At 41.1% G+C, this 282628-nt stretch overlaps 18 protein-coding genes, 5 non-coding genes and 2 gene segments (V, D, J or C); 12 read left to right on the top strand and 13 right to left on the bottom strand.

Moving 5' to 3' along the window:
* Positions 1–3062: 3062 nt before the first annotated feature.
* ppp2r3a (protein phosphatase 2, regulatory subunit B'', alpha) lies at positions 3063–46726 on the bottom strand. Of its 2 annotated transcripts, XM_086094633.1 has the most exons (14): positions 46507–46726; positions 22854–25015; positions 21808–22772; positions 7793–8095; positions 7370–7473; positions 7197–7299; positions 6848–6922; positions 5958–6201; positions 4966–5014; positions 4791–4880; positions 4466–4641; positions 4264–4382; positions 3314–3420; positions 3063–3235 (listed from the first exon to the last, which is right to left on the bottom strand). In XM_086094633.1, exons 2-14 carry the CDS (start codon positions 24355–24357, stop codon positions 3139–3141), a joined length of 3936 nt encoding a protein of 1311 aa, XP_085950759.1. In that variant the 5' UTR covers positions 24358–25015; positions 46507–46726; the 3' UTR covers positions 3063–3138. The 2 variants fall into 2 exon arrangements, with proteins under 2 accessions (XP_085950759.1, XP_085950758.1); XM_086094632.1 differs by having other exon boundaries at positions 21808–25015.
* On the top strand, positions 46382–60479 carry nceh1a (neutral cholesterol ester hydrolase 1a). 2 transcript variants are annotated; one of them, XM_086094635.1, is made up of 10 exons: positions 46382–46662; positions 49135–49187; positions 49473–49551; positions 52115–52537; positions 53505–53716; positions 55373–55616; positions 56679–56748; positions 56830–57001; positions 57758–58076; positions 58288–60479. In XM_086094635.1, the coding sequence occupies exons 5-10, from the start codon at positions 53576–53578 to the stop codon at positions 58581–58583; spliced, it is 1242 nt and encodes a 413-aa protein (XP_085950761.1). In that variant the 5' UTR covers positions 46382–46662; positions 49135–49187; positions 49473–49551; positions 52115–52537; positions 53505–53575; the 3' UTR covers positions 58584–60479. The 2 variants fall into 2 exon arrangements, with proteins under 2 accessions (XP_085950761.1, XP_085950762.1); XM_086094636.1 differs by lacking the exons at positions 52115–52537; positions 53505–53716.
* Positions 60480–62924: 2445 nt separating this feature from the next.
* LOC147162556 (tumor necrosis factor ligand superfamily member 10-like) lies at positions 62925–70300 on the top strand. The gene is made up of 6 exons (XM_086095383.1): positions 62925–63554; positions 64916–65044; positions 66181–66226; positions 66305–66412; positions 67545–67819; positions 68704–70300. The coding sequence occupies exons 1-6, from the start codon at positions 63438–63440 to the stop codon at positions 68911–68913; spliced, it is 885 nt and encodes a 294-aa protein (XP_085951509.1). The 5' UTR covers positions 62925–63437; the 3' UTR covers positions 68914–70300.
* msl2a (MSL complex subunit 2a) lies at positions 70257–77741 on the bottom strand. 2 transcript variants are annotated; one of them, XM_086095380.1, is made up of 4 exons: positions 76710–77741; positions 75190–75510; positions 73940–75087; positions 70257–72748 (listed from the first exon to the last, which is right to left on the bottom strand). In XM_086095380.1, the coding sequence occupies exons 1-4, from the start codon at positions 76849–76851 to the stop codon at positions 72443–72445; spliced, it is 1917 nt and encodes a 638-aa protein (XP_085951506.1). In that variant the 5' UTR covers positions 76852–77741; the 3' UTR covers positions 70257–72442. The 2 variants fall into 2 exon arrangements, with proteins under 2 accessions (XP_085951506.1, XP_085951507.1); XM_086095381.1 differs by having other exon boundaries at positions 75199–75510.
* Positions 77742–78710: 969 nt separating this feature from the next.
* pccb (propionyl-CoA carboxylase subunit beta) lies at positions 78711–86058 on the top strand. The gene is made up of 14 exons (XM_086093950.1): positions 78711–78962; positions 79522–79641; positions 79714–79782; positions 80036–80092; positions 80152–80265; positions 81242–81352; positions 81621–81729; positions 81800–81920; positions 82101–82182; positions 83676–83799; positions 83875–84083; positions 84351–84449; positions 84766–84865; positions 85571–86058. The coding sequence occupies exons 1-14, from the start codon at positions 78741–78743 to the stop codon at positions 85690–85692; spliced, it is 1659 nt and encodes a 552-aa protein (XP_085950076.1). The 5' UTR covers positions 78711–78740; the 3' UTR covers positions 85693–86058.
* A 456-nt stretch (positions 86059–86514) lies between these two features.
* On the bottom strand, positions 86515–117643 carry stag1a (STAG1 cohesin complex component a). The gene is made up of 32 exons (XM_086093949.1): positions 117411–117643; positions 99412–99601; positions 99186–99306; positions 98842–98997; positions 98626–98722; positions 98483–98559; positions 97498–97702; positions 97168–97319; positions 96994–97067; positions 96115–96238; positions 95932–96030; positions 95781–95860; positions 94922–95029; positions 94730–94844; positions 94419–94536; positions 94222–94325; positions 93644–93736; positions 93265–93558; positions 92469–92539; positions 92215–92383; positions 91641–91733; positions 91384–91558; positions 91151–91290; positions 90105–90206; positions 89862–90010; positions 89143–89271; positions 88849–89051; positions 88598–88769; positions 88403–88519; positions 88134–88248; positions 87959–88039; positions 86515–87370 (listed from the first exon to the last, which is right to left on the bottom strand). The coding sequence occupies exons 2-32, from the start codon at positions 99438–99440 to the stop codon at positions 87347–87349; spliced, it is 3786 nt and encodes a 1261-aa protein (XP_085950075.1). The 5' UTR covers positions 99441–99601; positions 117411–117643; the 3' UTR covers positions 86515–87346.
* A 6718-nt stretch (positions 117644–124361) lies between these two features.
* Positions 124362–129408, top strand: slc35g2a (solute carrier family 35 member G2a). 4 transcript variants are annotated; one of them, XM_086093954.1, is made up of 2 exons: positions 124362–124494; positions 127418–129408. In XM_086093954.1, exon 2 carries the CDS (start codon positions 127442–127444, stop codon positions 128786–128788), a length of 1347 nt encoding a protein of 448 aa, XP_085950080.1. In that variant the 5' UTR covers positions 124362–124494; positions 127418–127441; the 3' UTR covers positions 128789–129408. The 4 variants fall into 4 exon arrangements, with proteins under 4 accessions (XP_085950080.1, XP_085950081.1, XP_085950078.1 ...); XM_086093955.1 differs by having other exon boundaries at positions 127415–129408; XM_086093952.1 differs by having other exon boundaries at positions 124362–124635.
* A 2274-nt stretch (positions 129409–131682) lies between these two features.
* LOC147162551 (pentraxin-related protein PTX3-like) lies at positions 131683–136564 on the bottom strand. Of its 3 annotated transcripts, none has more exons than XM_086093958.1 (4): positions 135074–136564; positions 134652–134757; positions 132816–133368; positions 131683–132571 (listed from the first exon to the last, which is right to left on the bottom strand). In XM_086093958.1, the coding sequence occupies exons 2-3, from the start codon at positions 134737–134739 to the stop codon at positions 132884–132886; spliced, it is 573 nt and encodes a 190-aa protein (XP_085950084.1). In that variant the 5' UTR covers positions 134740–134757; positions 135074–136564; the 3' UTR covers positions 131683–132571; positions 132816–132883. The 3 variants fall into 3 exon arrangements, with proteins under 3 accessions (XP_085950084.1, XP_085950083.1, XP_085950082.1); XM_086093957.1 differs by having other exon boundaries at positions 135999–136564; XM_086093956.1 differs by having other exon boundaries at positions 134652–136564.
* Positions 136565–138107: 1543 nt separating this feature from the next.
* LOC147162550 (endophilin-B1-like) lies at positions 138108–143591 on the bottom strand. Its single transcript, XM_086095657.1, has 10 exons — positions 143105–143591; positions 142414–142555; positions 141975–142103; positions 141765–141898; positions 141563–141655; positions 141365–141451; positions 141265–141288; positions 140307–140396; positions 140047–140147; positions 138108–139026 (listed from the first exon to the last, which is right to left on the bottom strand). The coding sequence occupies exons 1-10, from the start codon at positions 143159–143161 to the stop codon at positions 138771–138773; spliced, it is 1113 nt and encodes a 370-aa protein (XP_085951783.1). The 5' UTR covers positions 143162–143591; the 3' UTR covers positions 138108–138770.
* A 1245-nt stretch (positions 143592–144836) lies between these two features.
* On the bottom strand, positions 144837–175324 carry atr (ATR checkpoint kinase). 5 transcript variants are annotated; one of them, XM_086095295.1, is made up of 48 exons: positions 175165–175324; positions 174952–175043; positions 174365–174517; positions 173445–174137; positions 172436–172614; positions 171519–171652; positions 171271–171447; positions 170822–170985; positions 169986–170138; positions 169383–169584; positions 168367–168614; positions 166666–166856; positions 166399–166499; positions 165382–165553; positions 165118–165273; positions 164056–164250; positions 163718–163903; positions 163430–163525; positions 162106–162236; positions 161853–161996; positions 161693–161786; positions 160796–160921; positions 159813–160019; positions 159410–159523; positions 158344–158459; positions 157912–158032; positions 156973–157110; positions 156567–156726; positions 155311–155480; positions 154931–155095; positions 154757–154848; positions 154331–154422; positions 154056–154233; positions 153212–153397; positions 152789–152948; positions 151723–151902; positions 151505–151647; positions 151277–151374; positions 150850–151079; positions 149304–149438; positions 148928–149128; positions 148536–148679; positions 147634–147784; positions 147405–147561; positions 146522–146675; positions 146212–146363; positions 145581–145686; positions 144837–145215 (listed from the first exon to the last, which is right to left on the bottom strand). In XM_086095295.1, exons 1-48 carry the CDS (start codon positions 175224–175226, stop codon positions 145042–145044), a joined length of 7773 nt encoding a protein of 2590 aa, XP_085951421.1. In that variant the 5' UTR covers positions 175227–175324; the 3' UTR covers positions 144837–145041. The 5 variants fall into 5 exon arrangements, with proteins under 5 accessions (XP_085951421.1, XP_085951423.1, XP_085951425.1 ...); XM_086095297.1 differs by having other exon boundaries at positions 155311–155477; XM_086095299.1 differs by having other exon boundaries at positions 166675–166856.
* A 698-nt stretch (positions 175325–176022) lies between these two features.
* Positions 176023–197776, bottom strand: LOC147162547 (plastin-1-like). 2 transcript variants are annotated; one of them, XM_086094955.1, is made up of 20 exons: positions 197631–197776; positions 196731–196879; positions 194309–194533; positions 186263–186473; positions 185497–185778; positions 184540–184615; positions 183432–183592; positions 183205–183334; positions 182277–182409; positions 182053–182134; positions 181709–181874; positions 180792–180934; positions 179873–179968; positions 179602–179797; positions 179441–179519; positions 178339–178453; positions 178129–178262; positions 176899–177025; positions 176638–176771; positions 176023–176457 (listed from the first exon to the last, which is right to left on the bottom strand). In XM_086094955.1, exons 6-20 carry the CDS (start codon positions 184607–184609, stop codon positions 176319–176321), a joined length of 1905 nt encoding a protein of 634 aa, XP_085951081.1. In that variant the 5' UTR covers positions 184610–184615; positions 185497–185778; positions 186263–186473; positions 194309–194533; positions 196731–196879; positions 197631–197776; the 3' UTR covers positions 176023–176318. The 2 variants fall into 2 exon arrangements, with proteins under 2 accessions (XP_085951081.1, XP_085951082.1); XM_086094956.1 differs by lacking the exons at positions 194309–194533; positions 196731–196879; positions 197631–197776 and adding an exon at positions 187097–194300.
* On the top strand, positions 187261–195749 carry gyg1a (glycogenin 1a). The gene is made up of 7 exons (XM_086094960.1): positions 187261–187429; positions 189194–189329; positions 189572–189746; positions 190075–190237; positions 191644–191770; positions 192419–192647; positions 194321–195749. The coding sequence occupies exons 1-7, from the start codon at positions 187423–187425 to the stop codon at positions 194522–194524; spliced, it is 1041 nt and encodes a 346-aa protein (XP_085951086.1). The 5' UTR covers positions 187261–187422; the 3' UTR covers positions 194525–195749.
* Positions 197777–197904: 128 nt separating the features above from the next.
* hltf (helicase-like transcription factor) lies at positions 197905–215633 on the bottom strand. Of its 9 annotated transcripts, none has more exons than XM_086094945.1 (27): positions 215491–215633; positions 215219–215310; positions 212917–213116; positions 211622–211788; positions 210531–210655; positions 210377–210459; positions 210207–210278; positions 209877–210068; positions 209165–209239; positions 209065–209089; positions 208931–208982; positions 208498–208556; positions 208389–208424; positions 208201–208314; positions 206711–206805; positions 206469–206612; positions 205376–205535; positions 204933–205004; positions 204711–204846; positions 203802–203981; positions 203445–203560; positions 201870–202051; positions 201353–201478; positions 200099–200211; positions 199821–200001; positions 198390–198470; positions 197905–198290 (listed from the first exon to the last, which is right to left on the bottom strand). In XM_086094945.1, the coding sequence occupies exons 2-27, from the start codon at positions 215298–215300 to the stop codon at positions 198147–198149; spliced, it is 3012 nt and encodes a 1003-aa protein (XP_085951071.1). In that variant the 5' UTR covers positions 215301–215310; positions 215491–215633; the 3' UTR covers positions 197905–198146. The 9 variants fall into 9 exon arrangements, with proteins under 9 accessions (XP_085951071.1, XP_085951074.1, XP_085951072.1 ...); XM_086094948.1 differs by having other exon boundaries at positions 209065–209086; XM_086094946.1 differs by having other exon boundaries at positions 215219–215306; positions 215491–215616.
* LOC147162540 (serine/threonine-protein kinase PAK 2-like) lies at positions 213777–232081 on the top strand. Of its 2 annotated transcripts, none has more exons than XM_086094958.1 (15): positions 213777–214048; positions 220959–221151; positions 221227–221333; positions 222318–222465; positions 222548–222564; positions 222639–222749; positions 222855–222978; positions 223061–223124; positions 224036–224084; positions 225169–225281; positions 226490–226607; positions 227633–227732; positions 228043–228239; positions 229621–229758; positions 230803–232081. In XM_086094958.1, exons 2-15 carry the CDS (start codon positions 220974–220976, stop codon positions 230887–230889), a joined length of 1551 nt encoding a protein of 516 aa, XP_085951084.1. In that variant the 5' UTR covers positions 213777–214048; positions 220959–220973; the 3' UTR covers positions 230890–232081. The 2 variants fall into 2 exon arrangements, with proteins under 2 accessions (XP_085951084.1, XP_085951085.1); XM_086094959.1 differs by lacking the exon at positions 213777–214048 and adding an exon at positions 217357–217598.
* trnam-cau (transfer RNA methionine (anticodon CAU)) lies at positions 218070–218142 on the top strand. The gene has a single exon. It is a non-coding gene; the product is annotated as a tRNA-Met (tRNA).
* On the top strand, positions 218488–218560 carry trnam-cau (transfer RNA methionine (anticodon CAU)). The gene has a single exon. It is a non-coding gene; the product is annotated as a tRNA-Met (tRNA).
* trnar-ucg (transfer RNA arginine (anticodon UCG)) lies at positions 228476–228548 on the bottom strand. The gene has a single exon. It is a non-coding gene; the product is annotated as a tRNA-Arg (tRNA).
* trnar-ucg (transfer RNA arginine (anticodon UCG)) lies at positions 230475–230547 on the bottom strand. The gene has a single exon. It is a non-coding gene; the product is annotated as a tRNA-Arg (tRNA).
* Positions 230618–230690, bottom strand: trnam-cau (transfer RNA methionine (anticodon CAU)). The gene has a single exon. It is a non-coding gene; the product is annotated as a tRNA-Met (tRNA).
* Positions 232082–232952: 871 nt separating the features above from the next.
* Positions 232953–241127, top strand: LOC147162539 (ELAV-like protein 1). The gene is made up of 7 exons (XM_086095560.1): positions 232953–233088; positions 233769–233828; positions 236271–236448; positions 236785–236888; positions 237580–237733; positions 237796–238021; positions 238945–241127. Exons 2-7 carry the CDS (start codon positions 233793–233795, stop codon positions 239258–239260), a joined length of 1014 nt encoding a protein of 337 aa, XP_085951686.1. The 5' UTR covers positions 232953–233088; positions 233769–233792; the 3' UTR covers positions 239261–241127.
* Positions 241128–241712: 585 nt separating this feature from the next.
* Positions 241713–250393, bottom strand: slc1a8b (solute carrier family 1 member 8b). The gene is made up of 11 exons (XM_086095559.1): positions 249984–250393; positions 248474–248553; positions 247876–248091; positions 245770–245812; positions 245468–245681; positions 244666–244765; positions 243349–243582; positions 243061–243255; positions 242759–242893; positions 242513–242675; positions 241713–242283 (listed from the first exon to the last, which is right to left on the bottom strand). Exons 1-11 carry the CDS (start codon positions 250143–250145, stop codon positions 242137–242139), a joined length of 1689 nt encoding a protein of 562 aa, XP_085951685.1. The 5' UTR covers positions 250146–250393; the 3' UTR covers positions 241713–242136.
* A 1526-nt stretch (positions 250394–251919) lies between these two features.
* On the bottom strand, positions 251920–253827 carry LOC147162537 (Ig kappa chain V region 3374-like). The segment is given in 2 exon segments: positions 251920–253642; positions 253762–253827. Coding segments are annotated over 2 exon segments (366 nt in total).
* Positions 253828–254041: 214 nt separating this feature from the next.
* LOC147162536 (Ig kappa chain b5 variant C region-like) lies at positions 254042–255919 on the top strand. The segment is given in 3 exon segments: positions 254042–254075; positions 254134–254238; positions 255561–255919. Coding segments are annotated over 3 exon segments (468 nt in total).
* An 849-nt stretch (positions 255920–256768) lies between these two features.
* Positions 256769–263320, top strand: LOC147162535 (receptor expression-enhancing protein 6). 2 transcript variants are annotated; one of them, XM_086095659.1, is made up of 6 exons: positions 256769–256877; positions 256987–257109; positions 259926–260019; positions 260824–260962; positions 261249–261417; positions 262951–263320. In XM_086095659.1, the coding sequence occupies exons 2-6, from the start codon at positions 256995–256997 to the stop codon at positions 262986–262988; spliced, it is 555 nt and encodes a 184-aa protein (XP_085951785.1). In that variant the 5' UTR covers positions 256769–256877; positions 256987–256994; the 3' UTR covers positions 262989–263320. The 2 variants fall into 2 exon arrangements, with proteins under 2 accessions (XP_085951785.1, XP_085951786.1); XM_086095660.1 differs by having other exon boundaries at positions 261249–261439.
* Positions 263321–265674: 2354 nt separating this feature from the next.
* Positions 265675–279762, top strand: diras1b (DIRAS family, GTP-binding RAS-like 1b). Of its 3 annotated transcripts, none has more exons than XM_086094507.1 (3): positions 265675–266084; positions 274099–274447; positions 275398–279762. In XM_086094507.1, exons 2-3 carry the CDS (start codon positions 274139–274141, stop codon positions 275683–275685), a joined length of 597 nt encoding a protein of 198 aa, XP_085950633.1. In that variant the 5' UTR covers positions 265675–266084; positions 274099–274138; the 3' UTR covers positions 275686–279762. The 3 variants fall into 3 exon arrangements, with proteins under 3 accessions (XP_085950633.1, XP_085950632.1, XP_085950634.1); XM_086094506.1 differs by having other exon boundaries at positions 265687–266015; XM_086094508.1 differs by lacking the exon at positions 265675–266084 and adding an exon at positions 271204–271285.
* The last annotated feature ends 2866 nt before the right edge of the window (positions 279763–282628 follow it).

The raw sequence follows: 282628 nt of genomic DNA, 5'->3' as shown, positions 1-282628 counted from the left end.
TACATAACTGCGGATGAACACGCATCCGAGACAACGCGCGTTTGTGTGTTGATAGTCGAAATGATTGTCGGTTTCACACACAAACACACACCGGACATAATTGAACCCGAGCCACACAGTGGCACCGCAATACAAAGCATGTCCAAAAACAACAACAACAACAACAACAAAGACATTTACAATGGCTTCCTGTTACTCTTATTATTATTATAATAATAATAATAAAGTTAAATAAATACACAGCCAGGCACATTTACAGTGGCTATGTAGCTACAAAAATGGACGCACGCATACACGAACCATAAACCCACTCCACAAAGCAAACACACACTGAACGCAGTGTGAACGCGTCAATTGACATGTTTTTGTTTTCGCTTTCGTTTTGCATGATCACTCTTGAAATTCTAGCTGCAGTGAGCATTGGAACTGTTACAAAAAGTCATATTTACACATATGATGTGTTCATTTGTGGACGTGAAATTAAAACTAGAGTTAATGTACATGACACTCATTGGACACACAATTCGAGGCACCTGCACGATGTAATTAGAAGAAGAAAAAAAAAGACTTTGCGTAATATCGAGAGCTCTTTCTAATATTTTGGTTAGCTTCATGAAGGCTATGCAGGTGTACCTAATAAAGTGTCCGGGGAGTGTCATTGCAATCGAGTATTTTTTTTTAGAATTCTTTCTTTGGCAGCAAAAAAAAAAAGAAGACATAATAAAATAAATAACAGCTTCATTGGGGGGTCGGGTGGGACAAAACTGCTTATGTGGACAGTGGAACCTCCGAATTCAGAAATGGACCAAAATCACTACAGCCGTGCAAAACCAACTGAGCTGCAAAATTGTTGAAAATAAATGCTTTTGTAAATTTTCGGGGGAAATTGCTAAATTGTCAAGAAAAAAAAGCAACAAAAAACATTGTATAAACAAAGGAATTTTTTTTTTTTAACATTTTGTTAAAATGTTTCCAAAGTCATGCAAAAAACAACCCCCAAAAAAATGAACATACAAAAAAAAGGCATAAAATTACAGAAAGAAATATTACCAGGATGGGGCAGAAAAAAACACTTAAGTCATGCAAAACTGTAAAAAAAAAAAAAAAAAAAAAAAAGTTTACACTTTCTGCATTTTAGAATTTTCAAGAAAAAAAACATCTGAAAAATCTTGCATAAAATTACAAAATCTTTCTTATCAAATCAATCCTTTTGAAAAACATTCATTTGTACAAAAATGTTTGCAAAAATTGTCTCAACAAGCGAAAAAGTACTCTACTGCTAATTTTACCTGCTAACCGTTACCTAGCCGCCATCTGGCTCACAGCCAAATCCTTTTCACATTTTTTTTTTTTTTTACATACAAATAAATGAGGAGGTTCCACTGTATCAACTCAAGTCTGCCAGACCCACAGTGTTTTGTTCTTGATGACATCATCAGACAGCAAAACATGAACAGAAAAAAACCTACATTGGTGTGTTATTGCGTTATTAATACAAATGTCGTGACATGTCGCGGGTGGGAAAATAAAGTCAACTCTACCAGAGAGCTTGATATGCTCGCCGCTTTTTTTTTTTTTTTTTACCAGGGACGTTACCTCACATCCTTCCGTCCCTGTAGAACTTTCCAAGCCTTGAGCAACGATTACCAAGCGACTCCACAGGCAGATAACAGCGCTAAAAATAGAACACAGCCTGGTCGACATCTTCCTGGAAAGGGTTAGTCGACTTTTTTTGTGCGAGGGCTTGTAGGAATACGCGGTGGCCACATGGAGGCGCATTTCCAAACCTAAAGCAGAGATTGTGAATTGAATTGGTCCGAAAATTCTGGTGCATGTTTGATCATCTATCTGTGCCAGCAACATATACTGTAGTGAGAGGCAGAATATTTCAATGCTCTTCAATGAGATGGCAGAAGTTGAAAGAGAAATTCGCTAAAAGTTTTTTTTTTTTGGGGGCAGAACGTTTTTGTGAAAGTTTCAATACTTTCTTTTGCCCCCCCCCCCCCCAATAAATCAAACATTTTGCATATCAGATCTTTCCTCACATTTAAGCAAAATATATTTTTGAAATCAAAATTCTGGTGATTTTTTTTTCTGCTGCAAAAGTCAATGTGTAAAAAAGAAGAAATTGTACAGATTTTTTCTCCCAAATGCTTTTTTTTTTTTTTAGAACATTTAAAAAAAAATTAATAACTGCCTAACGTCCGGAGATTTTGTTTCCAAAATGAGTTAATTGTGTGTGTATGTCTGTGTGTGGAAACGGGAGACTATTTAAATTTGATATAATTCGAGTATAATTTTTTTACAGAATATTTTTTTGTAAAAAAAAAAAAAATATATATATATATTATATAAAAAAAAATTGCAAAAAAAAATCTTCCAGGGCTAGAGTTTTGTTTTTTTCCCAAGTTTTTGCACAGCAATACATTTTTAAGGAAAACATTATTTTTAAAATCTAAATTTTGGTGATTTTTTATGTAGTTATTCATTTTTTGCAAAAGTTAATTAGTTTAAAAAAACTGCAGACTTAAAAGATTTTCTTGAATTTTTGGTGCAAACGTTCATATATAATCTTGTGTCTAAATGGTTTGCTATGTTTTTATTAAAACTTTTTTCCAAAACAAATTTTCCCTGATACAGATGTTTCCTCAATTTTTCCAAGAATAAAAAAAATAAATAAATCACATTATGTTTTACAATGTGTAAAAAAAGAAGAAGAAATTGTACTGATTTTTTCTCCCATATGTTTTTTTTAGAACATTTTTAAAAATTGTAATAACTGCCCAACTTCCAGAGGTTTTGTTTTCCGAAATGAGTTGTGTACGCGTTTCTTGTCCGTGTCATGTGATTGTCTTTGCGCATGATTGTCAAAAGGTTTGATCCAACAACCCCCCCCCCCCAAAAAAAAATTACATTCGTCTCCTGTAGAGCTTTTTTAGTGTGCTGTTTCGTCTTTAAGAGCTTATCAAACATCGCCTCACTCATTCCCTTTGCTGTAAGATGCACGTCAACGTGTGAGTCTATCACCCCCCCCCCCCCCCATCATCATCATCATAAAGCGGATGTCCTTTTTCTCTTTCATGTCCGTTTCGATTGGGCGCATCCATCCGACGATTCTGAAAAAGGCAATCCACTTTTTCACGCCGTCAGATCTGAAATGACCAGTTTCTCAATCTTATTCCCGATCTCAGCCGGAACCTGGAGATCGTCCACGTCATAGTCGTCCTCAAATGACCTGGAATCACATTTGAGAACGTTAGCAAGCTGAGAAAACTCCTTCCAACGGATGTAAAAAGAACATCATTTTTGGTACCCTTCGTGTATCTGCTCATTGGCAGTTTCTTCCGCCACGAGTATCTCGTACTCCTCCGAGGCGTATTTATCCCAGTCGGACGGCTCCGGACCGTCGCTGTCGAGGTCCTGGAGGGGCAACGTGAAAATAAAGCCAATGGGATGACGAGTCGTGAGATGAAAACGAGAAACACGGTGGGGGCAAGTGTGAGCTGTCCGCGCGCAAGTCGTTTCAAATTTTAGCCTCGCTCATCCGTCTCGTGTGCTTTTTTTGGTGGGTCTACTTTATGATGGATGTGGCAATTATGTTTCATGCTTCCAAGTCAAACTTAAGAGGCAGAATTCTTAAGACAACCTCAAGGGTGCCACCAAGCCAAATTGAGCACTTAGAGCCAAAATGGCTGACTTCCTGTATCTTTTTAAACACGGGTCCTTGAGACTTTTTTGTGGGTCTATTCTAGATAGACATGAATACAAATTTCCACGTTGTTGAATCCAATTTGTTTTGGGGGCTGGCATAAAAAAAAAAAAAATAGTCTAAAGAGTGCTATTAAGCCAAAATGGGCATTTGGACCAAAATGGCTGACGTGGGTCCTTGAGACTTTTTGGTGAGTCTACTTATGATAAATGTGGCTATTAAGTTTCATGCTTCTAGGTCAAATTTAAGAGGCAGAATTCTTAATAAAACCTCAAGCCAAAATGGGCACTTAGAGCCAAAATGGCTGACTTCTTGTATCTTTTCAAACACGGGCCCTTGAGACTTTTTTGTGAGTCTACACATGTCAGACATGCTTACAAAATCGGGCTTCAGGTGCTGATTATTATTATTATTTTTATTATTTTAAATGCCTGCAGGCATTACTGACAATATTTGAGGGGCCGCACTTGTGTCCCGTACATTTTCCCTTTTATCGCTTAATGTCCAATTCCCGATACTTTTAAGCACAATTATGTCCCACGTTTCACGCTGACCTTCTGCACAGCAAAGGGGTCTCTCTGTTCGTGGTCCAAGTATTTCTCCAGGTTGAAGAACGTGTCGAAGAAGATGTGAGCCATGCGGCAACGCTTCAGGTCACCCAACGTCATTTTGCCTGGAAATATAAAACAAAACGTTGCGCCTTGCGCGAAGCAGGCGTGGCTGAAGGACGACGATCGGCCCGATTTCGGCATTTACCCGGACTCTCCGGTTTGACCAAATCCAGCATTTGGCATAGCAAGTCTTGGAAGGGCAGCGGTTCGATGCCCATTTGCTCCATGCGCTCGCACTGCTCCTCGTAGAAGTACTCCAACTCGAACATGGACAGCACGCCGTCGCCGTCCACGTCCATGCAGCGGAACCAGTACTCGATGCTGGAGGGGAAACGGTGAGGTCAAGGTACAGCTTGGCTTTTGGTTGACTTTGCTGCATCAGCATTTTTGCCTGTCATGTGTTTGATAATGCTGAAGGAAAAGGGGATAAATAAGAAAGAAAAAAAACAATGCAAAGAGTTCTTTCTCACCTCGTGGGATTTTTCTTGTCCTCTTCACATATGAGAAACCAGACAAACTCAGCATAGCTCATGCGACCTTCCCTCTGCACGGCATTGCCCCTAGCGACCAATCACACAGACGCCAGATGTTTTAATTCTGTCGTCGCAGGCACGGTCACTCACGTCCGTTTGAGTGGACGCTTACCGTGTCACGGCGCCAGAGAACAACCTTTCGAGGATTCTGCTGGATGACGCTAAGGGTGGACAGGAGAGGATGTCAACAAAGGCGGCCATTTTGTTACTTGTTAGCTCGTGATTAAATTAGGCCTTGTCAAATAAAATTCTTTAGTATTTAGGTTTGGGCTCTGACTGGGTTGATAATAATAATAATAATAATAATAATAATAATAATAATAATAATAATAATGCATGTCACAGTAAAGTTTTTTTGGGAAAGAAATCTGTAAAAAGTCAGAAAAAAATAATTTGGAAAAATATAGAAAATCAAATTGGCCCAAAAAAAATTATTGTGAAAAAAAAGCTAATTTGGAAAAGTTGTCGAAATCTAATTCAAGTAAAAAGTGAGAAAAAAAATCTGGAACCTTTTTTTATTTATTTCATTGCTGAAAAAGTAAAACGTAGTTAAAAAACTGTACAAATATTGTGCGAAACGTAAGAAAAAACTAATTTGTGAAAAAAACTTTAAAATTGGCTAAAAAGAAAAAAACTAGGTAAACAAGCTATTTTTTTGCAGACAAAGTTGAAAAAATAATGCTAATTTAAAAAAATTTTTTCGCAGAAATTAAATTAAAGGAAAAAAATGAAAAAAATTTGAGAAATTATTAGTGAAAAATAGTTAGGAAAACAAATTGTATAAATTTGGGGAAAACATTTGGGAAAAGTTTAAAATCAAAAAGTGAGGGAGACTGTTAAAATCCCAAAAGCAAAAAAGTGTGGGAAATAAAATAAAAAACTGATTAGTGGAAATACTAAACAAAAAATATCAAGGAAAATATCAAGTAAATACAAATATAAAGAAAAAAACAGGAAAATCTGAATAGCAAAAAGTCGAGAAAATACTTATTACAATTTTTTTTTGAAAAACCATCAAGTAAAAATTCTGAAAAACGTTTAATAACGACAACATCAGAATTTTAAAATGTCCCCTAAATCGCTGAAACGGTCTCTTCCTCTCACCGTGGTCGTTGTAGCGGGCCAGGTCCTTGTGGTCGATGTAGAGGTCGTGGTCGCTGTCCAGCTCCCAAAACTTGCAGTAGATGACGTAGAAGTGCTCGTAGGAGAAGTAGTCGGTGATCTGGTTGATGTCGTCCTCCTCCTCCAGCAGCGCCAGCGTCTGCAGGAAGTTGCTGCGCCGCAGCTCTGTCCTGGACACGCGGCCCGTCCACGAGCGGTTCACCACGTAGAAGATCCGCTGGATCACCTGCCGGACAACCGCCAAGGTGGATTACATCCATTTTTCATCAACGAAAATTTACGAAATAACAAGCTACAATTGAAAAAAAATTTCAGTTTTCATTTTCAGTCGACAACAAGTGGCAAAATGGCCGCCCCCTCAGATGGCTAAAAACGAGTCGGTTTTGCTGCTTAATTCATTTTCCATCAATGCAATATTAATCAAAATGGCATGTTTAGAGTGGGGGTGCAAACAATATAAAATGGTAAAAAAATAATTTACACTTGACTTTTACGACGGCGTATTAGGGCCACGTATGAATATATTTTTTTAGAGGGCGGGGGTAATATTCAGAGAAAAAAACTCGCAAACTTGCCACTTTATAAACTCGCAAATTTGCGACTTTAATACCCCTGCGTCACTTCCTGGTTCATGTAGCATGCGGCTAATGTGTCACAGCAAGGAAAATAAAACTGGTGAGCTGGTCTCCACGAAAGGAAGTGTCCTAATATGGGCATGGAAAAGGCCACAGAAGGTGTTGGGGGCAGTAGGAAATTTGCTGCATAGAAGACAGGCCATCATGCATTTGCACATCATATACACAAAATAACTTACATTTCAATGTTGAGACTTCATTTATTTAATGATTTTTTATTTTATTTTTTTTAATTACCGTTGTGATGTAGCGGGAATGAAACTCGGGTGCATCCTTCAGAAATGTGAGTCCGGGATGCGTATCCACGATGTCCTAAACAATCAAATAGTTCAAATCAATCAAAATATACAAACTAAAATGTTATCAAATCAAAAGTATGAAATTAAAATAAATAAAACTGATAACAAAATAATATTGCAATAATAAAATAAAATCAAGTTATAAAATAAAAAGTTGTAAATATGATACAAACATTATATATATATATATATATATATATATATAAATAAAAGTACCAAATAAAAGAAAAATGTAAACAATAAATTCAAATGTAAAAAATAAAATCACGTAGAAGAAAATAACTGACCTGCAGAAGAGGAATGAAGTCCTCCTGCTCCAGGTATTGACAGCCGGGTTTGGCGAGCAGGCTAATAAATCGTGAGGCGTCGTCGTGGCAACTGTGCAGCAACCTGCAGGAGCGCGCCGTCGTTTGAACTTTTTATGTGACTCTGATCCGGATTGACTTCAAATGCAACCTACTTCCTCCAGGTGGCGATGAAGGAGTGAACCGAGACGAAGCCAGTCCTTTCGCCGCCGGCCCCGTAGAACATGGCCGCCTTCCAGTACAGCGGACACTCGCACGCCTGCAGGCAAAATGTCATTATTTTTATTTCTGGCACACTTTTATATTTCTTATGTAAAATTCATAATTTTATGCAGATAATTTGCTTCCAACAAAAATATTATAGAAGGAATTGGACAGCTCTTGAAACAAAACAAGGAACAGCACAACACTCCATCATGTGCAAGTCATGCTAGCAACGTAGCAACCGTGGCTAAGAGCGGTTCGTTTACATACCATTTTGGAAACTTGCAAACTGTCAGTTTGAATTTTAGAGGCCGCATTCAGGGTGGGTTTCAACAGGGGTGTGTAGACTTTTGAGTTCTATTTGACTGACTTACCTTCGCGACCTTGCTCATCTCGTAAATGTCGGCCTTCTCCTCCTCAAACTCCGTGAAGGCCTCTTCGATGGCGGCGATGGCCGCGTCGTGGTTGGCCGGCGGGCCGGGGGCAGGAAGCCCCCGCGGGTAGTAGAACCTGGGAATGTTGATGGCAGGAGGAGGCGGCGGCGAAGGAGGGGTGATGATCACCGGAGCCGCTGGGGGTGGGCTGGGCGAGCGGTGCGAGGGGGCATGCGGGACGGCGGACGCCTGGGCGGGTGCCGGGGGTGGCGTGCCGGGTTTCTTCTCCGCTTTGGACTGGACCTGAAGTGAGACGGGGAGGATGATGTCATCAGAGAATCTGATTGAGAGTAACTTTTTTCCCAGTCGTAAACGATGGGAAAGCCGCACTTGGCGTTAACATTTTAGATGACAAAATACTTCAATATCATTTCCCACTCAAAACATTGTTGTTGTCGTTGTTATGCATCCGTCGACAGTAATTGCGGAATATTTTGGTGGCTCGTTCGGGACCCGGGGCCCACAAGCACTCCGCCCCCGCATCGCAAAAATAAATAGATAAATAAATAAACAAATAAAATATATAGATATATAATATTTAATAGCACACCACACAATAAATACCAAATTTCACAGACAACTACAAATAAAAAATAAATTAAAAAGTATTGCCTTTTCTATATATTTGTTTACATTAAACCAGCACGCAATTCTTGTCTTGCATAAATTAAAGTGGTTTTGTAAAACAGGTATTTGGATTGGACCGACTGCTTTATTTTAAAGGCAACAAGCTTTGCCATACTTTGAGTCGTATGGATGTAATGGCGGAGTAAACACGTTACAAGTCAGCTAAGAAGCTATTTTTACTTTTTTATTTTCTGTACATTAAAATAGGACAGTGTATATTAATGAACATTTACACTTGACAGATTCATTTCTAACTGGTTTACTAGTTTCCATCCAGATGATCATGAATGCCAAAAATTCTACAAGTCGGAGCTCTGGCCATTTCCATAGCAAACCTTTTAACAAAACGAGCTTCTTTGCTTTTACAAGCTTCAGCACAACAACACGGGACGCCGTGAACGCAGCCTACTTTGTGGTTGTGGCTAAAAAAAAGATGATGATATCAAAGATTATAATTTCTGCCAGTGTTTGTATTTTCCAGCGATTGCTTCTTCTACATTTCTAAATAAACAAATAAAGAAAGAAATATAACAAATTTAAAAAAGCCAAAGCCAAAGCCATAGCCCAGTCGTCTTCGTCACAGCCCAGTCGTCTTCGTCACTACCAAGTCGTCTTCGTCACAGCCCAGTCGTCTTCGTCACTACCAAGTCGTCTTCGCCACAGCCCAGACGTCTTCGTCACTACCAAGTCGTCTTCGTCACTACCAAGCCGTCTTCGTCACTGCCCAGTTGTCTTGGTCACAGCCCAGTCGTCTTCGCCAGTACCAAGTCGTCTTCGTCACTGCCAAGTCATCTTCGTCACTACCCAGTCGTCTTCGTCACTACCAAGTCGTCTTCGTCACTACCAAGTCGTCTTCGTCACAGCCCAGTCGTCTTCGTCACAGCCCAGTCGTCTTCGTCACTACCAAGTCATCTTCGTCGCTACCAAGTCGTCTTTGTCGCTGCCCAGTCGTCTTCGTCACTACCAAGTCGTCTCCGTCACTGCCAAGTTGTCTTCGTCACAGCCCAGTCGTCTTCGTCACAGCCCAGTCGTCTTCGTCACTACCAAGTCGTCTTCGTCACAGCCCAGTCGTCTTCGTCACTACCAAGTCGTCTTCGTCACTACCAAGTCGTCTTCGTCACAGCCCAGTCGTCTTCGTCACTACCAAGTCGTCTTCGCCACTGCCAAGTCGTCTTCGTCACTGCCAAGTCATCTTCGTCACTACCAAGCCGTCTTGGTCACAGCCAAGTTGTCTTGGTCACTACCAAGTCGTCTTCGTCACTACCAAGTCGTCTTCGTCACTACCAAGCCGTCTTCGTCACTACCAAGCCGTCTTCGTCACTGCCCAGTTGTCTTGGTCACAGCCCAGTCGTCTACGCCAGTACCAAGTCATCTTCGTCACTACCAAGCCGTCTTCGTCACTGCCCAGTTGTCTTGGTCACAGCCCAGTTGTCTTGGTCACAGCCCAGTCGTCTTCGCCAGTACCAAGTCATCTTCGTCACTACCAAGTCGTCTTCGTCACTACCAAGCCGTCTTCGTCACTGCCCAGTTGTCTTGGTCACAGCCCAGTCGTCTTCGCCAGTACCAAGTCGTCTTCGTCACTTCCAAGTCATCTTCGTCACTACCCAGTCGTCTTCGTCACTACCAAGTCGTCTTCGTCACAGCCCAGTCGTCTTCGTCACAGCCCAGTCGTCTTCGTCACTACCAAGTCATCTTCGTCGCTACCAAGTCGTCTTCGTCGCTGCCCAGTCGTCTTCGTCACTACCAAGTCGTCTCCGTCACTGCCAAGTTGTCTTCGTCACAGCCCAGTCGTCTTCGTCACAGCCCAGTCGTCTTCGTCACTGCCCAGTCGCCTTCGTCGCTACCAAGTCGTCTTCGTCACTGCCCAGTCGTCTTCGTCACAGCCCAGTCGTCTTCGTCACTACCAAGTTGTCTTCGTCACTACCAAGTCGCCTTCGTCACAGCCACAGCCACAGCCCCAGCTAAATCATAGCCACTCCACAGCAAGTCAAGTCGAGGCAAATCAGGTCCTGTCACGTCACGCTCGTTCCAGTCATGGCGACCAGTCCAGTCACGTCCCGCATTTTGGCCCGCCATCCCTTAATTACTCACGTCCTTCATGACAACTTAGGCACCTTAGACAACGTGGGCACCACATTGATTGATTGGTTAATTGATTGACATTGGGTGACTGCTCTAAAATAACAGAAGATTGGTTTGCCTTTAATTTTGGTGAACATATAATCTGTGTCGGTAAATTGAGAAGTAAGAGTTATTTGAGGGAGGCGTTTATTTTTCTTAAGTACCCATAAATGAGACGAGTACACTTTCAACCCATTGTTTTCCTTCTGGGAAAGGGACGTTATTTGGAGTATGTGTTTATTTTTCTTCTTATTGGAGGATGCACCTTTTCACTCATTGGTTCTTTATTTGAGGAAATTGATGCCAAAGCAATCAAGTGACAAAACTTGACTCCTCAACTTCAGACCCCAATTCAACAATACATGAAGTTGTTAGCATGCAAAACTTCCTTCCGGTGGCCATTTTGTACAGTGCGTGTATTGAGCCTGACAGCTGTAACAAACCCCCCCCTCAACCCACCCCCCTTACCCTCTGCATTCATTCTATCACTCTATTCCTGCACCTCCCGTCTATTAATACCCTGGCTGGTATCTGCCTCAGAATAGTTTGTCGTTCCCAGCATGTCCTATGTGAGAAAAGCTGTACACATGCGACATATTTTATAGATTTAAATTTTCCGTCGCTGCCGTTTGAACAAACTGACCTGCTGCTGCTGTTGCTGTAGCTGAAAAGACTTAAGTCTTTTCTTGAAGCGCGACGGCAAGACAAAGTCACAGCCCCGCGCCAGAAAGGCCAGCTCGCCCCGCAGGTCGGGGTCCCGGCGCAACGACGTCTCCTTGATCATCATGGTCGGGGGTCCCCGCACGCAAAACTGCCCCCGTTAGATTTAGCACAAAAAAAGCTCCTGAAAGTAGGCCAGAACCTTCCCCTTCGGACTCCGTGGTAGTAATCCAGCATGCAAGGTTCCTGCGCAAGAAGACCACCCGAGCATGATCCACCATCCGGGGGGGCTAGAGAACCTTGTGGCGTCCCACCTCACGCAGTCTCTCTGGTGCCTGCCGTTCCACAAGCTGGGCTCGGAAGTGAGAAACATGAGCCATGACGGAGTCGGGCAACACGCATATACACAGCTTACCGGTAAACCCCCCCCCCCACCCCCACCACTCAGCAAAGGTCGCTTCCATGCGAGTGGGCGGGGCAATCAAAGAGGAACTATTTCCAAAAAGGTAATTTTGGGACGACGTGATGAATCAGTGACTGCCGCTTGGCTAACATTCCAGGAAGTTTGTCACCTCCTGAAACTTTTAAAATAGGATGGTTTGGTGCCAAACTCAACATAGATTTTTACCATAACTTGTTGACAAAAATAAAAAAAATTGTGATTTGATATACAGTAGACCACCCACCTCACTAAGTCTTTAATTCAACTGACAATATCCAACAAGTATTCTTTTAACAATATGTGTCTTACTCGAGGTGACGTTTTTTTCTCTCTTGAATTTGGATTTCATCCGGTGTACCTAATGAAGTGGCCAATGACTGTCCCAAACTGTGCAAACGGCTGCAATGCAGCGGTGTGCAAATTCCAGCAGGAAAGCAACACTTCTCACAATCTGCTCGTGGAATAAACACCTTTTCTTGTCTTTTTCTCTCACGTGGACTCAGCGGAGAATCTGGCGCCCTCTAGTGGCGGCGGCGATCACTTACGTTTACGCATCAACAACTCGGATTGCATTTCCTGTCTAAAACAAGGAATCACTTGTTTGTGCGCGTATTTATCATAATTGTTATTCGTATTTCACATCTTAGAGGTGCGCTAGTGACTTTTCCAGACACACAAGCAACCTTGTGTTTTTTTAGGGTAACTCCGCTGTGCGCACCCCTGCTGAATTGTTTGGAACAACTCCACTCGACTGAAGCCAAGGTCGCATACCAATCCCACACACACGCACGCACGCACGCACGCTTTTCCTGATGTGCTGCAGGAGGAAACATTAATCACTGTATCTTGTGACTATCAACAAACGAGCGCCACGCAAAAGAGGATGTTACGTCGACCCATTTGTTATTAAAAATGTATTTTACACACACGTTGCTATATTGACATTATAATAAATAATTATAACAGTTAATCAAATACACATTTGCAGCAGTGTACAATCAGTCACAAAAAGTATTTTTTTTTTCTTTCTTTACTTTTGCAAATGACACTTGCAACAAAAAGAACAAAACGTTTGTCACTTTATTCTTAGAATTCTCACTTTAAAGTCACAATTCTGAGATTTTCTGATTTCTCTTCACTGGCCCTAATCCTCTTCCGTAAAATACTAATCAAGCTTTGCTTAATTTTTTTCCCCCCTTTTGGGATTTGCTTGAATTTTGCAAACAATTTCTGAAAATGTTTTCCCCAAATATTAACTTAACAAAAATAATAGATATTATGGATGTCTCAATCAAAAACATTTTCAAGTCAAGTCGCTTAAATTGAAGATCTGCTGAAACAGAGTCTGATCCATTTTCCCACCTAAGAATCACAGATTTTTACGTTTTCTTACAACTAAATTTTTTTTTTTTGGGGGGGGGGGGCAGCCTTTAGGTCGCAGAAGGACAAGTGAATGAGGAGAGTGGGAATGAAGACAACAGGTGTGCCCATTTGCAGAACGCTTCCTCTTTTCCCGCCGTGATACGGCAACAGGCGAGTCAGCCCAATGAAGGCCCGATGGGAAGATAAGTGCTTCAAAGGCGGCTGGGGAGGGATGGGGGGGGGGGGGGGCTCAGCTGTCCTGCAGCGCCAACTGTTATGCTGAATGTGTGCACGCCACTTCCCAGGAACTACTTTTGTGAACAAAGCTACTTCCGAAATCACCTGCTCGGAGCAACCTGCCGGCTGTGTGTAAAATTATCCGTGTACACATAGCAACTCCATTGCATGTTTATTTCTGCTTGGGGCGCTAGGCAGATTTCAGGCAAGCTACAGTAAAAAAAACTTTACCTGACAACAACAACAAAAAAAAACAGCCCCCATAGCCTGTTTCACTCAGCAACATGAAATTTGGTCGCCGTGTCTATCATGAGTAGACCCACAAAAAAAGCCATAAAAAAAACAAAACACACATGTGAAAAGACAAGAAGTCAGCCATGTTGGTTCTAAGTGCTCATATGATCTCACGAGCGCCCTCTAACGATCCTGGCTGTTTGATTATTATCGTTAGTGAATTTTCTAATTTACTTCTTTTTTATTTTTTAAGTGATTCAAGGTCAAAAGTATTCTGTGGTTTCAGTTAAGTTATAATAATCATACACGTTTTGTTTGGCTTTAAAGACATCCAGACAGAGCAAAGATGGACGGCCCATTGGGGAGATGGAGGACAGTCTGATAGTTTCTTCAGACTTTGGCGGAAATGGATCGGAACCACGCTCAGGAAACGCTAAAGCCATCAAAAGAAGTTTGTTGCGGTTGTTGCCGGCGAGTCTGCAAGCGAAGGATTTTCCACAGCATGTATTAAAAGTCTAGACTCGAAAGCTTTCGGAGTTTACCCAAGTTCAAGCAGAACTGCTGCTTGAGCCATCGTTCAATATATATCAATAGGATTGTTTCTTTAATGTTGCACAATTTATAAAACCTTGAAATGTTAGCTTCGTTTCGATTTAAATTTGAAATATCAGTCTCAAGGTAGTTTAAAAACAAATGGGATTCTTGCTTTAATAAAAGAAAATAAATGAAAACTTCACGATCTGCAAATTCATCAGGAACTGTCAGGAAACGTCATCTTTGGTTTGAGCTTAGAATTTCCCACAGTCCTTGAACGCACCACCTCCCCGTTGATACGTTCCTGCTAACGTGCTACGAACGAATGCAGTTATCATTTGAATAAGTCATGTGACCCGTGCTGTCACTTTGAGTTTGTGGCCCCGACTTCAGAGTTTAAACCCGAGTTACGGACAGTGACGATGTGGCGACAACATCTGCTGAGATTACTTGCTTGCTGGCATTTGATTTTTCCCACACTCATTAAAGTGATTACATTCCTTGTGATACATTCCTAAGAATTGTTGTTTTATTCTTTTAGAGTGGCATAAACACACACACGCACACAAAGTTTCTTTGGTTGTACTTTTGCACAAAAATATTTTAAAACTCTTTATATTCAAGTGGAAATTGTTTATTTTCACCAAAATATGGATACAAAAAATTGAAATGAAACAACTAAAACAAATTAATAAAACATGGCAACTATTTTGTTCCATCTCTTTGTCTGACTGGGAAATGTTTGTTTTAAGTGTAATATTTACTTTTCACGATGTATTAAAAAAACATATTAAAAGTAAAATATTAAATATTAAAGTAAAATTTTAACATTTAACAGCTGAAATTTTACTAACATTTTTTAAAAATGGTACTGTAATGTTTCCAAAACACGCAAAAAAAAAAAGAAGACATTTTTTAAGTGAATTTTTTTTATCATAATTCAAACATGTTTTAAAATTCACCAACATTTTCAGACTCTTAGAAAGTAGCCTGCAGTTTACAAAACCCACAAAAAATTCTGAAATTAACTTAAAGTTTTCCAAAATTTACATTTTACTAAACAGTTCTCTGAATTTTTAAACAATCAAGTTTAAAAACATTGCCAATAACGCACACACAAAAAATCAATAGCTTACAGAGACAAATCCTAAAATGACTGAATAATTTTCAAAATATTTCACAAAAAAATTACTGATATTTTTGCAACCTGAAACATTTAAAAGTTTACAAACATTTTCCAAAATGTTCTAAAACTGTCCTGAAGTCTACTGGAACCCCCCCCCCCCCCCCCCCCCCCAAAAAAAATCCAAGCTCATTGTGTCACGCTGCAACCACCTTCCTATTATGACACTTTTCTTTACTGCTTTTCATCTCAGGATGACTCAAAGAATGAAAACAGGTAGTGTCAGCATGTTTTGTATCAACAACCACACCCTGCATTTTGTAATTCTACTCACTCAGCCATCACAGGGGCAAAAGGAAAGGCTATTTTAAATATAAGTGGAAATGGGTATAAATGGATCATTTTGAAGGCACATAACTTCAGAAATACTGACCTTTTTTTTTCTTATTCTCTAGAATCTCTCATTAGAAGAGAGAGAAAAAGAAAGAAAGAAAAAAAAAACTGACTTTTTTTTCCTTTTTTTAAACTGGTGAGTGTTCATTAGCAAGATCCTCCACTAGATGGCGTAAAAGACCTGTTCCACAAGCTTTAAAACGGACACTAGAGGGCAGCAATCCCTCCTTGGTACTAAGAAAGTGAAAGTAGGCTACAGTAGAACTTTGCTGGTGGTGACCCCAGCGAACTCCGGTCATGTTTTGATGGGTTCTGTTAGATAAAATTAAATTTTTAAAGAATAAAAGTGACATAAAAAATAAAAAAATAAAATTACTGATAATACACATGGGAAAATGATAAAATAATATATGAATATAACAATTATTGAATTTATTTTAAAACTTTTTTTTTTACTGGATGACAGCAACAAAACAAATCCAAAATAATTATTAATTAATTAATTAATTAATATTTTTTTTAATCTGCATTGCTTGTTACAAAAAAATAAATCAATCTACACTTGGCCACCACAATGACCAACAATAAAATGCTATAAAATACATTTACAACACTTAATTAACATTTAATTATCAATCAAGATTGCGGATGGCTGAAACACAAAGGAACACCCGAGTGGAGATCAGGTCAAATATTTTGGTTGTACAATCACTACCTTTGCTTGTCTCACATGCTCCATGTTTAAAAAGGTAAAAAGTGGCCCGCTGCCACGCCTTTGTCAAAACAGCCTCCCTGAGAGCTCTTGGGAGGGAGTCCCACTATCTGGCCATGATTGTGGAGTGGGGGGAGTCCCGTGTAGCCTCCCCCTCCCACCTCTGATGCGCCAAAACATGTTTTGGTGGTTGCCACGGTGACACAGCCTCCAGCCGAGTTAAAAGTTTCCAGATGAAAAGGTGACTCGCTTTAAAAAAAAAAGAAAAGAAAAGTTTGACGCTTAAGTGGGAACAGCAGTTTGGAAAAGGTCCCAGGCTGCAAGTGGGGCCGGACGATGATGTCAGCGGCTACCAATACGAGCATGCCAAGTCTTTGGATATATATATATATATATATATATATATATATATATATATTGTTTATTGTTACATCATAATAAACATGACAACATCGAATCATAACCAAGTGAATTGAACTGTATTGAGATATGTGTCAAATGATCTTTTCATCACCATCTCATGACTTTTTGGAGCCGCGTTGGGAAAGCCTGCGTCAAAGCGCGACGTTGGGCTTTAAGTCCAAACAAGCGTTTTCCCCTACTTGGCATGCGTTCCTACTGTGACCTTATTTCCTGTCGAAGGAGTGATGTCATTCTCCGGCGAAGCAGAGTCAACAACCGTACTGTGCTGGAAAGCCCCCCGCCCGCCCCCCCAAACTACGTCGACCCCACCCGTTAATATCCCCGCGCCAGTTTTTTTCCCCCCTCAGCTTGTCCCTTCGTATATATATATAAAGTGTTTTTGTGCAAATCCTCTCCTCGTGTTGTTTCTGACAGACAGTTATTACCTTCCTATCTGCATACTTTTCCTAAGCTCCGCTTTCATCCCCTTCACCAAAAAAAAACCTTTGTGCCAAAACGCAGCTCGCTTCTCTCGGAGCTGTCAACAGCTGACACCCGGGATGGAAAAAGAGAAGCTGGAAAATGGTCAAATGTCTTTCAGCTTCCTATCAATGACAGATATGTGATATTTCTTGTTACTAATTAGCCAAGGCCGCTGTTGTCTATTTTGTTTGTTGGTTGTACTTTTTAAGCACATATGCAATCATCTTAAAAATCTGCATATATGCCATCCGTGCACCGACACTGTGTAAAAGAAACAAACATAATATTTACTTGAAAAAAAAAAACTGAGTAAAGTTTGTTTACTCAGAAATTCTAAAGTAACTTTTACAAGGAGAGTTTGAGTACAAGTTTATAAAATAAAATAAAAAAAAGCTACAGCCACTCTACCTCCTGAGCCATGCCACTCCTTCTGTATATTAGTTTTGGTCTCATTTTGGACACACCTGCAATGAAGTATAGTGGCAAATAACCAGAGTGGCATGGCTCAGGTGGTAGCACGTCTGTCTGTCTTCTAAACCGAAGGTCATGAGTTCGTGTACATAGCTTTTTTTCCCTAGTCAATATTATTCCCCATTTTTTACAGTGTATATTTTTTCCAGCGTGCTAATCCAGTTCAGGGTCCCAGCCACTAAGGCTGCACTTAAAAAGCCTCTCCTTAGATTCCCTCCTATAAAACCCAAATGTGAAACACGGGCACATTGCGGCGCGGATTTCGGCGACTCTGCTTACGATCTCCCGCTGAGAGTTGGGCCGGCAGACGAGGCTGCCTGGAATTTGACGTCACGCGTTGGTGCCATTTGACAGGTGGAGCTGAAAGCGCTAAGTGAGGACCACGACACCGCGGCAGGCTTTAGTCCCAAGCGGTTTCAAACGTGGCCCATTAAGTGCACAGGGCATTCCGTCAGAGCCTTGTTTGCGGCTCGGCTGACACTTTAATGCGCGAGTGGGGCAGAGAGGAATATTAGTAATAATTCCCACCGTTGGTATTGGGTGTCAGGGAAGCTATTCTCAAATCCGGCTGTGACCTAACGGTAGCGCGGGGTTGCTTGCCTAACATGATCTCAAGGTGGTACTGAGGGACTCGAGTACGTCACAAGTTCTCCATAGGTTTGAGGTCAGAGGATGATTTTCTTTTCTTTTCTTTTTTTAAATAAATAAAAAATACTTCCGGGTACCTGAAAACTAAAACGTGTGTTAATATTGAGAAATATTGAATTTGTTTTTCATTTTAATTAAAAAAAAATAATTTGCAAATATTTAAATCTGTGGGTGCCCAACCGCAAATACATATACGGTCTTTTTAATTTAAAGTTAACAGCTGACTGCATGTTACACGTGCGCTAAATTTGATGATGCAATCCAGAAAAAGACAAAAAAAAAGGTATGTTTCTTTCATTTCATCAACACAAGGACATCAGAGTGCCTTCATGCTCGCATTGCAAACGTTATGTGACCAAACCCAGAAAACAAACAAGCTGTGATGTTTGCAATGCGAGCCCGAGGGCAGTTTGACATCAGTTTTACTCGACAGCTGAGGGCGGTGTAGGACAAAATGGCTGCCCCCTGAGACTAATGAAAACAGATGAATTAATCTGCTTAACTTTTTATCTTATCTGCTTAAATTTTAATCAGAATACTGTCTTTCGACTAGTGGAAAGAGGACATATTTTTGCCTTGCATTCCCCTTTAACTAATTTGCTCCCAAAAACATATAAAAAAAACGTTCTATTTTAAATATTGCCATGGTCCCAAAATTTTATTTATACATTTGTTTGTTTTTCCTGCTAGAGCATACAGGCGCCTTTGATGCAGCCTCTGATCTGAAGAGGTGGCTTAAAGCAATGGTAGTTATTACAAAAAATGGCCAGCAGGTGAGAGCAGAGTATAAGAGATCAACCATGGCCAAGTTGCAGGTTTGTGAATAATGATGAAACTTAGCTATATTCTAATGCTAATTGCTGCAAAACGGAAACAGATAGAAATATACTTTTTGTTTTCCTGATGAAAGAAGAGAAAATCTGTCAAAATCCAGTAAAATAGCCGGGAGCGAACGGGGTTGCTTCAGTGAAAATGGCTGGGAGTGAATGAGTTAAGAATGTGGAACAACCTCCTTGAGTAGATTTCCTTTAATATGTACTACTTCAAACCAAACATGAGAAACTACATGCTCAGAAAAGCCAAATCTCAAAATACATGTTTTTAATTTTAACACAGCGTGGTTTGCAACATAAACAGTATCGGGCAACATGGACGGCAACAACAACAACAACGCACATTCACACAGGCGCACAACACACAAGCAGGTCCATTTACACTGTGGCGACAGCGAGTCTGTTAGCGGGATGCCATAGTACAGGGTGGGGGGGTGGACAGATTTAGGTGCCCCCCCCCCTCACGCCCCCGCCCCCCCTCACGCCTTCATCCAGCAGGGGAGGAGGCTAACCATACAGTTAACACTTGTGGTGCTAACAGACAACCCCCCCTCGAGCCCCTTGCGAATTCCGGCGCACCCTCCAACAAGCGCCTCCTATTGGGTGGTCCCGCCACACGGCAACAAGGATTACTCAACACGCCCAAAATACTGGAAGAGCGTTGGCCAATCAATGGCAGGCATGGCGTGTTGGCTCATTGCGGGCTGACTTCTTGACTGGAGGTGAAGGAGGGACACAGGGGACGCACCCTGGACCGGTCTACGGTCAATCACAGTCACATCTATGGGCTATTTATTGGCGTGACGGATAAAGTACAAGGATTATATGGAGCATTTAAATGATCAAGAGTCTTGCAATATTTCTTGCTTTGATTTAGGTGATTTCTTTTCACCTTGAAATTGTTTAAATGTACTGTGTGTTTATTTGTTTGGTTTTATTAATTTTTCTGGTTAGTGTTGACTGATTGAAAACACATTTAACACAATTTTAACGTTTAAAATCATTGGTTCATTCATCATAAATGAATTATAAATAATACAATAAAAACATTGTAAATAATTAAAGTATTAGTTGAAACCAAATTTATATATACAGCAGATGTTACATTTATTTATATTACTTATTATTCATTTATCTCATAAAAATATTTGACAACTAATTCATTATGTGACAATGAAATAAAATGTAAAATCATTTCAAATACACATTTAAAATTACATACATTTATCTTATTAAATAATTTAATAATTCAAAATGAATCCATTATCATTAAAAAAAAACATTTATTATTGATTTATTGTTAACATTGAAATAAAAAGTATTTGTTAAACACATTCATTCATGTGTACAGCATGTTACGTTTATATTAGTTAACTAGTCATTTATCTGCTTAAATCATTTGTTACAAATAATAATATTATATATGCATTCAACACAATTTTATTAAACAAGAGAATTAATTATAATTATTTTATCACAAAGTTTGGCAATTAATTCATTGTAAAAAAGTAGGTGAAAAAATATTTTTTAGATACAATATATGTAACGTTTTTGGCTTCTTTTCCCTGACAAATTGAGAATTATCTTTAAAAAAAACGCAAATTAATTATCTACTTATTATTAACTTTGCCTATTTCACATATACATTTTTAACTTTCACGGCCTTACGGGCAGAGATTTCCAGAAAGTCCTGGAACGGGTTGTTCTTATCGGTTTTCTCTAATGATGCGCTCAGGTACCGTTATTGTTGAGTTCTGGCTGCCGGCAACCATGGCAACCTCCAAAATAGACGCTTTTCAGATCAACAGGACATGAGGCGGCACAGTGCGCTAAACTAATTTTTCAAATAAATAAATACATAAACAAACCAGCAAACAGGATGGCTTAACACCAAAAAGATCTATTTCAAGCCAGCACTCTAATTCTGTTGAGTCAAAGGAGCAGACAGGCACATCGCCGCAGTTAATTACCACTATTCATCACCAGCTATCAATTATATTCAACGATCCTGTTGTGCCTCAGCAATGAGAAAAATACAAACCCTGCGGGCTGTTTCAACTTGGACATGTTTTCAAGGCAAAGGAGGAACAGCAAAGAGCCGACATTTGCTTGCACGTGCTACGCAATTAAATTTCACATTCAATGAAAAAAAAAATAATAATATGAATTTTTATCTCAACCTAAAAGGTTTCACACAAGTTTCTTTGCCTGAAAATAAACAATTAGTCTTGCCCAAAATTATATTTTATTCATGTAATATAACCAAATGAAGTATTTGGACTTTGTTCTCAAAAATATAAAAAATGTTTTAATGACTTTTTTTTTTGATATGGTAAGAGTTTTTTTTCTAGTATTATTTTGGCCTTAATATCATATTAACACGATAACTTTTCATCACTAACATTTCAAATTGTTTCCCCTAAAAAATGTTCTCAAAATATTTTAAGTTGTACAATGACTTTCAAAAATGTATGATTTTATTATTTTAAGATTAACCGCAAAAATATCAAAGTAACGTTTTTTTTTTTCTAAATCTGACTTCATTCTCATGTAGAATTATGACTTAAAAAAAAAAAAAAAATACAGCACTTTAAAAATTATATATGGATGTATTTTGTCTTGTACTTTATAACACGGCAAATCAAGTGAAGTCAATAAAGAATTGGGACCTACCCTGATTACTTCGGGAGTCTGCTGGATGAGCAGGGTCGAACCCGTGTCTTTCAAAGCCGGAGTGTTCCCGATGGTAACAGCAGGGTCTCTCTCGACTACCACAGGCGGGCTGGACCCGGTCGGCGGCACTTTAGGAGCAGCATCGTTCCCCAGCTCGGCAGGACGTGCAAGGGAATGCAAGTTTGCAGGTGCAGGGGTGGATTTGGGATGGACTAAGGAGGCTTCTGAAACGGTGTCTTTAGTTTCAGGTGTTGTGACTGTAGCCACAAACGTGGAGGGTGCCTCAGGTGTAGATTGATGCGCAGATGCAGCCGTGCATATATCTTCAGCTGCAGTTTTTTGCGTGAGAGCAGCTGTAACCGAGGGCGTTCGTGCAGAGAGCTTCGGCGGTATGGCCGGAACGGTTACTGCGGGATCGGCTTCCGGTGGACAGGCTGCCCGAGCAATTTGTAATGTCGTACTATCAACGGGTGTGTCAGGCCTACCAGTGGAGGCCAATGTGCCTTGCAGAAGTCTCATCACCTCCCGTTCCTTCCCGCTCTTCCTCTCCGCGCTCCCGGTGCTCCCCGACCCCGAGTCCACCAGCTCTTGGGCAAAAGTCTCAATGCTCTCCAAGATTCTCAACAGCAAGGCACCATCTTCATGCTCCTCGCCAGCTCGAGCATTGTGAGTTTCTCCCTGAGGGGCTTTGGAACTGGTGCCATTCATGGCCAGGTGGCTCGCAGGGGTTTTTACTTGGAACTGGGGCATTGTGTGCTGAGTCTGGGCTTCGGTGGACACGAGCCCAAGGCCGCTGCCGCCTCGCTTGCGGGTCTTGACCGGAAGTGGAGGCTCAGTAGTCCTGGGATTGCTCATACTCTGAGACAGATTCTCCAAATCCATGAGCAGTTTGTCAATGTCATCATTCCTGGGTGCGAGCATGTTGGGGGACGGCCTCGTCGGGTTGTGGACAGCGCTGGTCGACTCTAGTTGAGATGGAAAAACAGATTTACTTGATATGTCTTTATTCTGGGACATTTGTTGAGCGATCTGTTCAGACGTCTTACCCATATCTACATCTTCCTCCTCGATGTACAAAGCCTCCATGGGGGATCCAGGCGGGGTGTGGGTGTACGGAGGGGTCGGCGAGGTTCGAAGACGGGACGGAGAGTGCGTCGGAGAGCGACTGGAATAAGGACTCGTGACAGGAGTGGGAGACAGATTGTGATGTGCGATCGACGACGGAGGATGTGAATGCTGTAGTCCATTGGTGAGCGCTTTGGATGAAGAGTTCTGGACGGATATGTGAGGAGTGGACGACGCAGAATGAAGAGCCGTCTTGGGGCTCGGAGGCGACAGCACTACGTCCTCATAACGAGGTGGCTGCTCACTGCCAAATATCGGTGAAAATGGCGTCTGTTGGAGCGAGTGGAGACTGTTCACCAGCTCCATCAGATCACCATGTCCGCTCCCGGGCGTGCCCTGTCCACCCTGCCCGCTACCTCCTATCCCTTCCAGATCCAGAGGTAGTCTCTTTAGATACATGCTCAGTCGGGTCATCAAGGCCCGGTATACGCTGTCGGGACTGGCCCCTCCGTCCTGAGGACCTCCGCCGGCTTTGCGTCGGATGCACTGCTTGATAATGTCGGTGCATTTCTTCAGGTCTTCTGAGCATTTGAGGAGGATATCAAGGCAAGCGCGGATGTCCTCCCCGCCGGCACCCCCGGCAGCTGCCTCTGCCCACGTCTTCTCCAGCAGACGCGCAATCAGATTTTCCTCTCCGAGAGTGTTGCGGTAAAGAGAGGCCAGAGTGTTCACACTTTGGTCCAGCGACCCGCTGCCGCTTGAACCGTTTACTTTCGCGATAGCCGACGGGGAGCTAGAACTGCCCTTCGGTTTCGTCTCTAAAAACGGCGGCGCGTTCTCGTCGTTGGGAGCAGCGGTGGTGCAGTTACTGGGGACGTTGGAGCTGAAGTGGCCGTAGATGATCTCCAGGTCGGTGGAGCGACGGCTGAACGAGTCGGGACGGACCTTGCGGCCTTTGCGGAAGGTGACGTGGCTGGACGAGGAGAGTCGAAGCTTGTCGAAGGAAAACTCTTTGAGCTTACCGCTGGCCAGATTGATGGCCTCTTCAGTGATGTCTTTGAGGCTACCGTAGCTACCACAGCTCAGGTTGCTCGTTGACCCTCCGCCACTGGGGAGCTTCTTTCCCCGCCACATGTTGCTCTCCTCCCCTATAAACAAATTTCCATTGCTGCCTGCCCTCTCCAGAGCGTCACAGTTATAACCCGTGTCAACAGTACCGCTCGTTCTACCATGGTGAGGAATCTGTTGGGAGGTCATGCAGCTTGAGTGTCCGGTCAGGCCATTCGGGTCGGTGTAGGGTAAGTCCGGCGCAACCAGCAGCTCGGAGCAAGTGCCATGATGGGCCACAGAACATTCCAGCCCCTGGGAAAGCGCTCGACACGGGCCCGAACAATAGTGCACAGCGTGAGAGTGCGTGCGCCGGTCCACCACCACGCTGTTGTAGCAGCTCACACTGCTCACCACCACACGGTAGGCTGCTGCCATGGTAACCAATGTCACCAAACTAATCCGTCAGGGCATAGACCATGAAAAAAAAAAATAATAATCAAAGTAGTATCATCTTCCGGAAAAAAAATGAAAGGTCTTTTCAAGTTTTGTATCACAGATTCTTTAGCATGGAATTATTTAAAAAGTCGAGTTGCAAAGGAGAGACGTAAGATCTCAGGGCCTCTTAAAAACAGCTGCAAGGTTCTTCCCCCTCGCTCCACGGGCTGCTTCTCCGCTTCCTCTCGCGCGGCGGCTCGTTATCCACTAATGACAGCGAGGCGAGACAGCGACAGCGGAACATCCAGCTGGGCTATCACCCTTCTCTTCACAGAGGCAACCCCCACGGGCCTGATGCGCTGCCAACGAGGCTTCAGCATGGCTCCGGACTTGGCTCGTCCCTTGTGCAATGAAACGCTGGAAGAAATCTTTTACCTCCTCCTCCTCCTTTTTAAACGTCCTGAGGCAGCTGAGAAGTACTTGCTGACTCCGACACAGCTGCAGAATAGCAAGGGACCGAGCACAGATGGCCCCCCGTTCCCCTTTTCTCGCTCTCTCTGCTTATGTTGCGTCTGGGTGTCTGCCGTCGCTCTCGTTTCTCAAGGCTCTCGTCTCCGGTTGAGGCGTTGTGCTTTTCTGACTGGGGCGGGGGTGCCACCTAGGATTCAGCGGAAGAAAGGGCAAGGAGGGGAGGTGTAGTAAGGGTGGAGGGGGAAAACAGAAGAGAAAGCAAACCGTTAGCGTCTCAATTATGAAAAGATGAATAAATGATACTCACTAGAAAAACTGTGCACATGACCACATATGGTCAATATTCGGGGTATAACAGTCAAAGTCTGACCTTAAAATCTTGGTTTTTAGGTCATGGATGACCAACTTTAAGCTAAATAACCAAATAAAGACAACACGCAAAGCTGATGAGCAATTCATCCCAAATTCCTATCACTTATTCGTCACAGAACAGTTAAATAAGACCTGTGGAAAAGTACTAATGATGTCACATGTGCCCTGCCACCGGGGATCTTTTTAAAAGTCATATTTCCAACAACACCCTTGTGAGGATCAAACGGCTAAAAAATATGGATGGATATTCCCGAAGACACGATAAAACTCCATCTGCCTGAAGTCACAAAACACTCGTGCATATTTTAAACTTAAAGTAAAGAAATATGTAAATAAATACTACGCGTACGTCACGGTTAAACGCGCCTGAGGGGACAAACCCTCTGTGTATAAAAATGATTCAACAGTGGTGTAAAAGAAAATCATCTTTTCAGTCTGACCCGTTAAAATGCACTTCTTTCATTTGTCTTACTCTCATTCTTGTTTCCCCCCTCTTCCCTCGAGTTGTCCTGACTCAGCACATTCCCATGCATAATACATCAACGTGTAAATCTTACAGCTGCGGTGGGACGCTTGTAGCTGGCTGCTCGAGACACACAAGCAACCTCGTGATGTAAATGACGAAATTCAACAAGAAAATATAAAATAGCATTCTAGCTAGCTAACAGATGCAGCTTGCCAGAATAGCTCGGCTTCTGCCACTTGTCACTAGGCAGAATTCATTGGGGTCTGACGTAACTGTCCAATAAGCCAATGGGGAAAAGATGTATAGTAATTTCATAAATGACAAGGTGAAGACTGTGGAGCGAAATACCGCAGCGTCCAAAGCTAAAGACAGTAACAAGATAAGCTAACGCTACAATGAAGTGTTTACTACCTCACATCTACTTGCTATTAAGTTTTTTATTATTTTTTGTATGGATGCGTTTAAGCATACCGTTTGATAAAGTTAGAAATTATGTGGTAGTACAGCCTTATGGATTTGTCTAAATTGAACAAATTTCACGAAGAACACAAGCAGAGAGATCTCCTTTAGAAAGCACAATTATGCGTTATTGGACCAAATGCGTTGCGTGATCGGGAGATCCATTGAAGGCAGGTCTCAATAATTCTGACAGGAAACACAAGTGGGTAAACACAAGGCTGCCAAACTCTTGCTTTCTAATTTGCATAGCTGCTAGCATAATAAACGTGCTTATGTATTGACAATTTTCAAGCATCTTCATGTCTCACTTTTGCTTTCTGTGTTTTTTTTTTTTTTTGTGTGATGCAGAAGTGCACCACTATATCACAGAGGAAAATAGAGTTCCAGTAGTCAGTTGCATTGCTGAAAGGCTCGTCTCAAAATGGTTGTCAAGAGTTGAATGCCGTATTAACACAATTGAGTACACCCCTTCAATTTGCTTGATTTTTATTCCACCGGTGCCATAATATGTCAAAATTATTAAACTCAAGTTTGAGCCTCCGAGCTCAAACGGTTTTCAAGTTATGGCCCGTCAAATTTTGGGTGACACGCCCACTTTTGGCATCCGGGAATCGCACACAAATTTTTTTTTAAATTTTGTACCATATTTGGAGGCTTGCATCTTTTGTTTTAAGGTAGAAAAAAACTGTAAATTGCTATATTTTTATATTCTGGCCTTGTCTGTACGGATTGGCGCTTATAAAGAGCACAGGTGTGCTATTTTAAGAGATATTAACCCATTAAAAGTGGATTTTGTGATGACAAAGCGCTTCTTCTTTTTTGGCGTTTTGGGGGTCCATATCTTGGCAATGTTTTGAGTTTGTGGGCTTTCAACGGATTTATCATCATATTTGGGAACTATACTACGCATTTAGAAGGTTTAAAAGGTACTTGGGCCTTTGGTGGGGCAAAATGCCTAAAGTCTGTTTTGCTTTTTCTTTGGCTTTTTGAGCGTTCTCCTCTTTGCTGTAAGCACTTCCCAATGGTGGTCCCTCTGGTACAACTCTGCTGCGCCACTACGGTATCGCGCACGCACGCACGCGCGCACGCGCACACACAGGTCTCTGGAGAAAGGCCGTGTGAATAGCTCCACACCTCATTATGAGCAAGCGGCCCCCGAAGGACGGCGGCTCGGATAGACGGCCCAAATTTACCCTGCGGGGAAGTGCGGAGGGCAAGGAAGAGGATGTTTTTGTGCCTGCGAACAGGCGGGTGACTCACGGCTTTTTCTTATCTTGAAAAGCCTTATAAGGCGCACAGACGCACACCCCCGCGCACTCAGGAACCACGAACAGCGCGTGTGAAAAGCAGAAAAGTAAACATGAACGAATATGAGTAAGAGTTGAAAACGTCAAAAAACGCACGCACAGTCGCACTCACGGGACTGTGATGCTTTGGTCACAGGCACACGAGGAGGCGCTGTAAGAGTTTGTTTTGAAGAATTTATGTATCTATTTATTTATTGTAATGTTTGTTTTCTTTGTTTATTGTTATTATCATTATTTATTTATTTTTTCACGCTTCTACAGTATGTGCTTATATAACTACAAAATATAACTATGTAAGATTGAGACTCTTCTCGAAAATATAAAATTTTACTGATAATATTATTATTGTAATTCTTGAAAATGAAACTTTATGGTAAATGAAGTGCACTTACTGTAAATAGCGGCCATTCTTTCAAGTGAATTTTTTCCCTTTCATATTTTCCATAAAAATGTCCATTATCTTCGTTTTTTCTGGAAAATGTAAATTTCTTCAATATATATATAAAATTTAAAAAATGAAAAAAAATGTGCTCATGTACTGTACTTATTAATGTAATTCCCCTAAAGTGACATGGGAGAAAACAATTTTTTAATATGTTTCTTGTCCTAGCAAGAATGTTTCTCGTCCTGACGAGAAACATATAAAAAATAATAATAATAATTCTCCCATATCACTTTAGGGGTTCCGTAATTTCCATTAGTGTTGCAATGATTTTTTAACAACAAATCAATTATCAAATTAATCTTTTTTTTTAATTTTTTATTATTGATGAATGTTTCAAAAGCTTTTCTTATTTACAATGATCCAAATGCTCGGAATTTCAGCTTCTCCACAGTAAATGCCTGATTTCTGTAGTCATCCATGAAAGAGGACTGATTAGATTTGGGCAGAATCAAAAGAAAAAATTTGCTTTGACTTTGGAAAACAATGATCAACAATTTTACTATTTATGACATGTTACAGACCAAACCAGTAACTGAATCATAATTGCGTGAATGTCAATTTGAAATAACGTCTTGTTTTTGAGTAAATGCATGAAAAAAAAACTTTTTTAATCAACAAAATAGACACATCAATTATCTAAATAATCGTTAGTTGCAGCTCTCATTTCTTTTCTTTTCTATGAAGAAGAACTGATTCTGAATCCAAACAAATATGACAATTGGGCTGGTGTCCACTTGCGTAAGCTTACACAAGACTGCTGACGTAGCCCGTCTTTCAACTGCGTCCAACCTTTCTCTTAACTTTTAAAGACCGGCCAGCTCTCCGTGAGGAGCAAATGAGCGGTGCTCTGCTTTTACACTCTCCAGACTGCCGTGTGCTCAGAAACACTGATTTGTGGCCTGACCGGAGACGTAGCATGACCATCCAAAAGTGGCCTCTTAAAGACGCTTCAAAAGTGACACGCGGCGTACACTGCGCACCACACGTCTGCACGACATTTACAAAAAAAAAGAAAAGAAAAAAAAAAAGAACGTATCTTCTTTACTGTCTGTACTGAAGACGACTTATCCGTGTCCAAAATGTGTTTATGGTAGCAGAAATGAATTGGAATCCATATAAGCGCATGTTTACGCTGCACCAGCGAAGCGAGGCACGCCAGTGCGTGCGTGGACTGCTGTTCCTGTCCATCAGGGGGGGTCATACGAGGAGCAGATTAGGGTTTCTGACCGCAAACCCCTCGTCGCCACCGCCCGTTGTCACGGAGACAGCGAGGAGAGCCGTCGTGTTCTCGATGACCATGGGCAAAAAAAGAGGCACCCCCCCCCCCCCAAGCCCCCGAAGAAAAATCTAAATTGGGGCGCTCGAGGGCTCCATCACCTCGCCGGCGCCAAACTTTTCAGCCATTTACGATTGGATCATGATACAGCAATGATGCCATCACGGGACAATTCATTGGGAACACTTACATCATCTAATGACACCCAGTGCAGGCTGAAGGCTACCTTGCGAGTTCTATCTTGGTTCATTTGAGTTTATTTGTCGGGATTTATTTAAAATCAATTTTCATGGTTACAGAAGGAGAGGAGCTCGATTACAAAAGGAGTCATCAGTGTCAAAATGAGTGCGTTCATTTTGAGTTAATTTGGGGAAATTCTCGTCATCCACGTCAAAATTTAGCAGTCCTAATTTAATTTAATAATAATGCATATATTTGTGGAGACTGGGGTCAAGTTGTATTTTACAATTTTAAAAATGTGCAGAATTTCACAGGTTGCTTTATGTTAAACATTAGATAGCTCTTAATATGAAAAGAAAAATGCAGTGAGTCGTCACCAATGCCTTACAAATGCAATTATGACACCTAGTGGCAGAAAAATGACCTCAACACAAGTCAATATCACACTTGTTTTTTTACAGTACAGTACATCTTTTTAATTAGTTAAACTTTTTTTCCCCACTTTTAAGTGTATGAAAACTTAGAAAAAATATTTTATTGTACATTTAGAACAGATATAAAATAAGCGATCAATCATGAATTAACTATTGAAGTCATGCAATTAATTACGATTAAAAATTCTAATAATCTGACAGCCCTAATATTTGTGTATATATATATATATATATATATATATATATATATATATATATATATATATATATATATATATATATTCCCTTTTTAATCAAAAACAATTCTATAGAAATTGAATCCTGTAGTTCCAGAAGATGCAGGAAAATAGTTACAAATCCATCGTTAACATGCTCTTGAAATTGCTCCCGAGTGGACGAGGTGTTGATTTAAGGGAGAGAACAAAAAGATGAGGAATGCCCTTGAGGGGTTGTAGAAGGACGAGAGGGGAGACGCTTAGGTGTGATACGTAGCAGGAGGTGTCAACATGGGATGAACACACACAAGTGCGCGCACACGCACGCACACACACACACACACACGTATATAACACATAACTTGGGATAAAAAGCCAGACGGACATTTCGTTGAAGGGGGGAGGGGGTGGGGGGGGGTGACTTGGGTCACATGCACAAACACCAGCCCGAGAATAGCTTCTAAACACCAGGGAAGAAAATAGCCCAGTAACAGAGGATGTGGCACTGTGCGTGCATGTGTGAGCGCAACTGCGCAGTGTGCCGTCTCTGTATTCTATCCATTTGTAGGCTCGCTCGTTTGTAACTCGGGAGGGGAAAAAAAAAAGACTTTCATCCTCAGCCGCAGTTCATCTGTTTTAAGATCTCACCAAAAAAAAAAAAAAAAAGGCAATATAAAGTCTTGACTTGTGCATGCTCTAATTGCCATCTGGTGTTAAATGAACATCAGAAAAAAGCAACGGAACAACAAACGACACAAAAAAAAAAAAGGCTAACGGGCTGCGCGGAAGATACGACACACGCGGGGAGACACGCGGAGACAGTATACTCTAAATTTGGCCTATAAATGATCAATTTGGACTTCAGCGACCTCATGCGAGAACATGAGTTGATTATATGTTTCAGAGATAAAATGGCTTCCAGCATGTCTGAGCAGCCACACCGTTATTTGAACCAGCTACGTTAGAAATTGCTGATTAGAAAAACAACGGTGTGTCTACTATGAACAGTAACGCATCCTCGCTGTCAGGAAACTTCTGGGGCAATGCTAGGCGCTAAGCTAACTTGTGCCGCACGAGCTGCGGCTGGCTCGCTACGGTGGCTAAACACTGCTCTTCCACGACTCCTCTAAGTTATTAAATCCCGCCTCCATGGCAGCAAATGAGCTTCTGACCTTATCACCAAAGGCACATTTGTCACACCCTTTTTTTAATTTTGTGTGTTAAAAAAAATCCCTGGTTAGCAAAGTTGCTAACCTCATAAATAGCCTTTACCATTTTCCTATGAGCCTTTTGTTAATGTTGTGGCACTCATTTTTAAATACATACATTTAAATATCTTTACTTGATTTCCTGTGCATTACATTGCGCGGCTAGCTGTTAGCATCTGATTAGCTGTGTCACCTAGCTTCCCCGGGAGTCAACCGCGCTTTCTTCAGGGGTTTTCTCGAGAATATAAAACGTTATTCTTGTAAGATGACTATTGTTTTCTCAGAAATATATTACATGTTTCTCAAGAGTCATAAATAATCATAAAGATTAAGATTGCTTTAAAAAAAAAAACTAAATAAAAATACTACAGTTAATGAATTATTCATGTGACTTTTTAACAACTGTATGACTATAATGTAAGATTATAATTTTTTTCCCCTTGAAAACAAAATACTTTTTTCTCCGAACTTTTCTTCCCAAATTATATGCACAGGAAGCAGTTTTTGTTGCGGCTAGTTTTACATTTAAACGTTGGTTTGACATTGCAACAGAATAATGAAAGTCCACCACTTCACGACGAGCAAAAATGTACTTTCTAATTACTACTTTCCTATTACATTTTAGCCAGCGATACGTAGATACTCCGGCTAATCGGCTGTTAGCTTCTATCAGTGCCGACAGCGATCGATCCGGACCTTTCTCTGCGCCATCTTGAGACGTTCACCACCCTTGCTTTCTCCAGACATCAACACCACAAGACTCTCCCGCCTGTCGAACCTCTACTGGAACCCTCCCATCGTCTGCTGTTTGTCCAGCCGGCCAAACTTCGCAGCCAGGCGCCAAAAGGTTCCCTTTCTCAGCAAATAGTTTCAGTGACGTTCGCCCAATGCTGATTCGTGAATAGGCAAGTGCATTAGCGCCGTTTCTGTTTACACCGCGTAGGACTAAATTAGCATTGCGTTAGCGTCTAGGTGATCTATTAGCCCCGTTTTAGAAATGTCTTAGGACTGAGTCACGGTGAGCATACAGTAAAAGGGAGAGCGCGTACGCCTGGAGGCTGCGCACATCTGTTTGTAACGCGTCCGCACAAAATGGCAAAGATTTACGACATGAGACGACCGAAGCCGACTTATTGGACGCCGATGGTGTCACACAAGGACTCTCATTGCGGAGTGTGTGTGTGTGTGGGGGGGGGGGGGGGGGCTTGCTGTCATCGCACACGCACGCACACTAGACATGCTTGCTTTCAGCATGGTGATCTCATGGGGGGATACAGTATGTACTGTATATGCGAGGGCAGTAACCGCCAAAAGGGGAGGGGGGGGGGGGTGATATATTTGCGTACATGCGCGCACACACAAAACACACTTCGGGCATGTTTTGGACACCTGGAGGAAAAGGATAGTGGGCCGCCAAAGACAATGGCCGCAGCGTTTATGACTCACCCACACATGCATTAATCACACACACAGGCACACTCAAGCATCTCACATGTACGGATAATAATAATATAAATTTATTGTATGTCCATGGAAGCTGATGCAAGTAAATGCTGGGATTAAAAAAAAATATATATATATATATTTTTTTTTTTAACAAAAAAACTACTTTCTGAGCTTGTTTGGTATCAGGAGAAATAAATCAAATCTCACAAGAAAAAAAAACAGTAAATAATGTCCTTTTTGTTTATTAAATAAGAATTCAGATTTTCTTTGGGGGGGGGGGGTGAAGTAAAAACACATTTTTATTTGAAGGCCACATAACGAAGCCCGAATGCACAATATTCCGCGGTGTACAAAAACTTGACAACGCCTACGCGTGGCTGCAGCGCAAACAAAACACCCACGCACACACAAAAGTTGACGTCTCAAACTTTTGCAATATTAGCATAATGTTAAGATGGCCTACGATTAGCAAACTTAACTTGGCAATAACTCCTCGAACCCAGCAACAGTCAATGGTATGTTCATAACCTTTATTTATGGTGGTCTCAGCGCCTTCGCGAGGGTCTCGTTTGCATCAAAATCAATCAGGATTCTTCCGCTAAGTGCTTTCCTTAACTTTGTCATCTGCCATGACTCGCAGAACCTCAGATAGATCAAACAGAGTGCCGTATCCTTTAAAAATCGATTGGATTCTTGCTTTAAATGGCATGGAATTTGGCTAAAGGCCAAGCGTGTCCAATCTATGGCCTGGGGGCCATTCGCGGCCCACCGTCTATTTTTTAGCAAAAAAAAAAAAAAAAAATCACTTTTGACCTGCAACACTGTGTGTGGGTTTGACAGCTGATACATTTGAGTTGGGAGAACTTTCCTAGATATGCAAAGAACATATTTACAACTAAACTAGCGACAACATTTCTCTTTGTAAGTACCTCGTGAATTAAATATTACAGTTTCAGAAGCAAAAAAATGTTATCCTGCACTTTCCGCCGTCAGTGTCAAGGTCTGACTTGAGAGCATCTCACACGAATGAGTTACTAAGATCCTCAAGTGAACACTGCTTTAAAATGGGTCACATCCTAACTGATTACTCTTGCTTTGATTCTGAAAGTGGACGTGCGCATGTGGCCCGAGAAGGAAAAACTTTGGACACCCTCCCTGGCTTACAATATGCATTTACGCGTCCATCCTCTGACCTCAGCTACTTCCAATGGTTCGCATATGCATGAAGATCAATGGAATTCTTGCTTTAAAAGTGCCGACTCAGTTTGAGAATTGCGCGCGGCAGCGCATTGACAAACTGACCTCAGCTCCCTACAAAGTAACAGATCATATATGCTTTAAAAAAAATCTATTGGGCACTTGCTTTTTTTTTTTTTTTTTTTTTTTTTTCATCCTTGATCATCACATCAGTCGGGACAAGAGCTAACAATATGGGAAGAGAACAAAGGCAGCGTGAAAACAGTAGCAAAGTGGAGACTGTATATGGTAAGCTAGCGTTAGCATGCGAGCACATTGTTGTCATTCCGAGCCATGTATCGTCAGATATTATTATGACAAAAAAAAGTGAGTATCCCAGCTACTTTCTGGTTTGACCTAAGGTCAAATATCAGAAAAGGGAACATTTGGTCTCCGCTTTTAAGGGACCGTAAAGTTTCCTCATCAGTAGTCTGCACATGCTAGCACTCACAACACTCTCACGCTTCTGATCCTGATGGATTTGGCGGCGACGTGACTCTTGCCTCTTTGAAGTCGAGAGTCAGAAAAGCCTGCCTCCATCAAATTCATCGACTATTTAAAAGCCCCAATCTTAAGATTCCGTCCTCCTTTCGGGGGGAAAAGTTGGAAAACACTTGTGGTTTATTTATTTGAGTCTCTTCGTGGGCTGAAAGCGCCGTTTGGGATTAGGACTCTGGGGAGAAGGTTTTTAGCGTGGATGATTAAAAGGGTGGAATTGACAAAGCCCATCAAGCTCAGCCAGTCAGACGTTAATAGGATACGCGGGAAGAAAAAAAAAAAAACACACCTTGTCCTCGGAGCTACTCGCATTCCAGGAGCGAGCCTCGTTACAGCCTCGTGCATCGAACCGCGCGCAGCCTTGCGGCGGACGGAGACCACATGAAAGAAGTCAACAAACGTCCTCACTGGCTTTATCTTCCTTTCACCGTTTCCAATTTGCAAGCCATCGTCGCGGATTTTTTGACTCCCGACGACAGACGAAAACAACCCCCCCCCCCCCCCCCCCCCCGCGCCACTCGTCTGGCAGCCCCTTTAAGTGTGTGATAAATGTATACTGTAGGTTTATGTTAAAGCCCTAAGTGGAGGAGGGGGGGGGGGGGCAAATTTTTGGGGGGCTTATAAATACGAGCTGACGCCAGCAAGGATCAGGTAGCCTCAATACCCTGATTCAGCCTAAATGACGGATACCTTAGATCCCCTTCTTCACCGTGGCAGTCTCTCTTTCACTGTCGGGCTGGAAGGGTCCGAGGGGCCAGGGTGGCAAAATGTTCATAATTAATTTCGCAGGTGACAAGCAGACCCGTAATTGAACTTTGGCAAGATCTGTTTAGGTTACGCTATTTAATCCCCCCAAAAACTGTGGTATGCTGTGCAGTCACCTTTGGAAGAAATAGCAAGTACAAGTGATTTTCATTATGGCAGCGCGGTAGCCTAGTGGTTAGCACGTCTGCTTCGCAGTTCTGAGTTTCAGGGCTCAAAAAGGTAGCTCTCACTTGATGATATATTCACTAAAAGTTAGCGATATTTAGCTTTCGGGGACATTTTTAGCAAACCAAAAATGCATATCTCCTAATTTTTTTTGCATACATGTGTAATTTAAAGCCAAAAATATATACAATTTGACATAGTAAAAATAGTAAATTAACATGGAAAAACATGTATTATTGATTATTTAACTATCAAATGTTATTATAAAAAACTTTTTTTTTCTTTTGAAGTCAAGATGTGAGGGGAAAGTTTAATCTCATGAGAATAAAGTAATACTTTTCAAGAAGGAAAGTTGTAAATATGAAAAAGCAATCTTGTCAGATTAAAGTCACATATTTTAGGAAAAAAAAAGTGGTCCGGTATATTTTCAATATAAAAAGTCTATAATTTTATGAGAAGAATTCTTAAAGCTTTGAGGAAAAAGTCATAGTCTTTAAAAAAAATTAAAATAAATAAGATATTTTCCAGATAGAACATAGTAGAAGCTGTTTATTTTGCCCAAATTATGCAAAATGAGATTTTTAGGGGTGGGGGGGAAATAAATTTACAAGAATAATGTTGTATTTTAAGGCAGTGGGGTTTTTTTTCAGGATAAAAATGTGTAGTCTTAATGTCACATTTTTTTGTAAAAATGTTTTGATAAAAGTTAGTAGCGGTTGGTATATTTTCTTGAAACATAGCAAACAAAACTGGGGGAAGAAATTTTTAAATTTACAGAATATAAATTTCATTTTGAGGGGAAGAAAATTGTAATCTTACAAAAAAGGTTTTATAATTCCAGGATACAAATTCAATAAAATAAAAAATATTTGCATATTTTAGAAAATAAAGTCACATTCAAGATAAAAAGCACATTTTAGAGAATTTATATATATATCGATTTTTTTTTTTTTTTGAGTGAAAAAAGTGAATAAAAAAAAAGCATAAGGCTGTTTTGTCAAAAGATGGTGTTCCTTGTTAAAAATAAACACTGAACTTGTGCCTAGACAAATTATTAACATTTCAACTCATTTGAACAACTTCTATTTTTTCCATTTCGATTTTTCAAGACTTTTGAAAGCTGAAACCCTTGAACCGGCGATTCCCATAGTCACCATAGTCCATTCCACTTCCCATGACTGGCTGCCCCCCCTTCGTGTCAATTGTGTTGCTACAAATTATCCAGTAAATCACTGCATAATCGCAACACCACCACGATGAAATTACAGAGTCACGACAACGCGCATGCCACATCAACACAGTCGAAGTGATGTTTGTTCTTTCTCTGCGCTCTGTGCGTCCAACCTTTAATTAGGTTGCCTTAAAAAACGGCTGCGACAAATAGGATGCCAGTTTATCTACGGATTTCCACCCCTTAAAAAATGTCAACGCTTAAGAAATTGAGCCACACGCTAAGTGTCAATAGAACGTGAGGAGTGTAACAACGTGGTACAGTTGGGGGATGGACGTGCGCCAATGGCAGAGCCCACAACGTCCGAAACAACCCCCGTACTCCGTTCCCGCAGCTCCAGCTCAGCCGCGAGCGGTTGACCGACTGGCAGAGCAGACAAGTCGCCATCCGCAAGAACAAAAACACAATGTCAGCTCCGGAGAGGGTGGGCAGACTTGAAATGTGTTCCTTATAATGCAACCTTTCACACTATTAAGTGCTCATTTTCTCAACAATGTCTTGTTGCTGGAGCTGCGCTAGCTTAAAGTGATTAATAGCTATCAGGCTAAATGTGAGGATTAGCATCTACCAGAAGGCGGTGGAACATTTGGGAAAGAAATGCAGATATGGAAAAAAATCCATCTGTTTTTATCAATCTCATGGGGCGGCCATTTTGCCACTTGCTGTCGAGTGAAAATGACATCACAATGCTGAGGGGATCCGTTTGCAGACATCTGTCATTTAGTAGATGGAGTGCTTTTATTTATTTTTGTTTTTTTATTTTTTTATTTTTTGTTTTTTTATTTTTTTATTTTTTGTTTTTTTATTTTTTTATTTTTTTATTTTTTGTTTTTTTATTTTATTTTATTTTTTTATTTTTTATTTTTTATCAATTTTTATTTTTTTACACAATGGTGCTCAAAGCACTTTACGAAGGCTCACATTTATGATAATCCCACAAAACAAGTCAGCCTTGATTGGTCTTGGCCTTTAGGCACTGTGATGTCAAAATGGCCGCCCCCAAGAGCACACTTTTTGTATTTAAAGCAACCACGTAGCCTCCATGATCTGAATGCTAACATACAATTGGAAAGTCCATAGGCGCATAAGCTAACAATTGGCGACTATGTTAGCGATGTTGTTACCCTTTAAAAGCAACGGATATAAAAGCACGAGCCGCGCAGCAACACGGATTCATGGCATTCATTTCAGTCGGGAAGTGTTTTGAGTTACAAGCATCATCAAGGAATGAATTAAACGCGCATGTCAAGGCACCACTGTCAACTCGCAGTGGCTCGGTTGTCCCAAAGGCTAGCGATTCAGCTAACCTCATACGTGCGCTGGGGAACGAACTGCCCCGGGTTGTCTTTGCAGTTTTTGCGTGAAATTGAGAATGTGGGAAGAGGAAAGACGGAAAGCAGCAAACTGTTATTAGACGTTCTTGCGGTTGCCTTCACAAACAGCTGGATGGGTGGGTAGATGGGGGGGGGAACAATGTTTCCATCAACTGTCAAGGGGGGTTTTAAAGAAAACTTTCCAAATGTCACGGAAGGAGAAGGGGAGAAAATGTTCAAATGTCTGGAGGCCTCTAAACAGCTGGTCCTAAAATAAACAAACACGAAAGGAAGTGAAGACTTTCATTTTGTACAGGAAAAGTGTGTATTGACAAACAAGTGTTTTATTTCAGTTATCAGAATGTTCAAAGGCATTCATGGACTCCATCAAGAAGAGCATTACTGCTCCATGTCTTCATCACACGCAGAGCGGAAAGCAGGGTGCGATCTTAATTTAGATCGGCACCTCGATAGACGGCCGCCGCCTGCGAACGCATGATTTTCCCTCATTAAGATTTGAGGCTTATTGCCGAAATTAAGGAAAATGTCAAGAGCCTGTCTTATTAGAATATTTCCTGGCGGAGAACTAAAGCTGAAAATCCTTAAAGCTGAAGTCAAGTCAAAAATGTTTGTGACAATAATGTGTCCCTGCGCCGACGAGTCTAAATAAAATATTCTGTGTAATTAGTGGAATATGAATTAAACACACAAATCCACACACGTTGTTATCCATCTCCAGGCACTGCCATTTTGTCCTGTACCGCCCTATGCTGTCGACTGATGTTGACATCAACGTGCCCTCGGGCTCGCATTGCAAAAATCCCAGCTCACCTGCTTTCTGGGTTTGGTCACATGACGTGATGTGAGCCCAAGGTCACTTGGACATCAATTTCAGTCGACAGCAAGGGGGCGATGCTGCATAAAAGAACATTTAAACATATATATTTGAACCCCAAACCAAAAAGATGATATTACCCATTGGAAAAAAAAACGTTTTCCATAATATGTCCCATTTAAATCAGGACTAGTTTCCCAAACATAGTCTTTATCTAAATCTGTTTAAACACCCTAGGAAAAGTGTTTTGACAAAAACGAAGAAAAGGAGCTTTGTGTCAGGATTTCAGCCGTGAGCCGTCCAAGTTCCTCTGATGCTCTCGTCTGACGTCGGTGCGTGTACGTCTAACAAGCGGGGAGATCTGGCAGTGTCTGTAACCATGGCAACCTCAAGGATGCTGTGATAAAATTCCAGCAAAATACAAAACACACACGTGCAGATGTCCCAGTGCATGCCGTAGTTTTTCATTTCTGCTTCCTGTGGATGTAGCGGGCAGATGTCCCACCAGTGGCACCACTTTTCCTGCTGCCCTCAGTCTCCTCAAGGATAACAATTGTTCCCTAACGCTGAGAAGTCAACACAGGAAATGAGTACTGCGCCTTTACTCTGGATTCCGCAGTTTTATATTTCCCAGTATTATGGTCCACAGTCTCCACTTTGCTGCAGTGCATGTTTTCTTACTGCCTTCGATCTCCTCATGGGTAACACTTTTCTCCAAATGGTGAGAGGTAAATATTGGAAACAAGTCTTGAGTCTTAGCTGTGGTCGCTGCAGTTAAGTACTTCACAGTATTATATACCACAGTGACCCGTTTTCCTGCTTCCCTTAATCTCCTCAAGGATAACAACAGGTTCCTTATGTTGCGAAATAAACGGGAAATGAGTACTGTGCCTTCACTCTGGATTCTGCAGTTGCACAGTATATTTCACAGTATTACGGTCCACAGTCTCAGTTTTGCTGCAATGGTATGTTTTCTTACTGCCCTCAGTCTCCTCATGGATAACATTTTTTTTTTATCCTCACAGATAAAAACCCTCCTTCTATACTGATAAGTAATTACAAAGAGTCTTGCACCTTAGCTCTGGACGCTTCAGTTTAATAGTTCAAGGTTTATACTCCACAGTCTCCACTTGGCTGCAACAGAGTTGTTTCCTCAAAAATATACCCCCGCACCCCATTTTCGCTCTCTTACGCTACGAGAAAGACAGGAAACCCAAATTCACCTCTGCTGCTGTCGTTCGTTAGCGTATCTCATTCAATGCGTCCTGGTTTTAGTAGGTTCACGTCCAAAAATTGTCAACATTGTAACTACTTTGTCAAAACAATCCGTCAACATGCCTCCTCATGCGGGCACTTGCAGTATCCCCGCGCCTTTTGTTAACAAATCTCTCGCTTGAGTGTATTTGTGTTCGTGACTGCATTAGTGTCCTCTGAATGGCAGTCGCGTGTGATTACTGACCGAGATAAAGACCCTCGCTCCGACCTTACCGCCGGCCCACTTCCGCTTTCAAGCTAGTTGAAACGATCAAAGTAATTAAAGCCCACGCCGCGTCAAAGCAATCTTTATCTTGTCCCCCCCCAAAAAAAAAAAAAAAAAAGCCTCTCAAAAGGGTTTGGACTCGAAGCGAGCGAGGTTGGGCTCATTGGGCGAAACCCGCCTCCCAACTCACATGCTAATGTACTTAAAGGATCTTGTCGGCGAGTGCTGCCCCCTCAGATGCTGACTGGCACAAGAAAGAGGAGCAAAGCCTGAATAGGCCGTTTCCTCTTACTAAGCGGACCTCTGTGGTAAAGATTTACGGTCTTTCTGATGCCTTTCCCGCTCTGTTGTATCACTCTCCATTTCCATTTTTTTTTTTTGGTGCCGTCTATCTGCTGCTGCGGTGGAGAGTGAGACGAATGGTCTACCCGCAGCGGGCAGTAAACGCAGCCCGTGGCCTCGTGTCATTTTTTAGTCCAGACGGTCACAGCGTGTCCTGTTGCGCAACTCAGGATGTGGTAAGGCCCGTGGGGGCATCCACCGGCTTTGGCCGTTTTTTTTTTTCTTTAAACCATACGTCACAGTAAAAAAATTAAAAAATAAATACATAAATTACATTTGATTTACAGTGAAGCCTTCATCTTTGGAGGGGATAAGGACAATTAAACAATTTTAAAAAAATAATAATTTGCATATGGGCCTACTACTCGTTTGAAGCCTACCAATGACACACTGCTGTTTGCCGTGTCAGCCGGCTGGCTAACATCAAGCTACTTTCCGCTAACAAGGTGCTCAAAAGGAGACAGTGTTGTGGTAGTTATGGTTGCGTTTAACGCGGTTTTCCAGTGAATACTTCCTTTTTTTAAGTAGATACTGAACTCGCTTTCCTCGATTGCTTCTTCAAATGCTAGCGCTTGAAACGCGGTAAAAAAATAAAAAAAAGCATATCAGAGGTTGAATCGTCCACCGGCGGAAAGCAGTCAGCGACCGAATCGCATTATGTAATTTGATGAGCCGCTCGAGACGGCTAACTTTAGCTAGCGCTAATGCAATATGTTTTACTATAAATACTTAAAACTACTTTCTGATGCCACAACAAACGGATGTCGGCAAGTCATGCTAGCTGTCTGGCGAGATGCGGACAGCGCTTTGATCGCTAGCTTTGACTTTTCCATCGCTTTCGATGAACTCGCACAGTGTCGGCGTTCTGGCAAATGAATGACGTCACAGACTGCAAAAACATCAAGTACTTCTTCTTGAATTGTTTTGCAAATCAGCAACATGCCATCAACACCTACTGGATTGGGGTGAAATAGCAATGACCCTTCAATTGTTGATGACTTTCCATTGCACGCCATCAACTTTGAGAGCATGAGTTGCAGTAAAAAAAAAAAAAAAAAAAAAGAATAACACTCAAGATGGCAGGAAAATGTAGCTCTTCTTTATTTGTTTTGGCGGTTGGCAAGAGTCAGAAACCCACACGAAGATACATTAAGGTTGAAAGTAGAATTGTTCGCAATGACATTCCTTCGCAGACATTTAACTCTTACAGTTAAGAGCTGGAATTTACAAACAACACTACCGACAGCCGGAAGATAATAGCCTTTATTTCGATAGTCAGCGAAAATATGAAAATAATTTGAATTCAATCGTTAGCGTTTCACTTTCTGTCGCGGTTGATTAGTGTGCAACACAACTTCAGACAACTTAAATGACTTTTCAGCCAGTCAGCCAAAACGTGTCCTGATCCTTCTTTTTGATTTGATGTGCGAGTCAGCGTCAGTTTGAAACGTCCTTTTAGTGACTCCCGCAGGCCTGGAGTGGAACAGCAACTGACTTTGCTGTTGTCAATAGAAGGAAATTAAAAAAAGGCATTTCGTTTTTCATTCAAAGTCAACTATGTTTTATGCGTGAGCGAAGTAATGAGCACACAGAACGCGACAGAGACAGTAAGACGCATAAAAAAAAAAAAAAAACGGCAATAAAATATTTTTAGCCAGCCATGTCTTAAAAGCGGGGGCCACGGCGAAACCACACCAACATGACCGTGAATGGTACTGCTATTTACTGCTTTTCTTTTTCCCTTCTTGGCAAGTGGAGGCCTAAGTGGGAGGAATGCTGGTTCAGATACTCGCCGCGCATGTGTGTAGACTGCGGACAAAGAGAGCCAGTGTGGACAACAGAACACAATCAAACGCGCGATACACAGCGACCGACTCGTCACGCATACACAGGCGAACACATTCCAGAGCGCAGGGACGAGAAGCGGTGACATTCAGACCCCGCCGACCAATCGGCGCACTACGCCACGTTCACAATGGAGCCAGTCAATGAGTGAGCGGTGAGTGATTTGGGGGGGGGGGGGGCGAGGGGAAGGGGGAAGGGGGAAGGGGGAAGGGGGGGTTACCAGTTATTTACTTCATCCTCTTTCCATTCATGCATTCATTCTTTCCTTCACCCTCTTTCCCAGGATGGATCTCACGGTGGTTTTAAGGTGATTTAAATCAAGGAGTCAATCTCCCACGCACACATTTGAATCATCCCTTTGTGCATTGGAATGTAGTATACTTTGTATGTTATGTGTGTCCTCATCAGAGGTGGGTCAAGTAGCCATAAATTGCACTCAACTAGGAGTACTTATTTTCGAAGTAAAAGTCGTCCTATGGAGGAACTCGTGAGAATCTTGCGTCAAAATGATTGTGAACCAAAATACAAGGCGCGTTCGCTTCATATTACATTTACACTACAAAATGATGAATAACTAGTTTGGAAAAATCAGAGAATAGTAAAAACTGTTGTTTCACAACTTCACATATCATGACTTTTTTCTTTTTTTTATTCCGCCTAATTTGCTCGCCACCTCCAGCCCGAGCCACTGATATCGCTCAACACAGCGCTCCGGCTGTGCATTTTAACTGCAGTTGCAGTGTTGCGCCATAATGGAGGCGCTATATCAGTAGCAGTGCACTGGAAAGACCTGAAGCAACAACTGAGGAAGAAACTGCTTCTTCTTTCTTTCTTTTTTTTTTTTACTTTAATGTACCGAGGAAGAAACAGATCATGGAGCAACCGTTGCACACGCCCATTTCCTGGTTGTCCAAAGTCATAAAAACACAGTATATACAATAAACATAATAGTGTTTTACAACAACGCTGATCTATATTTCAATTAAATATGTACTAGTGGATGAATTTTTAATGGCTGTAGTTTAAAAAAATGGCAACTTTGCATTCACGAAATTTCTCATTTCTAGTCCCTGATCGTAAAATGGCTGCAGGAGGGCGACCCTGTGAGTACCTTAAAATAAGACTGGTATTGGCACCGCTGCCTGGTATCGGTAGTCACCCACCATGGTCAGGATGATACCACCCCTTTGTCTCATTTTGAGCCAGGAAAAAAAAAAAAACTGGATTGGTAACAAAAAACGTTTGCAATCTCTCAACGTGAAGGCAACGGACCGCATAAAAATGGATGTGGCGGGCCAAATCTGGACCCCAGGCCTCGAGTTTGACACCTGTGCTTTACAAGTATTTGCAAATGCTTTCTAAGTACACTAGAAACTGATAACAGACTCAGATTTTTTTATTTTTTTTTAAATCATTTCCAATGCGAGTGTTCCCTCTGTATGGTTTAGCGCTCCAACCTTACCCCAGAGAAGCGCAACCTTGCCTGGAAAAGAACAACACGCACATATCGCTCCTCTTTGACACCGACTTTTCCTGCTCACATCTTCATTTTTAGCAGCCAGCAGCGGCCGCCGCGCGCAATACGAGACGAGACGAGACGACCACCCGGCGCGCACGCTGCCGGGAAATGCGAATGACTGCGTCCCTGAAAGCGGCATGAAGATGCGAGACACAATTGTCGGCCTTGTGCTACAACGCCGATGAGTAACCCAACAGCTTGGCTCTCAGACACGCAATCTAAGTGTGCGTGTGTGCGCGCGTGCGTTTCCTAAATAACAGCACGCGGAGTGCCCCATAAATTCGCAGCAGGAATCAAAGAGGAGGAAGCCCCACAACTCAAGTTATTTACAAAAGCCAGAGGAATTAATGCATTGTTATTTTGTGTCTTGTCAACACACAGCATCCATCCCACGTGAATGCGTTTGACACGACATAAAAAGGGAGGGGCCCCGGTTTAATCATAAGGGCGCGGTGTCCATTCGAGTTCAAACGACGGTGCCCCGCCTCCATTATGGGCAACGGTTACATAACGACTGTTCGCCAGCAAATAAGTCGCAACAAGTTCGCTGTTATGTAACCATGTAAACAAACGTACAGGGTTTTGGTTGGTTTACACTGCACTTATTAGTTCTTATACAGCCGAGCCGTGCCGGCTGCAAGCAAGACGAGTTTGATGACAGCGCGTGCAAAGTGTGCGTTCTCTGTCCTGGCTGCTCAGTAAAATAAAGGGTTGCAAAATAATATTGTAAGCAAAACAAATGGACATAACAAAAAGTGTTTTATCTTTGTGTAATGTTCCACCCGTTCGCCAATCGCGCTCATGCAAAGAGCATTACTTTTTACGGTTTGCTCTTCGTATAATGTACAACATGTAACAAATCAGGGGGGGGGGGGGGGGGGTTTCAAACTTTGCACACAAACTATTACCTGGATTTAAAAGTAAAAATGTTCTGATGTCCGCCTTGATGAATCAATTGTTTACTATTGGATAGGTTTAGTTGGTAATCGGAGAGATGGGTAGCGAAAACTAAAGACTTGCGCCTACATGTATTATTTCACTGAGATGCTACAAGGCTGTATTCTTCATTTTTTTTTTTTTTTTTTGCAAGACATCGATAATAGTTGTCGTTATCAGTGTCGGCATCCGCGCCTTAATCAGCGAGGTCAAAATCTGTTGCCTGCCCGCCCACGGACAAGTCACACAAGCCACCCTAACTCCAACATAAAGCGCAAAATAAAAGCATGAGACCATAATGGTGTAAATAAACAACCGTTATTAATTTATCTATATCCGGGGGGGGCAACCATTCTGAGTGCATCATTGTCTGCCTTTGCTCATTTGAAAGAGGAAGAGAAGGAGACAAGATGCAGCCCTCGGCCGGCTGTAAGGCTTTTGTTTCCCAATTTTGCTTTGAGACTGCAATATGCCACTTTACTGGGTTCTGTGTGAAAGGCAAAAGTCAGCCATTTTGCGGTATCCCCGTGTGAAAGAGGCACGCAGGCTTGGTAAGTCCGGCAAAGAGGGGTCTCGCTATCGCTCTCTCTCAGTGGGTTGTACACATTCGCCCCCCCACCCCCTCATCACCCTCCCAGCGGACAGTAGAAAAGTTGACAGCGACTCTGTACGCGAACCCACAGGCTTGTTTACATCGTGTTCTCCACCACTAACGAGCCTGAAACACACCACGGCAGCGCTTTACTGATACTTTGATCTTTATGTGCTAAAAGTGTTTAAAGTGAGACGGGGGAGGCCTGGACTGAACAGACAAATACCACCCCCCCCCCCCCCCCCCAACAACCTGAGTGGTCTTTGTAACCTTCACAGTCACAATGTCCAGCCAGTCTCGAGTTACTGCACACACACACACACACACACACACACACACACACACACACACACCAACACGTTGTGAGGTTCCCATCATCTCTACAAACGAATCCATGAACATGCCAGGAAGTAGACACACTAAAGGTCAGTTTTGTTTTCCTTCCGACACACGCTTTGACTGAAGATGTCAGTCATTTTTGTGTGCGCGTGTGCGCGAGCGTGTGGAATCTATTCTAGGAGAATTCCAGAGAGGAGACCCAGTGACTGACCCCCACCTCACAGGAACTCGCCACAACCCCCCCCCCCCCCCCCCCCACGCATATACACCCACGCGCATCATAAAAACAACACATAATTGAAGGAAACACACATGTGGAGGACACACCTGCAGTTTTAACAGTATCATTACTGTGTGGCGTTTCGGTGTTCTGGAAAAAAAGAGTGGGATTTTCTACGAACTACATCCAAACCCATCTTATGGGACGTGCAGTTTCACACCGGGGGCAACAACACAAGCACCTTAGCCCGAGAATAAATTCAAACATGACACATGCATGTGATGGGCTCTCTTCGATGAACCGCAACAAGGCGACGGTACGATGTCCAAAGTTACCTGAACACAACAGAAGAACCCCACTGTATCAGGGAGGGGGGGGGGGAACTAGCGCGCACGCGCGCCGAAATCCACGCACGCAAAACGGGCACAAACATGAGCCAGAGCCACGTTTAAATACTTCTACCACTGCCACGACCGCACACGAAACACACGCCAAAAGCCCGTCGCAAAGTTTGAGAGCGAAAGGGGAAGGTAAAACACACAACCGCCGCTTACCTTTTCCCTCTCTCCCGCCTCGTCCTTCACCTCCACCGGCGGGCGAGCGAGCCGCTCCTTCCGCCGCCGCCTCCTTGGCCGTGTTTCACGACCGCCGCAGACCCGCAGACCCAGCGGCAGGCAGCGCTTCGGTTAACCGGCGAGAGCCGACGCAGGGTGGGCTACCTTGTTGTTTCTAGCGTGTTTCCGTGTCAGCGTTTGTGTGTGTGTGTGTGTGTGACAGCTCTCGCGGCGACTGAGCCGAGTGAGAGTGAGGACAACCGGGGGAACTTAGGGGGAGTTCCCGAGAGCTGCGCGCCGGGGGGGGCGGGGGCTCGTCGAGAGTGACAGGCCGGTCAACTTGTAAGCTAAATGCCTTGTTTCTGGTCTTTTATTTATTGTTGCGATACATTCACGGTGACTCTGTAGTCTTTGAACGCTATCCATAAGGGAAAAAGTGGGGAAATGTTTTGTTCGCGTCGACTGTCCAACGCCAAACTCCCTACAGAAAAATGCAGTTTCCTTTAAAACCGCTTATAAATTTAAACCCAAAATCGACTGGTATTTTTCCTTATAAACGTTACATCCGCCACCAAGTTCGGGTTAAATCGGCTCACTTTTTGAGGTTTAAGTTTAGAAATGTCATCATGTAAACCTCCACCAAAACTTGTGTAGAAAAATTAACATTTTTCAAAAAAAAAACAAAAAAAAAACATTGACCTGATCGACTGGGTTCTTCCTACATCTCTCCCCCGGGTCCGGGTAAAAATCATCTCACTTTTCTAGGATTGAGAAAGGCTGGTTTTGTTCAACTATAGTGCAAGTGTTAAACTCAAGGCATGGAGGCCAGATCCAGCCCGCCGCATCATTTTATGCGGCCCACAAAATGCAAACTATCTTGTGCGATCATGTTTCTTGCCAAAATATAACTTCACTTTAAATAACGTTGCTACACTACAAGCATTTTTTTTTTTTTTTATTAAACAAGCTCGATTCAGAGTCATAACGGCCCCCCAAGGGAAAACATAATTACAACGTGGCCCTTAAAAAAAAAACGTTTGCCACCCTTGAACTTGTGGAAATACTTTGGTTTTACCCAACTTTCGTCTGGTGCCATGAAAATTAACCACCAAACACTGTGCACAAAAATGCATTTCTTTAAAACCAATCACAGATTTATACCAAAAAATCAACCAGTTCCTTCCTTCTGGCAAACCTCTCATGTTCAGGTAATAACAGTTTAGTGTCATCTTGGACAATTGCAGCCTTGAAATGAACTTTTCAAATAAGATGAAACTGTCACTTTCTTACTGATGGAATTAAAACTCACGTCATGTCTAAAAACGGAGAAGAAAACTACGCACTCAATTTCTCGCACTATAGTATTGTTTGCATTGTCCGTCTCCTCTGAAGTCGCCTCCTGTCACTTTTATCCCTATCGTTTACCGCATTGTATACTGGGGGTGCAACGTTCCCCACATTGCGTCCCCCACATCATGTTTCCGTCCGTAATAAATCTGCGTGACACAGCAATGAGCGGCCCTTTATGATATCCATCTCAGAGATGAAGGGACTTATGTTCGTGGTTTCCATAGCACAGCAAACTCTTATGTCGACCGTAGCCGATATATGTTTTCAAAGCGTGACAGAGTGGCAACGTTAGCGACGAAGATCATTTCTCGGGCTTTTTGTGGCGCGAACCTCAGCCCGGGGTTCGACCGCATGGCTTGACGTCAACAGCCAGTCAGCCGCTGCGCTTTTAAACCGGAGGAGTTAATTGCTCGTAAAGCTAAATGTGAAAGATTCACACATATTTGAGGCAGCAGACGCTGCGCTAGCTTTTGTTTTTATTTAGCAAATGGCGAACATTTCATCTATTTTGGGCCTCGTGAACTCCACTCGACTTTAATGTTTTGGATTAGTAGCAATTTGGCATTAAATGAATCAGATCATTTTTGCAGTAGGCTACAGTGTTAGCAAACTAATCCGGAATATTTCATATTTGGCAAATGGTTAACATTTTAGTGGGTCAAATGTCAAACCTCCTGTTTTGTTACTTTGGCTGGTCTAAAGGATTTAAATCAGTTTTGTTTTTTTAGCACTGAATAAATAAGATACTATGCTTGTACTGTGTTAGCAAATTTCTTATAGCTATTTTAGCATATTTAGCAAATGGTCAGTTTAACTCCTTTTTGGTATTTTTGGCTTACAGTAAACCAAAAAGGAAAAGTCCTGTTTATGTTTTTTATTTTTATTTTAGTCATCCCCAAAAAAAACAAAAAACGTTTATCCTTATATTTTTAGGTTAGCTTTACTCTCATTGAGTTCAGCTTCTTTTTTGTCAGCTAAAAACATGTTTAACATCAGATGTTTTCTCTCAAATTAAGCCTCTGCTATAACTAGCATTGTGCGAGTGAGCTCATTTGCGCTAGCATTATGTAAATATGAACATTTACCTCTGTCGCATTGGCTATGTTATTAACCATTCGGTTTACCGCTACTAACAAATATGTTCATCAAGTATGTTTTTCATAATGACTTAAGAGATACCCCGCAGATGGCAGCGTTGCAGATTTGAGATTTGCCACCGTTTTTTGAGTACAAGATAAAAGTAGGAGGTGAATCTCAACTTGTCATTACATCAAATAGGAAATTGGAACCCAAGCCATGGCTTACCGCTGATTACCGAAGAACAGAGAAAGGTAAGAGCTCGGGTCTTTTGTCTTGGTGCTCATTCTGTATTTGGTGGGTCTTGAAAGATCACTCAGAATGTGCCAAAATGACTGGCAATTTTGGGGACTGCTTTTAAAATGGCTGACAGTCAATGACTTAAAAGCCTAATGGTCTTTAGAGAAATCTATTAGCAAAAAAAAAAAAAAAAAAATGAAGGCGTTAAGAAGCCAGAATGCCATTATAGCTGCAAAAGGTCGACAAAAGGACACAAAGCTGACGAAAACACCTTGAATGTGATTATTTATTTTTTTTAGGTCATTTGGCAACAGTGGAAGATGGCCAGAGAAGCGCCTTAGGGATGAGGAGGATGAGAAGAATAAGCTGAGATGGGAGGTGCTGACACACACACACACACACGCACACGAAATGCAAGAGAGAGCGTCACTCGGCACCTCTCTGCCGCACAAAGCACACGTGAGCCCGCCTTGAGGACACCAATGAAAGCCTCGCATACCACGACATCGCAGATAGCGCGCACGCACGAACGTACGCGCGAAGTATCCATCATGTGCATTGGCCTCAACTGTATACAATTTATATGATGACATTGGCGCGTACGACCTCTTTCCTTGTCCCCCCCACCCCACCCCACCCCCCCACGCCCGCTACAAATTTCCTCAACGAAACCCCAAACCGCCATCTGAAGTGCTGATAAATGCCAAACACGGCGAGTGCATCCTGGAGGTAACCCGCCACATGTCAGCTTACAGTAGTGTTGCCGCAACAGCTGCCTCTTATCGCCGTGCCTGTGCAGCAGCTGAGAGGAGAGAGAGGCCACGTCCAGTTTAACAGCCTCGCCAAGTGAAGGCGGCGAGGGGGGGGGGGGGGTGTGGGGGGGCGTCGACCCAACATCAGGATACGATTTGGGAAAGCCAAAAGGCAAAAAAGTGTGATGTTGTACTTTGCGTCTTCTCGTCAACCTCCAACTCTTCCCTTGTGATGACTTTCACAGCGCCTCTCCTCCTGTGCATCGCCAGGTTAAAAGGTCAGGGCTGCGGCATGCAGTTCTCCAAATGGGGCCCCCGTGCGACTGCTGACCTCTGAACCAACCGGTCCCAGACGGATGGCTTTTTTTTCGCAAACATTGAGAGGCGAGAATTTGAGTTCAAAACTGAATACGACGAAGCAATGAGGCCAGATTTACACTGCCTCGTTCAAGAGGCGGCAGTCAAGAAGTTCTGGGTTCGAATCTTCACCACCCTCTGTGTTTCGGATGAAAATTCCGTGGATTGTATGGCATGAATAGAATCAGTTCATTTAAACAAATGACCGCTAAAGTTTTGATCACAATTAAAGTTCACCGTTCATTACGTGTTCACTTCATGAAACAAAAGTTTCCCATATTCTCTCACATGTAGCACCTTGTTTGAAGAGCAACTGTTAGCTTACCTTCAATAGTTGGCAAAACATTTGAAACTTTTTTTTTTAGTGAATCATTACAACTTCATAATTTCTCCTTGGTCCCACTACCTTTTCTGCATCTTTTTGGATTTGAAGGTTGGGGGGCGCGTTTACGTCCGGTTGTGAGCCGTTGCTAACCAAAACAGGAGCATCAAAATATGCTGCCTTTCAGATGAATGGAAAGTGTGGCACCTTACCACGATCTTCTGCTATGTGGGGATGGTAACGTAAGTGAATAAAATGACTCCATCAGGCAAGGAAAACAAAAACAAAAAAGTAAGTGATGAGCCTATTTTGAACCTTGTTGCCAACCAAAACAGCAGCACCTACCAACATGTGTATACAGTCCCCCAGATGAAATAAAATGTGTAAGATCTTCCCTCATTTCAGCATTTCCTCAAATTGCATGTCGCCATATTGTTTGTAAAATGCTAACATTAGCAAAAATGTCCACCCTGTCAACAAGCGTCACATATTTTGTACATTGTCTGCTTGCAGTGAACTTATTTCAGCAATATGGATTTCCAACATAATATAATCTACTTAAAATAATCAATATTTATTTCAAAAGGAAAATCTCGAGATATTTCAGTAATGGGGAAGTTCTAAAGGGACCTTGTAGTGATATTGAATCATAAATATTTGATATCCCATATCTGCAGTTAAGTAAATGAATAGGCTTCGGCCATGGCTGACAATCTGGGGGGGGGGGGGGGGGGTTGATGTGAAAACTTGCTGGGGGGCCCCTATTATTCCCATCAGATGGATCAAATCATCCTCAAAGACATTTATTGACTATTTCTGGGTGCAAAAATAGGGTGAGTGGTTTTCTCTGAAAAACAAGGCGGGGTCAGCATGAAATGGAAAACCAGAGCGTGCGCCTCCTCCTGCATTTAGTGGCGTTAAATGACCATTAAGTGTAATTCCAGTCAACGACACCAGAGAGGCCCTGCCTCCATTACAACCTCCATACCACAGACTACAAGGAGACGCCTTTTTTTTTTATATGCTCAGCAGGCACACGCACTCGCACGCATATATCGCATTCAAGTTTACACTCTTAGCTTTTGGCTGACTCTCCTATTCGGACAGATTTTTGGCATCAGCCTCCAGCTTTGGGAAAAGGATCTTGGGAGCAGCACGTACTCTTGTTTAGGGTTTCAAAGATAGCCACGCAAATATTGCACGTCATGCTGGGACACTTTTTTTTCAGTGACCAAATAAATCACTCACTAGTAGAAATTTAGGGGGATTTTTTTTTTTTTATCCAGTGGACAACAAATGAATACAGTCCAATTAGGGAATTGGCCCAAATGAGCCCCATTTAGAAATCCTCTGTCGGGGCCTGTCACTTTAAAACAAAGAATAAAGCTGCGACAGTTTTACCTTCTGCATGACTTTCTTTTCCTATGAGAAACGTTGGTAGAAATACAAACAAGTAGGAGTCCAAGCCTAAAGCAGTGAGTATGTTTTTTTTTTTGTTTTTTTTTCAAAGACAGGTCATGAGTGGAGTGGAGTTCAACCCTGCAGCGGATTACATAGGCCAGGAAGAGAGGTCACTAAATACACTTCACATCCAGAGTGGAGTTTGTTTGACATCGCCACGCGGCCAGAAGCCGAAGTCCAACCGGCCAACCAACACTCACTTTGGATTCCTTTTTTAGCCGACTTTATTACAGCCTTCGGTGTCTTAACTTTTGGAGTGCACCTCCTCCGGGAGCCCCAAAGGTTAATCCGACATGGTCGGCCGGGCGGTCTGGCTGGAGCTTGTTTTGGAAAATCCGTCCGTGGCAGGGGGTCGGGTCCTCGTCACTGCTGTTTATGTTCTCACAAGGGAAACCACCAGGGACGCAGAACTGGAATGAACCCGTGGGAAGGGAGCGGAAGAGCGGCACCCCTGATTATTGCTGGCATGATTGTAAGAAAACATTTTATGGAACAGACTGGAAGGTGCTAGAGTTACATGTTGTTGACCCCAAAAAATGTTAATGATCATAACCTAGTAGGCTATCGAAGATGGTCAAAATATTAGAAACGGCACTCCGGGGATGCTGCACAACTCTATTCTATGAAAGAAATACATAGAATTTAAAAAAATAGTACATTTTGAAAGGTGTTTTAACATAGTTGAAATGAAAATACAGTACACAAAATTACACAATTCTAAGTGATTTACAAAATTCTAATAAAAATACATTTAAAAAATGTAATACATAATAAAAACAATTTTTAATTGCAATTAAAATGTAAAAAAAAATGTGTAAATGAAATTAAGTATTTTAAAAATTATGGGAAAAAAACACAAAAAATAGCAAATGAAGTTTCCAGAGTTGCAATAAAATACAATTTTAATTTAAAAAGTTCAATAGACAAATAAAAATAAGACAAACAAAAAGGGAATCTGCAATTTTGCAGTGAATAACAAAAGTGTAAAAATCTGTATATAATCATGAATAAAAACCTTTCTAAAAAAATAGCAATAAAAACAAATAAATGGATGAAATGAAATAAACATGTTAAAACTGTTTCTGCATACATCAAATCTATATATAAAAAAAAATATTGCAGTACTTTTCCAAAGTTGCTCATATTTTTCCTTAGTAAGTGTTGACAGCCATCTTTCCATCAACAACTGTATTCCGCCCTCATGTGGCGACTAGAGTGTAGTACAACTCACTTTCAAAAAGTCACTCTACCGGATGTTCCTCTTTCCTTTCCAAATAAAAGTTATGAAGGAATAGCAACGAAAGAGTCAAACGAAGCTTGTCAAATAAGCCTCAAGCCAGTTGAAGGTCCACAGAAACATCGTGGAAATGTTTGAAACTAGTTTTGGCCACTCCTCTCTTATTGTCGCCAGCCTTCCTTCCTTCCTTCCTCTTGCTCAGATCAGCCGGTCCTGGTCTTGCTTCACTTCCACACCAGCAGCACAGGTGCAACACCGCCAGACTGACCCGAGATGTGGCTGCTGTCGGCGGTCATCGGCGCCTCCCTGGCCGTGGTTGTGCGCTACTGCTTGTACACGCCGCTGCCTGCCGCTATTCGGCAGCAGTGGAAACTTTTGCTACTGGACGACCTCCTCAAAATTGTGATGTGCCTGGTGAGTGAAGGGCGACGGACGGGCGACCTTTTATGCAGGGGATGGAAAATAATAGCGATACAGTCGTTGTTGTTGTTGTTGTTTTTTTGGCCGTTTCTTTTCTATGCGTACTGAGATTAATTTAAAAGTAAAGTACTCTGAATGTGATAATGAATCGAGTTCAAAGTGTAATGTGCCAACCCGTCACCTGTCAATCATTTCAAAACTTTATTTAAAATGTAGTGCTTTTTATTTTTGGAGAACAGGTCTTTACTATGACCCCCAAAGAGGACCGTTAATGGTGATTTTTTTTTTGTTATGAGCATGAATCTACATAATTGAATTTAATTATTTTTATTGCCACAAAGTTCAAGTCAGAGACCACTATGTTCCAAAGTTTAATTACTTAGACAATAATGGCCCAAGACTCTATAGAGTATTTTGTTTTTCAACCAAAAAAAAAAAAGCTTGGCGCTGGTTAAGTGGTACTTGGCTGAAAAAAAAAAAAAAAAGAAAAAAAAATCACAGGGGGTACATAACTGGAATCAAGGTTGAGAACCACGGACTTAGAAGGTGCTTCGAGTGACTATCTAAAGCAAACGAAGACTCCTTGTAATTGTGCATTTTCTAATATTGGCTGTTATCAATGACAAGCAGTTGAGTTCAACATTTTTTTGGGACATGTTCCACAGTATATGCTTTTGTCAAGCACACGCCCTGCCTGAGCAAACACCGAAATGAAGATTGTAATGCGACGCACTGTAAGATCAGTTTGTCGGGTTTTCAACACCAACCACAATAGCCACCTATTGTGCAATAAAAGGGAAGAAAGCAGCATTTAAGTTGACTAAACAATGACAAAGCCAGTCAGGTTTGCGTCACTATCCTGTCTGCATGTTCACCTTTGCTCCTTATTGCGCCACATGCTTTGGAGGTGAAAGACTAAAATAGTGAAGGGATGGGCACACTGAAAGCAAACGCTTTCCCTTTTCTTTCTTTTTTTGTACCAGCCAGTGTTGATTATCTTGCAGAAATGACAACAAAATGAAGCATGCCAGACAGTACACATGTACAAATAATGTGCACACTCGCTGGCAACCTTAAGCCTGCCATTGTGCATACACTTGCTGGCGAGATGATGAGAGATCATTCACTGGGTGTCAAAATACAAGACGGCAGAAAATTTGGCTGGAACGCACACGCGCACTCGTTGAAGATATCCAGCCCGTAGTTACGCATACACTTGCTGGCGAGAGGAGGAGGGCCCAAATGAGACCAAAGTGGAGAGAGCCAAACATTGGTGGGGCGCATACACTTGCCGGCAAGATGATGAGGAGCGGCTGCCAAGTGATATGAAAGACGGAATCCCGACCGCTGTTACGCACTTGCTGGTGACTGGACGAGAGCTAGCCAACCGAGCGAAGCGGAAGGGTAGATGGCCAAACTTTGCCCAGAATGCACTTGCTGGCGAGATGATGAGCGGTAACTCACCGAGTGATGTGAAAGATTGGCAGATTCGCCGGCAAGATCCAGCCCACTGTTATGCATATCCACATTAGCGAGAGGAAATGGCTAAACGCTGTCTCGAATGCACACACTTATTGGCGAGATTCAGCCACCTGTTCCGCATACACTTGCCGGTAAGATGAGTAAAGTGTTTTTTTTCCTGCCTCTTAGGCGCACATTATGGAGCGGCTGGGCTTGGGGCACCACGTCAAGGCCGCGCGAGGGTCTTCCAAAGGGCTGGAGGGCACCGTGAAAAAGTTGACGGCCGAGCCCGGCGCCGGCTACTTGACGGTTAGCGACGCGACTTTCGGCGGCGTAACTGTGCGCGTCTACCAGCCCCCGATGGCAGGCGACACCCGCCTGAGGAGAGGTCTGCTCTACATCCATGGCGGAGGCTGGGCTTACGGCAGTGCCAGTTAGTCACGCTCTTATTTTGTGTGTGTGTGCTGTATTTATTAATATTTTACATTTTTGTTGTTGAAGCCTTCTATATATTGTACAGTATATTACAGGGACAGTTTTTTTTTTTTTAAGTGGGAAAATACATAAATTTTGTTGTTGTTGGAATTATTTTTTCCTTTATTTGGTGGGAAATTGTTTTGGGGGGGGAAAGTTTGCATGTATTTATTTTTTTTGTTCTTTTTTTAATTTTGAAATTCTGTTGATAATTGACTGTGATCAAGTTTTGGAAATGTAGCGGGAAACACATTTTGTTGAAATAATCTTAATTTTTGGCAGAAACTGTATTTTTAAATTTAAGAAAATGTTTATTTAAAATATATTAGTCTGTGGCAATTCATTAAAAATACTTTTTAAAATCCTCTTAATATTTAATGGTAAATTTTGAAATCCTAATATTTTATTGATTTTATTTGTATTTAATGAACACACATTTAAATATGCATTTAATTAAAAATATATATTTTGGACATTAAAAAAAAAATCATGTTTCTTTACTTTTATAAATATCGTTAAAATCTTACATTTTCACTTTTTTCTTCTTTTTTTAATTCTTGAATGTTCATATTAGACACAGAGATGGAATGGGAATTTAAAAAGTAATCATGTTTTTTTTCTTTTTTAAGCAAGACATTCAATTGTAAATGCAATTTCATTTTTATTCGTCTCCCAAAATAATTAGTTTCTTTTTTAATGATGTAGTTGAAATCGACATAGAATTTGACTAAGGTGAGAAAGAAATTGCATTAAATAAAATAAATAAAAAATCCTTAATATTTAAGATACGATTTTTGAATTTTTTTTAAAAGTATTTTTTTTATGTTGAAATCCTCCTAAAATTTCACAGAAAATCTTTTTTGTTGTTATTCTGTCTAACATTTGAAAGTGTTGATTTTGGACATAAATATAAATAAATTTTTAAAAACCACTAAAAGTAAAGAGAAATTTTGTTCATCCTCCTAATATTTGATGGAGATCTGAATTTTGCATTCATGAACAAAATGTCTGTTGTTCTCAGAGGACGGCGCGTACGATCAAGGCAGCCGCAAAATGTCTAAAGAGCTCCACATGGTCGTGGTTTCTGTCGAGTAAGTCTTGAACTTCTTTCAACGCCGTGCCCGCAACTTTTTTTTTTTTAACCTGCATTCACATCTTCTTCCCCCGCCAAGTTATCGTCTGTATCCCGAGTGCTGCTTCCCGACGCCATACGTGGACTGCCTCACGGCCGCCAAGCACTTCCTGTCCCCGGAGGTGCTGGCCGAGTACAGCGTGGATCCGCAGCGTGTGGCCGTGTCAGGGGACAGCGCCGGGGGCAACCTGGCGGCGGCACTCGCTCAGCAGGTATGCGGACTGATGATGAAGACCTCCGCCAAGGCTTGAAATTCAAACGGTGGCTGAATTTGCTTTGTGGGTGCGGTGTGATTGTATTATTATTAAAAAGTTTTTAAATTATTCTTTTAAAAAGTACTTTAAAAAAATCTTAATATTTGACTAGGAGGGTTTTTTTTTTTTTAAGAATATTAAACATAAATCTATTTTTTTCCATTAAATTCTGTTTCTTTTTTTATCTCCACTGTGGGATAAAAAATAAAAGGTGTATCTTATCTTAACATTTAGTGGAGAGAATTTGGGGAATTAAAAATAAAAAAAACTTTCACCATTTGTCTTTTGGACATTTTACTGAAATCCTCAAGTTCTGATGGAAATTTAATTTTATTTTATTTTTTTTAATTAGGGGTGAAAATGACATTTTTATTATTTCTTGAAATGTGATGATATAAAATTTAAGAACATTTTAAAATGTAAAATATTGAAATTATTTACATTTTTGTTTTTAGAAATGTTGAAATCGATAAATTCCATTTATTTATTTATTTATTCAGGGAATTGAACTATAAATATATATTTCATTTCTTCAAATCCTCTTAATAATTGATGGATTTTTTTGTAAACAAAACATCTACAAAGTTTAGGTTTTGTTGTTGAAATCCTATTTACTATTTGCCTGAGGTAAGTTTAACATTTTAGTAAAGAAATATTTCTTTAAATTTCTTGAAGCATTTCAATTTTTCTTTTTAAATGCGTTTGTTTCCCCAGATTGCCATGGATGACAGCATGAGCGTCAAGTTCAGCGTGCAGGCTTTGATCTACCCGGTCCTTCAATCTCTGGACTTCAACACGCCGTCCTATCAGCAGAACCGGGACATGGCCATCCTCAACCGTCCAGTCATGGTCAAGTTTTGGCTGCAGTACCTGGGCGGCGACCTCTCCCTTAAGCCCCACCTCCTCGCCAACCAACACAGCCCTAACGCCGCGCCGGAGCTTAAGGCTCGCCTGGACTGGACCGCCCTCCTTGATCCGGAGTTCCGCAAGGACTACTTTCCCGTACATGGCGATGGGCCCCGTAGAATGGAAGGTATGGAAACGTATGCTTTTAAATATAGACGTAATAGTGCATTGAGCCACCAGAGGGCAGTATAATACAAACATATGGCTAGATAGTGGAACCTCAATTATTAATTAATTATTGGCCGCATGAATTGTTTTCATTCAAATGTACTAATTAGTGTCTTTAAAAAAATAAAATAATAATTGCCATCTGAAATTTTGTCATGTGAACCGGGCAGGAATCCTGGATGAGATTCCGGGTCTGCTCGACGTGCGAGCGGCGCCCCTCCTGGCCGGACCCGAGGTTCTGGCCAAGTGCCCCCGTGCCTACGTGATGACGTGCGAGTACGACGTGCTGCGAGACGACGGGCTGATGTACGCGCGCCGCTTGAGCGACGCCGGCGTGGCGGTCACGACCGAGCACTACCGGGACGGCTTCCACGGATGCTTCAGCCTCACCATGTGGCCCTTCACGTTTGACGTCGGGGTGAGGGCCTTCGCCGCCTACGTCCAGTGGCTACATGACAACTTGTAGGAATTTCAGAACAATCCAAGTAAGAATCGGGTCAGGGAGTAGGGGGAGGAACCGACAGACGTAACTTTCTGCAGGTGTAAAAAGTAGGATTGAAAATGATTTCATATTCAATAATATTCAGCAAAAACTATGCTGAGGTTGAAAAACTTCCTGTTTTCATTCTGCCTTCGTTCAGTGGTCAACAATGGAATTACACCCAATATAAAAGACAGTCCAAAAAAAAGTCAAGTGTACAAAACAAAACCTGCAGAATAGTGAAATTAACTGAAATTAAGCAGCCATGAAAAATTTAGTTGTCGCTATAAGCGATCTCAAACGTAATCAAACAGCTTCTTTTTTTTTGGGGCCAAAAGAACCATTGGCAGTTCGTTTGAAATGTATGATGACTTACTAAATCTGCATCCTCTAAAAACTTGAATCTATTCAACGTGACAAACACCGTATGGTGGCTTAAGTGCAACAAAATGGGTCCTTGCACTTATTTGTAATAGTAAATATTAATAATAATAATAGATTTATTATGACTTATTTGTGGCCCTCAAGTCGTTTCAGTTGCAGCCGATAGATCTGGTGTTATTTTTATTTTTTTATTGTTTGTATTGTTTATTTTTGGAATTTTTCATATTAGTTACTTTTTATTTTGTTTTGAGTTTTGTTTGTTTTTAGTTAGTTTTAATTAGTTTTCAAGGTGGTTCTGTTTTTATTAGTTGTTTTTTTTATGCTTAGTTTTTGTTTAGTTTTAATTCGTTTCAGTACAAGTATTAGTTTATTTTTTATTTTTGTTTTTTGTATTACTTATAATATTTAATAAACACCTTGGTAAAAGGAAAAGTTCTTACCGAGCATTGCATTTTTTTCTGAGTTAAATGAAAAAGCAGGCGAGCCGAGCCATTGGAGGCAATTTTTTTGCGACGTCATCTGAAGGTGTTTTTCTATTGGCTGCTGCTAGATGACATCACTTTTGTGTGACACACTTTCAAATGTCTTCATTCCGGTTAATATCGAAATAAATATACTTGAAATCACATTTAAAAATCATCCCCAAAAGCTCATTTATTAAATTAATTACCAATGCTATCATTTTAGTTTGTTGGTTTTGTAAACATAAAATGTAGTTTGTTCGTTTTTTTTAAGCATTGTTTTTCGTTTTTATTTTATTTTGTTAACGGAATAGTTTTTTAAATTTTAGTTTGAGTTTTTCCGTTAGTTCTTGTTAACTAAAACAACCTTGGATAGATCTTAAAGCCGACAAATTTGCTGAATAGCTTTTTAATGAAAAACCAACAACTCGGTTGTCGAATGATGCTCTTCTGCACGGATAGGAAAGAAATCTTGTTACAGGCAAAGAGCCAAGAAGTGTGATGCGGAATGCCGGGAAGTTGCGCAACTTTCCCAGGAAGAGAAATGAGCCTCGGGGGAGGTAACAGAGGAAAATCTTTTTCCAATCTTCCAATCCAATTTATGAAGATGATATCATGTCTTGTTGGACGTGAGCCCAAAAAAACGTCATCGTGTAACCAGGGGCGACCGTTTTTGCTTGAACTTAAATCAAATCAAATAGAGAACTGGAAAAAAGTGTTGTCACAATTTATAAAAAAATCATTCCATTAATGTGAAAATACTATTGCTTAATTTGACTTTCATGTATAATTGCTTTTAACAACAAAGTGTATAAATAGGAATGGGAGAAAGATTTGGTTTGTTATGATTGCATTATTGTTAATTAATGTCTATATGAAGTGTTCTGTAAGCGTTTTGTAACAGCTGCAGCTGTTTTCGATGCGCCATATCAATAAAGATGACTATTTTTGTAAATGTGCTAGGAATGAAAATCATGTCAAATGTTAAGAATGAAAAACTTGCACTTACTAACAATAAATATTCTGATTTACAGAACTTTTTTTTTGTTTTCATTTTGTATAAAAATATCAAAAAGTATGTTTTTTTTTTATAGAAAAGCTCTAAAAACACCACGAAAAATGCTGTAAACGGAACAGAATAAAAATGGAATTATTAAACACGGTGTTCCACAGGGGTCCATATTGGGACCATTTCTCTTTCTTCTGGCAATGACTGTTAAACTCTTCAAAAGTGCTCCACAAAGTCTTGTTTGCGGATGAAACTCGTCTCTTTTCGTCCCATTTGAACTGAACCGAATTGACAAATGGTTTAAATGTAACAAACTCTCCTTCAATGTCCAAAAAGCAACGACATAACTACGCCAAACACGTACTCCGCACTGAAATTGATGGACAGACAATTTCGCAAGTAACCTCTACAGTTTCAGGAAAAGGCAAAAAAAGAAAAAAGAAATGAATTTACGACCTTTTTTTTTTTTTTTACTGACTTGGCTGCAGTCAATTGCGAAACTGCTGACTGACCGACTGCTCATCCCACAAGGTGCCGCGTATCTTCCCCGATGGAGAACGTTTATCATCTTGCTGTTGTTTTAAGGCGGTAATTCTTTGTGACGTTTTCCACGTTTCGACACACGTCCTGACTCGCTCCCACGATGCGTGTAAGGGGGTTCTCTCAGGGTGTCGACTTCCCTCCCCGAGGGGGGAAACGTTCCCGGCATATCGCCTCCTTTCCCTCCCGACAGACTTTGGAAGTGACTCACTCAATAACGTTGAGGCCCACACTTACTACGTCCGGCTCTACTTTCACGTACGGTGGTAAGAAAAAGTCGACACACCCCTGTTCAAATGCCAAGTTGACTTGATACACAGTAAGAGAAAGACAGCGGCAAGATAGATCATTTAAAGACGTAATTTATCATTAATGTGACAGATTATGTGTACAAATGGGGGAAAACAAAGTCTGCAGAAATAAACAACTTGGATACTAGAACAGCCAAACTTAAAACAGTGGCAATTTTTATAGTCTCATTTGAACCGGCGGGGTGTGTACACTTTTCATATCCACTGTTCATGTCGGTTATTGCAATCACTGTGTTCATGACAAACAATGGAGAGGGTCATTTGACAAGAAGTTGTAGATTACTGCAACAATAAGAGGAAGTCCACTTTTTATGATGATGACCATGTGCTGCCTTCACTGAACTGACAGCTCCAGGAACGATGCCTTCGGGTGCTTTGGTCAAGCTGGGACATCAGACGCTCGCATTTTGGGTAACAATTAAGTACCTCAACATTCGATTAGTTATTTGAAATTCTGACAATTAATTTCATTATTGGCAATTGAACAGACTCCCAATGAAATTATGATGATATTTTAATTTAATTGACTATTTATTTATTGGATTTCTAATTTAATGAGTCTAGAGCTAACTTTTTTTTTTTTAATGTGTAGGACAAGCCTTCATATAAAAAATGTCAATCCTAACAAAACAAAAAATGTAGCAATGAATCAAATTGTATTATTACTCTTCAAATGTTTTAGGATTGATTTATTTGCATGATTATTGAAATAGTCAAAAAATTTGGGGAGGAATGAACAGTAGCCTACGTTTGCAAATGCTGGAACAATTAATAATGAAAAAGTTAAATTAGGGTGCAGTAAAACTTCTAAAATATTTAATCAGAGCGGAAAAATGTCCACATTCGTAGCTTCAGTTATGGATTAGCCATTCTGACTAGCAAAACAAACGTTAAATGCTAACGGATTGATTGACACCTCACTAGATCCAATAAACAAAGGTTTTCCCTGTCCCGAGGCCCACAAAAGCCAATGAACTGCATGTGCGTAAAAGATTCCGCCTTCTTACGTATTTTTTACGAGGATTGAGCAGTTCACAGCGAGGCTTCCTGATGATTGATGTATTGAAAAGCCAATGAAATTCTGTAAATCATAGCGGTGGACTCACCAGCGACAGTCCAGGTCTCCGTCAGGCACAAGAAATCCAAGTTGTTGGAAAGGAAAAACTCCCTCAAAATAAACGTTTTGTTTGTCAATAACCGCGCATTTAACAGTCAACAATGGAGTACATCCATGCGTTCGGGAACGAGAAGGGGACGAAGCTTGTTCCAACGTCCGTTTTCGCTTCACCAGCTGGCCGCCGCCTTTACCCCGGCGCCGCTGTCAACACCGGTATGAGTTGTTTACGTTTTTATATCCCGCCCGCGTAAAGAGGTTTCCGGTTACCTTTAGGAATAATGACTACCGCCGCCGATGGTACAGAGGGGAATTACTTCTCGCGCATGCGCCAAAGGTACGTAATAGTCGGGGTCGGTGCGGCGTGTATTGACGTCATTTTTCTACGCGACGTGCGGACGTCTAGGCGCACGCCACAGGGGGGTAGGCCTCGGTCACATTTGGCCTTCAGAGCCGAGACGCGGTTGGGGGGCGCAGGGGTGGGGGAGCTGATGTTGAAACCCGGAAGTCCGTGGCATCTATACTATTAATAATGGTAGTAATCCAATTCATTTAAAAACGTCTGTTAACATTATTTTTTTTTAATTTAAAAGAAATAACCTGGCTAACAATAAAAACGACTACTATGAAAGAAAAAAAAACGTATATATTTTTATTAATCAATGACATGTATTTAAAAAAAAAATACAGTATATTTAACTGCATGACAAAAGTAAAATGTATATTGGATTTCATTCGATTGATTGGTTAACATAATGTTTTTATTACCTAATCCCTGACTATGGTGTTATTTCCACAGGGTAAGCATGGTATTTGCTTTTCCCGAGGGCATTGAAGTGGGCCCGGCTCGCAATCATAATAAAGCTGTCAAGCCCCAAACACTCCTCCTCCTCCTCCTCCTCCTCCTCCTCCTCCTCCTCCTCCTCCTCCTCCTCCTCCTCCTCCTCCTCCACGCTCCTCTCTTTTTCCCTCCTTCTCATTTGTGGTGGCGCCTGCTCAGCTTGGTGTGGCGGCGTCGACATGAGCGCTTCCTGGGGCTCCCCGCAGTGCTTCTGGCTGGTGGTGCTGGCCGCCGTGGTGGTGCAGACCCTCACCCTGGTGGTCAGCGTGGTCTTCTTCAACAAGGTCCTGCACACGGTAAGGATCGCCTCCCCCTCCCCGCGGGACTCCCGCAGTCAACTTCGCAGGACCGACCATTCAAAGGGCTCGGAACAAGTTCGACGCGCTGTCAGAAGTTTCATCCAGCAGGAATGCGAGCGCTTCGCACAAAGCGGAACAGCTGGGACCGCTTGTGGCGTTCCAGCCGACAATGGGAGGAAGTAGGGCTGAGTGTTTTTGTGGCGTCGCACACCTCTACAAACTTTCAAGTCAAAACAAAACTTTATTAGGTTCTTATGCGTCTATTGTCTTATGTTTGCTAGGTTTTCTCTTGGACGTGTCGACATGTAATCAGGCATATATTCTTTATCTTTTGCCAAAAATGACTAATTGTACTTTGAGTCACTTAGAGTAGTTGTGAAAGTCTTCTTCATTTGTGTCTGCATGACTGGATTATACCGCCCCCTGGTGGCCACACCACAAAGAGCCAAAATGTTAAAACTGTTTACTTTTTTGCATTCTATTTAATTATGTACATTACAATGTTTTTGTTTTTTGGAAAGTGCAATATCAATGTTATAACAAATTAAACTCATGGCAACATTGTATATTAAATCAATTTATATTTTTTATATTTTGTTCTCAACTATCACATCAGAAAATATATGGCATATTAGAATTCAACTGATATGGACTTTTTTTCTTTCTTTCTTTGGCCAATTGCGATAAGACTAATATTTTTTTTTGGGGGGGGGGGGTCGTTTAATGCTTACAACAATTAAGAATGTCATTATTTTTATAAATATTGCCAAAACATTAATCTGATTTTTAGTTGAGTTTGAGTTCATATCTGCCAATTAATTGTGCAGGCACTACATATATTAATTATTTTTCTTTTTTTTAATAAATGCACGAATTTAGTGAATTTATCTTTTACGACTTACGGAATCATTTAGTATTTTTGCCTGAATACATTTGCAAAAATAAAATAAAACATACATGTACCTCATAATTTGAGGTGTTTTGCTTGGAATTTAATGTGGTAAAAAAAGAAAGTACTTTTTTTTTTTTATAAGACTGTATGCCTAAGAAATCTATGTAGTGATTGTTAAGGTGTCTGTTAAAACCAAGTCTATTATAAATATCACAAGCGTTTCTTTGTGTTGTGGTTGTTTGTGTGTGTAACAGTCAAATAGTGGTTGCATTATGTGCTCATGTCAGAAGGTTTTACCCGCTGTCTGGAATCTGGAATGTTGGGAAAGAAAAAGCCTCGGGCGTCTCGACACACAATCTTCACTTTTACCCGGAACATTTTTTCAACTAAACTGATCCTAACTTTGTGGTTTTTCAAATGTAAATTCAAACATATATATATATAAAGTTTCTGTTCGCGTCTACAGATGCAGGAGAGTTTCTCCGGTGGGAGTTTGTCGTGTTTGACCGACGCCAATCTCGATGTCCTATCCAAAGAGAAGAAGAGTGACCCCTGCTGGCAAGTCCTGCAACAACTTCGCTACCACATTGAGAAGGTTTGCTCAATTGAGGGTGGGGGACTAACCAAAATGGCCGACTTCCTGTTCAAGTCCTTGAGACTTTTGTGTGCGTCCTATTATGACAGACAAGTACACCCAATTTCGTGTCGATTAGTGAAACCGGTGCCAGGAAGGTAATTTTATCCAATTTTCGAACCCTGGAATTTGCTCCAAAATGGCTGCTTCACATTAAAATGGCCAATTTATTTTTGAATTTCGGCTATGGGTCCTTGAGACTTTTTTGTGCATCCTATAATGATAGACATGTACACACAATTTTGTCTTGATTGGAACTGGTGATGAAGGCTTTTTTTTTTCTTACTTCCAAGCCCTGGATTTTTTCCAAAATGGCTAATTCAAACAAAATGAATTTTAAATATCCCATAATCAATTTTATTTTATACTGTCTTACCCTTGTTTGTGTGTGCCTTTATTGGGAGCGCTGTTCATGTTGTACACAATTTGGCCACTTAGGGGCAGTGTGGTTCCGTGCGTTCTGATACACTGTTAAGTTGTCGTCGCATTCGAGAAAAGAAGGAAAAAGTCATGATCAAGTTATGCCAGTAAAGTTTTTATTTTATTTTTTTTGCAGCGTAGGAAGAACATGCCGGGGAGTAATGTTAAGATGCTTCTCTGTAAACATCCCTGAAGCGTTTTGTATGATTAGACGTTCTTCTGAGTGATGAAAGTGCCGCAAGTAGCGCGCTAACTAGCATTAGCTTGACAGACTGGAAATCATTGTCAAATCATTTGGAATCAAAAATCATTCTGAATCGAATCGCAGACCCACAAATCTGTTTTGGTCCGTCAGAATATCGGCCAAAATGCAAAAAAAATAAATAAAAGCGAATGTTGACAAATGTTTTAAATAGATTTAAGAGTCTGCTTTTATGGATTATGACAGAAATCTGAGAATTTGTCCCATTTTAAAGTACACAAGGTTTTGAAACGATTAACAGATTATCACATATATATTATATATATAGGCTAATTTAATCATTGGTTAGCTGTCGATTAATGGCAAAATCTGCAAACAGGTGACTCCGTCGTGGCCAAAAACTTTACCTGCTTCCGATTGGAACTCATTTTGAGGTTTTGGTCGATTGTTTGCGTGATTGCGGTCTTCCTTCCAGGTGATGGCGGCGAGATTAGAGGAGGAGATACCTTCCGGCGCGACAAGTAAGAGCGCGTCTGGCATGAAGACAAACCATCTTCTTTTCCAACCTCAATAAAAGAGCGCGATTGTGTGCTTGCCAGATAAGCTGACAGACGTCCTCCCTTTCCTCCCTGACGGCCACGTTCGTCCCGATGTGGCGGCCCACGTGACCGCCACTTCTTCTTTTTCTTCCTCGCGGATGCACGAAGGTTGGTAAAAGTGTTTGGGGAAAATAATGTCATTGAATTTATTTCTTCACTTTTGAGTTTGGAGTAAATTCGTTTCGCAAGTCTTTTAAAATGTTCACAGTGGCAACTTCCCAAAATACGACCGCATTGTATGTATTGCGATTTGAATTTGATGAATTGTTCAGCCCGAGTGTTTAGTTCCCCACCTTAGAACACCTCCTGTGACCTTTGACCTCTTCAAGAATGAGCCGGGAGGTTTTCTGATCTAATCTCCCGCCAGCCCGAAGCCATTTTGCACACTCACTCGCTTCAAATTCCTTGCCGGAGAATATTTCATACTATATTGGATCAATTATTAACTGTTAAAAATAAGCAATACATTTAGTTTGAAATGTTATTGTTAGTTTGCAATGTCATAAAATGTTTAGTTTTTTTGACTGACCAAAAAAAAAAAAAAAAGATTTGACACCACATTCCAACTCACATTTTAAATGATAATTTGTAATATACATTTAACTCATTTACTGCCATTGACGGTTATAAACGTAAAAAAAAATCCTTTGAATTATTTCTATTAGTTTAACTTTTTTTTCTACTTTTGTTAACAAGAGTATGAAAACCTAGACTTTTTTTTATTGTACATTTAGAACACATAAAATTTGTGATTAAGCATTGAATTAACTATTGAAGTAATGTGATTAATTACGATTAAAAAATGTAATCGCCTGACTAGATTGTTAAAAATTAGGTGCGTCAAATTATTACATTTTTTAATTGTAATTAAACACGACTTCACTAGTTAACTCACGATTAATCACAAATTTGAGATCTGTTCTAAATGTACAACAACAAAAAGTTCTAGGTTTTCATACTCTTGTTAACAAAAGTGTGTGTGTGTGTGTGGGGGGGGGGGGTTGTTAAACTAATAGAAATAGTTCAAATGAATTTTTGACGTTTATAGCCGCCAATGGCAGTGAATGAGTTAAAATGCAACAAATAAAAAAAATCTACAATTTGTTTGCCCTATTTAAAAAAAAAAAACATTTATGTGAAAAAAAAAGAAGACTTTTTGTTATGACAAAAGCAAGGAATTCATGCCTACAACAACCCAATTGTTTTGTGTCGACAAACGTTGTCCATCGTTGGCGTGCAGACGGCGCGAGGAGCCCGAGAGGTTACCTGGGCGAGCGCGTGACGGCGTGGGAAGGACGGCGAGGTCAGTCCTTCTTGCACAACGTGGAGCTGCGAGGAGGAGAGCTGTCGGTGCCCCGGGCCGGCCTCTACTACATCTACGCCCAGACCTACTTCAGACTCTCCTCCGCCTGGACCAAGGACCAGGACCAGGACCAGGACGAGGACCACGAGCAGAATCCCGAGCACGACCGGGAGCAGGAAGGCGCTCAACTCGTCCAGTATATTTATAAAAAGGTCAGAAATGTCATCCTCTTTATTCACACATAAAAAAATGAAAATTTTAAAACGGCATAACAATATTGTTGCATATTTTTTTTAATGTGGAAAAAATATATTAAACTTAAACAATTATTTGATTTTTGCATGATCATTCAGCTAGTTTATCTTTAACTCATTCACTGCCATTGACGGCTATAGATTCATTCAAATTCAAATTAATTTGAACTATTTCTATTAGTTAAATTTTTTTCCGACTTTTGTTAAGAGTATGAAAACCTAGTGATTTTTTTATATTGAATTACATTCAGATATAAAATTTTAGATTAATCGTGAGTTAACTTATGATTAAAAATCATACTTACTTAAATTTTTAATAATCTTTCCTAAAAAAAGAAGGGAAAAGAAGAAAAAAAAGATTTAAAAAATTCATCAGGTGATTAAAATTTGTAATAATTATTTGCATGACTTCACTAGTTAACTCACAATTAATCACAAATTTTAGATCTGTTCTAAATGTACCAAAAAAAAATTCTAGGTTTTCATACTCTTGTTAACAAACATGGAAAAAAATAAACTAATAGAAATAGTTCAAATGAATTTTTGACATCTATAGTTGTCAATGGCAGTGAATGAGTTAAAAAAAAAAAAAAATCAGTTTTAGATTTTTTTTGCCAAAAAACAACAACCCCAAACACAAAAAATTACAAAAAGTGGAAATTTATGCCGATTGTTTCTGATTTTTGTTTAGTTTTGTAAATTGGATTTAAAATGTAATTTCTTGCAATTATTTACCCACTGCAATTAAAACTGCTTCAATAACTCCTTAGCTTTAAAAAAAAAGAAAGAAAAAAAAGTGATCTTGTCAAATACCTGTTGAAAATGTCCCGATGTTTCCGCAGATGAGTTCGTACACGGTCCCCATCCTGCTCATGAAGTCTTCGCGGAGCGCCTGCTGGCCACGGGGCCGAGAGCCCGGAATGTTCTCCCTCAACCAGGCGGGCACGGCCTTCCTGCAGCCCGACGACCGCCTCTTCGTCGCCGTCGGCAACGCCAGTGCCGTGGAGACGGATGGCAGGGCCAGCTACTTTGGGACCTTCCTGGTGGGCTAGACTCGCACTCAGGACCCTCGGGACCCGCGGCCTCCGGCCGGGATTGACTGCTCAAGTTGCGCCGTGTCGATCATGCGGTGCGCTTGCCAAATAATGAGCCATTCATGTTTACAATCTACAAACACTGTGCTAAAATGTGCTCGTGTGAGAATGCTGTACGCTGTGAGGGCTCCCCCTGCAGCTGGAAAGTGGAACTGCTGCGCTCCGGACAATTGCATAGCCGTAAGCAGGGCAGGAAGCTTTACTTAAAAGTGTCGCAACGTAAGAATTTTTCAGGATACAAGCTATCGACTGGGCTCCCCCCCCCCCCCCCAAGCAAAAATTTAATGGGTCAGCCTCAGTCAATGTGCCACATTTATTAATTGCAAATGTATATTTTTTATTTATTTGTATTATTGTGCTTTTATTGCGCAGGTATTTTGCCAAAATTTTCCAGCAATGAAAACTTTAGAAGCTAATGTTAAGGGTAAAAGTTAACATCCAGGCTAACACTGGAAGCTAACTTTGGGATGTAACAAATTGCAGCTAATATTATGGGTAACATCGGAAGCTAACATAGAGAGCTAATGCTGCAGCTAATTTAAGAGGTAATAAAAGCTAACTTTAGAAATCAAAATTGGAAGCCAACATTAGAGCTAACGTTCAAGCTAACGTTTAGGGGTATCGTTAGCAGCTAACATACGATGCTAATATTGAGAAAATAAAATTTGAGGCCAACGTCAGAAGCAAATGTTAACACAAACCTTAGCAATGTCGGAAGATAACTTGAGAAATTAACGCTAAAAACTAACTCCGTTAGAAAAATAAATGTACGTTAGCGTTAACATTAAAGCTAACGTAGAGGTGAAATCTGAAAACTAATGTTACAGGGAAATTCTCAATCTAAAACATTAGCGGCAACGTTGGAATATTAACGAAAGCGCTAACTTTGGAATCTTAATGAGAACTTCAAAACTGGTAACCTCTGAATCTAGCGTTTTAAGCCAACATTGGAAGCTAAAGTCACTTCTGAATTTAACGCTTCAAGCCAAGTTTTTCTTAACTCCCAACATTAGCTTTGAAAGCTAACGAACGAAGCTAAGACGGAAGATAGAATTGATGCTAACACTGGAAGCTAACATGAAGCTACGTTAACATTGAACTTTGTTGAGACGTTTTGTTTTGTGATGATAAATAAATTGGATTGTTTTTTGTACAATAACGTCATATATCAGTGGCTTGTAACATTAAATTTACAATTTTTTTTTAAATCAGGTTTTTCATTCCATGCGTAAAACCCGCCTTGAAAAGCGTGGGCAGCTTGAGGCGCTACACACAGAGACGCACACACACGCACACACCAGTGAAAAAGTAAAAAACTATCCTTTAATTGACGTGTGTCTGTCTTAACTGATGGTGTCCATGTTGTTATGGCAGTGACTGTTTTCATTTTTTGCGATACAAACAACCTAAAAACTAATCCGGCTTCAAGTAATGCCCAAAAAGACACACATCAACGCACACACATGGGAAGATTACATTATATATGCTGATCGTTGTTACGTGGTCACGCGCCTGCTACCGCTGGAGTGATGCTCCGGATCGTGTGAGAGTCTTCCCAATTTCAGTCTCTCTCTTTTGGGAAGGGGGGGGGGGGGTTAATAAATGTTTTGCTGGTCCCCCAGCTTGCTGGACCCCATACACACTCTGTCTCGACCACACACGCTCGTCTTAAACGCAATCTCTCGCTCCTCACTCACACACTGTTTTACACACACTTATATTTGCTCTTGCTCTCTCAGGAACACATTCTCACCGACGCATGTAGGGCAGGGTTAAAAAATAATCATAAATCGATACCAAATCGATTTTCCTTTTCTAGCCCGATATCGATTCATAAAGCCATGAATTATATCTCACATTTAAAAAATATATATTTTGTATTTTACAGTTTTCGTGACATTTACTGTTCACATGAATTTAAAAGTATTTTCTTACACTTATGAAAGACCTGACAAAATTAATCGATTAACCGAGACAAGTAATCGATTATCAAATTAATTGACAACTATTCTAATAATTGAGTTATCGTTTGGAGCCATTTAAAAAAAAATTTTTTAATTGTCCTCTGATTTCAGCATATCAGCAGTAATTGATCATTGATTTCTGTATCCCTAAATGGGAAAAAAAAGACTGATTATCTTCTGTGTTTAATCAAAATAAGACATTTGCAAACATCTGTTTTTATTTCGGAACACAATGACGAAACCGGTAGCAAGACAACATCAATCCACCTTCTTTTTTGTATTACTATACGAATACAAAATAGGAAACAAACAACAATCACTGGTTATAAGCAGTAATCCATGTAAAATTAAAATGACCCTGATTAATCGATCGAATAATCAATAGATTAATCGATTCTAAAAATATTCAATAGTGAAAGCACTATTGCTCTTTAAGACAATTCAGATTTTTTTAAAAAATTCATATTTACAATTATTGAATTAGAATTATGAAAAATATTTTCATCTCATCCTTGTTGTTTGTGTAACCGTTAAGTGACTATAACACTAAACCATTCAACCAGTTACTTCCTCCGCAAAATTTGATTTGGAATTGAATGTTTTTAATCATGTCTTTGATATTTAAGAAGGCTTGATGTTCCAAAATTAATCAATATCGGATTGAAGTGAAGTGAATTGAATATAATCAGAAAAAAAAATCTAAATAAATCGATTGAGGAAACTCGAATCGATACCCAGCCCTAATGCAGTCATACGCGCACATTTACACACACATTATCTCTCACAAACATATATAATTAATTAATTATACGCTTTTACTCACTCACTCTCATATACAATCTCATGCATTCTCTTTCTCTCGCGTATACATACAGTGTATATACACACACTTACACAACCACTCTCGACATACACTCTCATGCATACACTCACATAAATATGCACTCTCATGCACTGTGCATGATGCCGTTTTCTCTTCCTCACACATACACACGCACACACGCACACACACACACACACACAATCTCTCGCACACATGCCATCAACTCATTTGGTGTGAAAAATACTCTTATTGGGGGTCAATAAAAAGGTGACGACAACTTGTGGCTTGGCTTTTAAAAGAAGCGCCGCCGTTGTCTTTGAACGCATCGTGGGAGTTTGTTTCGTATGACGCTAAGTGCTAGCGACGCTAAATGTCAGTCAAGTGCTTCCATGTCACGGTTGCTTGCACAGCGAGATCAAAAAGGGAGCAATGGCGGTGTGGCCTGGTGGATTTAAGGGGGGGGGGGTCATATTGCCTTTGGGGGTGGTTTATGAGGGGGTGGGGAGGCGTTTGAGACCACACGCAGACATACATGACACGGAGGGTTTGGCACACCCACGCTAGTCCGACTACTACTGCGCATTTTCCGTCACAGAAGAAGAGCAGCTGCCATAGTGCGCCCCATTCAGGCGAGCAGCCGTAACATTCAATGAGCACCGGGGGGGGGGGGGGGAAGTCTAGCCCACCTCCTCGCGGCCGTTCAGCCAATGAGCAGCTCCAGGCTGTCCTCGTAGTCGGGGTCCCTGGGCGGGCTGCCTGCCGACAGGAAGGCGGTGGCGACGGGCGCGCCGGTCGCCGTGGCCACGTTGAGCAGGGTGCCGGCGCGGAGGCCGCTGCCCGCCGGGCTGCGCAGGGCGGCGGCCGCCGTGATGCTGGTGAGGTTGATGCCCAGCGTCAGCCGCGTCTGCTCCAGCGCCTTCTCGGGAACGGCGAACGCCTCCAGCTTCTTCTCGCCGTTGGCCATGTACGAGTTCTGGCAGCCGCGGCAGATGCAGTCCAGGCACGCCTGCGCACAAACATTCATTCGTTGTCCAGTCATTCAGCTTGGACAGATTATCCTCATCTGGTGAAGGAAATACACTTTATGGACCGAGAATTAAAAAAATGGAAAAAACTAATTCACGTACATCAGACAAAAAAAAATTATAATGTAAAATAAAAAAGGATAGACAAAGGAAAAGCAGTTTAATTAGGGATGGGCAAGTACCGATACCAGGTATCAGACTGATACCCGGCCTTATTTCAAGATATCGATCGAAACTTGTGGCCATTTTATTATCAGGCAGTAGGAAAAAAATTACATTAATTTCAGGCAATTTTAAGGGAAAATATATTAAGAAATATAGGTCTTTCTTTACAGTTATTTTTCATTCATTTAGAACATTTTATGTATCAAAGGTAAGAGTGGTATCGGTATTTAGTATCAGTATCGGACGGGGACTACTTTTAATGAGATGAATAAAAAAGAAAAAAAATATTACAAGGAAACAATTTAATTTAAAAAAAACTTAAATAGAAATAAAATAAAAAATACATTTAGATTCTTGGAAAAATAAAATGTGTTAATATTTTATTTTTATTTATTTTTTAATCTAAATTTTAAAAGAAGAAACATTCAAATCAAACAATAACATGAAATGTTTTTGAGACAAGCATTTTTTTGTGAATAGAACTAAGCACAGCAGGGATAATGATTTAAAAAATTCAAAAAACATAATGGACAAAAAAACCTTCAATGGTCTAAAATGTAAAATTTTCATTGGGTTGAAAAAAAACAAGAATATATATTTTTTTTTTTAAATAAAAACAAACCGGAAGTAAAAAGAAACAAAAAAAATATTACAGGTGACATTTAAAAAAAAAAAAGTTACATAAATATCAATTGAAAAAATATTTGTATTGTTGGGGCAGCTTTTATAGGCTAAATATATTTTTATGGAAAAAATCAGGGGGGATTACTTATTTGTTGTTTGTTTTAATGACAAAATACATAACCACAGAAAAAAAAATCGAAACAAAATCATTCTAACCAATTAAAATATCTGGAGACTTCTTTTAAGAAATTTGGGGGGGGGGGTAACAGCAGTTAAAGCTAAAATTAAATTAAAGAAAAAGAACAAAAGAAATGTAAAAATATATAAAAAACAAACAAAACCTGAACTAAAGTACAAAAGCATTTTGATGATCATATTCTCACCTTGCGGTTGGAGTAACAGGGGCAACGCTGCCCCCTGCAGGTGAGCACCGAGGGGTTCTGGGTGGCGCGCCCGCACTTGCAGCCTTTCTTCTCCACGGGCTTCTTGTAGGGGGGCCGCGCCGGCTGGGGGGGCACCAGGCAGCCGGACAGCTGCAGCCGCTGCTCTTTGCTGCGCTCTTTGCTCTTGCCGCCCGAGCGCGCCTTCTTCTTGGCCCCCAGCTCGCCGTGCTTGCGGGAGCCCTTGCTGTGGTGGTGATGGTGATGATGATGGTGGTGGCGGGGGGGCTTGGGCGGCGCCCCGTTGTAGAGAGACGAGTAGGCGTGCGGTGGCGTGGCGAAGGAGTGCGCGGCGGCGGCGGCGTGCTGACCGTGCGGCGAGGTGGGCCCCTGCAGGATGGAGGCGATGGGGAGCGGCTTCACCTGCTCGCGGTCGCTCTCCGATCGCGAGCGCTTGCGTTTGTGGCGCGACGACGGCGACGAGGAGGAGGGCGAGGGGGGGAGGGGGGCGGCCAGAGGCGCAGCGGGGAACGCGGGGCTCAGCGCCATGTGAGTCCTGTCCCCGTGCAGCTGCGTGTAGTTGTGGGCGGCGTCCAGCTGCAGGTACATGTGGGCGTGGCGGTCCTGCGGGCCGTCGGAGGGCGGCTGGAGGGGGTCCAGAGTCTGGAGGACCTCCTCCACGCTGAGGAGAAGAACCTCGCCCTCCTCTAGTTCCCTGCCGCCCGGCGTCGGCGCAAAGGCTCCGGGGGCGAAGGCTCCGGCGGTGAAAGGTCCAGTGGTGAGACTCAGCTCCAGGGTGGCCGTGTCGGACACGGAGAGGCCCTCCGTAGGGGGCGGGGGCAGAGGCGACTCCATCAGCTCGCATACTTCCAGCTCGGGCGAGGAGGGCTCCAGGCTCTCCAAGAGTGCCCCGTTGCACTCCCCCGGCTCCGGGTACAGGTCGGCGGGTACGCGCAGTTCCTCGGTGGGGGTGGACGACTCAACGGTGGAGGTGTCCAGCTCCAAGTCGCCGTCCGCCGCGGGTTCGCCATCCATCAAGTCACAGTCCAGCACGCTGCCGTCTGCCGGCTCGCTATTCGCCAACTCACCGTCGTCGCCGGGATCACCGTCCAATAGCACGCCGTCCTCAATAGGCTCGCCATCATCAGTTCCTACCAGGGTTAGAATAGTTTTGGATTCTCATTATCGTTTGTATTTCATTTGGACAAATTTTGTTGTTCATTTTCGTCAACTATAATAACCATGCTTCCTACTTTCCATACTTGCGCAGGAATCCTGGCTGTCCGGCGACTCCGCGTCATCTGCCGGTGCGAGCAGCGCCTCCTCCAGCAGCGCCATCAGCTCGGCGTTGGCGCTGACGCACGGCAGCAGCGCCGAGTGCGCCACATAGACGCACAGCTTGCGGTAGAGACGCACCAGCAGGGACAGCTGCTTGTCCTCCTGGAAGCCCGCCACGTCTCGACAGCGGCCGCATGCAGCCCGCGCCGATACCATCTTCTGGCCCCGGCAGCCCAGACACACATGGTGTGGACAGCCGGGGTGCGGCGCCGACACCGGGTCGCGCACCAGTTCGCCTGCAAAACAACAAATAGCTCATTCAGAGTAGGATGATTTTTTTTGTATCGAGTATTCTACCAAGTAACGATTTTTCGTTATTAAACACAATAATGTGGATGCGAGGTGCAGGTATTATTTTTTTCCACTTGGGGGTCACTATCCTCCTATTCAACTGTAGTATCCGTGACTTTGAGTGAGGCTTTAAAAAGCAGGACCTGGCTTGCTGAGTGACGTGGCTGTCAGCGAATTAAAGTGTCGAGTTGGCTGGCTTTTAACTAGTTAGTCAGTTAAAAGTTCAGCAAACCTCAAATTATCATAAAAGGATTAATATTCACTTCTCTTTTCTTTTTTTCTTTTTTTTTTTTACAAAATCTAGGTAATTTAGTTTTATCGTTCACACTTCTACAACTCTACCCTGTGTTTCTTTTCTTCCTTGTGTCCTATTTATACGCTTCATCAAGACACAGTCTTTCATAGTGCCCCTAGTGGTTGAACCGAGACACCACATTAGCATTTATATATGTATATATAATATATATACGAATACGAAAAAAAGTATTTGGCCAGTTTTCCATAAACTTCCTATTGGATTTTGGCCAATTACTATTTTCATCCCACTGTATACACGTATTACAATAAACAATATCAGATTTATTATATACATAAACGTTTTGGCTGAATGAACTAATAATTAATCTGAAAGAATTTATCTACTTCAATTAGAGTTGTTAACTTATTAAACATTTTGACTTGCAGTCCTTTACGCAACAATGCAAACTAATCTGTGGATTTATCACTTTAACTTTTCACGTTTCATGATGACACCATAAGAGGATGTGATAAGAACATTTTATATGGACACTATAGGACTAATCTTATTTCAAGGTATCGACACTTGCGACAGCGGCCGATATTCAACGTGGCGTTTTACGATCTACTCCAGAAAACACAATTATTTGCACAGCAGCATTACAAACGTTGTCCCTTTTTAAGCAAGCCGTGCTACTCTAGCTAAATAAAGCAAAAAAGAGCAATAAAGGCGGCGTCGTGTTTTGCCAACAGAGGTGTTTTGCCATGACAGGGGCTCGGCCTCGGTCGGTTGCCAAGGCGACGACAAATTGTCAAGCGCCGCCACACACACACACACACACTTACACGCCCACCCGCGGTATGAATAAGACAGCAATATTACGATGATCATCACAGTGACACTTACCACAGACGAGACAAGCCAGCGATTGACGGAAGAAGGGCAGCAGCGTGTACATGTCCGAGAAGGTGTGCGGCTTCCGCGGGTCGCACTGCAGCACGGCCCGGCTGGCGGACACGTACAGGGCAGCTGCGTTGACCGGGTTCATCGCCACCTCTCTGGGGCAGGGTTGGGATTGCTGCCGTGGGTGTGTGCGTGGAGGGGGTTATATCCAAACGAAGCAGAGGGGCTATTTGACGTGACGCTTCTGTATCAGTCCAATATCAGAGTAGCCAGCAAGCAGCGAGCCATTTATATCTAAAATATAGAAATATCAACGCTCTTTGATGGAAACGCTCGTTCGCACGTCGTCATAATTCCTCACATTATTACTCCAACCGGCTAGACGAACTTTGTAGTTGTAGAGCCATTTTCAAAGGGTTAGCATTATTTAACGAAGGCTAGCCTGTTAGCTTAGCTTCTTAGCTAGCTCGCGATGTTGTCGGCGGCTCGTCGCCTCGCGCGATAAGTCGCTCGATTGGGCCATATATGGAATATTTCCTCTAAAAAGTCGCTTGGACGTGGTCAAAAATGAACGTTGGTGTTATACTTGGGTGGTTAAAGAGACTCGCTTAGCAGTTAGCTACCAGGTACGAGGCGCGCACTCCATGTAAACAAAGCTAAAGTTAGCATCGCTAGCTCCCCCCAAAAAATAAGAGCTATCGGAAATGTTCAAATTCCCCCCGGGCTGCCTTGTAGACAGGGTGGGTCTGGATGCTAGTTGATGCCGCGGTGGTGGCTTCTTCTGTGCGATCTAGCGTAACGGCCGGCCGGCGAAAGGACACATGAAGCTCGCTGTGGCTTTTGAAAATATCATCAATCATTTGATTTGCACTTCCTCGCATCAAGCCCCTCTCTCCATAGATATCGCTTTTCTCACCCGACGCGAACGGAACTCACGCGAGACTTGGTCAGTTACCGTGGTTACCGTTTTGGGGAGGCGGAAGTAGAAAGGAGCGCTCCGGTCTCGTCACAGCGCCCCTTTCGGGTGTTCTTGTGCACTGCTTTTACAACCGATACTATTATCATATTTAATTTAATATTGACTGTGGCAAACAAGAGCAGACATGTAATCCAATGTAATTAATTTAATGTAGTTTCAGTGATTGGATTTATGCGACAATGCGACATCTCATAATTGCACTATCATTTATTATTATTATTTATTAATATGCGAGTTTATTGATTTTATTATTATTGTGTGCCGTGTCACCTGAGGAAAATGCACATTCAATTATGCTGTCTGTTAAAATAACAATAAAGACATTCTTATTCTAATCATGTGTCATTAAATGTAATTATTCACCCACGACTGCTGTATATTTGTGTTTGTTGCACACCACTCAGCGTACCACATCACACACATGCAGGTATGCAAGAAGAGATGTCAGAGTGGCACGCAAACGGTACTACACTGTTTGAGCTAAGAGATTGGGAGAGAGCCTTGCTCAAGGGGACCTCGACAATAGCCAGAAACCAGTAGCATCGTTCCAACAAGTTGCCTCTTTTCTTTTCTTTTTTTAACCATTTTATCCACATAATTTCTTCCTCAATTGTTCTGTGTTGATTGTAATAGTTTTGCCAGTGATGAAATGATAAACTTAATGAAAATCGGTAGAAAAATTTGCAAGTTATTACTTAATTTCAATGTCAATGCATTGCCTTTGGTGGAAACTTGTCCCTTCCAACATGGCCGCCACGCACGTACGCAACATGTAGACGAACGTCGTAAAACGTGTAAAATAATTAGTCTTTATGCCCCAAGAAAATAATGTTAAAAATATTATTACAGAGATGATAATGACATAGAACTTCTTACAATATGCTCATATGTGTATATGGCTCATTAAAGAAAGAAATTTAAAGTAAACATAAGTCCCGCCTTTTCCGCCTCTCTCCTCAAATCCAATTGGTTGACAGACAACACCCTCCCTCGCCATTGGCTAATACGACCTTGTTTTCGGCTCGCCTTCTGTCACCGGAGATGCACGGGCAACCATGATGGCGGCCTACTGTGTTGCTCGGGGAAGCCGCGGATTTTTCGACGGCTTGCGGCTATCGTTTAAGAGTCTGGCGGCGGTCAAACATGGCGCTCCGACGCTACCGACGAACCGATGCTACTCGGTCAGCCACCTGTCCGTGAGGGAGCGCATTGAGAAGAAACGTCAGGCGGCGCTGGTCGGGGGAGGTCAGAAGAGGATCGACGCGCAACACAAACGGGTGAGAATAACTTTTACGTTTTTATTTTATTTTTATTTTTTTAATTGCACATAGAAGAATAGAAACAAGTCAATCCAATTTACATGAATCACACAAAATAAATTAAAATGAAAAACGCGGGGGGAAAAACAATAACATTCAGGTAGCGCCAAGAGGTTAAAAAAAAAAAAGTATCAACATGGACATTAATTATCAAATGACATTTCTTGTTCGTTACAGCGACTTAAAATAATTGTCAATTTCAATCGAAAATAATTTGAATAACTTTTACGTCTTCGTGGAGTTGGGACGACGTAGGGACGTCATGTTTGTAGTTGTCTCTTGGGGAACTTCTGCAAACTCACTACATAATTCAGTGTGAAAATGTGATGCATGGCATTGCTGATGCCTCAGGTCACTTCTGTGGTGACCTCACAAAAGAAAAAAAAAACGCTCAAGACACTCTAGGTGGTGACACTACTCAATGAGTTTTCCCAAGGTGACCCCCCCCCCCCCCTCAAATGCTTCTGTGGTGACATCACAGAAAAGCCAAATAAAAATCTCAAATGTGGTCTTACAGGGCAAGCTGACGGCTCGAGAGCGAGTGGATCTCCTGCTGGACGCCGACTCCTTCTCCGAGACGGACATGTTTGTAGAGCACCGCTGCTCCGACTTCGGCATGGAGCAGGATCACAACAAGGTGATCGTCGTCATCATCATCAGCTTTTTCTTCCTGGTGCGTGTGATGTCACTTCCTGTCTTCTGCCTGCAGTTCCCGGGTGACAGCGTGGTGACGGGTAGCGGCAGGATCAACGGCCGCCTGGTGTACGTCTTCAGTCAGGTGGGGCTGTGACACATTTTATAATGTCCATTTTAATAAAATTACCTATTTGTAGAATATAGTACACATAAATGTATAAACTTTTTTTTTTTAATGTTGAAATAAATAGAATAATGAAAAAAGACATGTTATTTATTGTTAAATGTGTATTTCCTTATTATTGTAATTTGTGGAAGAGATAAAACAAAAACAAAAAACATTTTGAAAATAAAGGTTTATGAGTCCTTAACACAAACTGCTGTTGGGTTTTCAGGATTTCACCGTGTTTGGCGGCAGTCTGTCCGGCGCTCAGGCGCAGAAGATCTGCAAGGTGAGGATGATTTCAAGCAGTGTTGTCGTTGGTTACATGTGCGTGTTGTTGTTGTTCAGATAATGGACCAGGCAATGATGGTGGGCGCGCCAGTCATCGGCCTCAATGACTCCGGAGGTGCTCGCATCCAAGAGGGAGTGGAGTCTCTGGCGGGATACGCAGACATATTCCTGGTTAAGTGAACGCCACTCAAGACGAGTCAGACGTTAATCAAACATAATGAATAACATATTTATTAAGGAAAGGCAGCTTTATTTATAGAACACATTTTCATACACAAGGCAACACCTGAAAGCATTTACAAACAAAACAGCAAAAGACATCCAAAGGCAATGCAAAAAGAACAAAAGATTAGTAAAATTACTAAAGGAATGTACATTGACAACATTTAAACACATTTACAAACAAAAGATTAAAAAAAAAAACGTTTAAAAGAAATAAAGACAATAATTTAATAATTTGACAATTTTTTGCAATATATATAGAATTTATTATAGTAATTAATTTTATGTAGTCAAATAAATGTATAAAATAAATATAAAATGATTGCAACTGTATTATGAAACATTTTTGTAACGTGAATTTTATGAAACTCATTTGTGGAAAATTGAATATACTTGTAAAAATAATTTGTTTAAAATAAAAAAAAAAAAAAAATAAAAAATATATATATATAAAGAAAATACACAATTTGGTGTGTACATTTATGATTAAATACATATTTTTCAATAAATTATGAATAAAACAAAATAAGTGTAACCATTAAATCATGTACGGTGCAAATTTTCATGCAAACATTCTTGTGGGGTTATTATTATTATTATTTTATGATTAGAGTTATGTGCTCCCTCCTACGAGCACCCGTTAGGAGGGGTTGCAAATACAATGAAAACATCAGTGCGATTGGCTGGCAACCAGTTCAGGGTGTACCCCGCCTACTGCCCGAAGCCAGCTGGGATAGGCTCCAGCAACCCCCGCGACCCTTGTGAGGACAAGCGGTACAGAAAATGGATGGATGGATGGATGGATCAGTGGCCCCAAAATTGAACCCTGTGGAACACCATACACAATTGGGATACATTGCAGTCTTACGTGATGATACATTTCTTAAAATATTTTTTGACGTGATTTATGTGTGGATCCTTCCAGAGGAACGTGATGGCTTCCGGGGTGGTCCCTCAGATCTCCCTCATCATGGGACCGTGTGCGGGCGGCGCCGTCTACTCGCCGGCGCTGACCGACTTCACCTTCATGGTCAAGGTGAGGGAGATCATGTGCCACTTTGGCTGGGCCACTCATCCACTGTAGCAGTTTATTCCATTTCATTTGTCAGCACGATTGTTTTGTTTAAATTCATGCGTCATTGTGAAAATGAGCACTTGACGCCCAAATACGCGATTCAATAATAATAGTTACATTACATCATCGCTTCTACTTCTAAATTTAAATAATCACTGTGACATTTTCTCCTTTTGTGACACTTTGTAGTAAATTGTAACCGATGGTAACCGCTAGCATGTACACACAGGACACGTCGTACCTGTTCATCACGGGTCCCGATGTGGTCAAGTCCGTCACCAACGAAGACGTCACTCAAGAGGAGCTGGGCGGAGCCAAGACGCACACCAGCGTGTCCGGTCAGTCAACTTGGCGTTTTTCTCCACCGCTGTGGAAACCGTGAGCGTTGCGTCCCCTCCCCCCTTCCAGGCGTGGCGCACCTAGCGTTCGAGAACGACGTGGAAGCTCTGCTAAACCTGCGCCACTTCTTCAACTTCCTGCCGCTCAGCAATCAGGACGCGGCGCCTATCAGGGAGTGTCACGACTCCAGGTAGGTTTTTGCGCTCCACGTTGTTGCTAGGTAGAATTTGTGGGCCATACATTCGTGGAGCCTTGACATTTTTCAAAATCTTTTTAGGACTCTTCACTATTAATGGCATTTGCCAGACGTGGTAGGGCACTGCCGCAATTACTCCTAATGGAAAATGTCTGATTTTATTTCTTATTTTAGCGAGCGTCTGGTCCCTATGTTAGACACCATCGTGCCGTTTGAGTCGACGAAGGCCTACGACATGTTGGACATCATCCACGCTGTAAGTGGTCAAAACGACAACGGGACATTATCATAGCAAATAAAAGGACAGGTTTGCCTGTGACTAAATGGCGGCGGTGGGATACAAACAAAGTATTTGTACTTTGTTCTGTGCTCTGTAGGTTTTTTTTAGGTATCTGTACTTTTTTTCTTAGTACTTATTTTTATGCTGACTTTTTAACTTGTCCACCCATACATATCTAATTTTGTCCTATTGTCAAAATAGCCTGGTTATATTTTTTGTTACATTTTGGGCCCGACTGATATAGATTTAATTTAGACCAGTTCCGATACTTAGCAGGATAAAAGTCTGATAACTGATTAATCAGCCAATTAATTTTAAATAGTTGAATATGTTTTTTTTTCCTCTTAATTCTTACCTTAAAGATATAAACTACAGGCAGAATATTTGACAGTTTTACAATACATGATCCTTCAAAATTGTGCGATTTGTTGGGGGCAAAGTGTGAATGTCGTTTTTGTCTTATGTTGTAATGTGTTAATATGTAAAACAAAAAACCACAAGAGAAAAAAAAGAAGAAAACTACATGCATAAAAAAATGGGATACCCCCCCCCACAGATTTGAACTCATTTGCTCCCAAAAACTTATAAATACATGTTTTAAGTGTCCCAAAGATGTATTTATACGTTTTTTATGCTTGAGTATACAGAAGGCTTTGATGCAGCATCTGAACTGCAGAGAAAGGTTGAAGCAATGGTAGTTATTACAAAAACGGCCAGCAGGGGGCAGCAGAGTATAAGAGATCAACCAAGTTACAAAAAGCTCTTCCCCCTCACTGTTTCTAACAGATTTGTGAATAATGATAAAACTTAGCTATATTCTAATGCTAATTTCTGCAAAACAGATAGAAATAAAATAAAAAAATCATGATGAAAGAAGAGACTCTAATCTTTCTTTTGGTGGGTTCCATGTATTTATAGCAATAGAACACAATATTCTGTGGGCCTTTCAAAATCCAGTAAAACAGTCGAAGAGCAAAGGGGGTTGCTTCAGTAAAAATGGCTGCGAGTGAATGAGTTAAAAAAAAAAGAAGGTAAAATTGGCTGATTAATAAATCAGTCAGCCGGTCGGCCCCTCGTTATCACAGCAATTTTTTTTTCCATTTCTACTTTTTTTACTTGTGAGTACAGCATCTGTACTTTTTCATATAGCGAAGGAGTTGAATTAGCACTTACACTTAATTTATGTATTTTTTACAAAAATATCCATACTTCTAACTAACACACCACTGACAATTGTCCTTCACTATATTATTAAGCAGCGTGTATATTTATAAATTTGAGATGCAGCCAACTTGTAAGCCTCCATAAAGGGGTGTATGAAAAGCTCCACGTCCAAAAAGCGGCACCCAAAAATGTATGTGCACATCTCTACTCGTGCGCAAATCATACTGCGAAAATATTACAACGACAGTCACAATATTTTTTGATTGTATAGACTAGAGTGAGCGTACTTTTGCCACCTTTTCTAGATAGCGGATGAGAGAGAATTCTTCGAGATCATGCCCGACTACGCCAAAAACATCGTGGTGGGATTCACCCGCCTGAACGGACGCACGGTGGGCATGGTGGGTAACCAGCCCAAAGTGGCGTCCGGTGAGTCAACGCCGCCGAACGCGTCCTCGTGCGAGTAGCTTCCGTTGGTGATATTTGCGTTTTTTTGGCACTCAGGCTGCCTGGACATCAACTCGTCGGTGAAGGGCGCGCGCTTCGTGCGCTTCTGCAACGCCTTCAACATTCCCATTGTGACCTTCGTGGACGTGCCGGGCTTCCTGCCGGGCACGTCTCAGGAGTACGGCGGCATCATCCGCCACGGAGCCAAGCTGCTGTTTGCTTTCGCGGAGGCCACCGTGCCCAAGATCACCGTCATCACCAGGAAGGTGGGGGCCCCAAATATGATGTTTATGTTGGCTAATCTGGATTAGATTCAATTCGTGTCTTGAAGAGAGGCCAGATTTCCATTAGAGAGCAATAGCTATGTTTTTATCTTTTAACAAAATTTTCAGAACTTATTTAGATTTTTGGGGGGGAGGGCTTTTTATTTTTTTTATTTTTTGCAATGCTAATTATATAAATATTTGCGAGAATTTATTTTTGATAATTTTTTGATTTCCTAGCACATAAATGTAAAATGTGCTCCGTTACAGGCTTACGGTGGCGCGTACGACGTGATGAGCTCCAAACACCTGAGAGGAGACGTCAACTACGCTTGGCCCACGGCTGAGGTGGCCGTCATGGGTGCCAAGGTACGAAGCCATCCATCGCCCTACTAGATCATCTGAACTTTATTTGGGTTTAATCAGAAAACTTTAAAATGGTGGCAGTGTGCTGACTTCCATTCGTGGTGAATTCTGAACACAGCACTGTTATTAGAGGGTGTGCACACTTGTGCAACCACATTTTCATTTTTCTCTCTCCAAATGATTTGTAGAGGTTTGAGGTCACATAAATGGTAGAATAACTTGAAATTAATTTGAGTCTCCTTTCTATAGCACAAAATCCTCACATTTGAACAGGGGTGTGTAGACTTTTGTTTGACTATCCACTGTACTTGTATGTTAGGGAGCCGTTCAGATCATCTTCAGAGGGAAGGAGAACCAGGCCGAGGCTGAAGCGGAATATGTAGACAAGTTTGCAAACCCTTTCCCCGCTGCAGTCAGAGGTACCACCTAACTTGAGCACTTTCTTTTTAGTAGTTTAAAAAATATATATGTTATTATTATTACTATTGTTAGAACAAGGTGTGTATTATCATGTACATTTAACGGGAAAATCCTTGCAAATGGTCTAAAAAAAAAAAAATCAAGGATGATGTATCAAATTCATATTTTGGGGAGCTTTACAGTTTTTTTTCTATGATTATGGAATAATATTTTTTAAGGACTACAGATTAATTTTGAAAATGATCATATTTTTTAGTGGACAGTCGTAAAAATACTTTTTTTTAGAGAACATTCTATTTAGATTTTGTTTTAGTGATAAATTACGTTTAATCTTTACTATAATTATGTATTTTTTTTAAGTTAATACAAATATTTTAAATGAACATTTAGAATAATCTTTAATTTATTAAACATTTTTGAATGGTATTTCCACCAAATTAAAATTTTAGAGAATTGTATTTCTGTTTGACCATGATTGATTATTTTGTGGTGACATTATATTAAATAATTTGGACAATGATTTTTTTTTAAATTATTCATATTTGATGAGTTGTTATGTAGTAAATTTAGAGAAACCAATTTTTTCTGCTAATCTTTGCAATATTTAGTTTTTTTTCTGATAATTACATAATAGTATTTATTTTTGATTATTATTTTTTTTAAACGTCCCTTTGGAACACAACTCTGCCATACTTGTACGTCAGGTTTCGTGGACGACATCATCGAGCCGTCAACCACACGCAAGAGGATTTGCCGAGACCTGGAAGTGTTGGCCAGCAAGAAGCAGGTCAACCCTTGGAAGAAGCACGCCAACATTCCTCTGTAACTTAAAAAAAAAAATAACTAGAAAAAACACCTGCCCCCCCCCCCTTTTTTTTTTCTTCGTCTCTCTACTCCACTGTGAGTCTGGAGTGTAAAACATAATCAGGTCAACCCCAGATCGCATCTGTACAATGTTTTAATGACATTCTTGTCATTATCAACGATGGATTTCATTTATATTGTTGATATTTTGTTTGTTTTTTCTCATCTTCACTCCTCATGTTCGGATTTAGGTCAAGCAGAAATGGTGCCTTTTTAATTGCAATACAATAAATAATAGACTAACAAAACAGCTTTTTTTGGCCTAATTTTGAATAAGCGACAATCAAGTTTGAAAACTATTGAGAAGTAAACCCTCAGTGATTCGTGAGTTGTCCATTCACCTTGGAATTATTTTTTTTTTTTTATAACTATTTAAATGTTAAGTGCATCTGAGGCAATTCCTTGGACAACAGGTTCTGTCAGTTTTTTTAAAGGCTATTGAGTAGTTTTCCTTAATTGCAGGTTTATTACACAGTAATTTTCTCTACTATCTTACTTGGGTGTGTCTGGCGCTGATTTTTAAGCTCTCTTGATGACAGATTTTAATATTTTTTTAAAAGGTATTAACAGGTTTTACTTAAGGGTATTTTTCTTAGCGTGATTATCACTTTATGTGACCTATAAATTTCAGATTTAAGGGTTAAAGTGTCTTTTTTTTTTTTTTTCCCCCAAAGGTAATTTTAGAAGAAAAAAGGTGACTATAAGTGCAAAAGAATTTCCAGATGGGAACATTTTGAGGAAAACAAAACCCAAGTTTTTTGGTGCAAAATGATGACTCCATAAATTGAGTACACATTTTATTTTAATAAAAACAATTGAAGGGTCGACAAAAAAACAAACAAACAAACAAAACGAAAAGAGGCTTTTTAGAGCATGTTTGGGCTCCGCGGACCATCTGATATTTACACAAGCAAAAGCCCAAGACACATTCAAACAACATACGTGATGCACCGACACGAATCGAACACTGTCTGCAGCGGCGAGGGAGCGACAGCAAATACTGAAGCCGTGGGGGGGAGGGAGGAAAAAAAAAAAAAAAAGTAAGACGGAGAAGAACATCTGGAAGAAAAGGTTTGTATGTAGGCCACCAATTGGCAACAAATAAGAAGAATACACATTCGAGAAGAAAACACTGTACAAACAAACACTTGATTTTAAAACTTTTCGTACTAAAGCTACAGAATTAGAAATGTCTTTTTCTTGTGTTTTGACTTTACAAAAAACGTTATTTGTGTGCAGAATAACTCCGAGATCGGAACAGGATGGCGGGAGGAGTGATAAGAGCACAGATATAGAACATGTAGAGTTGTCGTCCACTCTTTGTTTGAACTGATGATAATGGACCAAAGTGCAACACGAGGGAAGGGAAGGGCACGGGGCTGTACAGAGTGGAACACCTGGCCAACACTTTTTCAAACTGTCCGAGGGATGATTGGGGGGGGGGGGGGAAGAAGAGGTGGACCAGGTGTCCAGAGGTGAAGTACTTGTACAATACCTTCTTCGGAAAAGACTGTGATTGACAGCTCACGTGGATCCACCACCACCACCGCTGTCTGTTTACTTCCTGATCAGAAGGCGCAATTTCTATTTTTTATTTTTTTTTGCCATCGTTGTCATCAGAACATGGGCATGCTGAACCCCTGAAAAGACAAACATTAAAAAAATAAAAACATTTAAAGAACAAGAGAAAAAGAAAAAATTGAAGGGGGGGATCCACAAAAACAAATAATTGAACTGCAAATATAAGAGGGGCTGACGGTAAAGTTGTAATATCATAGTTCACCACTAGATGGCAGACATGTCTTAATTGCACTTACACTGGGTCTTATGCTGCCTTTTTTTGTGGATTTAGAATGACATACAGGACAAACACAGTCCCTAAATAACATTAAAGGGATTACACCACGGTATTTTACATAATTAGTTCTTGAACTTAATGCTGGTTTCTTGTTCAGCAATTTTTGTGCTGTGCTTACTTAAATGGTCATTTAGAGAGCGCCCTTTGCATTGGGGGAAAAATATATAGTATGTGATTATTTTATGGTTTGCGTCTTATACATGCATTGAAAAACATATTAGCAAAAATGAAATATATTAAGAGCACGTATACATGTATTTTGTCCATATTAAAAATAGCATTTTTGTCATACATCTTGGTTAGGAAGTTTGTGGCCCCCTCCAGCATTGAAGTTGCCCATCCCCGACAGACGCTGCATGGATTTGCTTACCGACTCATCCTCAATCATGGCTGCAGAGTCAAAGAAGTCCGGTCTTAGTTCCGCTCGCTCGCGTCTGTTCCTCGATGGCGGCTGGCGGGGTTTTAAATAAATCAATAAATTACTCAAACGTTCATCAAGACAAGCGGCACATTCAAGCACGGCAGCGAACGTGGCCGTCACCGACCAGGTCGATGACCATGGTGTCTTCGAACTCCTCGTTCATGTCCTCCAGTTGGCCTCGCGATGACATCATCACGTCCTCGAAGATGGGCTCGGCGTCATCCTCCATCAGCCCGCGCCTGGAGCCAAGCGCATTCCCATGACATTACACATCGATACACCACAAATAGTGTCTAAAAACCAGTTGCATTATTTCATGTTGAATCGACCATACAATTGTTGGTGAAGCAGCATGTGGCTCGTTCTCCAAAACGACTTTGTTGCCCAACTTACACAGTCTGCCGGACGCCCTGATTGCTGCGTGACTTGATGTAGTTCAAGGCCGCCCGGTCCTTCCTGTTCACCTCCTCCATCTTCTGCTGGCCGAGCCACGACATCTGCATCTGAGGGCTGAAGGCAGCGGAATGTTAGACAGACGGACGACAAGGTGCCGAAAATGATCCGGAGGCCGGCGGTCTCTGCGCTCACTTGTGCACAAAGTCGTTCTCCGAGCCGGGTTCCGAGTCAGGGTCGGGGGGCATGTGTTCCGCCGGCCTGTTTTCTCGGAGGACGGTTGAGGTGAGCTGAGGGGTTTGCAGCGCGCCGGGTGTCGGCAAGGTGTCGTTGCGCATCAGCCACGAGCCCTCCACGCTGCTCTCCTCTGCAATGTCAGCGTGATGTCAACGTGAATTCGATGAACCGGCGAGTTTTATAAAAACATTTCCGTTTTGAAGTCATACCCTCGATTCGTTTCTTGTGGAGCGGCGGCCGTCCCTTCTTGCTGCGGACCGAGCCCGTCTTGCTGCTGGAGCCCGACGTGACCGACATGTGGTCCTCGTCCCCGCCCGTCAGCAAGCTGTTCCTGTACGAGATCAGCGGCAGCCACACGTCCTCCCGCCGCTCCGACATGGACTCCGACATGAACTTCTCCAGGTATGAGTGTCTGGCGAGATGGATATCATTTCAATATATTGCTACCACCCTTGCGTAACTAAATCAAATCTTTGTTTCCAAAAGTTTGGGATTTTACTTACACTGTCTTTTTGTCTTGGCGGATCAGCTTGGAGGAGAACTCACTCAAAACCTCCAGGAAGGCCAAGTTAATGGGAGGAAACTCAGGTCCTCGAGGATTCTGGTACTTGAAGGAAAACTCGATTCCATCTCTGGCAAAAAAGAAAGGCAGAGAAGACAAGAAAGCAAGAAAATTAGTAGAATAACCAATTTAAATTAACGTGAGAATGTAAGGCATAAAAAAGACTGAACAAAAAATATGAATAAGTTAAAGAAGTCAACCCCCCCAGAATTTTTTACTGACAATAATATGTTGTATGGAGCCCTACTAGTCTAAATACGGTATTCTGGTTAATATTGTGTTAGTGGAATATGAGTTAAGCAGCAAAATCAAGCCGTTTTTAGCCATCTTAGGGGGGGGGGGGGGCATTTTGCCACTTGCTGTTGAGTGAAAATGACATCACAGTTGCTCAGGTTTCAGGTAACAACCAATCATAGCTCAGCTTCAGAAAACAGGTGAGCTGTGATTGGCCGTTGCCTCAGCCCGGAAAGCAACTGTGACGTCATCTTAAGTCGACAGCAAGTGGCAAAATGGCCGCCTGAGATGGATTAAAAACAACTGGATTTTAACTAACTCATATTCCACAAATGTAAAATGAATCATAATGTCATGTCTAAACTATTGAGCTCGCATATAACATATTATTGCCAAGAGGGAACGTGTGAGGCTGAAGCTGCTTACTTGTGCAGCGTGGCCACCGCTTCCCTGGTTTTGATCTGATCCAGGCCGAAGGTGAGGGCGAAGCGGCGGGCCAGCTCCTTGATGCCGCTCACGTGCGACGACGTGCGGTCCAGGTTGGGGCCCTGGTCCTGCAGCAGCTCGTTGAAGAGCTACAAACACCAACAGTGAAATCAATGGCGTGTGCGTTTGTGTGTGTGTGTGTGTGTGTGGACATAAATATGGGCGTTGCACTGATCATCTGACCTGCTGCAGACTGAGAATGAGGGTCTTGGCACAGAGGATCTTGTCGGTCTGTCTCGTTTTACTCAGGGTTTCCTTGATGATGTCGCCATAGTCGTTATAATACTAAAGAATGACACACAAGGTTCAGTTTACGGGAACATTTCCCACGCATTTGCAATCCTTAGGGCAAGTCAATACCCCCCCAAATATTATTGACAATATGTTCTTTGCAGCCCCACTAGTCTAAATACGGTATTCTGGTTAAATCATTCAAACCCCAAAATGTAGAAATACGTTTTTTAATACTTTCTCCTTCACTTCCAAAAACATATTTATATGGTTTTTATGTTTGTTTGTTTATGCTAGAGCAGACAGAAGGCTTTGATACAGCTTCTGACATGAAAAGGTCACTTAAAGCAATGGTAGTTATTACCAAAAAACGGCCAGCAGGTGGCAGCAGAGTATAAGAGATATGCCAGGGCCATGTTGCAATAAACTCTTTCCCCACTGTTTTAAACAGATTTGTGAATAACGATGAAACTTAAGATATATTCTAACGCTAATTGCTGCAAAACTGAAACAGATACAAATGTACTTTTTTTGATGAAAGAAGAGACTCTAGTCTTTCTTTTGGTGGGTTCTATGTTTTCATAGCAATAGAACACAATATTCTGTGCTCCTTGCAAAAACAGTCAAAATCCAGTAAAACAGCCGGGAGCGAAGGGGGTTGCTTCAGTGAAAATGGCTGGGAGAGATTGAGTTAATATAGCGTTAGTGGAATATGTGCTAAGCGGCAAAATCCAGCAGTTTTTTTTATCAGCATCAGAAGGTGGCCATTTTGCCAGTTGTTGTCAACTGGAGATGACATCACAGTTGCTTCAGGAGACAGGTGAGCTGTGATTGGCTGTTGCCTGAGCGACTATGATGTCATCTTCAGTCGACAGCAAGCAGCAAGTGCTTAACTCCTATTCCGCAAATGTAATATTAATCAGAATGTCATGTTTAGACTAGTGGAGGTCACATGACATTAACAACGTTTCCATTAAGTCTGACGGATGAAGAGTAACCTTCATGTAATGTTTGAAGATGTCGGCAGCCGCTGGCATGTCGACGATGTCGTAGATGATGAGTTTGCAGAAAGCTGCCAGCAGATTCCTCCTTTTGTGCAGGGCCTCGATCTTGTTGGCCTCGTCTTCCTCGTCCCCCTCTGACAGGCAATCGACGTCGTTATTTAGCCGGCCGTCGCATTTCATGTGCGCGCGCTCGCGCGCGCCTTTCAAATCCAAACGCCGCCTCTCACCCATGCTCTGGTTCTCGTCGTCCTGGTCGATGAAGACATGATCCAGGACGAAGTTGAGCAGCTCGCTCTGCAGCGTGGCGTCGGGGTTGAAGACCAGCGGCTGCAGGCCCTCGCGACCGCCCGTCGTCAGCTGGTGGCTGAAGATCATCAGCAGGTCGCAGAGGAGCATAAAGGCCTAAGCGGAATAGATCGCGTGAGGTGCTCGGAAACCCGGGAAATGGCAGGGTTGCGGGTGAGAGAGCGTTCGGAAATTCTACCTGCTCTTTGACGGGCGTGTTGACGTTGGACAGGCACTGCTGGCACACGGCAAGGAAAGACTTCACGACTCGCCTGAGGGCCAGCAAGTCATCCTACGTGAACATAAGAACACAACAAGTAGCATTACAAATAGTCCATTTCCTCACATAGAAACAATACACACTTGCTCCCCCCCCAAAAAAAATCCAAAAGTCTATCCGTCTATTTTGAGTGAGTAAGTTGCTAGTGTGTGTGTGTGTGAGTTGCTAGTGTGTGTGTGTGTGAGTTGCTAGTGTGTGTGTGTGTGAGTTGCTAGTGTGTGTGTGTGTGTGTGTGTGTGTGTGAGTTGCTAGTGTGTGTGTGTGTGAGTTGCTAGTGTGTGTGTGTGTGTGTGTGAGTTGCTTGTGTGTGTGTGTGTGTGTGTGTGTGTGAGTTGCGTGTGTGTGTGTGAGTTGCGTGTGTGTGTGTGAGTTGCGTGTGTGTGAGTTGCGTGTGTGTATGTGTGTGTGTGTGTGTGTGTGTGTGTGTGTGTGTGTGTGTGTGTGTGTGTGTGAGTTGCGTGCGTGTGCGTGTGTGTGTGTGTGTGTGTGTCACCTTGCTGGGAGCGCCCTCTGTGACCTTGACCAGCTGCCAGAGGACGGAGTAGTGGGAGCACTGCAGCGCCTGCACGGCTATCTGCTCCGGCATGGAGCCCAGCTCGATGCCCGCCTTCAGCAGTCGGTAGCAGTTGCCAAACAGATCCCAGCGCGTCAGGTCGTGGGCGCTGAGCGACGGCCAGGCGACATTGAGGGTTACAAACGTTCGGAACTGGTGTCGGATTGTACTGTAAGTGATCAGAGGGGGCTTACTTGTGGAAGGCCGTGAGTCTCTTGAGGGTGGATAAAACGTTGTAGATGTCGTCGTCGTCGGCCTCCTCAGCCTGTGAGTCGATAAATGTGTTGTCAAATTACTATTTCTAAAAGCATTTTTTTTGTTGTTGTGATATTACAGCTTGTTAGAGATAGACCAATATGTTGCCGATTATTAGTAACCAAGGAGGTAAATAAAATATAATAAAATAAAAATAATAAAATATAAACACCAGCTCTTAAATTGTATTTGAATTTTTAAATATATGTTTATTGAACAACTTTCAGAGTTTCTAAAATAGTGGACTAGAATACTGGAAATCAGAGGGGGAAAAAAATCTTAGTCAATAAGACATCTTTGTTTTAAAAATCTAACAAAAAGTTCAGGGATTTCCCAGGGGCAGTAGCATGTTAAATAAAAACTTAAACTAGTAATAGTTCCCTATTGATTTCTAAAATAAATAAAGTTTTCAAAAAATTCAAGTATTAAAATCTTACTTTTAATTTAAACTAAAAAAAGAATGTGCAGTTCCCAGGGTCAGGAGCATCTCTGAAATTTTTTATAATTATTTCCCCTAAAGTTAACACTTTTTTAAATGGATCTAAAATCGGCCATATGATTCTTCAAAATGGCCGATGGCGATTTTTTGTCAAAATGCTGAATATCGGCGGTCTATCCCTACAGTTTGTGTCAAGTGGAGGTGATGGGTACACCTATCTGTTATGTAAGCTCCTCTGAGAAACTGTCTACATGCTTTGGTAGGTGCTGTAGTTTTGGTTAGCAAGACTGCCTCACCTCCTGCAGCAGCCCCTCCACGGAGTGTGAGAAGCGATCAGTCATCTCGTCGATGAGCTGCGAGCGGGCGATGTCCACGCGGTTCATGATGGTGTACTCTTCCGAGCAGAGGATGCTGTAGGTCTTGCTGCACGCCTCCAGCACGTCCATCTCGATGTGCTTCTCCACCACCAGCCGGATCTGCTTGAGCAGCGCGTCCAGGTGCTTCTCCATGCGCCCGGCGCTGTAAACGTCCAGGTCGAAGAACTGCGGGATCTGCAGGAGGTTGGCCACTTTCTCAGAGTCGGCTTGGTACTGCGAGGAGATGGGAGGACAACGGGCGGGGTGTCAGTCGTCTGACCCGCTTCCACGTGGAGACTGGAGCAAAGGCCTCTCTCACCTTGGACAACAGCATGGGCAGAGCCATGATGAAGTGCTCCGTCAGTTTGTTCTTGTCGTCTATTTGGGTCTTCCTCTCCTTGGCTGTCAGCACCTGGAGAGACGCAAAGGAACACAACACATACGCATTATAAAATCGAATCGCTCAGGATCATCTCTAATATTTTGCCGACTTTGATCGCAAAGGAGACCCCCAAATTGGCTCCGATATTGGCCCCCATTGTTTTTGTGTCTACCCCACTGTGTTTTATTGCTATAAAAGCAATTAGCATTAGAATATAGCTAAGTTTCATTATTATTTACAAATCTGTCAATATCTAAAAGGGGAAAGAGCTTTTAGCAACATAGCCATGGTTGATCTCTTATACTCTGCTGCTACCTGCTGGCCGTTCTTGTAATAACTGCCATTGCTTCAACCATTCTCTTCAGTTCAGAGGCTGCATCTAAGCTCAATCATTAAAAAAAACTTATGAGTACATCTTTCGGAGCATGGTAATATTTAAAATATAAAGTATTCATGAGTTAAAATAGTTCAGTTAGAAATGAAAATTATCCTGGACAGCCTACGGCGTGACCCACCCGTTTGCCAGTGCCTCTGCCCACAGGCGGATGGGCCTCTGCTGCCTGTCGAATAGTGCACACGGTCAGCTCTATTAGCGCGCTCTCCTGTCTGTCCGACAGCACTGCAGGGATGGGCAGGTGAAGGTTGAATGGGGGAACGTTAATAATCAGCAAAAGAGTAGACGACGATAGAAAGATGCAATACTGCGTCTTACACTCCTCCCCCTGCACGGGCTCCTCCAACAGCAGCTCGGTCATACACTCCCAGTCTTTCAACAGCTCCTGAGAGCTTTCCCACAAGGAGTCCACCAGGTAGGCCGCATGCTCGTGAAGCTACACGCACACAGACAAACAATAACAATCGCTAACGTGGGCAGTGACAGAAATTCAAATCAAATACTGATTTCTTCAGATGGCAGCTGTCACTGCCCTCCAGCTCGATGAACAAAGATACATTTTACATTGTAGCACATGAAAAATAATCTTAAGTAAAAAAACAAGTGGCCTCGAGTTCCTCCAGTATTACCTCACTCTCCAGAAAGAAGAGCACCAGCATGCGTATGAGATTCCCATTGGGGCTGCTCCGGCCTCTGCGCTTGGCCAGCGCTTCTTCCGCCTGCGGGTCGTGGCGGCTGAATAGCCTGGCAACAACGGCCGACGGGCAGGTCAATCAGGGGACTGTATCAAATGAAATGTCATTAGGTCAGCGCGGACTCACTTCCGGTGCAGGAACTCGCCGGCGGCCACAGCCACGGGCCTGTGGGCGGAGTAGACCAGGTGGTAGACATTTTCGCAGTCCTCATTGGACAGCGCGTCCTCGCTGCCCCTGTAACAGCACACAAGCACAGTATTGTCAAACAAAGGGGAAATACTATGGTGACTATATTTTTAACACATTCACTCCCAGCCATTTTCACTGAAGCAACACCCTTCGCTCCCGGCTGTTTTACTGGATTTTGGTTGATTTTGCAAGGTCCACAGAATATTCTGGTTTATTGCTATAAAAAACATGGAACCTACCAAAAGAAAGATTAGAGTCTCTTCTTTCATCAGGAAAAAAAGTCATTGGTATCTGTTTCCGTTTTGCAGCAATTGGCATTAGAATATCGCTAAATTGAATCATTATTCACAAACCTATTGAAAACACTGGCAAAAAGAGCTTGTTGCAACACGGCCTTGGCTGGTCTCTTATACTCTGCTGCCACCTGCTGGCCGTTTTTGTAATAACAAAGCCACCTCTTTATGTCAGAAAGCTGTATCAAAGCCTTCTGTATGCTCTTGCATAAAAAAAACTAAAAAAAAACATATAAATATGTTTTTGGGGTTGTGAATGTCAAAGTATTAAAAATATATATTTATACATTTTGGGGTTTGAATGAGTTAATTGCTTGTATATCCATCCATCCACTTACCTGCTTTTATACGTTAAGTAAGCAGTTTGTTATCTGACTATTTTAAAACATGCCTGTGTGGCATAACAGTGAGGATAATTAACATCATAACTGGCCCTACAACGAGTTTCCCCGCCCACAACAAAGATTCGCCCTATTGTGTGAAACACTGTCATGGTTACTTACTGCAGGATGAGCGTGACTAATCGAATGGCCTCTACAGCCACATCATACTCCTTGTCCAGCGTCATCGATACAATGCGGTCCTGTTGTGACAAAAAGAACGGGCATCACCAAAAACTCCACTTCCTATTTTGCGGCTGGCTTGTGGCGTTACCTTGAAGCGGTTGGTAAAGAGCTCGAGCTTGGGGAACAAGTCACGGTTGGTGTACAGGTTCTGCAGAGCTTTCAGGCACTTGAGACGCACCTCGCCTTGCTGACGGCGGAGACAAAGACCACAAACTGAGCAAAAACGCACAAAAGCGATAGGAAATGCGCCGGAGCTTTGCGCCGAGCTCACCCGGTCGTGTAGCGTCCAGCCGACATACTTCAGGTAGCTGTCGTTGAGGAAGGCATCGCTGTACATCTTCATCCACACACCAATCTCCTCGATGCAGATGGCTCGGATCTCAGCAATCGCATCCCTGGGAGGGCAAGAGGAGTCATCGGGAGCAGCGTTTTAACGTCATGCGACAATCACGGCCCTAACGGGTGCAATACACCGGATTACTGTGACTCCTAAATTCAATAGAGCTTTTCGAGATATGAAACTATAGCACAGAAACGATAGACTAAACTAAAATAGTAACTTTTCTCTTATGAACAAAAATAATTCCGTTTTAGACGCAAAACACGTTTTCCACCTATTTGTGCTCTGTTGTGTCCAAATGGTTGCTTTCAAAATGGTCGTCTTATTACAGATTTTACTCTCTTATTTTTTGGGATCCTGAATGTGTGGAGCTGCTCAGGATCTATTGAATCTATTGTAAAAAGATGCAGGGCTGCGTTGTCACCCCAAAATCATGAAAAATATCAAACGCTTTGCCTTCCATCTTTAACAGAAACATAAAAATTTTAAATTTAAAAAAGCTAAAATAACTATGATACATGGATATGGAATAAATTGATTGAATTTTGCCAATTTTTTATTTTTTTTGTTACTTTATTTAAAAAAAAATTTAGCATACAAAAATGGAAAACTCACAGGTACCAAGCAAACTCGCAGGCAACAAGCGCTTAACATCGCGGGAAATTACCAATATAAAAAAAAATGAATAAGAAAATACAAATTCAAAAAAAAAAATTCTACTTTGAACCATTACTGTACTATAGAATTATAACATTTGAACCTGTTTAGGCTTTACACAATTGGAACAGTGGAAGCCTTGAAAATTTGTACCTGTAGCGATGCACAAATATGCCCTTGAAGATGGAGTTCATCATGTTCTCAATCTCATCCTGGTTTTCTTGAAGCTAAGAAAAACAAACACATTAGATATATTTGACTTGAACAGAATGAATGTGGCACACGTTTGCTTTGTTAGTTTTTTTTTTTTTGTTGTTTTTTGCAGACCTCCTTCCTTTTTTGCAACAGCAGCTCCAGCTTCTCGTTGGCCCGCTTGCCGGCGATCTTGTTCCTCTCCGCCTCGTACTGCCGCTGCGTGTTGTCCTGGTGGATGCTGAGGTTGAGGGCCACGTTCACCAGCGCCGTCATGAGCTTCATAGCTACGGCCGAGACAAATGATGTCATGCAGTTAACTTTCGCCACGGAGGAGTCCAGGAGGAGAAATTGGAACTATGTATAGAAAATCCACTCATCAAGTCAAATCAATTTTGTTTCTCATCTTTGACGGTTGCAACTTCCTTGCGCTTACGAGTCATCAAAGTTAGCCAATCTCCTTACCGGCAAGCGTGGACGTGTGTCTGAATGCTCGGACCTGGGAGTCGGACAGCCCGGTGAGGAGCGAGATGACGGTGTCCATCATGTACTCGTCGTAGATGATGCTGTACTGACACTGGCGAATCAGCACGCAGATGAACTCGCAGAAGTTGTAGCGGAATTTCTTCCACATGGGCCCCGGCATGGTGAGCGGGTAGTCGCCGCTGTCCTGTGGATCACAGATGGCGATTTTTTACGGAAAGGGTGTACCGCGATAATAAATCGGGAAAACGCGCAGGAGTGATTTTTTTGTTTCCCTTTTTGTTTTTAAGTTGTACAGAACAAAGGAGTGTGGGATAAAAGGTTTTCTGACAAGTTACCACGTTACCATTAGAGATAGACCGATTAGATTATCGGCTGGGCCGATTATCGGTGGCAAAATTCTGTATTTTGACGAATATCGGCCATTTCGAAGAATCATACAGCCGATAATAGATCCATATAAAAAAAAAAATCGGGGGGTGTAATTCAGGGAACTAATTATTGACATTTTCATAGATGCTTCTGACCCTGGGAATTCTCTGCAGCTTCAGTTTTTGTTTGAAAGTAAAAGTACAATTTTAATACCTCAGATATTTTGAAATTTAAAAATACTTTATTTACTCAGTAGGGAGCTATTTACTTACGTTTTTATTTAACTTTTGAAGACATGCTACTGCCCCTGGAAGATTCCGGAACTTTTTGTTAGATTTGTAAAACAAAGATTTTTTTTTAAACTCCTATATTTTACGACCCTAAACATTGTTCAATAAACATATGCTTTAAAAAATATATATATAAAGCTGGAGTTTGTATTTTTTTTTTTTTGATGCAAATATTTTCCCTTTTAGTGAAAATGTAATTTGCTCAAAATATCGGTTATCGGCGTCCTTGACTACTAATAATTGGTATCGGCCCTGAAATAAAAAAAATATCAGAGATTTCATCTTCCAGTCGCTCAGCCACTTACCTCATCAAACTCCTCCGTCATCTTGCGAATGATCTCGGCGTTTTGCATGTTCCGGAACATCTCAATCCTGACCGTGCCTGGTGAGGGCGGACATAGGAGGTTTTATTGACACATCCAATCATCAATTTCCGCTTCTATCTTACCTTTGCACCCGGAGCACTGGATAAAAAAGTTGATGAGGTCCAGCAGGGCCAAGTCTCTGTCCTGTTTGTACGACTCGATCCACTCGTCCACCACGGACTGCACACCAAAAAGAAAAAAGAAAAAAGAAAAAAAAAATCACACACACGAAACGCACAAACATTTCCACTTAGCTATCAGCTTTAATTAAAAATTTATAATTTTAGTACTGGCCCCACCTGCATGGCGCTCTTTCCTAGCTTGACCACTTCGAACAGAGTGATGGGCTCCGAGTTGTCGCCGTTGTGTTGGGCCACGCCGTTGGCTTTGCCTCGCCCCCTGGCCCCGCCCACACCCTTGTCCGCCGGCGTCTTGCGAGGCTTCTTATTGGCCGTCTGTACAGAGGGGAACATTTGGTTTTAGGGCACAAAAAAAAAGGGGGCCCTCACTTTACGAAGGGAGTTGCGTTCCAATGAGATCCCAAACAGTTCAGACAGAATATTTGAAAATATTTCCATAATCCCCATTGAAAATGCATTCAAATATAAAACAATGCTTTTTTTTTCTCTTTTTTTTTTTTTACCTGTGCTTGTTTCCCGGGCCTCCCTCGCTTCTTTTTGCCCTTCACCTCGGGGTCCTCCATGTCCACCATGCTCATGCTGAGGGCTACAGCATCTGTGGCCCCTGACTCATTGGATGAGTCCCTAGCCACGTATAATAAAGAATTGACCAAAGTTATCCGAGTACAAGGCGCGTTTTGGCATCGAGAGGCCAGGATGGCGATTAGGGATGATTGATGCGTCACTCACTGGAGCACAGAAAGCTCTGAGGTGATCATCCTGGCGGCTTCGGAGTAGCGGTGAGGTGTACGAATGTTGTGCGTGTCTCAGGTGTTAAAGTCACGACGTGGCTCGGATGGGGGGGAAGAGTCGGAGGGGCGGGAGGGGGTAGAAAGGCTCCAGGACGGACCGCGTTCTGGCTCTTAACTGTCTTCTGTTCCTGGAGAGAGAGAGAGAGAAAAAAAATAAGAACAAATAGATGATGATTAGTAAATGGACACAAACAGTCATTTTGGGAGATATGTATGTATATGGGGACAGTTCAGTGTTTTCTCTAGGGATAAAAATGGTCAGATGATGACACCAACTGGCCACTTTGGGAACTACAGTATAAAATAATTCCACGGGATGCAAATAAATATTTTATACAGGTCAAAAGTTTGCTGGCCCAGAACAACACATTATTCAACATTAACTCAATGTGGAAAGGCAGCCTTCTTGAGAAGTCAACAATAAAATGTCTTTCACAGAAAAAAAAAAAAAAGAAATATTTGAATATTTTTTATGTTTTGATCTAATGTTTGCATTATAATTCCCAAAGTAGATGCAAAGCCTTGAAGACTAACGACAATTGTCTACCCGCTTTTATGCTAATGAGAGCTGAGCACAAAACCGGTGCAGTATCGCCAAACAACCACCGTAAGCAGTATGATCCACAAAATCCTTCGCCTCCAGTCTGTCTCCAAACTGCATGATGAGGAGGTTAATTGGGGTAAACTTGTCTTAGAAAATTCCAGAATGCTAATTAAACTGCCTGGGGGCGTTCAAATGTCATTCCGCTTGCTTCTAATACTTCATGGGTGCAGTTTTTACCCCCAGAGTGTGTGTGAGTGTATGCACGCGTGTTTGAACGTAGGCCTGGGCAACAGTAGGGGGCAGGCTAAGAGAGTGTGTATTTAAATACTGATTCTCACACAGTGTTGATATTGAAGCATAGTAAGCGCACACACACACACACACACACACACACACACACACACACACACACACACACACACACACACTTACACACACCAGCTGCTAACCAAGGTTTGGAAGAGGATTTCAGGAATATGAACAGTGTGAATGTAAAGTTGTATGAGAGGTCTGAGAGTTTTTTTGTTTTTTTTTGTATATTTTTGTTTTAGAAATGAGCTTGAGCGGGTTAGTCTCTCTCCTGGCATGGCAACTGTTTATAATTTACATCCTAAGGGGATATTGCTAGTTTTTATAGATGTGTAAATGCCGTAAATGAGTGATGTAAAAATGGAGAAAAATGACAGTAAAGGGGAAATCATAATTATAGTTAGAAACATTTACAACTGACTCAGGTTGTTTGATTTGATTGCAGAGATAGGGAGTTTTCACATTGTTTTGGTAAATAGTCTCTCAGGTGAATCGAAGTGTGTTAAGTTTTACAGCATGTTGTAAACAAAACAAAACAAAACAAAACGTTTCTGGCCCAGTGTTAAGATCAGATAACTTTTTTAGTCCAATAGGAAAATTCAGCAAAGATTGATAATGATAATCTTAAATTATATTTAGACAACATTTAACTCAATAATTATGCTGAGATGGACGCTCCATAATGTGGTTTGTGTCCGTGTTTTTGTTTCCGGAGTCTGCCTCATTCATTTGTAGCAAATTGACACAAATTGCAAAAGAAAACAGACAACTCGTCCGTCACCGACCGCCAGAGGCGGCGCTTAACGGCACGGAATGCCTTCCCGCACACGCAGACGACGACGCATACCAAAGGGACCTGTCACTTGTGACCCCCGGGTGACCCAGTGCATGCAAATGCAAATGTCCTCATTAGTCATCATCATGAGTACAAAAAAAAGTAGGCAACATAAGTACAGTATAATACACACTAGGGATAGACAGATTATCGTCTGGGCCGATTATCGGTGCTGATATCGGCATCAGCCTTTTTACAAATCTGAAAGACAATAAAGCTGGTATGCATCTCACTGAGGCTGAATGCTTGTGAACATCGCAAATTAAGGGTTTTCATCAGGACTTGTAAAATGTTCACAGACATATTCAGACAATCTCTGCGAAGATCATTGAAACCTTTTACGAACCCTGCCGAAAACCCCAAAATGGCATACAGGGAACCTTTCATTTATGGATTTATTTAAATTTCCACTTAATAAAAGATGATGCTAACACCGGGAACTCACTACACTTTTTATTTTTAAATATAAAAAATCAAAAACAAATATGATTAAGAAATGATGTCGACATTTTGGAAAACTTTATTTAGCTTAACACATGCTGACGGCCCTGGAAGCTCCCTGCAAGTTTTGCTATAATTTTTAAACAACGCTTTACAAGATGTTCTCTTTTACTGCAAATAAATATCGGCTTGAAATATTGGGTATCAGCCTCCTTGGCTACTCATAATCAGTATCGGTATCGGCCTAGGAAAAAAACACATTGCTCTATCACTAATACACACAGGTAAGTAAAAGTGCTATGTTACCTGTACTGCATTCACACTGAAAAACAACAGCATTCAATTTTTCCCAGTCCATGAAAGGAGGTAAATGTGTAAAATTAATATGTATTGAAATACCGTAATGGAGAAAAGTCATACCACCCAAAGTGCATTAGCAAATAAAAGGTACATTTTGGGAGCAAGACACCAAATGAGGATTGACATGACTACAGAAAAACATTGCCAGCCATGCATGCCATTGAGTTTCTAATAACAAAAAGACCACAGGTATGGGTGACAGGTATCAGCCGCCATCGTAAGTACCCGATACCTTGAAATAAGACCAGTATCAGCCTGATACGATACCAGGTATCGCCATTTCCTTGATTGGGGAGCGTCAATTATTTTATTCTTCACCGATTTGTGGCAGGGCTAAATCGATATTGGATGGATTAACTCATCCACTGCCATTGACGGCTATAGACGTCAAAAATTCATTTGAAAAATTGCTATTAGTTTCAATTTTTTTTAAGTATGAAAAACTAGAACAAAAATATTGTACATTTAGAACAGATATAGAATTTGTGATTAATTGTGAGGCAACTGTTGAAGTCATGTGATTAATTACAATAAAAAAATGATCGTCTGACGCCACTCATTTTTAAATATTTGTTTCTTTTTTTAAATTAGGGGCATCAGGCGATTAAAATGTTTAATTGTAATTAATCACATGACTTCACTAGTTAACTCAAGAGTAATCAAGAATTTTACATCTGTTCTAAATGCACAACACATTTTTTCTAGGTTTTCATAGTCTTGTTAACAAAAGTGGAAAAAAATGTGAAACTAATAGAAATAGTTCAAATGAATTTTTGACGTCTATAGCCGTCAATGGCAGTGGATGAGTTAATGTATGCCGCTAACCTTGTTTGTTTGATACTATTCTAAAAACTCCCTTGTAAAGATAGAGGCCAACCCCAATCGACCTATTAACGATCAAATACTGCATCATTGACTTGTTCATATCAAGGAAGATAAACTTGCTTCCAGTTTAAGATTGCCACGTGCTGAATTCATGGGAATTCAGCCGCCGACCGGAAATGACGATAGCGCTCGATTGTGATTAAAATGAGTCAGAAGACCTCAGACGACCGACGGGGCCAGAACGTCAGACTCGCCGTAAGAACGCACACGCTCGGCTTCTCTCTGTCACCCTCTCACAGACCATTTGCACACACGCTGCTTTTTATCCGAATTGTTGCTTTCGGTGCTGTCGTACACACCGAGGAAGAGGAAATGAATGTGTGTATGTGTGGGGAGGATGATGTTTGACGGGGGGGACATTCTCTGCTTCTCATGTACACTCACAGTAACTTTAAAAAGGAAGCTGTGAATAATTTGAACAGACTTTTTATTGAGTCAGTCTCTTTTTTCTTTTTTTTTCTTCCCAGGACTGCACAGAAGCTGCCGTTGGCATTTGTAGTGCACATAGGCTCCATTTTTCCACTACACTGCGCCATTGCACACTATTCATAGTACTGTTATACATTTCCATACATATGAGTTTTGTGGGAAAACATACAGTGAAAGTTTATCAGCGTTTCGGAGAATTTTCAGGATGTTTAAAAAAAAAATATGCATATTTTTTCTCTCAATGCATTTCAATGGGCGTCAATTTTACGCAGATTTTTGCTTTTCACGGGCCAGACTGGTCCCTTACCCTTACAAATTTGGGGAAGGACTGGAAGGAATCATTCTGTGACCAAGTGCGTGATTGAATTTACTCATGGAGCAAACCAAATGTCTCCATTAATATGCATGAGAGTATAAATAAAATTAAAAAAAGGGGGAAATATATATATATTTTTTAATTCGCATTAAAGTTTTTTGCAATATATCCGGTTATTGGATCAGTCGATGAAATTATCAACTCTAATAATACTCGATAGTGAGCCGTGATCACAAGCTGTGAAATCTATGGTGTGAGAGAACGTACGCACAAGACAGAGCGCCGGCGAGCCTCCGAGAAAGCACTTAACATGCACGGCGTGTTCTCTGGGAGGCAGACCCTCGTTGCCATGGCGACTGGCGAGGGTCATAAGCCCGACGCTGAGAGCTTGTCTGATTGGGTGGGAAGTGGGGACAGGAGGGACCAGGTTGAGAATAGGGAGGGCTGGGAGGGATAGATTATATTGCTGCTTCGTAAGACTTCTTGACTTGCATTGCAAATGTTCAAATGTATTTCCACAGTTTTTGTGCTTTGTGGTGCCTTTGCAGAAGTCTCTCAAGTCCTTGAATAACTCGAGTACCTTGAATAAAAAAAATGCTTAGGGAATTTGTTCTGCCTTGCGTACACGTTTATTTGGTGTGCATTGTCAGGAAGAAAAGTCCAGCCGCAGCAACAATTGCTCATTCTATGCATGACAGTAATGCGCCACTGGGAATTGATGCCTATTGAAATGCATGGGGGTTAAGCCGAAATATTCGTCAAAAATGCAACATTCAAACATTCAATATACAGAAAAGCGAAGGGGAGGGGGGTGGGGGTGGACACACACCCACAATCCTGACAGTTATATTTAAAAAATATCTGGAAAAAATTGGAAGAAAAATCAGTGAATATGTGGTTAAAAAAAAATTCTCCAAATAATCTATCCAATTGAATTTTCAGTGCGATGCCAAATGAATACCAAAAGATTTGATAGCTGCAGCCCTACCGTCAATGCCAGCCACGAAAACTTGTTTGGTACACTTTAAAGGGCTTAGCATTAGTGGCATCTCAGAACGCATTGCATCGCTCCAAAGCTAACATCAAATTAAAGACATAGTATAAGTGTAACCATCAGAAGAAAAATAACAAACATAGAATAACGTACAGGTATTTAGTAGGGGTGTGCCCCCCCCAAAAAAAATCGATTCTCATTTAGTACAATTTTAAATGTCCCAAAATCGATTTTATTTAAATGATCTTATGCTGCCTTACCTTTGTTTGTGTGTGCCTTTATTGGGAGCGCTGTTCATGTTGTACCCGATTTGGCCACTTAGGGGCAGTGTGGTTCCACGCGGTCTAATACACTGTTAAGTTGTAGCCACATTAGAAAATAGAAGGAAAAAGTCACGATCAAGTTATTCCAATAAAAGTTGTTGTTTTTTTGCAGCGTGGAGCCGTTCTTTTGAGTGATAAAAGTGCCGCGAGTAGAGCACTAATTAACATTAGCGAGTCAGACTGGCGTAGATCATTATGGTTACTTGAACATCTATAAATTGAAGCAAAAATCGTTGTCAATCAAATCATTTTGAATCAAAAATCGTTGTTAATCAAAAATCGATTCCGAATTGAATCGCACACCCAAAAATCGGAATCGAATCGTGAGACATTCAAAGATTTCCACCCCTAGCAGTTTTTAGTATGGGATTATTATGCCCATCTAATACGCGGTAAGAATTAACAACCATAAATTCATAAACAGACTTTTAAGAGTAAAGACTGGAAGAACTGTACATTATTGAGATCATAATTATCGTCATATTGGCTGCAAATCCGTTTTTGGCCACACAAAAAATACAATCATACCAGTTGAGAGAGTATAGAGCAGCGTTATTCCATAAAAAGGAGATTTACAGGGGAAGTCACACTTCAACAAACATAGCAGCTGCTAATGACTTCGCGCCAGAAGGCGACACAAGAAGTGTGTGTGTGTGGGGGGGGGGGGGGTGTTCTCCAAAGCGCTCAGTACTGAAGGATTTTTAACTGTTGCCGTGAGCAGATAGCCGAGCTTTTAATGAGCGGTGACGGCGACATAATTACGCCGTGCACCTTGTGGCCAATCCTTCAAAGTGACAAGTGTATTTCTAAACGAACGCAGGGGTGTCGCGAGTAACCGTGTGGGCCACACGAGACTGAATGCAGCACGAGCCAGTCGATAAGAATATCCCAACAAGAGATTGGAATACTTATGCATACTGTACCTAGTCTGTACTGAAATGAGCAGAACAAACCAAAAGCGATATGAAATTGTAGATATTTGTATACTGGCACTGACAAATGTGTATATCCAAAGTTGATAGCTAATAGAGCAACGGGTAGAAAAAAAATGCACTAAAATGTGCTCAAAATGGTCATCAAAAAGGTTGTCAACTTGTCAGCACTTTTTAAACAAAGTAACGATGATCAGTTCCTATTTTTACAATGTTATGAGGCTTTTCTTTTCTGTTTCTGCATCTGTGCCGCATATACGGAAGAGCAAAAGGGAAGAAAACCCGTGCTCTACGTAAAAGAGTGGATGATTACGATTATTTAGCTCCACCCCCACGGTTGACCAATAACGATTCGTATAGATGAGGCTACAAATTTTGGTTATATTGCTGCCGTAAGATGTGAACTCATGCCATGCTAAAATATAGCATTTGAAAAAAATTGTCATGGGGAGAGGAATTTAAGATTAATAGTCAAAATTAATAGATAAATCAACAAGTAATCGATTATCAAATTTCTTTATAACCATTTTAATAATTGAGTCATCATTTGGAGCCTTTTTTTTTTTTAATTTAAATAAAAGTCTAATATCCTCTGATTTTCAGCATTTCAACAGTAATTGTTCACTGATTTCTGGACGACTGATTATCTTCTGTGTTTAAGCAAAATAAAACATTTGCAAACACCTGTTTTTACTTTGACCATTTTTCTTCTCTTTTTTCTTTTTACAACTATACGAATCCGTAATATGAAATAAACACCAATCACCTCACCGGTTACTAAACAGTAATCAAGAAAAAAAATTGCTTTTGTAATACAGTTTAATGCAAAATTAAAATGAATCCGATTAGTCGATTAATCTATCGATTCAATAGTCAAATCCATCATTTAATTGACTAAGAATCTTGACGTTGGACTGATACCTCTAAAACTAAGAATTATTTACTTTCTACTTTAGGGGAGTTTTTTTTTTGTAGTAGTATTTGTTTCCGTACTCCAAAAAACATGGGTAGGTTCGATTTATAGTCACCTAAAAGATAGAGCCAACCATATCTGAGGTGGCAGAAGCGGACAAGAGCCCTGCATGCCAAAAGAGTGTTAACCTTTCCGTACTTCTTTGATTTGTCTTTGGATGTTTTCAAGATAAAAGAAGCCTTTAAATGCACGTCCCTGTTGCGCTTTTGCGCACTTCAGTTTTCCACTACACGATCGCACTCACACACCGCCAGAAGGTAGCGTTACGTCACGTCACCCTTGGGGATGATTACATTTCACACCTGCGCACAAGCGCGCTGCTCCCATTAATATAAAGCAAACAAAGACAGTCGAGACAAATGTTACAAGATGTTCAGTGTCGCTGGCGCGCAGGATTTGTCATATTCCAAGGTTGGTTTCCGTAGCAACGTAACCAGTGCAGACCTGAAAGGAGGTGATTGGACTGTCACTAGCGTTATTTTCATGGCGTACATTTTCCCAAATGGCTCTCAGCTGTTTCGCGGCGATAAACCAGGCACATATGGATTCAAAATAGATACAGCGAACATGAGGCTCGGTTGGCTTGCTGGCCCCGAGGCACGGTCACATGACAGCAACACAAGAGGGTCAATGGTTTCTGAGTGTCAAACAACCTCAGACAAACGTTTAAAACGAGTGCGAATGTGCAAACATAGAAGTGCTGTGTTAAAGCTCGACACGTGTCACAACTACACGGAGATGTTTACTTCACGGGTAGCACCGATTTTTGGACCAAGCACAGTTACGGGGCAACTGAAAGTGATCGATGCTGCCCATCGAGCGGCATCGGGGTTTTTTTTAAGGCCCGACCGATATGCATTTTTTGATGCCAATGTAGATTTTTGGCAGATTTTTATTTTATTATTTACAGATTAATGATTAATCTGGCGATTATTCAAAAATATATATAATAAGAATAAGAATAAACTTAAATAATAGCAAGTGAAAAAACAGTAAGAACAAATACTGACTGTTCCTGTGCATTTCAGCCTCTTGGGGGCAGTGTGGTGCAGTGCATCCATGGCATACACACTTAAATTGAGTACAGAAAAAAGTTGTAATTGAATTCTATTAAAATAACTCATTTTTCACACATTGGGACGAATTTGTGCCCTTGCGTAGCGTTATCTCACCTGTGTGTACGTTTTCCCACAGCATTTGTGTGTGAATATTCGTTTTTTGAAGTTGATGCTAACTTCCTGTTAGCATATTTTAGCATTAGCGCTAGGCTAGTGATGTTTTAAAAATAAAGCATGTTTTGTATTTAAATATACAGTGGATGTAATTCTTAACGTCGTGTGTTTAGTTTTATAGTTAACTCCAACTGAGGTGTCATTAAACAGCTTAATGGACGCTTCGGGACAACAGAATAACATATGTTACACACTTGCTAGTTGCTAATGCTACACAAGCAAAATGGTGCATTCAGGGTACTTTCACTGCGTCGGAAACTTCGGTTTTCTTCAATAACGTTTTAAGGGGAAAATAATCGGCCATTTGGCTCACTTGGGCGATTGTTTTGGCCAATGATACCTGGTATCGGTAGTCACCCATCATAGTCAGGAAGATACCACCTCTGCCTCAATTTGAGCCAGTAAGAACCCTGAATATATATTATAAATATGGTACTTGGGGTAAAAAAAAAAAACTTTTATGCAAGCACACAAGTTTTTTTTGGTGTCAAGGAAGCCATGCCTTTTCCTTTTCACCTCGTTACTGGATAACATCCTTTTGTGGACTTAACCGACATTGTAATACAGTACAAACTGACAAGTTCTAGAGACGTTACACCGCACTCTCAACATCCCCGATGAGAATCCGACAGATTGTTGTCGGGTCTGGTAAGTGCCGTAAACGGCAAAGGGAACGTAAACAAAAGCCCAGCCAAGCTATGGCTCGGCTAAGCTAATGGCTAGCTACTCAAACCGCCGTTGACGAATGTAACAGGTCAGTTTTCAAATGACTGCCAGATTTAAAAAAAATAAAATAAAATAAAATAAATAAATAAATAAAATGTCATCATGTAAATAAGCATCCACAATTAGACACTGACCACCATTTTTATATGTGTGCCCTTAAATCATCCTGGACATTTCAACTCATGATGGCATGCCCGAGTGTGTTTTACGACAACAGCATCACTCACGCACGCACACTGCTTGCTGCTGAATCACCGACGCTCGCACTTATTTGCTTTCGGACTGCAGGAGAGCGGCAGCTGATTCGTATATACAGCGCTGATCTGCAAAATCCATCAGTGGGTGATTGGGGGGGGGGGGGGGTTGAAACATCACAGGGAGGGCAAAATGCAAGTGTGAGCACGTCTCACGTGTAAATGATAGCAAGTACTTTAACTACCTGCAGTGTCATTCCATTCATGTATTGGGAGAGGTTCAACAAAGAAATGTTTTATTCATGCCTTAAGAGCAGAATTATAGAATTACGTGTGTGCGTGTTTGAGGGGGGGGGGGGGTGCACAGTGACGACGACAGAGATCCACTGTGTTTCACTGAGCAGTGAATGTAACGAATTTTGGGCTTCGTCAAAGGTTTGTAAAAGGTTGCAAACGTCTTCAAAAACAGTTTTACTTGTCGTAAACCGTTTTCACCGTCACGAGGAATTTTTTTTAACATGGTCAAGAGTCATAAAAAAGCAGGCTTCAGGTTTGCACACCGTTTCATCAAGTTGGCTCCATAAGATTTGCCCGTTGCTCCAGAAGTTGGCAAATGGTCCCAAAGGTTCCCAAAATGTGGCAAAGGAGTGGCAAATGGTTGTTAATCTTCGCAATGCTGTCCCAAATAGTCGCCACCTGCCTTTCGCAGACAATTTCCCCAGTCGTCGCTTGCTATCTCGGTGCATCGCTCAAAGTCGCTCAACCGCCTGATTTTCACCAACATTCGTGAGAAAATTATAAGAATCCAACATTCACTACTTTCGCAAGCATTTGCCACTCAGTGAGATGCCACCTTAATAACGGTTATGAAAAAAATACAAAAAATAAAATAAAATCGAAATTAGAACGGCACTTGCTAGCCAAGGCCCACGGATTCTAAACACGACTAGTTTGATTGAAAAACAGAGACTAGCTAAGCTAAGCGGATACAATGCTACTCCAGTCCTGTAGGTGGCAGTAAAAAGTACTCCGTAAAAACTGAACGTATGACCCCAAAACATTTCAAAATAATGGGAATATGCAAATATGCGAATCTGCAGGTGCCGAATGGCGAGTATACGGGGTTCGATTGTACGGCGTTTTAATGTAATGCAATGAGCTAGTGTTGAATAACTCACAAGATGGATATCTTGCATCGCATTTCACACTGCCTGGGTTTAGCGGGCAGTGTGAAAGAAGCTACGCCGTCATCCCCAATGGATCCATTTTGTCACCTGGCGCAGAGAAGGCAGCCATTGCATATTGGCTTCCCATTCTTGCGCTGTCCTGCACCCCCCCCCCCCTTTATGATGTATTTATCTTTAATTCACACTCAGAGAGGTGGTTATTTAGATAGCTAAGATATGTGTGCGCGTAGCGGTGGGGGGGGGTGGGCGGGGGGCAGGGCTTCCATTTTTCAGCAGAGATCTTGTCACACTGTGCAATTCGCACAGCATCCTTCCTCACCCCGCCTCCTCCACCAGACTTTAAGTGTGTCGTAGAAAGAATGAGTGTACAGTAATTTGTGGCAGCAGTAGATGGCTGCGCGATTGCGTGCGTGCGTGTGTGTGCGTTTGCAGTGGCGTGTGTTTGGATCACCATTTGGCAGTTTGTGGTCAATTCCACACAAAACTTTGTAGCTGTTTGACACATGCGCAAGGAAGAACATGTTATATTTTGTTTGCCATTATGCAAGGTCTTCACCATTTGAAATGGTTTCCAGGTGTTCTTATAAAAAATAAAAAAAAAGACTACGTTCACACTGCAGCCAAATGCGACCCAGATTGGATATTTTTTTTGCCTTTAATGCCTTGTATATGTCAGTCTGAACGGCCCGATTCCAATTTTTGCACATCCGACCTGGGTCACTTTCATATGTGGTCCTAGTTTGGATACGCATCCGAAGTTTTGCCAATGCGACCGCAGCCTGAACGGCCAGGTCGCATATATCCGACCTCTATGTCATCAAAAGTCACCGAAAGGTCACCCGTGAAATGAGGAACTCGAACAAACTCGCCTCAGTTTCGCAAAATATTATTTCTACCGCCTCCCGCATCACTCCTCTGTAGATATGACATGGCAAGACTATGCGCACCGACGACGGACTGAATGTTGAATTGGCACTATTTCCCTTGAGTGTATTTGGAGGACGTGCCACAGTTAGAAGCGACGCGGTCATTTTGAGGAAAGTCGACTTTGAAAACGTTTACATGCAACTAATATTCGGGTTAAGGTCAGAATTCCGGTTTGTGAAACAATCGAGGTTAAACACGTTCACATGCGTGGCAGAGAGCTCATTTGTCATCGAGGTCATTTGTGCTCGATTGGAATATCCCGTTTGGAACGCAACGCGCGGACAGCGTAATTATGTAAATAACTCTGCGTTCAATAAAATACCTTATATTTATGTCACTCACCACGCTAAATAAAACGGCCAGTTTCCTCTTCGCTCTAGAAGTGTGGTTTGTTGACACTGGCTTGAGTATTTCCGGTGGGTTACATGCAAGAAGCATGGACTTATAATACTTGTATTTACTATCTGTGTATATAGGCACAAACTGTGGCGCTTTCGCCGTAGAGACCACAAAATAACATGAACGGAGAAATCAATGTATTCAAGGGGATGCGCCTTTAGCGAGTAGGACGGAGCTGCGGATACAAGCCATGACTTCATAGTCCAGGATTCCTTGCGAATCAAATAAGCGAAGAAGAAGAAGAAGAAGAAAAGACAACGAAGAAAAAAAATAGCGAGCCTGCTCACAGCGAAAAACAATGCCCCAATCGATCGAGATATTCCGAAAACGTTTATATGAGCAAGAATTGCGGCTATGAAGGGGTTAACCCAGAAACCTGAATAAGACCATATTTGAGTTATTGTGCTTGTTCACATGGCCTTACAAAACCCACATTTTGCCAATATTCTGGTTTTAAAAGGGTTCTTGCCTGCATGTAAACGTAGTCTTTGAGAACACTTTGGAATTTCGGCCTTTATGAGCTTATTTGTGGATCTTTTTAGCTTAAACTTGTCAACTAATCAAAGAAGGGCTTCCCTTAGTACGGCAGACAAAATGAAAGTAGCTGTCGAAGTATAACATGCTAAAGGAAGAATAGCGGTGCTATAAAGCCTCGTCATTCCAGCGGGAGTTCTTCTTCATCTTTCGAAATGGAAAAAGAACGTCATGGGAAATAGTTGACATTTTCCAAAACGTGGATTTACTGCGCAAAAAGGCGCATTAACCCACCAGGGTTGCACCTTTGGCTATAATGTGACGCAGGATTCTGGTTTAAAGGAGCCGGCGCACGCTTCACACGCATTCATTTCCAGCTCGTGCTTGAAATGTTGACTTTCCTTGTACTGCCCGACGCGTTGGGCTCCAGAGTAATCCGATTTTTGGGGCACTCAAGGTCACCGAACGGCACATTTGAACAACGTTCTGAGTTTCTGAACGTGTCTTTGCCTACAAAGAGAGAACTGGGATTTGTGGGGCGACGAGCGATGATGTTCACAGTCTGGGTTTTTGTAAAACAATTTTCCCATCTTTTTTTTACTGGTCTGACTTCAAAGAAAAATAGCAATATAAGCCTGCGAAATGGCATGGTACACTTGCAGTAATGAAGTCGATGAAATAACCAAACCCCAAAGTAGTGAGGGAACACTATTCCTTGAAACTCATTGTGTAAAACGCCGAGGCGAATAAATATTGAATCCACCTGGCAGGATGCCATTTTGCTGCATATCCAGGCTTTCGTGTGTTTGCATGTTCCTCACGGGCAAATGAATGCTGAATCGATCGGTCATGACTCTGACCCGCCAATTTTGCGTGATCTCCGTGTGAAAGATGCCAGAGTGTAAAAGCGCGTGTTTGTTCTGTCCCGTTTGCCCTTCTCAACTTGGCCCAGATTGCCGGAGACAAACACCGCTCCCGACTGCCTTGCGGAGCATCACGGACGGACGGACGCACGGACGGACGGACGGACGGAGACCAGCCTTGCGTCACAACACAATCGGGCGCTTGAGCGGATGTCAGCTGATTTGAAACGGCGCTCTGGGGAGGCGGCGTGTACACGCAAATCTCCGACACGAGCGCAAAGGCGAGATCATGACAAATGGCAGTGACGTCTACAAAAAGGGCCGTTGCGCTGAAGCAGGATCCGCCGTGGTTGGATGGCAAAAAAGGCACACCGGCCACAGCGAGGTTGTGAGATAAAAAAAAAAATCAATACAACACTTGACATTACAAATGATTACTCTCTTACTCTGATGACATAACCTGCCCATTGACTGCAAGCACTTTGGAGATCACAGTGCAACTGTGTGGTCCTGTTATGTCGGTCGGCCAAATTGACATATCGGTTTTCACGTCCCTTGTTTTCGTACGACATTTTGTCACGGTTTTCACGACTCGACTATTTCGAGTCGCTGCACGTTCATTGTGGAACATTTTGTTCACCGCGTATAAAAGGGTTCAAACAGACAAGCAAGATATATTTCCGCGTCATACCGCCTCTTTCCATTCACCGAGCCACTCGGTCGGGGGTTCGGTATCTTGCTCAAGGAAGCCTCGACATGGTCGCAAAGGATGGAAATAAACGAACGGATGGATCGAACTCACGATAACATCGTGATCAATATTAGCAGCGCTGCCTATTTTAGGACATGTTACAAGGCACAAAAATAAGCGATTTTGCATCTCAAGTCATCAAAACTGAAACTCAACTGTCAAGACGGTGCCAAAAAGTTTCCCTGGGCTGGACACAAGTGCCTCGCTCACATCACCTACCACAGGTTGGGGCAAACCCGGTGCTTCTTACCTGCACTAGCTAGCATGCATCGAACTTCAGCAAGTGTGGCTAAACATCATGGCGAGCCTCCAGGCTTCTAAAAAAAAATAAATGCTTGGGGAAACCCTGTTCTCACTAAACAGAACCGGAAAACAAGTATCTTAAGGATTTAAATACTTTACTTGTTTTTTAAGGTGCTGGGAGATGAACACTCTACCAGTGAGCCATGCCGCCGCGGCAGTAACGGTCACTAGCAAACAAGCACAAAATTGTTTGAGTGTGGCTACAAAAAAAAAGGCCATCATGAGGGAAAAAAATGGTGAGGTGAAATTTGGCATACCGGTGTGCTCAGTGAGGTCATTCGCTAATCATCAACACACAAATCATTACTGTTGTAGAGTTAAGAAAATGTTTTATTTTTGCATTTTGCAGTGGCTAACTTCTTTTAACATGTGCATGACGAGGGGGGGGGGGGGGAGCCAGACTATTTTATTGCTTTTAAAGTCAAAAAGTCACCGCCATAGAAATGCAATTCTTTTTGTAAACCAAGGACCCCCTTTTTGCACTAGAATTTTCTGCACTTCCTTTGCACCTGAGACAGTTGCAGGCGCTGACAACAGGTGAGCACATCAATATTAAAAGTGAGGGCAACACAAATATAGCACAGAGTCCGAGCGCGCTTGAAGGCAGTCATTTAAAAAACGTCGAGAGCCATCACAGTCTGGCCTGATTTGAAACTAGTCTGAAGCAGGGAGAGGATCGCTTGGCTGCCGCAAAACAGCAAAACAAGTCACAGGCCGGACTTCGGCTGCACGGTTCAAGTTGCGGCAAAATTCAGATTTTTTTTTTTTTTTTTTTTTTTGGGGCTCTCGAGCAACTCAATTGACATACTCCGTCGAGGTAGCGTAAATGGAAATAGAACTACACTTCACAATTAGCTACAGTCAACTGTAAATCCGGGGAAATCCTTGTTAACCCATTACAATTGTTCTTCCAGTGAGGCAACGGTTTCACGTTGACAGTCCAAACACTCTCTGAGGCGCACATAACATTAAAAATCAGCTGCTAATTGCCCGCAAGCAGCAGGCACACCTCAAGCCTGCAGAACAGGAATGACATAAGAATAAAAGAAAACATTACCACGCTGGCATTTTAACTGGAGGCGCACAAAAAAAAAAAAAAAAAAAAAGACACCAAGCTGACAGTGAGCACACTAAATAAAGCAAGACATAAATGGGCCAAGCCCAACATAGATGCAACAATAATTTCATATCCAGAGAGGGGTTTCCATTTTGGAGCGGCGCCCAGTTGCAGACAGTTTCAAACCCGTGATAGTAGATGACACAGGGACACGTTTGTATTGCCCATCCAAACACTCGACCGCTATCACCATTAATTGCCACGGTGAAGCAGATCCATTATTTTCGGCTCGACAGTGAAACGTGCAATTTTCCCCGTGGAAATATTGCATCACAACTTTTGGGGCGGCGAATGGTTAACCTGGCAATAGCCATCTTGATTTTGCGATTCACTCAACGGAGTTCTCCACAATATCAATGTGGGACTGCTCCGCGGTGATTTGCTTGGGAAAGGCGGGACATTCTGCACAATACTTCACGCTCTGTGATTGGCGTTCGGATCGGTGGAAATCAACGGGCTCAGGTGCAAGATGTATTCTCGCGACTTTGTGAACTCACAAATACCGTGAGAATTAATCTTGTGGGAGCAAGGTGAGCCAAACATTGTACGGACGGCGCCATGGCGCAAAGAAGGTTGGTGGCCAATGTCTTAACCTACTGTATGCTACAGTGTCATATTGTATTTTATCGTATCATTGGAGGTGCAACCATCGATTATCAAATTAACTGAAAACTTGTTTCGATAGAAACATCAGTAATACTTCAACGTCTCCAAATTCTCCGAATTTCAGCCTCTCAACAAGATTCTCAGAACTCTGTAGTCCACCATGAAAACAGATTCATTATTTTTGTGTTTAAAAATGAAAAACAAACAACAAGCACCGCTGCCTATTTTTGGACATGTTACAAGGCACAAAAATAAGCGATTTTGCATCTCAAGTCGTCAAAACAATTAGAATAGCAAAACTGGAACTCAACTGTCAAGACGGTGCCAAAAGGTTTCCCTGGGCTGGACACAAGTGCCTCGCTCACATCACCTACCACAGGTTGGGGCAAACCCGGTGCTTCTTACCTGCACTAGCTAGCATGCATCGAACTTCAGCTAGTGTGGCTAAACATCATGGCGAGCCTCCAGGCTTCTAAAAAAAAAAAAATGCTTGGCGAAACCCTGTACTCACTCAACAGAACCGGAAAACAAGTATCTTAAGGATTTAAATACTTTACTTGGTTTTTAAGGTTTTAACCACTAGCCATAGCCACACACAAAAAAAATGTGATCGAGACATAATGGTTATTTGCGGACCTATTTTATTAACATTTATTTATTATACTTAACATGTATTGTACTGCATTGTGTCGCAACATACTGTATGTATATCAACACCTCACATCCGGATCTGTCAACTGCTAGCTGGTTCTGCAGGATTCATTGACAAAAATGGGTCACACGGGGACTGTAAACAAAGCAGTTATGTAACCACCATGCACACCACTGACCCCGCTTATCAACACAAATGCTGCAGAGAGGTCAGTATTGGCCGGTTGACCGGGATTGAGTCCACCTTGTCAAGATTTGTTGGTTGTTAGGTGGAGCCTTATATGATCAACCCCCCCCCCCCCCCCCCCCTGAGATTGTGACACACATTTCCCAACCCGCTCTCCGGGGGGAAAAAAAAGGGAGAAAGACCCGCCATAAGGAGCGATAGTGAAACGAGAACTAGTGGATACATTTGTAATTGAGAAACAGAAGTTCGTTAAAAGTGGGAGAGAGAAAAAAAAAGAAGTGGGGAGAAACAAAACTTGGAAGGCGACAGCTGATGTTGAGCGGCAAGAAGCACATCCTCCACACGCTTCAGACAGAAACGTCACATTTTCAGCGGCAAGTTTATTTACAATTCATACACAAGTTATGTCAGGGCACCACACACACACACACACATCTCGTGCCGAACAGAAAATGAACTAAAACTCCACATGAGCAAACAAAGGGAGCCAAGATTCCCTCCGTAAGGAGGAACCTAAAAAAATTAAAAAAATAAAAACCCAGTTGTACGGATTCATAACACGGTACGTTGTAAAAGCAGAGTCGAAGCAAACACGCGTACAAACAAAAGCCGTCAACGGCGTGGCTTCTTGTATTTGTTGACAACTCGAGCGACAGGTGGACAATGGTGACGAGGAGGAGGAGGAGGAGGAGGAGGAGATCCGCCTTCGAAAGAGTTCCACCTGCGACATTTTTTGTTTTGGATGGGAGGCTAGTTAGCTCGCGGGCTAGGCTAGGCTAGGATAACTGACGAGGATGGGACGGCAACAGTGGCCTCCGTTAGCCCGCTACGAGGGCCCATCCCCCTCCCTACCAACAACCTAGCAGCAGCCTTCCCTTTTTTCCAGCGCGTCCACCATCTTGAATCTGTGCACCGTCTTCCTCCCCCACCCCCCTTTTCACGCCTCACAAAAAGCACGAGAAAAACACCGTGCACTCACCTTTAACGACCATCCCCGGGTCGAGCGTCACCTCCCGCAGCGACGAATCGATCCCCTTTTTATTATTTGGTGTTATTTTATATTGGGAAATTGGCCCGTGCGAGCGGAAGGTTGCCTCGCAGAGAAGAGCAGCAATCCTAAACCGCCATCTGGTGGTATTTTCCTCTCTGCGGTGCAGCGGGAGCGGCGCAGCCTCACACCGGGACGCGGCTGCCCCCTGGCGGACACTCCGCGCAGGCCAGCCGGCCGCTGCGCCGGGCACGCGCATGGACGACGACGTAACAGGGGGGCGAGGACGCGCACGCGAGTGGCGGCAGCGTGCACCTAGCTCACCTTTCGTATCTATAAATGTTTGTATTATTAACTTGATGTTAATCATCAAATAAAAATTCATCCAGCGCGATTCATCGCTTTTCTACCCCGTCATGAATGTTAAAGAAAATAAAAGCCTAACTAGAAAAATGTGACGTTGCGTGACGTCATCCTTTTGATATTTGAGTGATAGTCAAGTTAACGGTAGGAAGGGGCTTTAACAAAGGTCACTCGGGGGGGGGGGGGGGGGGGGACGCCTTAATAATTCACAGTCACCTGCAGAGTTCCTCACTGACTGTGACTCTTCTTCATGCAACTGATCCAGATGAGCCTGTTGAGTGAATGACGCTAACATGACATAGAGAAACACGATTTAGTATTGTGACAGCAAAGGCACATCTTAATATCATATTTTATTTTATTATATCGCATATTTGATGAAAATCCCTCAAAATACACTCGGTAGTAATTTTAGGTTAGTTTTTTTTTTTTATTACATATTTGATTTGGAGCCAAATTTTCCCCCGCACACATTTAGGCAAGGCAAAGCAATTTTGTTTTTATAACATATGTCATGCTCACAAACGCACATCTAAAAGCATCAGCAAACAGAACAACTGAGGACATTCACAGAACAAAAAAAAAAAGAGCTTATTAAAATTACAAAAAGATCATATATTGACAAAATGTAAGCACATTTACAAACAAAAGATTTAAAGACATTTGAAAGCAAAGGAAAGAAATGAAAAGGAGCTTAGCGAAATTGCTAAAACACTGTAAAGCGAAATTATTATTTGAAAAATGTTTAAAAGACCTTAATCAAAGGAATGGGGGGGTAGTTTTTATTCTGGATTTAAAAGCATTTACACTTGCGGCTGATTCACTTCCGATGTCAACTTACTCCATTGGCGTGCAGCACAACAGCTAAATGGCGCTTCACCATGTTTGCTTTGAAACCTGGGCTCTACTAATTAACCCGAGTTCTCAGACCTCTGAGCCATACGGGGTTTGTATTCACTTAGCGTTTAGGTCGAAACCTGGTACAATCTATGACAGCATAATACATTAGCGTTTTTTTTCTTCTTTTTTTTTTTAGCATATCAAATTAGCGATTGAACCTAATTTTGGAATGCGCAAATGGTGTTTAATAGCAATATAACGTAATTCCAGCAAGATAGTGTCCATACTTATATATATATATATATATACAAATATATGTATCATATCTTACAATTTCTCTTTTTTTTTGTATATTGCGTCATATTTATTGTTATTATTATTTTTTTTAATATTTATTTTATTATTATATTTATATACATCATTTATTTGTTGTTCATTGCAGTATTTCAGTAAAAAGGCCAATGTGACTCCACAGGGTCAAGATACATTTTCTCTCTCTCCATTTTTCATTTAACACTCATACATGCGGCCTTTCGTGAAGAATACACGCACACATCTCGCCGCGTCGTTCCCTGTACCAAGGCTGTAACCACGGCAACGTAAGCATCTGCTTTTTAGACGCCGCAATTGCAGCTTGTCACTCCCCAAAGTGGATTACAGCGAAGATAAAGATCCGTGTTCATATCCACCAGGGAAACAAAAAAAAAAAAAAGGGCCCCGGGGAGCTGCACGTATCAAATGTTGATGTTTTTAGATGTTATGATAATACTTGGCTTGGTTTTTCCATCAACTTTCGTAATTAGTTTTGTCAAAACACAAAGCAGGTACGACATGAAACTGTTTGCTTGTCCGTAATATGACATTTTTCCCTTCAAATTTGGACCAAGTCATTTGATTTCCATCACAGAGATTAATTATGTGTTTGAGCGCCTTTCACAGGTCAAAGCCTAAAGGTCAGTATTAAAGGTGCATAGTGCCGTTTAAAAAGATAATATTGAAGCTTGTTTTTTTTTTTTCTTTTCTTTTTTTTTTACATCACGCAATGCCCAGATGAGTAAAAAGAGCCCTGACCCTTTAAATTCCACAGTTTCTTTAGGGAGGGGAGGGGCGGAGTATTATTATTTTTTACCTCATTTGATGTCATGTCAACTGTGGTTGTCGCTTTAAGATCGGACAAATATATTTAGCACAAGATCATTCTATTGAATTAGTTTGTTAAATTTATACTTTGAGGCCGTCTTGACTGTCATTTATTTTGTGTTAACCTTTTTTTTTTGTGTGTGTGTGTTGATTAGGGGCAGATATCATACGTTTTTCTTCTTTCTGTCCCCTTTCATTTATTTTTCTTTTAAAGAATGAAATAATTTTCTGTAATTGAATCGAATTGAAAGTGAATCGTGCACGTACTCGCACGTGCACCATGAATGAGCCTGATACAGATGCTGCAGTTACGCTTTGGGCCAGAGGTGGCAGTCGTGGGTAAAAAAAAAAAAGTGACTAACTGCACAAAGATCCTTTAAAGGAAAAGGAAGGCCAAGCACATCAAACAAACAAACCAAAATCCACATAGAGCTTGAAATTGAGGAAAAGACTCAAGTCAAATTTCTACACACTGTCTCTTTAATGACGAACCACACACTACTATTTTTCATTTGTTTTATTTTGTTTTTGTTTTTTTGTGTTTTTGTATTTGCTGTTAAATTCAGTAATTTGTTTTTTCATCTGCTCGTTTTTTGTGTGTGTTTTTTTTAAATTAGCTGTTGTGTTCAGTTTTTCGTTTTTGTGTTTTGCACTTCATTGTAAAGGTTTGGGCCATCAATTTTATCCCAGACTTAGAGTTCACACTTAAAAAACAAAACAAAAAAAAAACACTTTGATTGACGCGTTATAATATTATATAGCAACCCATTCTTTTTCACTCAAATGATTTAGCCTGGCAAGCCACGCCCACTTTCTTCAATGTGTTTGGTTTCCAGGTTACAAATTATTAGCACAAAATCGCTTGATTTTCAATACATATCTTTATTGGCTCGGGAGCTGTTCACAATAAAAAGCCTCAAGGTCAAAGTCAAAAGACAAAAACACGGCAAGGTCAAACTTGCCACTTGCAAAAAGTCTCTCGTTGTTTTCACTCGTATGACGTAATTCTCCAGCTGTACTTTACAATACACGCTAGTTAGTGGCCAGCATAGCATGACCTCCCTCTCCATTACGGGACGATGACGTTAATCTGCTTGTTGGAAATGTTTGTTCTGTCCTCAACCTGTGACGAATGAATAAGATTGGAGGGGGGGAGGATGGGGCGGGGGGTCACGGTGCACTACTCGGCCCTATCATGGCTCCGAAAAGGCTGAAAGTCCAATTCAACATCCTAATGACAAGAATTGATGTTCGTTCAACACCGCAGCAAAAGAAGCAAAGAACGTAAAACAAGTGGACGAAAATGGCTGAGAGGCCAAGAAGACAAAAAAACAAAACCAAACAAGGCCTGAAGGTTAAACTTGATGAGAACCGAGTCTAAAATGGAATAATTAGTCATCCGTCCGCTCGATAGCGCTCTTGGTAGCATCTTTTGACCTCCGTCAAGATACACACACGCACACACAAAACATGGCCGCAGAGTTGTCAGTGTGATTTTTTTTTTTTTTTTTTACTAGCGCCCTAAATAGCCGCGACCATCATGCTCCCATTCGGTGGTCGCCATGGCAACGGGAGACGGATCTTCCTCCCTTTACTGCCTAAAGTGAATGCATGGACGCCAGAGGCTGAAGTGTGAGCCCTTTTTATTGCCGTCATCCACCGCTGCGTTTAATAGCGCAAACCTCCGCCAAGGTGGAATCGTTAACTAAAGTCAGGAAGAAAAACACCCGGCGTGCCGCATCTTTGCTCTTTATTCTAGCAAAAAAATAAATAAATATATTTACATAATGTTCTGATTTTTTCCTATATTATTTGTGACTTTATTCACCTCAAAACTACCTTTTTCCTTTGTAGCATTCCAACTTTTTTTCTGGTTACATTTTTGTCTTTTTTCTTCTCTGACTCTGACTGATGTTTTGTAAAAAAAATAACACGTTATTATTTATAATTTCCTACTTGTTTATCATCGCATTTCAACGTTATCCTTGTAATATTACAGCTCTCATGAAATGATGACTTTTTTTTTTTTTACTTTTCCATGCAAGAAAGAAAGAGAGAAAGGGAGAGAAAGAAAGAGAAAGAAAGAAAGGGAGTAAGAGAGAAATAAAGGAAGTAAGAGAGGGAGAGGGAGAGAGAAAGACAGAATGAATGAAAAAATAAAGAGAGACAGAAAAAGATAAAGAAAGAGATAAAGAAAGAAAGTAAAGAGCGAGCGAGAGATACAGACAGAAAGAAAGAAATTAAGAAAGAAAGAGAGGTAGAGAGAGAAAGAGACCGAGAAATAGACCGAGAAAGTAAAGAGAGAGGTAGAGAGAGAAAGAGACCAAGAAAGTAGAGAGAGAGAGAAAGAAAGAAAGAAAGAAAGAAAGAGAGAGAGAAAATAAGAAAGAGAGAGAGAGAAAGAGAGAGATAGAAAGAGAGAGAGAAAGTAAAGAGAGAGAGAGAGAGATAAACAGAAAGACAGAAATTGACAAAGAAAGAAAGTAGAGAGAGAGAGAAAGAAAGAAAGAAAGAGAGAGAGAAAATAAGAAAGAGAGAAAGAGAGAGAAAGAAAGAGAGAGAAAATAAGAAAGAGAGGGAAAGAGAGAAAGAAAGAAAGTAGAGAGAGAGAGAGAATAAGAAAGAGAGAGAGAAAGAGAGAAAGAAAGAAAGTAGAGAGAGAGAGAGAGAATAAGAAAGAGAGAGAAAGAAGGTAAAGAGAGAGAGAAATAATGAAAGAGAGAGAGAAAATAAGAAAGAGAGAGAGAGAAAGAGAGAGATAGAAAGAGAGAGAGAAAGTAAAGAGAGAGAGAGAGAGAGATAGACAGAAATTGACAAAGAAAGAAAGTAGAGAGAGAGAGAAAGAAAGAAAGAAAGAGAGAGAGAAAATAAGAAAGAGAGAAAGAGAGAGAAAGAGAGAGAAAATAAGAAAGAGAGGGAAAGAGAGAAAGAAAGAAAGTAGAGAGAGAGAGAATAAGAAAGAGAGAGAGAAAGAGAGAAAGAAAGAAAGTAGAGAGAGAGAGAGAGAATAAGAAAGAGAGAGAAAGAAGGTAAAGAGAGAGAGAAATAATGAAAGAAAGAGAGAGAGAAAGAAAGAGAGAAAGAAAGAAAGAAAGAAAGGAAATCGGGTGGTGTAGTTTTGACAACTATAACTAGCTAGCTAGCTAGCTAACTAACCAACTAGCTCGCTAACTAATCTAAGTACCTAACTGTGACAAATGTTTGAGACCGCGTTGTGAATATTTGTGCCATCACAATCAACCACGCCACCAGCATTCTACTTCCTGTGACCGCGTGAGCGTCGTCGCGTTTGTGAGTCAGCATCCGCCGCCCCTTTAAATATCAGCACTTCCTGCGTGGGACGTCAAGTTGCCATCTGTTGTTTGTCAGCCAATGGGAGAGGGAAGATGTGACAGTTTGGTCCCTGACTGATAAGGCCAAGCATAGACAAAGTTGCATGTACGTTATTGAAGGCATTAGCGCTAATTAAGTTTGGCCCTGGTAGGACTTCATAAAAACGGGAATATCCAGACATTTTTTGGTAGGACATTATTTCATGTAATATCATCACTTTATGCTCATAAAATGGCAAATTTTACTTAATATTTCAAGTAATTCAAATTTCAATGTTTTTTTTTTTTTGGGGGGTGCCCGCTCGTTCCCCCCCTTCGCACGCCACTGGTTTGTTTAATTTTGTAAAGATGACACATTTTGTAATTCTGAATATACAGATCATCATATTTCAAGTATTTCCTTTAAAAAATCGGATATTTGTTTTTTCGACTATATTACTTTGATTAACTGATTAACCGGTCCTTCTCAAATAAGGGGGCGGGGGAGGGGGGCACCCCTGGAGGAGCATACACAGCGGTGCGAGCCCGGGGAACATGTTTTTTATTTTATTGCCATATTTTAATAAAATGTAATTGCACATCAACTACAGTAGGTGGCAGTGGCGCTCTCATTATAAAATGAGTATTAGCTCCCCTGTCGAGGTGAACTTACAACAATTTAGATGATATTTAGTATATATTTACAATATAGTCACAGCAAAGATTGGGGGGGGGGGGCAGCGCAAAATATTTTCTCCTTCCTGGGGTGCATAAAAAAGTAATAATTGAAAAGCACTGGCATAACCTTCTGAGTTTGTAATGATGAATTTTGGTGTTATCTTCCTAAAAAAAAAAATCCACAGCTTTTTTAATCATTTGTTATTGTCTCTGCAATAATAATGCTCTATTCTCATAATATGACAAATTTTGATTATAATATTCCTACTTTATTCTCCCCAAAAATATTCAACCTTTTTCTCATCCTATTTTCTCCTTCCTCTGTTTCCACGCCACTGGTTTGTTAATTAATTGTTAACTTTTTTGTTAATTTTTTTTTTTTTTTTGTCACATTTCACTTTAATTCCATGTAACGTTACAACTCCATAGAACGACGACTTTCATCTCTAAAATTACACTCGGGTTTCCAAATGGGCAAATCTTGCCTTGCTCATGTTGACGCATGCTCAGAATCTATGATTAGCATCACCCCCCCTCCTCCCTCCCGCTCTCTCTCTCTCTCTCTCTCTCTCTCTCTCTCTCTCTCTCTCTCTCTACCTCTCTGTGTAAGGCGGAGCATCCTGTGCATCAGACAGTGATGGACGAGCAGCGGCGAGTTGCCATACAACGCGCATCCTCCTCCGCTTGGTCCTGAGGTGGCTCCTCTGCGGTCTCATCTTGGTCCAGGTGGTCCTACTTTTAAGGTGATTTGAGACTGCAGGCAAAGGCAATGTGGAGGAAGAGGAGTGGGGGGTTGGGGGAGGGGAGGGGGGGGGCAAGCAAATGGCCAGGAAAAGAGAATGGGAGGATGCTCAATGACTGAATGACCAACTGCTTGTTTGCAGGTGAGTGAGCTTGATAATAATGAATGATAATAAATCAATAGACTAAATATGCATATTCGCCGGGGAGGGAGGGGGTTGGGGGGGGGGGGGTCCCGTATAACCTTGAGAATCACATAACCCACTGATGAGCAAGACACTCAGACAGACGCACATTTACATAATGGCAAACAGCTCTAGGCAACACACACGCACACACACACACACCCACTCAGATTTCCATGTAGGAAAATGACATGGACGGACATCTTCAATTGTGCATGAAATGTTTAGTGAAGATGACATAGATTTGAAGGGGGCGTACCCAGGTGCAAAACGGGCTATTGCAGTGGTGGGATAGAAAAGCTAAAAGCCAAGAGGAACATTGTGAGCCGTCCCGGGCGCGATGTGACTGCTGAGGAGCTTCTTGAATGTCGCCGGGGAATGAGATCAGTTTGCTGCTGGGAAGCAAAACAAAAATAACAAAAAACAACAAAAGGGAAAATTTGATGAAATTAGCAATTAAAAATGAGGGTACTAAACAAATAACAAATTAGTGTATTTTTTTTTTTTATAGTATTTTTTTTTTGTCTCAGGAAATTCAATTACAATGTATTTGAAATTACTATAATTGATTTGAGTAATTGGAGAAAGCTGCATTTTTTTAACCTTTTTACATATAATTTAAAAAAAATAGTTATAAAATAGTCCCCCCCCCCCCAATTTTTTTAAATTTGGTAAAAGCAATCTGAATTTGTATTTTCCCCTACATTTTATTTAAGTTTTCTGTACTTTTTTATATTTATTATTATATTTATTGTTGAGTTACACTTTTTCTTTATTATAAATATCACCATTATGTGTAATATGCGTGATTAAAAAGTTTGTACTTTTTATTTTTTAATTAACATAAAATAATAAACATTTTAATTTTAATCATTCTATGTGTATTTTGTGTATATATTTTTTATATTCTAATTTATGTTAGTTTGGTACATAACAGGACTATATATTTTGTTTCATTGAAATTATTGCCGTTTTTTTTTTTTTTTTACTTTGGTGGGTAACAAAAAATATGAATTTGTATTTACGTTTCAGTACTTTTTCATTTTCATTGTACTCAGTCATTTTATTGCAGCAGACCGATTTGTGTGTACTTTCTTGGACATTTTCTTAAAATGTCATATTTTTGTTTTTATATGTATATATATATATATATATATATATATATATATATTAAAAATTGTATACATTAAAAGATTTATTGTATTTTTTTGGGGTCAGTTTTTTGTTGCAGTAAATGTTGATATGAATAATTGGTATACAAAATTGTATTGGATCAGTTTTACAATCTTAATTCCGTTTTTTCACAAAGAGGCTGGGAAAACTCATATGGTTCTCCTTGACCTAAGATACCAAAACTGGTTCCGAGAACCCCCCAAAATAGTCTTTCCACCTCATGATAAACGCTTGCATAAGCGTCACTGGCAACCATCCCACATCAAGGTGAAGATGAAAAAAAAAAAAAAAAAGAAGAAGCTTGAAGATCGCGCGATGAATTTGGCCTCGTCTCTGCAGACTGTTATCTGTTGGCGGCTGGAGCTTTGACTTCCTTCCAGAACACTTGGAAGGTCGGGACGTCACCCCGCTCGGCTATTATTACCGTTTGCGGCATTAAATATAGAAATGCCAAGCGCGCCACACAGGGAGAGGATCGTGATGAAATATGCATGGGTGATGGATCTCGGGGCATTCCATTAGCCTGAGAGGTGGTCGCTCCGCAATATTGTGCGTTCAGGTTTGTGTTCCAGGCAGCTGTTTAATTTTTCTCCCCTCATCCAGTCTGCCGTGGATCGTACATTATGTGGAAAAGGTGTCTTTAACGACAATTATTGTTCCCACAGACTATGACAAGACGTCACTCCACAATGTTGTGTGCATCTATGTTTGTGATCCAGAGAGGTACGCAATATATTAATTCCGCCCATTATTTCTCAGGACTTACATTATAGGGAGACTGAATCTCATTCACGGCAATTTGCATTCCAGTACACTGACAGGTGGTCACTCCACAATGTTGTGTGCATCGATGCAGATTTTCTAGGAGCTACTGGACTCATGAATTCCACCCAGTACACCTTGGATCTTTGTTATGTGGAGACGGTGTCTTTTTCAACAGTTAATGTCCCCGTAGGTGCTAACATGAGGTCACTCCACAATGTTGCGTGTCAAATTTAATATTCACAACTTATTTTTTTCCGTCCAGTCTGCCTCAGAATTGATATCATGTTGAGACAGGGTCTTTTTTCCGGCAACTAGCGTTCAATTAGACTGAAAGGTGAGCACGCCGCAACGTTGTGTGCATCGATGGGTAAGTTCTAGGAGCGACCAGACTCATGAGTTTGGTCCAACTGGCCTCAGATTTTACATCATATTGAGATAGGATCTTTACCAGCGACTAGCATTTGATTAGACTGACAGGTGGGCACTCCACAATGTTTTTTATGTTTAGGTTCCAGGGAGGTACGCAGTGCATTAGTTTCGCAAGTCTGCTTCAGTGATCTTATCTTATGTCCAGAGGACAGTTAGGGTTCAAATAGGCTGACGTGGTCAATACACAAGGTTGTGCATTTTCCAGGGAACATAATGTGTCCTTGTTCATTTGTTTGTCTTTTAAAAAATTCCGATGGCATTTAGGGGTACAGTGATGTTGAATTTATGTCTGGGTTACTTGTAAGGGGGTCCCTGAAACCAAATGGTTTGAGAAACTGCTGAGTTAAGTGCGTTTCTTCTCTTTGTCCAGCAGGTTTGTCCTCTGCCAACGTCCACGATGGAGTCCACCCACCTCCTGGGCGGCACAAAGAAGCGAGTAAAGATCCACCCTCACACCGTCACGGCCAAGTATGCCACGCAGACCCCCTATTCTCCGAAACCCGGCATACACACGCACTTCCCCCAGCCCGGCGACGAGGGCTACGACGACGCGCCGTCCTTTGAGGACTTCGGCTCCTTCCTGGAGGAGACGTCGGACAGGAAGCAGCTGACGGAGGCCAAGAGGTGGCCGCTGACTCTGTTTGGCGCCAAAGACAAGGACAAGGCCACCGCCCCGAAACCTCCGGTCGGCAGGAGCGGCGACTGCGGTGAAGGGGGAACCAGGGCCAAAGGGGTCGGGGAGCAGCTGGCCAGTTTCGGGGAGGCCTCGGTGTCGGCGTCGCGGCTCACCTGGGTGGGGCTGCTGGGGGCGGCGTTGGCTAACAGCTGCGTGGTCGTTCTGACTCGGACGGCCTCGGAACTCTTTGGCCTGGGGCCCCTCTTCCTCCTGCTGGTCCGGTCCGTGGTCCAGCTCCTGTCTGTGGCCGTGCCGCTGCATAAGGGGGAGAACCCTTTCGGACCGAAGGGCTACCGCCTCCGTCTGCTTTGTTACGGCGTGGCCTACTCACTTTCTCTGTGCTGCGCTTACTCCTCGCTGACCTTCGCCCCCTCAGAGGGCGCCGCCCCCTCCTGGCGCCTCGGCACCACCGCGCTGTCCGCCATCCTGGCCTTCCTGTTGCTGGAGGAGCGTCTGGGCTTGGCCGACGGCATCACCCTGGCGGCGGGGCTGTGCGGTTTGGGGGTTCTGCTGCTTCCCGAGGCAGATGAGAGCAATTCCGATTCCCCGACAGACCCTGTGGCATTCTGGAGGGGCGCATTCGGGTGGTCCCTGTCGGCGATGGCGGGGCTGTGGATGGCCCTGGCTCTGGTCGGGTACCGGTCCCTGAAGGAACGAGTCGGCGTGGCGACAGCTCTGTTCACAGTGAGCTGGACGGGCTGCGTGCTCGCCCCGGCCTCGCTGGCCCTGCTGCAGGAGGGCTGGTCCTGGCCGGCAGGCGCACCCGGCTGGGGCCTGATCGCGGGCCTGGCGGTCTGCTCGACCGCCGCCTTCCTGGGGATGACGCACGGCCTCACGCGCATCCACCCGGCACTGGTGTCGGCCAGCCAGAGCCTGGAGGTGCCCCTGGCCACGGCGGCCCATCTGGTCATGGCGCAGCTGGCGCCCGGCGCCTCCGAGGTGGTCGGGAACGCCATGGTGGTTCTGAGTGTCGGCTGGTTGGCGACCGTGAAGCTGTTGCAGTCTCGCGGGGGCAGCCGGCGTCAGCGGGAGGAATACGAGGAGATTCTAGACTCGCCCATTAAATAAGAAGCTGTCACTCGCACACTCTTGCTCTTAAATGTCAGCTTTACATGCTCACTGGAGCTTTATTACCTCCACCAAGCACAAAGTTAGATTTAGGAGTTTATGTATCGATTGCCAATTTGTTAGCTCTTTGTGTTTTTTTCATGAACTTTTAAAGAGAGGTAGTGTACAGGCCAGGGGGGGTGGGGGACCTAAACCCGAACCCTTCCCCAAACCCCATGACCCCTAAAATGCTTATTTGAACCCTAACCAACCCTTGTCCCCGAACCACCTATTCCTAACTTTAAACCTCGGGCCCAAAACCCTAGGACCCCTACCCTAACCCTAACCCCATTATTTATACTTTCTCCCATTTCACTGACTACGACATCTATTTGTAACAATGAAACCTCATCTAGGAAGTAGCCTGTGATCTGTCAAAAACAAAAACATGGCAATCTGATCCCCACTTTGCGTTCGCTGTTTGGCCTTGGTGGAGGTCTTTGAGTGCCATTCTTGTCTCATTTGTGCTGTCCTTTCGGAAATTTGAACTTTTTGGGGTTCTCGATGGGGTGATAAAACAAGAAGTGCCAACATGATGTCGTCTGTTAACGTGACAATAAAATCTCGCTGGTGAACAAACAGCTCGACTCTTTAAATTGGTATCAATCACGATTCTTGGAGGGGGAGGTATTTATTTATGAGCTTTTTTTATTGGCTTCACTTAGCTTCGCGCTCGCCTGCCAAGGCTCGGCGCCAACCATTTCGGGACTCGAATGGTATTTGGCAACCGCAATGATGTGAAAGAAGAGTGATGGCCAAAGAAGTGAGAAAAAAAAAAAATCACAGCTAATGGATCCAGACAGAAGTCGTACAGGATGCAGTGATTCATTGCACAGAACCGCTGCATCCTGCACGGACTTTGGTCGGTTTCAATGACGGAAGAAGCAAATGACTTGTAGAGTGGAAACCAAACAGAAACTGCGCAGGATGCAGTGACACATTACATTAAATCACTGCATCTTGCGCCGTGAGAAAAATGCCGGAAGAAACACAGTACTTGCAGAGGAGTGAAACTTAAAAGAGAGAACCGGCGCTGGATGCGATGATTCAATACACGGAATCACTGCATCCTAAAAATCAATGCTGTTAGAAGAACGTAAATGGTGCAGGATCCAGTGATTCCGTGTAATAAATTATTGCATCCTGCACCATTTCTGTTTTTGGGTGTGCCTGTTTTGGCATTTTCGTCAACATTGCTCATCTGCTTTTTTTTTTGCATTTACTCTCATCAAACCAGACAGAAATGGTGCCGGATGCAGTGATTCTTTACACAAAATCACCGTCCAATCATGCATGGTTTCTGTTTCATTTGATTCCTGTGCAAGTAGTGTTCCTCTTCCAGTAATTCCGCTCATCATTAGCCACCTGCTTTTGCATTTGCTGACCATTATCAGGACGGCCGTCTCGCGCCGCATGCAGCTAAAGCGCACCACAAAGCCTACATTCACTAAAGCGCGTCTCATTATGCGAGGATGAAAAGAAGACGGGGACAAACATCTAGTTATTCAAGAATGTGGTCATGTGATGTTATTATGTTATGTTGAGGGTCAAATTGACCCAATTAAAAATATTTCAGAAATGTAAAACCAAACCAAAAAAGGCGGTAACATTTGAAGACATTAAGTGTTATTTAATGTGTTCATTTTGCGTTGCTTCTTCTAATTTTATTTTCCGATGACCAAACGGGCAGCGGGTCACGCTGACCCGTGAACATTTTTGCTGTAGCAAAGAAACAAACGTAACGGGAGCCTAATCAAGATCACATTCCTTTTTTTTTTTTCTTGACCCAAAATAAATAGAGGCAGGCCAACATGAAAGGAATTCACTTGTTTGTGTGCTTCCACGTCAAAAAAGGAAAACAAATTCAATTCATTCATTTCAAAGCTGCAAGAAAAGACTTCATAATAATTTTCCCTAAAAATCAACAACAGCATTTAAAAAAAAAAATGCTCAATGTATTTTGTTTGTGTTTTTTTGATCCATCCATTCTCTGCGGCCTATCCTCACAAGGGTGTGCTGGAGCCAATCCTATCTGACTTGGACTGGTCGCCAGCCAAACGCAAGGCACATACAGACAAACAACCCTGAACACTTACTGTACATTCACACCGACGAACGAGCATGTTTTTTGAAATGTGGGAGGAACGGGTCGAACATCATTTGAACGAACGACCTTTGAACTGTGAGGCAGATGTGCTTGCCATAATCAACAAAATTATTTTTGGAAAAAAAAGAAAAAAAGAAAAGAAACTCTGAAAATGAAAGTAAGGTCAAGATTAAATTGATATGTTGTTTCAATCCCTTGCAATGCGAAAAAGGCATTAAATAATTTTCACTTATATAAATTTTAAATGTAACGATATTTCATACATACACATATATACATATACTCTAAATGACAGAGATAAATATATTAAATATAAAAAATAACACACATATATACTTACATAAAAATAAATATATCTGTGGCATGTTGTAAGATAAAAAAAAAATAAAAATCTAAAACAATTATTGCATATTGAATATGAGTACATATTGAATTCTAATAACTATATATACATTTTGATGTCATTTTTATATCAAATGGAATAATTATTAGAACAATGTATTTGCATATAATATAAAAACAAGTATATATAATAAATATAATTATAACAACATTTGAAATTAATTATTTAGATATTTGACTCATTGTAACAATTCCACCTGCCTCATTTGTCAATTTGGAAAAAAAGAAAAAAATCAAACATGACCCTTGAGCAGAAAGGTTGGACTCGGCGGGAGCGTGCGAGGTCCGCGACTTGAAAGGGTCCGTGTGGGCGGAGGGAGGACACATTTCCACAAGGTTAATGGTCTTCTTTTAAATACTTTTTATTACTTCAAATGCATCCAGAGTAAAAGAAAAAGTTCAAAGAGGGGGGAAAAAAAATCCTCAATAATAATAATAATCCAAATGTACAAACATATAGTGGATATAAAAAGTCTGCACACCCCTATTTAAAAGTCAGCTATTGTGAATTTGTGATGTAAAAAAACAAGACCAAGAAAAAATCACTTTAAAACTTATGGGAAAACTATCAGTGTGACCTGTAACCTGTATAACTCTAGTTGAAAAAAACACTTTCCGAAAAGGGAAGTGAAAATAAGTTAGATAATGAGATTGCACAAGTGTGCACACCCTCATAACGATTTCAATAACATTCACACTCATGTTACATGGGAGTCAGCCAAAACCTGCCACCATTTAAAGTGCCACTTATCCATCCATTTTAACCCCAAATCAAGTTGTTGTTTTAGTAAGCTTTTCCTGCCTTTTTTTTCTTCTCTCCTTTCTAGGAGATGCCTGAAAGTTTTGTGCTAACACTGACTGCTATTTGGAACTGTTCATAATTCAGTGCATTTTGTAAAAGTTCATTCCACCAAAACATTTTCATGCATTTGGGATATTTCAAGTGTTTTTTTTTAAGCGTCCATCTTCCCACCGTACCCCAGACGTATGAAGAAGACGGTCGATTGTTGTCATGTATATGTACTAAACATGTACTCGCCAGAAATTCCTTCAGTGTTGTTGGCCTCTCGGCAGCCTCCCTGACCACTTTTCTTCTCATCAATTTTGAAAGCACGTTCACTTCTCGGTAATGTTGCTGTTGTGCCATATTTTGTCCACTTGATGTTGTCTTGTCTGTGTCCCATAGTGTATTTAATGCCTTGTTTATTCCTTTGTACCCTTCTCCTGATTGATACCTGTAAAAAAAAAAAATAAATAAATGAGAGCTCGGTGAAGCCGTGGAAGCTTTTCGACTTATGCTGTCAAGAATATCTGAACTTTATTGAAATGGTGGCAGGTATGCACTGACTGCTTAGTTATAAGAGGGTGTGCACACTTACGCTACCACATCATCTCAGTTGTTTATTTTTACTGCCCGGTGAAAAGGTTTTGCAATTATTTATCTTTGTTTTGGGGTTTTTTTAAATCACAAAAACCTACCGTTTGAACAGGGGTGTGTAGACTTTTAATATCCACCGCAAGACAGCAGTCCATCTGGTGTGAGCCTCTCACGAGTCTCCTCTATCTTTCCTCAGTGTGCCCGCCTGCTGGATGACTCGGCTGAGCTGCACATGGAGCCTCTGCAGCTCGGTCGCTATGGCAACCAGCTCCTTTTCCACGCTGTCAGCGGGGGGTGACGTCACTTCCTGCGTCACTTCTTGCTCTTTAGCGGCCAACGGCGAGGCCTTGGAATGATTATACATCTGCAGGGTGGCGTTGAGCCTCCTCTCCCTCGCCTCGCCTTCCTCACGGAGCTCCAGGAGATCCTGGTGAAGCATCTTGAAGGCGGCCTGCCAGGGCGGGCACTGGCGGGACGCCGTCCGGGCCAGGTGATCCACCTGCGCCCTGAGGGACGCCATGGCCCCGCAGCACGATTCCGAAGACTCCAGCAACATGTTTTGCCTCATGTGAGAATTCTCCAAAGCGATGAAGAGCTTGTCCCATCGGGTGAGCTCGGCAGACTGGCACGGTGTTTGCGGCGGCGTGGAATCATCTGAGGGAGGATAAATGTCAAGTTTGTTAAAGCAAAAACAGTCAAAAACAGTATATGCCATATAAATCTGATGCATTATTATTATTATCATAGAGTAAAATATAGGATGAAAAATACATTAATACAAAATAAAATAAAAATAAATGTGAAAAATTACGGAAGCGCTTTGCATTCATTTACTGTAAAAATAACTGCTTTTCTGACAAATGTTTTTGGGGAACTATGTTTTTTTTGTGTATTTTTTTGTTCTGTTTTTCTAAATATTTTTTCTGTCCTGTTTTTCTAAAAAAAAAATTCTGTCTTACTGAATTTTTTTTTTGTCATAAAATGTATTACAAAAAATGATAGGGGGGGGGGTATTCGTTAAAACCGGAAGAAAAGTTATTCAGAAAAACTGAAAATTAAAAAAATATATTGAAAAAAAACTGGAAAAAAATTTACTCTGAAAATTAGAAGCTGGAGCTCTGATTTTCGGAGTAATTAAAGAATTGCAGTAAAACAGAAAAATAAAATATAAAAAAATTCACACAAAAACAAAGCTCCCCCCAAAAATGTGTCATTTTTTTCCCTTCAAGTGAATACAATACGCTTCTGTAAAAAAAATAGTACAATAATTAATAAATAAATAAACAATAATAAATAAATCTGTTCTAAATGTGCAATAAAATGTACAATAAAGTATTTTTTCTAAGTTTTATTACTCAACATAAGTGTTAAAGAATGTTAATCTATTAGAAATATGGCTGCTTCTTTTAGTCATTGATACAGTAATTTCATAATAATTCATAAAATTGAGTTAAAATTAAAAAGGTGTACTGCACTGCAAAAAATAAGTGTGATATTGACTTGTGTTGAGGTCATTTTTCTGCCACTCGATGGTATAATTGCATTTGTAAGACGGTGACAGCTCAGTGCATTTTTTTTTTCATATTAAAAGCTATCTAAATTTGTGAAATTCTGCAAATGTTTTAAATTAAAATACAACTTGACCCCAATCTCCACAAATATATGAATTATTATTACATTTATTACTGGTCATTTTTTACGTGGACGTGTCTGCTGTGTTGCGACTGGAATTCCCCCACTACAGGCTTTCCAAGTAAGGGGCAGTCATAAATCGTGCGTAAAAAAAAATAAAAAAATAAAAGAGTGCCGTTTAACTCAAAATTAACGCACTAATTATGACAGCCCTAATTCCAATATACATGTCATTTATTATCTTGAAAGCAGTTGTCCTGATTTTACAGTTAAATGGCAAAGACAATAAGAATATGTAAATGTACCTTCATGTTGTCGGGACACCTCGTTGTCGTAGACGTCATCGTAGTCCACCTGGTTGAAGTGCGGCGACGCGCCCGCGCATGCCATCATGCACAGCACCCCCCATACCTTTAGAGCAAACATTTTTTTGGCACCTGGCTTCGTGTAGGCCCAGTAAAAAGTGCTCGCTCTGAGACAACTGAGGCTGGCTTATAAACTCAGTTGGAGGGAGGAAGGGGGAGGAGGAGGTCCGGGTGGGAAGGGGGGGTGACGGAGTCTTTAACAGGAGCGGGGGGGGGCGGTGTGAGTAACAGTGGAGGTGATGTGTCAAGTGTCCAACTTGGAGAAAGAAATTGGGGCATTGTAAGGGGGTTCAAAAGCATCCTAATTCGAGAATAAAATTGAATTCATCCCGAACATCACGACAGCCATGTTGTTACATTACCGAGAATTGACTTGTTCGGAGTTCAGCTGAGGTCAAATGTGGAAGGTTTTGACTGGTCAAGACTAACAGTACCGTCTTATCAGTGACGCATGGTGGTGCCAGTGGAACTGGTTTCCTTGTATTTATTGCCAATGTGACTGTTGACAAAAAAGCAGCGGGCTGAATATTACCTGCTCATATTCAGGAAAAATATTTTACAACTCATTGAACGGCGCTTCTCAGTGCAGACGGATGGAAGCATACTGCGAAAGCGTCCAAGGAGATTTTGAAGGCAAAGATGTCTTAGCGCTCAAGATTTCAGGATCTAATTAACTGCAAAGGATTTATCGTGAGTTAATTCATTTGCTCCCAAAAAACATATAAATATGTTCTATTTTAAATGTTTTAAGTGTCCCAAAGAAGTATTTATACGTTTTTTTTAATGCTAGAGCATACAGAAGGCATTGATGCAGCCTCTCAACTGCAAAAGAACGGTTGAAGAAATGGTAGTTATTACAAAAACGGCCAGCAGGTGGCAGCAGAGTATAAGAGATCAACCAGGGCCATGTTGAAAAAAAGCTCATGTACTCACAATTCTAATTAGATATGTGAATAATGACAAAACTTAGCTAACTGTTTCTAGGTTTTATGTTTTATACTCATTTTGAAAATTCTACCTCGAAAATATGAATTTTCCAATTTACTTTTTAATTTGTAATATCAAAATTCTTTCCACTTAAATTGGTATACACAATCCCAAAAAAGTGTGCTGTTACATTTTTTTTGTGAGAGAACAATGTTATATGAAGTCGGAATTATCATGAACAATTGGACTTCCTTTTTCAGGACATCCTTCACAATTCCCAACTGCAAAATGCAGGATGAGAACGTGTGGGCCTTGCGTGACCTTGACGTTGACACATATGGAGATGTCGTTTCATTTTACCTCGCGCGGCCATGTTTTTGTCGCAGATGTGATCTGAGGTCACCAGGTGTTGGCAGTCCTCAGGCAAAAAAAAAAAAACAAGACTTGACACTCAGCATCCTGTGCGGACGACGCGGGGATCCATTGAGGTGTTCTGCACGGGAAGGGGAAAAAAACAACAACATGAAAGCACATCAGCACAATTTTAAGTTATTTCATAATTGCGCAGTGGGATTTTTTTTCTCCCTAAATGACTTGATTTTGTTTCTTGGATGATAGGAAGTAAATAACGAATCATGATAAATTAAAAGAAATTGTTTTTTTAAAAAAATACAATAAATATACAATTTCTATAGATGTTATTTAGAAAAAAAGACATGCAGATAAAAACAAAATTATAAAAACGCATATAAAACAAAAATAAGGTGCAGAGAAAACAAGCGAGAGGGAAACCCGAGGGGAGCGAGGCGATGAAAGCGCCGTTCCACAAATAAAGAACGCAAAGCGTTCCCTCGTGCTCCGCTTGACGTAGCCTGCCTGACACGAGGGTCGCGGCATTGTGTAATAATCTTGTGTGGGTCCCGCCCCTGTGCTCCCCCCCCCCCAAAAAAAAACCCCACAAGCATAAGATTGTCAAATACAAGGTAAGAATAGAGCAAGCATGTTTCCAACGGAATCTCGACAAAGTATGAACGACTGAGAAGTTAAGTGGGTTAATTAATGCCTTATGCCAGCTACTAAACGTTTTTGTGCAATAGTGGTCCATATGTCAAATCGATCAATATTTCATGAAAGATGACGTAAAAAAATTACATCCATCTTATTTGAAACAACTTTGCCCTCAGGCTGGATTAGCTGCTAGCATTGCTAGCCTGACTTTTTCATGATGGCGTATTGGCAAAAACAAAATGTTACCGGTTTCTTGTTGTGTACAGTCAATTCAAACGCAAAAAAAAAGGCAATTAACTAACCTGATGACCCGATGTGAAAAGCGACATTGGTGCCGGAGCTTGATTTACATCCCTTGACATGAAATCAAAAGTCATTCATCAGGAAAATTTACTTCTGGGAGTTTGCTTTTTTTTTTCCCTCCGTTAATGTGTTCCTGTTTACACATCAGAAAAGCACTGGAATATTTTTCCATCCTCTTCATTTACGCTGTACTGGATTTTGAACCAAGGTACGTACTGAACTGCTGATTTACGGCCTTGCACGCTAAATACTAATCTTACAAACGTCAAATATTTTGCTGACGCGGTATCAACGACAACATTTAGGAGGAAGAGGACGTACCTTGTGACACTTGAACATTTTTGCATCCGGTCCCAGAGACTGACGCGAATGCACTATTTTCCTACTTATGCAAGCAAGGTGAGGGGGGAGAAAAAAAGTCATTAATCATACAATTTATTCTTCTGTAATTCACTCATCACAAGATATTTATTCTTACATCCTGCAACTGCTGATGGAATGACTTTAAAACAAAAACAAAAGGAAATGTAGTCGACCAATCGCAAGGGACAATTCGAGTTGAGACTTGTACTTTTTTTTTTTTTTTTTGCTGAGTTGTAGGAAACACTGCTATTAAATATCACACAACTGGGAATTGTAAAGCAACAGTCATGTTGTTCATGTGACATATGCTCCAATTGCGGCCTCTGCTCCATTTCAAAATGAAGGAAGCGATTTGAATGCCTACATTAAAAAAAAAAAAGCTACACTAGAGTATCTTTACCGTTATTAATTGAACGATATGAAAACGACTCATACACAAACAGTACACTGAGCTTAAAATTGTTCCATTGTTTTGCCCAGTGTTGACAACTTCAGCTAGCGTGTCATGCTAACGGCTAACTCGGCGGCTAGCACCGTTGTTTTGTTGCTATTTACACAGAAGAGCTAAATATCTGATTCAATAAATAACAAATCATAATTCATTTATTTTATCAACTAACTGTTACATTTTAACTACAAAATGGTGTTTTTGGTATAAAAGCAGAATCACACTTGAGGTTGTGATGTATCGAATCTCGACTTTTAAATGTTATTCCTTCATTGTACATCCTGTAAAAACTGTTGGGACAATTTGCACCCTGAAAAAAAAAAAATCTCCATTTTGAGAGCCCCATGTCACTGTTTGCATATTTATTTCCACATTAAACACATGCCAGCCCAGCGCTGACATCAGCTACATTGTACCGACAGCGCACACGCACACATACCTCCTGTCCTTTACATGTTGATGATGACATCATCTACATCGTGTATGCGTTTCCATTATATGCCCCCCCCCCCCATTACACACTACAAAACATGGCCTCTATGAGTGGAAAATGAACAACATCTGGAGGTTGAAAACTGGAACTTGAATTGACCTATTGGGACCACTGAGGGGGTGACACCGTGTGTGTGTGTGTGTAACGATCCTATTTCACCTTACTTGGTTTCGAAACACATACACGTGCACAGATACACACACACACACACGCACGCACACACACAGCGTGACACGGGTGGAAATGAGCTCAACAGAGTATGAACCCTCGTTTTGGGTTAGAATTCAGACACTTCATTAGGTACACTTACACAATCCAACAGGATCGAAAGTAGCCTGCTCGGTGTTAGCTATGAACGGAACACACGCTTTAACCTTTAACCCGCGAGCCATATCTCCATCCCTATTGGTTAACATAGCTAGTAGTAGTAGTAGTAGTTCACCTGTCGGCCATTTGTTTGACCATGCCGGGGGGGGGGGGGGGGGGAGACTCATGACTCGAGAGAGCAGCATCCTCTTTAGTTGAGAGACACGGACTCACAAGATGGAGGATTTTCTTGCTGCGATAGACAGGCGTGATCAGTCTCTTGGTTGTTGTTGTTGTTAGCGCTCGCTCCCGTCGTCCAAGAGTCTTGGTCGAATTCCGGAAGGTGGTGGACGACAACAGCGGAGGTAGGAGAAACGTGATTTTGCTCAGCAGAAGGATGATTACAATGAGGCGCGCCGTTAGTGATTGACGACTGCCACTTGTTGGAGCACAACACGGCCGGGATGCTGCAGGGACATTTGACAGTCAAAATGGGGACAGGGGACTATTTGTTTTTTCCCCAAATTATGTTTAAGCATAAATATAGAAATAAGTTACATTTGATGGACTAAAGTGAATCAGGCCCATCTAAAAATGGACATTTGAAGCTGTGTAAAGAAAGTAAAAAAAAAAAAAAAAAAGTTTATATACTGTATTGAAATTTTTGTAAATATAATTTTATCTTTTTTTTTTTAATTCAAGAATACCAAATTTTTTAATGCCTATATGTACAATGAAAGAGACTTTTAAAAGTATGGTAATAAGTTATTAACAATATACAAAGAAGCAGTTTTTTCACATTACACTGCATTTTTTTAATTATAGAAATAAAAAAAGTTTATAATTATGTTGATAAAAAAACTTAATAAAATTTAATATTTTCACTATAGTGAAAATATATGAATACAAGTACATTTTAAAATACTAATATACAAAAAGGTACAGTAGATATTTATATTTAAAAACTAAAATTTTAAAATCAATGAAACAATAGTTGTGAAAGTATATGTTAAAAATAAATACCCATAATTGTAATACAAAATACAAAAAAAAGTGCAAATTAATTTTAAAACAATTTCATTGGAGTGACAGTAAAATAATATATACAAACAAATTAAACAAAAAATATATTTAAACAATATTTCTAAACACTAATATTTTAAGTTTAAAACCAATGTGATAAATAAAAAAAAATGTCAAAAATGCAAATGTAGTGACAATTAACAGGAATAATACAAAATTAAACAAAATCCTACAATAAAGCCTATCAAAAACTTTTTTAAAATGATACAGTTGTCATGTTGACAACAAGGCAATTTAAAAAATGACAATGTTCTCAAGGTGTTTTCATCAAAAGGCACAAATCTCTTTAAAAATTTGAACGATGACAAAACATACCATAGCATTAAATGCATTAAAACAGTGCATACATGCAGTTTTTGAATTTGTCCTAATACATCAAAGTAAAGTAATATGACGTTTACAACCTTGCCAGCTGCTTGTGGAGCTCCAGGGCATGTTGCTTGCATTGGGCGTAGTAACACGTCTGGGTGTCCACAAAGTCGCTCAGGCTCTGCATGTGCTTGTCCTGACAAAAAAGAAAAAGAAAAATACAAACAACCCATGTGTCACTAAAACACCACAAAATGGCGTCTCTGGGCGACACGCGCCGGTGTTCAAAACAGGCAGAAAATACGCTATCCTGCTGGATTGGAAATATGATTTGCAAAGTGGTGCGCGTACGTACATGGGTGTTGCTAATTTCTCCCAGAAGCTGTCGCGTGACTTCCGACTGGCGATTGAACAAAGACTCGCAGATCCTCAGCTCCGTTTCCGCCTAAAAACAACAACAAATGAAAAGGGCATCCGGGGAGAATTCACAGTGGATCACTTTTATGTTACAACTTTATTCCAAAATGGAAATCTGGTTATTCATTTTCGGCCCTCAGAAATTCCATACACAACACTCCATAACGTCAACATGAAAAGAGTTTTCCAAGGCCCAACAGATATTGATTTTTTTTAAGGCCGATGGCAATTTCAATATTTGGCAGTATAAAATTGTAATCACCGATCAATCGGCTGATTAATGTGAAAAATATTCTTTTTTTTTAACCCCTTAACATTTTCAAGGACAAAGATGATTTATAGGTAGAACATTTGACTGTCTTTTTATCTTAACAGAGAGATAAATCAGCAAAAATCTGACGTTTTTGGCAAAAAAATTATTATTTCTGGTGTGTGTGTGTGTGTGGGGGGGGGGGGTATTTGAATGTTATCTTTGCCTTATAATATAATCATATGTAATTAAAAAAAGACAAAAAATCATTCAGCAAAAATACACCCCCCAAAAAAACAAAATGGCCGATTTTAAAATTAATTACTAATTAAATTGGCTGGCCAATTAATCAGGTGGGCCATAGAGGTAACAGTATTTGACTTTTTTTTTTATGTATTAAAACTACTTCTTTTTTTTAATACTGCAAATACTGTCTGGATCAACTGAAAGTATTCACAGCATACCAATTTATTAAAAATGAAAATAAAAAAATATATATCCAAAGCCCATCCTATAGCCAACATATAAAAGGAAAAGATTCAGGACAACTTGAATCTCCTTGAGCATCTCTGGAGAAATCTGAAAATGGTTTAGCAAAGACATTCCTATGAAAAATGGTGTTCATAGTGTGTGCCGACTCACTCACTTGAGAAATCTCCTGCGCCCACATCTGATTGGACGAGAGAGATTGAGAGTAAAGACGAGTCAGCGACACTTTGACATTGAGTGGATTCGTGCAGACGAACCTTCATCCAGCGAACGCGCATGAATCTGAACATGTAGGACACGTGAGACGAGAAGTAGTCGTCCTCCATTGGGTTTGCGTTCAGGTCCTGAGGCAATGACGGGGGGGGGCTTTCAACTTCCCGTCAATTGTACAACAATAATGCAAACAAATGTGTGTCTTTATCACTTCATCTTTTCCTATTTCCTATCCTGCTCACCCTGGACTCTCGTTCGGCCTCGTGAGCTTTCTTCAGTCTGCTCTTGGCTATATCCAAGTCCAGACGCTTGTTCAGCAACAGCCTGCGCTCCTCCTGAACGCAATTGATAGATTCTGATCCATTGTGATACAAAACGGGGGCCGCGCATACGGATGATCGGGGGCCGATTTGGATCGCTGATGTTAAAAATGGGTCGTGGTACCTGCATGGTTATGTATTCCCATGCGCCGAAACGTCGGAGAGGACTAAGAAAATGGATGTTGGCGCTTTGGGCAAACTTCCTCTGGGCCTCGCCGAGCTGCTTCTGAGCCTCGCCGCACCTCAGCAGTGACGTTCCTGAATATAAAAACACATCCCTGCCGCGGTGATGACAACATTCAGATTATTAGGATGGCGACGAAGGCCGACTCACCGTAAGGGCTGTTGGTTCCCATCTCCAGCCCAGCCTGAATCATCTGGTCACCCAGGAGCTCTTGGGCGCGAGGTCGAGAGGGGGCGGGCCAGTCCAGATGCTCGTACAGTCGCTCTTCCAGCCGCGCCGCTGCTCGGCACAAAATAAAAAGTATATTAGGAAAAAAATGGTTTCGGAAAGAAGATAGATTACAAAAGCAGTCAATGCTGCCAACTTAAAAAAAAAAAAATCAGTGACTCTTCAATCTAGTCTTAACACAGTATTCTGATTCATATTGGATTGGTGCAATATGAATTACACAGATAAATCCATCCGTTCTCAGCCGTCCAAGGAGGCTGACATTTTATACAGAACCGGCCCCTGCTATCGACCGAAATTGACATTTGATAGACGGCTAATAAAACCTCCTAAGTCAACATTCATTCATTATATTACTAACTTGTGCTGGGCTGCAACATGGCCTCCGTCTGTGAGACGATGAGGTCCGTCCAAGCCTTGGTGGCATCCACCCGGGTAAGGAGCTCCTCCAGGCCGGGGTCTAAGTCGGTCTTGTCGGCCTGGCCGAGACTTTCCCCCGTGTACTAGAAATCACACGACGACACATCAGGGTATAAGGTCTTATCGGGTGACTTTAAAGTGCATGTTTTTTTTTTTTTGGTAAAGTACTTTGAGTTGCAGTTGTATAATAAGGTGCTAAATAAATAAAGTTGATTTGACTTAAGCTTGAAGCCCGGGAAAAAAATAAAATAATAATTTATAGTTTTTACCTTGGACCAAGCCCGAAAATTGTGTGTATACACTTCCCAGAAACATACACTTGTTGGTCTTTGAAGCTTTAAAACAAAAATCTAAGAATATTTGAGAATAGATGATTATCATAAACAATACACATTGCCTTTTCTTTAAAACGATGATTAATGATCAATTTATTAATGTCACACGGGCGTTTTGGAAGGATGCGTTCATCATTTGATCGAGGTAACTATCATGAAGATATTCTTGGCAGGGGTCAAAATTAAACCAAAACAAATGTATGCATTGAAACTGAACAGGCCGGTTAAACAGGGGGAAAATAAGGACGCCAGCTAGCACCATTTTTTATTTTTTTATTTGAATTGTGTTATTTTTACCTGGACTGCCCGGTTGATGAACTGTCCGGCGTCGCTGGCCAACCGCGTCAAGTCCATGACGACTTCGCCAAGGTCGAGAGGAGCGTGGTACCCGATGTTCCGACCGGAGTGGAAGTGTCCTCCTCTGTCCCCGTGAAGCAAGCTAGGTGAGCGGGGTGAGTGACCGCCTGCCACCCGCTGACCCCGCCATGTTCGTTTGGGTCAAGATTAGCTTGTGACGATATGACACAAGATGACGTCGTCGTGTTGTTTTTGTCCGCCCAGCCTTCAGTTTCGCTATACCCCTTCGTTAAGGTCATAAAAGAAAGGCCTACAAATAAAAAATATTTGTGAACGAAAATGTTAAATATTTAAATTTGAAGCTTTCGGTGCGGTTGATGGACGTTTCTGAGACAAGAGGTGACTAGTTAAAATCGGCCCGTGAAGTTCCGGTATGAACCGCCAAAGTAAAAGTGAAACGGAAGTTTGTTCACAAACAGGGAATTACAAAAAAAAAAACACACGCTATGTTTCTTAGCCAACGACATGATGAAGACATTTTCTAAACAAAAGAACCACTTTGGCGCAGCGGTCAAACTAAAAAAGGTAAGCAAAGCTGCAGTGTTAACCAGCATTAGCTTCAGATAATAATATAGAGCTAGGTTGTTGACGTGGGGCTTATTACATGAAAGTTATTTTGAATAATGTCATTTGTTTTTTATTTTCTAACCAAAAGGGGAGGACATCTCTTAAAATAAATCAAAAATAGGATTTTTGTTGGGGGGTTAAAATATGAATTTTATTTTAAGGCCATATTGCCCAGCCTTACATTTCCAGAGTGCAATTATTTGTCCTTAAGATCTAATTTTCATTGAAATTCACTTCTATTGTATGTAGTGCTCCCATTAAATGGCCAAAGCACTTACACAAATAAATAGCAACAGCAAATAGATGTTATCGGGGTAAAATGGCATCTGGAAAATAAAAGGTTGCAACAGAACCCCTTTGCATGGTTAAATCATAAAACATATATTTATAACTTGGATCTTGATAGATTAAATTTGTCTCGCTTTGTAATATTGAGCAGTAAAAAAAAAAGAAATCCCATTTGCAGCCTTTAGAGAAAATAAAAGTCTTCCATCATTTGGTCTGCGTTATTTCCGTGGCTTTACGTCAAAAATAGAGCTCCAGCAGGAGCCAAGAGTTCACAAAAAGTAAAAAAGTAACAATAAAAAACACAGTCACTTTCTGAGTTTGAAAAGTCATGACTGGCTCCAAATAAAAAACAAAACAAAACGAAAAATTCTGTCGTATCTTCTGTGGCAAAATCCTGCTACAGCTTGGAGAGGGATTAAAGAAAGGTGGCAGGTGATTGTGTGACTCCCTTAAGGAGGGTTAAGGGATTAGAACAGCCTGGCCCGCGGGCCACATATGGGACGCCACATTCTTCATTGCGGCCGCTCCAGCATTAATTACAATGTTTTTATTTTATTTTATATCAAGTATTTCACATTCAGTTATTTGATCATTGATTTGGAACAATTTTAGATAAAGTACATTTATTTTCCTAAATAAGTTGCTCATACATTATAATTGCATTAATTAAATAAAAAATATATTTTTCAAGCCATTCCTTATGGAAGGATTTACCCTGATGCGCAGGATAGTAAAAAGATCAATGATGATTGATCAATTGAAGTGAATACAACGAAAATGTTAATATTTCATATTTTTTAAAAAAAGCAAGAACGTGTCGATTTCATCGCATTTATTTCTGAAATTCATACTGGCCCGGTCGGCCCAGTGCCAGTGAACTTAAAGTGACCCGACAAACTCACATAGTGGCGCCGAGAAAAAAGAACATGTACATAAATGTCAGTTTCCAGAAAACAGGAACTAACGCTACCTCGCTAACTGAGGCTTGTGAACATGAACGCAAGTATAAGTAGAAGTGCACTTTACAGGTAGGGGCCCCAGCCCACATACATAAGACACAGCAGCTTGTCGTCCGTGGCCTCCTGAATCAGGTAGTGCACGTGGCCCTCGATGGACAGAGGAAGTCCAAGAACTTTGTTGCGGCTCTTGATCACACCCTGGAGACGCTGCTCGATGTCGCACACGTGTGTTTTGGCCTGGCGGATGAAGCAGATGAGTTAAGAGTAGGTAATGAGTAGATAATGATAAAAAATAAAAAATAAAAAATAATTAGGCCAATGCTGATTCCAATATTTGGTAGGGTAAAATTTTGATTTGCTGGTTCTAAAAAAAAATTTTTTTTTAACTTATTATTTGGTAAATAAAGATATGAATTACATTATAACGTTTTGCTATTTTACAATACTGTATCATTTTAACTATAGAACAGAGAGAACAAATATCTTTGTCTTATGTTGTAATGTTGTAAAAAAAACAGCCAATCTATTTAGCAGCCAATTAAATCAGTCAGCCGATGAACAGTCGGGCGCTGGTTTAGAGAATGTGGAAAGGTTCTGCATACCTTTTCGTTGACGATTTCTCCGGTTTCATTGGCCTGGATTCTGCAAAGTCCTTTGCCTTGTTTGCTCCACTCCACCAGGGGGTCATGAAGGAAGGTCTTCAGGACACTGGGAAGGAAAACGTTAAAAAAATAAAAAATTAAAAATAAACTGCTTCTGGCAGACCTTTGAGGAATTAAGTGCTGCCCTCGTTATGGAAAAGAAAGTAGCGGGAACCCGGTGCGATAACATTAAAACACCTGCGGCTTACAGTCAGGTGCGGCTTATAGGCCAGAATTTACTGTATGTATAATTTCAAAACAATTTATAGACTATTTTTATATTTAGTTATTAAAAATAGTTTTTAGATATAGAATAGAGTTTTATTGCCACTGTTACAGAAACAATGAAAATAACTTCAATTTGCAGCAGTGCAGATAAAAATAAAAGTAGTCTGGAAGATTTAAGATACATTGCTTTTATTGAGATATTTATATTGTTTTATGAGTATTTGTGGGTTAAATATTTTTGGCCTCTTCCTAACAAGTTCCTGAGATTTTTTTTATTTATTGAATGGTGGGCCACATCGCATGCTAATATGGGCCACTTGTAGCCTACGTATGCTACAATGCATCAATTTGACGTTGCGGGTACCTCATGAGTGGCTCCCTCTCGTCCCTCATCAGCCTCAGCGTGACTTCGCAGGCCTGCCTGAAGAGACCCTCGATGCCCATGGGCCCCATGGCGTGCACCATGTTCTGGGTCAGACGGAACGGGACCACCTCGGGGACGTCGAACGTCTCTCCCTAGATGCGAGAGAAAGTATAGGTGTTACTGTCATGACAAGCGTAAATATCAATAAGATTAATCAGTTGGCCGGAAAAAAAGAAAAGAAAAATTTCCGAGCTTGTTCCACAGAATAAGTTGAAGGCAAGGTCGGTCGAGTTGCCACAAACAGGCAAACCTTATTAAAGAGGCAGTTGAAGTCCACGTGCACACACTCCCCTGTGAAGGAATCAAAGAGGATGTTCTCGCCGTGGCGGTCTCCCAGGCCTAAGATGTAGCCCACCACGGACATGACGGCTGTGGAGCGGCAGTAAGCGGAGCGACTGCTGTACCTGCAGACGCAAAACAAAACAAAAAAACACGCTGAATGTAGTTTATTTTTTATTTTTATTATTATTATTATTATTATTATTCACATAACCCCCCCAAAAAATTTATATTAAAAAAAAGTATATATTATAGGGGACTCTTGCTAACAATAGTGGATAGGAACTGAGCAATAGTGAAAATCTGTGAATTATTGACGCCCAGTGAAATGCATTGGGGGCACAAACAAATCCCCCAAAAATACTGAGAAACTTCTAATATACGTTTTCCACAAAAAAATGGAGTATATCCCCACTAAATAAAACAAAACAAAAAAAATTAAAGGGAAAACAAAGCTATGCTTGTTTTGATACAATCATTGTAATTTTTCTATGAGCAAAGTCCCCCAAAAATTCATAGAAATTGGAAATATAATTCTATTTTAATGTCATATATCCAAGCCCCTCAAGCAAGACTCAATTATCTTTAGCAAAAACTAGGCTCAACTGAAAGAACTTCCTGTTTTTGTTCTTCTTTAAAATTTGCACTGTGGCAAACTAAATACTGTTCCACCATCTAGTGGTCAACTGTGGAATTACACCCACAATAAACGTGATGCAGAATAAAACACTTGTAAAATTTAACGGAAAAAAAATAATAGCGGGAAATAGCGGGACCGTGAACACCCGCTACTGCACATGTAATGTCTAAACTCGTTTAATCAGAAAGAATACACTTGAGCGTTTGCATCGTACCACGACGTGGGGTCTGTGAAGTTGCGCAGGAACCACTGGTAAAAGACGGGAGGGTGTCGAACGCACAGCACATCCCTGTGTATCCGGAGCCTCTCTTCCAAAGGGGTGGTCTTGGGCAGGATCATCTTCTTCAACTCCTTGCCCGACAAGTAGATGCCTGAAAGGAATGCCGACGCCACGGCTCAGTGCTGGCTGGCATCTGTCAAGCTGACATGGTGGCGTGGCGTACCTCTCTCCTTGTACAGCCTGGTGAGGATGTGCCGGAGCCCCGCCGTGTTGTTGACCCACTCGATGATGCCGCACTCCTCGTTGAGAGGGATGACGGCGTAGGTGCGGATGTGCAGCTCCCGGCGCCGTGACTCCGCATCCTTGCGCAAGCACTATGCATACACGTATTATTTATCTGAGTAAATTAACACTCTTATGGAGGAGGACCAAAACTAAAAATAAATAAATGAATTTAAAAAAATTAAAAGTGAAAATAAAAACGGATATAAAAAAATAATAAAATATATATATATGTAAATGGAAATAAATACAACAAAATATACATATACCCATACATAAATAAATAAAGGTAAAAATAATTAAGAATATTTCGCCGACCCGCTCACTCGACCAATGAAAGGCAGCTTTCAACGGCGGAGTCCAACCCAAGACACGCTTAAGCCCCGCCCCCTCATTTGAATAACATTTCGTCGTGACAGAGCGTCTGCAGCATGAAATAAATAAATGTAAGAGCAGAGCATGTTTATTTATTGATTTATATTTAATTCTATTTATATATTTATTTTTGTATTTATTTATTATTATTTTTATGGCATTTTTTTCCTTCTATTTATTGTTACTTTTATTTTTTTATTTATGGATATATTAAAAAATATATATATTTTTTTTTAAATCCGTTTTTATTTTCACTTTTATTTATTTATTTTGGCAGTTTTGGCCCTCCACAACCCCTAGCTTGCCAGTGAAGGGAAAACAAAACAAAACAAAACAAACAAAACTTCAATGTTGTTACAAAAATGCACAATAAAACACCCACTAGTAGACACCTGGTATTAAACTGCTCTTGCCACAATAAGAAGAAAAGCATTTTTTCTACAAGGTGTGGCGCGTAATTATTAGCACCTTGTTGATAAGGCAATTGAACTCCATGAGCCTGCAGTCCTTCCTCAGGTCGTCTTTGGGCTTGCACATCATGGTGTAGCTGCGCCCGTCTGACCCCCTCAGACTGATCTTCTTGGGCTTCTGCAAGGAGGCCAAGATCTCCACCTAGGCAAACACGTGCTATTCATTTCAATTTCAACTTCCATCATTATTCACATAACTCTCATATAAGAACGCGACAAATGATTCGAATTATTGTGGTAGTCGCAGTTGTCAGTTAGTTGAGCAATGGCGACCACTATCGGTAACTAGTCGACGAGCAGATCAGAAGCCACTAAAGAACAAACAGACAACAAATCGGCCTGACAAATAAACTAAAAGATTATCATCCAGCCTTTTCTTCAACACCTTACTTGGTCTTCGAAGCCGTCCAAGAAGACCCAGTGTCCCGGGAAGGCGTCGTGGGTGGTGTTGGCCCCGCCGGTGTAGGGCAGCGTGGGGATGAGCACGGACTGCAGCGGGATGAGGATCTGGCTGAAGGTGGGCTCCTCCACCAGACGCTTCAGATGCTTGAAGTGGACGCTCATGCTGAACTTGCTGCTGTCGTTATTCACCTAAGAGGAAACAAATCAAATGGATTCATTTCATGATGAGTACTGCTCACACTGACAACGTGGCACTTAACAGTCAATATTGCCAACTTGGGAGTACACGCATTAAAATTAGTTTGAGGCACTCGTGTATTAAGTCAAGGTACCATTGTAATTTCCTGGGAAAATGATTACTCACCTGCTTGTTGCAGAGCTCCACCAGCTTGTCTGTGAGCCGGTTGGCGTCGCTGACAAACTTGTCCAGGGACTGCTTGAGGCTGATGGCTTTTTTCAGGATCTGATTGCAGCGGTTCATTCGGGTGGGATAGGACGACTAAGGGAGATGGGGGCAAGAGCATCATCATTAGCATGCAGTAGAATACAAATGATACACAGACATACTAAAATGATATTGGCGGAAATTGTTTATGTTCTTCCTGTTGAAAGCTAACGTTGCTCTTCCTTCGTTGTAAAGTTAGCGGTAACGTTCAAAGACACCTTCAGAAGCAAATATTGAACATTTAATTTGGAAGCTAATGATGAAGCTAACGTTAGCGGCAACGTTAGAATCTAATGTAGAACGCTAACGTTGGAGGAAATAATGGAATCTAACTTTTGACGATAATGCTGAAGCTAACTTTTTAAGCTAACAATGGTTGCTAAAGTTACTCTTTTTAAACTATGCCGTCAGAAAAAAACATTGGAAGCTGACATAGGATGCAGAAATTGAGGCTAACACAGGAGGCATCATTGGAATCTAACATTAAACAATAATGCTTAAGCTAACATTGAAGCTAACAATAGTCAGTAAAGTTACTCTTTTTAAGCTATACCGTTAGAATGATCTAATTTGCTTGAGAAACTTATAAATATATTTCCATTTTAAATGTTTTAAGTGTCCCAAAGACTTATTTATATGTTTTTAATGTTTTTTTATGCTAGAGCATACAGAAGGCTTTGATGCAGCCTCTCAACTGCAAAGAACGGTTGGAGAAATGCTAGTTATTACAGAGACGGCCAGCAGGTGGCAGCAGAGCAAAAGAGATTAACCAGAGACCATGTTGAAAAAAGCTCATTACTTACATTTCTAAATAGGTTTGTGAATAATGATGAAACTTAGCTATCTTCTCATGCTAATTGTTGCAAAACGGAAACAGATAGAAATATGCTTCTTCTTTTTTCCCCGATGAAAGATGAGACTCTAATCTTTCTTTTGGTCCATGTTTTTATAGCAATAGAACACAATATTCTGTGGGCCTTGCAAAATCAGTCAAAATCCAGTAAAACAGCCGGAAGTGAAGGAGATTTCGTCTGTGAAAATGGCTGGGAGTGAATGTTAACATTGGAAGCAGAAGTTGAGTCTAACAATGGACGCAACACTGGAATCTAACATTAAACAATAATGCTGAAGCAACATTTTTTTTTTGCTAACATTGAAGCCAACAACGGTCGTTAACATTAGTCTTTCTTAGGTATACTGTTAGAAGTAACATTGGAAGGTAAAACTGAGGCTAACATTGGAGACAACATTAAAATCAAGTCAAAACAAAATTAAAAAACATAGCTATAATGAATATTTTTTAAGTATTATAACCCTGCTTAGCACCAAGAAGCCACTAGATGGTGGTGAAGCAACACTGCCATTTGAGAAAGACCATTAGCCTGAGCGCAAAAACCGTTTTTTTAAATATACACTACATATAAATATACCCTCATTCCTAACCATCTATTATACTCAAACTTACCTTGGACACGGCCGTCATGAGCCACATGGCCTGCTGCGGGTACGCCAAGAAGACTTTGGCCACGATGGTCATGAGGACAGTGAAGACGTCATCGTTGGAGTGGCACACGCGGGAGATGAGCTGCGAGAAGGCGGTGAGGAACTGGTAGGGAGCCAGATTGGCACAGTGCTCGCTCATCATCGCGTTGATCTTGGACAGCTCCTGACGCATCTGCCGGTCGGCCCTCCCAGCTTCAAAAGAGGAAAGCCTTGAGTACAGGCAAATACGGAAAAAACACGACGCGCTCGGGCTGACTGGCACAAAAAAATGTTTTCCCTTTGCAAATAAAGTCTATCAATTGGTAAAAATCGATTAATCGCCCGGCCCTTCTGTGAAATATACAAATGGTAATAACACACACATGTATCTGAAACTATTGGCCACGCACCTTTCTCACACTCACACACTTTGGCTCCAAAGTCCAACCAGAGGGAGAGCATACGGGGCATAGCCTGGTAGATGTACTGGTTCCCATACTGCAGTGCTCTGGATAAAATAAAAAAAAAGTTGTTCGTCAAGGATTAAACAATGCAGTCAATGGATCACATGATGTCACATTGTACACAGTGCAATCACATAACACGAATAAATGGACGACGTCTCTCGTTTTCCTTACTTTCCGAAATAGGTGACAATGTATCTGATGAGGTTCCCTTGCTTCTCCATCTTGTTGTCGGTCACCATGGGCATGACTTTGTCGTAGTACTTCGCCAGGTAAAAGTTGCCGTCCTCCCACTCGGGCAGAAGGTTCGTCACATCCTTCACAAAAATAAACACAAATAAACAAAAAGCATCACTAAACGCTTGCGCCTGTACTCGTCTGTAAATGGCAACCTTGTACGTCTTCATGATGGCGTTGGACTCAAAGTTGGCCGTCTCCTCCATGAAGCGGCCCACCAGCAGCATGGCTCGGCCTTTGGTCTGCAGGTCGTGAGGGTCCGACGGGGGCTCCTCGTCGGGGAAGCACTGGGCCACGCCCTTCTGCAGCACCATCAGCGCCTGGTGGACGTCGCCCTGAACGCCCGGCGCAAACACAAGCAGAAAAGAAGTGTTTTTTCAAATGTTTTGTTGTATTTGTTCATTATAATTTATTTAAAGGGATACTTGACTCATTGAGCCATTTTCAGTAGTAAAAAGTGAATATTTTGTCCAGAATTAACTAACTAACTTCCATTATTTTTCATGTACAATTAATATCTTTAAAAACATTTGCTGTTGACTGAAGATGACATCACCTGTGCTGAGGAAGTAGGTAAGGACCAATCGTGGCTTAGTTGTGGTTGTTACCTACTTCCTCAGCACAGGTGATGTCATCTTCAGTGGACAGAAAGTGGGGAAATGTGTTTTTAAAGGTATTAATTGTACATAAAAAATAATGAAGTTATCAAATTAATTACTGCTGAAAATGGCTCAATGAGTCAAGTATCTCTTTAAATGTGAAAAATAAACCTTTAAAATAGTTATCAAAATTAAACAAATACATGTATCTATTTATAAAATGTATTAAAACATTACTTCATATTTTTACAAATATTTCTATTTAACAGCAATGCTAAAGTTCATGACCCCAAATACGGGCCTCTGATTGGCCTATTGCCATGCGTTTGAGTAGCGTAATGTGTAAAAATCACAGATATACGGCAGTGCACTGCAGAAGCCTGGTTAACGCCGTGCTTACGTGGCGGCCATATTGGTAGGGGCTACTTTCCCACTAAAGGAAATGCATTAAGATTGAAATGAAGTCCTAACTTGCTCATTTCTCAACCGATTATCATGAGGTTGACTCTTTTTTTTTTTTTTGTCAATGCCAAAAATAGTACATTTTGCTATGCCGGGTCACGTATGGTCTTTCTCTATTCAACTATTGTGAGTGGTTCTGGAACGTACGCTAACATCCTACCTTGGACCAAAGCCACTTGGCCTTCTCGGTAAGCAGCTCGGCCAGGTGCGTGTTCTCTGCGTTCAGGAGCGCGTTGAAGGCCGTTTGGTGATGTCCGGCCTTCCTGGCCACCCGGGAGCTCTGGAGCCAGCACTCGCCCACCAGCTTCTGGCTCGTAGGTCTGGAAATGGCAAAGACCGTAAAAATTGGTTATATTGCACAAATTTTGCACACATAAAGTAGGAATATTTGGGGGCATTATTATTTTTATTATTCATGCAGAAATCCAGGTAATTTGAAAAGGCTTCACCTGCTATTTATCACAACTGTGTTCATATGACAGCATCGAGAATCATCTATGAGGTAACCACTTTTACTGGACGTTTTTTTTTTTTATTATCATGACACAGCAACTATAGGTATTATCAGTTTGTGCGTTTTTACTTTGACTGCAGGCTCAGCAGGGCACGGCGGAGGGCCAGGATGGGCTCTTTGGCCCGAAAGGATTTCTGGGTCATCTCCAGCCGATCCGACCAATGAGAGGGGAGCTGTCCGAGGTCAGGGGAGGAGCCTCCCTCCCGAGTCTGGAGCTCAGTGAACGTGTGCTCCAACTCGCTCAGCATGTGCAGCCTGATACCACACAAACAGTTAACAGAAAAGTGGGGAAAACACAGTAATGACAACACAAATAAATTGGAAAATGTGAATACAGTACTTTCCAGATACACTTTTATGTACACGTGAAGTTTTTTAAATTGCTTTAATAACTTTTTCAATCATTAAAAATCATTGTCATTATAATAAATAATAAGACATTTTATTTATAATGCTCTTTACATCGCAAGATCTCAAAGGGCTACAAGTAGTAAAGAAAACGGCTTGCATTTTTACTGCATGTAAAAATTTGAGGATTTTTTTTGAATATCCAATTTGGAATTTGACTGTAAAATATACAATTTGGAAAAAGTGAAGCGCTGTCAAGACTCTCTCAATCCATATGCAAATTTCTTAGTAAAAAAAAAAATCTATTTTAAAAATTGTTATTATGGAGGTTTTGTGAGGAAAAAAATATTTAAATTCATTGTTTAACAAGACTATTATATAAAATGAGGAAAAAGAGAATTGCTGTGAACACTAACTGAAGCAATATACATAAATGTTATTTCTTAATTTTTATTTTATATAAATCATCGCTTTTGGAATAAGCCTGTAAAATAATAAAATGTGGAAAATGTGAATACTTTCCGGGTTCACTATCCAGAAAAGGAGAAAAACAAAGCCAACAGACCTGACGATGTACTCGTATCCTCTCTGATATGAGCCGCATTCGTAGCTGGTGGCCGACAACGGGACCATCTGCTCCTTCCGGACCAACTTCAGTTTCTCGGAGAAGGTTTCGCCATCTTGCTTCTTGGCCACCAGCAGCAACTGACCCAGTCGCACTCCCCACGTGCTGGACTGGAGGTCTGTGGGTACATTTTCCATTACGGGAAAGGGAACATTTGGATAATGATGAGTGAAAACATTCATAATACTGTAATGAACAATGGTTTATTTCATTACCCGAACTCAAATAGTCCTCCAGCAGGTCCCATTTGCCCAGCTTCCAGGCAGCCTCCACTCTGTAGGCGTTAAGTTCTGAGGTCCACTGTTGCCTAAACGCAGTATGTCAAAGTTGATGTGAATATCAGGGCAGCACAAGAGGGGAGAGAAAATTAACTAGCGTGGTCCTGACGGACTAAATACATACTACATAACTTTTAAAAAATACAAAAAAAAAATTTTTTTAAGTACGTATAATGTTATTTTTAGCGGCATTACATCCCTAGAAGATAATAGTGCTCTAGTAAAAGTAATTTAACGATTTATGATTATGGCCTCACTAGACTGTGTGCAGCTGTCCCGAGGATACCATTTAGCTCAATTTACAGAAACCTTTGAAGCCAGGAAGGATTTTTGGAATGTTCTGTCCTAAGGTAAAGTACATACTTGTCTGCCAGCACTCCATTAACCTGCGTGATGACTGTGGACAGCTGGCCAAGGCCCAACCGGGACGTCATGACGCCGTGATAGTGGCCGATCTACACAGCGGGACACAGAATTCAAACAAATAAAAAAACGTGGCCATATAGAAGAGAAAAGGATACGGAAGTGGTTGGCTACCTGGTCGGACTGCAGTTGTATGGCGTGGTCGTAGCATGCGGTGGCATCCTGCAGCAGGCCGATGCTCTCGTGCTCCAGGATCTGTTCCCGCAGCGACGGCTCCACCCGCCTCAGGGCGTCTACTCCCCTCAAGCCGTCGGGCTCGTGCATGGCGGCGTACAGAGTCTGCGGCGGGAAAGGAGTACATCCCTTCAAGCTAAAACTTTAGCTCACTTTCATTGCGGGACACGAGCCCAAAAGGAGCAATCACTTGGCTGATTTTTTTTTTCTTTTGTCTTGCGAGTGCTTTTTATCGTATTTTTAAAGTTGCTCATTCTGATGCCAGGTTCAGTATTTGGTGTCTGGTGGACTCTGCTTTAAAGTTACCGCGGCGGTCTCACCTGCACGAAGCTGAGGTGGTCCTGGATGTTTTCTTTGCCCTCCAGGATATAGGCTTCAAAGTGCATTAGGGCGCGCGTGTAGGCCTTGGAGCGCAGCGACGCCTTGGCCATCACATCCTGCGGGATGCCCTTGAGGAAGGCCACCACACACTGGTACTCGCCACTCTCTGCTACAAAAAATATATATATATATATATATACCGCCATAGTAAAATTAAATAATATTAAATATGGTACTAACACGGATAAAAATAACAAAAATATAAATTGCAATCATACTACATGTAAGATTGTTAGAGGTTTTTGCAATTTATTCTAAAAATATATTTCATGTATTTTTCATATATTTAAAAATATATTAAACAATTAAACATATTCAAATTTATGTTTTTTTTATTTTTATGGTATTGTTATGTCTGAAGGAAGACCACATTTCCCATGAGGACAAGCGCATTGCGTAATTTTTTAGCTTACGCCAGCAAGTGAAATCCGGGCCAATGTTGATCCCTGACTGTCCTTTATCCGGGTAGCTTCCCTTTTCCTTTTTTGTCTCTTCAGACAAAACTTATCAGTTGTTTTGCAGCTCCTGCCAGGAAAGCAGTAATCGTGCGTCGACATTCAAATTTAATTCCATCTTTGTAACGAATGGGGAAAGGGGGAAGTGACGTATGCCATAGAGCAGTCAGCACATTTGTAGTTTTTATGTAGCAGTGTTCCTACCATCCTCCTCAAAGTTGCTTAATTCCAGTAAAAATGATACAGACCCCCTCAGGCCATGGCAAAGGTACCATTCAACTAGTTTTAAGTCGAGGTTTCATCAGAAGAGTTATGAAAATACTTTATTAAGGTTGAAAAGTTATATTTTAATATTTTAAATATATGTATTTAATCTTCATTTTCTTTGAAGGATTTTCTATATATCTTTAAAATACTTTAAACTAAGAGTTCCTTTTAAACTTGTTACTATATATTCTTAAACCTTTCAACTATTTGCTTTTCTTTGAATTTATATATTTTGATATACTTTAAAATATATATAGAATTTGCTTTTTAATTAAAATATCTGTTAAAATTTACATTTAAAAAAAATATCTATAATTTATTTCAAGATATTTGTATTTGAACAAAACAATTTTTTAATGTATTATTTACATAGTACTAAGTAGCCACAGATGATTAAAAATCAACATTTTTATGCACAATATCAACTCTGTCACCTGCTTTATTTATTAGCATGTAAAATTTGAAATCGGTACCGCTGTCGCTGGGCTCGGCATAGAGGATGCGGCGGGTCCGCTGGGTGAGGTGAGACAGCATGCTGAACATCGTCTGAGTGGTGAGCTGCCAACGGCTGGAGGCCGTCTCCAGGACGCGCTCTTCGCACTCTGTCAGCACGGCCAGCATCTCCTTTGTCACCTGGAGGTAAATACGCAGAGTTTTGCCTTCAAAACAATGTAACAAATGAAATCATTTTTGTCCCGCTTCATTCAATTCAATCGTCATTATGCTGCTTCTTCTAGTGTGCGCACCTTGGCCACCTGGGGGCACTATAAAACCAGGAGACGTCACAACTCCTCAGTAGTCATATATTAATGATATGTGTATTAATGAAATTGTATTAAATCAGACGTTTGTTATTTGCTATGCAGGGTGACCACTCACCTCCTCCCGTTCGGCCGGCGTGCAGCCCAGCAGCATGTAGAGCAGCACATGAGGCAGCAGGTAGATGGTCACCTTGTAGTCGTATTTGATGATGAACTTGCAGCAGGTGAAAACTCGGCTGGCCAAATTATGTCGCACCTGACACCCCCCGCAAAAAAATAAACCAATTATTATTATTTCATTATTATAAAATATGGAGGAAAATAAATTAAAATCAGTGACAATTTTTTAAATATATTTCTCATATATAATAATAATAATAATCTAAAACATCACTAATTTTAATTAATTAATTTCTTTATAATTTATATTTATAAAAATTAGGGCTTTTTACGAAATTATTACCAGTCTAGCACAACCCTATTGTAATAATTGTATGACATCCTTCTTGAATTTTAATGGAATTATTTCCATATCTTTACTAGTACACTACATATACAATATACCAGAATTTTATTTAGCCTCATTTTGTAGTAATTTCCACACAGTTGTCATATGGTGCTCCACAGGGTTCAATTCTGGGGCCTTTGCTATTTTCATTGTACCTGCTCACCGCTGGGTTGCATCTTAAAAAAAACAGCGCTCTATAAATATGGAGTTGAGTGATGCGAGTCAGCGTCCTAATTGGATGATTTGCAATGCCAAATTGAGCAATTCTAGTCTGGCCCAACATCTAGCTAAATTTAACAACAATTATTATATTTTTCAATAAAGAAGGGTTCTGTAAATTCACATAGGAAATTGACAGGTTTCAGTACCTCCAAGGTTAAGAAACACTGCTCTATTACATCTGGATTTAAAAGCTATGATAAACTCCAACGATAAATTAGCAGAGTGCAAATCTTTTCTTTTCTTTTTTTGCGTTATACTGACTAACGGCAACAAAAGACGCACAGACCATCAACATCTGATGATTAGCAAATCAACGAGCTTTCTCACTTTGCTGATGAGATAGGCGGCCCACGTGGCAGCCCAGTCGGAGAACTTGCCGCCCCGGTTGCTGAGGTAGATGGGCTTCTTCAATTCGGACCAGTTGGCCTCCTTCTGGCTGCTCTTGTACCTGCAACGTAGACATGCACATGATAAGGAAAGAAGAGCTCCTCAGTTTACTAGGGGCCAATATTTGAGTATATTTTCATCATAATTATTAGCTAATAATTCTGTTATTTCTTTCTTATATATTTTTGGATATCCATCCATCCTCATTAGAATCACAAGTGAGCTGAAACCTATCCTAGCTGACCCTGGATAAGAGCCAGCCAATCACAGGACACATGTAGACAAACAAGCATTCACACCAACGAACCTAACATGTCATACAAATCATTTTTACATACTTGTGCAATAAAGATGATTGTGATTCTGTAGTACCTGCTGCTGAGGTGAGGCTCCAGGATTTCCTGGATGTGCTCCGGGAATCTCCTCCACAGTCGGCGTCCGGGCGAATCCAGCCGACCCTCGCGGCACTCGAAGATGGCGAGCAGCTCCTTCGGAAACAGATTCACATCACATGAATTCAAAACAACAAACAAACATAATCACACAAATGCACATTCACATTTATTTTTTTATATATATATTTTTTTATATATGGAGTATTTGTGAAGTGCAAAAATAATAATAATAAAAATATCTCACTAAGTATAGTGTCATAATGTAAACTACAATTCTCAAACAACTGTTTGATCTATGCGGAAGTGTAATGCATTTACTTGAAAAAAACACCTGTTTTTCGGACACATTTTTTGGGGGGGGGGCTTTGTTTTTTTGTGTTTTTTCTTTCTTTCTGAATATTTTTTTGTTTTACTGAATATTTTTTTGTCATGAAAAAACATTCCAAAAATCAAGAACAAAAATTATTCAGAAAAACAGGAGACCAAATTACTGAGAAAAACAGAGGAACTTTTTTTTTTAAACAGAACAAAAAATAGAAGCTTGTGCTCTGTTTTTCAGAATATGATTTTTTTCATGTTTTTTTTAATTATAATTTCCCCCTGTTTTTCCTGAATATTTTTTTTTCATGTTTTCCTGAGTAATTGTTCCTCCTGTTTTCCTGAATATACTGAATAATTAAGTAAAACAAAACAAAAAATCAGAAAAACAGAAACAACAGAACAAAAACAAAAGGTCCCCCAAATAATTACTCAGAAAAACAGTATTTTTTTCCCCCAAGTGAATTCAATATGCTTCCGTAGATCTACAATACAGAAATATGTGAATTTAAAATGAACCCCGAAAGGTCATGTATATTGACAAAGACGAAAACGAAGGACATTTTTGCAATAATTATATCTACCTTTAGTTTGTTTTATAAACGTAAGATGCAGTTTCTCATTTTTATTTTATTTCGTTAACAAAAAGTTGTCATTTTCTTTACTAAATCTTGTCGCAGAAACAGTCACACGTATTTTTGTGTGATTGTGTGTGGTGGACATACCTGGATGGCGTAAGCAGCTGAGTCCTGCGCTCGCACGTTGTCGGCATAAGCCAGAAAAGCTCGGGTCAGTTCGGTCAGCAGTTCGTAAGCAAAGTTGGGGTCATCCACGCCGCGCTGATTGAACACAAAAGCAACATTAAAATACGAGGAGAGATTAACGGGCCGTCGCAGATTGATTGTTTTTTTATAGCCAACTCTCCAAGTAATCATCAAGTATGAGCACTAAAATTCAGCCAAAATGGCCACCTCGAACCCAAATGGCCAACTTCCTGTTCAATTTCGAGCGCGAGTGCATGAGACTTTTTTTGTGCGAACTGTCATCATAATCATCTACCCAAATTCATGTTGATCAGAAAAACTGGTGTTGGGTGCAAATAAAAAAATAAAAAATTCCACAACATACCACAAAGGTGTTGCGGTCACCGTGGATGTGCGATGGCGACAGGTCCAGGCGTCCCGGGTCCACGGCGCCCAGCTCTCCGAGACACTCGCCACACAAGAGCCGAGCTTCCGGAGACGATTCCTGGCAACCCTTGAGGAGCACCGAAACCAAGCTGGAGATGACCGGCTCCACAGACTCGCTGGCGCACACTTGCCTCGACAGCCACTCCTGTGATCCCCCAAAAGCCAAATAAAGTTGTAGCGCTGAATTAACCACATAATGCTTAGCTAATGCTAGGCTAACGCTAATGCTAATGACTGACAAGAACGGATGTTGTGAGTCAGCTCATCTGCCATTTTCTGGCTACATAACTAGATCTGACCGATACGTAGCACTACTTGTTTTGCGGAATACTTACTAACTCCGCTGGATTTGTCAGGAAATAAAGCGGGCAGGAAGGGATAATAGATGTCAGATTCTAGCAGCTTCTATCACATGACATAGCCTAAATATGGTGGCTGCTAAAAAGGGAAGTCAATAAAAAAAAAATTGGACAATAGTATGTTCTATGCAAACCCACTGGTCTAAATATGGCATTCTGGTTAATATTGCGTTAGTGGAATATGAGTTAAGCAGCCAAATCCAGTCATTTTTACCCATCTCAGGGGGCGGCCATTTTACTACCTGCTGTCCACTGAAGATGACATCAATGTTGCTCAGGTCTCAGGTAACAACCAATCACAGCTTAGCTTCGGAAAACAGGTGAGCTGTGATTGGTAGTTGCCTGAGACCTGAACAACATTGATGTCATCTTCAGTCGACAGCAAGTAGTAAAATGGCCGACCCCTTAGATGGATAAAAACGGATGGATTTTGCTTCACAACTCATATTCCACAAATTTAATATTAATCAGAATGTCATGTTTAAGGTCACATATAACATATGACTGTCAAGAAATGTTTGGTTGACTTCCAACTTTAAGCGACCAGATGCAGTATTTTCACCTGGTTGCTGCGCATCATGTCTCTGAGGCTGGTCAGCGCATGGATGCGGACATCGACGTTCTCGTGCTGAACGGCTCTCATGGACAGCTGCAGCGCAGACGCCAGGTCGCTGTTGCTGGCCGCCAACTACGGAAATAAATATGCAGTGGATTTTTGTTTTGTTCTGCTGGTGTATCGTTGCAAGAAAATAAATCGTTCATAAACATTTTGTTTACATTCATAACTGCAAAAAAAAAAAAAAAAAACTTTTTTTTATTTAACTTTCATTTGCAATACATTTGATTTGAATCGTTATTTAAGTACAGTTTTCCATTTTCCTATATTTAAGCGCACTGTCATTGTTAAAACTGTGTATAATATTACAGTGGCTTACATGAATATTAAACATACTTTGTCACCAGGTCATTCCAACGCGGGGCTGCAGCTATTCAATATTTTTTTAAATTGAGTAGTCTATCAATTACCCAATCACTTATTCTAGAAAATGCACAAAAAAGATTTTTCATTATTTTGTCCACTTGAGGTCTCTATCCTCACGTTCTACTGTAGTATCTGTGACCTCTACAGTAAATGTGTCTACAGTGGCTTTTAAAGGTGGGGCATGGTATAGTGAGTGACGTGGGTGTCAGCGAATGAGAGTATAGAATTGGCTTGCTACTTACTGGCTCCTTACGAAATTGTAATCCTACGCAAGATTTCATTTTGGAGCTGCCCCATTTCATCACGCCGACTACATGGCACCAATATATCGGAGCGTTCACACATGATGAGCAAAACGGCCTAAAAAAAAAAATCCATCCCGGTAGAGCCTGGGTATAAACCTTTTTACTCGCGCATTTTTTTTTTTTTAAATGGGGGCTCACTTTATTTATTTCCAACTAGCACTGTCAAAAGCACCTTTTTGTAGTTCTGCAGCACAGTGTGGATGTCTTTGAGCTCGGGATGGTCCGGCAGGAAGTAAATCTCATGGAGATAGTCGTTGACTTCTTCCCTGTGCGAGACACGGCATGAAACACTTGATCCATGTGAGTTTCATCAATGGTACTTAATGGCTAACCTGTTGTCCAGTATGAGGAAGCGGATGATGGCGACGGTCTCTTTGGGCTGAATGGGGATGAGCGGCAGGAGCGCCACGATCACGTGACTCAACAGGGGGCCCAGATGCGCCGGCTCCACGCTTCTCACGAAACACTCCCACGTCCTGCGGGCAAAGAGCAAACCGTCGAAAAGGTATGGCAGAGTCTGCAGTTCAATGCAATTTAGCATTTGTGTGTCAAATGAGGGCTACTAAGAGTGAATAAGGCACTGACTGGCAGCAGAGCAAAGGGAAGTCTTCTCTGTAGCGGAGTCCGGTGCGCAGGGTGGTCATCATCTTCACCCGCACCAAACTGATGTGTTTGGAGCCCATCAGCCGCATCAGAGCCATCACGCCAGTCAACGCCTCAAACACAGGAAACACAATTTTAACGACTTCATTTAATAATTCATAACACAGTGGCACCTTGAAGATTGAAAATGTTGCTTTCCATCTTAAATTCTTCTAGTTATATCTTCCTAACATTTTTCCTTTATTATATATTATATTTATTATTTGTGTATTTTACCTAAAAAACTATTGAAATTTTTCCAATATTTGAGTATTTTATATTAATTTTTCCATATTATACTTCATTCCATCTAATATTTGTGTATGTTTCTCTAATATTTTGTATTATTCTACTAAAATTGTATATGTTTTAACTAAAATATTTAAAAAAAATTATATTTGTGAATTTATCAGTTAATTTTTTCCCCCGGTATTTGTGTATTTTGTGCTTTAAAAAAAAATCTATTATTTTTCTAATATAATTTTATTATATAGTTTTGTAGTTCCTCAGATATTTTTCTAATATTTGCATATTTTTAAATGTACATTTTTGGATCATGTTCGATTTTTCCAGCTACAGTAATTTCTGGACTATAAGCCGCTACTTTTTTCACTTGCATTCGACCCTGCGGCTAATACAAAGGTGCAACTTATCTATCAGATCACAAGATCGATATGAAGGAGGCGCAAGAGCGTCAGGCAGAGCAAAACAAACCAAGTGAGTCCAAATACAGACAGAACAAGAGCGAGACAATTTGCGCCCTCGTTATGGAAAAGAAACTAGCGGGAACCCGGTGTGGTAACATTAAAACACCTGCGGTTTATAGTCAGGTGCGCCTTATAGGCCAAAAATTACTGTAATAATGTGCATTTTTTTCTCATATTTGTTTGTATTATTATTATTTACTTTTTTCTGAAATAATTTGATCTTTTTTAAACATATTCCATTTTTTGTCATAATTATCAAATTAGTGTATTTTTTCACCTAACATTTTTTTCTATATTGTGTCTTTAGTGTAATATTTGAGTAATTTTAATTAACAATTCAATACAATAACAATAACATTTCTCAATTTTTTTATATAGATCTACATTTTTCTATGTTATAATATAAATGTGTATATATGTCTGATTTTTGTCCCCCCCCCAATGTTTTTTTAATCAAATAAATTATAAACTTTAATAATTGTTAATATTTCCAGTAACATATTTTTATTGGAACGTTCCCCACTGATAGGCATGCATTTTTTTTCCAAAATTCAGCTCACCAACTTCTTCCTGTCCTTCTCTCCTGCACTGGAGCTGAGCAACTGCATGTTAAAGAAGGCAAGAATTCCCAGAAGCTTTGGCTGCAGGTAGTCCACCTACGTGGAGAGAATAAACTATATCATACAATAATAAAAGCATTTAAAACCCGTTCACTGACAGCCAATTTAGAGCACAGGATAGTGCGTCCAATGACTGTATAATACACAAGCATCAGAAACTACCCGTCCCTGTTGACAAGTATACTTCTCAACGGCAGTGAATGACTTTTTAAAACCACATTTTGTTACCATCTGCTCCGGGGTTGTGATGTCGCGGGGACCCTGGTAGGGGTCGTCGTTGGAGGCAAAGGAGGCCAGGATGGCCAGGCCGTTGAAGACCTGCTGGTAGTGCTCGCCCAAGCGCAGCAGCAGCTCGTTGTGAAGGCCTTGGAAGTCTTGGCGCAGAAGTGAGCCCAGTTCGATCTCGGTCTCGCTCTGAGCAATAACACGGAAACGTTTACAAATCAATTTGCTAAGCATCTCATCTACTACAGAGAACAAACAAAAAAGCTTTACTAATATTACCATTTACTTTTTAATGAATTTTACCCTTTTTTTTTTTTTTATGTATGGCGTAGTTTTCCTACCTGCAGGTAGAGGAAAGCCCTCTCCAGCTCCTCCTTGGTGCAGGAGCAGACCAGGTGGCTGAAGATGTATTTGAAGTTGTTGATCAGAATCTCCCGCCGGTTGGCCTTCAGCTCATTGGCCAGTGTGCGGATGAGGGCGGAGCCTGTGGCGCTGGACTTGGCCGCCAAGTAGGGCAAGAGCACCTGCAGCGTCCGCTGAATATCCCGCAGTATGAACGACACGTTAGAATAATATTGAATATCTATCCACGTTTGTCAACGCGTTCTCTTTCAACTGCGCTGAAAATGTCAGCCTTACACGTGCCACGTCTGCTCTGCAGGTGCTGTTTGCTCTGGTAAGACATCTACCGAGAAATATGATGCTACCAGCTCTAGAAAACGAAATTTACAGCTAGCTAGCAAGCTTTTTTGGGGGCATTTATTTAGGTTGTTATATTTGTCTTCATTAATTTTTTTTATTTTATTTTGTGCATTTTTATTATTGTTAGTAACTAGTATTTAATTTTTCTCAAAATATTTTTAAATCTATTTATAATTTTATTTAGGTTATCATATTTGTCTTTTTTTTCTTCTTCTTTTTTAACCATTTTCCAATATTTTATATTTTTTTCTCAATTTTGTGAATTTTCCCACTTTCTCTCATATTAAATGTTTTTTATTTTATTTAGGTTGACATATTTGTCTTTTTTTTCCCTTTTCTTTTTACTATTTTCCAATATATATATATATTTTTTGCATTTTTCCAGTTAAATATTTCTCATTTTTGTCTATTTTTTAAAAATGATGTTCTAATATATTTTTTCTATTACTTTTTGTGTATTTTTCCATAATTTTCCTAATTTTTCTAATATTTCATCGTTTTTGTGTATTTTGTGTAGTTTCCCCATCAAATACAATACTTGTTACCAAGACTTCTTCTTTTTTGTCTATCATTATGCATGCATGCAATTTCAAAGTCTTTACTACTAGACACAGTGCCTGCAGAGCAGACGAGTCATCTGTAAAGCTGATGATTACCACCAAAGCGGCGTTATACGCGGTAATAAGACAGCGAGTACGTACAGAGAGGAAGCGGTGAAGGTCCGGGAAGTCGAACGCGTGCGCGATCTGTGCCAGGATGTCAAGCGCCAGCTCCCTCTGACGAGCCGACTCGCTGCTCTGGTGCAGCGTGCCGCGCAGGGCCGAGGAGTGACGCGAATGCAGTGACTCCACCAGGAACTAAAACAAACATGCGTATGCATTTAGCATCATATGAAAATAAGACAATCGAGTGACGGTGGGGTCACATCTCCTTTTGACATGACTGCCCTTGCCTTGCTTGTTTACCTGACAAATGGGGTTTTTGTGCTGACTGAAGAGCGTTTGCAGCTCGATTCCTTTGGTGGCCGCCAGCGCTCTGATCTGAGTGTAGGCGCCCACCGACACGGCCGGCGACTTGGACAGCAAACAGTGGAGTAGATGCAGCAGGGAGAAGGACACCAAACTGCCCTGAGAGGCTCTGAAGCAGGGAGAGCAGAACGTGATTTGACAAAATCTACAATGAACAAAACCAAAGTTTTGGGTAAACAAAAAAAAACAAAAACAAAAAAAGGGTTCTGTGTTTTTATCTAAAACAAATTTCAAACGTGCTATCCCAAAGTTTTGAAATCACAAGGCCCCTTTGAAGTCCTGGCGCAACCCACCATTAAAAAAAGAATTGGTCATTTTGTCTAACGTACTATTATATGGAAGCATGGAACTGCTAATATGGAGTATACATTTTTGACAGCCAAATATGTTTGAAAGTATTTGCAGATCATTTTGTGTTCGATCGAACATATTTAAATTCGTTTGTACGTACATGTAGCCTAAATGGTAAAAACTTAACTCTACGGTGTACAGACAGATCGAATTTGAAAATCCACCCAATCGTACTAGAAAATATGTTGGATCGAATTTGAAAATACGTCCGATCATACTAGAGAATCCGTTCAATCATACTTTAAAATACATTCGAATGTACCGTACTTGAAAAGTCGTTTGAACGTACATTAAGGCTAAATGCTAAAAACGTAATTCCAAGGTGTACAGCACATATCCTGTAGCATTATGGCAAAAAATGACAAACAGAAGGTTTCATACATTTATGAATGTAAAAAAAAAGCGTTTATGCCACAATGGCAGGTTCCGTAACATTATAAAATCCCCTTTTAAAACTCTTTGATCCACGTGCCACCCTCAACATGTCAGCAGAGTGGCGGTGGGAAAAAAAAAGTTTTGTATTTTTATCTACATTTTAACAGTCTTTCCCAAACTTTTTAAGTTACGCACACCAGCCTCTCTGCTCCGTATGTATCTCTTTACCTGCCGATCTCTCCGGTGGTGAGGATGAGAGTGTGACGCAGGTCATCGTCGTTGTTGGCTTTGGCGTTGTTGAAGGCCTCTTTGAGTCGAACAGTCAGCAGCTAGGAATAAAAGACACACACACACACACACACACACACACACACACACACACACACACACACACCCCCCACACACACACACACACACACACACACACACACACACACACACACACACGTAGGCATTTTCCTCAATGAAGCAACATCCGGCGTTCGAAGCACTCACCTCACTCACAGGGCTGTTATCATGGGATTGGTCCGTTAGCAGGAAGCGCACCGATTGGCTGAAGCCCATTCTGACGCCCGGGTCTGAATCCTCTGTGAGGCTGATGAGAGCGGAGAGAAGCTCCTGGGAATCGTCGCTGTCGTCAGCCAGACGGACATGTTGGCAGAGGTGCGGCAGCGCTTGCAGAAATGCTGCAGTGTGTCGGGGAATTTAAAAAAAAAAACGCTCAGTAAGGTGAACCTGGAAAGTATTGGCTTCACTTTTTACACATTTCGACTTTTTCCAAAATAATCTAAATGAATTTTTTCACTCAAAATTCTACACACAGCATCCGTTAATGTCAACATGACAAAAGTTTTTAAAATAGTGGCAAAAAATTCTGAAAAGTGAAGCGGAATTTCTTGATGCACTGATGCACATTGTCTCAAAATTGTACACACAAGAAGCCGGAATGACAATGGCACAAACAAACAAAAAAAATAGTTGGGAAAATATTTGCTCATTTGTTTAAAAAAATTAATAAAATGTAGAAAAACATTAAGTAACATTCCACATAAATTTTCTTTCTCAAAATTTGATGCACAAGAACCCACATTGAAAACCTGAAAAATAAATGTAGATTATTTTTTCTAATTCCTTCGAAATAAAAAACAAAATTTTGTCCAGCATTTTTGCAAAAATATTTTTCCCCAAAATTGATGAAATTGAATTTCTTTCTGAAAATGTTATGTACAATAAAATGTGCAATGAAAATGAGATTTTTTTTTCTAATTTCATTTAAACTTTTTTTAAGAAGTAATGCACCTTTCACATTTTAGGTTACAGCCTGATTCCAAAATTTATGAATATCATTGTCTTTCTAAAAATGTGACAACACTGCACAATGACAATGTAACAAAACATTTTTTGTTCCATCTGTGCACATAAAAAATAATATTTTCTCTTACATTTGTTTATATTTTTATTCCATTCATCCATCCATCCATTTTCTGTACCGCTTGTCCTCACAAGGGTCGCGGGGGTTGCTGGAGCCTATCCCAGCTGGCTTCGGGCAGTAGGCGGGGTACACCCTGAACTGGTTGCCAGCCAATCGCAGGGCACACAGAGACGAACAACCATACTCACAATCGCACCTATGGACAATTTGGAGTGTCCAATTCACCTGCCATGCATGTTTTTGGAATGTGGGAGGAAACCGGAGTACCCGGAGAAAACCCACGCAAGCACGGGGGAGAACATGCAAACTCCGCCCAGGAAGGCCGAAGGCCGGACTTGATCTCACAACCTTTGCACTGGGAGGCGGACGTGCTAACCAGTCAGCCACCGTGCCGCCCTTCATTATTATTATTATTATTATTCGTTATTACTCATTGTTTTTAAATATGTATTTTTTAAATATCCAAATGGGACTCTATGTCTGTTTGGAATAAGGCTGTAATATAGACTATGGAAAAACTTGTCCTGTGAATATGTATTAAGTATTCACATCGTTGCACTTGTTTTACACATTTGTTTCTTTTTTTTTTTGCAATTTAAAAATATATATATTTCATTATAGCATGTTGTGCGTAGAATCCTGAGGAACAAGAGGACCGCATTTAATGTAGGAATATGTCTATAACATAGCAAATTGTGTGGAAAAAGTGAAGCGTTGTGAATACTTCCCAGGCTGTAAATGAATAAATCTTTTGGGAACAATACCTTTTTTGACGCTACTTGGGGCCTGCGGTCCGAGCAGAGGCAGAAAAGGTTTGACAAAAGACGCCGTCAGGGATGGGGGTGCACCGCCGGGGTGTTCCGCCGTCAGGCATAGGCCGAGGCACATGAGCTCTTCCGGATGATCGGCATCGTCGCTGAGCCACGAGAGCCCCGACTGGATGCAGCTCAGATGGCCCACAATCCTGGCCAGCTCTCTTAGGACATTCTCTGAACCGTCCGCCAGCCTGGGACTGCGGATTGGCACACAAAAAATGAATATACCTTTATCTACATATGTACAATACATTTTAAATCATTCACCGCCAGCGTAGGTAAAATGGATATTTTGGCATCCATAGCCGTCAATGGCAGTGAATGAGCTAGAAGCTAATTTTATTGTCAAAACAAAACAACTGTTCCCAAACTTTGAAAATCAATATTTGATGTGTGGCTGGTTGTTTTTTTAAATGTTTTAAAAATAATATATTTTTTTAATGTATTGATTAATTTATTATAATTTTTTAGGTCTTTACAACTATTTTTTTTCCATTTAATTTTCTATGAAAACCTAGAAAAAAGCATTTATTGTACATTTATAACAGATATAACATTTGTGATTAATCGTGAGTCAACTATTAAAGTCATGCGATTAACTAGAAATACAAATTTTAATCGTCTGACGCACATTATTTTTTATATATTTTTTTAAATTAGGAGCGTCAGGCGATTAAACTTTTTTAATTGTAATTAATCACATGACTTCACTAGTTAACTAACGATTAATCACAAATTTTATATCTGTTCTGAAAGTACAAAAAAAAAATCTAGGTTTTCATACTCGTTAGCAAAAGTGGAAAAAAAATGTTAAATAAAAATAGTTCAAAGAATTTTTTACGTCTATAGCCGTCAATGGCAGTGAATAAGTTAAAAAAACAACACATTAAACAAAGTAAAAACTAACTAATACAATGAAAATTCCCAAACGATTATAAGCCTGATTAGGCCTCATAAGCACGTACTATAAGGCGGTGGCGGTGATGCGGTTGCGACGTGAGTCTTCCAAGTTGTGAAGAAGAAGCGGGACGGCTCGGACCGCCGCCTCTTTCAGGGCCTCGTCCCGACCTTGCAGGGCCGCGGAGAACACAAACGCACGCCAGGCCTCGCACACCCCGCCGTGCAGGCGCGCCAACAGAGAGACGCACTGTGCTTGAACCTCGCTCGCTGACAAAACACAAACAAAATGCAAACTCATTAGCATGATGCATATTTCTTGAAACGCTGTGCCAATTTTTCGTTTTCAATAAACTTGGAAACATTATATGGTGCGTGGAAAAATGTGAAATGCAGAAAAATATTTCCCCCCATGATTTTTATTTATAATAATACAGGAAAAATGTTTGATGTTTCATTATAAGTTGACGTTTGTAGAATGATGATGATGACTTACAATATGTAACAGCATTTCATTCAATTGTATTCCACAATACAGTCAGATCAGATTAGTCTTTCTCAAACTTGAGCCCCCATAACATCTCTCGAGAGGGTTGATGCAACCTTCTACCAAAAAATAAAACATTTAAATAAAAAAAAAATAAAAAAAGCTTAAGCACCACTATACTCACAGAAGCAAAGATGGAGCCTCTGAGCCAAAGTGAGCACCCAGGAGGGGAACCCAGAATTTTTGTATGCCGAGGCCAACTTGTGATCGGGCACCCAGGGGAGTGTCAGGAGCGCACAAGCGCGCCGCTGGAGCGCGTCTTCGCCTTGGCTGCATGCTGCGTAGCAAGAAAATAATAATAATTAAGTACAATTGGCTATTGGATTTTTCACAACGAAGGGTGTGTGCAGGGTAGAGTGGGTGTAGCAACTCTGTCGGGATGTGAAAAGCAGTGTAAGATATTAATAAAATAATTCTTCCAATTTTTTGTCAATTTGTTTAGGGCCGGGGGAGGTTGGAATTAAGGGACGATCGATATGCATTTTTTTAGGCCGATGCCGACACCGATTTTCGGCAGAAAAAAATACCAATTATCAATTAATCTGCCGATTATTTATATATATTAGATGCATAAAATTACCGCCCCCCCCTTTCCCAATTCCTTTTCAATGGATATCACCAATAACAATTAAAACAATAAGAAAGTGAAATAAAAATAGAATAAACTAAAATCATAGCAACTGAAAAAAACTGAACAAAAACGGGCTGTTCCTGTGCATTTTGGCCTCTTGGGGGCAGTGTGGTGCCGTGCATCCATGGTGCACACACTTAAAGTGAGTACAGAAGAAAGTTACGATTTAATTATATTAAAATAACTTGTTTTTCACACATTGGGAAGAATTTGTGCCTTTGCTTAGCGTTATCTTACCTGTGGGTGTGTTCCCACAACATTTGAGTGTTGAATATTCGTTATTTGAAGTCAATGCTAACTTCTTGTTAGCATTTGAATGGGATACTTACCGGTCAGGTAGAGCACACAGTCAAGGACTCTCACAGCGATCTGGACAGCGGACTCATAGTATTTCTGGTTGGAGATGGGTTTAGCCCCACCCTCTAGGACTGATCGACAGCTCCTCAATGTCCTGCCCAGATTCTCACGGGACACCCACAGGAGGTGTGGCTGTCTGTGAGATTGGAAGAAGAAGAAAGTAATGCTTATAGTCGACATATCATGGAAAAATTAGGAAGTGCAGGAGGTCCCCAAATTTAATTACGGGGCTAATAAACAATGTACATTAAATGGTGAGTTAATACTTAAATATGTCAAGTAAAAAAGACTCCCTTTATTTTAGATTATTTAAAAAAATGTATTTATGTTAAGTGAAATCCAAATAAATAATAACGTAAGTCAAAAAAGTAGTCAAAATTGAGGTAGCCGAAAAAGCCACATCTGCGTGTTAGGGCCACACCTGGTGGGCGAGGAGCAAACGGCGGCCAGTCGGAGGATGAGCGCGACGCCCCGAAGTGCGGCGAACCGACGTGCGCACTCGGGTTCGCCGCCGTCCGAGTCCGACAGTGCCAAGAGCTCGTCAAAGCGGCGGCTGAGCACGGCCCAGACCTCGCTGTCGTCAGGTGCGGCCACTTTGCTGGAACACGCCAACGTCGCCGTCAATTTCTGAAGGCTGCGATGAATTTTGAGTTTTTCCTGCCAACTCACGCGCATGCCGCCGATTTCGGTGTCCCGCGCGCCGCTCTGCAGACTTTCTTGGTCGGCGTGGGCTCGTCCTCAGCTTGCCGCGTCAGCACGGCGATCTCCGCTTTAAGCGCGGCTTTCAGGAAGCCCTCCGCGCACTGACGCAAGTGCGAGATATGCAAGGGAAAAGGAGGGGGGAAAAAGTGAGAATAAATATAATATTTTAACGAAATAAGTAAAGCAACAAAAATGTGTTTAAATATGCATCATATAATGTCATTACTGCTAACATGAAGTGTAGATATGCATAGTATTATGCATCGTGATATCAAAATTAACACTGTAAGAAGTTTTTATTGTAATTAACTCATTCACTGCCATTGACGGGTATAGACGTCAAAAATTCTATTTATTTAATTGTTTCTATTAGTTCACATTTTTCCCCACGTTTGTTAACAAAAGTATAAAAACCTAGAATTTTTTTTACTGTACATTTTGAACAATTATAAAAATTGAAAAATATTGAAGTCATGCGATTAATTAATTGTAATTAATCACATGACTTCACTAGTTAACTCATACATTAATCACAAATTTCATTTAAAAAAATTCTAGGTTTTCATACTCTTGTTAACAAAAGTGGAAAAAACTGTGAAACTAATAGAAATAGTTCAAATGAATTTTTGACATCCATAGCAGTCAATGGCAGTGAATGAGTTAATTTGATGATTTCAATAATTAACTCAGGATTAATCGCAAATTAATCACACAAAAAACAAATCTATCAAACTGTTCAATTAATGACATGCATGATTGGATTCTGGACAAACTTGCTAACTTATCATCGTGGTTGATAAACTTTAGACACAAGGTTGTGCACAAACAAACCAGCCTTGGAGGAGGTAATAGCAATTAATTACAAAAGAAGACGACTACTGTACTTCAGCTTGAGTTTCGGTTCCCACGGTGCACGCCAGCGTCCCGCAGACCTCCACCACTCGCCTCATCTGAAGCAGGGCGGTGTTCTCGCAACTGGCGGCGACCGACAGCGCCCATTGCAAAGCGTGACACAGAGATTGAGTTACCTCCGTCCCAAATGGGGCGCCGGGCTCCAGGGTTCCTATACATAAGAAAGATGTCAATTATGTACTCTTTACAAATGCAGATTAATCAACAAAATAATTGATAGATAATTAAATTAATCATTAGTTGCTATGTTTTTATCAAGTACAATATTATAGAGTGTTATTGTAGCTAATGCTCAAAATACTGTAACTGGTTGCCGTGACTACAAACTCTGTGTGTACTCAGGGTTCGGCACACACGGGTTCATCCAATTGTGCATTTTATTTTTTAATCTTAGCTGTTTGCTTGTTTTCTCTTCAATGCATTTATAATGGTGGAACTTAAGCACAGATTTTTTTTGTTTATTTATTGAGCACTTGTGTCCCCCAAAAAAATAATTGCTTGAAAATTCCATCAATACAGTATTTGATAGTTTTTCTCATTATGACTAGATTTTTTTAAACATTGCATTTCTAAGAGCTCGAAACAGATTCATGACATTTCCTTTCATTTCAATGTAGAAAGACGATCTGGGTTCCAAGCATGGTAACGGAACTAATTAATCTTGTATCTTAAGGCCCTACTGTAACACACACTATGATCGCAAAATATTCGTTAAAACTCAATTTACAATATTATTCTACAAAATAAGTCTCATTACAAAAATAATGCATCGGAAGTAGCCTGTTAGCTGGGCATTAAGCCCCACCTTGTGGCATATTACGGTATTACAGTTCATTTTTGAGCCATACAATGAAGGAAAGGCTAAAAAAAAAAAAAAAAAATTATTTAATATTTTCTGTAAGACTTATTTGCATTGAAAAAAAAACAGCAATGAATTAATGCTACAATATCTGTGTACTTCTTTTAAAAATAAATTCATACTTTCCATACTTGTGTTGGACGCCTGAGCCTCTGCAAGGTTGCAGACGCTCTCTAACACCTGTGCCAGGTACATGTCCTCCATGCGGGTGCCACCTTGGCGAAACACGCACTGGGTCAGGCTGAGCAGCTCCCCCTCGTACCCGCCTGCGTGCGTCTTCAGCACATGGAGAAAAGCGGCGAAGAACTGTTGTTCCAGCGCCTCAGGGAAGCCCCCCTCTTCCACTAGCCGCCTCAGCAACGCCATGGCGACCGTCCTCAGCCGGGTGTTACCGTGGGCCAGGATGGCGCAGGCGCTCTGCCAGACCATTCTCAGGTCCCGCGGGGAGATCACGCCCCTGACGACGTCGGCGACGACGTACAGTGTCGCCGCAGCGAGCGACTCCAGCGCCGACGGGGAGGCGAGAACGAGGGGCAAAGGTCTGAGGTTGGCGCACGTCGGGGGGACGGCGAAGGACAGGAGGGCGGCGGGCCAAAGGCCGGCTGAGCGGGAGTTAACGTGCTCACGTAGGATGCCGGCCAGCTCGGCTGCCAGGAGGATGAGGTCGTGGGCTAGGCGGGCGAAGATGAAGGGCGCCCGGATGAGGAGCGAGTGCAGCAGGGAGCAGAGGGCGGCGCGCACCCCTCCGTGGATGGCGCCGCAGTCTGGGGCGGTGGCCACGCGCAGCAGATGCAGCGACACCCACTTGTTGAAGTCTGGGGGCAAGCGAGATGAGCGGAGATCATCATAACAAACTGTAATAGACCAATCAGAGGCTGTATTTTGGGGTCATGAACTCTCGCATAGCAGCACGTTGTTACTATGCTCGAGTTCATGAGGATTGTTTATGGAAAATCCTCTGACCCCTGACTTTTACCTTTCAAATGGGTGCCTGACTCCCAAGATACATACATTTCCACATCCACTTCAAGACCCGTCTTACCAGTGCTGCGTTGCGTGGCATCCGGGTAGTCTGCCGGCTGACAGGAAGGGTTGGAAAACATGAGCGACGACGACTTGATGATGTGCTGCACAAAGTCCAGCAACATGACGCAGGCAGGCTCCGAAGTGGACTTCTTATTCAGCCCGAGAGACACTAAAGGAATAAGGAACATGTTTTTCCACAGAAAATATTTTTACATAGTTAAACTGTAAATCAGAAATGTTAACGATGACATAAATTAGGGCATGATGCACATTTTTATTTTCATGTGTTTTAATGCAATATAATTCTCTAATATATATTTTTTATAATTATACAGTACTTACACAGCCAAACAAACAAAAAAATGACCCAATATGTTTGTTTCTTTTTAGCAATGAGCAATAGCAATGTATGTACTGTATTTGTGCTGTCGTGTTTACTTCTGTTATGTTACATTTATCTGGATTGTTTTTCCCTATAGAAAAGGCGCCGTTTAATGTCGTCATAATCAAGCGCCAAGTTAAAAAAAAAAATACATTCGCAAACATTCACAAATTTCAATCAAGTGTTTGAAATGAATGTTTGTTTTCTTTTATCAGACTTACCTGCGTCAACGTCAGTCAGGATCCTGTCAATGAACTGACACAGGATTTGTCGGGGTTTCTTTGCAGCTTCGTCGTATTCCCCCGGACTGGCGCTGAAATAACAAATATTGTGTATTTAAAGCCCGTTTAGAGAACATTCAGTATGGCTAATATACACACAACAAATGTGCTCAAGTTAGCTTAGCCCGTTAGCCACTAATCAGCCGGAGTTACCTGGTAAGCTCATGAAGAGCTGGTATCATAGCAGTCATCTCCAGCCCCTCCATGGTCAACATGGTCTAGGTGTTGTGTCTCCTAATTCATGTCTAAATCATTGTATTGGACAAATTTGCAGGAGTTCCAAAAAGCAGACCGGTCAAAAGTTTCGCTCCATTTTGACGTAGGTGTTGTGGTAGTACGGCAACTACCGAGGACCAAAAAGCTCGCGGAAGCACGAATTTTATATATATATATATATATATATATGTGTATTTTTTTTATATATATATGTATTTACAAATATTACATTGTGATGTATTTAACATTTTTATACATTAAATAATTTAAGTAATTATTTTAAAAAAGGGTATGTAAAATTATTATATTTTCAAATTTTGATGCATTTATTTAATATTAATGAATATATGAATGCACCTGTTTGTGTTTGTACACACAATTATTGGTATTCTGTTCCTAATTTAATTTATTTTTTATTCATGTTAGGGTTAGGTTGTTCTAAATTGAAAAAAATAATGCATACATGCATGCATGTGTTCTAATCAGAAAAAAGTCAATCCTATTATCCTGTAGTTAGTATCAGTAATAATGGTCATTTTAATAGTTACATTTTAATTCATTTCATTTTATAATTTGGTAAAATATAAAAAAGAACAAATATTTTTTATGCAAGAAATCAATATAATTCTATATAACATGATTCATTACATATATATTATTTAGCGTATTCATACTATATATTACTGTACAACTAAACCATATATCTATAGTAAAAATATATGACAAAATCACATTGCACAGACAAAGCATCTGCACTAATTAATTTAATTTCACTGCAATAAGTCACAACTCAGGTTTAGGATACTTTGAGTTTTTATTTGCTAGTAGCCATGTTCAGTGTACATTTAAGGACATAAAGCTTCACAGTGAAAAAGTCAATCATTTTTGCTTTTCTCATCCACTCCAATGTCCAATTAAATAAAATACACGGGGGAACAATCACAGAAATGAAAAATGCAATTTTTGTACGAATGAGGCATGATTCTACAGTGTGTATTTTCATATGTATATGTATTTTTCATTGTAGAAGACTGCATGAATGAGGAATTAAATAATGCAAAAACATATATGAGCGGATGTTATTTCAGAGTTTAGCGAGGGGCCTTTTTCAAACCATGACCCATAAGGCAGGCGAACAGCGTCAGCACCATCTTGGGATTCACCTCCACTAAGTCGTCAGGCAGAGCGTAGACACGAGCGCCGATCTTCCGGGCCAAAGAGACTGCATATCTGAAAAAGGAAGAGGAAAAAGGATGAGTTGGCAGGAAATACCAGAGGTGGAAGTAATTCAATTCATTTTGCTGCCCCTTCTGGTGTGGCGGCCTTGGCCACCAGGGGGCAGTACAAATAGTCTTGGAGACTCATTGAGCTGCTGTAATATTTGTTTACTATGACTAGGCATTTATTTACTTGGCGTTGTTGAGCTTGTCAGCGGTCTTCATCACGCCCCTCTCCGGTCTCTTCACCATGTCCCACTTGACGGTGCCGGGAGCGATGGCGTCAATCAGGTCGATCACTGGCATGCTGGTGCTGATGTGGAGATCCTGTAGAAACACACAAATGGGATTGCGACTCAATTTAGTACGGTTCAGTTTGAGAGGGTAGAATGCAATGAGTTTCTTGTCCGTAACATCTTGTCAGAAAATTAGACGTCAAGTCACGCACACTCACCTTGAAGCTGCTGATCTGTGAATCTTTGTTACCCTTTTGGCTGAGGGTGGTGTTGACCCATTTGAGAATGATCTGCTCTCCCACTTTCTCGCCGCCACCCAGATCTGATAACACCAGCATCGTGTACCTGCGTGTGGAAGTGTGACATCAGGTCACCTCTTTCTGTATATTGCGGTCAGTGGTCACATAATCTTTGTCATGTTCTTCCTGTAATTTTGTTGGCTTTTTTTTTTCTTTTTTATACTTTGAATTTGTTTAGACCAGGGGTGTCAAACTCATTTTAATTCAGGGGATGCTTTCACTCAAATTTGATCTCAAGTGGGCCGGGCCAGTATGTCCGTGGCCTAATAAACTATAAATAACAACAGGTTAAAAATATTTCCTTTATTTTTTTTTTGGTGCTTATTATCTTATTGTAATCAAAAATGTCCTAAAAATTAGCACACAATTTTTGCATCAAACCCAGTTATATATACTAGGGGTGTCAGGCACAAATTTTTTAAAATCATAATTATTTGCATGACTTCAATAGTTAACACACGATTAACGAAAAAAAATATATCTGTTCTAAATGTACAATAAAATAGTTTTTTTAAAGTTTCATACTCTTGTTAACATAAAAGTGTGGGGGGGGGGAGGAAATAGAAATATGGCTGCATCTTTTAGTCATTGATACTTTAATATCATAATAATTCATAAAATTGAGTAAAAATAAAAAATATGTATTGTACTGTAAAGTGTGATGTTGATTTGTGTTTAGGTCATTTTTTATGCCACTAGATGGCATAATTGCATTTGTAAGACATTGGTGACAGCTTAGTGCATTTTTCTGTTCATATTAAGAGCTATCTAAATTTTTCACATGAAGTAACGTGTGAAACTCTTTACATTTTTAAAATTGTAGAATACAACTTGACCCCAGTCTCCGCAAATATATGCATTATTATTCAATTTATTACTGCTAAATTTTGATATGTCTGCTATACTGAGACTGGAATCCCCCTAATATAGACAAATACTTTTTTTTTTTTTAGACAGTGTTTCGGTAGTCCTTTATAAAAATATAGAAAATATATTTGGAATATTTTTTTATTCAAAAAATATATACTACGGTAATCTTAAACCAGTGCAATCAACGTAAAAGGCCCCTCAGGCAAACCTTTCAATGCAATATAACCTCCCACAACACAGCATGCAAGTGTTGCAATTTTTTGACAAGTCACAACACACCTCCTCATGAGCTGCCACACCAGCGCCAGGGTGTGCATGGGGCTTCCCTCGTTCAGGTTCTCGCCCCCGATCCCGACGAGGGAGAAGTGGGCCACGTTCCTACCCAGGCCCACGGCGCAGTTGCAGTTCTCCAGCTGTGTGCCCAATAAAATACAAATTGTCCATTTTTGATTGGATTTGAATCGGTCTTGGTGCTGTCATGAGTCAAACCTTTTTCATATTAGCCCCAAGGGCGGGGTAGGGAGGCTGATTGACTTTCTTCCAGTTGACGGGAACGTTCACCTTCTCGTAGAGCTGCAGAATCACCAAACCGTCGCACAGATCGCTGAAATAATAATAGAGGCATAGTAGCATTAGATTTATTTAAACACACTGTACTTGTGTATACAACATCTATAAAATAATTTTTTTTACAGCTATGGTACAGATTTAATTGGGTGGGGAATTTAGACAAAAGTAAAAATAAAGTACCGGGTATTGAGAATTTAAGACTATGTAAGTAACATAGAAATATATTTTGAATATTTAAAATGTAATTTTTATTATAATTAAATAGATTTTTAATTATTCTATTTTCATTTTTATGATAATCAATTTTTGACTGACAGGACAGATTTATTTTGAGCAGTCATTTTGAGGATTGTACTTAAATCAAATCATTAAACTTGTTTTGAATATCTATATATATTTAAAAAACGGCATTTTTAACAGAATTGTTGTTGTTTTTTAATAAATTTAATAAATTTCTGACAAATATGGTACAGAGTAATTTTGGAGGATTTTTTTAATTTGTATTTTCTTTTAATATTTTTTATTTTTCCAGGCTTTTTCTCTCCATTTGCCTCCTATTTTTGCAGAAAACACATCTTGTTTGGAATTTTCAATTTCAATTTTCTGAATAATTACTTGGGTTGGAAGAAAAATAGAAAAAAAAAATTCTAAAAGTTATTATTTTCTTTTTGGAAAAACACCAAGAGTGTGGTTGCAGTTGCCCGCTAACTTGAATGAAAAAAATAATTTAAAAAAAAGAATACATTTCTGATAAATCTGGATTGTTTTGGGGTTTTATTTCAATTTTAACATTTTGGACATTGTCAAAAAATTTCCAGGCTTTATTCCTCTCCACTTACTTCCTGTTTTTGCAGAAAACAAATATTGCTTATTTATTGGCATTTTTCTGAATAATTACTTGGGTTGGAAGAAAAATAGAAAAAAATATGTTTTCCAAAAATTATTAGTATTTTCTTTTTGGAAAAATGCCAGAGTGTGGTCGCAGTCGCCTGCTGGTAAACTCCTTTTCGACTTGACTTACTGGTACATGTGGTTGACGTATGGGTTGACGCCCAGAGAGTTGATCCAGTTACGGAAAGTCTTCTCTTCTCTGGTCTCAGCTGTTAAGACAGGACATTCCCACCGTCACCCCCGCCCATTCCTGCAACAATCGTAGCATGACAAAGAGTCCGTTGGTCTCACGCTCCAGTTGGGCACCATCCAAGCCGCTGACGTGGCCCCTCTGCAGGGCCGGGTGCGTGTTGAACAGGTTGGCCACGAAGGCCAAGTTGAGCTTGCTGTTCCCAGCGGTGACGTCGTGAGCCGTCACAAACTGCCGGCAGTCCAGACGGGCCGCCTGCTGCAGCATCATTTCGGCGCGCCGGTTCAGGTCCCAATCCTTCCAAGAAAAATGTGGCGAAAAAGATGTAATTCCTCACAAGGTCTATGCCACAGTTCCACTAAAGTGACTCACATTCAGGCCGCTCGTGTCGATTTTGACATTCATGAAGTCGTCGTGCTCCCCACGAGGAGCGATCTGGTCCAGGAGGTGGAAGTAAGCCCGTGAGTCCTGCGGAATAAGGAAGCTCAGTGATAACATGTCCATTAACTCATTCACTGCCAGCCATTTTCACTGAAGCAACCCTCTTTGCTCCCGGCGGTTTTACTGGATTTTGAGTGATTTTGCAAGGCCCCCATAATATTGTGTTCTATTGCTATAAAATATGGAACTTACTAAAAGAAAGATTAGAGTCTCTTCTTTCATCAGGAAAAAAAGTATATTTCTATCTGTGTCCGTTTTGCAGCATTTAGCATTAGAATATAGCCAAGTTTCATCATCATTCACAAATCTGTTTAAAACAGTGAGGGAAAGAACTTTTTGCAACATGGCCCTGGTTGATCTCTTATACTATACTGCCACCTGCTGGCCGATTTTGTAATAACTACAATTGCCTCCAGAGCATTCTCTTCAGTTCAGATTCTGCATCAAAGCCTTCTGTATGCTCTAGCATAAAAATACATATATATTTAAAAAACATATAAATATGTCTTTGGGAGCATGATCATGTTTAAAATACAACGTATTTATATGTTTTTGGCAGCAAATTAGTTAACATGACTCATGGCAAGTTACGTATATAAAAGTAAGTACATGGAAGTAATATCTTCTTAAACCGGCCAAAACTGCGAGAAAAAAATGATATTCTTAAAAAAAATATTAAAAAGACTTCTTATCCTTGCCATGGAAATCACCAATTGTAAATCCCAAAAACTTTAGACTATACTTTAATTTAATAACTCGAGTTGTCAAATTAAAGTGAATTTTCGGTCCATCCTGAAATCCAAAATCAAGATCTTTTTTCTGAGTAGTGTCTGTGTGTTGTCAGAGAGACCTTGATGTCCTCGCTGAAGTTGCCGATGCTCTCGGTGCCGGCGTTGCTCAAATGGTAGTTGACCCAGCGGAGCAGCAACTCTTCAGGGGAGAGAGACATCAGGTGGTCCAGACTCTCTCCCTCGTTCAGAAGGCAAATCATGCCTGCAAAGCACACACACGAGCACGACTCATTGGACAGCATTTAAGCTTGGATGGAGATTTCACACTCGCATACATTAGGCCGAGTGCTGTGCAATACTGCACGGTCCGATAAAAATGATCACTTACATCATCAAATGTTTTAAAAATATGTATGAATAGAGCTATCCAAACAGATTTTAGCAATTGTTTTATTTATCTTACTAGAAAAGTATAAATAATTGTATTTACTTTTTTTTATGTTGTTTTTAGTAGCACTGATATTTAAATTTTAGTATTGCTATTTTTATTTTATTTTAGTAAATTAGTCATTATATTGTGTTTAAATATATATATATATATATATATATATATATATATATATATATATATAAATAAATACCGGAAGATTTGGTAAATATTTGTATTTTAAAAGAACACATGGATTAGTGAAATTTATTTTATCTTAGTATCAAGTTATTCATTTTTTTTATTACTATTCATATTATATTTATTTAATTTTTTTTATTTTAGTACAATGTTATTGGTTATTTTAGTTAAAACATTTGATTATATTGCTTTTATTTTAGTTACAAATTGCTCAGTTTTATGAATTTTGTTTCATCTTAATTTTAAAAAAAAAACAGCATATTAATTTTAGCATTGTAATTATTACACATTTGTAAAAAAAATAATAATAATTTAAAATGTGAATTATATAAAACAATAACAAGCAGGCCAAATTAGTGTTACAAATGGCAATGTACACACACACCAAAAAAAAAACTGTGCACTGACCTTCATTGCGGCTGATTTCGATATCAGCAAAGAGCCCCACTTTGATAATCTGCCAGAATAATCCCAGCACCAGATGAGGTTTCCCAACCATCAGATCAAGTGCGTCGATGTTCACCACCGTGCAGCCAATGGCCGAAGCCGAGTTTAACGCCAGGACAAGATTTTCCTAAAAATGTGCAAATCCCCCCCCCCCCCCAAAAATGTGTTATTTTCCTCTCTTTTTATATCCATACACATATAATACTATACAGTACAGTAATCTCTTTGGTAACATTCATAAAAAGACGACTTTGCACTTTGGCAGCAATAGACCGCCACGACTTCACGTGTTTGCAGCCACTCACAGTCTTTGTGAAAGTAGTGAGCTTCCGCGTGTTGATGACTCGCTCGTCGATGGTGTCGGGCTGGGAGAGGTTGATCATTTTACTGCCAGGGAGAACAGAAAGTAAACTCACAGTATTGATGTAATGTGTGTGCGTGTGCTTTCAATATGACACACTGAGTGTTGTCGGCATGCCAAATTCGACTGAATATAAAAATCGTATAGGAGTGTATAAAATGAGCTCACCACAGCAGGATGCCATCGCGGACGGAGGTGAAGAGGCTTTGATCATCAGGGTTCATTGGCAGCAGGTGGCGGCAGTCGGGATCTTTGGCCAACGCTTTGTTGATCCAGTTGACAAACGCTACCTTCTCTTCATCTACACATAAAAACAGAACGCATGCGCACTTCAAATGTCAACGTTCAAGTGCTAGGAATGTAAACAAGTAGTAGTCTTTAAAATCCATACATTTTCTTTAACCCTGACCCATGAAATATAGAAGAGAAAATTCAGATTCTTTGTCAGAGTATTTATTGGTCTTTTAAACAAACGAACAAACTAAAACATTTTTGAAAATCAATTTCCACATATGACTTTTGATTTGTATCATATTTGATACATCCGGTCACAATACTTTAAATTCATACATTTATAACTGTCAAAAATATAATAATAAACAGACATATCAAACATATATGTATTTCCAAAAATCTTGCAAGGGCGCTGGAAAAGCCATCAGATGGGTGATACTGCCCTCTAATGGATTATCCGTGCAATGCATGTGTCAGATCATATACGTCAGGGTTTTAAATATTACACTCATGAAATAGAGGGATGAAAATGCATTGTATTTATTAATATGATACGTTTGGCTTTATAGGGTTAAAGTCGCAATCCTCTTAAACCAACTTGTTCTTCTTTAAAGCACAAAATCCATAATGCATTTATGGCTTAAATCACAAGTGTCAAACTCAAGGCCCGGCCGGGGGGCCAGATCCGGCCTGCTGCTTCATTTTAAATGGCCCGTAAATCTTGCTAAAATCTCTACCAAAATTTCTAAATGTCATATGTGAGCGTTAAGGGACTATATATTTTCAAAAATAATTGCTGTGATAATCTGTTATCAGAATCGGCCTCACAAAGTCCATATGGATCGGGCTCTAATTCTCGCACCTGAGTAGGAGTGTTGTGTCCCCACGCTTGAGATTCCCGACATCCCCCCGAAGGACCGGATGCCATCTCTCCTGGTGACGGATTTGCGGAAGGTCTCGCTGAACTTCTTGCTCTTCAGCTCCTGATAGATCTAAAAAAATTTAAAAAAATAAAAAGCACACGCCTGTGTAGTAAAGCGTATTCGGCGTGTTCGAACGTGTGTGTCAAATTTTGGGGCGTGAGCTCACAGAGACAAACTCCTCAAAGCTGATCTTCTCATCCTTGTTGGTGTCGCCGGCCGCGAAGGTCTCTACAATCTGCCGCACTTGATATCCGGGCAGGGAGAAGCTGGCTTCGCGGAACAGCTCCTGGAGCTCAAAGTCGCTCACGTAGCCGCTGTTATCGATGTCTAAACAAACAAACAAACAAAACACACGCAAAGCACAAACTTTATAGCACCGGCAGACCTCAGAGGAGTTTCAGAATAAATGGCCGCAGTTCATTTTTGAAGATTTGTATTTTGTGGAGAGTAACTTTGTTAATATCATGCAAGTTACCTCACAAAGCATAAACTCTCCTATTTAAAAGTAATATTTAACAACAATACTAGCATGAGCAGTCGATGTAGCAATTGTGGCTAGAAGTACGGTAGCTGCTTGCGTCCAATATTCAGAATTAGGGTCGGGCTGCATGATTATGGCCAAAATGATCATCACAATTATTTTTTTATCTATATTGGAATCAATGATTATTAATCACAGTTTTTCCACCATGTTAGAGGAAACATCGATTTTTTATTACCTTTCAACAAATAATTTGAGGGACTAAACAGAAATTCTTTGACTTTAATTTATTAATCACATTGAAATGAAGCAAACAATTACAAATTGTTTATATTTTCTACAGTTGTTTAAGAAAAAAACTGCTACGTAACACTTTAGGATTATCAAGATTTGGAGGTGGCCTCTGCCCCGTATTCCACCAAACTAGATTCACCCCTGCACTGAACAGCGATATCATGGAACCAAAACAAGAGCGAACTGTAATATGATGACCATTTGTAAAACAGTTACTTGAGGATTATTAATGGTCATAAATCTACTTTACTATCATTATTATTTGTTTTCCTTATGAGAAGTCATTAAATGAGAGGCACGGTGAGCAGGCAGTGGTTGCTGGCCACCGTCAGCATACATGGCCTAATAAAACAATAAAATATTGATGATTAACTGTTCAGCAATAATTTGCAATGAAAGAACAAAAGCTCCACACGCCAAACGAGTAATATAAAAAAAAAAAAAGTCTTTAGGGCTGGCCGTAAAAGTCGTGTGTGCGTGTGTGTGTGTGTGAACTGACCGATTTTATTGAACGCCTCTCTGAGCTCTTCCAGGTCCTCCTTGGAAATGTGGGTAACGTGTTTGTCCATGGTGGCCTGAAACACGCAAGCCGCATCAGAATAAAACAAATGGCAAAAATCTGCACAAAAAAAAACAAAAACAAAAAGCAGCTAATTTTTGCACATTTAATAATAGCTTAAATCAATTAAATCTATTTAAATTCCATCAATTCAATTATAATTTCATAATTATGACCAAATCAGTTATAATCAGCTCATCATTTAATAAAATTAATTAATGTGAAATGTATATGTAAAATTATACTTAGTTTATTTACAAAAATAAATTTGTCAAAATGTATTTGATTGATAAAAACATAATAAAAATGAATAAATAGGTGTGAAACATGCAAATGTTCATTTAGGTAATAAAATATTTCATTCTAATTTTAATGTCAATATAATTGATTAATTGAGTCAATTAAGTCAATACAAAATGCATTGCTTTTATTTTACTGCATTTTATAATTAACATTAAATGAGATGATTAAAAAATATTTTCAAATGAATAAGAAAAATAAATGCTATTCTAATAAAATAATTTGTTCTCATTTTTAAATGGCATTATTTATAATCAGTGTAATTATAAATATCTAACTAAATGAATGCAGTAGTTGGGAAATGTTACGTTATGTGATTTTTAGTTATTTATTTTACAGATGTATCATTTACAACAAATCAATTATTAAATGAGAATTTTTGGGATTTTTTTTTTTTTTTAAATGAACTTTAATAAACCAATTTAGGAGAATAAGGCTCCATTAATGCAACACATATTACAGGTCTCTTGATCATCTAAATGCTTAGTGGGCTGCATTACAGACAGGAAGGATGTGGCTTACGAACCATACTTTGCAAACCCGTGCTTGCCTATACTGAATGACACCCACACAAATAACAAATAGTCAAGTGGTTACCTTAACAGTTTAGCTGGAAATCAAAACGCCCCCCTAGACCACCACCACCAGAGCGGACCCGATCGGCAGCGTCTTGTCCTCCGCAGACGAGGCAGGAAGCTGTAGAGCAGCTTATCACTCTGGAGGAAAGAACCTTTGGCCTGTTTGGACCCTGAGATAGGCGTTGTCCACACGGTTAACATTTAACACGTATTGCCTTGAAAGTCTCAAGAAGACACAGGAAGTCTGCCATTTTGGCTCAAAGCGGCCATCTTAGGCTCATCTTCACTATTTTCAAAGCTCCTGCATAGTAGAAGAAAAGATAGAAATATTCAGCCCAAGTCAGTTTCACTACCTTCAGAACCCAATATCGGCCCATGCTTTCTCCAAACCTAAAAAAAAAAAATCTGAAATCTTATTATGGTCCTCAGAGGATGTTAAAGCTCATTGTGGGATACTTCTTTTTGGCGGGTGATGACAAATACGTCTTAAAAAAAAAAAAACATAGAGCACAAAAACTATGTCCTGGTAATGGAGGACGTAAAAAAAGAAAACACCATCAATGTCAAATCAGTTTTACACACACTCAAACTGAAATGTTACGCCTCAATTAATAACATCAGGGCCCACCTGCTTGGATCAGTGACGCTCCATTAGGGATGCAAACTGAATTAAGTTCAATATGGCTGCAAAGTTTAGCGTTACATCACCCTTTTTATCTCTTGTTCAATAATCAAACTAATTCTCACATGTAAATGTAGATGTACATAAAAATAAATTTTCTTACCTGCATTTTCTCTGCCAACACACCAAGCCTTCCATGTTTTCTATCCAGCCTCCCATGGACACATGATCAGCTCTTTTTGTTAGAGGTGCTCTCCGGTTACTGTGGCCCACCAACAACAGCTGATCCCAGAGCAGCGGGGTGAAGGTAGACAAGCAGGCCAAAGAAGATGCTGGCCCCGGTACAATAACCTGCTTCATTATTCATTGGCAGCCTGGAGCACAAAACACATGATCAAGAATTGTTGATGTAAATGTTCTGGATTTGCACACTTGGACAAAAGCTGCATTTCCAATATTATTATCAAAAACGTATTGTAATAAGCCACTGTAAAATTATGCACTGGAAAAACCATTACGCATATATTAGTCAGCAATATTATGTGCACGTTGAGACAGATCCACCCCTAAAATCAGCCAAGTTCACCTTGGCAGGAAATATGCTGTAAAAAAAAAAAAAGAGTGCATTCTTAATCCTTGTGGTATTTTGACAAAATAATGCAACATTAACGGATTTAAATTGTGTGGGGGTGGGGGCACACAATAATTGCTGTAATGCTGAGTCTTGACCACCATGGGGCAGTAATGGAATAGATAAACACCTTCAGACGCTAAAAGTTAAAAAGTAGTGAATAAATAGCTAAATTAATCAAAACGGACCTAAAAAGTTACTTTAAAAAAAAACATTGCAGTCAAGTACAAAGACAATGGATCTTAAATTAGTATTGGTCAGGTAAGAAGGCAGAAATTGTTTCAAGAAAAGGAAGGAAAAACGGTTTGAGGCAAAAGAAAGGTTAGGAGGTGGTTACATGTTAAAATATACAGACTTTTGGCCCACCCTGATTGGATTTGTATCCATCTAAATACAGATTCCTTGACGTTTGTAACCCTCGCAACACCTGTCGACGCCATATTGTATTTTTTTAAATGGATCGTTTAATCAGCGGCGCGAACGCAACAGCCGGTTAAGTGAGGGCGTGGTCAGCGTACGACAGCTGTCACGTGACCCGGAAAACGTGCTCTTTAATTCCTGAGCTGGAATTCACTGCAGCTGTTTGAGACGAAGCTACTACGACCACCACCACCATCGGCTAGTCCTCCATCGCGGTGCTTAATTCTTCGCGTGCTTCCCTGTCGAGAGAGACACCGCGCCGGAGTCTCACCATGTCCGGTAAGAGACCGACAACACGCTCGGCCGCCTGATTCCTCTGCAGTCCTGCTTCTGTTCTGCCATTTTAACACGCCGCTAATATTTGTTTTAAAAATCGACACGAGTAGTTGTAGTAGTGGTAGGGGTATAATTTGTAGGAGTAGTGTCTTTTAGCATGCATAGGAAACTATTACGCGTAGTATTCGCACGGGTTCGTTTATTTTTTTTAATGTTTTTTTTAATGAGTTGATGCAGCAATTCAGATTGTCCAGTCAGCCTCCCCTCGCCGTTAGTCTTCCGGTTAGGATTTTCAGAATGAAAACGAAATGACTGGTTTCCAATTCTAAACAAATGTATTTATTTCCATAGTGCATAATTTGAACAATGTACCAGTTTCACTTAAAATCACTGTCTTCAAAAAACAAACATGAATTTCACACACACAAATTGAACTATTTAATTTTTTTTACTGGAAATCAATGTGACTTTTTGTATTGAGATCACACATTTTGGGGAACAGGCAAATAACTAAAAGGTTTACTTAGTTCTTTAATTTAACAAGTGATAGGTGGGCTGTCCCTGCGAGTCACAAGTATTTGCATACAAATATATAAAAATAAAAAAAAGTCAACTGTCCACAATGTCCTTTTAAATATCTGCAGTATTTAATTAATGGATTTTATTTTACTTATGTTTTTATTGCAAACAGTCATGTTGCGAGCCAATCTCTAGTACAAATTAATTGATGTTTCCTAACTGAAACAGTTAAATGTTGAAAGTGGAAATAGCTCTGGTTGCATCACTGCCACTTCACGTTTCTCCACACAGTTGCGTCCTGTAACACATCTACTCATTGCTCCATCAAGAAAAAAACGATGACCTAGAGTGAACACTGCACAAATGTCCTTTAAAAAACAAACAAAAACAAAAAAAATTCCAAAGGCTTTTATTTTTTTGTGGCTTCCCATAGTTTCCTGTGATAGTGTCCAACTTTATGTGGTGGATGTGCAGCCTCACTGAGAGGTTGTGAAATTCATTTCCCTCTCCTCAAAGACTCTTATGTCACAACTCATTTTAAAGCACTAGCAATAGAGATTACAAAACTAAATGCATATTTACTAGATTGTGGCTGGAGGCCCCGCCCGCCGCCTTGTCAAATAACGACAAACTTTTGAAAAGTAACGGTCTCAAAAGTGGGTGTAACCTCCAGTCAGATCATCCCGTTGTGGAATTTGAGACGTCTCTGAATTCCAAATTCCCTTGAGGAATTGACTAATTTTAGAGCAAGTGTCTCATTCTTGACTGCATTTAGAATGACTCATTTTAAAAACAATGTGCAGTAAATCCTGAATCCCTCTTAGGAAATGACTGATTCTTAGATGGTATAACACCAGACTCCTTTTTTTTTTTTTTTTTGAGAATGACCTTTCACTCTCACTCAAAGTCCCTTGAGAAAACGACAGATTTTTCCAACAATTTCCATCCAGATTCGCTTAAGAAAATGACTGATTTTAGAACACTCTTCTCATTCCAGACTCCCATTTGAAAATTGCCGGTTTTGAATACCGCCTCATTCCAGATACTTTTTATTCCCCAAAAAATATTATTGTAGATGAGTAAACACCACTTGCGCTACTATTGGGGGAAATATACATAAATACAGCTTTTGGAAAAATTAGTTCATGTGCCGAATGAAATGTTGAATTTAAAGGAATGCTCGGGTTTAAAAAAAAGAGAGAGAAAAAAAAAAGCATTACCCATGAATATTTTTGGTGTTGTAATCAGGCGAAGCATTTGTGACGCTGGCCACCAATGACAGCTACGCCAAAGGGGCCATGGTCCTGGGCCGCTCGTTACGAGACCACCACACCACCAGGAAGCTTGTCGCCCTCATCGGACCTCACGTAGCAGAACCGTGCAGGTAACTACGGGAAACAGTTACTTATTCACAGGGTTCGGGACTAAGATTTTAGCTTGGTATGAGAGTCTGTCTATGCGGAGGATGTAGAATGACAGTTTTTAAGCAGTTTCGCTAATGTGCAAAATTGAAATAAATGCAGTTAAATCCACAGATGGGCGCAATTTTTTAAATTTCAACGATGAGGTTGTTCTTCGGAAAATGCCGAGGGTTTATAATTTGTCAGCAAGCGCTTGATTTTACAGGGAAGTGCTGCGCTCCATCTTTGACGAGGTGCGCCTGGTGGACGTCAAAGACTCGGGCGACGCAGCCCACCTAGCCCTGATGCAGCGGCCCGACTTGGGCGTGACCTTCACCAAGCTGCACTGCTGGACGCTGACGCACTACGAAAAGTGTGTGTTCATGGACGCCGACACCATGGTGACTAAACCTACACGTTTTTTTTTTTTTTTCAGGAAGCCTTTTTTTTTTTTTTTTTTTTTACTGCTGGTAATACTGCTAGTTTTTTTGTTTTCTTTGCGTTAAAATGGCAACCTCTCAATTCCGCTTCATTTCGGACTCTTTTATTTATTTATTTATTTATTTAGAAAATGACGAATATCAGCAAGATCTCATTTTGTAGTCACTTTAGATCACAGGTGTCAAAGTTGAGGCCTGGGGGTCCATATTTAATTATTATTATTATTTTTTCACCTACTGGAAATTATTTGTAATGTTTGGCAATTGTATGCCCCCCCCGAAATGTTAGGTGCTTTGCAACATCGACGAGCTCTTTGAGCGCGAGGAGCTTTCGGCCGCGCCGGATCCCGGTTGGCCAGACTGCTTCAATTCAGGAGTGTTTGTTTTCCGGCCGTCTATGGAGACGCACGAGAAGCTGCTGACATTCTGCGCTGACAACGGAAGTTTTGACGGTGACTTTTTTTTTTTTTTTTTGCACATTCTTTATACCATGAAAGCAAATGTTTATATTTAGTGGGATTGACCAATTGTGCTAGTTCAGTACATCTAACTTTGACGGAGCTCACGACGCCTGACCCTGTTGAGGCCCCTTGAGCCATGTGAAGGTCACACCTTTAACCTGTGGTGCCTCCAGTCAAACAACAGTAAATGACTGATGGCAATACCAATATTGTTTTTTTTTTTGGTTTTCAAACATGGCATTTGGACCATATCACGGTCCAGACTCAGTTTAGAAAATGAGTTTAGAGCAGAGATGGGCAACTTAAATGCTGGAAGGGGCCACAATTTTTCCATAAGTATTACGGCGGGGCCACATAGGACCGTGCACTTCAACCAGATGTATGACAGAAATGCTATTTGAAATATGTGCGCTAAAGATAAAACATTTTTTTAATAAATGCATTTCTCAATAAAATATAAACTGTTTTAAGCAAAAAAACTAATGCACCTGCGAATTTGCATATTCACAGATATTTTTTTTCACCCCAGTATATATTTTTTATATATATTTTAGGTATTTACATCGCATTTGAAAAAAAAAATGCTTAAAATTATTTTTATTTTTTTATTTGAGCAAAAAAAATTTTTTTTTAACTCATTCACTCCCAGCCATTTTCACTGAAGCAACCCCCATTCGTTCCCGGCTGTTTTGCTGGATTTTGTCTGATTTTGCATATCTGTTTCCGTTTTGCAGCGATTGGCATACGAATATAGCTAAGTTTCATCATTATTCACAAATCTGTTTAAAACTGTAGGGGAAAGAAAGCTCTTTCATGGCCCTGGTTGATCTCTTATACTCTGCTGCCACCTGCTAGCTGTTTTTGTATTAACTATTATTGCTTCATACATTCTTTTCAGTTCAGACGCTGTATTAAAGCCTTCTGTATGCTCTAGCATTAATAAAAAATAAAAAATTATAAATATGTCTTTGGGACACTGGTAATATTTAAAATAGAACATACTTATACGTTTTGGGGAGAAAATGAGTTGAAATCAATCAAGGGGCCCTGCGGAGTGTTGTCAGGGGCCGCACGTGGGCCACAGTTTTGCCCCTCCCTGGAATTCTCATTACAGTAATCTGGTCATTCTGGATTCCTTTTGAGAAAAAGATTTGACAAAAATTGTCCAATTCCAGACAATTGGAAAATGACAGATTTTTAGTCCCATTTATTCCAGTCTCCGTGTCATAAACTATATTTTAGTATTATTGTCTTCTCCTTCCCTTTGGAGACTAGCACTCTGTTATACTGACTGTATTTCCCGTGATCTCAAAATAACTTTACTGTATAAGGAGAAATCTTCTCATTCCGGACTAATATGAACTATTAGAACTAATGTTAGTTTTTTGTGTTCCCAGGTGGCGATCAGGGCGTCCTCAACAGTTTCTTCAGCACGTGGTCAACAGCCGACATATCCAAGCACCTTCCTTTTGTCTACAACCTCAGCAGCATCGCCATCTACTCTTATCTGCCCGCTTTCAAACAGTACGCACACATACGCTGATTGTGTAGTGAGCCATTACGTGTGTTTTGGGAAGCATATCTAAGGTCAATTCAAAGGTGGGTCTTTTTTTGTGTGTGTGAGGGTCCAAATGCAAGAAGAGGACCACAACCTGACCTAGTTGTCGCCTTTTTAACTCATTCACTCCCAGCCATTTTCACTGAAGCAACCCCCTTCGCTCCCGGCTGTTTTACTGGATTTTGACTCGTTTTTGCGAGGCCAACAGACTATTGTGTTCTATTGCTATAAAAACATGGAACCTACCAAAATAAATATTAAGAGTCTCTTCTTTCATCAGGGGAAAAAAAAAAGTATAGTTGTATCCGTTTCAGCAATTAGCATTAGAATATAGCTAAGTTTCATCATTATTCACAAATCTGTTTTAAAACTGTAGGGGAAAGGGAAAGCTCTTTCATGGCCCTGGTTGATCTCTTATACTCTGCTTCCACCCTCCTGGTCGTTTTTGTAATAATTACATTGCTTCAACCATTGTCTTCGGTTCAGAGACTGCACCAAAGCAAAAATTTAAAAAAAAAAAAAAACGTATAAATACGTCTTTGGGGGCATGGTCACATTTAAAATGAGCAAATAAGTTACTTTTTTGACATGGAACGCCTTCTGTGTCCACACAGCTTTGGCCACGACGCCAAGGTGGTCCACTTCCTGGGCAAGACCAAACCGTGGTGCTACGCCTACGACGCCCAGAACGGTGAGGTGATTGGTCGCCCTGACTCGAGCGGGCTGAATCCGGATTATCTGCAGTCCTGGTGGCGGCTGTATACCACGTCAGTGATGCCTCTGCTGCAGCTGGCCTATGGCGACGCGCCCTTCACCAGTGGCGTCATGGAAGCGGGCAATGAGGTGGGTTATTGCAAATTGAAAACATCATAAATCATGCGGTTTCTACCGAGTACTGTCAAATGTCCTCCAATTTCTATACTGTATATGATCGTATGCCGAGAAATGTTTCTTGGGAGGAGCAATATGGCGGTCTCGCGACTTCAAAAGTCTTGGCCTATCGGCTATCCAATCATATTCAGATCAGTGGTTTTATTACATTTATTTTTAATCCGTTTGGCGCCAACTGAGGCTAAAATTGCTGTTTCAAGCCAAAATGGCCAACTTTCTATGTCTTTTCACTTTTCAGACATGACTAGCAAATTCTATATTGCAGAGTGAAACTGGATTTGGGGGTTGCATTTATTTTGAAAATCCAGTTTGGGCCAACTGAGCTTAAAATTGCCAACTTCCTGTCTCTTTCTGGGAATGGGCCTTTGAGACTTTTTGATGGCTATGACCTTTTTTATTTTTTATTTTTTAATTACGATCCCAGAATTACTAACTTCGTGTATTTGAGACTGACCCTTGAAATTGGCCCATGGGGTGAATGTCTTACGAATTCTGCCTAATTGCGCAAACAGTCGAGCCCTGCAAAAAATGTTTTCATTATTCCACCATAAAACGTGGTTGCATCACCATCTCTTATCTGTTGCAAAATTTACAGTTGTACTTTGACTGTGGTGATGAAATGCCTCCAAGGATAGTAGTGGGGGGCAAAAATGCCCCTCCCAGATGAAACACTTGTTTTGCATTTTTCAAACTGAGTAGCGGATCTTCATTAGATATTATAATATTTTGGGGTTTACATATGCACTGTAATTTTTTTTTTTTTTTGTGGCAATTTAAAAGTAAACTTGCGCTGGGGGTGACAAACTGCTTGAAGCAAGCATGCTGTCTCTTATTTGCAAAACTATGAGTGTGTTTATATGATGGTCTTCCATTTATTGTCTGGGAGAGACTAAGAACGGGTACAAAGAAATACAAGGTTTGTGAAGGAGAAAAATTATTTCCCAAACCTAGGGGTGTCAGGCGATAAAAAAATGTTTTAAATCGTTATTAATCGCACAACTTGTATAGTTAACTCACAATTAATTGCAAATTTTATATCAGTTCTAAATGTGCAATATTTTATTTCTATGTTTTTATATTCTTAACATAAAAGTGGATTTTTTTCTTTTAATGGAAATGTATATAAAATATGGCTGTCATTGATACAGTGATAATTCATAAAATTGAGTTGAAATGAAAAAGATACTGTAAAAAAAATGATTATATTGTGATGAGGTCATTTTTCTGCCACTAGATGGCATAATTGCATTTGTAAGACAGTCACAGCTCAGTGCATTTTTTTTTCACATTAAGAACTATCTCATCTTTAACATGAAGTAATTTATGAAATTCTGCACATTTAAAAATGTGTAAAATACAACTTGATCCCAGTCTCCACAAATATATGCATTATTACATTTATTACTACGAAATTTTGACGTAGACGTGTCTGCTGCATTGCAACTGGAATTCCCAGTACAGGCTTTCCAAGTAAGGGGCGCTCATTAATTGCTCGTTTTAGAATTTTTTTTTTTTTTTTTTAAAAATTGTCGTGTTGAAAGAACTTTAAATTAACGCCCAAATTTTGACACTCCTACTCAAACGTATGTCACCAATTTTCACCTGTTTCCCACCTGATGATGCAGGATAAACTCCGGCAGGCTGAGCGCGGAGATCAGACGGCTTCCTCATCGTCCTCCCCATCAGCCGCCGCCTCGGCCAGCGTGACCTCCCCCCGGCCCATCTCCTCGGAGGAACGAAGGCAGCGCTGGGAGGCGGGCCAGATCGACTACTTGGGCGACGACTCCTTTGCCAACATAGAGCGCAAGCTGAACTCTTTCCTAAAGTAGCAAGTAAGGCTGTTATGAACAGAGAGCAGAGGGTCCGGTGAGGAATTGAACCCCCAACCATCCCTGCCCCAAATTACACAGAGCCAATATATAGACGGTGTGTGATGTCACTTTATCCACAACGAGCTTGATTAACACTGTAAAAAATTAGTATTTTTAGCATCAACAATGCATACACGGGCTGAGCAATAGCAGAGTAACTTGAATTTCACTATTGTGCTAACAATACACCAATTGGGTGATTTATTTTGGACAATCCACGATGTCACACTCTGTAGGTGAAGAGGATGGTTACCCCTTGGTGAATTTAGCATTAGCGACTTGGCGTCAACACTGGATGCCCGAGATGAGAAATAACAGTAACTTGAGATAATCTAAGAATATCGTGCCGACATTATGGCGATTGTGTAATATTTGGATTGAACAATTTATGATGTAACAGAAGAACAAAGTCTTCCCTCCATCAAACTAGCATTAGCCACTTGGCCTCAACAATGGATACCGGATACTAGTGATGGCAAAATGAAGCTTCATGAAGCATTTGCGATATTTTTTGACTCCTCTAGATGGTGCTCTTGGTTTAAAGATAAAGGCAAGTGCAATGAAAATGGATTACATTTGCATTGCATCTTTGAATCATGAGTGCCATCTAGAGTAGTCAAAAAATATCGCAAATGCTTCATGAAGCTTCATTTTGCCATCACTACCGGATACATCGTCTCAATATTGTGCGAGCGATGCAATAATTGTGATATTAGAAAAATGTAACGCTTGATGAAACTAGCATTCGCAACATGGTATCAACTATCATGTTAGCACGATACAGCATTTGTGTTTTATTTTGAAAGAAAATCATATTACCGTATGTAGCTGAACACTGTTAACTCTTGATAAATTAGCATTAGCGACATAGCACCAACACTGGATACAAGAGGATGAGGGGGAATGGCAGAGTGACTAACGAGCGAATTAAGCCAAAATATGGGAGAGTAACTTGTGCTAATGTCATGCTATCGGCCCTGCTAAGGCAGTATGATTTTTGGACCAAACCAATCTGTCACTGAAGAACAACACTATTAACACTTGATGAAATTAGCGATTTGGCATCACAGTTGGATATCGCTGTGAAAAATCCCTTCCACACTGTCATAATGATGTGTGTAAAATTCAAAGTAAAAATGTGAATTTAATAAAAATGTTTTACTAAGGCTGTATTATCAATTATGTGGGGGGGGGGGGGGGGGGGGGATCGCAGTAAAGTGCATCTACGAGAGGCCACCAACCTATCTGAAATTGAGAGCCACAATTTGGGTACTGATTTATGGATTAAAAAAAATAATATATATATATATATATATATATATACACTTCTTAAAAAACATATTTGCTCAAAATACCTTTTTATTTAGTTAATATTAAAATATCTGCCAGTGTTCACGTAACTTGTACATTTCCAAAATCCCCCCCAAAAAATTATGCATTAAATCAAGTCACCACTGTAGTTGAGCTACAACGGTCAAGAGTAAGAAAATGAAATCTCACTTAATGCTCATTTGCCCCACCCGACAGGAGAGCGCATGGGTGCACTGGGACACACAATGAATTGGTCTTTTATACAGTAGGATTGGGGGAGGGAGAAAAAGGGGGGTGGGGGGGTCATGTAGCGGGCTTGTTCCTGGCTGCTGGAGCAGGGCTAATTTTTTTTGGGTTTGGGTTGCCCAGCAACCATTTAACTGTGGAAAATTTTCCGGACTAGAGAGGGCAGCACGATTATGCACAAGGGTTAGTCTGCCTCAGTCCTGGGTTTGAATTTCAGTTCGTACGGTTTGTGTGCATTTTCTTCAGGTGCTCCGAGTTCATTGAAGACCTTAAATTGTCCTTTGGTGTAAATGTGAGATGGACTGCTCGTTGGTTTGGCTCGTGACCAATTCAGGGTGACTCGCGCTTCCTTTGCCGAAAGCCAACTCGTGTCGACAACAATTTTGAGTCGTCATATGCGTGAATGGTCATGGTTATCTTAAATTTAAAAAAAAAGTTGTCCTTAAGACAGTCCGTGTGAATGGTTGGTCTTCGTGCCCTATGATTGGCTTACTAGCTCGGATAAGTGGAATAGGAAAACCGAGGGATGGCAATGCCAAAAAGGTCCAAATGTTTCTAAGCATTCCTTTTGATTTGTGTTGAAACACTACAGTAGAGCGCCACCTACCTCCCATCCTCTTGCATGCAAGTCCTGTCTGCTGTTTGTGGTCCTCGTGTAGCAAAGTTCCCGACCAGCTGCCTTATTACCGTGTTCACTGTTTTACCTCACTCCATTGTGGGAAATCGCCCATCTCGCTGGTGGAGGTGCGCTGCATCCTGAAATAAGAAAAAAAAATGCAAATGTGAAACCTTGTCGATGCACAATTCCCTTGTGGCTAATAAAAGATGATGAAAAATTTGTTTTTTGTTTTTTATTGTTCAAACGTGATAAAAATGGGATCAGTGTAGAGTATTTACCTCCAAGGTTTTCCAGCATGACCTGGGATGGAATATTAAGATTTAAAATGATACATTTAGTGCATGTGTTAGGGGTGTTAATTTTTTAGTTAATTTAAAGTTCCTTTAACACCACATATTAATGAACCGCCCCTTACTTGGAAAGCCTGTACTGGGGGGAACTCCAGTTGCATTGCAGCAAATAACACGTCCACGTTAAAAATTAAGCAGTAATAAATTTAATAATGCATATATTTGTGGAGACTGGGACAAGTTGTATTTTAAAAATGTGCAGATATTCACTAATTCATGTTGAGATTAAATATAGCTCCTAATATAAAAAGAAAAATGCACTGAGCTGTCAGTCTTACAAATGCAATTATGCCACCTAGTGGCAGAAAAATGACCAACACAATTCAGTATCAAACTCTTCTTTTTACTGTACATCTATTTAATTTTAAATCATTTTTAGTGTTTACTTTTATCTATGAATAAAATATGCAGCTATTTTTCTTTTTAACATTTTTTCTACTTGAAACCTTGGGGAAGAAAATTATTGTACGTTTAGAACAGATACAGAAGTTGCGATCGGGAGTTAACTGTTGAAAGTCGTGAGAAGTCAGTCTCTTACCATCCAGAAAATGTGACGCTATCATACTGCCAATCGACGGCTCAATGACTTATCAGCCATGTTTCTTTTGATGCTGGATGAAAAACGCAGCACGCAGACTTCCTAAAACCATACACAAAAAACATTCTAAGAAACATGAGTCTCTATAAATTGCTATACTTCCTAATCCACCGCAAGTCGTGATAGCAGCACAAAAATTCAGCAATGATGCTTGCAGGCATGTTTTTGGAATGTGGGAAGAGTACGCGAAATAGGAAACCCAGAATTCCAAAAGTGTGAGGCAGAAATGCTGCCTGGGCACATTTTTTATTCAAGAACAGTCAAACAAAGCTTCACGGTGATATTTGGAACATTTGTGGCTTGTGTTTGTTTACGACAATTGCTGACAATTGCTTTCCCCCGCCCCTGACCTAACTGAAAACGTGGAGCGCCTTGATCCTAACATAACGTAATGAATTTGAGTTGGAAACGGGTAACATAGGAAAGAGAGAGAGAGGGGGCGCTCTTGTCCACTTTCTACAACTCCATGAGCGCCTTGATGTCATTGATGCGCGACGTCTTGCGGTCGGCGTCCACAGAGCCGAACGCTGCCTCCACCAGGTCCTGCTTCTGCTTCTGGATCTTCACCATGTTCTCCTCCACAGAGTTCTTCACGATGAACTGCAGCATGTACACACACACACACGCACACACACACGTACGTCTCAGTATATTTTTTTCCGTGATTGGAAAGTAAAGCTTGTCTCCCCATTTTCCCACCTTGGTGACAAAGACTTTTCTCTTCTGACCCAGACGGTGGCAGCGGTCGATGCATTGCTCCTCTGTAGCTGGGTTCCAAGCCTAAAGAGACACAAAATTAGAGCTGGGCGATATCATCAATTTTTCCTCCATCTTTACTTGAAGAGAAAGCAAATGACATTTCAAAACATGATTCGCTTCCCCATCACACTTCATTGTTTCTTTTTCCTGAAAAGCTGTGAAGGTTTTTTCCCAGAATGACTAAATTTCCACAAAAATGACAGAAATCAATGTTGGTGTTTAATGATAAGGTGAAAAGTGATTCTTCTAGGGGGAAAGGTGCCTTTTTTCAAAACTATTGTTATGAAAACATGGAACCTACCAATATATATTTCTATCCGTTTCCGTTTTGCAGCAATTAGCGTCAGAATATAGCTAAGTTTCATCATTATTCACAAATCTGTTTAAAACTGCAGGGGAAAGAGAAAGCTCTTTCATGGCCCTGGCTGATCTCTTATACTCTGCTGCCACCCGCTGGCAGTTTTCGTAATAACTACCATTGCTTCAACCGTTCTGTGCAGTTGAGAGGCTGCATCGAAGCCTTCTGTATCCTCTAGCATAAAAACACAAACTCATAAATACATCTTTTGGACACTTACATTTAAAATTGGACATATTTATGTTTTTGAGAGCAAATAAGTTAACACGAGTATGAAAACTTAGGGATTTTTTTTATTGTGGATTTAAAACAGATATAAAATTTGCAATTAATCGTGAATTAACTATTGAAGTCATGCGATTAATTACAATTAAAAATTTAAATTGCCTGACACCCCTAATAAAGAATATATCTGATAATAAAAATAGTAAGATACTACTTTATTCAAATAAATATTCAACTTAATATTAATAAAACTACAACTATATTAACGCTAAAAATTAGGCTTTACTCGATCAACGAGTTAAAAAAACCCCAAAGATCATCAATACAATCAAAAGATGGACCAATATATCAATTGAAAGAACTTTTTTATATATTTTTTTACTGTAGCGTCAAACCCCACTATTCGCAGGGAATTGGGACCGGCCTGGGTTTGACACCTATTCACTTAAAAACATTCAAAACATAGAAACTAGGGCGAAACGCCCGCCGTCCACATAAAAAGAAAAAAAAATGAAAACAGAACGTCCTTGGAGTGAACACATTTGTTGTTCCACTTGGGAAACCAACACCACTTATTTTCATATAAAAAATAGGATTTTACCTGCCTAAAATTATGACTATTCCTGTTAAAATTAAAATTAAACTAAAATAGCACAAAAATATGACAAAAAAAAATACAATTTGATTTATCCTTCTCTTCAAATCCTACTACTATTTTAATAAAAATAGGACTTTATCTGTTAGCCTACATCTGCTCTCCCCCCTCTACACAGATAAAGTGTACTCACTGGATCCATGAGGAAGACATGGGAGGCGGCGGTGAGGTTGAGTCCCACCCCCCCGGCTTTGAGCGACAGCAGCATGATGGCCGGGCTGCTCGGGGTCCCACTCTGGAATTCTTGGATCACCTGGGTGCGCTTCTTTTGGCTCATGGTGCCGTCCAGGCGCACAAACCTGAAGCCGTGCTCCCTAACCCGGACAACGTCACACATCAAATGATGAGCGGCCTTTAGGACTCGATTGACAGGCGGCCCTGCGTATGTGTGCGTAGGTGTGCGTGCGTTACCTGAGCGGCGTCTCCAGGATGGTGAGGAAGCGAGTGAATTGCGAGACCACCAGACATTTGATGCTGCTGTCTTCACGTTGCAGGCGTAGCAGGTTGCCAATCAGCGCTTGGATCTGCGCACACGCACGCACGCACGCACGCACGCACGCACACATAGCGACACCATTAGAAACAAAACAGGCATGATTACTGTCACACAGGGAAATGATCTGCTGCTCAGTACAATACGAGTGTGGGAAATGTTTCTTTAGCGGTTAACTTGTTTTGACACCTATATGGCAGTTAGGTAAGTTGACGTGTTAAAAATGAAAATGACTAAATTCGACTTAAAAAAAAAGTCAAATAGGAAAACAAATGAATGAGCTTGAATGAGCAAAAGCACAATGAAATTAATGCTGGAATCATCTTCAAGTTGCTAAAATACACTAATGACAGCAAAAAGTTTGAGTCTACAACATTTATAATGGTGGATTCTTAATTTTTTATGTTTTATGATTTTTCTTTTCTTTCTATAATTATTGTCACTTATGTTGATTAATGTTATGATTAATTATGATAATAAAAATATATGATTAATTAATTCAATTCAATAATTGTAATCAATCAATCAATCATCTTTCTCACAGGAAAATACATTTAAAAAATCCAACGTAAAATATCGCACTCAAAAAAAAAAAAATTCTGACTTTTTCTTAAAATGACATGACTTTCTGAAAAAAAAAATCCAATTTCATACTTTCTAATAAAAAAATATTTAACTCATAACAAACAAACAAAACTTTATTCTTGCAAAATTCTGACTTAAAAAAAAACTAATAAAAAAAACACAACTTTACGGTACTTCCAAATGTTTCAAAAAACGTATTGTAAAATCCCGTGAATAAGAATTTTTTTTTCCATATATGATCCAAAATCGTCCCAGCTTATTATACACGATTCATATTTTTTTTAATTAACATTTTATAGACATTTACCTGTACCTAGATGTTTAAAAAAAATGCATACTTTCATTCTGACAGAATGGACTCTCCTTTCTGCCTTATCCCGTTCTTTTATAATCGACAGTAGAAAATGTTGGTTGCACAAAATGCAAGACATGTCAAGCTAGCAGCAGCAACACAAAATCATGAAGAAAAAAAAAACCCTTGCATTTTTAATTTCAATTTCAATTAGTGGTAAACTTCTACACTTGTGAGTTAGGCTCGTCACGCTCATGTTTGAACATGCAGATTTGTGAAGGCGTTCTTGCGTTACCTTGGAGCTCGTCCTCCACTTGCCAGGATTTCTTTCTCCGTTCTCTTCCGCCATCTCTTCCTGCGGGAACTCCACCAGCTCGTTGATCTTGATGTCACTCCGACACAAGGGGCAGCGAGCGCTCTCCTATATTTGCACAAGTCGAGTCAAACGTATGTTCTGTGACCCCATGAGTCTATAACACACTAGTTTGATTAATACTGTGTTTGTGGAATAAGAAGCAGAAAAATCAACGCCTTTTTTTGCCATCTCAGGGAGCAGCCAGTTTAATTCTGTGCTGCCACCTGCTGTCAACTGAAAATGACATCACAGTTACCAAGCCTGCAAACGTCATGGCTCGCCTGTTTTATGGATTTGGGCACGTGACGTTCACAAGGCAAGCCTGTGGGGCACTGTGGTGTCAATTTCAGTCGTGAGTAGGTGGCAGTAAACGGGCAGGAAGTCATGTAGTTCAAGCGAAGTTTTTCAGACGTTTTAGTAAGTTCTGACTCGAGTCCGCCGCCATTTGAAGGAGTACCTGCTCGGTGCCGATGACCTGCGCTATGCATGGGCGGCAGTAGACGTGGGCGCAGTGCGTGATGACGGGCAGGCGCACTGAGTCAAGACACACGGAGCACTCCTCGTCTGAGCCGCTGGCCAGCACCACACGCAGCTTCTCGATCAGACGCTTGCGCAGCTCAGCTGGCGTGGACGCCGAGCCTGCGTGGAACGGACAACCATCACTACATGTAAGCTATCGATCTAACTGTTTCCCCCCCCAAAAAAATGATCCTGAAAAAAGGAGACCATTTTCAAAACAAGAACTTTACAAATTAGAAAATACAAATTAGTTTGTATAAAATTACAAACAAAAAAAACATTTTGGGGTGAAATTACAGCCATTACAATACTAATTTTATAATAAGATTTAAAAATTTTACTGTCCTTCAAAATTGCAAAGTTTAAAAAAAAATATTGCAAATAACACTTATAAAAAATTAAAATGAAACGTGGTTTTATTCTTCTAAAATGCCACCTTAACGCATGACACCCCCTGAAAACCTGAAGTTTTCCTGGAAATTCCACAATATTAAAAATAATTGATCTCAGCTCCTGAAGCAGATAGAAACATAATTCCAAAAACATTTTAGAGCTTACACCTGTGACATTCACACAACCCTAAGTTTATTATTATGAACCTTCAAAATAGATTTTTTTTAGAAATCAACAACCAAATGTCGCATCTGCGGCTGTATAACTTCAAATATATTTACCTTCAACACTGGAGTGCAGTTATAATAACCTCGGGGGATCGGGGTAATTATTTGTCGTCCATTCCGTTACAAAGCCGTCAAAATTTTCAACATCCTCATTGTCTACAAATATATTTCTTAACAGTATGTCACTGTCGACTCGTTGCACTGATTCGAATTCCTCCCGCGTTGTCGTCAATCACGTCATTTATTTAATAACTCCCGCGAATCTGCGTCAACCATTAACGCTCAAATAAAATTCCAGGACATGCTTTGAGGCTCACGTCACCCTATCGTGCATATTCTGATGCATTTCATCGGATAAGAGACGAAAAATGGATCAAAACACAACAAAAAGACATATCCGCTCTACCGGGTCTAAAGGGAGAAGAGCACAGGAGCGCTACCGGCTTTAACGGCAAAAGCTAAAAAAACTACACATTGTATAATTTTCAACAACAAAAAATTACCACTTTGATCTCATATTACGTCCAGAAAGTAAAAAAATACAAATAAATCCTTATTGTACAATTAAGAATTTACTCTTACAATACCCACACATTTTTCTCATAAAATTACAAATTAATTCTGTTAAATTTTGCAAAATTCTAAAATTATTCTCATAATATTCAAGATTTTTTTTTTTCACTGATTAATTCTCATAAAATTCTCATAAAATTGCAAATATAGCTTTTTGCACAATTAGGATTTTATTCTTGTATGATTAGAATTTTTCCACCACAAGATTACGACAGTTTTCAAAAAAGAATTTTTGAAAAATAAAACTTTGTTCCTAGAAGATTGCTCATTTTTCCTCATATTTTTTTTTTGATTCTCATCATGGCAGAGGAGGTGCGTACCTGCATCTGAGGTGGTGTTAGCCAGCAGGTCAGTGTGGCAGCAATGCTGTCGCAGCCTCATCAGGATAGCCAGGACGTCTGCGTAATTCCTCAAAACTGTGCCTTCAGCGACATATCTACTCGAACAAAAACACAAAATACCATCAAGTAGGACTGGGTGGCTCAAAAGTATCACGAATGAAAAATTGTGGCCCCCTTCAGCATTTAAGCATTAAGAAGAGAGGATGTCACTAAAACGACATGATGTTGTTTGGAATAATGTCAGTCATTCTTTTTCTTTAAGCAAATGAGGGGAAACAAATCTATTCAAACCAGAAATCATATTTTAGAAATCATTCTTTTTTTTATCTGGCGTACCTGCCGATGGTGTTTCTTCCTTCAATGAGTGCCAGCTCGTACTCCTCTCGCTCTGCGGCGCTGAGCTCCACCTGCTCCACGCATACGGTCTTGTCTGGCAGCGAGACCAGCGGGCGACCATCGACCTTGCTGCTCTTGGTGCGGCGCAGTGTGATGCACTTCACCAGCGTCTGGAGGTTCCTGACAAACATATTTGTTAAGGCGGCTCTATATCATTTTTTCCCTACAAACCTTTAACTCATTCAAACCCAAAAACATATTTATACGTTAAAAAAAAAAGGTTATTTTATTTTATGCTAGAGCATACATACGGCTTTGATACAGCTTCTGACATGTAGAGGTCACTTAAAGCAATAGTTGTTATTACAAAAAACGGCAGCAGGTGGCAGCAGAGTATTAAAGATGAGCCAAGGCCATGTTGCAACAAGCTCTTTTTGTCAGTGTTTTCAACAGGAATCTGAATATTGTGCTAATTGCTGCAAAACGGAAACAGACACAAATATACTTTTTTTCCTGATGACCTTTTGGTAGGTTCCATGTTTTAATAGCAATAGAACACAATATTCTGTGGGCCTTGCAAAATCAGTTAAAATCCAGTAAAAACAGCCGGGAGCAAAGGGGGTTGCTTCAGTGAAAATGGCTGCGAGTGAATGAGTTAATTCTGCTGAAATGCGAAACACACCACACAGAAAAAAAATACTATTTTGTTATTATCAACTTTTATATATGTCTAATATATATGCAATTTTTAACTTCCAGTACTGACAGCCTTGCTATTTCATTTTAGCCATTTGCTTGAAGGACAATATGATGCGTTTGGTTACCATTTTGAAAGAAAAAAAAAATCCTTTATGAATCAAGTTTGCAGTGAAACGAAGACTTTCAGCTGAACGGTAAAAGACGCCTTACTGCAGGCCGACTCTGTCCCCTTGCATCACGGGCCTCTGGATGACTCGATTCCACCACTCCCTCACGTCGAAGGGCTTGAGGCGCAGGAAGGCCAGCAGCATCCACAAGTCCTTCACGCTGTTCTGGATGGGCGTGCCTGGATGGGGGAAAAGGGACAGAGTCATAAGTTAACGCACCTGCGTCGCCGTGACGACTGACAATGGCACTCAGTCGAGCGCAGACCTCCGCCGCGGGGGACTAATCCAGATTGCAGTGGTCTGTCTAGCAAGTCAACAAATACTCGGCAAAGAACAGCTGAAACAAGACAGATTTGCAGGCATTGGAACAGAACATTCAGATTGTTATTTTTCCCCCCCCATTCAAATATTTTTAAATGGAAGTGAATTACAGGAATTCTGAACATTCTGAAATTACTTCTTCCTATTAAAAATACGTTTTAAAATGTAGACTAAGGGGTTCATAACATTTAAAACGATTTCCTTCTATGCCAATGAGTTTTTCCGTTCAGAATGAAAATAATGTTGCAATAATACTAAATATATATTTTTAGGGTTGAAACCTCTGCCTCACTTTCAGCCTATTTCAATGTTGGCCATTATGGTCGTACTTGGGAGAGCCTAGTATCTGCCTCCAGTTCTCTTGAGCGTGTGTATTCGTGTACCTACCGGACAGAATCCAGCGTCGCTCTGCCCTGAGTTCCAGAACGGCCTTGCTCATCTGCGTGTTGGGGTTCCGGACCACGTGGCCCTCGTCTAGCACCACCCTCAACCAGTTGATTTCATGCAGGGGACTGTTGACGTCTTGCAGAAGAGTCCTGTTCTTACCCTGAATACAAATGTGCTCCCATCAGACTGTGAAGGAGCCAGAAGGGCAACCAGTAGAGCGCGGACCTCCACCAAGGCAACACCAACAACAAACACTCATCCCAAGGGGTCCAAAATGGACCTTTTCCTATATTTTTAGGGGTGTGAATTGCCTAGTACCTGGCGATTCACAATTCATAGGTCACGATTCGATTTGAGACCGATTAATCCCGATACAAATCTATAAATTGATTATTGCGATTTTTTTAAACTCAAATTTAGAAAATACAAGATTTTAAGACTTAATGTTTCATTAATATAACATTCTTCCATGCTTAATGTGTAAATCCTAACCCTAAGTAAGACATTTTGTTGAATATTTCCATAAAAGATGGATGTTTAAAAATCGATTTGGCCGCATATTGAATCGATTCGAGAATTGCACGCTGTAATATCATGATATATTGCCGAATCGATTTTTTCTAACACCCCTAATATTTTTATTTACAGTTTTTGAAGCTGGGCCTGAGCGATTTGTTTTCAGATTGAAATCGTGATTTCAGACGCAAGCACGTGATTGCGAAACTAGGATCCAAGACTATTTATTTTCAAACTCATCTAACATTTATTAATAAAAATTAATTACGATTTTTTTATTTTTTTTATACACCGGAAGTGTGCGTCTACGTACGGCAAAGATTCTCTATAACAGGGTTCACCAATTCCGGTCCATGAGGTCCAGACTCCTGCAGGTTTTGGATGTTTCCGCCCACTAGCACACCTGATTCATATAATCAGCTCATCAGCATGCCTGATAACGATCCTGATCTCTAGTATCAGGTGTATTGGAGGTCGGAAACAAACCCAGGCTACTAACTTAGCTCCTCCGTTCCGCGTCAAGAGCGAACTGGGAAAAAGTGGCAGAGAAAAATATCCCCAGAGCGTCAGCACTGACCGAGAAGTCGGCGGCAAGCACGTTGTAAGTGGTGAGCACCACGTCCTGAGACGAGAGGAAACGGCTGTTTCTGTTGCGGTCGGGGCCGTGGTACATGTACACTTTCAGCTTGACGTCGGCCCGCACGTGCTCCTCAAACTGGTCCTGAGAACACACACGCACATGCACGCAGGCCTTCCCCGTTTAACCTTGTGGTGGTCATGGTTGCTCGTGTCGATGGTCGCCGCGGTGTCTGTGCCTACCAGCCAATTGCTGAGCACTGACAGCGGACATACGATGAGAGTGGCCCCTGCCGTTAGAGCTTCGCCAGAGCTTTCTGTGGCGTAGTAACTGGGAGCTGTTAAAAAGTAAAAAAATAAAAATAAAAAAACACGCAAGGGTCAAATTGAAACCATTAAAATACTTGCGGTATACTGAGCTCTTTAAAAAATAAATAATAATAATTACTTGCGGTACTTTTTTTTTTTTTTTAAATATACAAAGTAAAATTCTGATTTTACTTGTTTCCCCCTTTACTTACAGAAGAAGCATAAAAGTTACAGTACAGTTCATCATATCCTTACTCTACTAAAAGTCATCGTTTCCACACATTCAACAATTCTTCAAACATGTATAACGTCTTTCGAAACTAATCTCTGAATTTAAAAGGGAAGTCAACCTTAAACATGTCTTGACAATAAGTTATATGTGACCTCACTAGTCTAAACACAACATTCTGATTAATATATTTGTGGAATACGACTTATGCAGCAAAATCCAGCTGTTTTATCCATCTCAGGGAGTGGCCATTTTGCCACTTGCTGTCGACTGAACATGACATCACAGTTGCTCAGGGCTCAGGCAACGACCAATCACAGCGCACCTGTTTTCTGAAGCTGAGCTGTGATGGGGTTGTTACCTGAGACCTGAGCAACTGTGAGGTCATCTTCAGTCGACAGCAAGAACAAAGTCTCAGGTAACAAGACAGGGTTATTATAGCTTTGGAATTTTCATTTTAGTTCGTTTTTATTTCGTTTTGAGTTTTGTTTATTTATTTATTTAGTTTTAATTAGTTTTCAGGGTGGTTCTGTTGTTTTTGTATTAGTTTTGGTTATTTAAAAAATGCTTCGTTTTTGTCAGTATTAGTTTTTGTTTAAAAAAAAAGTGTATTGCTTGTGCACATTTAACTCATTTGCTCCCAAAGACGTATAAATGTGTTCTATTTTAAATATTACCATGCTCCTCCCAAAGATGTATTTATACTTTTTTTTTTATGACAGAGCATACAGGAGGCTATGGTGCAGTCTCTCAACTGCACAGAACAGTGGAAGCAATGGTAGTTATTACAAAAACGGCCAGCAGGTGGCAGCAGAGTATAAGAGATCAGACAGAGCCATGTTAAAAAAAAGCTCTTTTCCCCACTGATTTGTGAATAATGATGAAACTTAACTATATTCTAATGCTAATTACTGCAAAATGGAAACATAGAAATATACTTTTTTTCTGATGAAAGAAGAGGATCTAATCTTTCTTTTGGTAAGTTTTTATAGCAATAGAACACAATATTCTGTGGGCCGTGCAAAATGAATTACCAAAGACTGAAACAAAGGACATTTTCGCTATAATTATATTTAGTTTTAGTTAATTTGAATTTTTTCAAAAGCATTTTCGTTTTTATTTTATTTTGTTAATGAAAGTTTTTTCGTTAGTTTTCGTTAACTAAAACCACCTTGGTCCAGCGGTAAAGACTCACCCAGTGTGGAGCAGACCTTCTTCTTCTTTTTCTTCTTGAACGAATTTGTCGGCGACACCGGGTACCGCCACAGTGTTGAGGCGAAGTCGGCATCGTCGAACAACAGCGGCATCTCTGCATGACGTCACGTGAATACGGAGAATTGCAACATCAAATGTGTGTATTTGCACTAATACACGCGCGCTTACCGTATTTCCGCTTGGTGGTTTTTGTCGCTCTTTTGCCTGAAATGGTGGAGCAACATTTTAGAACCTATGCGGCAGCTGAGGAAAAGAGGGTTAAAATTCAGAGTCGCACCTTTCTCCGACAGCTTTGCCGTGTCCTTTCGATTTAGTGAGGATTCCTCAATGTGGGTCCTGGCACATGAACAATAGATTAGTGAAAGATTATAAACAGGAATGATTTTTGGATGGATTCGCATTGGTTCCAATAATAATGTTTTGTTTATCAACAATAAAGCCGTCTACGTTAATGGTGTTTTTTTTAAGGTTGTACGTGGTTTAAAAAGTTCCAGGACCAATGCATTGGGTGTAAATTGTGTATTAGAGACAAATGCTTTTTTTTGTAAAAATTTTTTTTTAAAGAAGAAACATTAAGCAATTTTTCCTCCACGCTGCGTAAAGCAATTCTTTCCATTTAAACTTTAGCTTTATAAGTACCGCTAGAATACTGAATTAGGTACAGCTGTACCAAGAAAACCAATATATGTTCTGACAACTGTTTCACATACGGGCTTGAGCGTAGACCTTGAGCCACCTCGCCACTTGGTCCGGCTCCATCCACTACAAAGTGACAGCACATTTTGGTTAGGTTCTCTTCCACAAAAACTTGCCGACTACTTTGAAGCGTCAAGACAAGTCATACCTTTTATAGGCGAAGAGTGCTCCTGCTAGGAAAAAACAAACAAACATTAGAAATGGCAACACCGCTTTGCTAATCCAGAATTTTATACTGCGTCACTTACGCGATTGTACATGGGTAGGGGCTTTCCCTCGTGGAATTTGGTGAGGATCAACGCGATGGTGGTCAGCGTTTTCCCCTGGGAAAGAAATAGAGTGAACTGCAGATTTGTTCCAGATTTTGTATGTGCCTTTAAGAGGCAGGGTCTGATGGGGTGTCTTATGACTATTATCACATTAGCTTCGACTACCAAAAAAATAATAATAATAATTGTTCCAATAGTGTCAAACACAGAAGAAAACGTTTAAATGCAAACTACAGCTGTCAAAATGTATCGATTAATCGACAAGTAATCGATTATCTAATTAATCTGCAACTATTTTAATAATCAAGTAATCGCTTGGCGCCATTTTGAATTGAAAATTGTCCAAATCCTTTGATTTCAACATAACAACAATAATTATTTACTGATTTTCTGTCGTCCTTCATGAAACGTGTTTTAATCCAATTAAGTTCAAAGTAAGTTGTTTTTACTTTGGAAATCAATGACCGAAACTTTAAAATAGTACATCAATCCCCCTTTTTTTAATCACTACGAATACAGAGTATGAAATAACCACAAATCACTGGTTAATAAACAGTAATCAGGGAAAAAAATACTTTTGTAATACACTCTAATGCAAGTTTCAAATGAATCTGATTAGTTGATGAATCGATTCTAAAAATACTCGATAGTGACAAGCGGTAGCGCAAACGGCAAGATGCCGTCCACTCACCAGTCCCATGTCATCTGCCAGTATCCCGCCGAGGACCCTCTCGGGTGGCTCCTTGGCCGAGAAGCACGTCAGGGTGTTGTAGTACAGATCGCCGCGCTTCTCCCAGAAGGGCGGCAGCACACACTTGTTCTCGCGGGCGCACATCCACGACAGCGCTTGCCGCTGGTGGGGCAGTAGGCGGGTGGCCACAGACTGTAGAAGCAAAGAAGCTACTGTAAATGGGGAAGTGACTTACATTCTGGACTGAATAGAGAATCGTAGAATTCCTGTTGCACGAATGACCCCCACCCCTGTGCAGTGTGCGCGTTTCAGGGAAACGGAAAGACATACCTCAGCTGCTTCCTTCTCACCGTCTTTACTCTCCAGCAGGCCTTCGAAGAGGTTGTCAAAGGCGTTCTTCAACTGGAAGAGTCAAAGACGCCGTTTTAAAAAAAAGTTATTGTCGCATCAACAAATCCATATAGGACCCCAATGAAGATCATCGGCGTGCGATCGTTCACCTCCTCTGCCGTGAGAAGGACCGTCACGCCTCTTTTATTCAAAGCCATCCCAGCTCCTGAGCCGTACAGCTTCTGATTCGCACCTGAAATACACGCAAGAGTCATTGACGTCTAAAAATATGTATATTTTCCCAAGGAGTGTCGTTAACTGCACCTGTGTTGAGTTTGTACCCATAGCGTGCCAAACGCTGAATGACCGCGCTCTTATTCTCGTCCTTCCCCCAAAAGGACAAAATGACAGGCATGAAGAATTTGTTCTTAGTCCCGGAGTGCACCACCCTAAAAAGAAAAACTGTCGATGAAGAGACTTCACAGCACGGCACCCAAAAATATATTTTGATTGTATTATTTTTCTGCCACTTTGTTTGTGCTTTAACATTGCGCGTTCTCAAGCAACGTCAAAATACTCGTTTCATTCAAAGCATGAAGGAAACTACTTTTCTTACGTTCCCACGTCATCCACAATTTCTATGACATTTTTCATATTTAACTCATTCAAAATCACTTATACAGATCATTACAACTTCAAAACATTTATCTCGCTCTTTAGTATTGTAAATATTATTTTCCATTCATCCGGCAATCCTCTGAACCGTTTCCACTTTTGTACACTTTCCACCTTTTTTATTATTACGCATTTTCTAAGACAAAAATTTAAAATGTATGCCCGATATTTTGCATTCCTTGCATCTAATCATTCTGCATTTGTCTACCAGGTCAACCCATTCCAACTTGAGAATGTTCATCTCACTTTCGACATATTGTTTTGTATTTTTCCAATGTTTTAGTGTTTGATATTTTCATGCTAAACTTCCCAAATGAATGAGTATTAATTTTTTTTTTAAAAATTACCTAATCCTTCTGCATTTCTTCACAAACCATTCTAAACTCTTTTAGGACACATATTGAGCTCTTTTACACATTCCAAAAATTGGCACTTTTTTCAGTATTGCTACATTTTCAATGACAAAATTCAGACTCAAAATTCTTCCAAATGTTGCCATTTTTAAACATTTATCAGTTTAAACTATTCCAACTTTAAAATTGTTCATTCTACTCAGGACATTTGCGTTCTATTCAGGTTACTATTATGCTGTTATCATACCTAATATTAATATTAGGGCAAGTTGCATTAGAAATAATCCATAAATACAGATTTCACAAGCTCAGCATTAGCCTTCAGTGTTTTTAATTGTTATAAATCGCATTCTGCATTTCACTTCAAAGTCAAAAGTCGCATCTCACCCTTCGACTTTAGCCAATTTGATGTCCATGATGTACGCCATGGCTTCTGCCAGCTCCCTCTTGATGTGGCCAACTTGGCTGCCATAGATGTTGGCGACCATGATGGCGTTGCGGTCAAACAGGTTATTGGGCTCCCGCACCAGGCTGACCATTTCGCCTTGGTTCACCTGCGCAAGGAAGTGGTGCCGTTTAGGTGGTTATACTAGTTTGCAGATTGTTACAAATGCAAAGGCGAACATAAGGCTTTTATGTGTGATTATTTCAATTCATAATTGATCCTCGTGAGATAATGTGGCTTTTTTCTCTCCTGTTGCTTACAAATTACAACCATTTCAAAGTACCGTCAGTCTGAATGGTCAGTTTTATTTGCTTGTTTTACACTCAGATTATCTCAGTTGATAACTGAACCGTTTTCAGGGCTGGTTAAAAAAATACTCAGCCCTGGTACTCTGGCGTGCGCACGTGTGTATACACATGCTCGTAACTCCCTCCGTCACTGAGAAGTCATTGTTGTCATACCATCCAGTCAGGGTTTTGTGAAATAATAAAACGCACATATCCAAAACATTCATCAACAGACTCATGATAGAAACAGGGTCAAGACTAAGTGAAAAAGATGCCATTTTATTTGCTTCTGTTATCATGCCTTTTCTAGCTAACAGCTAATCAGAGCTGACACGGTTTTGCATCGTACGATTAATGGTCAATTCATTCGTATCATATCTATAAAGCATAATGACACAAAACCTCTTAACACTTCAAAATGCTTTTTACTTAGGTGTGTTCCTGTTTGTATTATGAATGTGTTGAGCAAGGTTCTGGATATATATGCATTTTATTTCACAAAACCATAAATTATAATTTATGACAATGACTTCTCAGCCATGTTGTTCGCTTGTTTTGGTACTTGTAAAAAAAAAAAATTTTTTTAAGTATTCCTGACCACCACTTATTTTGATTGGTTCACTTTGTTGTCTATATTGTAAATGGATTAATAAATGGTTGCCTCTAAAGTGTGTCGGTCTTTTTGGGTCTGACATCAGCCCCAAAAGACAACGAGCCACTGTGCATTTCTTCTCCGTATGCCAGATGGCCAGTCCAGCCCTGCCTGATTTGAAATTTGGTGATTTAAAGCAGTCATGTGGCTTGGACTGGACATATCTAAACTACAAAATGGGTTGCCATAGTTACAATACAGGCCATAATGAGAATGACATAATTGTAGGGATGGAATGAGCTATACAGAGTATGTATTGACTGCTTTAATAGTGGGTGAGTTTCATGTGGATGCTCACCACCCCGCTGTAATATTTGAGGCCCACTACGGTGCCCTGCATCTGGCCGAACAGCACGTTGCCGTCGGCGTCGGGCTCATCGGAGGCGGCGGCCCGGATGGCCTGGGAGAGGGTGTTGTTCTGGTCCAAGCGGTCGGTGAAGAGGTCCAACTCGCTGTACCTGTCCCAACTGAACCAGCTCCTACAGAAAGCCATTCCGCCTGCACACGTTTACACACACAAATTCAGTCAGTGTAGTAGGTAGGAAGGCAAGGGCGCTTCCAGTTCGGTGAGGGGGGGAAAGACTGTTCAAGTCCGGACTAACCTAGCGGTTATTATGTCGTTGTGTTTCGCGTGTGGCTGCTGAGGGGGAGGGGGGTTAGCGCGTTCGACGCGTTAGCTTAGCACGCCGGTTTGATACACGGCCTTGTTTCGCACGTTTCACAGCGAGTCTGACTCGGCTGGCGACAAGTGTGCTGCGTGTTTGTCATGAACGCCTTCCCTACTTTAGTGTCGCCCCTTGCTTACAGTCGACTTTTTTTTCCCCAAAAAGCGCTGTCGACGTGGGTGATGATGGAGGCTCTTTTATGTTGCGTTTTCGTGCACGACATGACGTCAGAGCAAAACACTTCCGGCAACAACACTACTAAAGGCGGCCCAGGTCACACGGGTTTAAAATATTACTTTTTACCGAACCACGCTATATATTAATACTTTTAATTAATAAAAACAGTAGTTAAACATATCTTCTCACAATGCACGCCTAACTACATCAAATTTGTAAAATTCCATTCCGTTTCCGGCGTCCTTTGAATACAACAGGCTGCCTTCTGTTTGCGCGCCGTTCCGCCTTTCCTACGGAAGCTGCGATGTCCAAATTTGCACGACATTCCGCTTCCTTTCCACGCAACGGATTCTTCCTCCTCCGGGGCTGCGCAAAGCCCAAAGCAGGGAGAGGTCAGGAGGAAAGAAAGAATACGATACACGATAACGTTTTGGACATATTCAAAGCAACAAAGAAGCGGAAATTGGGCGGCCTTTTTGGATTTTCTTTTCCGTATTTTGGGGCAAAGAAAACGGGGGCGGAGTCTGAGTTTGTTTCAATTGCATCGCGGTTTTTTTGTTTAGTTTTTCTGTGGTTGACAGTTAACCGGTGAGTTCAGTATGGTTATCCTCTCGTTTACAAGTCGCTTAAATTACGATGACCGACACTGAAACAGGGAATGTCGTGTGTTACTTTTGAAGCATTCCTTCTGATTGGATTGACAGCATTTACGTCTGTTACAATCCCGAACATCCGGGCATTTCTGCTATTTCCGCAATGCAAATTCGTCCTTTACACTGTGAAAACAAACGGGCTCGGCATACTAGCCTGTGGCGTTGCTTTGCCTGTGACTAGCATGCAAACCAGGCAGATTGTTATATTAGTCAAACAACATCTCATCACATTTTAAAGATCTAAATAATCATCACAAATCAAATTACAGCAATCCAAAATCCTATGCTTTTTAATGAGCGGAGAGCTTCATTTCAGCGAGTTGACCGCCATTTTACTTGTGACATAAGCTCGGAATTGTCAATACTCATAACTATCTATGCGCACAGAATTCATCAAGTTTGTCCATTTGGACCAACACGACCATAACATTTCTGTAATACTAATTTAGTACTTTTTTACGGGGAAATAAGGACTGAAGTCAACAAGGTTGACCCATTTTTATTATATTCATGACAGCGAAGTAGCACATTTCACAGTAATTACTCCCAGAGGTTTTCTTTGAGAGCCATCCTTCTCAAATAGGAGAGCGCGTGTGACCCCTGGCAACATGTTTTTGTTGTTTTCTGCCATACTAGAATAATGTGTAATTGCACATCCACTACAGTAGGTGGCAGTGGTGCTCTCATTGTCAGAGACTGCACAAGGAGTATTAGTTTCTATGCAAAGGTGCACTTCAAACAATTTTGATGATGATACTATTTATAGTTGCGGTGGAGAGTTGGGGTTGACAAAATATATACTTCCTCCTGAGGGGGGCGTACCAAAAACTAATTGAATTGAGAATTGAGAAGTTCAACAACTTTGATTCTCCACACATCCATCTTGTGGTCTACAAAGGTAAAACTACCGTCAGAGGCAGAATGAGTTAATAAATTTGATTGGACAATTTTTTTTCCTGGCAGGAGGATATGTATGTTTTTAATATTACTATTACTATGTTCAGTATCTTACAAAAGTGAGTACACCCCTCACCCAAGCCTAGACCAGCTGGTGCAGCCAAGATATACCTTCAATTCAGTTGTGTTTGGTTTGCCTGGTACATACTGGCGTGCTGGTGATTGACCGGTAAATGAAACCATTTGCTCGTCAATGCACAATTTTTCCTGTCCCAGGCAGACTCAGACATCCTGGTCTTACTTTGGTCAAGAGGAACATCAATTTGCAGAAAAAAAGAAAAAAAGAACGAGTTACACATATCCACTATAGAGGATTTAAAAACAAAAAAACATTAAAATACTCAGCTCAAATACAGTACTACAATAATTCAGACATTTTAATGTGTTCTTTAATTAGCTCAATAAAATGTATACACTTACTTTTCATCTTCCCGTAAAATGTGCTTGCACTGAGAGAAACCATTTTCCTTTATGATGTATTGTGGTAAATGATGAGATGAGAAGACAAAGGCAAGTCATGTCTCTTTTACTCTCCACGCAAAACTGATTGTTTTTATGGCAAGTTTTCATAGCAAGCAACAAGCTTCTACCCTTCAACTCTTTGAACACTTTGATCCTCCCTTTGAATCAAGGACCATCAAATTTCCACTCCCTTAAAGGTACAGGTCCCTGGTCGGTCACTTGTGGGTCACTACATGACCATATTATTGAAAATAACTTAATCGTGTAATTTTCCTCCTAAGCTGTCGATTAGCATTTCACTACTCAAACTCCTTTTACTTCGCTATTTCAGTACTGTGCTGACCGTGAAGGCTTGCTTTCCACTAGCACTTTATGTACTGGACGCCCAAGAATAGATGGCTAAGTCTTTTCAGACTTATCCAAGCAGACTCTTTCATACAGAGGTGATGCGCTTGTCCGCATCAGAGCCGTACCACCCTGCATTTTTCCGCCTCTTGTTTTAACAGAATAGCGACAAGGAAAAAAAAATACAATAAAACTGCCGGCTTTGGCAGTGTCGTGCGGCTGAATAACAGGATGCGGAGGTGTGCGGCCTGGCGCAGTGTTTACACTTGAGCTGTGGCCTGAGCGGTCACAGGAGTCAAGTCGTTTTGTGTAGGTGTGTTTTGCCTTTCAGTTAGCGTTGGATGCGAGCGCGCGGGCGTCATCGCTCCGTCCAGGAAGTCCTCCACACCATTTCCTTTTTATAGAAGCCCAACAAAAGAGACTTCCTGTAAACAGCTTGGTGTTTTGTGTGTGAAATTAATGTGTATCGCGCTGAGAAATAGTCAAAAATGAGGGCTGAACAATGAATCAAATTCAAATGACGTTGTAGTGTAGAATGCCATTTTCAAATTGAAAAGATTATAATTATGGGGGTAAAAAAAGTCATTTCAGTCGGTTAGTAGGCTGTATTTCTGCATACCGGTACGGCGGTATATATTTTATTCATTTATATAGTGTCCATAATACTGTAAGTTCATGAACATATTATGAAACATGAAAAGTTGAAGTGCTAGCAACAGATTCGTTTGAATTATTATTGTAAACTGATTTATGACTTACTGACTTGTGTTTATGATACTGCAAGCAGGGCTGGACTGGCCATCTGCCATATAGGGCAGCTGCCCTGTAGGCCGGTGTGTTTTGTAGCAGATGTGGTGCTATTCAATAGTTATGTACGGTATAGAGAGCAAACTGAACCAATGAACATCAGCGGTAGAGCTCTGTGGTAGCCAAGGGTGGTCAGGAATCGGGCTGGGCTAGTGAGCGTAAGTCAAAATGCCAGAGCCGATTACTTGTGCCAGTCCAGTCCTGACTCCAAGTGCTTATTTAGTAAGCTAATGACTAATTGAGGTTGATAAACCCTCTTTCATATTAATTCATGGTTCACTTGCTACAAACATTACACCCCAATTATTATTATTTATTTTTTGCCGATTTATCTCTCCCTGGGTTGGCTGGCAACCAATTTAGGGTATACCCCGCCTACTGCCCGAAGCCAGCTGGGATAGGCTCCAGCGCCCCCCCCCCCAGGACCCTTGTGAGGACTAAGCGGTTAAGAAAATGGATGGGTGGATGGATGATTCATCTCTCTGTTGTAAAAACAATGAGTAAAACAGTCAAATGTTCTGTCTATATTTATCTATTGTAAGCATAAAGTTATTTTGTTCATTCTATATTTTTAAATCAGTCGGCCAATAAATCTTTTATTGGAAATGTATTTTTTTTGGGGGGGGGGGGGGTCGGGCCCTACTCAACTCATCCGGTAATAGGGAATGACTATTTCTGTGCGCTTGCTAGCTATGGAATTCCTTCCAGGCCCAGGCAAGAATACACTTGTCCACTGTACAGCTGCTGTGGAATGAGGCAGCTAGCTCAGACCTGCCTTGCAGAAAGTGTTAAGGCAGGGGGCTGGGTGCACGAGACAGGACGTTTAGTGGTAGGTAAAAGCAGTGAGGAGAGAGGGACGTGGAGCTAACGCTGTTCTTTGGGTCTTCTGTAAGACGCAGAAGAGGCTTCAGAAGGTGAGTGACTGGTCGTTATTGTCAAAAGATGAGGTGAATGATATCTGCGGAGTGGTTGTGGTATATCTGTTTTGGATTTTCGGATTGTCGAAATGTTATTAAGGGCCTTCTTGGAAAATCCTGCAAAAGTGGTTTTCTTCTGTTTGGGTTTTTGTTTCTTTTTTTTTTTAGTCCAAATCACGAAACATTTCCGGTTTGTGATGTCACGGAGAGGAAAAGGCCACATTTTGAGTCTATGAAAGCGCTTCTCGTTCTGCCTCTCTTGTGGGTTTGTTGGTTTTTCTTTGTGGTTGAAGACATGTAGCTGCATGAGGAGCCTCTCATTTCTATAAAACTCATGTGCTAGTCGTTCAAGTTTTTTTTTTTTATGTGGACACTAATGTGATGAAAATTGCGTCAATGTCGACTAGTCGACTAAGCTTAAGAAATGAGACATCCCGCCTTTCACTTGTCACTTCAATCTGCCGAATGGCCTCGTTAGCGCAGTAGGTAGCGTGTCAGTCTCATAATCTGAAGGTCATGAGTTCGATCCTCATACGGGGCATAGCCGTCTTTTCCCAAACCTCTTCAGTTAAAATGGATTTCAGCAAATTATATGTGAACTCATGCATAGCCAATTCAGTCAGCTCTTGGCTTTTCCTTCCTCACCTCAGTACCTTCATCACAGTCGTGATTGCGTGCAAAGCTGTCTTAAATTGGCCAGTGTTCTTCTAAAATGTCCTATTGGCAGTCCAAACAGTCAACTTTTCGACAACTCGTCAAAATGCGTTTTAGCCAGCTATCATTCTACATGCAAGGTTTTTCATCATTTTTTAGCAGGTTTTGAGGGCCCCGAACTTGAATTGAGGCTCCCTCCCGCCTTTCAGTCATTTTTCATGCTTGTTCTGTAGCCTTGTTAGCGCAGTAGGTAGCGCGTCAGTCTCATAATATGAAGGTCATGAGTTCGATCCTCATACGGGGCATGGTTGGCTTTTCTCAAACCTCTTTAGCTAAAATTAGTTGACATGCATTCACTCAGCTAGTTTTATGTATGTTTTAAAAAAATATATAAAATAAGCATCGCTGTAGCAGGAAAAGTCACTCATTATTTATTGGATATCTCGATAATCATTTTCTTCTCCATTGTTCTAGATTAGAACCTCAAACCAGTGTAGCATGGTCTCGCAAGTGATTAGCTGCCGTGATTTGCCATAGTTCCGTTTCTCAGTGTGAAGGCCCACGTTTAATCGCATCATCTGCGTCACCCCATGTTGACTACATGGAATGGCATCACCAAAAGCACGCGTTTGGTCTGAAAGAATGAAGTCATCTCCAAAAAGTTTGTAAAAGTCAAGGATAGCAGGATTGGCTCCTTCCTCAACATCCAATCTGTCTTCAGTTGACCACGAAGGGACTCGAACTCTCAATCTTCTGATCCGACGTCAGTCGCCTTATCCACTTTGGCCACAAGGTCACACGGTGGCAACACGGTGGGGAGAGAGAGAATCGATACATTTGTACTCTTATACAAAGCCAAATTTGCTACAGCATAGGCGAGCCTTACGTGGTTTGGCTGATTTTCACTCTTCACTTTATCTGATGCCCTCGTTAGCGCAGTAGGTAGTGCGTCAGTCTTCATAATCTGAAGGTCATAAATTCAAACTCACCTCTGACATCAGTACCTTCAGCACACTATGCGTGGAAAGCTGTCTTCTTCAATTGGCCAGTGTTCTCAGGAAACGTCTTCTTTGGACATATTAGCAATCAGAAAAAGGCTACTTTCATGAATGGTTTTTGATCAAATTTCACTGTAGCCCGGAAAAGTGACTGAGCTGATACTGGTGTAGAATTGAGACCTCTAGCTTTCACTTATTAGTTCATCTCACTGAGTGGCCTCGTTAGCGCAGTAGCCAGCGCATCAGTCTCCTAAATCTCAAGGTCATGAGTTCAATCCTCGTACAGGGCATTGCGGGCGTTTCCCGCAGCTCGGTTAAGAGTTGTTTTTACCAAAACCAGTTGCTCACTCAGTACATTCAACACAGATTGCTAAATGTGTAAAAAGCTGTCTTAAATCGGGCCAGTGTTCTCAGCAAGAAAGAGGAACACTTCATGTGGTCATTGCTGGGTGCCATCATTACAAAATTTGTTGTCGTGCGTTTGGCCAACTGTTTGTTTTTTAATCAAACACTTTGTTGTATATATGTTATTGTAATATTTGTAGTTAAAGTCTACAGAAAACCTGGCCAGCTGATGAGTTTGTGATTGGTTGACCAAACTGGAAAGTGCAACTTCCTTTCAAAATCTGCTCCCAGACACTGCTAGAATGCTAGACAGTTAGTTGGCTTTCCTTCCTCATTCAAGTGAATGAGAGCGAGTACAACTTCCCTATACCGTATAATGGATGTTACTGTCAACCTTTCTTTGTAGCAGCCTGATTTACTAAGATCCCAAATAGCATGTTGGCTCAATCTAACAGAATGCGCACACTGTTGGCAACAGGTGTTAAAGTGGTGGCGTGGCGACCTGTATTTGAAAGAGTTTTGCGCATTTGGGAGTGCAGTTCAAATGGATGCAAGAATTGCAAAGCTGCTGTCAAATAATTCCTATGTTTCAATGTAACTTGACCTGTTAAAGAGGAAGTCAACCTTAAACATTTCTTAACCATAATATGTTATATGTGACATTGTAATTAATATTGCATTTGTGGAATTTGAGTTATGAACCAAAATTCTGCCGTTTTTATCCATCTCAGGGAGTGGCCATTTTGCCACTTGCTGTCGACGGAAGATGACATCACAGTTGCTCAGGGCTCATGCATGCGACCAATCACAGCTCACCTGTTTTCTGAAGCTGAGCTATGATTGGTTGTTACCTGAGACTTGAACAACTGTGATGTAATTTTCACTCGACAGCAAGTAACAAAATGGCCGCCTTCTGATATTGATAAGAACAGCTGGATTTTGCTGCTTAACTCATATTATAACGCAATATTAACCAGAATATACCGTATTTAGACCAGTGGGACTGCCTAATGCTACAAATCCAACAAATTGCTATTTTTTTTCAATGTGTTGGAAACAAAGGACCCAGGCACAAGAAAAAACATAGTTGGAGGGATTTTTGTCATAGGCGATATGACATGACTCCTTCTTGTGACTGACTCCCAAGTCAGCCCATAGATCATTCACAAGCTTCAATATTGTATTGCTGAATGATGATTTGTCATATTTAAACACGCAAAGTCAGCCAGCACGGTTCAGATTTGACAAAACACATTGCTGCGTAAATGCTGATGCAATCCTGGGTGTGCCCAGTTAGCGGTTCAGGTTCCACACCTCTTTGTGTGCACAATTACATTAAAAAACGTGTGTTTCTCTCCAGTTCAAGTGTGTGTAGATGTGCGACAGCGGATTGTGCGAGGACAAACCCCCCGCCCCCCCTGTCAGGATGAGTAGCCAAGGAGGAGGAGCCAAGGACCCTCAGTCGACTAATCACAGCTCTCGGCCGCTTCCGTCCGTGCCGGAGGAACGCAAGTCCATAAACAAGATTATGTCTATGTTTGCCTCAGAAAAAGGTGACACACACTCACACAAATGTGCATGTACTATAGAGTCAATTACAAAGCTTACATGTCAATGTTGCCTTGCAGGAGGTAGGAAGAAGGACCGGGACAAGGACAGGCCGGAGATCTCCTCGCCGTCGGACTTTGAACACACCATCCATGTGGGCTTTGACGCCGTCACTGGAGAGTTCACGGTGAGTGACAGCATCAACATTTGAGATTGGAGCATATTAGGGGTTTGCAACCTGCAGCTCTCGAGCCACATATGGCTCTTTAGGTCCCTCTTCAGTGGCTCCATGTGGAGCTCTAAAAAAAAGTGTAGATTTTTTTTTTTACATATATATATATTTTTTTTAGATAAAATATTCTTTGAACGAATTAAAGATTTAGATTAAAAATATAATTATATATTTAAAAAATGTCAGTCCAGATTTGTAAATTCTTAGAAAGAGACGAAAAGGCGATGACGTTTTTTTTTTATCAAATACCTAAAAATGTCCAAAAAGTGACCATAAATTGTTTCTTTTTTAAAAAGAGCAGAAAATTACCATAGGCTATAATGTTCACAAAATTGCCAAAAAAGTTAGAAAATATATATTTTTTAAAGGCAGAAAAATACATTTAAAAAGTAACCATAAAATGTCCAAAAACAAAAGAAGAAATCCCCCAAATTACCATAAAATGTACACAAAATTGACAAAAATGTCAGAAAATTGATAGCAGAAAAAGGCAGGAAAAAATGTCAAAACAAATAGCCATAAAATGTCCAAAAAAGGAAGAAAAGAGGCTAAAAATGATCATAATATGTTCATACTGTTTTGTTTATCACTATGTTCAAAGGTTTGACAGATTGTTATGTTATTTATTTGGCCTAAAATGGCAATTTTGGCAGTAAAGGTTGCTGACCTTTGGGTTAGGGTTTCAAGCAGAAGTCTGAGTTTAAAAGTATTGTTAGGGTTTTAAATGATGGTTTCACACTAGGATTAGGGTCTCAAATTGGGCCTTTAGAATCAGGCAAGGTAGGACTTTTTAATCTTTGGGTTTCACAAACAGAGTTAGAGTTTCAAGCTAGGGTTAGGGTTTAAATCAAATCTCAAGTGTGATTTGTCAAATCAGTAACTGAAGGCAACTCGAGTCCCAAGCCTCAATGACCGAAGTCCGTAATCCCTGATCTCCAGGGCATGCCGGAGCAATGGGCCCGTCTTCTCCAAACCTCCAACATCAGCAAATCTGAACAGAAGCAGAATCCCCAGGCAGTCTTGGACATCCTCAAGTTCTACGACTCCACCAGCGGGAAGCAGAAGTATCTCAGCTTCTCAGCCTCAGGTCAGTCTCCTCGCTTTTCTCTACAAGGTCACACATTTGCAACCAAAAATCTTAATTAGTTTGCCTCTTCCCATCCACGTAGATAAAGATTCGTCGTCGGTGAGTTTGTCCCCGTCGCTCAGGTTTAAATACGCTTGTCGCTTGCTTAGCGCACTTCTACTCCTTCTCTGTAGATTAAGCAGGGAAATACCACCTCCTCCCCGGGCGGCAAAGACGGCGATGACGACGACGATGACGACGCGCCGCCGCCCGTCGTGGCGCCCCGGCCGGAACACACTAAATCGGTGAGTTGTCCGAAAAGGGGATTATAGTGTGCTTGCATAAGATTAACAAACAGAGTACAGGTAGTCCTCTAAGTACGAACATCCTTGCCCTTGGTCATCTTTCAGGTTTACACACGGTCGGTGATCGACCCGCTCCCGCCTCCAGAGGGCGACCTGGCCTCCAAGGCGGCCGACAGGCAGAGGAAGAAAGGAGGCAAGATGACCGATGAGGAGATCATGGAGAAACTCAGTAAGACAGCCTGGGCGGTGTTGAAAGGATGCCAAACAAAAAACAAAGACACTGATTAGGTTTATTGTTTGTCGCTCTTTAGGAACTATCGTTAGCATCGGAGATCCCAAGAAGAAATACACTCGCTATGAGAAGATCGGGCAAGGGTGAGAACAAGACTTTTTGGCGAAAATGTGGAACTAACCTTGAGTTTGGCATCCTTGATCGGCGTTTCAAGAGAGAAAAGGTTTTTAAACCTGGATTAAGGATCAACGCAAAACTAGAGGTGCCAAATTACAGCTTCAAATTCGGGTGTCTGTTTTGTGGTAGGGGTTCAAGTTCGATTTTCAAATTAAGGTTTCAAGATCAGGGTTTTCAATTGGACTTTCAAGTCTGTTTTAGGATTTGAAGTAACTTTGTTATCCTGAGTTAATGTTTCAAGCAAGGGTTAATTAAGTCTCAATGAAGGTTAGGCCCGAATCTTAGCTAACATGCTAGGGCTTCAAATTAGGATTCCCAGACAGTATTAGGATTCAAATTCGGGTTTTGTCATATGATAGTAGGGGTTTCAAATAAAGATCTCAATTCAAGGTATGGATTTCAAATTAGGGCTACAGTTACAACAAGGGCTTTAAAAGACAGCTACGGTTTTAATTTGAAGTCTCAAGCCTGGATTGGGGTTTCAAGCACAGGTTAGGGATTTCAATTATTTTTATTTTTATTTTTATTATGGCGTCATTTAAGGGCAATTGTTTCAAATTAGGGTTTCAAGCAAGCGTTCAGGTTTCAAGTTTGGATTTCAAGCCATGTTTGGGGTGTTAAACTTGGGTTTCAAGCCAGGATTGGGGGTTCAGGCACAGTTTAGGGTTACAAGTTAGGGTTTCAAGATGGGGTGTAGGTTGAAATGAAGGGTTTGGATTTTAGATTGGAGTTTCATGCGTGGATTGGGGTTTAATCAGGATTTCAAGACGAGGCTACAGTTTGACATCCGGTTTCAAATAAGGGTTTCAAAAGCAGTATGTTTTAATCACTGCTTACCATTAAAACCTCTTGTTGCTCTGGGTTTTTGCACTTACAGGGCATCTGGCACCGTCTACACGGCCATAGATGTTGCTACAGGGCAGGAGGTATGCTGTTTACATTGATGCAATGCAGTATAATGATTTATAAATTGTCGCTGTCAGGCAGAATCCTCACATTGCCAAAATGACTCTTTTCAGAAATTCCAAAAAACGTCATCTTCCTTGAGTTACGAAACACAGCATTGTTCAAGTTGGCTTATGCAGTGGAACCTTTGTTTTCGATTTTCAGCAATGTGTTTTGCCTAAATTTTGTCTCAATTTACATGCATCTAAGGTTTTCGTCCGTTTGACAATCGTGCGTACAAAACTCATTTGTTTGCCCGCGGGACTCAGACAATAATTTCCTCGAAACAAGTGACCACACAAAGCAATCCATGGGCAACTTTATGTTGTGTTTTCCATCAATCCATTTATCCACGTATCCATCCATTAGTCATTAAATTTACTGCACATTGTCTGCTTTATGTTAAACTCAAGTTATTCTCTAAAATACTTTTTTTGTTAAATGTTGTGTGTCTGGAACAGATTAATTGGATTTACATAAATTTGTATGGAGCTGTTGCTTTGGTTTTAGTCAAAAATTTTGGAACGGATTAATCACAACAACCAAGGTTCCACTGTATTCCTATCAACCATCGTTGCGGACCAGACAAAAATAATCAAAATTTCACAAAAGCATACGACTGTGGTTACATCATCTTCCCAAAATCCTTCTCAATGATATTAGAGCCATGAGTTTTGCATTGAATAAAACAATGAGCTGATTAAAAAGTGTAATAAGTGGAAGTAAGCATGACAGCAATACATTTAACCTAACCTAACTATTTTCACTCATTACTGTCTAAAAAAACAAAAACAAACATCCAGACTTTAATTCTTGAGGCAACATAATGCTGCATGGCTCCCGCAGAATGAGGACGCTCAGACTATTCAAGCAGTCAAAAGAGTTAATGCCACAAGCTATTTTCTGCACTTTAAATGGGTTAATATGATATGGGGACAAGCAATGGTATCGAATTGTGATAAAAAGACCACATTTGAACATTCATATTTGGGTTTCTCCCCGACAGCGATGTCATATATTTGCATTCTTTTCTGTGTATTGAACTATGTTGTACTTGCTCTGAAGGTGGCTATCAAGCAGATCAACTTGCAGAAGCAGCCCAAGAAAGAACTAATCATCAACGAGATCCTGGTCATGAAGGAGATGAAGAACCCAAACATAGTCAACTTTGTAGACAGGTACGAGAAGCAGAAAAAAACACTAACTAACCAACCTGGATTTAGGCACCCAAGAGTCATGTTTTAAATTCTGATGTCAAACCTGGATTAAGCAAATATTTGGGGTTACAAACCTTGATTATGGTGTCAAATTATTGTATCAGGGTTAGGGTTTTAAGCAAGGGTTATCGTAGCTAAAGGGATACTTGACTCATTAAAGAATAACTCAACACTTAATCAACTTTTTTTGCTGATAAACTGGTGTCTACAAATGCTGTCTACATGCCCTTGTCATTATTTTGACATTTTAGTACATCTTGAATTTGGGGCAAAAAAACATGTGTTTGGTGCCATTTTAAAGCTGCAATATGGAACTTTTTTTCCCCAAAATAACTTTACAATAATTTTTTATTTGACCATTTATGTCTGAAGTGCCTTCTAATTAGTAGATTTAACACCTTAGCTGTTCACAATGGGTAGTCCTGCAAGCCTCTGGCCAATAGTTAATAATTCAGACGTGATTCGAGTTAGAATTTCCCGCGCCCTGTCTGCGGATGTGACGTAATGTGCGTGGTGTGTATGTGAAGAACGGAATGTGCAGTTTCATTTTTCAACAGCAGGTGGCAGTAGCGATTCAAAAATGGAATATTCTGCGTTCAGTAGCTTTAAGGTTAAACACTGCGATAAACACTATTTGGCTGTTTGTCCTCTTATTACATGAGACGATACGTACTACGTCACACCACCCAGCGGCTCATTCTCGTACACGCCTCCTTAAACTTTGCTGCTGTCAATCACAGCCAGACCACGCCCAACCCTCTTCCCATTCGCAAACCCAACGGTCCTCCAGGCAACACCCCCTTTGAGCGCCGATTTCAAATCTTAGGCTACGTTCACACTGCAGGGCGTGATGCCCAATTCAGATTTTTTGTTAAATCTGATCTTTTTAAGTACCATTCACATTACAAAAACATGCGACATCTAATGTGAATGCGCCCGTGATGTGACTCTCATGCGCAAAGAGCACACGTCGAGTGACGTACACACCCAAAACAAGGACGTCACGCTGCGGTGTTCACGGAAGTAAATATTGTCCCGAGTCAACAACGACACAACGTTTTACCGCCAGCCAAGCCACTGAGGCTCGTGACTTTTATCAATGTCATATGCAAATTTAGCTGTGCCAGTGTTTGAATGAGTGCTTCAGACGTGTGCATTTGGTGTTGTAGTTTCCTGGTTGGCGAGGAACTATTCGTGGTGATGGAGTACCTGGCGGGCGGCTCTCTGACCGACGTGGTGACAGAGACGTGCATGGACGAGGCCCAGATCGCAGCAGTCTGCAGAGAGGTTCGCACCGGCAACAATCATTTCACTTCGGGTCCGCTTCCACTCTTGAACCACGACGCAAGATGGAAAATATGCTGGAGATTATTTTCTTTGTAACCGCAGCGTGTCGTCACGGAAACGCTCTGGCAGGCGTCATTAAAACACACGGTGGTCACATGCTTGTTGTTAGGAACACTTATTCTGTGTGCAGGCCATCTTTTAAGTCACATTTCAACATTTCTAACTTGAAAATTAAGGCGTGAAGTCTGCGTTGGGGTTTCAATTTAGGGCTTCAGTCCTAGGATAGGGTTTTAAATTGGTGTTTCAAGCCTGGATTAAGGTTCAAGTTTGGGTTTCAGGTAGAGGTATCAAAATGTGTGCGTTAATTTTTAGTTAATTTAAAGTCCCTGTAACGCCACACTTTTTTTTTAAACACGTGATTAATGACCACCTCTTACTTGAAAAGGCTGTATTGGGGGGAAATCCAGTCGCAACGCAGCAGGCACGTCCGCATCAAAATTTTGCAGTGATAAATTTCATAATAATGCATTCAAGATTTGATAGCTCTTAATATAAAAAGAAAAATGCACTGAGCTGTCTCTGTCTTACAAATGCAATCCAGTAGCTGAAAAATGACCAACACAAATCAATATCACACTCGTTTTTTACAGTACAGTACATGTTTTTAATTTGAACAAAATTTTATGGATTATTATGAAATTACTAACATTTTCTCGCTTTTATGTTAAGAGTATGAAGACAGAAATTTTTTTTTATTTTATATTTGGAACATATATAAAATTTGCGATTAATTAACTTTTAATTACTATTGAAGTCACGCGATTAATTACGTTTAAAAAAAATTAATCACCTGACACCCCCTAGTTTCAGGACAGGTTTGGGGTTTACCATTTCCTATCTGGACTATGATATGGCTTGTTTCTTCTGTCCTCACTCGGGACCAATGCTGTCACACAAAAGGCCCAAGAAAAAGCAAAACACACTTGTTGGAGTTCATACTGTTTGTTTCTCGTGTTTGCATCCAGGTCCTGCAGGCTCTGGAGTTTCTTCACGCCAATCAGGTCATCCATCGAGACATCAAGAGCGACAACGTACTCCTGGGAATGGACGGATCAGTCAAACTCAGTAAGCATGAATATGAATATTTTAGAAGGGAAAAAATTGTCAAAAAAACAAATGAAAAAAGTCCGATTTTTTTTTCAAGAAAAATGTAAATATTGTAAGAATTCCTTTCCAGTTTTCTGAAGGAGGGTTTTTCCCGCATATGAGAATGAAGCATATTTTTCAAGAACAGGTTGTATTTGCAAGGGGGGGAATCACAATGTTCCAAAAATAAAGTTTTATTTTATGATAAATAAAAGAATATGTGTATTTTTTTTAAAGACAGTCTCCATCTCAACCTTTCAGTAATAATGTCTTTTGTTTGTCGTTCCAGCCGACTTTGGCTTTTGCGCTCAGATCACGCCCGAGCAGAGCAAGCGCAGCACCATGGTGGGCACGCCGTACTGGATGGCTCCGGAGGTGGTCACCAGGAAGGCCTATGGGCCCAAAGTGGACATTTGGTCTCTGGGCATCATGGCCATCGAGATGGTGGAGGGCGAGCCGCCGTATCTCAACGAGAACCCTCTCAGGGTGAGTGAAGGGTGAAGAAAGTCATAGTATTACAAGAATAAAGAACAAAAGGTGTGTGTTTTTCATAAACAAAAGTTTTTTATTTATGAGAAGAAGTCAGAATAATACAAAGAACAAAATATTTTAAGAGCGTATACTAGAAATCGACATGAGCCCCTTCTAAATCCAGTTTATCTGGTCCTATGTATGTATAATAATGTATGATGGATAGTAGATGTCATCCCCCCAAAAATTATTGACCATGAAGGGACTCGAACCCTCAATCTTCTGATCCGAAGTCAGACGCCTTATCCATTAGGCCACATGGTCATGCTGGGACATGGCGGAGGGATGCATTACACTCATGCAAACTAGTTTCTAAAGGGAATATGCAGATTTGCAGTGCCCATGGTCATCATCCTCAACACCCTATGACTATATATGGAATGGAATCGCCAGAAACACGAACCTCATGTTCGATTTGAATGTAGTAGAAGTCATCTCATAAGACTTGCTAATACTGGCACCGGAGGATGAACGCATTGATTAGCATCATCCCAAAAGCCTTTGGCTGACCATGAAGGGACTCGAACCCTCAATCTTCTGATTGGAAGTCAGAGTGAGTTCAACCCTCATATGAGGCTTTTTTCTTGTTTTCCAAACCAGCATCTTGGTCATATTTGCTTGTCCAAAATAGATGACTACTAGTGGACACTTCGTCACAGCTTTTTATCTATGTTTATTTATTTTTTTTATGTTTTAGCAGGGTTTTGAGCCCCCTGTAGAATTGTGCCTTTCACTAGTTACACCCCTGTTTATGTCGCCTCGTTAGCACAGTAGGTAGTACGTCAGCCTGATAATCTGAAGGTCATGAGTTCAAACCTCATGCAGGACATGCAATTCTTATTCCAAATGTCCCCAATTAAAATTGGTTTTACCGGACTATGCAAACATATTCGGCTGATGCAGTCAATGAAATATGAGCACATAGCATGACAAATCCTTGTGCTCTTGCTGCAGGGTAACTACAATGGACCGCCACATACTCTAGGTTTGGGGCCCGCGAATTTGCATATTCCTGATCTTATTTTATTTATTTTTCCTCAATTTTGCCCTCCATTTGTCGTGGTAAACCTTGATTGAATGTTTATCTGTGTTTTTTGAAGAACCTTTTTTTTCTCCTTTTTTTTTTTTATGCATCGTAATGGACATCAATTAAACACAGATTTTCGCTCTTGACAGGCCAGCCAGCTGGGGTCAACTTTAATGTAATGTAATGTAATGATGGTGCTTTCTGATAAAGTGTTTGCAAGAGGGCAGTCAGCCCATGTGTGATTGAACTCTTGCGGCTGAAAACATTTTATGTAGGTTTGTCACGTTTTTCCTCTTTTTTTTCTTTTAGGCCTTGTATTTAATCGCCACCAATGGCACTCCTGAGCTGCAGAGTCCAGAGAAGCTGTCCCCCGTCTTCAGATCCTTCCTGTCACGATGCTTGGAGATGGACGTGGAGAAGAGAGGGTCAGGCCGAGAACTGCTGCAGGTACCACTAATATACATCCATATGTCTCACAGGCCTTCAGTGATTGCTCAACACTATCCTATGGGAAATTATACAAATTCAAAACTCAAAATGTTCCGCTCAATCAGTTCACCTTGGCCACTATTTTCAATATTCGAATAAGAATTTCCACATTGCAAACATAAAAAAAAAAATCTATAAAATGCCAAATTTTTGCACAATACAATTCCCATATTCATATATATTCTAATCTACATTATTCCCTCTTCCAACCTATCTCGATCGATTGAACGTGAACGTTCCCATCCTCAAAAATTTCAAAATAAAAGCCCAAAATTCTCAATTTTAACATATTGCTAGCATCAGGTAGAAACTTTGCACCTCCAAACCATCACTTTTTAGGGGGAGAAAAAAAATGGCAAAGTTGTTCGGCCGATAACATTGAATCCTACCAGAGAGCAAGCCATTTTCAACACTTTATATTGGTCAGTAATTAGAAGGGAAAAAAAGCATACCCACATGGGGACTGACGGGTAGTATTGATTTGTGAAAACAAAAAGAAAAACACAAAATATAAATTTAATCACACTTTTCCTGTGTGAAGCTTGCATTGATGTGCAATACATTGAGATTGGCAGCCAATAACAGAAAGCACCTTTTCCACTTCACTGAGTAGTGGTTTTGGAATGAAAGCATTCTGGTAGACAATGACGATAGAAATCTTTAAGTGTTAAAGCTAACCATGAAGGGACTCGAACCCTCAATCTTCTGATCCGAAGTCAGACGCCTTATCCATTAGGCCACATGGTCACAGCTTGCATCTTCTGCATATCATATGAAATTGGCAATATACAAGTTAGTATGAAAGAGAAAACACATATGCCCCGTGTGAGGATTGAACTCACGACCTTCAGATTATGAGACTGACACGCTACCTGCTGCGCTTACGAGGTCACAAGTGACAAGTAACTGTTGAAAATTACCATCTTACAACATATAATAACTAATGTATTTATTTATAAACCAATGTAACAATTTTTCATGTGTCTGTTTTTTTGTCTGCAGCATCCTTTCCTGAAGCTGGCCAAGCCTCTGTCCAGCCTGACTCCCCTCATCCTGGCTGCCAAGGAGGCCATGAGGAGCAACCGCTGAGTACGGAAAGAGGGTACTAACCCGAAACGTTACCCCTAAAAACCCAGAGACAGTGTTTTGTTGTTGTTGTTGTTTTTCACCTTTGTGCCTTCTTTTGTGCAATTTGAGGTGGTTAAACCCCCCCCACCCCCCCCACACACACACACACACACACAGCGATCAGTGATACATTTTTTTTTTTTTAATGAATCATTAGTGAGGGCAAAAACTTAGCGTGTACAATTTTATTCAAATAAAAATTTATTAGTGTTTCATTATGCAGGTCTGCTTACCTTTTGGCTTTGACAATGCAGCTGGCACCCATGGGGGGGTGGATGTGGGTGTTTCTTCTCATTAATAGTTTTTCCAGACTGTGTAGTCACTTGAAAATGGCTCTGGATCTTGGCCCAGCCTTGCGGATCACGTCATGGGTGCATAAACTCTTAATAAACTATGCTTGGGCAGGGACTCCAGAGAACCAACTATTTGGATACAAGCTACTAAACAATCAATTTTCCTAAAATATAAATAAAGCCAAAAAAATAACTACATGATGCATTTTTGGATGATTGTGTTGTATATTTTCATGATAGTTAATATGTCTGAAACCCGTGAAATTAAACCAAAGAGTGCTGTTGTGGTGCTAAATTAAATCATCTGAATAAGAATTGTTAGCATTTTTTGTTACAGCATTTAAAATGTTTGTACTGTACTCCTTTGTTTTTTTTCATTTGTTTTGTTTTTCAAGTCATACAAACTATGCAAACACAATCCATGCATATTATCAACCATCAACGAATACTGTACAATACTTTTCCTCACTAATTCCCTGCTCACTGTTCAGTTTGTCTTACAATTTGTCCTTGAGGCTTCTACTATCAAATGGACAAGAAAGAACATCATACACTTGTTTTATGTGGAACTAACTCAAGAAAATGTAGTGTCCTTTTACCCAAATATTGATAAATAACAGATAGTATTTTTTATTGTTTTGATAGAAATGTATCCCCCAACATACCTCCTCTCCCTGTCAGTTTAGACAATCACTGGTAAGATGTTAATGTGTATCCTGTTTGCATAATGCAGCACGGTGACAAACTGTGTTACATATTATGTGGCCATGGACCAAAGTAGACTGACGGAGGAATTTTGTAATTTAAAAAAAAATGCTACAAGCGGAATGGAATAAAAAGGTAAATTATTCATGAATAAATACTGCTTGGACTTTTATTGACATTTTACATTCACATTGCCATTTGGGGAAGCTCAAAAGTAGAGCCATATTAAGATTATTATTTTTTTTAATGTTTTTAATTTTTGTGTTGTTTGACTTTTCCTTTCCGTAAACATTTTTAGTGATGTATTGGTGACTGATTTTTGTCATTTCACTTTTGTTTATGTTGAGCAGAGTTGTGTAATTTCCGATTATACTGATAGGTAGCCAAGTACACTAACAGTGAGCGTACAATAACTCAATAAAAGAGGAGAATGAGTACAAGTCTGCTACTACTACTAAGTAACGTCTAACAATAACAGCAAATATGTACTTTACTTTTACGTACTTCTTCCTGTCAAATGTCAAATCGAGTCAGAATTAATAATCATTGAAATAATCAAGTGTTTAGTGCAATTGTTTAACTTAAAATTGTCCAAATCCCCTGATTTAAGCCTCTCAGCAGTAATGATTATCTGAATTATTTAGTGCTTTCCGAAAACAGACTGATTATCTGTTGCCTTTATTTAAAATAAGACATCTGCAAACAAAATTGTATCGGATTATTTGATCAATCAATGGAATAACTAATAAAATAATCCATTCTAAAAATATTCAATAGTAACAGGCAACAGCCCTAATTTTGATCTTGTCCATCTATCGTCCATTTTGTTCCCCTAACAACTTATATGATCACATTTGAATTTAATTTATTTGCTGATATTAAGTATATGAATAGATGAGATGAAGTGTTGGAATTTTTCCATGTAAATGTTTAATAATGTTGAACTGTGAGTGAATAATTCAAATATTTAGTTATTTTTTTAAATCAGAGGTGAGTCGAGTGGGCGTAGTGTCTTGCGTCACGTATCCACGACGCTCCTTGATGGGACTGACAAGCCTGAGGGAAGGAGACGTTGCTCGAGCTACAGGGGGGTACAAAAAACGTGCTTGGGGGGAGCCATTTAATTCAGCGGATCCATCTACCGCCTCTGTTACAAAAGCTGGTAAGGTTTTAAAATGTTCACCAATGCGCTGCGGATGGTTTATATTCGGTGTTTGGTTTTACCGTAGCGTGGCCTTCGAGGACCTCGGCTAACTAGGCTAATGCTAACGCCAGGCTTTGAGGCCTTGTCGCAGGCCGCTGGGATTTTAAGTACGGGCGGGAGTGGACCGGACCGTCGCATACGAAAATGGAGACCCGGCGCTTTGAGCCGGCGAGCCCCTCACGCAAGGAGAACGTTGTTTGATACGTTAAGCGACTTTGTAACGCAGTGAAAGCGCGTGGCGATGTGTTTGTTGTTGGTGTGTTAGTTCAGTTGAGTTTGAATAAACGTCGGCGAAGCGGCCACTAGCATCGTTGCTAATGCTATTGGGTACATCTTGCACGCCGTGCTCATTTTCTGTCAAGTAACACGACCGTGTGTCGCGGTGAGGCAGGCTTCTTCAAGAATTTGACAAATTACGTGTGTTTTTACATCTTAGGTTTGATGTATAGTGTACACAAAGTTTGCTGTTAGGGGCGGGGGTTCAAATTGTGCTAGCCATTTTTGGAATGCATGGTATATAAAAAGTCGATTGCTACATTGTGAAGTTTTGCGTTGAATCGGTTTAGAAACATGAGTCGTGAATTCTGATGTATTAAAAAATATATATAACAGTGATTACATTCCACCCCCTTATTCAGCTTCTGGAGCAGAGAAGTGTCTTCATGGCAGTTCGTAGAGGACACATTCAGTACTTGGATGTAAGTTGTTTTGCTCATTCCAAAGTACAGCTGTAATGTCAAGTTATTTGAAATGACCTTCCCTTCAACACATCAGTACCACATAGGAGAAGGTTTTGATAGTTGGCAAAGCAAGCCTGTATCAGGTTCTGAGGCTCTCCACACAATGTTGTACTGTACCACTATTTTGAATCCGTTAAAAAATGGCAGTGGATATCTTGCAGTGACTGGCAAATGCTCCTGCTCGCACTATTTTGCTGTGAAGGGCTCTGATTGGTCAATCGCTGGACTGAGTGTTACAGTGGGGTACCTGCTTTGCGTCAATGTGTCACCCTTTTCAGAGGTTTTTCAAGAACCGTATTGTGCAACTGCGATTTCTCATTTTGAATCATCGCAAAACCAGTGGCCGCGCGTTAAGTCGTTGCTGAACCCTGTGCGCACTGCAGCCGAGTTCAGTCGGTTGAGCCGCATCGGTCAATGTGCAAAAAGTTGAATCATTTTCGTAATTCCATTCAAAAAGTCAAACTTTCATAGATGATAGATTCAGGACCCACAACTCAAGTGATTTCACGTTTCAAGTGTTTATTTTTATTTTTTTACATAATTTGGGCTTCCAGCTAAAAACAACAACATGAAAACAGGATGTCAAAAAATTTTAACAATGTGATGACATCTTCATGCATATTTCCCAGTATTTTACATGGGGAGGAAAAAGATATGTCAATCTTCAGTAGTTGGATTTGGATTCCCTTTGCCTTAATCACGGGTCCTGGAAACCCAGATTTGCTTGATGCTTGCAGTCAGCTCTTTGTTTTTGGGTCTGGTGGCCCTCGTTTTTCTCTTGATAGTACTGTATTGTGGCCCTCGTTTTCCTTTTGTAATACAGTACTATCAAGAGGCACCACTCTACTCACCACTCTTAATGTATCGCTGAGGACATTTCATCTTAAGTTGCCGAGGAAACGGTTTAGTTAAATTGACTTGTGTATTAATCTCAAATATCATCACAAATACACACACCAGCATCAACGGAAAGGAGCGTAATGGTCAAGTTGCTGCCCTCCAGTTTCCTTTTCACCAGAATGCACAATTGCAAGCCTTCTCCCTTCTGAATGGGCCTCTGTCCGTCCTGGTGACGGCTTGTCTAGTCGGGCCTGATTGTACGTCAGCCGACAGCAAAGCTATTCACCAAAATCGGCTCAGTGTGCAGATGCACTGAGAGGTTGCTTAAGACAATTGTCATTTCCTCAAGTAGTGGCCGTTCAACGAGTAGTGTTGCCTGTTCCCAATCATATATATCGTCCGGGGCCGGACGGAAACGGCAGTTTTGTTGAGCCTTTGCGTCGTGTGAGAGAGCAAGCCATTTTCAATGCTTGTTATTGGCCAATGATTTTGAAAATAACATAATAAATAAGACCACATGAGTAACCGGTAGACCCCTTCTTGAAATAGCTCAGCGGTGATGGCACATTGCGATTTCCTTGAAGCCCACGGCACTCGATTTCTTATAGTTCAGTTTTTCCAAAGCACTGTTCCACAGCGTTTTGTGTGCCTTGAGGGAGATCACCTGGCATGGTGAAGGAAATTATTCATTTACACGCAATTGTTCCGAAAATTATTTATTGCAAATAAAAAAATAAAATAAAATAATTTATGCCGGTGACAGAACAGTTAAATGCTTACACGAGATGTGAGATGGTACAATTTGTGGATCCATCACTACTTAAGTTAGCGGTGTCCCGATAACACTTTTTTGTTTCTAATACAACACAGATTTTGCAGCCTTGAGTGTTGGCCGACATAGAACCGATATCATCGCAGATCATACGTAAGTTTACTGCTTTTTTTGTAGTATGGAATGTTGGAAAAGAGCCTCTTGCTCTTAGCTCTATCGCAGGGGGCACAGAGGAAATAAGCGAACCTAGTGCCGCGGTGGAAATTACTCGTATTACACTTTTTGTGCCACTACGGGAAACTCGTGTGTGACAAGTGTCGCACTCAGCTGCAGCATCTGTTTATAAAATATCCCGACACACGGCTGACATCACTCCTACTTTTTCCTGCTTTGTTGGCACCTGAGCACATGCTGCCGTTGTAGGCTCTGTTTGCTGGATCCGGGCGCTGTGGCTGAGTCTGGACTGTATCAGTGTGCTTATTAGAGATTTTTAGATGCAGGCCGATATATAATCCAATGCTTTTTTTTTTTCCACTTGGAGGACTGCTATCAATGTTGAATCGGGACACCTCTAATTAAAGTATACCACCGAACAAGAATCACACAAACAGTTTTTGATGACATTTTCTGTTTGTTTGCTTTGAGATTTTCACAATGCAAAATGTCTGCCTTGGCTCAAGAACGGTTGGGAAACACTTAAGCGATGCTGTGTGCCATTAAGTAAACTATTCACACTCGCGGTTGCCTAACTCCTCCCTAACCCCACTTGTGCACCCGCTCTCGAGCAGCAGGAGGCATACGACATGTCCAACGGTTTCGACATGCCAGGCGAGGACGCCAAGAACGCCAAGACCAACCTGATTGTCAACTACCTGCCGCAGGGCATGTCGCAGGATGACCTGCGCAACCTCTTCAGCAGCGTTGGCGAGGTGGAGTCGGCCAAGCTGATTCGAGACAAAGTTGGAGGTACGCTGGGGTGCTCTCGGGACTGGGGACCCTGACCACTGGCGAGCTACCAGAGCAAAACAAAAACAAAAAAAAACAACGGAATTTTGTTTTGAATGGCAAAAGGTTAAGTGGGGAAACATAAATCTTCACTTTTTCTCATCCTTTTTTGGATTTGCTGATTTTCTTACGTTTCCCAACAGCCCAGAGTTTGATTTATTCTAACGGGCCCCTGATGATCTGTGAACATTTTGTTTATTTGTTTGTTTGTTTGTTTGTTTAGACTAGCCACCAAAACTAACTTTACACATTTTTTTGTTTGTTTTATTTTATTGTTTTCCTTTTTTTTTTCTCTAGGCCACAGTTTAGGGTATGGATTTGTTAACTATGTTAACCCTAGTGATGCAGAAAGAGCTATCGAATCACTGAATGGACTAAGGCTACATTCCAAAACTATCAAGGTAACGTGCACATATCAGGTGTTCTACCATTTGTCAAACGATGCCACAGATGTCATGTCATGCAACACACCGGCGCTGTCCGCTGACTAGCGAGTAGATGCAGGTTGTGGCGCCGTTTACTACGGCTCACTGGTTGCTACAAGGTTTGCTGTGTCACCAAAGACATGTTTGGTCTAAAAAAAAATCAATAAGGGAAAACTACCGCATTTTAATTGAATGTATTTTTTTGAAGGCTGCGTGACGTCAACGTCAGCAAGACTATAAAAATATTCTTCATAGTCAACACCTCATACATAGTGTGTAAGATCTGTGCATGTAAAAAACAACAACAGCTGTTTACCTTTTGGCTTTAGTGTTCAAACAGTGTAGTCCAGTGGTGTGTGTTTGGGTGTGTAAGCGGGCTGAATTGCAGGCCGTCATTCTCGCAAGAGATTTTTTTTTTTTTTCACAAATAGGCTGATCACTAAAGGTTGTTTAAATTCACGCTTGATTGGGGGCAGGCACTCGAGAACACACAACGAACGACGTGTCTACAAGCCATTCAGAAGTCAAGTATTTACCATAACGTCCCCTTGAAGCATTTTCACAAGTAGCGTTTGACCAGATAGCCACACGTGTGTGATAAACTGAAAGTGCTCACACGCGGGGAGACGCCACTTTTCATTGTGCGACGGCTTGCCTCCCGTCTCAGGTGTCGTATGCGCGGCCCAGCTCCGACACCATCAAGGACGCCAACCTGTACATCACCAACCTGCCCAAGACCATGATGCAGAAGGACGTGGAGGAAATGTTCTCGCACTACGGCCGCATCATAAACTCCCGCGTGCTCGTCGACCAGTCCACAGGTAGGACGCACGCGTCTAAACGTGGTCGACGCTCGCTCACCGTTTGTCCTGTGGGAATGCAGGCATGTCGCGCGGCAAGGCCTTCATCCGCTTCGACAAGCGCTCCGAAGCCGAGGAGGCGGTGAAAAACGTCAACGGCCAAAAGCCGCCCGGGGCGTCCGAGCCCATTTCAGTGCGCTTCGCCGCTGACCCCAATATGATGAAGAACACGCAGATCATCTCCCAGCTCTACCACAACCAGTCCAGACGCTTCCCCGGGCCCATGCACCACCAGGCGCAGCGCTTCAGGTGAGCCGCTTTAGTTGGGATGTAAAGTAAATACACTTTACAACAAACCACTTTGTTTTTTTTAACTTTAAACCCTGCAGATGATTAAAAAAAAAAAAAAAGCATTGTAATTGTCTGGATGCTACAAGATAGTGGGAAAAATTCTAAGAAAAAAAACGTGCAAATTTGCCACTTTATTTTGTGAGTTAATTTGTTAAAATGTATATTTAGTTGTACATTTACGTTTCCAGAATTCTTATTTATACATTCATACATTTTATTTAGAAGTGTCGAATCTGCTGCTCTCTGTCATGCACTTGCATTTACCTAAAGTATGCTAGCTTCTGATTGGTCCGTGTTAGTCAGCTGATGGGGGGTCAGGAAGTTGCTCTAGTTGTCGCGTATAACAAGTAAAGTTTAAATTAAGAAGAAGTCCGCCTCGATCCTGCCTTCTCATTTTATAGAGTGTTCCATTAACCACCAACTAATGCTTATGATAGCACCTGGTGGACAAAAGCCTCGTCCAAACTATGGCTACGCTACAGATTTCTTGCAAGTCTTGAGTTTTTCTCTCGCAAATCTGCCCCCCACACCCCCAAAAAAATCGAATAAATAAATAAAATACAATATTTATGTGGCCCTAATACACCGTCATAATTTATATTTCACAAATGCAATATTAATCAGACTATCATGCTTAGACTAATAGGGCTGCGTAGAACGCATTATAAAGAACATTTTGACCCGACTTCTTCCCCTTTAATTTCAAAGGGGGGGGGGGAATAATTTCATCCATCCAAACAGCTATCGTCTCTGCTGCGTGTTCTGAATTTATTTGCGGAACAAATAAAACTCGGGTCTAAGTACTACTGTACGCCAGTAGCGAGCGCAACAGAAACGGCGAGCACGTCAAGTCATGCTTTGTGCCTGGCGGCCTTTCTCAGATTCTCCCCTATGGGTGTGGACCACATGGGCGGCGTTGGCGTGCCGGGCAACTCTGCCTCGGGCTGGTGCATCTTCATCTACAACCTGGGCCAGGACTCGGACGAGAGCGTCCTCTGGCAGATGTTCGGCCCCTTCGGCGCCGTCACCAACGTCAAGGTGATCCGTGACTTCAACACCAACAAGTGCAAGGGCTTCGGCTTTGTCACCATGACCAACTACGAGGAGGCGGCCATGGCCATCGCAAGCCTGAACGGCTACCGGCTGGGCGACAAGACCCTGCAGGTGTCCTTTAAGACCAGCAAGGGCCACAAGTAGAGGTGGGGGTGGGAGGTAAGGGGGGGGGGGATCGGTCCGCAGTCCACTAGGTTAAAAAAAGAAGAAAGGAGGGGGGAGTTCTGTGGTCCGCTCGGTTTAATGCGTTCACTAAACACTGCACCTTTCATTTAAAAAGTGTCTCGGAACTTATCCATGTTGCTTGTTGTTGGTTTTCATTTTTTTTTTTTTCAGGGGCATGAGACTTAAGTATCAATGTCACAGTAATTCAAAACCTTCAAAAACCTGCTACTTTAATACACACAAGATGTTCAAACGGAACATACCGCAATACTCATTCTGCTATGAGGGAAAAATCAATCCAGTTTTGGCGATAAATCCCAACATAATTTTTGCCGCGTTTATTAATATTTGGAGCCAGGTTTTGCTCTGCGGTTTTCCCCTCACTGAGAAGCACTCCTGGAGTATTTTCACTCGTAGACATAGAGGCCTTAAATTATAATCATCCAGTGGATGTAAATGTGAGAGCAAAGTACTTTTAAACCCCCCCCCCCCCCCCCCCCCTCCCTCAACTCTGAATCAACAAGCTCACCCGCCCCACAGATTGAAATCTCAGTATCTTTTTATAATTGTTGTTCTTATTTGTATGGAAAAGTTGTGGTTGAGAGGGAAATGTGATGGACCAAACGCAAGCAACGAATGAGTCAAATATTCAAACTCTTGACTTTCTGTTTCACTGTTTTATTTTTGTTTGTTTTTACCCCCCCCTCCCACATTTGACAGAGGTACTAAAGAATTTTATCAGACTGAATGCAGCATTGCTTTTGTTTGTCCCACTCGTTTCATTTGTGTTGTTTAATCATAACTAAAGCAAACTTTTTGTTGTTTTTGTGATTTTCCTTTTTAGCAGAGGCAGGTTTATTTGTTTGGTTCTCATTGTTTTAACAAGTGCTCATCTCAAGTTTGGAGTGAAACAAATGGCCTTTGTTGATTATTACGCTTTTCTTTTTTGTTTGTGGTTTCACTTTTCAACTCAAACCATTAAATTTACGTTTGTTTTGCGAAACCTTTGCTTTGTTTTTTCTTTCTTTTCCCTTCAATTTGGCCCCATTAAAATATACTTGACACATTCCATTGAGACTAATTCTACGGGAAACAAACCTAAATGCTTCTTCCTACTTATAAAATTGTTTTGTTTTTTTAACAACTTTGGGTGACACTTCAAAATGAATTGCTGTCAGTTTATAACTGGTAGTCCTCATTCACTACGATTTAGTTCTCTACGCAGGAGCTATTTTAAATCAAGTTCTTGATGGCTCGGCATTTGTGAATCTGATACACGTTTTCAAGCAAATTTTTATCGGAATGAGTGTTTTTTTAATTTGTTTTTGTGCCATGTTAGAACGGTTTGTCTGAGGTTTTTGTTTTTTTTGCATTGCGTGGAAGATCGGATGAAACGGGCCATCGCTGCAACGTCTCCCCACAATTCCTGCACCCCCCACCAGTCTTTAGTAATACAAATTTTGTTGGGAATTTTCTCTTGGAAATGTGTGCAATGTGACGTGACTTGCTCAAAGCAGGTAAGCCCTGTCTCGTTAAAATTGAGATATATATATATATATATATAATTTTTTTTAAAAATCTTAATTTTCCTTTTTCTACTGACAGCTGCCACTGCTTGTAATGTTTTTGTTCCTCAAACAGGTGAGTGAGTGGGGTGGGGAGGCGCTGCCTTCAGCCTTAATTTATAAGCGCAGGAGAGGTTTTGTTCATCTGCACATGATATTTATTTGTTAATGAGGTTTGGTTTTGTCAATGGAGGAATTGTGCTGATCTTCATCCCTGCCGCCCGTTAAATGTCTTATAACGTTGGATCATGTCAATAAAATAATGTTGGCTTTTAAGTGAAGGAATGAGTTCTGTTTTTGGGGAGGGATGCTCAAAATGTTTCATGAGTTTGAAGTTGCAAATGGCGTGCAGCGGTACCAGAAGTTGCCGTACCTCCATATGTTAGATATATTGCCTTATATGTCATCATTTGGAAATGTTTCCATTTCAAAAATCTATATTTGACAGTCCTCATGTGGATGTTGTATTTAAGAAATTGCCGATTCACGTCGCTGCTGTTGTGAATTAAACTAAATTGATTAATCAATCATCACATGATCAAATTAACTACTGTGTTAATCATTTATAGCCTTTAACTTAAAATTTGCCTAATCCCCCAATTTCAGCCATTCAGCAGTAAATATTCTGATTTCTGTACTCCTTTGCGAAAGCAAATTACATTGTTTAATCAAAGTAAGACTATTGCAAGTATCTGCTTTTACTTTGAAAACAATCAGCACTTCCACCTATTTCCTGACATGGTGACAAGTGGGCATGTTTTCTGATTGTAACAGCTTAATCTCAATTTGATCACCGCAGCAGACAGACTTCATTAAGATGAAAACAAAAAAAGAATTAGACTGGTGGAGTGAACCAACTTTTAATTGGAAAACAAGCACACACAAAAAAAAAGCTTTTGGTATAAAAAAAAAAGAGACAGTTGATGATCTCGTGACTATTTTAGGTGTCTAAGCTTGAGGTTCTTTTGACATTGTTACTTGTTAATTAGCTGCTGCTAGCTCAGCACGATGGATCATGTTAAGGCATTTGGATTGGAGTCTAAACCATCATTAGGACATGCCTACTGCAGAAGTCTTAAAGTGACAACTCTTGTCACCTAATTGGCTGCAGAAGCGCATAGACGGAATTCATTCCGAGACGACGTATATCAAGTAGTGAAGGTTTTTGTTTTGACTTGGCACTGGGAAAGAAACTGAAAAGTCTCATCCTGAGTTTATGATGGTTCCCTTTTTGTCCCCGGTGAGGTGTTTGGTCTGAGGAAGACTGACTGTCCACCCTGAGAAAGCACCTCAAACTTGACACAGGTTGTAGCAGGCCAAAGGTTTCTCCAGGATGTTGTCACCGTCAACCTCAAATACAAAATCACAGCGGTGCGTGATCAGGGGTGCGTCGGACAGGGCCACGCTCTGGTTGCCCACGGAAATCACCGTGTCTCTCTGTTGGGAGAGAAAGCAAACGTTTGTTCTAAAACTCCGCTCAATCCCTGACCCTTAACCCAAAACCTTTCAAATCTAACCGCTGGTTTAATTCCTGAATTCTTATGAGTTAGTCAAGATTCCTCTCCCCTACCGCAATTCTCTTTTCCAAATCCCAGCAAACTCAGAAACATGACTTTACCCTCACACAGTCATAAACCGAAGTTTGTGTCCTACAATTTCTGCTTACCCGTTTTGATGATCCTCCATTATTTACAATGGTTGGTGTGAGAGTATCCGTAGCGACTGTAGCAGTAGCGGCGGCTTTTTCAAAGTCTTTCCTGCATACATGTGCCATGATGCCAGCTGCCAGGGCGTCCCCGAGGACGTTTATCATCGTCCTGAAGCGATCGCTGCGAGCGAGGGAGGGGGACATTGACCTCCAGTAGGAAATTACAACATCTTGTTTTTAAAGTGCTTTGCAGTGGGGACTCACAGAACCCAATCAATGGCCACGATCAGAGAGATGTCAGCAGGCGGTAACCCCACAGAGGTCAGGACGATCACCATGGTAACCAGACCCGCTTGAGGTATTCCGGCTGCGCCAATGCTCGCCGCTGTCGCCGTTATGCTAAGGTGAAACAAGCCGGGCTGTTAGAGTTGCGTCAAAAACAGACACTCCTTTACTTCCGATACTTAAAGTAAATTTAATATCAGGAAAGTACAAAGTTATTTGCTGTTAAGATACTTGTATTCAAGTTTTGCTTTTAGGTACTCCACACAAGACTGCCTGCATACCTAATGGTGACGAGCTGACCGAAGTCCAAGTCGTACTCGTTGACTTGAGCTATGAAAATGGCCGCCACCGCCTCATATAGAGCTGTTCCGTCCATGTTGATGGTGGCGCCCACTGGCAGCACGAAGCGAGCAATCTGCCGGTCCACGCCACAGTTCTCCAGCAGACACTTCATGGTGATTGGCAAAGTGGCCGAGCTGGAAGAACCACAAAAACGGATCTCGGGTCAACGTCGGGGATGGGCTTGGGCGGCGGAATCTGCTGAGAGTCACGCGTGGACTTGCGCTCACCTTGAAGACGTGGCCAAGGCGATGACGAGAGCCTGCAGAAGGCCCCTGATGAAGAGAAATGGGTTTTTGCGTGTGAAGAAGTAGTAGAAGAGGGGCAGCAGGATGAGGCCGTGCACGAACAGGCCGGACAAGACCGTGATGAAGTACATGCCCAGCTTTTCTCCCAGGTGGGCCGGGTCATGCATGTCCAGGATTTTCCCTGCCACCAGGAACACAATGCCAAAGGGGAAGTACCTGCAGGGCGGAATCATTCCCAACATTATTTATATTGACCAAATGCAAGAAAAGATCTTCCATGAGTTTCTCAAAATGGATGGCAGGAATTTTGGCCCACTCCTGTTTTGGAGGCGGCTTGGCTCAGGTGCTAGAGTGTAACGGTAACGGGTTCGATCAAGCGTCTTTGAGCAAGACGTTGAACCCCATGATGCTGCGTCATCAGTAGGTAAAATGAGGAGATGGTGTTAAAGCGCTTCGAGTAATGTAGAAAAGCGCTATAAAAGTAAAAGCCCATTTACCAATAATTTTGATAACTGTTAACTTTGTTAACATTTTTACTATTTTACTTTATATTTTAACCATTTTGAATTTAGTTATAGCTGTGTAGATGTAGATATAATTATGTTAACTCAGTATGGCTCAATGAATAGAATTGTATTCTTATCTGTGTTACTTTCATGAGAGAAAGGGCAACGGGTTTGTACATTTGCTATCTTTAAGGGAGTTTTGTCTGGGGCCGGTCTCTGCCGGTCGGAAGGGAGTCACAGGCTTATTATTATTGTTTTTCTCTAATCTGATTTATACCCATGGGAACAGATTTTCTTGTATTCACTGAGTTGTAACAAATGTACTGTGGGCTGATGGGAGGAGACTTTTCGTATTCACCTACTTTTTAATAAATAATGATGTGACGGAGAACCGGACACACAATCTGATGGAACACGGCTTCAGTGTCGTCAGCTTTTGTCATCAGAAGCTTCTGATAATTATAATACCTTTGCAAAGGGACTTCTTCACCAGGATCTCACCATTCAGTTAATTGAACACGCAAAGAGTACAATACTTAATATTGTATACTCTAACATAACCCTAATGGATTTAAAACAGAAAAAGTTTGGCCTGATTTCACATCAAAGTATTTCTGTATACTATACAGTATGTTAGCTTCCAATGAGCTAATGGGAAGTTGCTTCCCTCCTATCACCCATTAGCAAGGGCAGTTCAGGTATTGCTGAACTGCTGTGACATTTATTTTTAGAGCTAATCTGCCTGTGCCCTGTGTTTATTTTTCTAGCGAGCATGCGTGTGAGTGTTCCTCACCACATGGCCGCGTTAATGATCTTCATGACGCACTCGTTGATGCACTGGCAAACATTGACCAGCGGCGCGCCACGTTCGCCCATCTTCCCCAGGAGCAGCCCTGAGAACACGCAGGAAAGATTTTTCACATGTAGTACTCCAAACTGGAGCTCACTGGTTTCATTATTTAATTTGTATCCCTACCTATAAGCCCCCTTTACAAATTCTAAACCTTAAGCTTTAGACTCATTCCTTAAATTAAAAAAAAAAAAAAAACTCTAAGAGCGCATAAGTTACTCCATGTCCTTTATTGCATTTTTAACCCAAATGCAAAAACCTCTAAACCCCACAAATACAAAACAAAACCTTGGGAGACATCTGGCTGTTCCCAAGAGCTCCTCCCATTTATTCAATACCCAACCTAACCACAAACCCTTTGTTTACCTCACCCCAAAATTCCAAAACCTGAACATTTGATTTAATTCTTGAATTCTTCTTGAATGTTTATTCGCTAACCTATAACCCTTGCCTTCCACAAATTCTCAATCTTGATCACTAAATCCCTTCCCCAAAACGAAAACCTCTTAATCTGAAAAGCTCAGACGTAAACCCCCCAATTCTTAAACTTTACTCCTATTTCATCCACAAGAACGCCACCCTTTTATCCATCGCACGAGCTAACCGCAAATTATGAGTCCAAAATCTTGATGCTTAAATCCCCAAATCTAGAAGCTGGTCTTTACCCCCACAAATTCTAAACTTTGGAGGGGGGGATCCCCAAGATCCATAAACCTGGCCTAACCCCCAAATCAGCTTGTCTTACCCATGGTGGCCGAGAAGATGACAATCCCCAGGACGTTCATGCCCTTGCTGGTACTGGGCACGATCTTGTAGTTGACGTCAGGTGCTGGTGTTATGTCCAGGAAGACCGGGTGGCCCAGGCGGGGATTGTGATAGTCGGGCATGACGTACACGTAGTTGGCTTGTGACTCCTTCGAGTTGGAATTCTGCACGATGGGCACTAGGTCTGTTCGGTACTGGGGAACCACAACACGGGAGTTCATGTGAAGATATTTCACACTCACTTTTTTTTTTTTTTTTTTTTGAGATTTTGGATCTTCTTACCTGTTGGAAGGTTGCTTCAATTAGATTTGAAGGGATCATGTTCCTGGAAAAGACAAAAAATAATGCTTTTTCACGTCTGCGATCAAATATGACAGCTGGAGTCTTTACCAGTTGACTTGGTCACCGAGGGCAACATAGTGGTTTTCTCCGATTTGAGATGTGTATATGGAATATTTGAATTGGTTTTCATTCTAATCAGAATGCAAGTGTTGATGTGCACCTGGCAAACAGTCGGAGGGATTTATGCCATGTACGTCAGCAAAAGCGAAGCCGGAGCCTCGTGTACACGCAAAAGAGGACTCTTGATGTCAAGAGTTTGCTTGGCCAAAGGCAGGCAGACAAACACCAGGCTCTTAAATAATCAGATTTACCACGAGTGTATTCGTGGAGCTCTTACGTGAATGTCTCTGCGCTTAAGCGCACTCGTGGCGAGCGCAGAGACAGAGTGCGGGATTAACAGTTTACCAGTTAAGTGGCTTCTTATTTCTAGGCGACCAGTGACACTGCAACTATTTTGCCCGCCGTGATTTCAACGTTAACGGTTCTGTGTACAAATCTTGGTTCAGACTTTCCAGTGTGGAGTCCTGCCGGTGTTTGTTGAGGTTTTTCTCCCAGTACTCTGGTTTCGAGACTCAAAATTGTCCGTATGTCAGTATCGGGCGTACTAAGCTTCTCTCACTCAATGTCGGAAGGAAAAGGCCCCAGCTCACCCGTGAATGTGATAGGCAGTATAGAAAATGAATAGATGGGTTGCATTTTGAGTGTTGGCATTGGCATCGCAAGGGTAGAGTGTACCCTTGCCTCTTGCCCTCAGTCAGTTGGGTTCGGGTTCAGATCACCCCTGCCCCTCTAATCACATGTAATGAAGGGCGGTAGAAAATGGATGGATAACCCCCGACGGCTTGCGACTTTTTATAGCGCGCTCTTGCGTCAGCACCCACGGGATCCAAATGATCCCCGGAGATTTAGCATCCTGATCCTGCACTGGAGGTAGTAGAAGGTAAACATTGTGGACTACGTGTAATCGGTTCTCACTGGTTTCCCTTGACCAGTAAAAGCTGCACACCCCCCACTGAGATCAATGTTATAAAGGTTTTCAAATGACACAGTGCTGGCAGGAATGGGCTTTTAAGGAAAGCCAAGTGGCAGGATATCGATTCATTTTCTACAGGGCACATCCTTGTGGTCCCAGATGAGGTTCTCAGCTAACTTTGGGCAAGAGGTGCACCCTTGGACTGGTCACCAGGACAATCACAGATCACATATGGACAAACAACCGCTTGATCCGTCTTTCTTTTTTTTTTTTTATATATATATACAATTTGGCTAGCCAATTGCTGGGCAATCATTTAATGAAACTCACTTGCTTACATATTTAGCCAATTAGACCAGAGGTACTTAAATGCAAACCTTTAAGGGCCACAAATAGTATTTTTCAATGAGGTTTTTCAAAATGTGCATTTATTAAAGTTGTGAGTCCAACGCTAAATGTTGGCTAAGCGTTAGCTAAATGCTAGAGTCTTACTGGGCTTGTCGCAAGGACAACAGGCGACAAAAAAAGACCATTAAGACTTAAGAGGACTGCGATTGGCTGGCAACCAGTTCAGGGTGTACCCCGCCTACTGCCCGAAGCCAGCTGGGATAGGCTCCAGCAACCCCCGCGACCCTTGTGAGGACAAGCGGTTAAGAAAATGAATGGATGGATGGATGGATGGATATTTTCCTGGAACCGCAGGGGACAAAAGTTTGGGAGCTACTTGGCACCAAGAAAAAGTGCCCAAGCCTTTCTTAATGGTACCTTGACTTTTGAGTGCCCCAATATTAGATTTTTGAGTTATGCGACATCACTTTTTTGTTGCTTTGTTAGGAGTTGCTTACTTGGCTTCAGTGACGCGATTAAAAACGGTGCAGTTATGGTACTGCAATGCTCTCTCGCATGTGGGCAAGGACAGCCGCGGCCTTCCGTGCACTCTCAAGACATATTATTGAATGGGACAAACACAAAAATGACAGCACTCACTCGGAGGGAACTCCAATAGCCCTTTTCTGAAGTTCAGTACCTTAAGCCTGTGTCTGACTTCCGGGTGTACACAAGGTTGTTTTTACCTGATGAGGTCCAGCAGAGCATCAGCCGAAGTCATAACGGGCCCCGAGCTGGCGTGGTGGCTGTCCTTTTCGGTGCCCGTTCCCGGGTGGATGATGAGGACGAGCACGATGCCCACGATGACGGCGATGAAGGTCGTCCACAGGTAGTAAGTGATGGTCAGGACACCCAGCCGGCCGCTGGCCTTCGTGTCCATGGCCGACAGACCAGACATAAGACTGGGAGTGCAGAATTAGGAGGCGTGGGATTAGTCTCGTAACAACTGCAATATTTGACAAATATATTTTTTCTCGTAACCCGATGCAGGCAATGTTGTGTTATTAGAATAAGCAGCGGACCAATAATAATAATAATAATTAAAAAAAATTGCGATTGGCTGGCAACCAGTACAGGGTGTACCCCGCCTACTGCCCGAAGCCAGCTGGGATAGGCTCCAGCAACCCTGCGACCCTTGTGAGGACAAGCGGTACAGAAAATGGATGGATGGATGGAATTTTAAAAAAACAGACCAGACCTAAGACACCCCTGAACCTTGACTTCAGTGTTAGGCTCCAGTCCAGATTGACTATGCGTTTTGTATCAGGGACAAGCATTTTGTACCTGGATGTGATGAGAGGCAGAATCAGCATCTTTAGCATCCTCATCAGCAGCTCCCCAGGGAAAGAGAAGTAGATCTTGGCCTGGTGATGGGGGGAACATCGGAAATGAAACTTGAAAGCCCCCCAAAAATCTTTGGCTACTTCAGTGGCTACTTCCTAAAACTTTGTAAAGCGAAACTTCAGCGTCCTATCCTCTGCATTCAATCAGATGACAACTGTCCTTTGTCCAGTCAATCTATCAGTCTAATAGCTGTTTGTATTTCACTTCATTCACTCCATTCATTCAATTGTCCTTTTGTTGGTTGGTCGAATTGTCAAGTCCAACGAGCAAAACCTCCACCCATCCGTCCATCTCACATCTATAGAACCACCCACGCATCCTTCATCCGTTTTTGTCCATCCTACGGTCAGAGCAATCCATCCTTCTGTCCAGTCATCCATCCATCCATTGATCCATCCTCTGCCCGTTCATACATTAGCCTTTGCCCCATCAATCCATCCATCTGTCCAATACAGTCATCTGTCTATCTGCCTGTACAGCCACAATTCCATCCATCAGTCGTCCGTCTGGCAGTCCAACCCGCCCATCCACCCAACCATATCTCGACCCATCCATTTGTCTGTCCTTCCACCCTACAAACCCTCAGTCCCACCCACCCATACATTAACCATTTGTCCAGCCTACCATCCAACGTTTCATCCTTCTAGCCATCCATCCTTGTGCCCATCATTCCTGCCATCCATCCATCCGTCCCTCTTTCCGATAGAAAGACCCACTTATGCTTCACCAGTTCGCCCACCAGGTCATCCATCCTTCTGCCTATACATCCATCCGCCAATGCTGCCTTCATCCATCGTTTATCTGCCTGTCCATTAAACCCATTATCCATCCACCCATCCCTCAACCGATTCATTAGTCCCTGGGCCTCTGCGTCCACCGGTGGCGCCTTCCATCCATCGACCTCTCCAAGTCCGTCTCCGTCAAACTTTCGTCTCTGTCCGACCCTCCATCAAGTCAACATCCATCTGTCTTGTCTTTCGTTCCAACTGTCCATTCATCCATCTGGCATCCTCTATCTGCGTGTTCCCCATCCATCAATCCATTCATGCACCCATCCATCTGTCTGTTCATCTAGCGGTTGGATGACAGGTTGACGGGCTCGATCAGTGGTGGGCAAACTCGGTCCTCAAGGGCCGGCGTCCTGCAGGTTTTGGAGGTGTCCTTGCTGAAACGCAGCTGATTTCAATCAACGGGATCGTTACCAAGTTTATGCAGAGCTTGCTGATCATATATCAGCTGTGTTGGAGAAGGAAAACATCCAAAACCTGCAGGACTCTGGCCCTCGAGGACCGAGTGTGCCCACCCCTGGGCTAGATTCTAACCTGCCAACCTGCCCATCCATCCAAGTCACAGAAGTATACATATTGAAATGATGTACTTCCTGTCATTCATTCATCAGTCCAACCCAGTCAAACCTATCTACCTGCCATCCATCTACCCCTGTCCGTACCTGTGTCGACAGGTTGAGTGACCTCAGGAGGAATCCAAGTACGCAGCCTGTCACCACGGCGAAGACGGACAGCGTCAGGAGGCCATTCCTCTTACAGAACTCCTTCACGTATACGCTGATTTTCGGCGACATGTTTGGCAGCATTTTCTTCCACCACTTCATCCTGACCGACGGTCCCAGCCCCGCCGCCCTCCCCACCCTAACCCCCCACCCCCCCGGAGCAAGCGCGGGCACCCGAGTCGTATGGCGAGTGAGGTAGACCACGTACTCTGCGAGATCAACCGGTCTGTACAATTCCTGCCTCGGTCTGGTCTCGTCGGGGAGGTGCTCATTCGGGTCTCGGAGAGAGCGCAAGTGTTCCCTGAGTCCTTCCTGGTAAAAGTCTCGCTGTATTGGATTATCCCCCTCCCACGCCAGCAGAGAGACTCCCTCCCGCCTTTGCTTCGCTCACGCTTAAGAGGGCTCAAGACAAGATGGTAGCTCATTAGGAGCAAATCGCTACCAACCTTCAGAGCTGTTCCATTTACAAAGAAACAGGCGAGCTGGCTCACTCCTCTGAGCTCGTACCTCAGCAACTTGAACTCGTTGATTGAAAAGTAACCCTCTACTTCAAAATGGTTATTCAGTGGTACCTTGACATAATTGAGTACATTACCAATGTGTTATATTCGTTGTTTAAAGGTTTATACCGACCACAACATCAATGCTAGTTTTATTAGCTCTTTTATGGTGTTTTGTATTGTGTGTTAGCATTAAAACTTGCTGACTTGTGTAAGGCAATGTTATGCGGTTTGGTTAAATACAAAATGTGCAATTCTCTGTTTGATATTGAGGCCCTGTTCGGACAGAAACGTGTTTCAGTGAATCCGCTAAGATTTTTTCCTGAGATGACGTGATTGTCCCAATTCTCGCGTGAACTTTGCGCTAACGCCGCCAGAAACGACAAGACCGTGTCAGATGTTCTATATCTTGGTGGTAACCTTCGATTTCGTGTCTCATTTCTTGCGCTCTTCCTAATGTACCGTCATTTTTGTGAGTACATTTACAACGCCTAGATTTCTTATTCTTTGTTTTTGGTGAATTCCTGTGGCAGCGTTACAGCACCACTTCAGGCCTGGCATATAAACTACACCATTTCAGCTTTTTTTTTTTTCTATGGACATGCACATTTCTGAAAGGATTTCCGTGTTTATGGAAACCTTTTTACAAACGAATAAGAAAAAGATCAGCACTGTATCTGTGTGTTGTGGACGTCAAGTTTTACAGTAAACATCAACTGGGAGTGGCAATAAACAGCTTGAAACTGCCAAGCCACTCCCCGACGCAAACCCAATTAAGCCTTCCCACGTCACGAGGCCTCCGCTAACACTTTGACCTGACCGTCCTGAGCTTGCCTCTGAACAATGTCCACCAACGTCACTCTCCACCAATCCAATAACCGGTAATCCCCGTTGGGAACAATGTAACAACTGTAAATGTTGTGACAAAAAAAAAAAAAAAAAAAGACTTGAGTTCAAGCACAACATTTACTGTGTTTACTTAGGAATGTGCTCACAGCGCCTCACTTTTTTCCACATTTTGTTATGTTACAGCATTCTTCCAAAATGTACCTGTATAATATATTTTGGAATAAGGGAGATTGGGAGGTGCTCGAGTAGTTGGGGGTTCGGAAAAGTGCCTCGCTCAATAGCACATCTGTATTGCTGTGAAAGCCAATTATTTTTCAGCTTCATTTTTATCAATTTTTTTAATTAATTTGAACATATATATTTTAAAAACCCACAGAGAATAGAGGAAAAATAGACTGGTAATAAAAGTACAGATGTTGCAGACAAATACACAAAACAACATGCGCAGTAGCACTGCAACGAAAGCAACACAGTTTTGCAGTAGTCAACCCAGTCATGAACTACGCGTTTCCACATATGTTGGAAAAGTAGGAAGAAGTATACATTTAACAGGTCCTACCCCTTTAATCTCTGTTGCACAATATCAATATTCTGTCAATTTCATATTCATGTTACTATAGTGTAAAATATACATTGTAATGCTGTGAATAATACAGTACATCAAATGCTGTATACTTTCCAATACACTAACATACTCTACGTATAAATAGTAATTTTTAGTAGTACATGTTTTTACATATAAACTTAACATAATCATTTAAATATACTTTTTTTGTATTGCATTCACTTTTTGCCTTTCACTTTATTAATTTTTTTTTGGGGGGGGGGCATATTCAAATGTGATTTCCTTTTGGTGTATTTTCATTGAATTTCATTTTCAAATGTACTGGACACTATTTGACTGTGGTTACATATACAGCGGTGCTTTGAGATAAGAGTTTTGCTCATTCCATGTCATGGTAATAACTCAAAACATTTGTATCTCTTTTTTTTTCCCACATTGAAATCAATGAAAATACCATTAATTTGTTGCAGTCTTCGACTCGAAGCAACAAGCGTAATGTACAAGTCAGCTGAATGGCTCATGTGACACTCCATTTGCTATACTCGCTTTGGCCACCTGGGGGCAGTTTAGGACAGACAGTTGGAGCTACTGTTGTGTAGGGATCACCAATTCCGGTCCGCGAGGTCAGGAGTCCTGCTGGTTTTAGATGTTTCCGCCCACTAGCACACCTGATTTTTATAATCAGCTCATCAAGATGCCTGATAACAATCATGATTTTTATTTCAGGTGTGTTGGTAGGCAGAAACCGGAATTGGTGAACCCTGACTCGAGGGCCTAGAGCAGACAGCTCATTAGTGCCTTAGGGTGGAAGGTAATAATGCGTCGTTCTACGCAGAGGATGAAGAATATTGAATGTGAGCATTGTTATTTTTAATAATTTAAATTTAATAATAATTAAAAAATAATAATGCTTAAAGGGTAGATGCTATTTAGTGTTAGCATTAGGCTAGCAGACTTAGCGGTTAAGTTATGAGTTTCTCTAAATACACATGGTGTAAATCTCTGTTTCATGCTTAGTTTGATAGTAAACTAATTGGGAGTGCTGATAAAAGAGTGAAGCATCTTTAAAAAATTAAAATAAAATAAAAATCAGTATTTGCCAAATGTTGCTTGTGATTGTGAAGTGAGTTAAATTCACTGCCTCCATATCCGTGCTTGCATCTTGTCAGCTCTCTCAAGTCAAAGCAACATTTTCATCTAAACTTTTAAAATGTCAGGTTGATGTTGTCTTTCTGCTTCAGTGATTGAGTCTTGATGGCGGTTCTGCTTGATGATGACCAGTCATGCTCTTCATTCAGAGTCTTCCGCTTGCCACCTGCAGGCCACTTTCACTTCTCTCAAAGTCCTACGAGGTTTTTGTACGCCTATGAATCACCGTGTGTACCTGCCGCTGCCGCTATGATAGCCGAGAGCGTAGTAATCGGCCTTGTCTTCTGCCTGGACGCCGCTGATGGTCAAAGTGTAGTCGGAGCCGGATCGTGTGCCGCTGAATCGAGATGGTGTGCCGGAGAAGCGGCTAGATACGTAGTAGATGAGCGGTTTGGGAGCCTGTCCAGGTTTCACTTGGTACCAACTGAGCACGCTACCGATGTTTGAACTTCCCGTGGCGGTGATGGTCACCGTCCCGCCGAGAGAAACAGACTTGATTCTGTCCGTCTGCCTCAGAAAATCAACGGCAGAAGATCCTGAAATAAAATGAATGCAACACTGAGTGGAAAATCAAAGGCAGAACAATCAAAGTCCAATTATCATCGTGATCATGTTTTTTTTGTTTACTCCGATGGCAAGTTTCAAAGTGTCTCACCCGAAATCAGCGGAGCCAAAAGGACGAACGCGAGTGCGGGCGACCACATCATGACTCAGTTTGCTCGTGGAGTTTGTGTGAAAAGAGTGGTTTGGACTTTTGAAGAAGCGGCGGAGCAGCCATGCGCAGAAGCTAATGCAAATGAATCTGCGAGCACACCTGTCTTTGTGAAAGTGAGAGGCCGCCGCTTCCTGTTTTTTGGACCTGTTGGACTCTTCCACATCAGTTTGAGGACATCAGTATCTGCATTGTTTTAGCAAAAAAAGGACATTTTTAGTGCATGCGGGGGGACTCTGTCACATCTGTACGCACTGGTGACGGATCCCAAAAGGCTGACTGACCGCACACATTTAGGTAAAGAAGTGGCGTAAGTGGATCGTTGTGCACTGACAGTCCACAAGGTTTTTGTACAACCGTTTCACCGCTTTGCTTCACTGTGGTACAGTTTCGGCGGAGGAACCAAACTCGTCTTTGGCTGTAAGTAATAGACTTTTTATCACTATTTACCATGTTGTTTTGCACCAAAAATAATTCATGATCTTTCTTCTGTTCACTATTTCAAATTTTAAAAACATCAGTCAACCAATTCATATTATTCCAATGGCAAAACGTTCTGCTGATTCGGGACATCAGTCCTTCTGTTTTTCCACACTTCTCAGTTGTTTACATCGGCCACAAATCTTCAGTGCTGACAATACAAATCTGTCATTGAAGAAATTCATCTAAAAAAACAAAAACATTTCTCAACCCATTCATGCTTTAGCGTATTCAACGTTAAATATTCAGCTCAGACGCAACATTCCGTCCACTGTTTTACACTTTCTTGAAATGTCCACCCTTTCCATTATTTAAAAAAAGCAAGCAAAAAACAAAAACTGAAGATATTTAACAAATCTTGAAAATTAAAATTTTCAAGTCAACAAACACAAGTGTAAACATGAGTGTGACGATTCCAGAACTCTCTCCCCAAAATTTCAATCATTTATCATTTTTCAAAAATGTGTAAAGATTCAACCTTTGTCTAATTTTTTAGAAACACCTTATGTTACAGCCTTCAGCCTATAGCCTATGCGAAGTACCTAAACAAACAAATAAAATGGTAGCTTAACTAGTTGCCACCATAAAATAGCAAAAATACCCAGACACATCTTGAATACGAGCTAAATTTCCAAACCCACTTACTGATAAACTTACATTTGTCAACAATTGTCAATGTCTTATAGGAAGCAAAAAACGCCCTAATGTTAAATTTCTTGAATAAGTGCTAGAAACCCAAATCATTTATGCTAATATTTGATGATAATGGCTTGTCTTCACGTTTTGGCTGTGTGCTTGTTATTGCAGGCTACCTAACACTATCCTGCTAACATTAGCTAGCTTTCTTTCTACGTTAGTAACTTGTCACTATTTTGTGAAACTAAATGTTCATATTTGGCTGAGCACATTGCCACAACTAGCATTAGCGAGCTAACATTAGCCAGCTTTTTGACATTATGTACCATCAATATTGTCATTTCTTTTAGAAAACAAAAAAATGCCCAGATGTTTCTTGAGTAAGAGCTAAACCCCAGAATTAGATGCTAACGGCTACTCCCCAAAGTTTGGCTATACAGAGAATACAACATGATGTTCATTATAATATCTTTCATTTGTGTAGCTGCATTTTGCCTTGTGAGAAGCTAACAATAAAGTGTGTTCTTGATGATTGACATGACATGACCCAAACCATGACCTAAGTGCCATTGAAAAGTGCGTGCAATTGAAAAAACTGGTCTTGTTCTGTCCTGTCCCCGTCACAGCGGGTGAAGTACGTCGGCCCACCTTGACCGTCTTCCCCCCTTCCAAAGAGCAGCTGCAAACAGGCAATGCCATAGCCGTGTGCATGGCCAAAGGGGGCTTCCCGGCCTGGAATCTGGGCTGGAAGGTGGACGGCAACCCCGCTACCTCGGGGGTGACACACAACCCTCAAGGAGAGGAGGGTGGGGACGGCTTTTACAGCTGGACCAGCACCTTGAGCCTCCCAGCCGACCAGTGGAGCAAGGCCCGATCGGTGAGCTGCGCGGCCAGCCTCGACGGGCACAACCCCGTCACAGAAACCCTGCCGGACCTGGGACGATGCTCGGAGTAGAGCCTGAACCCGAGCCAACGTTGCAACATTGAAGCATTGTGAAATAAAATGTATGAGTATCGCCATCAGTCTGTGTAGCAGATGCTTATTGGATAAGGGAAGCAAATTGGGTAATCCCTCATGAGGATACGTACAAGCACACATTATTGTGACATGTAGCCGACATATAGTTTGCGCTAGAACAAAACAAAATAAACATTTATTGTGACACATACAGTTTGCAAATGACAGTAACCACACATTCATTTTGTGGTCATATAATAATATGTAGTAGTTAACTCTTTAACAGTAAACACATAACTACATAAAAAGAAAAGTATATATCACCACATATAATAAAGTTTAATTACATTAGTTAAATTCTAAAACATATTTTGGTCTTGGGGAAAAGACAGTAAATAATAATAAACAAATTCATAATGTAATATTGATTTACAATGTAAGACGTAACATAATATAGTTTACGTTGTTAAATTAAGAACAATGATCACAATCACAATCCATTTTCTTAACCGCTTGTCCTCACAAGGGTCGCTGGAGCCTATCCCAGCTAGCTTCGGGCAGTAGGCGGGGTACACCATGAACTGGTTGCCAGCCAATCGCAGGCGAACAAATATGACTTGATTATACCATAAAAGGTATAACGTTGATGGTTGAGTTGAATAGTTATGATTTGTCACCTGTTTATCTTGAAAACATAACAAAACTCTAAAAAATATTTTTAAAAATCGTATCTATCTATGTATCTATCTTTTTTTTAATCAATTATTTTATTTGGACTCCAAGAACCGTTTTTTTTTCTTCACCTGTCGCCATGAACGTTACTCACGTCCCTGATTGGCCAGCAAGCGTCACTCAACTCCTCCCCCTGCCTTGCAAGCCTCTTGATTGGCCAGCTGGCGTCCTCTATTCCCTACCCCCGCCCCCATTACGACTCCACTCCAGCTGCCGTTCTAAACCTCTTTTCAGGGGCAATTTATCTATAAAGGTGAGTAAAACAAGAGTAAAACAAACGTCTTTTTTTCACGCCGAACCCTCCCATTCGCCGTTTTTTGTGTCATTTGTCAACCCCCCGCTTGTTTTCCGTCGCTTTCCAGGCTCGAGAATGAGTCAGTTCAAGGAGCGCTTTGTGACTTTGCTCCATGAGAAGAACTTTGTTACCGACCAGCTGGCAACAGTGGAGCAAAAAACGGGAATCAAGAGAGAATATGTCGTCTTGGGTACGTCCGTACACTCGGTTGAACTCATCTCCTTTTTTAAAGTCGAAATCAAAGGAACAAAAATGATTGACCGTAACGTTTAAAAAGTAAATACGTCTTCTTCGACATCAAGCTAGCAAGTTGTCATGCGCTAGCTGTGATGACGTCACTCGACACACATTTGCACATTCGGGACTTTTCTGCAAGCTTTCGCTTCCCCTTCCCTTAGAGACGCAGGTGCTAAAAGTTTTGACTTTACGCAATGTACTCAAGTTGAGGTACAGATGCTTGTGTAGAAAATGATTGGTAAGATGAGAAGTACTGATTGAACTTCAATTATATAAGCTGGTGGCGGTTCTGGTTAACAAAAACGGCTGGTTCTCTCAAACAGAAGGTGCTATGCTTTAAACAACATGCATACATGGATCACTACATGAGAGTTACTTCTTGGATACTGATACATATTTCTGAAACAACACATTTGATGTAAAATGACCTTCAAATAATGTTATTATATGGTATTATTGATAATGATATTCATTCATGTGAAGACAATGATCAGGTCAAAGGGGAAGTCGACCCCCAAAACTTTTTGGGGGACAATAATGTGTTATATGCAGCCCCACTAGTCTAAATACGTTATTCTGGTTAACATTGCGTTCGTGGAATATGAGTTAAGCAGCCAAATCCAGCCGTTTTTATCCATCTCAGGGGGCGGCCATTTTGCCACTTGCTGTCGAGTAAAGATGACATTGCAGTTTCTCAAAGGTCTCAGGCAACAACCAATCACAGCTCAGCTTCGGAAAACAGGTGTGCTGTGATTGGTCGTTGCCTGAGCCCTGAGCAACTGTGATGTCATCTACACTCGACAGCCAGTGGCAAAATGGCCACTCCCTGAGATGGGTAAAAATGGCTGGATTTTGCTTCATAACTCTTAATCCACAAATGTAATATTAATCAGAATGTTTAGACTAGTGAGATCACATATACCATAATTATTGTCAAAAAATGTTTAAGATTCACTTTCACATTAAACAAGAAGATAATCAGCTTTGGGGAATACATTTTGGATTTCAACGTTTAAAATTTGAAAGGGGGTGGCCATTACGCTCAAATTTTGGCTATTCACGTCGAGGCTTGGTCTTTAATCCTACTTTTTGTATGACTGCAATGATGTCACGTGGCCCATAAAAACTATACAAGGATATACATTTTTCCTGTTCTTAAACTAGCTACACATTCATTATTGCTGTTCAATGAACCCCCACCCTCAGCTGCTCCCACGAGTATTTATATCGCCCCCCCAAAATACATCCAAACTTGGATGGGATTTCACAGGAGGAGGCTGTCAATTCAGCGGTTGCCCCCAGGATGGCCCTCGAATGCATAACGTTGCCATTTCTTCCTAATTGCTAAACACAGAAATCGAACCGAGTCCAACCGTGTCACGGCAAAACAATCAACCGTAATGTGAACAAAGTTGTTCATTTATCATGCATTTCCCCCACTACAGCTATTCATTTGCCAACAAGCAAGTACAAAGTGACATCACTGACTGCTGTACCGGATTGCGGGTATCGTTCTGACAAAGTTGGCAAACTTTCAAGAAGAGCTGGTGTTTTTGGTCTTAACTGTAGAAAGCTACGCTTTCAGTTTCAGTTGAAGCCCATTGACACCTGCACCTTTGTTTACACCTGTGCAAAGTACATGCAAATTTTATGCAAATCATCTCACATTTAACTAGGGATGAAATGTTTTAACTGTACTAAGCCTGTGGTACATTTTCAGATTTTTTTCAAATTTGTTTATTCTTTTGTCTTATTTTTTTATTTGGATTTTGGTTTTAGTTTTTGGATATATTTTTTTCCGTTTGGATTTTTTCCTAAATTGTTTTATGTTTAAGTTGTCAAATAATTTGTATTATCTCATAATAGCTTTTGTGGGTTTTTTGTCTATTTGTGTACTTAACACATAATATTTTAGTATTTCTTCCGATTTTTATATTTTTCGGTCAAATTTTTTGTTGTTGCTAGGAGTGGCCCCTAACCTGAAATTTTACGGGCACAAGATGAAAATTTTGTGACGCACACTGTAATTTTTCATTTTCACATTATTACTAATACATTTCATTAAGTGTGGTGCAGAAGTTTGTCAGCAACAGAAAAAAAAAAATCAAGAATATTTATTTAAAAAAAAGTCAAGAATATTCTTTCAGCAGTAAAATGCACCATTTAGGGGGGCAGTCTGGAGCCTTGCCGTCTTTTGGTCAAACTTTGTTTATCCTAATATTTTGAATTTGTTGAAATATTTTTGTTTTCTAATGGTTTTTATTATTATTTGTCTTTTTTTCCCCTCTACTATGTTTGCATTCAAACAAAATATATTTATCTCGTTTTTTTCCTTTTTATATATTCCAATCTTGTCACTTGGGTTTCATATTTGCAAATCTTTTCTTTACAGAACATCACGTGCGCTTTCAGGGTTTGTCTCTTTGGGGTTTTGAAGCAGTTTTTTCAGTTCAAGCTTCTAGTGGCAGCATCTAGTTATTATTCACAACCAAAATGAGATGCAAGGACACATCACGCGTCATCGTTCTGCTCCACCACTTTGTATCCCATCCCCCTCAGCGTCCCCATTATCTGCAAGTCAAATATTTACATTTTGCGGGCAATGTGATGATTCATGTTTCAGGCCGGCTTCTCACTGTTTGCGCTCCTCCTCATCCTGCTGCTTGCATCCTGCTGGCGACATGTTGGCGTGTCAGTCAAATCGTAGATTAACATTTGCCACCCACTCACTTCCTGTGTGAAACTCGTGCTCTGCTTTGCCCTATGCAGGTGCCCTGGGTCTAGTCGGAGTCTATCTGCTCTTCGGGTACGGAGCGTCGTTGCTATGCAACCTCATCGGCTTCGTCTATCCGGCCTATTTCTCGTATGTATCGGCCTCAAGCATGTATTTCCTTGACTACATGCCATAACCCCAGTTGTCTATTTGCAGCAAATGTTATGATAAAGAAGGTGGTGCTAATGTTTTATTTCATTCTTTTTTTTCTTTTTTTTTTGCTGATATTTTTTTCCTATTAAGTTCATATTCTAGTTTTTGTTGTAGTATTTTTCTAATATTTTATTATTATTTTTAATATTTCAGTATTATACAATTTTATTTTTTACTGGTTTTAATTGTATTTTCCTACTTTAAATTTTTTCTTCTAATTGTCTTTTTGTCCATCCATATTTAGTTTTTTTTTTCCCTTCGTCACATTTGTGTATAGATGTTGTGGGCCGACCCTAATTAATTGTCCTTCATTTGAGGAGAAACTGATTAAAAATGTTGCATTTCACTTTTATAAATAGTTACCATTAAAATGCATTTGTACAAATAAGTCCTAAGTCCTAAAAATGGATGGTACTCTACAGTTATGTCAATAAACGCACCCTCAGCTTTTATTTCTGACAGTTTTTCACATTTTTTTTAAAAATTATTATTTGTGGAAATGCTAATAAAAATATGTAAAAATACAGATGTAGGCCTTACTTCTAACAATAGATACTTGAGTGAATAAATACCTTCAGCCACTATTTGAAAAATAACATTATTAGGAATATTGTCATGTATATTTTGAGTTATAGCATTTATTTTTGGAGAAATAGAAATACATACCTTTCCTCTAATATCAGAATAATAGACATGAGTGATTTGCGTATGGGATGACTTGAAGTTTATCTTCTTTTGTAGTATCAAAGCCATTGAGAGCACGGTGAAGGAAGACGACACGCAGTGGCTCACCTACTGGGTGGTGTACGGACTCTTCAGCATAGTGGAGGCCTTCTCCGACATCTTCCTCTTCTGGTTCCCCTTTTACTACGCTGGGAAGGTACGCCTGTCTTCCCGGGTGCACAGCATCCTCTTGTGGACATTGCATGCAATGGGAGCATCGTTTCCATCTTGACACAGCTACTGTTATCCTCACAGCTCGCCTTGGCGCTTTTTAGCGTTCCTGTCCGTCGTGCAGGTTTACAAATGATTGCATTTGTCCCGCTTCCAACAAAATGCTTTTGTGGTTACCACGGTACTTTTACAGAGGCTTGGTTACAAATAAGCCATCTTGACTTTAGAATTGATGGTTTGTGATGAACGACGTCTCCCCCGCCGGCCCGCAGTGCATCTTCCTCATCTGGTGTATGGCTCCCATCACGTGGAACGGCTCCGACATCCTGTACAAGCGCGTCATCCGGCCCTTTTTCTTGAAGCACCAGGCCGCCATGGACGGCGTGGTGAGCGACCTGAGCGCCAAGGCCAAGAGCGTGTCGGAGAGCGTCACGCAGGAGGGTGAGATACCCACAGTGTACATGCAAGTACCGCCACATTTTATATATACGGCATGCCGGTCGGCGTGCAAGCTGCCTTCTCTCCTGCATGCGTAACACGGCAAGCATCACCGCACCTACTCATCCGCCGCATTCACGCTTGTTAACCAATCCTTTTTGCAATGCTTGGAAAAATAGGCGCCATGGCGGCAAGTGATTGGCTATCACCAACTTGACTTAAAACAATGACAAAAACGTGGGTTTGGGGTTGCGCCACCAGACATACCCCAACAGGATCTTTGCGATTTATGTAAGAAAATCCACATTAATTGTATGTTCCACGTGTTGTAAATAGTTGTACAGGGGAGGTTGCAGGACTGTATACAGGTAGGTTGCCTTCTTTTTAAAAGGGACAGACTGGGAGCCAAACTTTGGCCAGGGGCTTGTGGAAGGCATTTTCTCACAGGTACTGTCATTTCCCACAAATAACATGTCATGGATTATTGTATTGCAAAAAATAATCCAAACTTGACTAAACAAGAATCTAAGTTAAAAACTAGGGATGTTCGATACCACTTTTTTTTTTCTGACCAATGCCGTTACTCAACTCTTTAGTCACCGATACTAATACTACTAGTACATATACCCCCCCCCCCCCCCACACACACACAAAAAAAAGACAATTAATTAAAGAAATACCTATAAATCCCGAAATGTATTTTTTCTTAAAATTACATGAAATTAATGGCAATTTTCTATATGTCTAATTTCTAGTTCCTGATTGTAAAACGACCACTAGAGGGCGGCCGACACTTGTATCGGCCACCGCCACGCGTACCGATACCTTTAATTACGGCTGGCATCGGCACCAATACCTGGTATTTTTCACATTACATAGATCAGGGGTCACCACTTTCGGTCCTTCGAGGGCCCTTGTCCTGCATGTTTTAGATGCTTCCCGAGCAAGCTCTGCAGAAGCTTGATAACAATCCTGATCATTTCAATCAGGTGTGTTGGAGGGGGACGTCTTTAATGGGGATCTCCAAATCCGATCCTCGAAAGCCCTTATCCAGCTTGGATCCATGTCTCCCTCCTCCAACACGCCTGAATCCAATAACCAGGATCTTTATCTGGCTTCTGCAGAGCTTAGAGATGATTTGATTCAGGTGTGTTAAAAGAGTGGCACATGGAAAACAGGCTGGATAGGGGCCCTTGAGGACTGGACTTGGAGACCCCTACTCTAAAACATGCAGGATAGGGGCCCTCCCTTGTGGGCTGGAGTTGGTGACCCCAGGCAGTACTAGTCATACAAGGTAGTATTGATTTGAGATGAGGGAAGACTTTTTGTTTTATTTTTTGTTTTGTGGGTTTAGTCATGATAGACCCGACCAAACTATATAAGTGAAAGGAGCAAAAAAAAATTCTGGTTGCGTGCATCTGAGCCTGCTTCTTCTCTCAATGGCTGGTTTGGCGTACCACTGTAGTTCTAAATGAGTCTTTTGAAGAAGAAAAAACATTATATTAAACAAAATGTTTGTTTTTCTTTTGTCTTCAGCTGTTAATCGGGCTCTCAACCACAACAAGGACCAGTAAGGAGCATGGGAACACTAGATTGCGTGAGAATGGGTGAATGAGTATGAATGTAATGTATGTTTTTGTTTGCCCAAACTGGAAAAAAAAAAAAAACACTTTACTACCGTGGGTACGATTAGCACAAAGCATGACAATGTGGGACACAATCACCAGGTTGAAACACTCCTCGAAGATTTTATGCATTACTGAGCCTTTTCAGTCTGAAATCATGTGATCCAAATGATGCCATGTTTGTGTTTCTCTTAAAAGCACGTAAAAAAACAAAACTAAGTTTTTCCCATATGTCATCTTACTATGAAGACACAATAAATTGGAAATGTGATCAACTGTCAGCCACATCTCACTCTGCATTTTGTTCGCCTCCGGTGACAAAAATAAGCACGCTTGCTAACATTAGCTTAGCTTGTCACTTTCCCTCTGGTGTTAATGCCGCAGCGTTTCATGCCACCGTCTTTGCTTTGCTGCGTTCAGGGTAGATATGTGTTGAAAAATGACCAGAAAAAAAATGTCATCTTGATCAGTTTGGATGTATTTTTCTGTACATTGCCAGATAAAAAAAATTGTGTAGACGTCATTCTGGTTACATCATCAATAGACTGTTGAGCCGGTTCCAGAACCAAAACTGTGTTTGGGGGGAAAATAATCTTGTCGTTTTGTGATTTTGCAAAAAAAATGCAACGATTAAGCCACCCAAAGTTTTGAAACAAAGCTTTTTTTATGGACGGATGAGACTGAAATGAATCTGGGCCAAAGTATGGAGGAAAATTGGATCTGTTTATGATCCAAAACACACAAGCTCATCTGTGAAGCATGGAGGCCATGTCATGGCTTGGCTTTTTTTCAGATTTTTTTTTTCCGTGTGTGTTTAGTATTTGAACTTTTTTATAGCTCACAAAACGAAATATGATTTTTGTTTTATTTTCCAACATGGGGTAATTTTTTTTGTGTGTGTGTGTGTGTGCATTAGAATTTCCCCCCCTTTTTTTCCCTGATCACAGTTTGGCAGGCTGACGCATCTCCCCCCCCCCCCCCAACCCCAATAAACCACTACCACACACACACACACAGCCTCAAGAGCACATTTACGGCCCTTCAGTCAGCCTAACTGCCCGGACGTTAATTTGTGTTTGGCTGTCTTCACGCTCGAGAGGCCTTCAATGGGACGCCCTTTTGTGCCAGGCGCACTGCAGAGAATGCGCAGAAAATGGTCGAGTCAGGCCACGCGCACGCACACACACACACACACACAAAAGGGCCTGCGTGCGTGCATATGTGTTTGTGTGGTCATGTTGTCCTTCACGGCAAGTTACGGATATGCAGGAGGCAATTACAGCTGGAAATATTGCAAGCAAAGCAAACAAACATCTCGATTAAATACAGTGTGGTGAAAAAGTGTTTTTGTAACACCAAATGTTTTTGTAAAGGGGTGTATTAATTCCGCTTGGGGGAAAAGCAAACAATTTATACAGTGGACTCGTATATTCGCAGTTCAGCTTCATGTTTTTGGGGAATATTTTTAAATGTTTTTTTAAAACCAGACTTTAATTTTATTCAAATGTTTTCTGTTAAAATGGATTGTATTTTCCAACTGAAGAGGTATTTTCATTTTATTGAGCTAAAAAAAAAAAACGAAGACCAACAATTTGCTCATTCTCTTGTACCAATTGTATTTTGTGTAGTTCCTCTGTTCATCGATAGAGGGTGCCAAAGTTCTGGCTGCTGCTGATGGTGAGTCATACATTGGAAGAAAAAAAAAAAACACTGCTGTGCTCTTTCAAATACTACCATAGTCCGTCTTTATTTGGACCTATTTGACCACGTATCCAATAACAATGATGTGTTTTTTGGCTTAACAAGCTCCCCGTGTCTGTTCCGTGTAATAATACGTTTAGGTTAGCGTTAGCCCCGCCTCTTTCTCTCTCCAGGGTCCTGAAACCTTTTCCGACGTCGCTGTCCGCGGTGCTGATTCAGCGCTCTTCTTACCGGAAGTGGTCGCAGGACGCACCCATTCAAAAAGCAGTCACGTGCAATTTTGGCCGACCAAGATATAAGTATGCGATAGACACCATGATGGACACGCTCTTGTCATCGGTGTTGAGTCACAGCAGTTCGAAGGTGATATATATATTTTTTTTTTTTTTTTTTGGGGGGGGGGGGGGTGTCCTATTAGCAGACTGGCATATATTTTGGCCATATTTAAAATGGCATTTTGGTCAGACGTCTGGTTAGATAGTCCGATGCCCCCCCAGTGCTGATGGCGCCATTATTTAAAATCCCTGGGCTAACTTATTGAATACAGTATTGCACAGGCTAAAAAGACTTATTTTTAAATATAAATATATACATTTTGTAGCGGAGTATAGCCTACATCCTGATCAGGAATTTATGTATGTCAACTCTCCCGTTACACAACACCTCGGTGTCTACGAACGGTTGCCGTTCTGTTAAAAATCCAGTAGGAAGTGCGTGTTTGTTTATTTGAAAACGGCTAGCAGTGAGTGAATTTAAAATAAAATGTGGTCGTGGGGGGAAAAAAGATAAACCAAGGCCTGCCTGCACTGTATGCATATTAAATGTTTTTTTGGGGGGGCAGATTTTCTTAGCATTTCTATTATGTAGGCTACAGTACAGTACGTTATCGTGGTATTTATCCGGGCTGGAAAAAACAGCACAGGACGTGAGCGATAAGAGAAATGAGGACGTGTAGCCCCTCCCACGTCAAAGTGGGAGAGGCAAAAAGAGAGAGACGGTGCGAGAAAGGGAGAGAGAGAGGACAGGAGAGGCGAGGGGGGAAGCGACCGTGGCGGAAACCCGGACGACGATGAGCTCGACGTGAAAGTGCGTTCACGATGCTTTAAAAAAAAAAGAGAGACCTCTTCCCTCTGTCTCTTTTCTTTTCTTTTGTTTTTAACCTTTTTTTTTTTTTTACTCATCTGACTTTGATTTTTTATTTTATTTTTTGTCTCCCCGCCCCCTCGCTTTTGCGCTCGTGACGACGACGAAGACGAGGAGGAGACGCACACGCAGGTGCGACCATTATACACACGCACGCGCCATTGTGTTGCATTTGTCATGTTAAGGAGCCATGTTGAAGCGGTATGTAAGAGCACAATCTTTCGTTTCTATGAGGGGAGGTGTTGAAGGTGGATGGCGGGGTTGGGGGGGGGGGGGGGGGGGTTTACCTCTGCCCAAAAAATAATGCTGCCTCTGTGAGATGGCGCTGCTTCGGTATTTATGAATGAGCTCCATAATGGCGCCCCCTTGCATCCATCCTTCCTTACTTCCTTCTTTTCCTCCATCCTTCCTTTGCAGCCTTTCTTCCTTCTTTGTCATCATGACGCATGAAGCCGCTCCGGTGATGACTATGGTTGTGACGATGGTGGTGGTGGTTAATCCTCCCATCTGGATGTTTGTTTGAGGCCGCATTGAAAATCTACACACACGCGCACAGAAGTGGAACAAAGTGACGCTCCTTTGAATACATATTGAAATATATGCATTTCACTTTAGAATTTCCTTCTTTTTTTTTTTTTTTTCCCTACAGTTTTGAAAATTATTTTCCTTTCTTTTTTTTTTAATGAAGCAGTGTGAACATTTTGGAAAATGCCACCCCAAAAATGTAATGTGTATTTAGAATCTGAAAAAAATGATACAGTAATGACACAAATATAATTTTAAAGAATGAAACCGTTTTTGTTGGCTATTCTGCTGCTCATCAACTTATCACGACGGCACTAATAGTTGTTCTTTGCGGAGGATAAAAAACACATACGACTTATACTGCAGCGTGTGTTAAATGTCTTACTGCAACGTTTGTGTTCGGTCTGTTGCTTAAAGTGTTATATATAGCACCGCAACATAAATGCTATCTAGCTTAAACATTAAGATAGCGGACTAAAAGGCTAAGCTAGGTAGTTTAAACGAAACAAGGTGAACTAATGTCAAAACAGCTGGCAACTAAAGTGAGACACAGATGCTCAATAGGGTTTAGGTCTGAGACTTACTAGTTGAGGAAAGAGATTCATGTTACGGTTCTCTCAGTAAATGTCGTAAAAACTCCCACTGCCATGCTCGACTGGAGGCAAGACACACTTGTCTCCATACTGCTCACCTGGTTGCCGCCACACACTCATTCAAACTTGGGTCTCATCAGACCGCAGGACATGTTCCCAGCAATCCATGTCTTTAGTCTGCTTGTCTTCATTCAGCAAACTGTTTGCAGCTTTCGTGCGCACCATCTTTAGAAGAGGCTTCCTATAGCAAGACCACTTTGATGCCGTGTCTGGCGTATGGTCTGTGCAAGGACAGGCTGACCTCCGACCCCTTCAACCTCTGCGGCAAAAATACTCGTATTTTCCAAAGGCAACCTTTGGATACGTCACTGAGCACGTGCGCTCATGGCCACTGTGCTACAGGGACAGTAGTTTTCTTAATGTTTTTAAATACAAGCTATTCATGAATTTCTATGGCGAATGCGTGTGCCGGATACCAATCATAGAAAAAAGAAAAAAAACAGCAACTTCCTGTTTGTTTCATAGTGTGGCCCTTCATTGATTTCCGTGCACCGTGTCATGGTGAACACTCGTGCTGGATTTTGTGTCAATCGGACACACTGGTGCCGGATGCGACTATTTTCTAACACTCCAGGGAGCCTTTTTTTTTTATTATTATTATTTTTTTACTTTTTGCATGCACGACATGGCCTTCATTCCGGTTGCATCACGTGCCATCCAGAGCAGGATTCCCTCTCTTTGTTTGCCATCTGCGCTGCATTCGGCCGCGGCTTGAATGGAATTAGTGAGGGGGGGGGGGGAAAAAAGAGAAAGAAGCGGCCGAGCGGATCCAAGTGGTCCGCCTCGCCTCCCATCTGTCACTGCGGGCAGCTGCGTCACGTGGATGCATCCTAAGAATAAATACAGTTCGTGTGGAAATTATTGCACGTTTATTGAACTTAAAAAACGACATTTGGAGAAAGACAAAAAAGGTAAAGCGGCGTTTATGTATTATATTCACAGGACTTCCACGATTTGTTTTTTATTGATATATGCTCATTTGAAAAATATTTAAAAAATAATTTGTACTCTCAAAATATATACACAGCACCCTATAATCATTTTTTGGTGCAAATTAAAAGTGGAAAATGTGTTCTAATTTTAAAATTATATTTACAATTAATAGTTAAAAATAAATAATTTTTAAATGCCGAAAATTACATAAATATTGCATTTAACAATTGTATTATTTAGTAAAATAAATTACTGTAATAACTGATGTAGGTGTAGAACTTTTACAGCACTAATATATATTTTTTATTCATTCATTCATTAAGGACTTTTGATAATGTAACTGCTGCAACATAACAAAACGTGTAAAAAGTTCGACTGAATTATTTCCGATGGCACCGTATAGGAAAAAGAAAAACCTTTGAAACTCTTGACGATTACTCAGTATTATCGTCGAGGGCGATCCAATGCGACTGTTTATGTTGGCGAGTTGTGCTATTAGCAGCTTCTTAGCCAGAGATGCTCAGGCTTGCCCGGGTCAGGCTAATACGCGGCGCTAATACACACGGCTACACACTAATTACACAACACTCTTACATGCAGTCACGTCAGATGCTGACTCCTCGTGTTTGCCGACTGCGGAAGATGATGATGTAATTCTACTAAACATAAGGAGCCTTGTGAATCATTTTCTACAGAAACAGGACCGGCTAGGGACCAAGTCATGACGCTAAGAGCAAACATTTGTGAGTAATGGGCACCTCACTCCTAATTACTGTGCAGTGTACGTGAGGCATGCAGTGAAATCCCTAAAGAGAACTGGGCATTACCCGACAGAAAGTGCTAAAAGTTGGATAACAATAAACAGAAGTTGAGGTCAAAGAAAGTAAGAAAATGGTGTTAAAAAATGAAGTGTAGGTGAAATAGACAAATGTGGGCACAAAAAAATGGCAAGAGAAAAAAATTTGGGTTTGAAAAAAAGTGGGTAAAAACATTTGGGATGAAAAAGTGCCGACCAACAAAGTTTTGTAAAAAAAAAAAAAGAAAAAGTGGGTATAGAAAATGATGTGGAGTATAAAAATAAACGTATTACAAAAACAATTGTGGGTAAAAAAAAAAATTGGCTAATTAAATATTTTGGCAAAAAAACTTTGCGTAAGAAATTAAGTGGAGTAAAAAAATGTGGCTAATTAAACAAAAACCCTTTGGCCGAAAAAAAATTGTGGCTAAAAATAAAAATGGAATAGGCTACTCAATGTGGCTAATTAAAAAATTTCAGTCAAAAACATGTTTGTGTAAAAAATAAAGCGGAGTAATAAAAAAAAAATTGTAAATAGAAACAAAATTAGGTAAAAAAATTAATTTAATTAAATGATAATAATAATTGTGGCTTTTAAAAACAAAAAAAATTATGCGTCAACCCTCCCCAAATTTTTGTAAAAAAATCAATCTAAAAATTTTGTTTAAAATACAAAACAAAAGGCAGATTGAGTTGACCAGCGGCTGGAAATCGCTTGAAAGTGGCCCTGGATCTTGACCCAGTTTGGGCCAAGTCATAGGTGGCGAAACTCAACGTGGAGGTTCGTACCCGATTCTGTTACGTAACAAAGGCACAAAATTGCTCGCCTTCACACACGTTTTGACAAATAGGCACGATCACAAAACATTTCCGAGCTATACGTAGCGATGCTACGTTGTAAGTTTGTTTTGGCGGCTCGTGGTTTCTCATGGGAAGGCCATCGGGAACCTTAAGTCTTGGGAATTGGGTCAATGCGGACAGACAGAAGAGGTTAAGCTCCGTGATTAGTGACTAAAGACGAGAACGCGGCGTTACAATCTCGTCTAACGCGCGCGCACCCACGCACCAAATTGTGGGTCGTGGGCCTCTTCCGTTCCGCTTGGTTCTATAACCGGCCCACTGCGCATTTACATGATCAAGAGTCCTGTGATAGTTGATATTTTATTGGCTCTTGTTAGCTGGTTAAGAGGGGGTTAGTAGGCTGGTTTGTTAGTAGCTTAGTCAGTTGGTTCCTTAGGTTGTTTGTCGTGTGTTTGATAGTTGGCTGGTTTTGCTAGCGTGTCGGTTGGTTAGCGGGTAAGTTTGTTGGTTCATTGTTGATATATGTGGTCTGTTGGTTAGTTGGCTCGTTATTTAGGCATTTGCCTGCTAGTTAGCTGGTTGGTTTTGATGCTTGGCCCACGCATAAACGTGTTTGTGTTGCATGTGTGTGTGTTTGTGAGCGCAGCACTGCGGCGGCGATGGCGGCGGCGTGATGGTGACGAAAACGCTGGCTGTAGTGAGTCACGAGGAAGGGGGGAGGGGGGGGGGGTTGCGGAATCGCACATTCCTCCCACGGCATGCTGGGAAAGAGGCTGCAGTTACACACATTCATGCCTGTTTGATGGTGTGTGTGTGTGTGCGTGAAATCTGTTGATCCTGTTTGGCCAGCGGCGGCTCAAATAGGCGTGCTCGCATATTGTGCGCATCCGCCGCATTCCAATATCCCCCGATTAAAAGATGGATACCTCCGCACGGCGAGTGCAGGTTTTAATCAGGCTCTTGATCTGCTGGGCGGCCATTGTCTTTTATGTTTGATGCTAATGCGCACTCTGTCGAGTGGCTCTCGCCGGGCAAATTATGTGCATATTTAGCCGCGGCGGAAGGTGACATTTTCTCGCCAGCTGGGAAATAAGCAGGCGGAAGGATGGAGGAGCAGAATTATGTTGTTGATTTTTTTTTGGGTTATGTGCGCCAAAGTTATCTGCTAATGGAGAGCGGCCACGCAAAAAAAAAATAAATAAAATAAAAATAAAAAAACACGATGCATTTGTAGCATTAATTCATTCAAAGGAGCCGCACACGCTTTTTCGAGTGGGTGGGTTGCCAAGGGGAAAAACACGATCGGGCTCTCGCGTGTAAGTGCGTACGCGTGTGCGCGCGCGCGTGTGTGTGTCACCTGTGTGTGTGTGTGTATGGCTAATTATAGCTGCATGAAAAGGGCGACGGTGGGAGTCGTTGATGAGTGGCGGTGACGTCGTCACGGAGCTGGCTTCTGAGGAAAAGAGAGCAAAGCAAAAAAAGAAAGGGAGGGGGTGAGGAGGATGGGATTCAGACAGATAGTCAGATGGTCAGACGAGACCCCCGCCGTTGAGAAGCAATTCGTTTTTATTGATCACACAGCATCAACGCCGCAGGAGGGGAGGGGGGAGGGGAGGGGGTGAGGAAGGGGGGGGGTCCAGACCCATCAATTCAAAGACACCGCCACCAACCATTTGGTAGCAGCATGATTGCAGGTTAGTTAATAGTTAGTTTGTGTGGATTGAACTGTTTCTTTGTTGGTTAACGTGTCGCTTCTTTGGTCGGTAGTTGAGTGGTACGGACCGTTCATATGTTCGTTGGTTGTTTAGTTAAGTGTTTACTTGGATTTGTTCGAGTGTTTGTTATTCTGTCTTTCATTGGTTCGTTTGTTTGTTAGATGCTTGATTAGATAGCTGGTTGGTTGGGTAGATGCTTGGTCAGTGTGTTGGTTCGTTGTTTAGTAGGCTTGGTTCACTTGTTAATTGGTTATTTAAGTAGTTAGTTGGGTGAGTTGTGAATGTGTTTGTTGTTGTTGTCTGTTTGTAGAATGGGTGGTTAGCAGGCTTGGGCCAATATTATATTCTGACAGTAGAATAACCGTGAGCAACAACGGCGCGTTATCATGGTTTTCAAATTACAGCTCTAACATGCCTTTAATTTTTTTTTATAATAATATATATATATATATATATATTTATAATAATATATATATATATATATGGAAATCCCCCCATTGAACACAGTCTATTTTATTTATAAACAAAAACTAGAATATTTGGTATAGAACAAATGTTAAATAAATAAATAAAGGTTAACATTCTTCTTCTGTTTGAATTCTTTTTAGTAAGTCACAGTATCCTATTACTTGTGAGCTATTTTTAGAACAGACCCTTGGGCCACTCATGTTGTCCATGGAGCCAACTAGTACCTTCTGGTACCACTTATTCATTTAGCGAAATGCCCTTTAATTAGAGCAAAAAGCCGTCTGTGTTCGTAGCATCTCGTCTTGTTGGAGAGTAGGTCATTTGCTAGTTCTTGTTTTTTTCTGTACATGTTTTGCTCATGTGCTTATTAGTTGTATGCTATTTATTATTCAGGGGTTTGTCTGCTAGTTAGTTGGTTAGATTGTTTGTGGGCCAGGCAGGGCTGGACTGGCCATCTGGCGTACAGGGCAGATGCCCAGGTGGGCTGTCTGATGCATTGTTTTCCTACATTTTACCACAAGAGACTGGCCCACAATTTAGAAGGACCGGTCCTATAAATCCATTTTGAATAGATTAGCAAACTGAAACATCATCAATAAACATCAGTGGCACAGCTACCATGTCAGGCAAGAGTTGGTCTGGCAGGCCGACGTCAAAATGCCAGGGGCGATTTTCTTTTATTTATTTATTATTATTTTATTTATATATTTTTTTTGTGTGTGTGTGTGTGTGGGGGGGGGGGGGGGTGATGGGTCACACTGAGACTCGGTAAGTGCTGCTGTCCGAGAGGGCAACAACAACTACCTCTCGAACGTGTTCACGTAGGAGGAATATGAAATGTCGGCATCGTCTACTGCATGCGACTGTTGAGGAAGTATTATTTTGTTCTGGAGTCCGTCCTGCTTTGACGCCAGCCTTGTTCAGTATGTTGCAGAGCTGACTGCGAGCCTCCATTTTGCCAACACTTGCAGAGACACGTGCATCCCGGCATAATGCATTATTTATGCAGCGGTTGGAAGCAGGCTTTAAGGTCCCATAATAGGCCGCTTCTCTAAGCTGCCACGGTAATGAAACACTAGACCGGCATCAATACTTGCTGGGACCAGCGGATTTCTGTCACTGTTGGCGGAAGGCCGTCGTCACTCAAGGGCCTCGGATGCGGATGGAGATACGAAGGGGGGAGGGGGGGGGGGGGGTCTGGTGGGTCTATCGCACATGTACGTGCAACGCGACGTCTGCTGCGGCTTGCACGACTGCTGGCGGCTGGCGTCTATTTGGATTTGGCACAATACGTGCCGCGACGTCGGCCGTTTTGCATTTCTAACCAATTTATTTTGCCACTTCGGATTTGTGGCCATTTGTGAGAATTTTGTTTGATTGAACGCAGAGCGAAACGTTCACGACGGATCATACTCTACATGTGTGCACTGTTGCAGTTGTGGTAACAAGCAGCAGACAGAACCAAACTTTTTAGTCCATTAGTTGGATTGTTGTTAAGTGGTTGTTGATTAGTGTGTTAGTCTGTTTGTTCATTTGTTGCCGGTTTTGTTGTTGTTAGTTAGTGTGTTGGTGTCCCTATTATTTGGTCTGTTGGGTAGTGTTTTAGTTTTTTTTAGTTAGTCAGTTGAATGATTGGCTAATGTGTTGGGTACTTGGTTAGTTAGTTAGTTGGTTGGTTAGTTTGTTAGTTTGTTAATTGGTTGGTTAGTGAGTCATTAGTTGGTCATTTAATTGGTCAGTTGTTACCTACTTACTTAAGCTCTTCAATTTCGTTTGTTCGTTGGTTGATAGTGTGGTACATAGTAAGTAAGTTGGTTGGTTAGTAGTTTTGTACTTTGTTGGTTCATGTTTTGATTTGCTTGTTAGTTGATTGGTGAATTTGTTAGTTTCCTGACTCTTGACTATTGGATTTTTTAGTTAGTTGCTTGTATTATTGGTTATTGGGTTGGGTATTTAATTTGGTTATTATTAGTTACTTAGTAGTTGATTAGTTACTAGGTTTATGTTCTAGTTATATCTTTAATTTGGTTAGTTTGTTGGTTGGTTAGTGTGTAGTTAGTACATGTTTGTTACTTGGTTGGTTGGTTAGTGTGTTAGTCTGTTAGTGGGATTGTTAGTTAAACGATGTTATTTTGTTGGTTGTTGTTGTGTAATTTTCTTAGCTAGTTGGCCCATGTGCTACTTTGTTAGTTTATATCAGTTTTGTGTTGGTTGGTTAGTTCGGTGGTTAGTTAGTTAGTTGGTTGGTTTGTTGGTTAAAGAAAGAAAGAAAGAAAGAAAGAACAACGGCGGTCTAAAAGAGCAAACCTCCCAACTGTCCTCAGGTGTGACACTGTCTGAAGGCTGAAAGGCGGGGGAGCCAGAATGCCGGAGCAGAGCAACGACTACCGCGTGGTGGTGTTCGGGGCGGGCGGCGTCGGGAAGAGTTCCCTGGTGCTGCGCTTCGTCAAGGGCACCTTCCGCGACACCTACATCCCCACCGTGGAGGACACGTACCGCCAGGTGATCAGCTGCGACAAGAGCGTGTGCACGCTGCAGATCACCGACACCACCGGGAGCCACCAGTTCCCCGCCATGCAGCGCCTGTCCATCTCAAAGGGACACGCCTTCATCCTGGTCTACTCCATCACCAGCAAGCAGTCGCTGGAGGAGCTCAAGCCCATCTACCAACAGGTGAGCGTGCTTGAACTCAAATGGCCGACATCCTGTGTCGTTTTGTGTTCGAGGGTTGTTGAGACTTTTTGGGGGGTCGACTCATGGCTGCTACATTTCATGTTGCTAAGTCAGACTGACTCTGGGTGCTGATTCATTAGAATATTAAATGATTTGAAACGTCATTCATCTTTTTGAGCAATCACATTTTATGTTACGTTTTTATGAAAGAAAGATGTTAAAACGTTTCTTGAGACAAGAAAAAGAACAACTTTTTGGCGAACATTTAAGGCTCTTGAACGAACCCAAACGAGAAATGAAAATTTCTCTACCTTCGCAGAATGTCACCTCCTCAGTGAGATACAGGCTTAAAGTGGAAGTCAACTTGAAATATTTCTTGACAATAATATGTTATATGTGACCTCACTAGTCTAAACATGATATTCTAATTATTAATATCACATTTGTGGAATATGAGTTATAAAGAAAATATCCAGCCATTTTTTATTTTTCATTTGCCCCTTGCTATTGCCTGAAGATGACATCACAGTTGCTCAGGTCTCAGGCGACAACCAATCACAGCTCACCTGTTTTCTGAAGCTGAGCTGTGATTGGTTGTTACCTGAGACCAAAGCAACTGTGATGTCATCTTCAGGCAATAGCAAGGGGCAAAATGGCCGCCCCCTGAGAGGGGTAAAAACTGCTGGATTTTGCTGTTTAACTCATATTCCAGTTACTGCAATATTAAACTGAATAACATATTTATTTGCATACAACATATTATAACTTGGGTTGACTACCCCTTTGAGTCTGTAATCATCGTCTCCGTGGCAACAAATAAGCTACTTTTCTGACAAGTTTCGTGCTCAGTGTTGCCTACTTGCCGACTTTCTCGCTAAATCGGACACTTTTTTTTTCAAGATTAAAAAAAGATTGCGAAGCCATCTTGATTCTGGATTCTGATTCCTCAGGTGCTGGCCATCAAGGGCAACGTGGAGGCCATCCCCATCATGCTGGTCGGCAACAAAAGCGACGAGACCCAGCGGGAGGTGGACACCAAGGACGGCGAGGCGCAGGCCAGCCAGTGGAAGTGCGCCTTCATGGAGACGTCGGCCAAGACCAACCACAACGTGACGGAGCTCTTCCAGGAGCTGCTCAACCTGGACAAGAAGCGCAACATGAGCCTCAACATCGACGGCAAGCGCTCGGGGAAGCAGTCGCGCGCCGAGAGACTGAAGGGCAAGTGCAGCGTCATGTAAACGGCCGCGGCGGCGAGAAGGAAGGGCGACGACTCAAACAGGAATCACCCCCCCCCCCCCCATCATTCGCATCCTCCTCCCGGTCATGACTCAGCGTTAGTTTAACGCCGCCGATTAGTGCGTCCACCCTCCATATACTCATCATGTAGACAAACTAACTAGATGTTAAAAGAGCTCGCCCCCCCCCACCCCCCGTGAGGTGGGACAGCATGAACACCACACAAGAAGGATGTAAAGAAACGCCATTGACCACCTGACCCCCCCCCCCCCCCCCCGAAAACAACTCACAGCCAACAAGAAAAAACAAAAACAATCCTCTCTCCTCATTGGTCACCCAACGTGTTAACGCACTCGCCACACGACGCAACGATCCTTTTAAGACTCTCCTGAAAGCGTGACGCATTTAGGAACGTCAGGAAACCGGAGCGCTCCAGCTTTTTCCTCCAGACCGGAAGGGTTATTGCCAAGCCGCTGAGACTCAAAGGGAAATTGGGGAGTTTCGGAAAGTCAAGAATGTCCAGGTTTTTTTTTTTTTTGCCTTGTTTTTGATGCTCGACAGCAAAACACACAAACAAAGCACACGAATATAACACAAAAAAAAGAAAGAGTTGGATGGATGTATTTTCCTTGTGCAACCTGAATCTGTATTATTTTCATTGTTAGTTCCATCGCTTGCTCGTTTATTTCATACAGAGACCCAGTGACACGACAATCCCGCCTTCAAATCGTGACATGACATCGACGCGAGCGTCTGATGCGAAGTGTAAAATTGTCGTCGGCCCTGTCCTGCCACGTCATTTCATACAGAGGCCCCGCAAAATGTCAGCGCTGTAACGGAAGACTCTGCATTTGTCTGCTTTTGCCTTTTACACAGAACACAGCAAAAAGCAGGATACCGCCCCAACAGAGAGCGCTTTCACACACGTCATCCACAAATTCTGATGCGATGTGTAAAGTCGTTGTCGGACAGCGACGATTTCTTTTGACACAACAGGGCGAGAAGAGTGTTAAAATTTCACACGGCTTTCTCGGCATTGCTGTACTGTATACCCTTTGCTCTAGCTTCCTTTACCTAGAGCAATCCTGCAACCCGATTGAGCTTTTAGGCAGAACCCAGCAAAAGAGATACAGGAAGTTGCCACTGTGTGTCCTTTCACGCAGCAACACAGCATGGCTTCAACAAAACAGAATTGAGTGTCAATTTTTTTTACTTCACACCCCTATCCCTGCATTGTGTAACAGCCTTACAGAGAGGCGTTGTCCCGGGTCTGTTCCGCTTTCACACCGAGACCTTGTAAAATTGCCACATCAGAACATCCGGCATGTGTCCCCCTTTGTCTTTTACACAGAACCCGGCAAAAAGTGGGATATTGCCACAACAGCATGCGCTTTCAGATTATTAGATGACATCAGTGCCCGTGTCTGCTGTGAGGTATAAAATAGTTGTCAGATTTGCACCCCCGTTTCTGTGTCCACACCGGCCAATACAAGCCGTGTGAAAGGGGCCGTTGTTATGATTATATTCGCGAACGACCCACCGATGCATTCATAGTCCACTCAACACACACACACACACGCATGGCACTTTACGACATGAACACGCATCATTGGCATACATTGTACGCAGTCGCACCACCCCTTTTTTGCACGCAAAAAAGCACAATACTTTTTTACCAATTTCTACCTTTTGACCTTTTTTGTTCTCTTGTTTTTTCCTCACCTGTTTTTATTCACCGATCCTAAGGAACAATCACGTCGCCCACCGCGCGCTTATACACACACACACACACACACACACACACACACACACTGCTCGGCTATATGACCATATTTGGCACATCCTATCGTTATTACGCTTGTTGTTATATTTTTGCACTACAAATTGAGGTCTTGTTTACAGTCTGCAATATAATAGAGCAACGGTTTCCCAAACGTATCATGCCGTTGCCATGACATTCACGGCAGTTATTGAAAAGGCCTGACAATTGGGACGACTTGATAAAAAAAAATGAACCCATTTCAGGCCCGCGACCCTGACTTTCGTTTACAGATGTATGACTTCCCCCTCTTTTCTTTTCATTTTGAAAAAGATTTGGTCATTTAAATGGCGTGCGCTTTAGCAATGGGGGCTGTGCGGCGAAAAGCAAGGCACTGTTATTAGTTGGAAACCCAAAAAATATAATAAACGTTATTAGAAAAGAAAATATAATAATACGACACTGAATCAAATCAGATAACTTATTATAACGTCGAGTCAAAACGAGCAAACTAAGTGCTAAGCTAACTTAGCTTGCTAACCGTAATGAGACATGGCAGCAATATCAAGATGTGCAAAACTCAGAAGAGAGCTAGCAGCTCAGTTCCAGTAAAACAAGCAACTGACAAAAAAACCCATAACACAAAATGGAATCAGATAGATAACAACAGTAGGTACGTTACTTTAATGTTAAAACCATTCTGTATTGGTGCATGGCTAACTAGCATAGCCTACACATTTTTGTCAGATACCTTACATAGCGCTCAGGGGGGGGGCATGTTGCCCTAATAGAGGTGATTTGTGTCACGGTTTTCCCACCTTAGGTGGACTTATGAGTAAACCCCCCCCCCCCCACACACACACACACACACCCTCCAACCCTTAACTAATGACGCAGTAAATGTACCTGTTAGATACGTTTTTCTCTCTTTTTTGTTAGCGCGCCAGATTGTCGGCTGACGGCGTTTTGTTGTGCTGACGCGTTTGTTGTGCGGGTGTGAGGCAGAGCGAGAGAGCTATGAATAGGAAAGGGCGTGTGAAAATGCGGAGGAGACGCTGCACTAATCTGCCTGTGCATGAGGTTCCATACGTGCATATGAAACAAAATGGCGGGACTCCCAACTGTTTGGCTAGTGCTGTACTGTGAATCCTCCCCCCGCCCCCAAAAAAGACTCAAATAGTAACCTCCGCCAACAAAAATGCTTACACCCCATACCTACGTGTATGTACCTCAAACTAGTCTCAAAACACTTTTTATCATCTTATCCTAACCCTGGAAAATCACCCGGTCGTGCTTATGATGTTTCTTCCTGCAGTCCGTAATCCACACAACCCATTTTATTTAATACAGAATAGTGATTGAGCTGTGAAATTCTTCCACACAAATAAACTTGTCCGACCTCCTCTACCAGCCGTCTCTCCCTGTCCTTTTTCCGCATTTGTCGGGGGCGGCGTGGCAAGTGGGTTCCTTGCTACAAACCAATCGAATCACTACTCTGTATTAAATACCAAAATGCACGGCAATAGCGTACGTGTGGCTGCTAAAACCACACACATACCGGTGAGACAAAGTTCCCGAGGAAATATAATTACGGTTCAAAATAATAAAAGAAGACGAAACGACTTTCCCCACAGCCAGTCACGTGCATATACTCTAAAACAGGTGCGTCAAAAATAACCCAATTTGCATCAAAAAGGGAACTGAACTGTTACTGGGTTGTCGACCCAATTTTTGGGGTTGATTTATACAAAACAATACCAATTTTGGGGTTGTTTTGTACAAAATAACCCCAAATGATGGGTCAAAGTCACCTATGTAGTGGATCGGTACACCTTTCTAACCAAATTGGGCTATCTTTGACCCAACTGTTTTTTTTTTTTAGAGTGTACACCCTCAAAAGTGCTAGGTTAAAACTCAATTTTAGTTAAAAATTGGAATGCTACTTGGGTCAATTTAACCCAACTTTGGGCCAACTTTCAATTTTTTGAACAAAACAACCAAGAAATTCAGTTGTTGTAATCCAAAGTTGGGTCAAATTTACCCAAGTAGCAAAATGGGTTATTTTTGACCGAGTAGTTTTAAGAACGTAGAGTATGTTTGGCACAGTTTTTACACCAGATGGTGGTACCCTTTGTAACTCAACCCAGCCCCTTTTTTTTTTTTTTATATCCAGGCTTGAGACCTGCAATGGCTGAGAACCAAGTGATCGTTCCACTCTCAAAACAGTTGGGTAAAAAAAATAACCCAATTTGGGTCAAAAAGAGACACATCCTCTTCTTGGGTCTATACGACCGAACTTTCTGGATAATTTTCACAACAATCACAACAACCAACGCAATTAATTAACGGGCCAGTCCATTTTTGACCCACATTGGGTTATTTTTTTACCCAACTGCTTATAGAGTCTGCCTCGTTACCCACTGAAACGATCCTTTTCTAAGAATGTTACATGAAATGTACTTCCGACTTCAGCACCCAATGGTCTAAAATGGCGACCAACTCTTTAGGCCCGCCTAAAACTGGGTTCGGGTTACCTTCAACCCAATCTGCTGGGTCAAGATAATTAACCCAACCATGGGTAGAAGGAAACCCAATCTGCTCAAAATCCGCAGTGGCTTAGGAAAGCGACCCATCATTTTTCAGTGTACACACTCAGCCTCCTACTTGCGTGCATACGTGCGCGCGCAACGGTTACATATTCAGTGCTGTCGTCAGCATGAGTCAACCACACACACACACAAACACACACGCATACATACACACACACAGCTGCATCAGTAACCCCATTCGTTCCAATGTTCCTCAGAGATCCCTCTTTTTTATTTTATTTTATTTTTTATTTTTATGAATTTACGCGTAGGTTGCACTGCTCACAGGTCCTTGTAAATAGCTGTAAATAAAAAGTGTGCCCACAAAGGCAGAGACAGCAGAGTCTTAAATTTTTACGGAGCCCGGAGAAGTGTGAGGAGTGGGGGCAGAAGCCGGTTCGAATCAGTGGGGAAATGGTACGGGGGGGGGGGGGGGGGGTTCCTTGGTTTTCGGCCCGTGGTGCCAGCGATTGGATCCGTCGTAGGAGGCGTGTTTTTTGTTTCTTTAAGGTGCTCCTCCGGGCTCGTCATTCCCGCATGCTCCCCCATTTTTGGTGTTCCTGCCAGCATGAGAACAAGGACACAAACTGTGAATCATATTTTGTCTTCTTTTTTTTTCTAAACTTGCAGCGCTACAGGAATAAAACAAAATAAAATAAAATGCTTTGGTTTTGCGGATGATTTCTTTTGGCACTTCATGTTTTTTTTGTATTCTTGCCTCTTTTTTTTTTTTTTTTTCAAACAAAGTTAATTGAACTAATTCTGATGTATAGATATATATTCTAGCAATAGTCTTCCTATTAAGATATACTGTGCTGATGCATCCTCTGAATAACTGAAAATAACATATACAGTATACATATAAATATATAAATATAGATGATGACATTGATGATAATAATCAAATCTGCAAAATGATTTTCCTAATAAAATTGTGAACTTGAGGCGTGTCGGCTGGCTTTTTTCCTCGCATTGTTTTGCATCATATCGTCCTTCACCTTCAAACAACTCCAAACTACAACAGCAGTTCGCAATATAAAAACTTGAAATAAAATACATTGTGCTCACCGGAGATGCCGATGCACACTTTCTTTCGCTATCCTGTCTGCCTGTGTAAGCTAGCTGTAGCACTCAACAGCCAACAGCAGTACTGACAATTCCGAGCTTACGTCACGAGACAAAATGGCGGTCAACTCCGCGTAGTCACAAGCGAAAGCAATACAATACGACGTTTGTTTACATCGCAAAAAGGAAGCATTTTTTTCCAGTATTTATTGAAAAAGCGCCTTGAAATGTATTTTTTTTAATTATCCAGGATATCGTTCTCTCCTGGAAGTTTATTTTTATTTTTTCATCATTCAAATACAAACAGTTAAGACACACATTGTCATACAATATAAATGTCACTGTTATTTTCAACAGCTGGTGGAAGCGTGGAACTGTGTGTTGGAAATCATTTCAACTAAATTGCAAAGCTCGTGAGTTGGTTTCAGCCATCAAAAAAAGACCTCGAAGGCCTTGACTGCACGCATGGGAAATCGAATCTCATCACATTTGCAGCCGTTGCCATGTTAAGCAACGGAAACCACCACGCCCACCTTTTCTGATGACGTAAAACAGGAATTGTCATCGGCATCAGAATTCACAGCCCACGCGTTGGCCTACCCCCCCCCCCCCCCCCCCCCACCCCCATGGGTCACCCAGAGTCGCGTTGTTGCCATGGAGACGGTGTGACGTCGACCACGGTTTTTGCGCGCAGCGTGACCCCCCCGCTCTGAGGACAAGCTGAAGGCTTGGTTGGTGGTAGGTGCGACAGGTGAGGTTTCCCTAAACATACGCACCCCTACAACGAGCCCGCCATCCCCCAAACCTTCCTCCCGCTCTCAACATGGCTGCCGGCTGATCACCGCATGGATATGTCACGTCGAGGCTCTCTCAGCATCCAACAGGAAGCTCATGCAGCACTCGTGTTTGCGTGAGCGGCCCCCACCACTCCCTCCTGCTCAAGCTGTAAAGCAAAAGAGGGGCGAGAGCGTCCCCTTGTGACAGTACAGTGTCCTGCAGGATAAACAATGAACACTTTAAAAAAAATCCGAGTCTCTTTAATCAAAAAATTAAAGTCAATCATTAATTATCCAACTGCAGCCAAACAAAAATGCCATCTTCTGTGTTAAAAAGTATTGTCGTTTTGGGTGTAATTCCACATACCGCCGCCAGGTGAGGTACTCTTTTGTTCAACACTGTAAATTTGGAAGAAGAAGGGAACCGGCGGAAATTCACTTTTTCGAAATCAGCCTCCTTCCGTCCAGTTTTTACAAAAGCAACTGTCGTTTCGTTTTATAATGGATATCTTTAGCCATGATTATTGATGCATATTGTAAGATTTTTTTTTGGGGGGGGGGGGGGGTGACAAAGAAGTTTTAAAAATTGTTGGTTTAAAAATAGTTCAATAAGTGACCACTACTTGGGTCAATTTGACACAATTTACTTTGTTTAAAAGAAGAAGAAAAGAAAACGGATTATTTTCACCAAAAATATTGACTCAAATTGACGTCGATCCCCCTTTGAGCCATAATTTTTTTTAAAAAGTATTTATTT

This window comes from Leptonotus elevatus, chromosome 14, assembly GCF_054856555.1.
Source record: "Leptonotus elevatus isolate MCC_2025b chromosome 14, RoL_Lele_1.0, whole genome shotgun sequence".
Taxonomy (NCBI): domain Eukaryota; kingdom Metazoa; phylum Chordata; class Actinopteri; order Syngnathiformes; family Syngnathidae; genus Leptonotus; species Leptonotus elevatus.
The sequence above is the reverse complement of the archived record's forward strand: the minus strand, read 5'-3'. Positions and strand labels throughout refer to the sequence as shown.

Excerpts from the sequence above, each read along its gene's own strand:
- LOC147162550 (XM_086095657.1), bottom strand. The coding sequence starts at position 143,161 with ATGGACTTGACGCGGTTGGCCAGCGACGCCGGACAGTTCATCAACCGG. Across the intron at positions 141,656-141,764 it reads GGGAATACATAACCATGCAG|GAGGAGCGCAGGCTGTTGCT; the intron begins GTACCACGACCC and ends AATTGCGTTCAG. Across the intron at positions 140,397-141,264 it reads GGGCGCAGGAGATTTCTCAA|GCGGAAACGGAGCTGAGGAT; the intron begins GTGAGTGAGTCG and ends TGTTGTTTTTAG.
- LOC147162551 (XM_086093956.1), bottom strand. The coding sequence starts at position 134,772 with ATGTTTGCTCTAAAGGTATGGGGGGTGCTGTGCATGATGGCATGCGCG. Across the intron at positions 133,369-134,651 it reads GGTGTCCCGACAACATGAAG|ATGATTCCACGCCGCCGCAA; the intron begins GTACATTTACAT and ends ATCCTCCCTCAG.
- stag1a (XM_086093949.1), bottom strand. The coding sequence starts at position 99,440 with ATGATCACCTCAGAGCTTTCTGTGCTCCA. Across the intron at positions 98,723-98,841 it reads TAGGAAAGAGCGCCATGCAG|TCCGTGGTGGACGAGTGGAT; the intron begins GTGGGGCCAGTA and ends TTTGGTGTGCAG. Across the intron at positions 88,040-88,133 it reads ACACCATGGTCATCGACCTG|CCGCCATCGAGGAACAGACG; the intron begins GTCGGTGACGGC and ends AAACCCCGCCAG.
- slc1a8b (XM_086095559.1), bottom strand. The coding sequence starts at position 250,145 with ATGAAGTGGTGGAAGAAAATGCTGCCAAACATGTCGCCGAAAATCAGC. Across the intron at positions 245,682-245,769 it reads TTGAAGCAACCTTCCAACAG|TACCGAACAGACCTAGTGCC; the intron begins GTAAGAAGATCC and ends GTGGTTCCCCAG. Across the intron at positions 242,894-243,060 it reads GGTCAGCTCGTCACCATTAG|CATAACGGCGACAGCGGCGA; the intron begins GTATGCAGGCAG and ends GTTTCACCTTAG.
- ppp2r3a (XM_086094632.1), bottom strand. The coding sequence starts at position 24,357 with ATGGCAGCAGCCTACCGTGTGGTGGTGAGCAGTGTGAGCTGCTACAAC. Across the intron at positions 4,642-4,790 it reads GACAAGAAAAATCCCACGAG|CATCGAGTACTGGTTCCGCT; the intron begins GTGAGAAAGAAC and ends TTTCCCCTCCAG. Across the intron at positions 4,383-4,465 it reads GGTCAAACCGGAGAGTCCGG|GCAAAATGACGTTGGGTGAC; the intron begins GTAAATGCCGAA and ends TTATATTTCCAG.
- slc35g2a (XM_086093954.1), top strand. The coding sequence starts at position 127,442 with ATGGAGTCCACCCACCTCCTGGGCGGCACAAAGAAGCGAGTAAAGATC.
- nceh1a (XM_086094635.1), top strand. The coding sequence starts at position 53,576 with ATGTGGCTGCTGTCGGCGGTCATCGGCGCCTCCCTGGCCGTGGTTGTG. Across the intron at positions 56,749-56,829 it reads ATGGTCGTGGTTTCTGTCGA|TTATCGTCTGTATCCCGAGT; the intron begins GTAAGTCTTGAA and ends TCCCCCGCCAAG. Across the intron at positions 58,077-58,287 it reads TGGGCCCCGTAGAATGGAAG|GAATCCTGGATGAGATTCCG; the intron begins GTATGGAAACGT and ends TGAACCGGGCAG.
- diras1b (XM_086094507.1), top strand. The coding sequence starts at position 274,139 with ATGCCGGAGCAGAGCAACGACTACCGCGTGGTGGTGTTCGGGGCGGGC. Across the intron at positions 274,448-275,397 it reads TCAAGCCCATCTACCAACAG|GTGCTGGCCATCAAGGGCAA; the intron begins GTGAGCGTGCTT and ends CTGATTCCTCAG.
- LOC147162540 (XM_086094958.1), top strand. The coding sequence starts at position 220,974 with ATGTGCGACAGCGGATTGTGCGAGGACAAACCCCCCGCCCCCCCTGTC. Across the intron at positions 226,608-227,632 it reads TCGCAGCAGTCTGCAGAGAG|GTCCTGCAGGCTCTGGAGTT; the intron begins GTTCGCACCGGC and ends GTTTGCATCCAG. Across the intron at positions 227,733-228,042 it reads GGACGGATCAGTCAAACTCA|CCGACTTTGGCTTTTGCGCT; the intron begins GTAAGCATGAAT and ends TTGTCGTTCCAG.
- pccb (XM_086093950.1), top strand. The coding sequence starts at position 78,741 with ATGATGGCGGCCTACTGTGTTGCTCGGGGAAGCCGCGGATTTTTCGAC. Across the intron at positions 80,093-80,151 it reads AGGCGCAGAAGATCTGCAAG|ATAATGGACCAGGCAATGAT; the intron begins GTGAGGATGATT and ends GTTGTTGTTCAG. Across the intron at positions 81,921-82,100 it reads AGGGAGTGTCACGACTCCAG|CGAGCGTCTGGTCCCTATGT; the intron begins GTAGGTTTTTGC and ends TTCTTATTTTAG.
- LOC147162556 (XM_086095383.1), top strand. The coding sequence starts at position 63,438 with ATGAGCGCTTCCTGGGGCTCCCCGCAGTGCTTCTGGCTGGTGGTGCTG. Across the intron at positions 66,413-67,544 it reads TTCCTCGCGGATGCACGAAG|ACGGCGCGAGGAGCCCGAGA; the intron begins GTTGGTAAAAGT and ends GTTGGCGTGCAG. Across the intron at positions 67,820-68,703 it reads TCCAGTATATTTATAAAAAG|ATGAGTTCGTACACGGTCCC; the intron begins GTCAGAAATGTC and ends ATGTTTCCGCAG.
- gyg1a (XM_086094960.1), top strand. Across the intron at positions 191,771-192,418 it reads TATCTGCCCGCTTTCAAACA|CTTTGGCCACGACGCCAAGG; the intron begins GTACGCACACAT and ends GTGTCCACACAG. Across the intron at positions 192,648-194,320 it reads TCATGGAAGCGGGCAATGAG|GATAAACTCCGGCAGGCTGA; the intron begins GTGGGTTATTGC and ends CTGATGATGCAG.
- hltf (XM_086094945.1), bottom strand. The coding sequence starts at position 215,300 with ATGTCTGAGTCTGCCTGGGACAGGAAAAATTGTGCATTGACGAGCAAA. Across the intron at positions 208,425-208,497 it reads GGCAAAGCTGTCGGAGAAAG|GCAAAAGAGCGACAAAAACC; the intron begins GTGCGACTCTGA and ends CCACCATTTCAG. Across the intron at positions 203,561-203,801 it reads GGAAGAAACACCATCGGCAG|ATATGTCGCTGAAGGCACAG; the intron begins GTACGCCAGATA and ends TTGTTCGAGTAG.
- LOC147162535 (XM_086095659.1), top strand. The coding sequence starts at position 256,995 with ATGAGTCAGTTCAAGGAGCGCTTTGTGACTTTGCTCCATGAGAAGAAC. Across the intron at positions 257,110-259,925 it reads GAGAGAATATGTCGTCTTGG|GTGCCCTGGGTCTAGTCGGA; the intron begins GTACGTCCGTAC and ends TGCCCTATGCAG. Across the intron at positions 261,418-262,950 it reads GGAGAGCGTCACGCAGGAGG|CTGTTAATCGGGCTCTCAAC; the intron begins GTGAGATACCCA and ends TTTTGTCTTCAG.
- atr (XM_086095295.1), bottom strand. The coding sequence starts at position 175,226 with ATGTTGACCATGGAGGGGCTGGAGATGACTGCTATGATACCAGCTCTT. Across the intron at positions 174,138-174,364 it reads TGCCACGCAACGCAGCACTG|ACTTCAACAAGTGGGTGTCG; the intron begins GTAAGACGGGTC and ends GCTTGCCCCCAG. Across the intron at positions 149,129-149,303 it reads TGGAGCTCTGCAACAAGCAG|GTGAATAACGACAGCAGCAA; the intron begins GTGAGTAATCAT and ends GTTTCCTCTTAG.
- LOC147162547 (XM_086094955.1), bottom strand. The coding sequence starts at position 184,609 with ATGGACAAACACGTTACCCACATTTCCAAGGAGGACCTGGAAGAGCTC. Across the intron at positions 179,969-180,791 it reads ACTTCAGCGAGGACATCAAG|GACTCACGGGCTTACTTCCA; the intron begins GTCTCTCTGACA and ends CTTATTCCGCAG. Across the intron at positions 176,458-176,637 it reads GACAAGCTCAACAACGCCAA|ATATGCAGTCTCTTTGGCCC; the intron begins GTAAATAAATGC and ends TTCCTTTTTCAG.
- LOC147162539 (XM_086095560.1), top strand. The coding sequence starts at position 233,793 with ATGGCAGTTCGTAGAGGACACATTCAGTACTTGGAT. Across the intron at positions 236,889-237,579 it reads TACATTCCAAAACTATCAAG|GTGTCGTATGCGCGGCCCAG; the intron begins GTAACGTGCACA and ends CTCCCGTCTCAG. Across the intron at positions 238,022-238,944 it reads CACCAGGCGCAGCGCTTCAG|ATTCTCCCCTATGGGTGTGG; the intron begins GTGAGCCGCTTT and ends GGCCTTTCTCAG.
- msl2a (XM_086095380.1), bottom strand. The coding sequence starts at position 76,851 with ATGAACCCGGTCAACGCAGCTGCCCTGTACGTGTCCGCCAGCCGGGCC. Across the intron at positions 75,088-75,189 it reads TTCCTGCGCAAGTATGGAAA|GAACTGATGATGGCGAGCCT; the intron begins GTAGGAAGCATG and ends TAACCCTGGTAG. Across the intron at positions 72,749-73,939 it reads CCTGTTACTCCAACCGCAAG|GCGTGCCTGGACTGCATCTG; the intron begins GTGAGAATATGA and ends GTTTGTGCGCAG.